Below are 262,648 nucleotides of genomic sequence, written 5' to 3' on the forward strand. Positions count from 1 at the left end.
CTTGCGCCCCCGGAGCCGGTGCGCCCTAAGGCGGCCGCCTGTGCCGCCTTATGGACGCGCCGGCCCTGGGTTGGGGCATTGTCTGTTGCTGACAGGGGCATGCCAGTTGTGCAATACTTGTCACTGGTGGTGCAAACTAAGATAGATAATTTTTTTTTTTTTTTTTAAAGTGACTGTCTCTATGAATCTGGGACAGTTGTGGATTTAAAATGCTTTAGGGTAGTGGTAGTCAACCTTTTTCTACCTACCGCGCACTAATGCATCTTTCCTGATAGAAAAATTTCCTTACCGACCACCAGTTTTTGCGCAAGTGCAGAATATTTTTTAGAAAGGAGGGTGTTTTAAAAAAAACTTTATTTCTACTTAATGCATGTTTATAATGTTTTTAACTTTATAAAGTTTAATGAGAAAACAATAAAGTAAATTGAAATTACTTTTACTAGTGATTAATGAGATCCTTGAGGTTGATGCTGCGAGACTAAATATTTGATATCTGGTTCGATTTTCGTAAAGAACAAACGAAGGTCTCCTCTTTCGGTGATATTCAGACGACTTCTCTGTTTGCGCATAATATGATTTCTCATCTGTGCGTCAGCTCCTCTCCCTCCTCAATTCCCCTCCCCACTTTTTTTTTTCCTTTTTTCTATTTTTTAACCTTACTTATAGCAATGCCCAGTAGGAAGGCTGAGCTAGGTAGCCCACTTACTATTACTTACTATAGTCCACTATAACAGACAGGCACACATACATACAGACACACACACACAAGACACACATATACACATATAAAGACATACATACAAACAGACAGGCACACACAAACAGACACAGACAGGCACACATACACACACACAAGACACATACATACAAACAGACAGGCCCACATACAGACACACACACACATGCGCACTTACACACAGACACACACATAAGACATACATACAAAGACACACACACATACAGACACACATACATACAAAGACACATACACACACAACACATACATACAAAGACCAGACACATACATAAGACACACATACATACAAAGGCACATACAGACACATACAGACAGACACACAAGACATACATACAAAGACACACACAATATACATACAAAGACACATACACACAAACAAACACACACAAAATATTTTAGTCACCCTCCTGTTTCCTACCATTTAGGTGCAGGAGGGTGACTTTCCCTGGGGTCCAGTGGTGGCTCAGGTGGATGGGAGTCAGAGTTCCCACTCTGACTCCCTCTGCTTCCTCCCACGCGGTCTGTGTGTTAGCTGGGAGGAGTGACGTGCAGTCACTTCCTCCCAGCATGTGATGTAATAACAGGGGACCCGGTCGCGCTGTTAAAGTGCCCAGCGCTGACCGGGCCCCCTTACAATCCACATCCATCGGGTGGCCCTGACAGCATGGGCCACCCGATGGACCCCTTGGCCGTTTGTGTGTATAGATCATGAACCTGAAGTTTCACTGCTCAATTCAATGTCATTTGGGAGTTAAATCACTTTTGTTTCTGTTTATGCAGCCCTAGCCACAACCTGGCTGTGACTGACACAGGCTGCATAAAAATAAAATGGTTTCTTTTTCAATCAGATGTAATTTACTTTAAAAGTTTTTTGTCACCGGCTCTGAAAAATTGAACGTTAATTACATACAAGTGGCTCCTGTAGGGTGTTGAAAGCTATTAACAGCAGAAGATAAGAAATTCTAAATTAAACATAACTTGCTATAAAAGAAGTGCAAACATTAGATGACTCTTTACAGGAAGTGTCTAGGAAGTCTGTGTAAGTCATATGCATGGTAGTGAATTGAGCTGTGCGATTGCAGAGGCATGATCTGTACACCAAAACTGCTTCATTACGCAATAGTTGTTTTGGTGACTATAGTGTCCCGTTAAGGTTAAAATAGCTAAACTTGAAAAATTATCTAAGTCAGCTATGATTTCAATTCAGCTCCTGTGGTCTTAAATATGAAATTCACTTTAAATTCTAACTTTAGTAAATTATACTGTTTATCTAATATGCATTTGATAAAGAACACTTGTGAAATTGTAGTATTTACAGTACATGTTTTTATATTTCTTCTGTAGATGAACAGCTGCAGTTTTGTTATGTGCATGAATTCCTATTGTCTCTACCTTATGAAATACTAGTGTATTAAAACCTTTGTGTATTTTTTTTAATATGGTGCTGATACCGGAGAAACTGACGGAAGCCAAGCACAGAGAGATGGACACAGGTTTCTTCAGGAAGGAAGAGATTCTTTATTCGATTCACCGACCGGGGCTCAGAGGGACTAATGTCACCAAAATACAGCAAGATCTGAGCCCAGAACTGACTGTGTAAATGCATGCTATAGACACATAGCTCCTCCTATAGTTAACTCTACCCACATATACTCTTTACACAATCAGCTGAACAAAGCCTAACTTCCCTTACCTGTTAGACCACATGGCTCACCCAGAACAATGGAGGAGGGGAAGTGTTTTCAGTTTCTGCATTCCTGCATTTGCTCAATACAGTGTTGATTGTATCTTAGCTACGTGTAACTAACTAACTGATACAACATTTACACATATGCCACATGGCAATCTTGTCCTAGTAAATTTATTTTTACTGAGAGTCCACCACATTCCCCCCTTTGATGCTTCTGATATTTCACAATTCCAGATGCATCACTTAACCATAGTTTGCTTACACCTCAGGTTGCCATGAATCAGAACAGACCTTGTAAGCATCTTAGCATCCTTACAAATTCCTTTAGCACTCCTCATTCTGATTCTCTCTGGGCTAAGGGTTCATACTTGCAAACAGCCATTACATGCGCAGCTGGTTTCCTTTCTGTCGTGCTCTCTATGACACTCTGTATGGACCTAATTACCAATGGAACCAAACATGGTAGAAAGAGACACACTATAATCAACATGACTCCTCCTACCAATGTCTTGATCCCTCCAAGCTGCTCGTACCTACTTCCAAACCAACTACTAGAATTGTACCTGTTCCAGGCTTAAGTCGGTACATGCGTCAGTTTAGCCATGTGGCTTGTGAGATCAGCCACTGCCTGCCCTTCATCATCTATGTGCAGACAACAGTTGCTGAGATTGAACTTTCCACATACACCTCCTTCTATTTGCACTGGAAGTGAATGGAGGACTTTATCAACAGCCCAACTGGTTTACCTGGTAAGAAGGCTATGTGCTTTACAGAGGAATCCATAATTGCCTGATGGTAAAATGAGGCTTGAATCCCTGTATTAGAATACAATAACACTTCATGGGCATACAGTTTGGCTGTTAACCAGTTCCCTCACATATTACATCCCTCCTATTGGCAATGAAGCGCGCTAAGGTAGCCAGTGCCACTCATTATCTTCCCAGCTACCTACATTCAAGGATGCTAGCTTCTTTTTATGATTCACATCATACACTTTAACTCTCAAGGTCTCTCCTGTTTCAATTGGCAACAAGAAGAAGGATGGTTTGAGCATACCTAATACACATGCCCCTTCCCAGTCCTGTGGCAACTCCGAATAGGCTTTCTTACCACAGATCCAGTACAAATTTGCTGGGGCTCTCCAGGTAGATGTGATGGATAGGTCAAACCACACATCCTTTAAATTGGCGTATCTAGCAAACGGGTTAGATGGTTCTGAGACATTTGAAGCCGACCACCAAGTTGTATTCTTCATATCATCATCATAAGCTTTTTGCCCTAGACAAGTTAATTCTCCTACAGAAGTATTATACATCATTCCTTTCCTTGCTATGCAAACATAACCTATGATGGAGGTCTTTAATCTCCACTCAGATTTACCTCTAACACTCACTTGATAATCAGTTTGAGAAGATATTAACTGTTCAATTGTCTCAGAACCGGAATACATTACCTCCTTTGCTTCCCAGGGCCATTGGTCTCCCATGTTAGTACCTCCACACACATAGCAGTTGGTGACATTAAGACTACCATCAATGTTTTCGGCTAGATCTATAAATACGTTTTTAGCGTTATGGGGGATCTTATTTTCTACACTCATCTCTTCATAAAAAGAATGGAAAACCTGATGAGTTTGGGATGCTACGGTATCGGTCTCTATCCCTATAAATAATATTGTCCCAGGATCTAAACCCGTCCCATATATTTGGAACCCAAATAAGTTACCGAACCAAATCTAAAAATTGTTCAGGATTATTTATGAGTATATGGATTGGGTTGCATTCCCTAGACTTACAATATGGCTTTGTAGGCAACTTAGTAACAATCATATCCTTATCTACTGTCTGTCCCCAAGTTGCCCACCCCACACGAGACTAATATGGGCAAAAGTTATATTCCCTATCTGGGCATTTTGGACTTACGTACTTGTTCTTACTACTGGGACAAATATATTTATCATTAGACCCATACGTTCTCTCCCACTTAAGATCCCCACATACATTCCACGGCTTTCTACCACTTGATATTGCTTTACATGCATCAAATAGCAGAACACCCGAAGAATGTATGGTTTCTAATACAGTTTTATTTATTAAGGTCCCCTGTGGATCTCCATTCCTGAGGGTCAACCAAATTGTACAGGGTTGATACTCCGGATTGAAGCACTTAGGTTCTCCTACTCCTAAATGGCATACACTATATTCTATACCTAGATATATACACCTAGACACATCACCTTTACACTCATATTGTGAATGCCAAATTAGGGTCTGGGAAATATGATTACCTGTCTTAGTAGTCTTAATGCAAACCTCACAGCTAGGAGTGTCGGTACCTCTACCTTCCTGAATATAAAAAGACACAAAAATATACATTATCAAAAGCACTTCTTTCGACGTCTTCATCCTCAGTCTTCGTCCGTGCGATGGCACCTCAGCTTCCAGGATGTAAGGGCTGCAGGGAATGGAGTTCTGCTCGTCTTCACAGGGGTCCCTTCGAGACTTTCCTGGCTTTTAATAACACGTTGGTGAGCGGACAGGCGTTATTATGGCCGTCAAAAACACTCACTTGTAGATCTTTGTTGATGTTCCCTTTTAACAATATTATCTTCGCAAAAAACACTTTTAATCCAACTCGGTCACACGCTTCAACTGGATCTTGCAAGGATTCTCTGGATCTATGGTAGCTTGTCAGGAATCTGCCGCTGTTTTTTTTACCCTAGAGTGATGAATCCACGGAGTCACTTCTACAACCTTTACAACTGTTGGGGTAGATAAAAGAACAACATAGGGACCTCTCCTCTTGGAACCTAATGGAACAGTGTTCCATTCTTTTATCCACACTTGATCCCCTGGATGGTAAGAATGAACAGGTGGATAAATATTCACAGGTACTTTACACACTTATCCACATAGGTTTGTATATTTTCCTTAGCCCTCTATAATATATGGTACTAACTAAGGCTAACAGGATACGCTCCAAGCTTTAATTCAATGTGTATTGGTGGAATATTGCGAGCAAGTCCTGGAGGATTATTCTCTGTTCATATTCTTGAAATGTCAAATAAGGATTCATCACTCTTAGGGTCTGTATTTTTTATTATAGAGTAGAAGTGCCTTTCTTCTTCCCTTTGCACCGATACTGATATTATGCCTGGTGATCTATTAAACTTCAGAGACGTTGATCCGTTGGGTTTAAAAGTTATCTGGGCTTGAAGCTTTAATAATAGATCTCGTCCTAGAAGCTGAACTGGACACTCCAGCATATACAGGAACTGGTGCTTAACCAAATGGCCTCCTAGAATACAAGTATGACTCCTGAGAATTGGTCTAGCGGCGCTTTTCCCAGTAGCTCCTATCATAATTATAGTCTTCCTGCAGGAGGAGCAACTAGGTTAGTTACCACAGAGTACTCAGCACCAGTGTCAATCATGAAAGAGCTCCTCTTTCCCTCTATTGATACATCGACCATAGGCTGCACTCGGCTAAAGGGGGATGGAGCCCAGTCGGTATCAATAGTCTTCCATGACAGTGTCAGCCAGACCGACAAAATCTCTATCTTCTCTATCCCTTAATCTCTGGGTAGGGGAATAGTATCTACCTCCCTGAACACCTCCTCTGTTACTACTGTCATTCCCTCCAAGACTTTCTCTATAGCCACCTCTGTAACCATCTCGTAACCTTCTCTCTTGTCTTATCTATAACTTGCTTTATATTCCCTCTGTGGGCAGTCACTTTTCCAATATCCTTCCTCTCTACAATACACACAGTGATTCCTACTTCCTCCCTTACTCAGCCTATTCTCAACTCCTCTATTCACCTCCCTGTTCATATACACCTGACTTGCAATTTCCATTAACTGTGATATGGACATTCCTACAAATCCCTTTAACTTTAGCAATTTTCTTTTGATATCACCTTGGGTCTGGCTGACAAATGCTGAGTTGTTCATTCGAGAGTTCTCAGGGGCCTCTGGATTAAAAGGAGTATATAATCTATATGACTCCAGCAATCTCTCATAGAAAGCACTAGGTGACTCGTCTGCTTTCGTAAAGGAATTATGGGTCTTCCAATTAAACAGATCAGTCATGGTGAACGGGACATAAACAAATACAGGGTCTGCCAACTGTAATTGACCATTAATATCAATGTGTGGGGGACCAGGAGTAAGCTGCAGTGGCATTTGTAAATGTCAAAGTTGGAGGGCACCGGTCATTTGTCAGGTTAGGGTGGGACTTAGATAGGGTTGTTTAGTCATAGGTTCCGGTCGGGGAGTGGTGAGGTAGGTGGAAATGGATAAATTAATTTTACTGGTCAGTAACTTGGTTAACAAAATGTTTTGGACAGGGCTAGGAGGAGCCTGACCAGTAACCAAAAATGGTAAAAGTGTATTCCAGCGTCCTATACCATTGACCATTTCATCCAGTTGTATTTCAAAACTAATTTACTGTTACTAAAGGCACACAAGGCTCAGTAATTATAGTGTTATGTCAGTGGTTATGGTGTTTTCAGTGGTTATGGTATTATCAGTGGTTATGGTGTTTTCAGTAGTTATGGTGTTTTCAGCAGTTATGGTGTTTTCAGTGGTTATGGTATTATCAGTGGTTATGGTGTTTTCAGTGGTTATGGTGTTTTCAGTGGTTATGGTATTATCAGTGGTTATGGTGTTTTCAGTGGTTATGGTATTATCAGTGGTTATGGTATTATCAGTGGTTATGGTGTTTTGTAATTGCTGAGAATTATCTGATTTCAGTGGATTCAGTTACTGTTAAGAATTCTCCTCACAATTTTGACTGCTAATAATAAAACTGAATACAAAGAACCAGTTGGGGGGGTAGGTAGGCACAGAAATAGGAGGGGACAGGCATATGAGAGCCAGAGACAATTAGAGCACAGGGGGACATACCAGCTGCACCAGTTTTTGATAAAGAATTTAGTTGAGGGATGGTCAGATGGGTCAGATTCCATTGAGGATGGACAAACCAGTTTTTTAGTAACCATCTAGTAACACAAACTGTGTTAACAGTCAAAAACTGGTCATTCTCTACTACATAAGGTAGTCCCCAAAATCACACACATTAAAGTTATTTAGCATACATTCTAAAGGATCAACAATCTTTAAATTCCGGCGCTGCCATACTTAGCAACGGAGCGTCTAATTCAAAGAAACACAACAAACACACCTCTAACAGTCACACTCGTTTCCCTGGCAACAGCACCATGTGGCACAGTTACTAGGTCAAACTCATACAACAAAACATACAGGGAATTCCCGTACACACACAGCTGTTACACCAGTCAGTAAATAACTAATACTGTGCCCTTTGGCGAAACTATACAGTCACCGACGCTATAATTCCCTATATCTGAATTACCCGTCTATAACATACCCCAGTAACATCGTCTTTACAAACAGTAGTTATAGTACGGTTAGCATAGGTCAAAGTACAATTTAAGGTCACAATACAATTATTAGTGGTTATGGTGTTAGACATGCAATAGACGACAATTATTAGTACTTATATACAGTGTCAGTACATATACAGGGTTATGGTACCGTGCACTATAATACAGCAACACACTATTAACACTCTCGCTAGACGGCAGAGCTCACGCTATCTAGCAAGATATACACGTTACTAAACAATCTTTATCACATATACAATTCCCAACTAATCTATTGGCCAGTACCTTGATGGACTACCTAAAACTATCTACATCCGTTTTGGTTAGCCACACTGCCCAAGCACCACATATAGCGAGCTAGAGGACCGAATTTACACAGACGCCTCTTAGTCGATTACTCTATCAAAAATCTAGTGGGTTCCAAATTTACACGCCTTCCCACTTAGCCAAGATAGGTTGAGAGCTAGCGAACCGAATTTACACAGACGCCGCTTAGTCTCCCGGTCCCTCCGACCTAGCGAACAAAATATACACCCTAGAACGCTAGTCTAGACAAGACACCGGTGTCCGGCTAGGGCTATTTACACCAGAACCCCGCCTGACTAACCAAATCAAACGGTCTTACTAAAGAGCGTTCGATTGAGCGGTGCGCCTTCGCTCCTTCCCTCCGACAGAGGGGGCAGATTCCATACACAATTCAAACCCCTTATGGGCCTACCGCACAATCGGTATACCCCTAGTGGGTCCGCCGTCTAAAACAGCAGTCGTCTTACCTCCTCGTTCCTGAACCTGGGTTCACACTCATCGACGGGGACACCCCAGCACTTACTACGTAGAGGCCGATGATCTCCTGGACAACAGACCAGTGGCGCCGAGACGAAGGGAGGTCCACGCAGAAGTTCAGGGGTGCAGCCGTAGAGAACGTGGGCAAAGATAGACCGTCTCACGCCTCTGCCTCTCAGCTACCGTTGAACGATGAGCTTCCCAACCCAATGCACCAAATGATACCGGAGAAACTGACGGAAGCCAAGCACAGAGAGATGGACACAGGTTTCTTCAGGAAGGAAGAGATTCTTTATTCGATTCACCGACCGGGGCTCAGAGGGACTAATGTCACCAAAATACAGCAAGATCTGAGCCCAGAACTGACTGTGTAAATGCATGATATAGACACATAGCTCCTCCTATAGTTAACTCTACCCACATATACTCTTTACACAATCAGCTGAACAAAGCCTAACTTCCCTTACCTGTTAGACCACATGGCTCACCCAGAACAATGGAGGAGGGGAAGTGTTTTCAGTTTCTGCATTCCTGCATTTGCTCAATACAGTGTTGATTGTATCTTAGCTACGTGTAACTAACTAACTGATACAACATTTACACATATGCCACATGGCAATCTTGTCCTAGTAAATTTATTTTTACTGAGATTCCACCACAGTGCTGACATTACAGCATGCTGAAGTAAAGTTTGTCTTTCTGAGATGCATTTTCACAGTCAAGAAGGAAACTTTTGTATAAATATTAAATTATGCAATATCACACCAATAGCAAATACCAATAGATAGATGGATACGGAAATAGCCTTTGACACACACAAGCTATTAACTCATTAACCTCTCACTACCAAATGAGCGGCATGCAAACAACCACTAGAACCCATTCTTTGTGTTCTGTACAGTTATGTGTAAAATGTATTTTTCATATCATAACGCATAAAAATACATTAAAGATACAGTCCAAGCACCATAACCACTACAGCCCACTGTAGTGGTTATGGTGCCAGGAGTGCTCTGGCACTCTCCCAAATTAAAAATGGTTTGACATTTTACCAACCAGATGCCCACTGCCAACTCTCCTGCTGCCCAAAACTCCTGACTGAGAAGTTCAATCGTGCAGGGCAACTCTTACTGGGTGAAAGCACTCAACTGATGCTCTTAGCCAATGAGCTGGCCTTGCACAGCAGGGTTTAGCACAGTGGAGGAGCTTCCCGCACCAGTGAAGGTGGCATTGGGTGCTACAGAATAATGAAGTTGAAGACCAGAATACAATATTATTTGATTTGTAAATAATGTATATTTAAGTGTTTGGCGTATGGATGCTTTTGGGGTTGAAGAAATATACAACCATGTATGCATGCTATTGGGGGTAAAGCTTTTTATATGGACTTGCAGAAAAAAAGTTGTATGAGTCTCATATCCTGCAGCAGCCTAGCTAAGCTACTAAACTGCAAATTCATCCTTACCCTCGTGATAATGGCCTAGTAGAATGTTGATTATATCATCTCCTATACATAGAAAGGTGGACTGTGCTTTGAAACATTCATTACCACTGACTGCCAAGCTTTCCATTTAACCTCAGTGAGTATATTTGGAAAATCAGTAAAGCAGGGGTGTGGAGTATAAAAAATTAAATATATCTCATCCACCGGACTAAAGCAGTAGCCAAATCTACTTGCTCTAACACAAAATAATTTCAGTTATAAAGATTGGGAGCCCTGCCCAAATCCCTGGACATTAACAGTGATATTTGCTACACACTGAATAGTCAATAAATGTATATTTTTGCCATTTGGATTTATTTTGTAAAGAGTTTGTGAATTACCATGAGTGTTTTACCCTCTGTGTTCCAATAGTCTTCCCCTTTGTCATACTGTGTGTACTGACTGTGCTTTTTGTGCGCTGGATGTGTGTAATGTGTGTGTGTTGTGTGTGCTGGCTGAAAATAATATGCGTGATGGCTGTTTTTGTGATACACTTTCTAATAAAATTACATACACTGACCCATACACAAACATACATACACTAACGACACACACTCCAAATTCTCTGGGATATGACGTCACGCTGTATCCTGACGGCCTTCAGCCCTGTGCATCATGAGGAGTGGCTGGTTGCTGCCACTCCTCGCACCTTCCTGTAAGCTGCCAGTAAGCAGCAGCCAGTCCCAGCTACGGCAGCTTACCAAGAAATTACCTGGTGGGCCAGCACAGCCCTTCACCAGCAGGAGGTACACACCTTAAGCTCCCTGTTCGGCGACGATCTCTCGCAATTAATAAAAAAACAAACTACTGGTAAAATGTAAAGGGAGTAAAGTTGCCATTCAGTAAGATCTCAGACAGCTAAAGGAACATTCTTAAAAAGGTAGTGGTTACCTGGGTGGGGGGAGCAGGGAAGGGTGGGTGAGTGGGAAGTGCTTAGAGCAAATGAAGATAGTCCTTATTGCATGTTTCTGGGTTTGTGGGTTAAGGCCTGAAATTTGCAGTAAGATAAAAATGAAGATAGTCAGTATTGCATGTTTCTGGGTTTGTGGTTTTAGGCCTAAGGAACATGGAGATGGAGATGAGACACAGTTATATGAAGGTATTTACAGCTTAAAGGGACACTATAGTCACCTGAACAACTTTAGCTTAATGAAGCAGTTTTAGTGTATAGAACATGCCCCTGCAGCCTCACTGCTCAATCCTCTGCCATTTAGGAGTTAAATCCCTTTGTTTATGAACCCTGGTCACACCTCCCTGCATGTGACTTGCACAGCCTTCCATTAACACTTCCTGTAAAGAGAGCCCTATTTAGGCTTTCTTTATTGCAAGTTCTGTTTAATTAAGATTTTTTTATCCCCTGCTATGTTAATAGCTTGCTAAACCCTGCAAGAGCCTCCTGTATGTGATTAAAGTTCAATTTAGAGATTGAGATACAATTATTTAAGGTAAATTACATCTGTTTGAAAGTGAAACCGTTTTTTTTTTTTTTAATGCAGGCTCTGTCAATCATAGCCAGGGGAGGTGTGGCTAGGGCTGCATAAACAGAAACAAAGTGATTTAACTCCTAAATGACAGTGAATTGAGCAGTGAAATTTCAGGGGAATGATCTATACACTAAAATTGCTTTATTTAGCTAAAGTAATTTAGGTGACTATAGTGTTCCTTTAAGCTGATATACCATAATGTAAGTTTTCCCATCTCTCCAAGTGTGTAAGGTCCTTTATTGTGTGTAAAAAAGACTGCCAAGGATCCCATATTCTATGAAACAGGCTGCATTATCTATAAGTGAGTATTACCATTTCCTCATATATAATATTTGTATATTTTCTCCAGTTGTCAGATCCCCACTCCCCGACTTACCTACCTCCCGCGTCGCGTCTCCCTCTCCCTCCATGGACACTGTGTGCCGGAGCGCGACTCACCATGCAGCGCGGCCGGCCCGACCACCCACACTGGCTGCTTACCATCCTCCAGACACTACAGCCTTAATAACACGGCTACGAAGAATCCAGAGCTTCGGGGAATCCTATGGCATCCGCTGAAGCAAAGTCTCTTACAGAGACAGGAGGCGGAAACCAGAGAAGGGGGTGTAAATTAAGGGGAACATGCTTCCTCTCCCTATTTAAACTCCACTAAGCCATGACTCTTTACTCAGTTATACTGTGCTCCTGTTGCGTTAATACCTTCAGTGCCTGTCCTGTTTGAGTCCATGATATTTGATTCCTGCTTGACTCCTGACTACGATCCTGTGCCGTCTGTCCTGACTTTTGGCTTTCCTGACCATTCTTTGTTTAGACCCTTTTTGTTGTGCGTTCCTGATTGAGTTACGACCTTTTATGCATCTTGGGCTTCATCTCCTAAACAGTATCCTGACAGAATGATGTGCATGACCACAATAAAGACACAGATTTTCTCTCTTCCTACATTATAGTTCAGCAGGGGGTAATCGACCTTGGACCAGTCCCACCTGCATGGGTTCCTCAGGTTGAGCAGTGTAGGAAGAAGACTGGTAACTGGGAAGAGGCATTGGTGTTCTTGGAGAAAAGGATAAGGCAGAACCCTTCTCTTGGCGTCTCTCTTGTAGATGTCTGTCCAGTTTAATCACCTGTTGCATGAAGGCCTCCAGTATCTTTGGGATGCGAAAGTGTGCAAAGTCATCCTTGAGACACTCTGATAAGCCCAAACATAATTGAATAATCAGTCTTATCTCATTCCATCGGGTTCCGGTGGCAAACCCCTTGAAATCAGTGATATAGTCCTCAACAGGTCTGCGTCCTTGGCGCAAAGCACGTATGTCAGTTTGAGCAGTATCCTGTCTGGCTGAGTCATCATGCATGGAAGACATAATGGCCACAAAGGAATCCCAATGTTGAATGCAGGGATCATTGGCACGGAGTAGTTCGTGTCTCCACTTCTGAGGAGGACCAGAAAGGAGCATAATAAAAATATACAAAATTTGACAGAATAGGAATAGAACGTACATGGCTTCAGGTCGAACATCAATTTACAGGCCACAATGAAAGGCCTATATTTCGATCTATCACTAGTAAATTTGTACTGCTTGAGTCAAGTCGGTGACTTGTCTCATCAAGGAGTTGAGCATCTCGGCTACTTCTGCGAACTTCGTGAAAAGGCTCAGTCCACGTCAAGCTCATTGGGCCTTATTCTTTTCCCGATTCCTGTTTCACGTTACATATCGTCCGGGATCAAGAAATCAAAAAAGCTGATGCATTATCTAGAATATTCATCAGTGTTTTGCAGTGTTCTGCTAAATTTTCATGATTTTCCGGTGTCAGGCCACGGTGGGCAAAGACAATCTCTACAGGCTATCCAACAACATTTCTGGTGGCTGACTCTGAAGAAAGACATAACCAATTACGTAAGCACCTGTGTTACGTGTGCCAGATCAAAGCCCATGACTACTAAATAGCGGGCCTTTTACAACAGCTACCAATACCCTCCAGACCCTGGAGCCATGTAACGGTTGATTTGAAAGTGGAATTACCTGATTCTCATCGATGCAATACAATCATGGTGGTCATAGACCGACTAACCAAGATGGCCCATTTTGTCCCTGTGAAGAGACCTAAAGCACAAAAAGACTGCCACTCTTTTCCAAGATCATGTGTTCAAGCTACACGGTATCCCTGAATCAATCCTCTCAGACAGAATAACTAACTTTACATCCCATTTTTGAAAGGCATTTTACCAGTCTCTGAATATATCAGCAGATCTCTCCACTGCCTTTCATCCCCATACCAATGGGCAAACAGAGAGAACAAACCAGACCTTGGAGACTTATCTTCATTACTGCACCATCCACTTACAGTCCAACTGGAAAGACCTGCTCACCTGAAATTGCCTAGAACTCAGGGATCCATGACTCAACTCACTCTTTGTTTCCTTCTGTATTACGGATTTCAACCCACTTCACTCCCAGGATTGCCTACTGTGACGGTAGTCACTATCACTTGGAGCAGAAGGACACGTTACAATGCTTGCTAAATGGCTCCTATGTATAAGTCACCCTGTGCCCATTTTAGGTGCAGGGTGTTTATAATTTGTGTGTAATGTAATTGTTTAGTGTTAAATGTTAGTGTGCTCTCCTGTGTTGCTGATGCTTGCAATCAACAAGGTAATTTAGCTGCCGAGCCTGTACAGTGCCACCTGTTGGTTGCAAGGATCTAGCAACCGCTGCATGCACTACCTGAATAGCAAGGATTGCTAATCTGCCTATTCAGATAGATTTGCATATTGCATTTACTGCAGGCAGGAGAGATATTTTGTGTTGGTTGTGGTCTTCCTCGTCTCTTTATAAATATGTTATTATGCTATTATAATTTCCTGTAAATTTTGGTTATTTGAATTGTATTATGTTTGTCACAGCAATGTATATGTAATAATCATATAGGCTAGTCCCAAGTAAAATAAAAGTATTGCATGTCAGTTGCTTTTGGAACTTGTGTCCTGTGTGTATTTTTAGGGATCCCAGTGACAGAATCTTTGGACCTGATGGCTGATTTAATGATCCCTCTAGCCCTGGGATAAATCAAAAGAGCTAGGCCCGAGAGCCGCAATAGCCTTTGTAAAGGCAATAGAAATCACATTGCAGGCAGAGGCAGATACCTGCCTGAAAGAAGGGCTGCAGCGGAATAGGCAGAGAGAATGATACCTGTCTGGAAGCAGGGTTGCAGTGGAATAGGCAGAGGGGACGATACCTGCCTGGAAGGAGAGCTACAGCCTGGTCGGGTGGAAAAGCTCTAGAAGGACCCCAGTCAAGCTGCGGCAACTGAGGCAGAAGCGCTTCAGGTTTCCCAGTTCCAGCTAGGGAGCGAGCTTGGCGGAGGTACCCAGCTGGGGTACAGGGAGCTCCATCACACCTACCTGCACCACTGTTCCTGACGCCTCTGCTCTTGTTACACACCTGTCACAAGGATCTCTCCGTGCCCAGAAAACATGAGAGTCAATCTGTCTACAAATCCTATGCTGATCGCCACAGAAGACCTTCTCCTTCCTAGCATATAGGCCACCAGGTATGGCTATCCACAAAACATTTGAAACTCAAGAAATTGGGTCCTAAATACATTGGTCCATTCCATGTCAAGAAAATCATCTCTCCTGTAGTTGTTCAACTGGATCTGCCTTCTCACTACCGCTTCCATCCTTCCTTCCATGTGTCACTCCTCAAGCCTTTTGATGACAATACTTTCCCTGACTGTATCATTCCTCCTCCTGCGCCTGTGGTTGTCGCTGGGGAACCTGAGTATGAAGTACAAGACATCCTGGACTCTCGTTTCCGAAGAGAGTTCCTCAAATATCTGATACATTGGAAAGGTTATGGCCCAGAAGATTGGTCCTAGGTACTAGTGGGAAACATCAATGCTCCTCGTCTTCTCAAAAGATTCCATTCTGACACCCATCTCATCCTGGTCCTAGTAGTCTCTGGAGGTGACTCCTTAGACAGGGGGGTACTGTCAGGTTCCCACTCCCCGGCTTACCTACCTTGCTCTACCACGTCGCATCTCCCTCCACGGAGAAGCCACTCTATGCAGCGCAGCTGGCCCGACCACGGACGCCAGCCACTTACAATCCTCCAGACACTGCCGCCTCCTGAACGCAGCTACACAGAATCCAGACCATCGGGGGAATACTATAGTGCGCGCACGCCAAAGCAAAGTCTATTAAAAAGAGACAGGAGGCAGAAACCATAGAAGGGGATGTGAATGAAGGTGGAGCTACAGTAAGTGGACATGTCTCCTCTCCCTATTAAAACTCTACTAACCCTTGACTCTTGGCTCAGTTATACTGTGCTCCTGTTGCATTAATACCTTCAGTGCCTGTACCGTTTGATTCCCTGATATTTGATTCCTGCTTGACTCCTGACGCCGACCCTGTGCCGTCTGTCCTGACCTTTGGCTTTCCTGACCTTTTTTCGTTTCGACCCGTTTTGTACTGCATTCCTGATTGAGTTACGGCCTTTTCTGCATCTTGGGTTTCGTCTCCTAAACAGTGTCTTGACATCAGTAGTTCTTGAAAACTGGGCTTCTTGTGCTTCCAGTTGGAGGCAATTAATGGAACACTATAGGGTAAGGAACACAAACATGTATTCTTGACCCTATAGGGTTAAAAACACCATCTGACCCCCCTAAATATAGTAATATCTTACTTTTATTCCCTTCTACAGCTCCTGGCTCTGCCCCTGATCTGCCTGCTTGGCTGACATCATCAGAAGTTATGATCTGAGCCAATCACAATGCTCTCCCATAGGAAAGCATTGGATTGGCTGAGACTGTCAAGGAGGTAGATCAGGGGCAGAGCCAGCACAAACCAAACACAGCCCTGGCCAAGCAGCATCTCTTCATATTGAATCAATGCATCTCAATGTGGAAAGTTCAGTGTCTCCATGCTGTCACGACAGTGACCCCTTCACACAGAGTGTAATCCAGAGGAAGACTATTACCGACCTTAGAGTGGCCGGGCTTGCGTCTGAGAGTAGTTAAAGGAATAGCCAGAGGTCAAGGGAGTATAGAAGACGGACACATGATAATCCAAGCCAAAGTAATGGGAAACCAGAGAACAGCATAGTCAGAAGGGGAGCCAAGAGTCAGATACCAAAAAAGCAGTCAGAATATAAAGAGCGCTAGAGGAATAAAAAAAGAACCACACTAGGGCGCTGAGCAAATGCCATGGGTGCCCTTTTATAGTGTGGGATCTTTTGCTTTAAAACCACGCCCCCAAAAGGTCCGGGAGCGTGGCCACGTTTGGACTTTGGTGGCACTATTTTGCCAACGTCGGCACGCATGCGCCGCGTCATAAAAGTGGGCGTGTTGTGAGTGGTGTGGCGAAACCGAACTCGCCACGTGTCCTTGGAGGGGGCTGCTTGCCCGCCTCTTGCCTTTGGACTATGGACCAGACCTTATGTGAATGTGTTAACCCAGATAGTTATGCCATGGAGCCCATTCGTGTAGTTAAAGACTTCGGGTCCGTGGCGAGTGAACTGTGTGAGTAGGATCTGCGCGCTATTCTGTAGTTTTGTGCGCTCAGATCCCAGCTATCTGGGGATATGTGAAATGTCTGTGTGTTATGGATAAAAAGTAACTTTCTGTATTTTAAAGTATTTTATGTCTTTTACGGTCTTTTTGTCTGCCATGTGGGTAATGGAGTTTTGCCTCAGTCCTTGGAGATAATTAGATTCCTTCCTCAATTATCTCCAGGCCAGAGGGGAGGGATTGTGAGGCATTGTGGGAGGTAACCGGTCTGAGCTGGAAAGTAATGCTAACAGGGGTTTTAAAAGATACTATTACTAACTTTTGAACCCCTGGTCTGATTCATGCCATTTTTTAATATGTTGTTCCCCTGAATGGATTGATTGTGGATATGTAATTTTGTGTGAATGTGATGTATGGTTTTGAAGTTACAGATATTGTGTAAAAGTTATGTTTTAAACTGTATAATAAGTGGATTATCTCTCAGGCTAAAGGGAGGGGATGTGTGGGTTGTACCATATCTCGGATTGGTTATTTTATGCCTCCCCCTGGGTGTGGCCTGTATGTGTGAGATGGAAATAAAAGCCAGGCTGGATGAGCCAGTCCAGAGTTCCTGTTTTACCCTCAAAGTGATGTGTCGTCTCATTATTGGGGGAAGGATTTATTGCATGCTGTTCCAGTTGACTGCTAGGAGTACAAGCCTATTCGTATGGTTCCTATTCAATGGTCTACAGCATTCATATGCTTGGGAGAATTTAAAGGTTTCTCGGATTCGGTGATTGTGGTGTCTGCCAGAGTGCTTGGAGTCCTCAGGAAGCACTAGGAGCATCCATTAACGGAGGTACCCGGTCGGGGTGCCAGGCGATCCGTTACAAGCGGCCGGCGTCATAAAGACTGAGGCGCTTCCCAGAAGTGTAAGAAGCGGGTCCAGCGGGGAAAGGTAAGGTATCGGTACAGTACCCCCCCCTCGAGAACCACCCATAGGGCGGGCAGAACCTGACCCGTGAAAACGACACCTCTCAAACAGACGAATAAGGCGAGGGGTGTGAACATCAGAGGCATCTACCATGAACGTTCCTTGGGACCGTAACCTTTCCAATCTATGAGATATTGTTTTCCCCTAGAAACACGGGAATCTAAAAAAGACTTCACTTCGTATTCGTTTTGGTCCTCTATGAACGCAACAGGAGGTTTCGAGTTTTTTTGAGTATAACAATTACATATTAAAGGTTTAAGGAGGGAAACATGAAAAGAGTTAGGTATCTTCATGGCAGTCGGCAAGCGCAGGCTATAACAGACTATTATATTTTATATATAGTATTTGGAAAGGACCTATGAAACGTGGAGCGAATTTCATTGAGGGGACTTTTAATTTTATGTTAAGAGTACTCAACCATACTCTGTCACCTGCACGAATGTAGGAGCAGCCCTGCGATGTCTATCCGCGTTATGTTTTTGAATGTTGGCCTTCTGAATCAAAATATGTTAAACCCCTAACCAAGTCTCTTTCATATAGTTGATAGTGCCGTCAACACTTGGCACTCCGGTAGACGAAAAATAACTCAGAAGAGATGTAGGGTTAAAACCATAATTGATAAAAAAAGGGACTGTGTTGAGTAGATTCATACACCAGATTATTATGGGCAAATTCAGCCCATGGAAGTAGCTCCACCCAATCGTCTTGATGTTCATCCTTTCCGTAACCCCGTTTGATTGGGAATGGTAAGAAGAAGAAAGATTGAGATTGATACCTAATTGGTCACAAAATGCCCTCCAGAACCGTGAAACGAATTGTGGACCTCTGTCGGAAGTAATATCTTGAGGTATGCCATGTAAACGTACCACCTCCCTTATAAACAAAGAGGCCAGTTCGGAGGAAGATGGTAATTTGATTAGCGGGACCAGATGGGTCATTTTAGAGAACCTGTCGATAATAGTCAATATGACACGATTATTGGAAAGAGGTAGATCGACTACAAAATCCATGGCAATACTCGACCAGGGTTTATCAGGAATAGGGCATGAGAAGACTAAAAGGACGACCTTTAGGTGATTTAGTAGAGGAACAGATACTACATGCAAGAACGAACTCACGAACATCCTTATTGTATGAAGGCCACCAGAATTGTTTTTCAAGTAAAGATTCAGTTTTGTGAATACCAGGATGCTCTGCCAATTTGGAGTTGTGTACAAGGGATAAGACTCTTTTTCCATAAGCCAAGGGTACGTATAATTTTCCCCAGGGAACGGTTAATGAGGCACGATCCTGGAATTTGGATAGTTCCTCCATCAACCCAGAAGAGATTTTGGCTTGAACAGTGGCTATTATGTGGTCGGCTGGTATTATGGAGGATAAGTGGGTTTCGGGAGGTGATAAATGTTCATGTTGATGGGATAAGGCATCAGCCTTAGTGTTCTTTGATCCAGGTCTATAAGTTACAATGTAATTAAAACGTGTTAAAAACAAAGACCATTGAATCTGCCTGTCCGACATTCTATTGGCCTCTCCGAAATAAGAAAGGTTTTTATGATCCGTAAGGATGGTAATTGGAACAGATGACCCTACTAATAAATGATGCCACTCTTTAAGAGTTGAAATAATAGCCAACAATTCCCTATCTCCAATATCATATCTTTTTTCTGTTTCCGCTAATTTCTTAGAACAAAGTCCACAGAGGTTGATCCTTTAGAGGGTCTTTGAGATAACACAGCCCCAATACCAGTCTCTGATGCATCTACCTCTAATATAAAGGGACGTGAAGGATCGGGATGTCTCAGTACTGGTGCTGAGGAAAAAGCCTTTTTTAATCTCTCAAAAGCTTCCTTAGCCTCGAAACTCCATTCCATGTGATTCCTTCCTTTTTTAGTCATGGCAGTAATAGGGGCGGTGATAGAGGAAAATCCCGTAATACATTTCCTGTAATAATTTGCAAATCCCTGGAAATGTTGGATGGCTTTGAGTCCAACGGGTAAGGGCCAGTGTAGGATTGCTTCTAGCTTTTTTGGTTCCATTTGAAAGCCAGCCCCTGAAATTATATAACCCAGGATATGTACTTCGTCTTTGTCAAACAGAAACTTCTCTAACTTAGTAAAGTAAAAGTCCGTTTTCTAATAGTTTAGAAAGAGCCAACCTGACATGTTTATGGTGTTCCTTAATGCTGTTAGAGTAGATCAAGATATAGTCTAGATATACAGTTACAAACATCTGTAAATATTCTCTTAAAACATCATTAATGAAGTCTTGAAAGACTGCTGGGGCGTTACATAACCCGAAGGGCATGACCCGATAGATTGTATGCTCCTTGCAAATCCGATTTAGTGAATATTGTTGCCCCCTTCAACCTGTCGAAACGTTCTGTTATTAATAGTATAGGATAAGCCTTCCGTATAGTTATTTTATTTACCCCCCGATAGTCAATACAGGGTCTTGAATCCTCCTCCTTTTTGGAGACAAAGAAAAAACCAGCGCCAGCTGGGGAGGAAGATTTAGTAAATCCTTTTCTTAAGTTCTCTGTGATGTACTCTTCTAGTACTTTATTCTCTGCCATAGAGAGTGGATAGACGGTGCCTCTAGGGGGCATAGTGCCGGGTAACAAGTCAATGGGGCAGTCATATGCACGATGCGGAGGTAACTTTTCTGCCTTCCGTGGTTCAAAGACTGCTTTAAGATCCACATATTGTTTGGGTACCTGAGTGGTTAAAGGTTCCATGGTAGGCACATTAAGCAAATCTACAGGTTCTATTGGAGTAATACACTTTCTAAGACAAGAATCACCCCATTTTAAAATCTCTTTTCTCTCCCAGTCTATAGAAGGATTATGTTTGGAGAGCCAAGGAAAGCAGAGGGTAACAGGACAGATGGGAGAGGGGATTTATTGCAGGGTTATAACCTCACTATGTAGGGAACCTACGGACAATACCACTGGATTGGCTTCTTGTGTGATAAAAGGAATTGACAGTGGTCTACCATCTATGGCCTCAACGGCCAAGGGTGTCGATCTATTTTGAAACGGGAGAGCATGTTTCTCGCCGAATCTGCGATCAACAAAATTCTCTGCCACCCCAGAATCTATCAAGGCAATGGTTGGTACCTTCTTTCCTTCCCATTCAATAACCACTGGTAGAAGAAGCCCAAGATCTTTATCATTGAAGGAGGACATACATATTACACCTAAGGTCTGTCCTCCTTGAGGGCTTAGGTGCTGGAGTTTTCCGGACGTCTGGGACAGGTTAAGCGAGAGATAATGTCCTTTTTTTTTTTTTTTTTTTTTTTAATTCTTTATTTTTCTTGTGCAGATGATGACAACAAGCAAGTAGAGCCACAACAGCATCCACAAGCATATTCAAAGCATTTCACATTGTGGCAGTTTAGTCGGCACATTTTTATATTATAGAGTTAACAGGCTAGTAGATGACGCTTATATAACACGCTACAATAAGAATGCCTTTAACAAAGCTAGTCATGCTTACGGTTAAGGATATGTAGCTTGTATGTTGTGCGACATGTATGTCTCAACATAATATATTGTTAGCTCGCTCAAAATAGGTAATTACAGGAAATTCAAGCATATTTATAGGTTCAACAAGCTTACTTAGATAATTATGCTTCAGAGTACTAGTGAGTATACAATTGAGTAAAACCAATGCTCAACAAGTGTAGTTTAACTGCGCTTTTCTAGGAGATTTAGCTTATCATAAGAGGTATGGTACAAGTTTAGATATAGTAAAACAGTGTAAGATTAGGCATTGCGCATTGTTTTAGATAAACAGGTTTAAGATTCTATGATTATTACGAGATTGCCACTTGGGGCTGTGAGAAATGAGTCCCAAAAGTTAGGTCTAGAGAACAGTATGCCACGTCCACATAGGGAGACCTGTATATGTTGGGGAGTCTCCAGGGTATTGCAGTCCTGCAGAGCCGTCTGTACTCATGCCGGGAGACAGTCCAGGGTCTTTAGCCTATTCAGCCGATGCCCAGCCTGTCATGTGGTCGTTGGTCGCCCTGCGTTAAGTTGGTGTTCAGCTGATATGTACCGTTGGCAGGGATGTGAGGTGGTATTGCTCTTGGGTGCCTCATGGTGCTTCCGAGCGCAGGTCTGCCCTCTTGTGGGATTGCGCTCGTCTGAGTCCCGGTGGCTTTGCTTTTGCTTCTGTGGGTGGTCTGTCTCGCGGATTCCGGCGCCGCCCGGTGGTCTTCTGGCTGGCTTTGTTTGCGGCCCTCTCCCTGGCTTAGGTGGGAGCGAGTGCCGGTGTCCAAGGGACTTGACTCCGGTTCCTGCTTCATGAGGTGCTGGCGTTTCCCCCCCGGCGCCCCTCTGGAGGCCCGAGGAGGGAACCAGCTCATGCGTCGTCTGGTCGTCGGGCGGATCCAAGCTGCTGCCTCACTCCTCGCCCGCCCGCCTGTCCCCGGGTGTGAAACTGCGTGCAGAGGTAAGCCATGAGTCTGCCGCAGAACACTGTAATATTTCCTGGGGGCTTGTGTAGTGTGCGCTTTGTCGTCGCCATCTTGTTTGGGCCTATTAGGTCCCGTTTGGTCGTCGCTTGGGTTTGCCGTTTCTCTGGGGATGTTGTCCCCAGATTGGACCGGGATAACCCCCGCCGGTCCGAAGGGGGGGGTAGCAGGGCATTGCTTATCTCTCGCTTGTGCGCGGGCCCCGAGCCGGGGGATCGGCCGCCTCCCCCATGCTTTAGTCCCCGCTCTGTGTTAGGCCGCATGGCCGGTTCAGGCTTTCCCGTGGCGGTTCGGTACCGGAGTGGTACCATTCTGCTCCGCTTGGGGTCCCGGATCGATATCCAGATAGCTTGTGTAGTTGGCTTTGGTAGATTAGGCAGTTTGGATGTTTGTCGATAATGTCCTTTTTTGCCACAATATAGGTATAGTCCCTCCCTACGACGGTAATGTTTTTCAGTCTCAGACAAACGCGTAACTCATAATTGCAAAGGTTCTGGGGGAGTGACCGCTGTTGTCTCAGATGAAGGGAAGGTCAATGCCAGGCGTTCCTGCACCCGTCTAGGTCTATCCCTAGTGTTTTGCCTATGCCGGAGACGCTCATCAATGTGGGCAAGATATGTAATTAATTCCTCCAGCACATTCGGTAAGTCCCTGGTAGCTACCTCATCTAAGAGCTTATCAGAAAGTCCATTCATGAATACATCTACAAACGCTTGCTCATTCCATCTAACTTCGGCAGCATGCGTACGGAATTCTAGAGCGTAGTCGACTAGGGAACGAGACCCCTGTCTCATACGTAACAAGGTCTTGGCAGCGTTAGTCCTTCTAAAAAGCTGCAACAAATTCCGCATAGTTAAAGACTTTAGGGTTGTCGTTCTCCCATAAGGGATTAGCCAAAACTAACGCTCTATCAACAAGGTGATTATGTAACCAATTTTTGCCCTATCAGTAGGATATGCTCTCGGATGAAGTTCAAAATAAATACTGCCTTGGTTTAAAAGCACCAACCTCCCTTAGGATCACCTCCATAACGAAGAGGGGATGTTGCATGATTGGAAGTGCCTGCAGCAACCATTTCTATAGGTTGTTCCTGAGGTCTATGGGCAGGGATTTGCTCCTCCGGTTGGAGATGAGCAGTACGGGCTAGCAAGGTGTGTACGGCAATAGCGAACTGGTCCATGCGATGGGCCAGTTCTTCAAACCGGTTATCAGGTACAGGCCCAAAAGGGTTAACACCTGCAGGGTACATGGCCCTAGTGTAATGTCACGACAGTGACCCCTTCACACAGAGTGTAATCCAAAGGAAGACGATTACCGGACCTTAGAGAGGCCGGGTTTGCGTCTGAGAGTAGTCAAAGGAATAGCCAGAGTTCAAGGGAGTATAGAAGATGGACACATGATAATCCAAGCCAAAATAATGGGAAACCAGAGAACAGCATAGTCAGAAGGGGAGCCAAGAGTCAGATACCAAAAAAGCAGTCAGAATATAAAGAGCGCTAGAGGAATCAAACAAGAACCACACTACGATCCTCACACCACACAGCAGTCCCACTGCAACCATGGGGCGCCGCACGCAAAAACAGCACCCGACATCGGCAGCAGACCAACCGAACATCGGGGAAATGCTGCAACGACACGCACCCTCCAAAATGGCCGCCACGAGATCCTCCACAGGAGGCCTCCCGCCGGCGCTACCAGAGCGGGCTCACTCACCGGAGCTAAGTCCTGAGGACAAGCGACCCAACTCACCCCTGGTTGGCACAGAGCTAAGCAAGAACACATTTGCTACAAAACAAGACCTACAAACATGGATGCAGGAGATTCAATCCCTACTAGCCGCGGATATTGGTACCCTCAAGACGGACGTACGTAAAACCGCGGAGAGGGTGAGTGCCATGGAAGGGGACATGCAATCACTGACAAGTGGGACATCAAATCTCACTGCAGCCCTGTAATCCCTGCAGACAGCCCACCAAGCACTAGCGACCCAGGTGGCCACCCAGGAGGACCGCCTGCGTCGCAACCATATCAAGCTTAGGGGAGTCCCACAAGGAATCACCCCAGAGGAGTTGCCCCACTTTGTGAGGAGGCTTTTAACCTCCATACTACCGCCAGCCACAGCCAGAAAACTCACCCTAGAGGGCGTATTTCGTCTGCCAGCAGGGAACAACACACCAGCCGCGGAGGCTAGAGACGTTATACTAAAATGTGCTACAACACATGATAAAGCAGCAATACTGGCAGCAATTAAAGGCAAGACTCCCCTACCGTTCGAAAACTCCAACCTGCTCTTCTTCCAGGACCTCACTCGAGCGACGCTACACTGGCGGAGATCGCTAAAACACTTAACGGGACGCCTGAGAACCGCAGGCATTCAGTACAAATGGGGCATGCTGCGGACCCTGCTGATTCCGCACAACGGGACCGTTCATAGAGCCATGTCGGAGGCAGACATTCTTGCAGTCCTACCACTCTTGGGACTATCGGACGCTCCCCAGTCAACAGTCCAGACAGGACCATCCCGGATGGGAGATCCAGCCACTACGAGACCATTTACCCCCCGATCCCCAAGCACCGGCTCGGAAACCTGACGCAACTTGCAAGCAGACATAGCCAACCCGGCTCAAGCGGACTCTAATACACCTGCACACTGAACTGTTACTCTTCTTATATCTTTGATTGGTTATTTTGTTTTACCTGTTATTACCTCCGTTATTAACCCACACACTCTGTGCCACTCATTCACCCACGCACTCAGTGATAGTCACACACACAGAGACAATCATAAGAGACCTCACTAACACAGGGAAGCTCCAGACAAGCTACCTACACCTCCCCCCCCCCCCCCGCTGTCCCCCTAGGTTAGGGGACCTCAACACCGTGGAAAGAGCTGTGACCCCACGATGACACTACTTTATAGCCGACTGGCTCACAGAGATTGACCACAGCCAAAGTAGCACCACGGGTAGACCACCCATGCCTTCTCATGAACACCACAAACCAGTGCACTTACACATAGTAACTCATAGCCTCATCAAGAGTAAAAACATATGACCTTAACTACGAAGAGCAGAAATAGGGGCTAATACTACTACACAAAGGGTTATACACCCTGAAACATATGTAAGCACTAATACACACAACCGTTATGTAACATGTTATAAAAAAGAAAAATATGTGCTGAACAACTTGACTACATACCGTGAAATGCATATTCTAACCTTTTGTATCTGTCAGTATATTGCATGAAACCAAATAACGCACAAACAAAATAAAGAATTTAAAAAAAAAAAAAAAAACAAGAACCACACTAGGGCGCCGAGCAAATGCCATGGGTGCCCTTTTATAGTGTGGGATCTTTTGCTTTAAAACCACGCCCCCAAAAGTTCCAGGAGCGTGCCCACGTTTGGACTTCGGTGGCACTTTTGCCGATGTTGGCACGCATGTGCCGCGTCATAAAAGTAGGCGTGTTGCGAGCGGCCAGCATCAGAAAGTTCAGGTAATGATAGAAGGATGTCATCTGCTAACAAAAGTATGTTGTGTTCTGAGTTATTACTGAGGACACCCTTGATGTTCTAGCAATCTCTGATTTAATGGGCAAGAGGCTCCAGGAACAAAACAAACAGCAAGGGCGATAACAGGAATATCAAATCTGTTCAGGAGTGAAGCCAGCATTGAACATTTGGACAACCGGAGAGCTATACAAGGCCTTAATCTCCTTGATCATAGAAGTTGGGGAATCAAACTTGCTCAATACATGTTGCATGTAAGTCCAGTTGAGCATATTGAAAGTTTTCTCTGCGGCCAGCGCCAAGAGGAGTCACCGATGTCTGTTAGCATTCATGTGATCTATTAAATTAAGTACTTTTCTGGTAATGTCCATGCCCAGGCACCCCGGTACAAAACCCGATTGGTAGTAATTAACTATATTAGGTATCAATGGAACCAATGTATTAGCCCAGCGGTTCCTCAACTTTGTGCCAAGGCACTGTGCAGCGAAATGACCCATCGTGTGGCCCTAAGTGAGTAAATTTGTTTTACTGCTCATCAGTGGCCCGGTCAGGCACTGCGGCCCTCTACGAGCCTGACTGGGCCCCTGTGATATTGGCATGCTGGGAGGAAATTATAGCATGTCATTTCCTCTTAGATTCACAGAGCAACGCACAGGAGGAAACAGAAGGCTGAAGGCAGCAGTTAAGCTGCAAGTAGGCAGAGGTGAGGCTGGAGCTCACTCCCATCAGCCTCAGCCAGGACCCCAAGCAAGCCACTCTCCTGGACATGTAAGCCAACAGGAGGATGGATGAAAATATAAAAATTATAACTTGTTTGTGCTTGTGATTATTAGATTGTGTGTGTGTGTGTATTTGTGTCAAGGTGTGTGTATGTATGTGTATCTGTTTCAAGGTGTGTGTGCATCAGGTTTTCAGAGTGTGCATCTATGTGTGATACACACTGTGTATCAAGATGTGCATCTGTGTGTATGTTTTTCAGCGTATGTATCGGTGTGTCATGGTGTGTGTATGTGTTGTTGTCTATGTGAATGTGTGTGTATGTGTCGGTGTCTATATGAAATTTTGTGTGCCGGTGCCTTTATATGTATCTTGTCTTAAAGGGACACTCCAGGCACCCAGACCACTTCTGCCCATTGGAGTGGCTGGGTGCCAACTCCCACTACCCTTAACCCTGCAACTGTAAATATTGCAGTTTTCATAAACTGCAATAATTACCTTGCAGGGTTAACTCCTCCTCTAGTGGCTGTCTACTAGACAGCCACTAGAGGGCACTTCCTGGTCCATAGCACAGGTTTTCTGTGCTATAGCGTCGCTGGACGTCCTAACGCTGTGTGAGGACCTCCAGCATCGCTAAAATCACCACAGGAAAGCATTAAATAGCATTTTCAATGCTTTCCTATGGGGAGGTCTAATGCGCGTGCGCTGCATTGCCACGCATGCGCATTAGGACTCCCCAGCCAGCTGACATGAGGAAGGGGAGGAGCGGTGGCAGACCAAGAAGCAGCGACGAGGGACATTGTTGCTGCCTTTGGTAAGTGACTGAAGGGGTTTTCACCCCTTCAGCAACCGGGGATGAGAGGTGGGAGGGAGAGGGGACCTGCAGTGCCAGGAAAACGGATTGTTTTCCTGGCACTGGAGAGTCCCTTTAAGTTCTCCACTCCTTCAAAAAATAATCATTAAAAACTCACTTTTTCACAAAAGCATATTAATTAAACTGTTAATGCCTCCAAAAAACAAAACAAAACTATTCTACCAATCTACTTCTCTAGTACTTCCCTTACCTTTTATGTCACTTTACCCCACTCCCTCTAGCATGTAAGCTCATTGAGTAGGGCCCTCAACCCCTCTGTTTCTGTGCGTCAAACTTGTCTGGTTACAATTACATGTTTGTTAGTCCACGCATTGTAATGCGCTACGGAATTTGTTGGCGCTATATAATCCACTACCATCACCTCATTGAGGACCTCCTCAGTGGCTAGTGGTCAAAATTGTACTTCCAGTGTGTTGCAAGGAGATCCTGCAAGGACTGTAGTTAGCAGGTGCTGCAAAAGAGGTCACTTGTTGCCGGGCACTCTTTGCCATTCTTTTGTGAGTTGTGCAGGTGAAGCTGGATGTGCCAAGGACATTTCGGTTGCCTTGTGCTGTATTGGAATGTCCCACCTGGTAAGAAGGCAGTGTCCTTGATCAAGAGAAGAGATGGTAGTAGTGGCTCCATTTTTGGTGACTAGCAATTTTGTTGGAAGCCCATTTGTAGGCAATCCTTGCTGTGCTTGGAGTTTGGGAAATTGCCTAAATTCTGCGCCTCTTCACAATGGTGCTTAGAGGTAGGTCAGTGAAAATATGTATACTCTGGAACAGCTCAGGTAGTGTGGGTGAGGCTCTGGCAGCTCTCATTACCTTTATGTTGTAGAAATGGACAAATGTAATTGTGTTGCGAGGTGAGGTTTGAGCAATTCGCCTTGGTTTTGCTAGAAGATGGGTTCTTTTTAGCAGCAGGTCATTTGGAGTGACTGAGGGCATGGTGAGGCTACAGGGGTTAATGGTCCTCCCTATGCTGATCTGGTGTGATAAAGCTGCAAAACACTTGCTGTGAATGCCAAGGCATGGAGGAGCCATGAATGCCAAGGCATGGAGGAGCCAGTCTCATGTGCAGGGTTTTTATTAAGGGGGTGTGCAGGATTTTTTTTAATTAAGGGGGGTTGTGCAGGTTTTTTTTTTTTAATTAAGGGGGGTGTGCAGGGTTTTTATGTGTAGGGAGTGTATGAAATTTATGTGATCGGGGTGCAGGGTTTTTATGTGTAGGGAGTGTATGAAATTTATGTGATCAGTGTGCAGGGTTTTTATATGAAGGGCGAAGGGCAGGGGTTTTCTAGAAGGGGCGAGACCAAGGGCTTTGTAGAAATGGGCAGGGGAGGAGTTTTCTAGAAGTTTCTCACCAGCCCCTTTCTACAAAAGCACTGGTCTTCCCCCTTCTACAAAAATGGCGCATTTATACAAAACCCCTGCCCTGGACCCCTTCTACAAAACCTCTGCCCTAGCTGCTACATCTTTCGAACCCAAATCCCTTTCCTATGCTATTTCTAAGGATCAGCTCAATAAAGTGGTATGGGTGCCAGGTCCCTCTAGTTTTAACCCTGCAGCTGAAAACATATGTTTCACTGAGGGTTAATCCAGCCTCTAGTGGCTGTCTCACTGAAAGCCGCTAGAGGCGCTTCCGCAATTCTCACTGTAAAACTCACCGTGAGAAGACGCTGGATGTGGACGTCCATAGGAAAGCATTGAGTAATGCTTTCCTATGGGCAGTTTGAATGCGCATGTGGCTCTTGCCGCGCATGCGCATTCGGATCTAACGTTGGCAGGGGGAGGAGAGGTCACCAGCGCCGAGGGAGCCCGACGCTGGAGAAAGGTAAGTGGCTGAATGGGTTTTAAGGGGTTTAAGGGGTGACCTCTTCTCCCCCGCCGACGTCAGCTCCCGTGTGGAGCCGAATGCACATGCGCGGCAAGAGCTGCGGGCACATTCAAACAGTCTATAGCATGGTTCGTCAACCTGGTCCCTACCGCCCACTAGTGGGCGTTTCAGGATTCCAGGTGGGCGGTAGGGATTTCCAGGTTGATCGGGCGGGCGGGTGTGAGCCGGCGGTACCCGTGCGACTGGGTACCGCCGTGACCATTTGCGGCTCCGGCCCGCCGGTAAACCGCCGGGGCCGCCTTCCAAAGTGTCCATCGGGTGGCCCATGCTGTCAGGGCCACCCGATGGATGCGGATTGTAAGGGGGCCCGGTCAGCGCTGGGCGCTTTAACAGCGCGACCGGGCCCCCTGTGATGACATCAGAGCTGGGAGGAAGTGATTCCCCGGTCACTCCTCCCAGCTAAAACTGAGAGCCGCGCGGGAGGAACACCAGGGAGTCAGAGTGGGAACTCTGACTCCCATCCACCTGAGCCACCACTGGACCCCAGGGAAAGTCACCCTCCTGCACCTTAAAGGTAGGAAACAGGAGGGTGACTTAACCCCTTAACGCCGTTACGGCGTTCCATGCCGTCGCTCTTTAAATGGGCTTTAAAGCCGTTGCGGCGGCATGGAACGCCGTAACGGTTTAAGCCCCCAGGAGCCAGCAACTACTCACCTCCGCCGCGATCCTCTTCTGGGGGGCTGCCTGAGAGCCCAGGCAGCCCCCCTCCGGCAAATGAGGCCCCCGGGGGCCATGTGATCGCTCTCAAAGAGCGATCACATGGCCCTCTATAGCTGGCTGTGGATCTGCCAGCAGGGGGACTGTTTGAAATATCAGACAGTCCCCCTGCTGGTAGGAGGTGTAAAAAAAATAAAATAAACATGTTTAAAAATAAATTAAATATATTTTAAATATATATATATAATATGTATATATATTATATAGATAATATATATACATATTATATATATGTAACGTCATGCAAAGTGTATTTTAATATTAATATAAGTATATAAATTAATATTAAAATACACTTAGAATGACGTTACATATATATAATATGTATATAATAGATGTACATATATATATTATATATAAATACGTATAATTAAAATAATAAATAAATAAAATAATAAAATAAATAAATAAAATATTGAAACAAAATTTAATATAAATTATATATGCATATGTAATTTCATTCTAACTGTATTTTGTTATTAATATATATATATCGGTAACAAAATACACTTAGAATGACATTCTATATATATCTATCTATGTATAAAATACAAATAACCGCAAATATATATATATAGATAAATACATATAATTACATAAAAGATTACATTAGTATACACGTAGAATTTAAATACCTATAAATGCATATATATTAAAATTCTACGTGTATATTTAAATAATCTTTTAACGTAATTATGTGATTTGATTAATTAAAATTTGATTGACATGCCTGACAACACAGGGAGAAAGTGCAGAGAATTGAATTCGCAAGCACTATATTTGACCCTGTAACTCTCCAAGACACCATAAAACCTGTACATAGGGGGTACTGTTTTACTCGGGAGACTTCACTGAACTCAAATATTAGTGTTTCAAACTGGTAAATTGTATTACAACAATGATATTTTAAGTAAAAGTGACGTTTTTCGCATTTTTTACAAGCGAACGGCACTTTTATGGTCTATATTATTGTTGTAATATGTTTTACGGTTTTAAAACACTAATATTTGTGTTTAGTGAAGTCTCCCGAGAATAACAGTACCCCCCATGTACAGGTTTTATGGTGTTTTGGAAAGTTAGAGAGTCACATATAAGGCTTGCATTTCATTTTTTTCACATTGAAATTTGCCAGATTGGTTATGTTGCCTTTGAGAGCGTATGGTAGCCCAGGAATGAGAATTACCCCCATGATGGCATACCATTTGCAAAAGTAGACAACCCGAGGTATTGCAAGTGGGGTATGTCCAGTCTTTCTTAGTAGCCACTTAGTCACAAACACTGGCCAAATATTAGTTTTTTGCTTTTTTCACACAAAAACAAATATGAACGCTAATTTTGGCCAGTGTTTGTGACTAAGTGGCTAATAAAAAAGACTAAACATACCCCACTTTCAATACCTTGGCTTGTCTAATTTTTCAAATGGTATGCCATTATGGGGGTAATTCTCTTTCCTGGGCTACCACACCGTCTCAAAGGTAACATTACTAATCTGGAAAATTTCAATTTGAAAATGGAACGTTCTATATTTGACCCTGTAACTTTCCAAAACACCATAAAACCTGTTAATGGGGCGTACTGTTGTACTCGTGAGACATCGCTGATTACAAATATGTGCATTTTTTTGCAGTAAAACCTAACAGTATTATGACATTCACAGCTAAAATGGCAGACGGAAATACAAATTTAAAAAAAAAATCTTATTTTCTCACCTTTTTTTTTATTTTATTCATAATAAATTATGTTCCATATATGAATAGTTAATGATAGATTAAAGCCCTGTTTCTCCTGAACAAAATGATATATAATAAGTGTGGGTGCATATAATTTGAAAGAGGGGAACTACGGTTGAACAGACATATAGCGCAAATTCCAGTTTTTGTTTACGTTTTGTTTTGATCAGAACGTGCACTATTGACTCCGTCCTGAAGGGGTTAAATATAATGTGTGTGTTTGTTTGTGTGTGTGTGTCTTTGTAGGTATGTCGTGTGTGTGTGTGTCTGTCTGTCTGTCTGTGTGTCTTGTCTTTGTATGTATGTGTCATTGTATGTGTGTCTATGTATGTCTGCATCTGTGTGTGTCTGTTTGTATGTGTGTCTGTCTGTGTCTGTATGTATGTCTTGTGTGTATGTGTCTGTCTATATATGTGTGTGTGTGTCTTGTCTTTGTATGTATGTGTCATTGTATGTGTGTGTGTCTATGTATGTCTTATGTGTGTGTCTGCATGTGTGTGTGCATGTCTGTATGTATGTGTCTTGTGTGTGTGTGCCTGTCTGTGTCTTTGTGTGTATGTATGTGTCTGTCTGTGTCTTTGTGTGTGCTTGTGTGTGTGTGCCTGTCTGTGTCTTTGTGTGTGTATGTATGTGTGTCTGTCTGTGTCTTTGTGTGTGTATGTATGTGTGTCTGTCTGTGTATGTATGTGTGTCTGTCTGTGTCTTTGTGTGTGTATGTATGCATGTCTTGTGTGTGTGTGTGTGTCTGTCTGTATATATATATATATATATATATATATGTGTGTGTGTCTTGTCTTTGTATGTATGTGTCATTGTATGTGTGTGTGTCTATGAATGTCTTATGTGTGTGTCTGCATGTGTGTGTGCATGTCTGTTTGTATGTATGTGTCTTGTGTGTGTGCCTGTCTGTGTCTGTGTGTGTGTATGTGTGTCTGTCTGTGTATGTATGTATGTCTTGTGTGTGTGTGTCTGTCTGTATATATATATGTGTGTGTGTCTTGTCTTTGTATGTATGTGTCATTGTATGTGTGTGTGTCTATGTATGTCTTATGTGTGTGTCTGCATGTGTGTGTGCATGTCTGTATGTATGTATGTATGTGTCTGTGCCTGTCTGTGTCTGTGTGTGTGTGTGTATGTATGTGTGTCTGTCTGTCTGTCGTGTGTGTGTGTGTGTGTCGTATGTGTGTTGTCTTTGTATGCATGTGTCATTGTATGTGTCTATGTATGTCTTGTATTTGTGCCTGTCTGTTTGTATGTATATGTCTTGTGTGTGTGTCTGTATGTGTGTCTTGTGTGTGTGTCTGTGTCTTTGTGTGTGTGTCTTGTATGTGTGCCTGTCTGTTATAGTGGACTATAGTAAGTGGGCTACCTAGCTCAGCCTTCCTACTGGGCATTGCTATAAGGACGGTTAAAAAAATAGAAAAAAGGGGGAAAAAAAGGTGGGGAGGGGAATTGAGGAGGGAGAGGAGATGAGCTGACGCACAAATGAGAAATCATATTATGCGCAAACAGAGAAGTTGTCTGAATATCACTGAAAGAGACCTTCGTTTGTTCCTTACGAAAATCGAACCAGATATCAAATATTTAGTCTCGCAGCATCAACCTCAAGGATCTCATTAATCACTAGTAAAGGTAATTTCAATTTACTTTATTGTTTTCTCATTAAACGTTATAAAGTTAAAAACCTTATAAACCTGCATTAAGTAGAAATAAAAAGATAAATGTACGTACATTTATTTTTTTAAAAAACACCCTCCTTTCTTAAAAATATTCCGCATTTGCGCGAAAACTGGTGGGCGGTAAGAAAATTTTTTCAACCAAAAAGATGCATTAGTGGGCGGTAGGTAGAAAAAGGTTGACTACCACTGGTCTATAGGAAAGCAAAAAATTGTGGGTGTTTTCTTAAATTTTTATTATATGGGGGGGGGGGGTGCCACACTGTGTATCAAGATGTGCATCTGTGTGTATGTTTTTCAGCGTATGTATCTGTGTGTCATGGTGTGTGTATGTGTTGTTGTCTATGTGAATGTGTGTGTATGTGTCGGTGTCTATATGAAATTTTGTGTGTCGGTGCCTTTATATGTATCTTGTCTTAAAGGGACACTCCAGGCACCCAGACCACTTATGCCCATTGGAGTGGTCTGGGTGCCAACTCCCACTACCCTTAACCCTGCAACTGTAAATATTGCAGTTTTCATAAACTGCAATAATTACCCTGCAGGGTTAACTCCTCCTCTAGTGGCTGTCTACTAGACAGCCACTAGAGGGCACTGCCTGGTTTTCTGTGCTATAGCGTCGCTGGACGTCCTCATATTATTGCCGTGCATGCACATTAGGTCTCCCCCGCCGGATGATGGCAGGGGAGGAGCGTGGGCGGACCCTGAACCAGCACCGAGGGACATCGGTGCTCAATACAGGTAAGTCACTGAAGGGGTTTTAACCCCTTCAGCAACCTGGGATGGGGGGTGGGAGGGAGATAAACCTGCAATTTCTAATCTGTTTTAATCTTAACACTATCCAATGCACCCTATTAGTCATACACCCATGATCAAGGCACTATAACGGAATTATAAAAATAAAAATGTAGAATCTACATTTGACCACAGCAATAGGTGGCACGCACAGCACCAGCTAGAGCACCCGATTGTACCCACAGCACTTTTCACATCACACACCAGATTGTATATTCTGTTTCCTCTACCCAGCTTGGCTACGCTACATACACTGACTGGCAGGAAGGAAAACAATGTGCTGTGTGCTCCCCTTCTGCCAGTCATCCATAATTGTGCCAGGAACGGAACCAGAACCTGATATCGAGAGAAGAGAGAGAGTTACAGTTAAAGTGCAGAAATCAGTTACTGTGCAGATTAACTAGGGCGATCAGTTAAAGTGCAGAAAATGATTTTGTTTCTCAAATATTTTTCACATTACCTAGGTAATCTGCAAATTACCTAGATAATCTGCACATTACCAACTAGGCACTCGTTAAAGTGCAAAAAAGTCATTCTGTCCTCCATCTCTAAGGGGCTCACAGCTCTGGAGGACACCATGGTGTGCACAGGCTGCTGTTCTGTTCTTGTCTGGACCACAGTCACATACCTCTTCAAACAGTTATCCCGAACTGGTAAGAAACGAGGAGCCCCCACCACCACAAGAGAGCGAGCGCTTCCTGCACATTATGCAGCAACACCCTGAAATGATCCCAGCAGATGCTCTCCACTGTTCTCAATATCATCATATATTTGAAGACTGTCGGAATCAGTGGTCCATGAGCAGACCTCTCCTTGGTCTCATTCTCCTCAATGGGAGAAGTATTTCTCGGACTTACGGAGCAGCATTGTTAGTAGCCAGCCCCCTCTGAGAAGCAACTAGCCATGCGTCTATACTTCGAGAATTTGATGGTGGAGGGCATTGAAAGGAACTTGCTCACAAAAGAATCGAGACAGGTTCACGCAGAATCTTTCTGCCTTCAGATAAGAAGTGAACGACTCTGCAGAGACTGCACTGAAAGGGTGAAACAGGTTCTGCCAAGGACGTTGTTTTGTAATAATTAATTCCTCTTTTACCGAGGGAAAAAAAATTTTTTTTTTGCACTTTTTTTTTTTTTCTTAAATATTCTTTATTTTCTTGGTGCATAATTGTCAATAAAGCATTGATTGGCAACTTACATAGACATCAGCAGTGTACATTTGCAAGGTAACAAAAACAAATCTGAAGTCATGCACCGTTTAATTTTTTTTTTCAAGGCTGACATACATCAGTGAGGCTAGCTAGGGATGAGGGGGACTCATTAAGTGTTGTCGTTGTCAGACTTGTGGGTCATCATGAGAAGGTGTGAGGGGTAAAAACGGCTGGAACTGGATTAGCTGCATAGCTACTTAACATGTGTAGGTTTAATAAGTTAAGTTTAATTAATACTCTGCAGGTAGGGTATACATGCTTCACTTATAATTAGGAGCATCTAAGGCCTCCCTGTTATCTGTGCTATTGGGCGGTGTAAGGTGAGTTGGGAGTTCCAGAGTGAGAACTGGGATGCCTGGTCGCAATAGTATATGATTGGGAAGTCATAGCAGATGTACGCCTCTAAGGTATTGGGTGAGATATTATGACATTTGGCGTTGTCAATAGGCGGGGGGTGGGCTGACCCCTTTAAGACCCTTTGAGCTGAGGATGATAGGTGTTATCAGGCTTATTGCCTGAACCGCAAATCTAACTATAGTAAGTCCCAGAAAACTAAGAAGTGGTGGGCAACTACTATATGTCCATGTGGGCCACAGTGTGAAGAGGTATTCCCTCTGTGAGGAGGTTCCGGTGGAGTCCACGGTTGATTGTTCTTGTGTGGACCGTGAGGGACAAAGGGTCGTGCTGTAGCCGGGTTCCACTGATGAGGTGCCCGTTCCTTTGCCCGGGTTCCCGTGGGAGCTAGAGAGTCCTGCGGTAGGTTCAGGGTCGGCAGCAGAGCTTTGGCTTCATTTAGGTTGTGTATGATCCACTTTTCTTTGTCCTGGAGCACCATGGAGCACCATGAGGGTGTGTTGTGCGCCACCGGTATTGGAGGTCTGAGTATACTGTAAGTAGCATATTCTCAAACTAGTAGGGTGTGTGATCTTTGATGGCGCCAAGGACTGCCCTCCTGTCCCCTTCGCTCCGAAAGCGGACTATTAGATCTCATGGTGCTTCGGCTGGGGCCTTGGGTGGCTTGGGAATGCGTAATATGCCCTCCAGCTCCACCATCTTGCTCTGTCTTGGGGTCAGGAGCGCTGCCATTAGGCACCTTATAATGTGCGGTAGTTCCGCTACTGGCATGTCTTCGCTTATTCCACGTATTTTCACGTTTTTCTTGCGCCTTAGATCCTCCAGTTCTGCAAAGCGACGGTTGTGGGAATCGTTTTGCTTTTGCAAGCCCAGTATTGCCTGCTGCAGGGAGGCGATTTGTGTTGTATGTTCTCCCGTAGTGGATTCCTGCACTCCCAGCCTGCTTGACAGGCCTTTGATGTTTGTGCGGATCGCTGCAAGGTCTGACAATATGTTTGTCTGAAGGTCCGCTAGGATGGATTTAAGCACCTCTGTGGTGACAGGTGCTTTGTCTGGGCTCCGCGTTGCCGGGTCCGGAGGCTTTATAAAATCGGCAGAGCTTCCATCGCATCCTCGAGGGAAAATTCGTCAGAGTACTCCCAGTAGGCCTCGGGACGCGCGGCCATTTTGAGTCCCACCGCGTTGTTTGCTTGGCGCAGGAGGTCTCCGATATACAGGCCTGAACGCGGCTTGTCCGGTTTTAATTTTTTGGTTTTGCCACCCATTGCGGTGCTGGGATAGCAGGTACGTTTCCTGGGGTCCCCAATTTGACGTTTTGGGCTCTCCAGTGGGTAAAGTGATCGGTAAACGCCTGGAGCTCTGTCTCAGTCTTTGCACTTTAACTATACGGAAGCAGTTAATGTGCACATTACCTAGGTAAAGTGCGTAAAACTCTTGCTTCCCCACTTTAACGGAGCAAATCAGTTAATCTGCAGATTAACTAGGTAATGTGCACATTAACTGATTTCTCACTTTAACTGATATATATATATATATATAATACATACACACACACACACACACACACACACCAACTTCTGTCCCTCTCCCCATATTCTACTTTCTCCAAATCTCTCCCTCCCCCCGTACAAAAAGATAAAATCCCATGTTCCTTTTCTACTATCCCCCACACCCCTTCAACCTCCATATTAACCCCACGCAGCTTTTGTCCCTTTTCTGATCATCAATCTGCTCTGTATTCTCCCCACTCTGTGTCCCTTTATTCAAATCACCTCACACTTCTTTTATTATCATCAGGCATACAGCCATCATTTTAATCTCACTTCTTGACTTTTCACTAGAGACAGACACACACACACACACTATTACTTCATATGCCCCCTCCCTCCATATATTTTCCATGTCTGTCCAATCCCAGTTCTATAATGATTCTCTCCCTACCTGCTCTGGTGTAGTCTGGCTGAGTGGCATGGGACTGGTAGTCCTTGCAGAGAGCTCATTTTGGTGCAACCTGCAAGTAGAATGGAGTAGCAATAGCAGTCTATCCCTGCTCTCTTTGCAGCCCAGGTACAAGAGTGAACACTCTGCTGCTTCATATGGAGTGTGGCTGAGCCACACACACTAAGTGCAGGCTTTATTTTATTTTTTTTATTTTGTATTAGTTATTAAACAAAATACCAACTTCAGGTAATCCTGCATGGGTAACTGTGGGGAAGGAGGCAAGTGCCCACCCCCATGTATGTGATTTGTATGACTCACCATCTTTATGCAGGTTTGTATTTATTTCCACTTGAAAACGTTAGTGCTGTACAAGTGGTCCTCACTTTACGACCTGTACTACAACGGCTCGCACTTACAACCAGCTCTCTAGCGTGGGGATTCCACACGTTAGAGAGCTGGTCTATGTTTGGGGAATTTTCCACGAACATAGTATTTGAGTGCTTCCCTGCTCTGCTGCACTTGTCTATGTTCTGGGAAACTTCCCCGAACACTGACCTCACTTACCGACCAATTTGTTTTACAACCTGGTTGTAAGAACGGAACCTGGTCGCTAAGTGAGTGTATAAATAATTGCACTTGAAAGAACAGCAGTGCATGGGCACATATTGACAGCTTTTATGCACTTCCCTCCCTACTTACTACGGGAAGCCACAAAGAGCAGTACTGGAGCTCCCGCAGGACTGCACTAACTCAGGTTTGGACCTTCTATTCAAGTTGTATTGTTCTTCACGTTCTAATTTATGAGGTCAAATAAAATTCGCTTAAAAGGAACGTTATAGTCACCAAGATCACTCAATGTCTCACGATCATTAAAATGGTCTGGGTACAATGTTCGTGTTCCCTTAATCCTGCAATGTAAAACTGGGCAGTTTTTGAGAAACTAAAAGGTTTACATTGCAGGGTAAAGGATCTAGTGGCTTTTTGTCTTGCGTTTAACAATTATATTTTGTAATCAATGATGTTTAGGAAGTGTTTTGTTATAATTTATAGAAAACAATTACACAAAATAAATTCACAAAAAAACAGACACATTCATAAGAAACTTCATTTATTAAACATCTGTACATATGGGGAAACAAATTCTGTACAGCAAGTTTATGTGAAGTGATCTTAGAAAAGGGTGGAAGTGGCATTAAAAACTGAAGAACCACTTAAATCATGTATAAAAATATCTAGAACAGTGAAGATAACACTGAATTCCTGATAAGCTTTTGACAGTTGGAAATTAGAATAAAAGTCTCAGTGTTAAAAACATTGAATATATTAAACCAATTGGTGGCCCTTATCCAAAAATAAACAATGCAAAATAAATTTACAAAAAGACCAGTAAAAAAATTTCCACCCTACTTAAATCTACCAGACTGATTTTTATAAAACTTAAAAACTGCAAAATTTAACCAAGGGTACGCGGAAAAGATGAATTAAAGAGATTTACCAACATATTTTGCACTTACTATGTATTGTTGCCAACTCCAGTTAAATAAAATCACGTTGATATTAGGAGGGGAACTAATCTCCCTTGTTTGAATCAGCAACAGAACGTGCTGATACATTATTGCCTAACTCACAGAGGAGGTAAAACAAATTAAGAAAAGAAAAAAAAAATGAAATCTAGATGGCAATGGCTGAATATAGGTAAAAAAAAAAAAAAATACTACAACCCCACAGTCCCAATAAGAAGCTGCATAACTAAAGAGGTTTGCCTTTTTGTTGGTTTCTTGGTGAATTCTTCAGAACATTTCGAAGCCGCAGGTATGTGCCAGTTGATTCAGACATATTGTCATATTCAAATGGTGTGATGCCAGCAGCAAATTTACTCATATCTGGTTTGCCTGAATTAGTGACAGAGGGAACCTCACAAGCACTCTCTTCTGGGGCATCTGCATTAACTTCAGTTTTCTCCTCTGCAGCATTTATAGCTGATCCATTGCCCTCTACTACTGTACAGTCAACATGGTTATCTTTTAACAGCTCATCTTCTTCAGGTAAAACAGATATATCATCATCTTCAGGTAAAACAGAGGTATCATCATCAGGTTCTGTTGCAATTGCATCTAGGAAAGCATCAGAATTATTTGATATACTACCTGGATTGTGAATTGCAGGCTTCGTCTCTGTCACATTATCTACATCAGTCCTACTTGGAGATGAGGTGACAGAAGTCACAGTTAAAGGTGTGGGAGCATCTGAATCACTGTTTGTGCTTTCTGCATTCTCGAGAGCAGCCCATATTAAACGTTGTTGCTCTTCCAACTCTTCCAGGGTCAACGCATCTTCATCCATCGAATCTACCACCTGTGGTTGTACATTTAAACTATCCTTGCCGTGAGGCATTGGGGATCCTCTTTTGGGGGTCGGTGGAGGGGTGCCTTTAGGAAGTGGTGGAGGAGTTGGAGTTGGAGGAGGTGGAGGAATAAAGTTGGTAGGAGTAGATGGAGGAGTTCCACGTGGCAATGGTGGTGGAGTACCATACAGTGGGGATCCAGGAGGAAGAGGTGGTTGAAATTTAAAGCTTCCAGAGGAAGGAGAGCTCAAAACAGTATCCATATCTGAAACCAATAGATCCAATAATGATTAGACACAAAAACTACAAACTCACCATCGCCATTTTATAAGTGATAAACTGCACATAAAGTTTTCTCTGACCATCACAGGTTTTTAATCTCTTTGAGCTTTTTCTATGAGTGATAACTCTGGTACCTGACTCCATATCCATATCAACTGGTGATTCTCTCTGGTTCCCAGAACTCTTCTGTTTTTTTCTATTGAAGGAAGCTGATGGAGAAGCAGATCTCTTTATGCTGGTATTTGGGCTGTGCTAAGAAATTAAAAATGAAAATATTTAATATATATTAGCTTCCCTGTATTTTTTTTAAATGAATGCTATAGTGTTCTCCCTATTTTGATTCAGGAGACCCAAAACCAAGTTTAAGAAAAATGCATATAAAAAATAATGAGGTATTCATTTTTATCTTACTTAGAAGGATGAAGGGCTGAGTCAACCCTGCTGGGATGTGAACCTGCGAGCCCCAAAGCCCCAAGGGTTAAACAGATTCTAGTGATGACGCATAAACTCACTGAGCTATATCACCAGCGTATGTCTATATACAAAAAGAGAAGTCCTGCGCTCACTCCCATCACTCCTGGGCGGCAGCAACGACCACAGTACACATCAGCTCCAATACATATAGTGTGTGTGTGTGTATATATATATATATATATATATACACATATACACATACACACAAAGAAATAAAGTTACCCAAGTATATAGGGGTGTATATAAAACAAATACCCCTTTCTGTCTCATTAGAGATATCTTTGTCAGAAGCTCAAGGAAGCAAGATGAAGGGTCAGAGTAGGACCCGTCTAGGGGGGGTCTGCCTTGACATTGGCAGGCGGGCATTCCCTCCAATGGCCATTGGAATAACTAAATGACCTCCATTTGTTGAAATATACATAGGGATTAAGGAGAGAGCGCAGGTAACTTTTCTTTTTACTATATGTCCATATAGCCGACAGATCTTTGGCAGTTCTGCTTTATTTAGTAGATTATGTGTACTCAAATCTTTTTAAACTTTATTAAACTGATGACCCTCTATCTTGTGGCAGTGTACATTCTTGAATAACATCATATGTAGGGTTTTGCCATGTATCTGATCTATTGAACCTGTTCATTTACCGCTTACAGGAGACTTTCTTGGCTTGTGCTAAGTTTACGCCCCCAAGATAATTTGGGCTTCCAACAGTGCCCTGCTCCCTTGCGCTAAGTAACCCCCTTTCCCAGTGTAGCAACATTGGATCGGCTGATCAGTCCCACAGGGTTGTTCCTTCATGATGCCGTTAAGCGCCTCCCTCTCACTTAGTCTTATGCTTTACATTTAGCTGGGCTGTATTGTGGGAATTTTGTCTCTTACATTGAGAGCTAGCTTGCAGATATTCGTATCTCTTCTACTTGTACTCAGGACTTTTATACTGCTTGTAAGTGTATGCTATCACTCTATAGGTATTCATAGGTCTTTATGTTAAAGGATTAATAAGTAGACCAGAAAATCATGAATTGTTTTATTTATTCTGCATCTACAATTTTGTAATCCAGTGCTTTAACATTGGATTTTTTTTCTAGACTTTTGTACATGAGGTTTATAGAATGTAGTCAGATTTAAGGAAATACCTGTTCATCTTTTTGAGAGATCCACAGACGCAAAGTTACATATCACCCATGACTTTGGTTTTCAGACAGGTTATGCGTAAAACTATGGTGAAATACTACTTACCATAGCTGCCTCAAGTAATGGGCTCCACTTCCTCAATAAGGTTTGAGCATGAAGGACAGAGGTTTTTAGTGAATTTATTCTATTAGTTAAGTTACACATTTTGCTACATTGGTTTTGTTGCCTAAATAAAGACTATTTTTTTAGCCTTATCCTTCCAGACATTTTGTCTGGTACAGGTCTTGTTTTCTGATCCAAGTACCACGCCTCGCTTGGTGCAGTGGCTGCTACTTTGTCTTTTTGACCTATCAAATGCTTACCATACAGAAGTTTTGGGGATGGGAAGTGCATGCACAGCTCTCTATAACAAGCATTCAGAGGAGTTGATCAGTGAAAACAATCTGACTGCTATATCTCCTGAATGGAAATGCTAAAAATTTGAGGGCTACAATTAGAGGGATACTGCACACAGACCACTTCAATGATATGAAGTTGTCTGGGCGTCTATAATGTCTCTTACATTATAATCAAGTGACCAGTCATAACGCAGCCGGTCGGTATCTGTAGAGCTTAAAAATTGAAACAATATCCTTAACAGTCACAGAGTTTGAATAGCTGCTTAAAATATCTTTTTAAGAATGTAGAATCCTTTATAAATAATAGACTTCAAAATACCAAGAGCACACAAGTTTACACCATGTCTTGCAAAGCAGAATTCATCATACATATCCTTTAATGTTGTGGCTGATCTGTGTATGTATGCATCTATACAGATAGATATCAGACATGACATATCAAAGATTATGTTAAGATATTAAAAGGACCATCAGTGAGCCATTAAGTAAATAAAGGGGAGAAAATCTGCATAGATTGAAAAGGTACCAATTCAAATAAACAAAGGAAACAAAACACAAGAACTTACTGTAGGATAATTATTTGTAAGATAACTAGCAAAAGCTTCTCTCTGATGGTTTGCTTGCATAGGAATCGAGCCATAGCTTCTCCAATCCTAGAGACAAATTTAAAATCCACATAACTTAGTATAACATTTAGGGCACAAAATAGAAATTGTTCCGATATAAACAATACGTGCAGCAGGTTTGATACTGGTTAACGCATTTCAAGCAAAAATGTAAACATTCCAGATGACCGTAATAGCACATGGCAAAACCCTTTCTTTATTTAAAAAAAAACAAAAACACAAACTGATACCAGGGGTGGAATAAGAGGCATTCCTCCTAGACCACCATCCAGAAATTAGAATATTCAGAGAAGGGTAGAAAATGATAGGGGAAAAGTGCAAACACGATTGCCATTACTTTGTAAACCTAGCTCATGTTCTAATGGTGCCCTTACAGTAGTGAAAATGAGAATGCAACAGTGTCTGGATCAGCAAAATAATCAAGCTGGGGGAACTTACATCTGTCATCCAATCGGGGACCAACGTATTAAACCCAGGATAACTAACTAATTTAGAGACATCATAGGAGACATGTTTCACGTTTGAGTGCATCTCTCCTTCTTCTAAATCTCCATCACTCGATTCTGTCAAAAATAAAAACCCATGCATACATTTAGTACTAAAGATGAATTAAACTAGAACGACCCAACCCAAAAAGAGGATTAATCTGCAAAACGGAAAGAGGCATTACACAGCTTGACACTTTGTTTACAGAGATGAATAACTAAATATTTGTGGGAAGTTAACGGAGACCAAATATTTGACATACTAGACAACCAAAAGAATACGTACCTTTTCCATCGTAAAGGGAGAGCCCTGAATTCTCTAGTTCAGATTCTTTCAGCCACCCAGGAGGATAACCTAAATGGCGCATTCGATATATAAATGGGGGCAGGCAACTGTCAGACATGCCAAGGGCTTCTCGAAGTTCCTCGCTATAACAAATTGTGAATTAGGTCAAGAAAAGTGAAACTTAATATAAATTAAAAACAATAAAACACAAATTAACAGCAAATAGAATTGTAGAAAAGGACTTTGGGATGGGGGAACGGACAAAACAAAACACTTAAAATTTGAGTCCCCCTCCAACTTTGTGCAGAACCATCCATTTAGAAGGTGATGTCATTTACAATAAACATGATATCTTGGTTTGTTCAGCTTCCATTATTGTCACAGACTCCAGGTACAATGAGCACTTGAAATCACTTAAGTTGTCATGGTGCTTGGATATAACCTTTTAACCTGTAGGAATAGGTATATATGGGTATGGTGGTTAGGGAGTCCATATTTAAAGTGCATGATAGACCTGCTTTTCTTTGCATGGCATGTCATAGTACTCAGCTATTGTATTGAATGTATTCCCCCCCCCCCCTTTATTTAGCAAAGATTTTCAAGAAATAAAGCACATACCGGAGAAAGTAAATTGACAACCAAGATAGACTTGAGGTAATAAGTAAGCTAAACCCTTAAAAAGAGTGAACATACAATTGGTAAGAAATAAAAGCAGCATTAAAAGTTACTCATCCGTGTTTAATTAAAGTACAAAATACTAATGTTAACTGAGAACACAAAGGAGAGCCCACATGGGGAAATAAACAAGGCATAGCAGGAGTAGACCAAGTAAGAAATAAAAGAAGAGGAAGTGCCCCAAACTGGAAAAAGAATAAAGAAAGGGGACGAGGGGAAAGGGAACGAGGAGGGGGGAGGGTTGGAGGTAGGGGCAGAATTATGCAAGGACCAGCCATATCCACCCATCCAGTGTGGGCCTTGAAATTAATCTCCAAAAGAGAAAGGAAGAGAGGATGAGAATAAGTGTCAGTCCCCTTGGCAATATACAGGAGCAAAGGGTCCTTCCTATAGTTACGTACTTTTAACAGATCTTTAATGTAAAGAGGCAGTAAACATTTTGCAGATTTCCTCTACTATGCTATCCACTGCTGGAGAATAGGCTATTTACTAGATCTCCAATAAAGAGGGATGAGAGCCATGGCAGATCATGCAAGTGCTTTGCGATCAGCTAGTGTTTTAACCAAGTTGAATAGTGTCTTTTTATAAAAATAAGACATCTAGAAAATTAGGTGTACTTTATATTCAATAAAATATTTTACATAACATTTAATAAAAAAATACCAAGGAAAGGATTTTAAGGTGTACCTAATAAGTCCAGGTTTAAACTTGTTAAACCTCTCTTCTACTTCTTCAGCGTGGTACCTCTGCTGGTAATTCTGGTTACCTGCTTCTCCGCATGCATCCATAAACTCCTTTCTCTTCATGTTAATGTGTGCTTGATTTCGTGGCTGAAAAAGAAATTCCAGTTGAACAAGCATCACACTTTGCATTAGTATGCAATGTTATAGTTATTAGTAAGTACGCATCGTACATTTAACTGCCCGTTGCGATGTCTGAGATCTAAGCAAAGCATTAGACAGCTGACATTCAGCACCCTGGGCAGAAACCAGCAGAGATTACATGCCCAATTTGATAGTGGACTAACTGGTTCCAATGAGTAGTTAATCTAGGTCAGGAAACATTGTATTAACTCAGCAGTTCTAATTTTCATACCAGACATAGCTGGACTTGAGATAGCTATATGAAAATCATTGGGGTTGCAGTTGAATATAAATTAGGGGTGCGGATCACCAGAGTTAAAGTGTAGGGAATGAAAAGTGATTAACCAACTTGGATATGAGGAAGTAGCAGTTCTTTGAATACGGATATGGTTCAGTGACACGAAAGAAAGGTAACCAAAACCTGCTAATATCCAAGTTTATAAATCAAGCAATTGCAATCTGTGGCCCAGTGCTTTGAAATGCTGAAATATCTACTATTCACATAAAAAGACAGCATAAAAGAGGCAAACTGCTCCTTCGTTGTCAGCAAACATGCGGACATTCAATTTGCTCTCCACTGCTTCTCATAGAGAAGCATTGAGGACAAGAAGCGGATGAGTGGCAGGCAGCCAGCTAGTCCAATCAAAAGCTTCTCATAGGGAAGCATTAAAGCACCTGCTTCCATATAATCAGCATTTGAGGACATTTAATTTCAAACGTCGTTGCTACAGAAACAGCCACTAGAGGGGTGTTTAGCCCTGCAATGTACACATCTACAGAAAACAGCAATGTTTTACACTGCAGGACTAAAACTACAGGGCCACGGGATGAAGACAATTTTTCATTGAGATCAAGTGGTGATTCGTTAAATCCATGTGGAAAACATAAACCTTTGCAATAAACTGAAAAGAATTGTCTGTGCTTCCAAAAACACACACTTTTTTTAAAAAAAAATGAACCAATATTTCCATGAAAAGTCCAATTATAAAATGTTTTGGTCTCTTAGTAAATGGCTCTGGATTATTTATAGAGTTCATGCAGATGCATTTACCACTTTGTACATATTTTGCTTTAAGACACAAAGATTAGAAAAACTATTTAGTAACAAATTGCATTAAAATGTTTCTATTAAATTCAGTATGAAGAATTTGTTTTGATTTATGCAACTACAGTCGTATGCATCACATCTGAAATGGGGAGGACAATGTCAGTGCATCTCCATGTCCTTTTATATAATTCAAATCAGAAATTATAGAAAGCAGTTGATGATGGGAACACAAAATTTTTATTTATTTTTTTAAATGAAAAGCAAAGCAAAAACCACCCAAACCCCTCCCACACACACACAAAACCAACAACTTTTCTTACATACCATTTTTTACCATACTGCACAAAAAGTAGACACACAGCTTTTCGTAATGTTAATGTAATGCATGAAGCACAAAGCAAAAATCCCCATCATTCTATTTTGCAATGCACAGGAGATGGACAGCAGACATTCTCTTAAGTAGTATATGACCGCTTACTTTTTGGCAGTCTTTCATCTGATGTTCCTCTGAACCACAATTGAAGCAGCATGGTTTTGGTCTAATTAAAACAAGAATGTTACACTAAAATAAATTAAGAAAAATAACAAAAAAAACATTTTCTATCCAGACGGAAACACCCCTGCAACAACGTTAAATAAATGGCTAAAACAATCTCACACTTGTAGTACACCAGGGGATTAACGTACATGTCACCATGCCTGTCACAACCTTGTAGACCCCGGGTATGTCATCCAACTTGCTTGCATTATAAAAATGTGCTTTCTACCTTGTCATATATGTTAACACCATTTCATTGTTCCGCTCAAATTGTCATACCATTGTTACCGTGTGATTCTGTTAACTTGCTAAACCAAGCACGCATAAATAAAGAATTAAAAAAAAAAAAAAATAAAAATAAATGGCTAAAAATACAAATCAATAATAAAGCACATTACACTTGGACTACCATCATCTCAAAACCATTTCTCAGAGTAAGTTACAGCGTGAATAAATGTATGCACAAAATAAATAATATACATTTAAAAAAAAAAAAAAAATTGTTAAAGGGACCATAAACATTTCATCACTGTTTTTGAACAGTTTAACACTGAATGAGGGTCCCTGTTTTCCCATAGCCTGGCTCCCAATGGAGGCATTACCAAGGACGATATTACACTCTTCCTCAACCACATCAATTCAGGCCAACAATGGGCAGCTGAAATAGACTGACAGCTTTCAGCCAATCAGCACCACCCATTGTTGCTTGGCCCAATATTTCCTCTTTAGCCAGGGCAGCACAGAGAGGCAAGGCTAACAAAAGCACTTGTTTAGCATTAAACCATATTTAAAAAAAAAAAAAAAAAAAAAGTTTCACAAAGGGTTGTGCCAGGGGACTCCAGGCACTATAACAACTTCAATGACATTAGTAACAGTGTCCCTTTAACCATAGACAAATATGTACAAATTAAACTAGTAGTTAAAGTCATACTATAACCTGCACTTGTAAAACAGACAGATTCAAAAGATTTGTGCGTCACATTTGCACATACCTCCTTCTATACATTTCTGTGCCTTTTGTTGTTTGAGTGTTTAAAAAAAAATAAAATAAAAATAAAATAACTAAATCAGAGCATGGTGAGAAAACTGTAGAGCAGTGTGGTTTAGTATTGCATTGCCTGAAGTAGTTATTAAAATACATTAATATTCACTTAGAAAACAACAACTGGTTAAATTGATATTGTACAGTCTTGCCTGCCTTTGAACCATTAAGTTCTGGGATGGAATTTAAATGCTGATCCACCTCTTTTTATTCTAATAAGTTCACCTGTTCAAGACCAGAGAACACTGGATACATTGAGACTAGGTACAAAGAATATTTTATTTATCCTTAGAAAACAAGAAAAAAAATTTTTCTTACAAACCTTTTTGCCTTTACTTGTATTTCTTGCCCATCTAGAGACACAATCTGTGTAAAAACTTGCTGGTATCTTTATTGAAATATATTAAGGGATTTTACTTAAAAATGAGTATTTGAAGAAGAAATACAAATATGGAAATATATATGCACATTCTTTCAGGTAAATGCGAATTGCTTGTGTTTGCTTTTCTATTTTAAAACTATAAAACACAGAAAAGGAAAATTAAGAATTAAAAATGCAAAACATGAAAACAACACAACGGAACAAGAGTAAATTAAAAAATGATACAGGGTTAATTCATGGTAGATTTTATCTGCAGCTTATATATCAAAAATATTTGTGAGAAACAAGATGTGATTCAGATTTGAATTTATTTATTGTATGTATATAAGCTTAGATACATTTTATTCATTTATTCATTAAAATACTCACATTGCAGTGTTCACATTTCAGTGAATTTCCAATGCAAAAAAAAAAAAAAAAGATATACTAAGACAGTAGGGGACTACTTTGTCTTGGTATATTCCCCAAGCTTAACAAAAAGGCAAGTACACAACACCGACGCAGGCCCCTGGCAGATGAAGTACCAGGAGCTGAAAAGGATTTACTGAATGAAGATGGCGTCTGTAAGGGACAGATTCAGGTAAGTAAAACCCCCTTTCCCTGCTCCCTGTAGCCACAGGACACCAAGCAGAGCAGTCACCATCAAGGGCATTCACAATATATCCAAAGACACCATAAGATGACAGAGCTGCTTTAAATACCATAAAAAAAAAAAAAAAAATTTATATATATATATATATATAAAAAAGTGCAGAATCTAGCATATACACTATAAGACAAAAAGTATGTTGCTGGTTGCTTGAACAGCGCATTACGAGACCATCAATTTTTTGTCCCACCCTTGCACCATAAGCAGCATTCCGTTTAATATTCTGGAAAAGCTGTATGCTGGATTATTTTGGAGCATTGCTGTTTGGCGTTATTCTCATTTAGGAAGGTGTGGTCAGGCCTAGTTTGTGCAGATCAGTTAGGTCTTCAACCGTGACTGCTGATTTTCTGCATACTACTGGTCTAGAAGGCTCTATGCATTAAGAGGTCCATGCCTGTAGAATGAAGGTACCTGGCTCAAAATATAAAATTCTGCCCCGGTCAGACGATAGAAAGCAGAATGGTATCATTTGACTGGCATTTGCCAAACCAGAACCATCTGTCACACTGAAACTCGCGAGTCATCACTGGGAATGCGTTTCTATTAGTAGAGTATAGTGGTGGCAAACTTTACACCAATCTAGCCAAGACTTTGTGCATTGTGCATGTTGACCATTTTTTACATTTTTTGAAGCAATATCCATGCCTTTAAGCAACTGATGAACCAGGTCTGTGATAATCTAGCATTAATGTACTTAAGTGTTTCAGAGTTTTCCAGAAAATTACTACTCTATGGTCTTAAAGGGATATCCCACTGCAAAAAATATAAAAAAATATATTTACTAGATATACCCCAAATAAAGACATGCATGAAACTATGCATTTTTAACTTGAGTTCTATCTAAAACAGCTTGCAAAACCTGCAGATTTCTGGTATGACACACTTCACACATAAAATACATTTACAGCTCAAGTGTTTTAGGTGTGTTAAGTGCTCCTCTAACTTGGCAGTCCCACTCTGTGAGCTTAATTTTTCTTCATTTTTTTTTTTTAAATCTGAATAATATCAATGGCTTCAGTTGTTTTCAAATCCATCTCTGGCTATTGTGCAATTAACACAATTTTGCAATAAATTTCACTTTATAATATTACCAAATAAGTCGACAGCCGTAAACGACTTGCGAACCTTGTTGCTTTATTACACCAAGTCCACAATTAAATATTTTTAGATAAACTTTCCAAATTATTTTATATGTTTGCAAAAACTTTTAAAAATGATCTCACATTTTGAAAAATATTTTATTATGTTGATTGAGACCTAAATTTGAGAAGAAAAAAAAAAATCCTAACAAAACAAAAAATTAATCACAGCATGGCAGCATAGCCAGAACATACTCCAAAACACGTCTCCAGCATCTGTTTAAAATATATCTGCTTCAGAATAAGCCTAAGCGGTTTGACTGATTTGCTGGATTATACACTATCACCCCTCAGCTGATCGATTCCACTTCAAAATTATATAAACTACAATGTACTCAGGCTGCTCTAAGCAAGGCAGAATTTTGCCAGATTCACCTTTTTGCAGCTTCCACATACCTTTGGCCACACAGTGTATATACACATGTATAGGAAGACTGAATTTATCACAAATAAAATGATTACCACTGAAAAGGTGTAAGTGAAGCTTCTTATTAGGATACTTTGGAATTTCCCATCCATCTGTCAGCTGCGGGTTTTCATTTAATAACGGCTGTCCAAGCTTATCCAGGCAGAAATGAGTGAAATACAGAACATTTCCAACAACCTGCAAAACATAAGACCTTCATAAACTAATGCTTGCTCATCATGTCATTACATAGCAAAGTGTATATACGTGTGCAATGTACAATAGGAATTAATTGCACTGGATTTGGAAAGTCTTCCAAATTAAAGGCCATTGAAGTCTGATACTAGCATACAAAATTAGGGTTCTACTGTAAAGCATGCAAAAATATCTGAGAAGGGCACATCGGGTCGAAATACATGTGTGTATATATTGACCCTGCGCATAAATGAAACTTATGAATAAAAATGAAGGAGTGAATGAATAAAGTGTAGGACGGCTTGACTTGACGTGGCAGGTGGGCTTACATCTAATGACCATTGGAGTGAAACTAAAAACCTCCATTTATATAAATATGCACAGGGATCTGGAATAGTGCACAAGTAACTTTTTTCTTTGGCTTTTATTGAATAAAAATGAAAGCGATTTTACAGACCATTAACTCAAAGACATACTCTAGAATATAATGTGTACTACTAAATGTGTGATATGCATGTGACTAGTAAAGTGCTTCAAAACACACTTGTCATGACAGCACTGCAGTATACATTATCCTCACAAACCCAAGTGATATTTCTGTGTTCCTGTTTGTTGCCGGTCACATGGCGATTGGGACATACTTAGACTGCAAATATTACAGGCTGCAGTGATGGCATTGTGGGTTTTGGATATCTTAGTCTCCTTGGTTCTTTACTATGGTGACTTAAGCCAGAAAACCACATTCAGTTTTTACATATAGACTTTATGGTTCAGTTCCTATGAAATAGTGGACAAAAGTGCATTTGTTATGAGTGAATATATCATGGCTAAAAACGATCTCCACCTGTTTGATCAGACCAGCACGCCATATAAATGTAGTTGGTTTAAGGATCAAGATGTCTGCCGGTCTTAAAAAGCTACATAGCTATGCAGTGATTAGTCTGAAATACAGCACCAATTTCCCCAAAAATATGGAAACATTTATGTTTGGAAGAGCTATAAAGCTAGGAAGTCAGTAGAAATTTCTATGATTAACCACTACAAGAACGAAATGCTTAACAGCATCTTCATTGTTGAGTTCACACAAAATGTTCCTCCAAGATATGTTTCCCTCCCCCCCTCCTTTTATGTGGACTGCAACCTCAGGTGAGCTTTCTCCCACAGCTCTCAGCTTTATTCTATTAAGATGCAATTACCTCACATTTAGAGACCTGGCAGAATTTAATGAGCTATTCTCTGAAGATTAGGAAGACTTATTACCGTTACATTCATCATTTCCCCTAAAGGGCCTACCTTTTCTTTCGACATTGTCAAAACCAAAAAAAACCAACAAAATAAATAAAAAATATAATTCTATATATATCCAAAAAGGTTATGGTGAAAAAAAAAAAAGTGATTGAAAACCCCTTCCACCTGAAGTCTCTGGACAGTTAAAGGACACTATAGAACCAGGAAAACAAACTCGTTTTCCTGGCACTATAGAGTCTTTGGGTCCCCCCCCCCCCCACCCTCGGGGTCCCCGTCCTGCCGGGCTAAGGGGAGGAAGGGGTTAAATTCTTACCTTTATAATCACTGACTGAGGCAGACATGCTCTGTTAGAGCTCCTCAACGAAAAATCTCAATTTCGGCCAAATTTGATCCAAATCTTGACCAATTTCAGTTTGTAACCTGGATATACACAACGGGGAAGCTGCAGACCGCGAAGTGATTCCTTTGGGACTGCAAGAAACACTGGTAGCACGAAGAATAGCCCCCAAGGCCTACCGGCAAGATCTAGGCGAGGGGTACAGCCGACCCTTTGCCCGATCGTTCTCTTCTTCTCTTGTCTGACCCATTGCCTTGCGCCCCCCCCCCCCCACCACGTGTTGTTACTGTGCACTTTCCTTGTGCTACAAGTAATATTCTTGCTGCACCTTCACTTCACTGCCCCAGCAAGATGGCTGTTGGCTTCACGTGCTGCTGTACAGGGCCAAAACCTGCATCAATGGCCCCATCACAGATCGCTGGAGCATATTTTGAACTGCTTACGGTTTTTCCAGGGCTTTTGGCGTAAGCTGTTTATGCACCAGGGAGCCTCTATCTACACTAGAAGCATCATGCCGAAAAGGAATGGATCCCCTCAGGGCAAATCAAGGCCACAAGTGACTGTAAATCCTGCTGTCTGCCCTCCAGGGCCGAGAGCGACACAAAGCTACGCCTCTATGCACCACACAGGTCAAAGATGGCACGCTCCACCTCGATCTTCATACAACACCCTGTGGAGGAAGACTTGGTGCTAGAGAGCTTCCAAATCTGTGACCCGAAGCAAAGGATCTCCCGCAGACAGCGGACATCAACACCTGGATCCCCAGACAGGGGAAAGACTTGGTACCAAAGAGTCCCCAAGTCTGTGGAATATGGGTGCTGGCTCTCTCAGTGGCTCAAGCTGGATGGAGGCCCAGCTCTGGCGAATCAGTGCTATCCGCGTGCTCACTTCTCATTATGCACCAACCCTGCCACTTCTAGGCATCGGCTGATGGGAGGGATGGGTCCACAGCATGAGAAAGGCTTAATTATATGCTGGCAGATGTCATCTGATCTCGGCCATATTTACTGAGCAACCAGTTTATATATATATATTTTTTAAATTGTTCATTTTTCTCTCACTTTACTAAACTTGTGTGGTGCAGTGATGAGTATAACGATCTACTTTCAGTGGTCAACACACGATCCAACGTTTGATTTAATGCCTGTTTTTGTGTCATCTCCATGTCTAATAATTAATCGCCAGGATGTTGTGTTTAGCCTTAACTCAGTAGCGTAGACAAGCTAGTTTTAATGTGCATGATGCCTTACATTTTATAAAATTTTGCTATAGCTTTGCATGCATGTTTATTTTCTGTGCCGAACGATGCTGTCATGGCATAGTTGACCTGTCTTATCTTGTGCACAGCAAAAAAGGAATTGCCTCATTTTAATGGTTTTAATTGTATACAAATAAAGTGCAAGAGCCTCTTTTATTCAAGAAACACTTACCCCTTCAGGTACACAAAATCTAAAGTACAGATTTTTATTTTTATTTTTATTTTTTTAAAAGGAGGATTTAATGCCGCTATAGAAGTATGTAGTAGATTTATACATCCATTTGGCAGTAAACACAGAGCACCTGAAATACTACATGAAAGAACTATTTAAAAAGTTACCCCCCAAAAAACTACACATTGTACCTTCAAATAAAATCCAAACAAATGAACAGTTTTACAAGACATTAAAATAAAATACTCACACTGAAGGCATCTTTTATTTTCTTAATTGTACTCCCATTAGAACACCCGCTTTCTTCCAACAAAATACTAGATGGCTAAATGACAATGAAGAGAAATGAAAACCTACTTTATTTGCTAACCATTTTTAGGCAGTGGCAAATATATTATTTTCCATCATGCTAGTTGTACATATTAATTTTAATGCAAATACGGATTACCTGAGGCTTGATGTTAAAAGATGTTTTCTCGGAATTAGATTTCTGGCTCTCTTCATACTTTTGAACTAAACTTGTTACGAAATCTTCAACTTCTTGATGATATTGCCTATGTAAAACCCAATAACATGGAATTAATTTCAAAATATATCAATTTGAAAGAGACCAACTAGTTTTTTCTATACTTTTAGAAAACAAACAATACCCCCTCCTACACACACACACACACACACTTGGCCTGATTGGGTGATGACCAACGATTACTTCAGCAGAGATTTCTGGACAATATGCCCTAAACAAGGATCACCAAACCTACAATTTGACTGAGCATCATAGAATTGTAGTTCATGAGCATCTCAAGGGCTAAAGGTTGACATACACAGCTTTATATTAATGGTGTCCAATCCTGACTGACCAGCTTTTGGGTTGAAACTTTCTGCCTCAGTCTTCCAAATACGAATGTCCATTTTCACAATCATCTCTTTTAGACAAACTTTGATTACTTTAAAGGGACACTGTAGTCACCAGAACAACTACAGCTTATTGAATTTGTTCTGGTGAGTAGAATCATTACCTTCAGGCCTTTTGCCGTAAACACTGTCTTTTCAGAGAAAATGCAGTGTTTACATTACAGCCTAGTGATAACTGCACTGGCCACTCCTCAGATGGCTGTTAGAGATCCTTCCTGGGTCATGGCTGCCTAAAATGCATCCAAACATTCAGTGTCTCCACCCTCTGCATGCAGACACTGAACTTTCCTCATAGAGATTCATTGATTCAATTCATCTCTATGAGGAGATGCTGATTGGCCAGGGCTGTGTTTGAATCATGCTGGCTCTGCCCCTGATCTGCCTCCTTGTCAGTCTCAGCCAATCCTATGGGGAAGCACTGTGATTGGATCAGGCCACCACTTCTATTGATGTCAGCAGACTGCTTGTTTTTCTGAGTCTAACAGCATGCAGAGTTACAGCTTCAGGCTTGAATACAGTAAGATTTTGCTATATTTATGGAGGCATGAGGGGCCCATGGGGGTGTTCACACTATAGAGTTAGGAATACAGGTTTGTGTTCCTTACCCTATAGTGATCATTTAAGAATCTAGCACTAGGCAGTCAGATCTGTATACTTATAAACTCCTGAAGTATTATAGTCTACAAGGTTTTGCTCTTTTTTCTACAACGAAGGACCCAATATGTTTTGCAGTTTTAGTCTTTGCGATACACGAATAAGTATTTGTGGTTTCACAGCAAGATGTATTGGTAAGGAAAAGATTCTGTACGAGGCGCAATAAAAATGTAAGAACTAAATTTACATTTGTCATATCCAACTCTCCTTTGTCTTTTTATTCTATGTTGAGCAGAATCGTTAGCAAAAGTCTAAACACTGAATTAAATATAAAATCAAATATGGTGACTTTCCTCATCCGTCAATCAGATCTAAACATAGAAGGCTACTCTAATAGCACAGCTCTTTAAGTTTACAATTGAATGAAAGAAAAACAAAACAGAGGGGGATGGGGGGCATGTTAGAGTACATGTGCATGCATGGCCCTTAAAAGGACCACTATAGTGCCAGGAAAACAAACTAGTTTTTTCTGGCACTATAGTGCCCTGAGAGTGCCCCCACCCCCGCCGGGGTGAAGGGGGTTAAACACTCACCTTTCTCCCTCGGCGCTGGGGACTCTCCTCCTCCTTTGGCAGTCATCAGCTAAATGTGCACGCGCGGCAAGTGCCGCGCGCAGCCAGCCAGTCTCATAGGAAAAACATTCTCAATGCTTTCCTAAGGACGCTGGCGTCTTCTCACTGTGAAAAATCACAGTGAGAAGCGTGGAAGTCAATGAGACAGCCACTAGAGGCTGGATTAATCCATTTGTAAACATAGCAGTTTCTCTGAAACTGCTGTGTTTATAGCAGAAAGGGTTAATCCTAGGTGGACCTGGCACCCAGACCACTTCATCAAGCTAAAGTGGTCTGGGTGCTTATAGTGGTCCTTTAATATAACATACGGAACAATAATATTACATATTTTGCTCACCAATTAAGCATGAAATGTGTTTGCATTTTTCCTGTGATAAACTGAATGCAGCACTTTATGCAAAAACAGAACTTCTAAAAAGGAAGTTACTTCTCTGAAAGAAACAGTTCCTGAATCCAGTACACACTATTAAAGTGTTTAATAAAATGTCTAGTCGGTGTAGAAGAAACAAATTACGTGCAAGCAATATACCATTGTTCCACAGTGTGTCAACGAATAACCCGTCTCTCCTTTCATAGTGTCATTCACGTGCATGTGGTCTCACAATGCCCATGCACGAGCATAGGTGGAGTTAAAAGAAATTGACTTTACATACTCTGGCTGTGCAAGGATAACCTGAAACATTGTGTACGGGTGTGTTTCAATTATCAAAGCATAACCAATAGAACTAGGATACATATAGTGTCAAAAGTGGCAGTTTCACTTTACGGTAAAAGGTCAGTCTAACCACCATCATAATTTTGTATAGTTGCGAGTTTGATAGTGCTAAGAATACCCTGAAGTGATAGATAACATAGTTGCTTAGAACTGCAGCAATCTACAAAGGTCACAAAGGAAGCCCAAAATTTCAGGTACGGCTGCCTGATATCAGTTTTTTTTTAGAGTCTGAAAGCTAGCTGAGCATCATGGGAAATGTAGTCCAGAAACAATTTATGGTGTCAAGGTTAGCCATCACTGTTATAGTGCCTACGCCACTCTCCATTTAAAGGGACACTATAGTCACCATGACCACTTCATCTCAATGAAGTGGCCCTGTAGTTTTAAGCTTGCTATTGCAAACTTTGCCATTCAATAACTAACAGCCACTACAGGTGTTTCTGTTCAAATAGAGTAAAACTCTGCTCTTTCTATCAGACTGTCTCATTTTGCCAATTATGCACAATGAAAAAGCACTAGATTAGTGGAGATCATCCACTAATCCATGATGCCCTCAGCCATGGAGGTGGGTTGGGCTGAAGAGAGACCACTGAGGCATGGGAGAAAAGGTAAGTACAAAATATGCTACAACAATAATAGTTACAAGCTTCTAACGTGTACTTACTTTGAAACTACATGGTTCATAAATAAGATCTGCAACAAAGGTCCATCTAATTTATCATCCACAGAGAGTCCACTAAAAATAAATGAGAATTATAAAAGAAAACCATTATTTGAAATAACCCGTAGCAATAACACACCAGTCAATCTAACGCTTTTGAGACAATTCAATTCTATGCATGCGTCATCTAAATTTCTGAGGTTTATCAAATTATGCAGTTCAACATTTGTCCTCATTGCCAGTACTCCACTGAAAGCTTTATTTCGATAGTTATGACATTTTATGATTTCCCATGATTTACTGACAGACATGAAGCATGGGTTTAAACTGAAGCATGGGTTTAAGCAATGCATATTTAATAGCTCTCTTTTACCATTTAGAAATGTCTGTTATTTATGGCCTACCCTTTTTCAGTATTCCTCAACTGCAAAATATCCTGCTACATTATATATACACACATACAATATTGAAAACAATGTAACAACTGTGAATTTCAGATAGCAGCTGGACTCCTTTACCTTGGCCTGCTGAGTATGGAGAGCTTTCTTCTGAGTTCATCATGTGAACAATTTGTTAATGAATTTAACCAGTTTATGAATGAAATGGTAGATATAGGGCATGTCCTGTTATTGGACACACCAACAAGTCCCCCCACACAATCATATGACAGAGGAAGGGGCGGTGCCATAGTAAATATGGGCTATTTACTTCACTGAAAAAAAAAAAATCTATATATATATATATATATATATATATGCATGCAATGAAAGGGGAATCTACACATGGAGACATTGGAAGTAAAACACGGAAAGGTTTTTTTTGTTAAAATAAAGCTATAGTTCGCTATGGGGACTGTACATGGCGACCATGGTGCAAAGCAGACAGTAACTGCTGCTGTCTGGGCACACAGAGCCCCAGGCTGAATGGCCATGTCATTATAGAGTATCGATATGTGCTATTGGTATTGCTAATGGAGAGTTATCCCTGCCCCAATCCCTCCCCCCCGGATTAGGGGCTCAGGGCAGGTTTCGTTTCGCGGTATGTACAAAGGATATTCTCGGCTCTCAGCTGGTTGATGGTCTCCTCGCACCGGGCGAGCTGCTCCCGGATCCCGCCAGACTCCTCTTCGCAGTCCTCGGCTGGCTCAAACCGAAGGTGGACGGGCTGCGTGGTTAAATCCCCGTCTAACTGCTCGAACAGCTCACTGTCCCCGAACTCCACCTCCGCCATCTTTCAGCCTTGTGTCGGAGAGACGTGCCATAGAGATTTGAAGGGGAGTGCAAGGCGTGACGTCCTCGACGTAACATCCTCAAGCGCCATCTTGAGTATGGTCAAAACGCCATCAACTCGATTTCCAGCGAGCATTTAGAATAGTGTAGCTGCTGCCGCACGCAGAGCCCCATAAATGCCATTGGTTGGCATGGTTCATCATTCAGATATGCAACAAAGTTCCATGTCACTTATCGTGCACACAAAGAGGGTTTATTCACTAAAGTAGCATTTGAAGAGTTCTCAGTATAGTTAAAGTTTAAGGCCAAACTAATCATTCTGACGATAGAATTGACTGGGAGAATTTCTTTAGCTGCTTTAGGGTAAAACAGGTCATTTATTACAATGAGAATTCAAAGTGAATTTCAAATTTTAGGCCAAAGTAGCCAAAATTGAAGCGTAGCAGCCTTTTTAAAATTAGCGGTTTTGTCCTTAAATTTGAAATTCGCACTCACTTTAGTAAATAACCCTGTAAACTATTGCGGGCACTATAGTGCTGGTAAGGCCGTTTAAGTCCCTGGTACCCCCTCTTATAGCTCTGAAATGTTCTTTTTTTACTAATCTTTTCTGCCATGTTGCACCGTTCTTGCAGCAGGTGACCCTGACTCCATGGCCGAGATCGTGAATCTTCCCCATAGAGATGCATTGAACCAATGCATCACTATTGGCAATGCTCAGCTCTTCCATGCAAAGTGTGGAAACGCTGAATGCCAGTGCCATACTGACACAAGAAGCATCTCTATTGGCTGTCTGAGTTACTACCACTAGAGGTGTAACTAGTCTGTAATGTAAACGCTGTTTTTTCTCTGGAATGCAGCGTTTACTTTGAAAAGTCTGCAGGGATAGGCTATAGCTAAAAGAACAACTACATTAAGCTAGAATTGTTATCCACTATAGTAGCTCTAGTCTGTCCCTGCAGACAGCCTTTACTTTGAAAATCCTGCTGGGAAAGGCTATAGCCACCAGAACCTCTACATTAAGGTAAAGTGTCCATTTAAGAACAAGGTGAAAGCATAGCTGATTTACAGATTATTTTTTCCCCTAGTTTGGCTATTTTGAACTTAAATTTGAAATTTACTTTACTAAATAAATCTTTTACTATCAACTTAAAATAAAAGCAAATTATCAAACAAAGCATTACTTGAATTCACCAGAAGCAATCAAAAACACCAGTCAGCATAACATCGTGAATTAAGGCATTACCTTTGATCAATACAGCATTGATTAAATTTTAAGTAGGTTATACATGAAACCAGGCCTCTAGACACACATTTGTTTGTTGATAATCCACTTGTTGTACCTTTTGCAATATATCTAGCTTACCTTTTAATAAATTATTTTGCAGAAAATTACTTGTAGTAGTATATTTAATATAGGCAATTCTGGTACTCTACATTAACAGGGTAATTAACTATAGAGTAAATCCAAAGTGAATTTCAAAATTTAGATCAAAGTTAGAAAGCTTTTCCATGTTAATTGTTTTCAGTTTGACTATTTTTTGGCCTTAAAGTTAATATTTAGTTTGATTTCTTAGCAACGCTCACTGAACAACTTTGCAAATGTTGACATATGGGTGTAAACTATATCCATGTGCTAACAGACATGTTTGGTACCGCAGAATCATAAAAATGCTGTGTTGTATTAATCTTCAGGGTTATGTGTAAATAGTGTCTTGTTATGAAAATGGTCTATGTAAAAAAAGCACAAAAAAAAAAGCAGGCACATACCATTTTAAATTCTGCAGCTTTTACACATTATCAACACTTTGTAAAGCACCACATTATATACAATATGTGTTACACTACATTTATCTCAGTGTAACTGTGAATTAGTATTTAACTAAACTACAGGCAGCAATATGCCCATTAACAATGTTCAATAAGTTTAAAGCTAATCAAAAAAGCCTAGTTAGGATTTTAAAATGGTAAAATTATTCAACTCAAAGAAATGATAATATGATTAACTTAATTGTGCAGGTCCCCACACAACTATGTTATGCAGTACTAATATTTTGATAAAAGAGAGCAATTTAATATATTATATATATATATATATATATATTTAATTGCTCTCTATTATCGAAATATAGATATATAGTGGAGGTATCGAAATATAGATAGACAGATGGTGGATGTAGAGTCTGATCTTGAGAAAGACCTGAATAGGTCGAAATGTTGATCGTTCTTTTTTGCACAATTAATAGAAAAAAAAAAACGTTATTAAGTCCAGGAGTGCATATATCTCTATATCACGGGTCTGCACCCTGGCAGAAGTCTTTTTTGGCTACATACAGGTAGAGTGCCGAACTAATCACTTTAGTGGAGGTAGGGTTTATGTTGAATAAAATATTCATCCAGTGTCACATTTAATTTATAAAAATAGAGTTCTCAAAACACATTAACAAACAGAATAAACAAAATTTTATTAACATTCAGGCCAGGTAAGGAGAAACGTGTTCATAAACATTTCACAACATCTTTCTGTTCAGAGATGACATTAAAGTGGTAATTGCAGGTAATGAGAAGAGACAAAGTTATTTATACTTTTGAGTCACCTGCTGTTTTACAAATCTGGAAAGTAAAAACTTCTAAACTAAAATAGTTCCCTACTGTTATTTAACAATAATGTAAATGGCCTTACTCTGATGACATCACTAACACCAGTATCACTGATATATTTACAAAAATGATTTGAATAAGTTAAAGTCAATGCAACATCCATGCAAGCTTGAATTCCAGCTTTTTGGTTACAACATGAAGTATTGATAAGTCCAGAGTGGTAAAGACTTTTAAAACATCTTGTTTTATTTTTGCTTTTAAACTGTATCCATTCCCCTCATTGACGATGTGAACCCCAAGCCCATTCCTCTCTGGGTGTGGGTCTGTGATCTTGCCATTTCATACTGTGCATCAAGATTTCGAAAGACCTCTTCCTGCTGCTTGAGTGTTGTAACACTTTCAGAATCAGCTATGCTAGGCCCAGGCTCATCTTCACTCTAAGAAAAAAAATAAAAAAAAATATATATATATAAATAAATTTTTCCAAGTCATATGATGTTTTGGTCAAAAGTATAGAGGAGACAAGAGATTGTTGTCACGGTGTAATATGAAAAAATAACAAAGGGCCTAGAATAGGATGATGGCAGACATCACCTTTGTTCATTACAGTTCCAAACATCAAATTTTATACGTTAATAGTTGTAGGTAAAGTACCAAAACCAACAAATTAGAAGGTGCAAATAATTATAAAATCAAGTGTTACCACCAAAGGCAAACTCAGAACAATTGTGTATAAATGCAGCAACCTACAAGGACCTCTAATATATTAAATCACCAAAGCAATAAATACAATAAAATATGTAGGTGCGCAAACAATCCCTTTAAAAAGTGTCAGTGCAGGAGATGTTATGGATCAGTGTCAGTGTTCTGGATCCAACGATCTCTAGGGTCTGATCCTCCCTGGGCCTGATAGTCTGGAGTGGTACTATAACTCCACAATTGTGAGCATTTCCTTTAGAGCACCACATTTTGTACTCTATTCTGGCTATATTGCACTAGGTCTGTATGTATTATAGATTTCTGAGACATGCTTCATGAGGAGAGTGCAAGTATACATTTTTGTCCTCTATACTCTTTCACAGTGTGATATTGACAGAACTGTTTGCTCACTAACAGATATTCATGTGTATATCTTTGGGTATTCCAGATACTTTGTCACTTCTTAAAGGGATTGTTTCTTTTATTGTAAAAGACCATAGATGTAGGTCTATTCAATATATATATAATTGTGGCAAATTAAACTTTTTTTTGTGGGTGGGGGAGAGAAGTGAGGAATGCATAAAATGCTGAAACGTTCTGGCATTCTGTTTTGCAAATTGTTTTTTTAACGCATTCCACCCCACTGATTCATGGACAGAGATCCCTAATAGCATTCACGGGTAAAATAGTTGTCACTGCACTCTGCTTGTACATTTTAGTGTGGTCTACCTATAAGCACATGCAGAAAAAGATTAGTGAATGTACATTGGAGTGCCTCCCGCAAACTACTCTGATGCAGCATCTCTAATTGTTCCAGATGAATTGTACACGCTTTAGGATCCCTGATATTTCAGGCAGATTATGCACTAGAGCCATCTGTGTGAATGCAAAACAGCACTTATAAATACCCTCTCACATATGTGACTCGACCGTAATAAGTCATATGTACTGTCGGATGAAATAACTAACAGTTTTTTTCGGTTACATTACACTATTAGAAGTTCAGCTTTGATGAACAGGGGAAAATACATTGTCAGAGAAATAGAAAAAAAGAAAACTTACCTTTATGCCCATTAATTTTCTAAATTTTACATTTTGGTCCTTGTTTCCAAAATTTAGTTTTTCCCAGATTTCTGCAGATTGAGATTTATCCTATAATATCAAATAAAGGAAATTCGGAGGTTAATGTCATAAGATTTACAGTGAAATACTAAAATCTACATCCTCAAACAAGTATTACAGATACTCCAGGGGACAACACTATTCGTGTAATCCGTAGGTTTGGGTTAGAGTTCACAGTTTTGCTATGGGATGTCTTTAAGCAGGTTTCAATATTATGATGTGAGAAAGCCATCACTTTCTCCAAACTGTAAATGTACTACAAAATAAATTAAGTTCACTACTCAATGATATGGTGTTCTTATACAGCATATCACTGTAAATTGCTCATGTTTACTCACATTTCTGTGTCATTTGACATGTCAGACTCACTGAAGGAAAGGCATACATTTTTGAGAGGACACTAAAAACGGACAGTCTTTGTAAACTTCCCGGCTTCACTTTCTCAAACATGCATGATATGGATGAAGGATCCTATCATTTACTTTGTTCTCATTTTTTTATTTTACATATATGTCAGAAAAAAGTAGAACCGCGCTCTACTCCTCTTAAAACAGCGCTCTAGTTAGGGAGTTTATGATTATCTCTGCTCCATTTGTTTTGCCAACTGTTATGCAATGTTCCACCATACAGCACGCAGGGTTTTGAATTACTCTCAGTAATCTTGCTTATTACATTTTATACCTATCTCAATATACTCCAGTCTGAAAGGTTATGCCATAAAGGAAGTGTAGATTTATTTCTCACACTCAGATGACTGTATATAGCATGCCCAGCTTGTTTAATTCCTTTACATACTGTGCTGATTGCTCACACATTACTCATGATCCTTAAATATTATGAAAATGTGCAGTCATCTCAAATGCCATACCTATGTTAAACTATGTTTTATTCAGCTTGCAAGTGCTGTCGTGACACTGTAAGCTTGTCTGTTATAATGTGCACAGCAAAAAAATAAATAAAAATAATAATAATCAATATATATAATTGATTATTATTATTATTTTTTTATATTCAGCAATACATGCACAAAGGGTAGAACTGTGGGACAGAGTTCAACCAAAACATGGCAGAATTGGGATTTCACTCATTTAAAATGCTTTCAATTATTTTTTTTTTTAAAGACTAATGAGTCACTGGAATATATGCGTTATTCCACATTCTCACAAGTTTTTACTTCTGTCTACCTCACGGAGAAGACAAAGATTGGGGCTAAGGTACAAGTGTTATGTTTAAATAACGTAAAAAAATAAATAAATAATAATTCAGATATGCTATTGATGTCTGGAGGATGTTTCTAATGAAGCAAGTTTACAGACGGCATTGATTTAACTTTATACTGAAAGCTTGTTGCCATGTGCATCTTTTACAGAAAACAAACATAGTTTAAAGAAAATAAATAAAAAAGTACTTACCCCTTCCTTTTTTCCTTGCCAAAGCATTTTTCGTTTTTTTTCTTGCTCTGCAAATCTCATGGGATTTACCGCTGTTGGATTGTAATAGCTAGGGACAGAAATACCAGTTTCTGCTAAAGCCTTTGCTTGCAGAGCAGCCATCTGTGCAGCCATCGCAATTTGAGGAGTTACTTGTGTTCCGGAGGCCAGTAACGCTGCTACATTGATGACAGATCCTCCACCTGCTGCAGCCACTAACAGAGCATATCAAATGGTTAGCATAAAGAGTTACTCCATAACATCATCCATATCAAGTACATTTAAAATAAAAAGGGTTATGCAGTAAAATGTGAGATTTGTTGTTAGTGCATTTCAAATTTAAATCCCACAACAGCCAAACTGAAAAAAAGTCTCCAAGCCAACCATGCTACCAATTTGACTTATTTGGCTTTACATTTGAAATACAATTCTCCCTTTAGTGAATAACCCTGCAATGATGCTATGTGGGTCAGAGTTCACATTTAAACATTTTTATCATACTAATAGACAGATGATGCTTGAAAACTTAAAATATGTAGTTATTATGAGAGAAAACTCAAAATGGCCCTAACTCCTTCATTACTACACATGTTTCGAGGAAGGAAAAATATAAAACAAAAAGGGTTGTGTTACAAGTACATATGAAATACAGTTATCAAATTACTTTTTAATAGACTTAATAAAATTTTTTTTAATAAGCCACTTTTATATAATCAATATGCAACGGTGAATAAATCTGCATGAATGTGTCATTCATCACCTGCAGCAATTTCCTGCTGTTTCTGTTTTTCAACCATTTCTTTTTCACGCTGCTCCTGAAGTTTTTTTGCCCTTTCCAACCTAGAAAGTGAAAATGTTAAAGTTTAAAAAATAAACAACAAAGTTTTCTCATTTACTAAAAAGCACAAGTGTATTCATTTTTATAGCAATTTCTATTATTTCTTAAAAAAAAACTACAGAAATACATATCCAAGAAATTCACATCCTTACAGGGATTGTCACACAATCATATATTTAACAGTTGTAGGCTGTTCATACGATTACTAACTGAATATCCACATTTCACAGGGTTAAATGACCACTATAGGCACCCAGACCACTTCAGCTTGATGAAATGGTCTGGGTGCCAGGTCCACATAGGATTAATCCTTTCTGCTGTAAACATAGCAGTTTCGGAGAAACTGCTATGTTTACAAATGGGTTAATCCAGCCTCTAGTGGCTGTCTCATTGACAGCCGCTAGAGACGCTTCCACGCTTCTCACTGTGATTTTCACAGTGAGAAGACGCCAGCGTCCATAAGAAAGCATTGAGAATGCTTTTTCTATGAGACTGGCTGAATGCGCTGCGCATGAGCATTCAGCCGATGACGGGGAGAGGAGGAGGAGAGTCTCCAGCACCGAGGGAGCCCGGTGCTGGAGAAAGTTAAGTGTTTAACCCCTTCCTCTCCATCCAGCCCGGCAGGAGTGGGACCCTGAGGGTGGGGGCACCCTCAGGGCACTATAGTGCCAGGAAAAAAGTATTTTAATGGAAAATACTATTGCCTTGAGTAATATTCTGCACCAAAATAGTTTTTCTATTTTACCGTCTTGCTAAGGCTTCCTGTGCATCCATTGCAGTGTTTCTTCCTCGGAATGGAGGAGGACTTGGTGTTCGGCTATGACTCCTACTATGTCTTCGAGGTTTTTCAATTCTTTTCTTTTTCTCCCTATATGTAAAAAAGTTTTGATAGTCAATAAGTTGTTACTTTACTGTATCCATGACACCCTGTATTTAATAGTGCTACAAATAATCATAACAGACTGATTTCAGCTTCAAAATAATCTACTTTAGTCTTTACACCAAAGAGAAAATACATTTATAAAAAGTCAGCAATTCCAAAGAAGAAAAGCCAGCACAAGCTAGTTTTTATATTTTTTAAATTAGTGCAGAGATCTCAAATGTGACTGTTCTATTTTAAAAGGATTAGTGTCCAAGCTAGGGCCTGCTGATAAACAATTTAATATACAAATCTATCCTCCTCCTATATTTTTTTTTATATACTCATAGAATGTTCTGAAATTCTCACACTTGGTGGACATAGATTATACAGAATATATGTAACTAAATATGACTACTAAATATTCAGTGAGTTAGAATTGAAATAGAACTAGTAGAACTAGTATAGTTTGCTGTAGTTGTAAACTTATTAATTTCAATACATTCCATTTGGTTTGCAAGAAAGTAGGGACCTCACTGAAGCTTGTTTGTTTTTTCTCTACTTGTGTTTTTTTTTTTTCTCCTCAAGCTATTGAGTCCTTTTGTGGAATGTCAATTGACAGCAATAGCTCTTAAATCACACATGCATGCGTTTTATTAGTGAGTTAAGCCTTATACTTTAGGTCCAGTGGAATTTCCTCAACTAAGATGGCGGTAAAGAATGCTCATTCGTGCAAGGCATATGTGCTCTTTAAGAAAGCATATGTATATGCATCATCGTAGGGATGTATTTAATTTGTATATACATGTGTATTAGGTTATTACAATAGCAGTTGTGGGATTATGCTTTTAATTGATTTACCAGTATTTTGGTGTTATATTGGGGAGGGGTGGATTTTACGTGGTCCAATGTGATGATGTCACTTCCAGCCTTGGTGGTGACCAAAGGATAATGGCCATCAGCTGTTCTTGTGGGTATACATCCTGATACAGGTAAATTTATACTGGATTACTAGTCTTGAGAAAAGCATCTAAGCATGCAGAAACAAGAGGGGAGATCTTTGTGACTGATATCCAGCTGTGGTAGGCTAATTGTATTAAATCATGTATGCTTTCTGGTACTGATTTATCTGCATCACTTGTTCTTTGTGTGTTAAAAGGACACTATAGTCACCCAGACCACTTCAGCTCAATAAAGTGGTCTTGGGTGCAATGTCCCTCAGGTTTTAACCCTTCAGATGCAAACATGTTTACATTTGGGGTTAAGACAGCCTCTGGTGGCTGTCTTCCGGACTGCCACTAGAGGCGCATCTGCGACGCTGGAGGCATATTATGCCTCCATCACGCAGAGCGTCCATAGGAAAGCATTGAGAAATGAATTGAGCTGGGACGAGGGAGCTGACGGCGGGGGAGGAGAGGTCACCAGCGCCGAGGGAGCCCGGCACTGGAATAAGGCAAGCTGCTGAAGGGGTTTTAACCCCTTCGGCGCCATGGGAGGGGGGACCCTCAGGGCACTATAGTGTCAGGAAAACTGATTTGTTTTCCTGACACTATAATGATCCTTTAATCTTTTAGATTTTAAAAAATATTCAATAGAACTATTTCATATTTAGTGGCAGTGGTGTGCATCTTTTTTTTGGTTGTTTTTTCTCCACTTTTGACAGATTTTGCACAAATCATTTCTATAATTTCAGGCAGCTCAATTAAAGTGACACTATAGTTACCCAGACCACTTCAGCTCAATGAAGTGGTCTGGGTGCAATGTCCCTCAGGTTTTAACCCGTCACATGTAAACATAGCTGTTTCAGAGAAACTGCTATGTTTACATAGCAGGGTTAATCCAACCTCTAGTGGCTGTCTTCCTCAAAGCCGCTAGAGGCGCTTCTGCAACGCTGGATGCGAAATTCGCATCCAGAGTGCAGAACGTCCATAAGAAAGCACTGAGAAACTTGCCGCGCACGCGCATTCCGTCCACTCGGGAGCTGACGTCGGCGGGGGAGGAGAGGTCACCAGCGCTGGATTAAGCTAAGTAGCTGAAGGGGTTTTAACCCCTTCAGCACTACGGGAGGGGGACCCCGAGGGTGAGGGTCCCCCAAGGATTATATAGTGTCAGGAAAACGAGTTTGTTTTCTTGACCCTATAGTGATCCTTTAATGACAATGCAGGTAACCATCCCAACTTACCACATGCAGTAACAGTAGCAATTTCCCTCTCACCGTTATGCCCCAATCAAATATTTACATTATTAGATTTTTTTTCCCCAGTGTTCATGAAATAAATTCCACTTGCATATTTAGAACAAAACATCTCATGGAAGGAGTAATACTGCTACTTTTAATCTAGAACATTCTGAAACTCTTCTTTAATTGCAGATCTGGCAGACAACCACTAGAGGCTGACTTGGTGCTGCAATGTAAACATTGCAGTTTCTCTGGAACTGCAATGTTTAACACTGCAGCACTAAGGGCAATAGAGGGACACTGTACCAAGACCACTTTAATGAGCTGAAGTGGTCTGGGTGCCTACAGTGTCCCTTTAATGCATGTTTTTACACTTGAATGCATTGTAAAATGTAATACCTTTCATTTTAAACTAGTGAAAATGTCTGTCCTCATGGCATATATTAAGATATTTTTTTCAACACTTGCTTTATTAGAAAAATTAGTACTTACCGGCTCCTGCTTCGACTCTTGCTTCGATGTTTGTGCTTGGATCTTGATCGAGATCGTGGACGCCTTTTCCTTTCTCTACTTCTTGAGCGGGACTTTTTCCTGTCACGGCTTCTACTACGATGACGCCTATAGAAAATTCCAAAATCTTTAAAAGATGGATCATCGGTTCTCCAACATATAGGTCATATGTGCACAATAACATTTCCTTAATTACTTTTGTATGTTTATTGTCATATACAGTATATGGAAAAATAAAGGTCTCGCCACATAATGAAGGAAGGGCAACACATTCAAGCTTCAGCATGCAGTCTTTATTGTAAAACAAATGTACAGCACAGGAATCGCCAATATCTGTAGTGTGTCATCCATATTTATACACGCATAGGCCCTGGAAAACAGATTCCTATGCTGTAACATTTGATTTACAACGCAGATGTTTTGCTGAAGCTTGAATTTGTCTCACTTAACTTTGATGCTTGCCAAGATAGTTTCTTCTTTTGTCTTAAAATTACTCATTGTTAGCTGGGAAACTACATTTCAGTGCACCCGGGTTGAGAGAATTGGTGTCTGCAGTAAATTTACTAGGGGTGACCTAGGCTCTGTGGCCAAATTCTCTGTCTGAGTTTTAAAAATATACAGTAAATAGTACAATAGTGCACTAAAGCCATTCTTCCAAATTTCATAAACAGAGAACTTGAAATTCCAGTATAATCAAAAGATACCACAGCCAAAGTAGGGATATCTTTGCCTCATTGAATTGAAAATATTTGGCAAAAGGCAGTTTCCCATCATCATCTATAGCACCTTATTGTACATGCGTGAGACTAAGGAAAACTATACTGTATCACAAGATTCTCCATTTTACAGTCTCACACATAGCTTATGCAGATAAAGGAGCATATGAACTATGTAAGCAGTAAGTAGATTGCTGTTGGAAAGCTGTATCTTCTCAGTTATTATTCTATGATGGATCCTGCAGTCTAGCCTATATGTGTGAGAATATAACAGTGATGAAGGTTTCTGACAGATGAAGTGCCAGCTTACTCCTAGGCCACCACACAAGGAGTGTGGAGATAATCTTGGCAAAATAAGCTACTTTCTGGATGCAACATAGCCCATTTTAAAGCATTAAAAGGTGGTTACTCATGAGATAATCACTAATGCCCCTTGTTCACTACAAATCTTCAGAATATCTTAGTCAATCCTAATCCTCACGCTGCACTGAGCAAATCCCATAAGCCAAACAAGCATGGGTTTATGGGACATATAAAGTCCAGCTGTCAAGAAATTTCATTCACACACCTACTCAAAACAGCTCACTAAGCCAATACAAACTACAACATGGCATCTATTAAATTGTTTATTGTTGCCTAGACAAATCACAAGAGGACATCTAACTTGCAGAGTATTTAAAGGATCAACACTTAAGTCAAGTACCAGCAAAATCAAAGAAGCCCAAACATTATTTTAATTTCTTGTTTATGGAGTAATAGCGGGAACTCTAGACCAAAGAAGGATATCGTGTTACATTAATAAATCAAATTAAGCTCTATCAGTAAAGAGTCAGCCCCCCAGAAAATAAAATGGTTGCCTTATCTGAAATGCTACATGCTGCCTTCATAATTTCTCACAAAGAAGATGACTATTTTTTTTTTTACCTCTCACGTGAGCGAGATCTGGAATGACTTTTCCCTCTAGAGGATTTCCTTTCTTTTCGCCTGTGTCGCTCCTCACCGTTTTCTGATGAGCTGAGTCTTTCCCTCATTTTTTCAGAAAGCTCTTTGTCAAAACAATCATCAGGTCTATGTTTCTTGTACGACTTATCTTTGGACTCATGTCTTCTACCCTGTTTTAAGAAGAAGGTGGTTCTTTCAGGAAAATAGTGCAACAAAGAGAGTTAGTATGACATCAAAAGATTGCTCTGCTATGTTGTGAAGTAACACATGTAACCTTTGTAGAATCTTAAATTTGGACCAATATTTTTAGTATAAACCTATATACCAGGCACTAAAAATAATGAAAATGTCAAATGTATATCAAGGCCAAATCATGGATACTGGCATCCAACTTCAACAGAGATCCTTGTGGATGAATCTTTTAACAACTTACTATGTAAAAAAACAAATCTTACACTTTAAAACAAACAGTGTTGTCTATCACAGACCTTTATCTATTGTATGGATTGACTAAATTGCAAAATTTATTGCAGGTCAATTTAAAAAAAAAATAAAAAAAAATTTGTGCTCCATATACCACACACACAATATTTAAGCAGTGTGACTGGGGGAAAGGAAAAAAAAAACGCACATCATGAGGCACTTTCATGTATTACTTTCCAATGTTGCTGCCATTATTATGAACACATGTATAGTTTGGAGAAATGTACATCCAAATTACACGCACAATTAAGAGGGTATATTTTTAAGTTTACAGTTGAAATGAGAACAAACTGTTAAAAATATCCATTTGATTTAAATAATGTCCAGTTTGTTTGAAACCTAAAATGAAAAAAACATTGCTAAACAGAAACATTAATATAAACTAAAAAAAAAAAAGTAGAATACTTCCTTGACTACAGTACCAATACTACATAGAGTCTAAGCATTCATACACAAATCACAACATACATCTAAAATATAATCATATGATTTAATTATTTACATAATGATATATTATGGCTTGGTGTACACACAAAGTGGTTGATGCCTTATTTTGTTTCTCCAAGATATTCTCTGCACCCTTTGCAAATTAGGCTAACCACCATGGCCATCAACGTATTATTAATCCAATTTGTATAGCAGAGAACAAGGGGAATATATACAATTGCGCTCCAGTGGAAAAAAACGTGTTACTATGTGTGTAACACAAATTGACTTATTTGCCAAGTAAGCAGAATGACAACTACAGTATTACTTGCCAATGTAGTACATGAGAAACATTAGAAACAAGTATATACAGTACATGAAAATGTACCATGGTAATAAACAAAAAAGACAACTTTTAATTGCCATGAGTCTTATAGAATTGTATTTGATGTTCTTTAATCCATTTAAAACATCAGTGCAGTCTAAAAGAACAAAGATTAAAAGTGGAACCCCCCCCCCCCCAAAAAAAAAAAAACTGACCATTTGAGATTTATCACAGAGATTTTCCTCTTTTCAACTGAACTGACACGCTGGGTTTATTCAGTAAACTTGGAATTGTGGAAAACAAAAATGAATAACGAAACTTAATTTTTAAGAGCCAAAATAACCAAACTGATGTTTTCTACTCTCCAATGTATAACTAGATTTTGCAAATCTATTTTCAATTCTCCAGAATTCCTGGTTTTAGAAAAAAATCCCTCATGGTATAAAATAAACTATCCTGAAATAGAAAAATCACTGTAGAATTCTTCACCCATGCAAACATGTCAAATACATCAAGACAGCTAGCACTTACTGGAAAACATCCTTAAAACAGTTGACTTAATATATTGTAAAGGCAATATAATGTTGAATGACTGATAGTTACCTTATCATGAAGTAGGCTTATTATTTTGCTATTTGAGTCTGCAGCGTCTTCAGTTCAGTCTCTTCGTGCTTTAGCACGCTGAGTATGATTTATTATAGAAATGTTATCATGTGGTCTAAGCAAAATAATCAATTTTATATAAACGCTTCCTAAAAAAAAAATCACCACCAAACAAACTATATAAGCTTGGTATTAAAGTCTGTATGATTGAGAGACCTTCGTGAGCAAATGTTTTAAGTATTATTATTATTATTAATTTTTTTTTTTTTTTTTTTTTTTAAGGAGCACTTATATCATTAAAACTTGCAAGATTGTATTTAACACAACATATAATGAGATGCGCTTTTCCTGAAAGGGTTATTTCAAGGAGAAAGGGAAGGAGACCATGTCAAGAATACGTCTTCAGATGACCAACTTCATTCAGAGTTGAAGGAAGACAATACATGGGATAAAAATGTAAACTGCCATCTTAAGACGAAAGTGTAAACTACAGATACAAAATTATCCATTGATGAACTGATTTAATATATAAACCATTAGCAAGAACAAGAAAAACAACAAAAATATATTTGTTCTTACAACCTCTTGCAAATGATTTATATATGTCAAGGAAGTTACAAACGTAAATATCTTGATATGAAAAATAAAATAATGGCCCCATATGCTACTTTATGCTCAAGGCAATTTATTAAGTCTAAGCATATTGTACTTACCATGTAGTAAAACAATCTGAATATGAATACACATAATATATTATCAAGTATTAATTACCTCTTTGCTTCTGCTTCGACTCCTGTGTTTCCTCCCATCATCTGTGAAGAGGAGAAGAAAATCAATACTCAAACATTGCAAGCACAGTTAAAAATATTGTATTTAATACATGTATCTGCAGGAGGAATTACTTTTAAGGAGGCTATCATACCTGACTTTCGTTTGTGCTCCCTTGAACGCGAGCGAGATCTTGAATAATGCTGTTTTGAGGACCTGGGAGATTTTGATATGTCGCAAGGATCCATTCGCTTTTCTAAATTTGGTGAAAACTTCTCTGGGGAGCATCCATCGTGTTCTGCATCACTAGACTGAAAAAAATACTTTATATTAATAAACAACGAAATACAAACAAAACCACAATATCTGTGCTACTTAGGCTTCTCTACAATGATCTAGCAAAGTTAACAGTATCACAGCTGCCAGGCCGTGGGTTTCAAATTAAAGGTAAAGAAAAAGCAAATACTTTAAATTTCTTTAGTATATGAGATCGCACAATCCCTAACAAAATACAAGTGTATGAAGCACAACTTCAGTACATGCATGCAAAGAGGAAATACACTGCCCACAACTAAATACCTAACATCAGCAAAAAGTGCGCTACTTTGTCAAGACAAAAAGGAAAAAACAAAAACAATCAGGGTCATTTGCTAAAGTAAGAATTCAAAGTGAATTTCAAATGTAAAGGGACACTATAGTCAGCTGAACAACTTTAGCTTAATGAAGCAGTTTTGGTGTATAGAACATGCCCCTGTAGCCTCACTGCTCAATCCTCTGTCATTTAGGAGTTAAATCCCTTTGTTTATGAACCCTAGTCACACCTCCCTGCATGTGACTTGCACAGCCTTCCATAAACACTTCCTGTAAAGAGAGCCCTATTTAGGCTTTCTTTATTGCAAGTTCTGTTTAATTAAGATTTTCTTATCCCCTGCTATGTTAATGGCTTGCTAGACCCTGCAAGAGCCTCCTGTATGTGATTAAAGTTCAATTTAGAGATTGAGATACAATTATTTAAGGTAAATTACATCTGTTTGAAAGTGAAACCAGTTTTATATTTCATGCAGGCTCTGTCAATCATAGCCAGGGGAGGTGTGGCTAGGGCTGCATAAACAGAAACAACGTGATTTAACTCCTAAATGACAGTGAATTGAGCAGTGAAATTGCAGGGGAATGATCTATACACTAAAACTGCTTTATTTAGCTAAAGTAATTTAGGTGACTATAGTGTTCCTTTAAGTCCAAAATAGCCAAACTGGAAACATTCTCTGAATCAGGTATGCTTCCAGTTCAGCTAGTTTGGCCTAAAGTTTGAAATTCACTTTGAATTCTCACTTTAGAGAATAACTATGAAAAGTAAACTATAACAGAATCCATACAAGAATATCAGCAACCACAAATGAAAATAAGTGTTTTGTTAGAACAGGAACAGACTTAGCCACAAAGGCAGGAAATGATCAAGAACTTTCACACCTAGGCCAAAATGGATGATTTTTAAATTAATTGATGCTCTTAGCCAAGGAATGACTAGCGGAATGAGCCCACTTTAAATCAGTGAAGAGGTCATGGATCTTGAAATAATCGTTTAATAAATATAGCTCTTTTACATAATGTATTAGCTATTTGTAAAAAAGAATAACAAGTGATATTGGAGCATCAAGAAGTATTGGGGCAGGAAGATATTGTTGGCGACAATCTAACGGAGCACCGAATAACAAGTAGCAATAGTTAAATGAACAATTAGAAAAGAGGCAAACTATTTTGGTTTTAAAATAGGTCAGACATTTAGAAGAAAGAGCAATGCAAGGTTTTTTTTTTTTAACTATCTAAATGTTGCATTTATAAGTTATGAGGGATTAATATCTTCTGTACGGTTTTCAGAAGTAAAAAGTTCTGGGTGATGCAAAGAGTATGACTGCACCTTTTTTTCCAAATGTGCCTATTATAGTGACAATTCTCAAGAGTAGGCTGCTGGTGCTTAAGGGACACTGCAATCTATAATTTTCTGCCTGTAGTTAAACTGTTTACGTGACAATATAGAAATCATGTAAACAAGTTAAAAAGACTATTGTTTCAGAAATCTTTTTCTCTTTGTTTTCCTGACACTATAGTGATCCTTTAAATCAGTGACATTAAAGGGATTCTATAGTGTTAGGAATATAAAAGTCTGTATTCCTAACAATATAGACCTCCCCCCCCCCCCGGTACATAAAGGGATTCCAGCAACTATGTGCTCCGTTGTCTTTCAATGACGCCTGATGTCCTCACGCAGAGTGTTTGGGCGTCCAGCGTCATTTAGGCGAAGTAAAGTCCGGTAAACTCATGCCACTAGAGACTGTCTTAGTACTACAATGTAAACACTGCAATGATTTACAAAACAGGACTAAGGGGGACAGGGACAGTGCACCCAGACCACTATAATTAGTTGAACATTTATGCAACTCTTTGCAATCCCATTACTTTTAAAGTGCTGAGCATAATGTAACAGCCAACTCAAAAGCAGTTCAACACGCTCTGAAACATAATAACTAAATCAAAATGACAAACTGTTAAGTGTTATTTTTTTTTTTTTTAATAAAGAATTCAAAGTGAATTTTAAAATGTAAGGCCAGAGTAAACTTACTAAACGCATTGCTGATTAAGAGAAAAAAAAAAAATTCCAGTACAGTCAGTCATTTTCACCTTTACTGAATTACCCAGTGTAAACTATTGCAAAAAAAATAAATATATATATATATATATATATATATATCTTGAAAAAAAATATATTAAATTCTCACCCAAAGCCTAACCAATATTTCCACAGGCCTATCTATATAAACTGCCCCCCCCCCCATGATGTCCATTCACAATGGGTGAGAATCGGGGATTGTAGTCACAAACGAGATGCCAACAAATACAATCACTGTCTGTAACAAAATAAGCCTTACAACCAATGGGAGCCAAGCATGGAAAAATAAAGACCGAATCCTTCTGAATAAAGTGAGCCACCGTGACGGTATCCAGCTAATGGCCTTTATAATCTCACACTGCCTTATTCTCTATCTATATATAACTATGTCCACCCCCCCCCCGTGACCCGCCAGGCGCGGACATGGCTGTAGCTGGGCAGCCCCCCGTGTTACAGTGCGAGCGCTCAGTACATGCAGGCCGCAGCGATCATGGCGGAGCCGCCATTTTCTGTCAGCCTTCCGGGGCCTGGCTCCCTCCGCCAGACACGACATACTCACCTCCATCCGCTGGCTCTGCCTGAGCCTCCCCGGCCGCTCTCCAAGCCGAGCAGCCGACTCCGGGGGTTCGGGAATAAGCCGGATACCGAGCGCCCGGACTACCGATACGGACCGCGCTGGGCTGGGCTGAGCGGGCGGGGTTCACAGACCCGGGGAGAGACACACACAAAGGAAGCAGCCGAGCCGCGGGGCCTGCTGGGAGTCCCGGGTGACGTCACTGGGTCCAGCCCGCCAAATTCGAGGCTGAGGGGAGAGTCGCGGTGACAGCGGGTAATGTGACATTGCCATACATTATACTATACTGTGATACCGAGGGAGGGAGAGTGTGTTAGTTATACAGGCAGGTAAGAGATAGAGATATAAACCGTTCAGAGATATGTGTATGGGAGGCAATATTTCGCATAAATAACTTGGACCACACAATAAACACAGACACAGTTTATTTATGTTTCAATAGGTTTCGCCGTGGTGTTTATTTTAACCCCTTAAGGACACGTGACATGTCATGATTCCCTTTTATTCCAGAAGTTTGGTCCTTACGGGGTTAAAGCTTGAAAGGGGGCGTACCACCATAACTTGATAACGGTAGCGTTATTCACATAAACTTTTCACTTTACTTTCAAAACTTTTTTTTTTACTTTCACCATCACTGAATTGCCAGTCAGTCATAGCTAACCTGGCCTCCTTTTTATATACAACCATTTAACACATATCCTTCCTCAGAACTTGAGCCTGAGGATGACATTGCCCCCATACTTTCCAACACCACAACATTAATTATAAAGAAAATTGTCAAGTAGGGGAGGGCAGGGGTCCGTCTGTGCCTCTCCTCTCTTCAAAGACCGCTGACAGGGATTGCGCTTGCACTGCCACTTTTATACTTATCTGGCTTCCCGATTTATTTTTTTTTGATTTTTTTTTAATGCTCGCGGCTAGCAACCAATCCCCAGCCAGCTCTTGTCCCCAGCAACAGGTGTGTCACCCAATCTGCCCAGCTACTTGGCCCACTCTGCCCAAAAACCTAACCAGGGGTTATGAACATTCCCGAACTGTACCAACAGGACAAATTAACCCTCTATTGCCAGCATACATATATGCCACAGTGCTTAATGCCTGTGTCATCTTAAAACAACACATGCAGTGCCAGGCTTTATAGCACTATCTGTATACAATGTCAGTAATAATACACAAATACAATGTCAGTAATACTGCACAAATACAGTGTCAGGCTTTATAACACTATCTGCATACAATGTCAGTAATAATACACACATACAATGTCAGGCTTTATAACAATATCTGTATACAATGTCCGTAATAATGCACACATACAGTGCCAGGCTTTATAACATTATCTGCATACAATGTCAGTAATAATACACACATACAATGTCAGGCTTTATAACAATATCTGTATACAATGTCAGTAATAATACACACATACAATGTCAGGCTTTATAACACTATCTGTATACAATGTCAGTAATAATACACACATACAATGTCAGGCTTTATAACACTATCTGTATACAATGTCAATAATAATACAAACATACAATGTCAAGCTTCATAACACCATCTGTATACAATGTCGGTAATAATACACACACACGATTTATAACAATATTGTATACAATGTCGGTAATGATACACAAATACAGTGTCAGTCTTTATAACAATATCTGTATACAATGTCAGTAATAATACACACATACAATGTCAAGCTTCATAACACCATCTGTATACAATGTCGGTAATAATACACACACACACACACACACACATGATTCATAACAATATTGTATACAATGTCAGTAATAATACACAAATACAGTGTCAGTCTTTATAACAATATCTGTTTACAATGTCAGTAATAATACAAACATACAATGTCAAGCTTCATAACACCATCTGTATACAATGTCGGTAATAATACACACACACACACGATTCATAACAATATTGTATACAATGTCAGTAATAATACACAAATACAGTGTCAGTCTTTATAACAATATCTGTATACAATGTCAGTAATAATACAAACATACAATGTCAGGCTTTATAACAATATCTGTTTACACTGTCAGTAATAATACAAACATACAATGTCAAGCTTCATAACACCATCTGTATGCAATGTCGGTAATAATACACACACACACAGTCAGGATTCATAAAAATATTGTATACAATGTCAGTAATAATACACACATACAATGTCAGACTTTATAACACCATCTGTATACAATGTCCGTAAGAGTATGCACAGCTTCGCATTTCATATTATATAGTAGGCTCGCTCAGCAGCATGGTATACTGTTAATTTCCTGTTTAAGAGTGTTTATGTCATTATTATAAATATGTAAGTGTTTGCACACAAGTGACCTACATGATAAGATGCTCAAAGCACCATGACATTAGTTTGTTGAAGTGGTTATGGTGCAGTGTCTGTGGCACTACATTCCTGTTTACTTGTATGGTTTAAAGGGACACTCCAGGCACCCAGACCACTTCTGCCCATTGGAGTGGTCTGGGTGCCAACTCCCACTACTCTTAACCCTGCAAGGGTAATTATTGCAGTTTTTTATAATTACATTGCAGGGTTAACATCCACCTCTAGTGGCTGTCTACTAGACCACCACTAGAGGGCACTTCCTGGTTCACACCACAGGAAACCTGTGCTAGAGCGTCTCTGGACGTCCTCACGCTGTGTGAGGACCTCCAGTGTCGCTCATTTCCCCATAGGAAAGCATTGAAAATGCTTTCCTATGGGGAGCTCTAATGTGCATGTGCAGCATTGGCGCGTATGCGCATTAGGTCTCCCCAGCCGATGGGCGGGATCAGTCTCTCCCACCGGCTGACGCAATCACTGGGAGGACGTGGGACATCGTCGCTGCCTCTGGTAAGTTACTGAAGGGGTTTTCACCCCTTCAGCAACTGGGGATTGGGGGGTGAGAGGGAGAGGGGACCTGCAGTGCCAGGAAAACGGATTGTTTTCCTGGCACTGGAGTTTCCCTTTAACAAGAATCCTGTTTTAACCAACACCTGCCTGACCCTTCTGCTGCAGCTTAGCTAATGCACAAGTGTAGTTTCATGGTAATGATGGGGCTATGGTTCTTGGAGCCAGGTTAGTACAGTATTCGCCGCCTATCGGTGCTCAATTTAGCTCATCCGCAGCAGATGAGCCTGTTTTTTGTCAAATTGCAAAAAATTATTTGACACTAACTGGAGAGACCATGCTCGAAGACTCTTTGCGCCATATGCACCACAAGTAACCTTAATGTATTGGTGCTTAAAGAGACACTTTAGGCACTTTAACCTTTTCATCTCATAAAATTTGATATAGTGCCTGGAGTCCACTGGCACTCTCCCTGCATTCAGTATTAAAGGGCAACATGACTCCTTCATCTTAATGTATTTGTTATAGTGCCTTAAATATTAGTCCCTCCCACCATCTCCTGTCATCCAAGGCCATGTATTTCTATTGTTAAAAGGTTTGAAAGTGTAGTTTTAATCCATGCTTCCAAACCCTCTGAATGGGAGTGCAGGGACTGTTAGTTCTTGGCTCTCATACCTGTTCATAGTGCAACATCACACACATGTGTCCATGTCATCTCATATAGACAATTATAGCATTCAATGATTCTCTGTAAGTGGAAATCAGTAGTGGATTTCAGTGAGAGTTGTGCATTCACATAGGATTCAAAATGCTTCTAAATGAGAAGCATTGGATTGGACCATAGTCCAGTGACCTCATTACATCAGAGGGTGTGCAGCAGAATGCCGTGAAGGGGCTGCTGACTTAGCTGGAATAAAAGTAACTATTTTAGTTTACACATTGTATGGTATTAAAGCAGTTGCCTTTATGCAAGAATATACATTTGAGAAAAAGGACCTATTACAAATAACTATACTAACACAGTGTGGTATTCCTATAAATATTTATTTAATAGCTTAACACTACATAATGGTCCCTGTCCACCCACAGCCTGGTATCCAATGAAGTTTTAGCTAAGGCAGAAATAGAGATCTATTTTCACAACACTTTCTTACATAGGTTCCACCATCTTCCTTTTCTACGGTCGAGCTTCTTCCTCCAAGAGCCCTCATCACTGGTGTACTCTTGCACATGCAGGAGAGTACAAAATAGAACTGGTGGATTCCACTACTGACAGTTGGTTCGAAATGACAAAACTTGACAAGTTTTGTGACCTTAGCTTTGCTTATAATTTGAAGTAGTAGTGTATTCTGTCCCTACTTTATCTTATTATATCTTTCAAAAATTTTCAGAAGTTACAGGATATATTTATTGTTATTTATGGCATTTATATAGCACCAACGTTTTCCTCAAGAATTAATAATTGTACAATTTACCAATAAGTAATTGACAGACACAAGAAGTGATGAAAGTCCAGCTGATGGCAGGGGTTTAGAAAGCATAGCCAATAAGGCAGGACATCATGTAAGTAAAACTCCCTACTCACAGCTTAGAATTTCCAATAGCCATTATCAAGTTAAAATTCAGCCCTGGAGCATAGAACCTTAACCCTGGTAAATTCTAGTCTAGTAGTGTAGGACTTGAAAATTTAAAGCCCTACTATGGCGACACAATGCAGACAGACGTTACACCTTGAGAGGGTCAAGGACTAGAGTGGTCAATTGGCAGGGATTACATTTCACTGATTTGATTTTTTTTTTTTTTAACCCTCAGGGGTTACATTTATTTTATTAATTCAAATATTTTAAAATGATATATTTTAGCTAGCTGGTGTGGGTGGAAGTTAGTGAGGAATTGGGGAATTTGGTGTTGGGCTAGCTAGCGGTTAACGTTAAAGTAATTTACCATCAATTTCTTTGCAAACATAAGTGAACTATGCTATCTAACTTTTTTTATTCTACTATTTCAGCTGTGTCAAAATGTGGAATGAAATTGAGCTTTTAGCAAATGATGATACTGGGAGTTGCCGCCTCAATATTGATTCAAGACAAGAAAGTGGAACTGCCTTATACCAAGTGGACACACTTCTCAAAATCTCATCCTCAGAGAAGGTATGATTTCTGAATAGTAACTGTATATAGTGAAAAGGAGCCTGTGGGTTAAGTACAACCTGACCCAGAGCCTCCACAGTAGGGGGTAACTCTTAAAGTATCAATAGACAAGAAACCGCTTACTAAACCACATTGGCCTATAGACCTCTGATGTTTAGGATCTACGAAAGGAGGATTTAATACATTGGATGTATCAGTAACAAAACAAGATAAAATGTTTTTATTACACCTGGACCAATCCGATATGTGCTTGTGATAATACAGATACAAATGGTATGTTTCACTCCTAGCAGGGTGGACTAAAAAGCTGTATATGATGAGCTCTCCAAGGAAATATATATGTCTAATGAATAGCATGCATACAGCATTGCATTTTAAATTCAAGATACTATTGGAGAAGTAAGGATAATAGGCCTCCCTGCCCCGGGTAAGCAATGTATTGTAAATGCCAATGAGCCTGCACTACACAGTGCTTAACTGGGTGGAAGTAACAGAAGCTCCTTGCAGGACAGGTAGTTGCAGATGCCCAATAGGACTCTGGAAAGAGATCATAGCGAACTTAAAGTTTTTGGCTATTTAGTCAGGAAGGAGCACCAGAGCACTCCTTGCACCATAACCATTAAAGCAGGTTGTAGTGGTTATGGTGCTGGAGTGTTCCTATAATAAGTATTCACATTATTTAAAATTAAATAATCGCAAAAAGAAGGATGCACACACAAATGTGCTGTGCACTCACCCCTAGGCCTACAATTTAAAAAAATATAAATAAATTATTGAGATGTTTGCAAGAGACGTAGAAAATATTCTTGAATCAGCATATGTCAGCGTGGCAGACACAAATAATATACATTGTTATTCTTATAAAATTCTGATGACTAAAAACATTAAATTTTTTTTACGTTCTAAAAGTAATAATAACAGAAGTAGTAGTAGTCATAGTGGCATAGTTAGACTAGACTATGCAGATAAGGTAGGTGTAGAATCAGGTAACATACAGTGTTAGAACTGCTTATGTAGCAGCATATTGCTTTATGCCCCTAAACTAAACTCTCCCAGCCCTTGAGAAAGACAGCAGTTAAAGCGACTAGTGACTGCCATGAAAGCATAGGTGATAGGCAACTCAATGAAAAAGATAATAATAAATGCTTAAAATAAAACAGTCAAAATCTTAATAAACTGGCTGCTGTGTGGTGACTTGTGTAGATGACTTGGTAAGTAATTACACCATACTCATCTAATCCGATATATTCCTGGGGCCGAACACAATCGTCTCTCCCCCCCCCCCCCCCCTCAGTACCCAAAGAAAAACAAAAAAAATATCACATTGACATAAGTGTTTTTTTCCCTTTGCTATTGTGAGGATATTTATGGGGTGATAAATATTGTAAATAATATTTTCATAAAAATTAATTTAATTGTTATAATATCAAATTGAAATCTTGGCACGGTTTCCCCGATTATATTAATTTAAAGCTGAGAATTACCCACTATTTTAATTCTCTTAGATCCTGGAGTGCATTTCATTAGAGGATTTTATTTCACACATTAATCACAAACTAATTTTAAAAATATATAATTTATTGTGACAATAATAATATGTAACATGCGTGACAATAATCAGTGAATATTTAGGTATAACATAAGTACACAACATGGCAGCGATTTAACACAAATTATAGACCGCTAAATAGCAAGTTATATCGACATGTATGCAGTTTTCAACAAGATTTACTACCCGACCAAAGATGGCGGCGACCACGCGGCTTGCCGGCAGCCAGGACAAGCAGGGATATGCGGCCAGGCTAGAGAGCATCTTTCAAAATTTTTGGCAGAAACTACAGGACCGGATGCTCCATCCAGCCCAGACCTGCTCGGCTGCCGAACTACCATGGAAGCGACTGCCGGACTCAAGACACATACGCCCGGAGCCCGCACAACAACAAGCTCCAATATGGCGGCAAAACAAATCACACCTGCACAGACAAGCAAGAATGAGGGACACAAGGCGTACCCGCCCACGGCCTGCCTCACGACCGCAAGCCACAGTAACAGGCACCGTCTGTAGGACCCTGGCTAGGCCCAGTGACCTGCCTCCGGACCCAAAGCTTTCCCCACAGCGGCAGGAGTGCGGCACCCGTGAGCTAAGACGGACCACCCAGAACCTCTATCACCTCACTGAGGAGAACATCGTTGTAGCGAAAGCCACTTCGCCACTGTGTTTTGGAGGGGGCTGCTTGCCCGCCTCTTACCCTGTGATTACGGTCCCTGGGCGATTTGGCCCTTTATGCACGGTATTTGGGCATACTGTGGGTTATTGGGCTGCCCCAGGATTATGGGCCCTCTCATCAGCCCATACGAAACTTAAACCCCATGGCGTTTGAACTGTGTTTGTGGCATCTGAGCGCTGTCTGGATATGTTGAGCGCTCAGATCGAAGCCATCTGGGGATGGGTTGAATGTGGGGGTTCTGTTTAGTATAACAGGAGTTATGTATTTTTAGGTCTTTTGGTGGTTGCTGGTAACATGTGCTTAATGGAGGCTGTGTTTGTCCCTGGATATAATTAAATCAGCTTCTCCATTGTCTCCAGGATAGAGGATTCTGGGGAACTAGTTTGAGCTGGAAAAAACATGCTTCCAGAAGGTCAAATGCACATTTGTACTAACTTTTGAACCCCTGGTCCAATTCGTATGATTTTTGAGTTTGATGTTGTTCCCCCGAATGGATTGATTGTGAATATGTATTTTTATACGAATGTGATGTATATTTTGGGAGTTATGAATGTTGTGTAAAAACTGTATTTTCCCTACCTATGATAATTGTATTTTCCTGTGTGTACAGATAATTAGTTTACAGGTAGAGGGGAGGGCTATGTGTGGGATGTAACTATTGTGTGATTGGTTAATGTACTGTGTGTGTCCCTCCCCTTCATGGGAGCACCTAATAAAAAGGGCTGCAAGCTAGCAGCCAGAGAGTTCTATTTTTACCCTCAACTTGAGTCCTGTCTCTTATTGGGGGAATCTGCTACAAGGGATTGCTATGCTAGGCGCATATTCCCTTGCTATAATCACCGAGCTCTTGTAAGAGCTTGTTCCTGCTTCGTTCTGAAGGGAGATAGCTTCAGCCCGGGCCCGACGCCGGTAACAGCAGCCACACTGAAGGAGATGTTGAATGACCTCCAGAAAACACTGCAGGCAGATGTGGCTGCACTCCGGGCCGACCTCACAGGCATGGTTGGGCGCCTGACAACGCTGGAGATAAACTCAGACAGTCACACAGAAAATAGAGGCCCTGGAATCTGAGGTACTAGCGATGAAATTACCACACGCCACCCTGGCGCAACGCTTCGCACAGACAGAAGACGCCAGATGCCGCGCCAACCTGAAGGTGCGCGGGCTGGCGGAAGAGATCCCGAACGCAGAGCTACCACACCTTATGAGAAGGCTGGTGGGGACTCTCCTGCCACCTAAACAGGCGAAGAACATCACCTTTGAAGGTGTATTCTGGGTGCCGAAGCCACGAGGGGCAACGGCGTCGGCCACCAGAGACGTGGTGGCACGCTTCTCCAACCTTAGAGATAAAATAACAGTACAGGGTGCGTTGAGAGTGGCCATGCCACTTCCCTTTGAAAACATGCAGCTCACCTTCTATGCCGACCTCACAGGAGACACCATGCAGTGGAGGAGATCCCTACAGCCCCTCACGGCACAGCTCGGATGTTACAAATCCAATATGGAGGCATCACTCACACGATCCAGGGCATACACCAAGCAGCTGACGTAATGGAGACCCTAGGCCTCTCAGGGGACATTTTGCTGCGACCTACACCAGGGAAGACTGCGGCGCCGCAGCGCCCGAGGGACCTGGTGCAGCCGGTCCCGCCGAAATAATTGACCACTAACCTCAACACAAAGGCACTAGCCACCACCTAATGCAAAGCGCACAGACCTTGAACAATGGGAAGCCTACTGCCACCAGAATGGCCCTCCTAGCACGGTTGCTGCCGTATAAAGAACTGACGCCTATTACACGTTGTATTATTCACTCAACTGTTTTCCGTTTCTCCCTTACTTCTCTTTTTTTCTGGTTACACTAGAGCTTAGGCTCTCACTGACCGCAGAGGCTGACCATACTTACTTGACACCCTCGCAGACCGGTCGGGACTTACATATCGCGTACTCTCACACAGCCAGCAGAGAGAGTCCACAGCCATAGCGGCTCCCAACTCCCCGCCTCTGCATTATATGCAGCGGCGTAACACATAAGGCCATTAGCCTGACAACCTCTAAACCCTCACAGTAACTAAGTACGGACCTTAGGTTATGGCCTACCCGCTAACCCACACGTCAGCCCACACCACATGACAACCACAGAATAGAACGGCACCAACAAGATAGTCTCAAGAGACACATCAGACCTTAACTGTCTCCACGGCCTTCGCTCTGGAGCATCCATCCACTTACTCAAATATAACATGAAATCAGAAAGATCAGTAAATACATACATACATTTCACATTTTGATGTCCATGTTCTTTAAGATATCAAAAGGATGTTCTTGTATTTTTTTACATCCCAACAATTGCTGCAAACGTTACCTAAATTTCAATGGACATCTCCTTTCTATTCCTCCTTCTACCTATAGTCTCCTAATAATCTTTAGCTTGTATACTCACAAGTATATAGGTGCTGCAACTGCTAGACTTCAGTTCAAGGGAGGGCTCCTCTGATTTTATTTGTATTTAGAAAAATAAAATAAAAAATAATAATAATCTATTGGTTTGTGTACACTGTACTGTTTTGTATTCCCATTGTACACCACTTTGAAATATATTGGCACTTTTAAACTGACAATATAATTTTGTTGTATTTCTACGCATTTTCACTCTTTCCAGGTATCCTGCAACCCCAAACTTTTAGCTTTTAATTCGATTGAAGGATGTGTGATTGCTGCACATAAGTCAGTGTCTCTCCTTGACAGCATTTGTCAGTCATTGCGGCTACAGTTACAGTTTGGTGAGTGTGAAGTATTGACAGTTGGACTTATCACTATATTTTACAATTTTTAACTTTTTGTTATTTATCTATCACCTATACAATGGAGGCCCAGTTACTATAGTATTTCCGTTGCTATAGATGTTTTTCTTTTCTCCCCTTTTACCATTAGACCTAGGTTCGTCTTATTATTTTCGCGTGTGCTGTGTATTTCTTTAAGTATATCAAGAATGTGGGGATATTTATGGGATGATAATAGTAAACAGTTGAGAATTGCCCACTATTTCAATTCTCTCAGATCTCAGAAATCGTTATCATGTAAATAAAATCACAATTTGTTATAAAAATAGATACAATTTATTGTGACAAATTAAATAATAATAATATGTAACATGCGTGATAATAATCAATGAATATTTAGTATAACATGAATATGCAATACACATTCCTATGGTTGACACAGTCACTTGTCAAGACAAGATTTATGATGGGCTTCACAGAGAGAAAATCTTTCGCACAGCACAGCGAAAGGCCATAAAACTTTGGCTAGCAGTTAACTAATAACCCTTTCAATGCTGGTTAGATTTTCCTAGGCCTAAAATACCTATTCTCATGTAATTTTAAATAACATAACATTTAAACCAGCTTATTAGTCATTTCCTGGAACCATCCAATAAGAGAAATCTACCAAATTCTATAAGCTGAATTTTAACTTGTCTAAAAAGGTATCTTATCTTACATTAACGCAAATCAATACACCTGGATAAATACCATGATATGCTAACATGTGATGAAATCACAATAATATATAATTATTCTTAATTCCACCTGCAGAATGGAATGCTTATAACTATATATTCTTTAGATTAACTAAGATTTCTAAATATCGAAATCTGACCGTGATTTATCCAGTCATATATCATGCTATCAGATTTTTTTTAATTAAATTATATTAATTAAATGAAACCAGCATATTTACCAGTTAAAGAGATGTTCTCAGGTAGCTAAGTGTCAAGGAATGTTTGTCATAGGTCTCTTTCTCGCTCTGACTCACTTGCTTCTTACTTCTGTTTTTTCTCCTGCTTCTTGCTTACTCCTTTGTTTACTCCTTTTCTTCTCTTAGCCTGTGATCCTCATTTTTAAAGGGCCAGACTTTCTGTTCGTCATTACTTGATAAGCCAATAGGAAATTGATGGTGGGTATAGCAATTTAGGTATTTGGTCCATAGAGGGCAGTATTGCGTAACTAAACTTTCCTATCCACGAAACAGTTAACTTTTCCTGATGACAATTTTGACGTAATTTGGCTTATCTATATGGCTGCCATAACTTAAGGTTACTTTATTTGGGTTTTCTTCAGACAGTGTGTCTCCAATTCCTGCTGTAATTTCTAAAATTGACAGTTTAAATTTTCAACTTTTACTTACAATGAGACCTTGTGAAATTTAGAAAGTAAAATTAATTACTGGTGTCTGGCTTTCTTGTGTGAAGCTAACGTTAAGAAGAATATTCCATCCCCTTCTCTGTTAGACTCATTGTATCACTTGGTTTGTTTATACAAAGCATTCCTTAGCTCAGTTAGTGTTTGGTTACAGAAAGGATAGACAGTTTGTGTCTCTTTGTTAGCTTGAAATCCAAAATGGAGTCTGCTCTGTTCTGAGTGATTCAGGCAATATACACTTTTAATTTCTATCATAGCACAAAATGTCTGCCGATATAAATATCCTGACAAGAATAAAGATTTGACTTTTTAATCTTCATCTAGGGACAGACCTCCTCTTACACTTATCTTAGTATAAAACCATTAACCCCTTAATAACGCGTCACAGAAATTTTTTGATGATCCTACCCTTAAGGACGCACGACGGAACATTTTCGTCATGCAGGATCAGTTTGGGAACTGGGAACCCCATGTATCATTTAATTCCTGGTGCTCCCCCCTCTGTCACCTGGGACCTGAATTAGTGGCCCCAGACTGACTGATGCTCTGTTTGTAGAGCTCACAGTGAGCGCTGCAAACAAGCTTTTAAATGGTGATTTAAATCTTCACTGTTACAATGTCGTGTGATCAGGGTTAAATCCCTACTCACATCAGGGAGTCCCAGGTATCACTGTAAACCTGGGGCTCCCCTCTTTCAGCTGGGACCATTTTTAGTGACCCCAGTCTTTTTGATGAGCTACATGCGCTGCTGGAAGTCAACACGCCATGTAGCTGCTTAAATAGGCATTGAAATGCCCATATCCAAAATGTGGTGTGAGCAGGACTAAATCCCTGCTCACACCAGGAAACCCAGGTATCATTAGAAACCTGGGGCTCCCGTCTGTCAGCAGGGGCCATTTCTAGTGGCCCCAGACTGACAAGTCAGCTGCATGCAGAGCTCAAAGTGAGTTTGGCATGCAGCTCTTATGAGAGCCTATGCCCCAATGCTATTCTGATTAGTGCTGGGCTTTTTTTTTAGTTGCCCAGCACAGATCTCAATGCATTGGCGTAATATCTTTAATGTAAGAGATAAGAGGCTGCAATACTAAAAAAAGCCAGTAGATTGCAGCAACGTACCACTGTCTTTTTTTAGTTTAAAATCCCTTTACTAATATCAGTGATATTAGCAAAGGGAAACCTTTTGGAATTGGTATTAAACAAACCCGTGTTTCTGGCAGTATAGGATCCTGGAGTGCCCCCCTCCCTCCTGCCCCCCCTCCCGTGGGGCTGAAGGGGTTAAAAACCCTTCAGCCACCTACCTGAATCCAGCGCCGATGTCCTTCGGCACTGGGTCAGGCTCAATCCCCCGCCGACATTAGCCGGCGAGGGAGACATAATGCGCATGCGCTGCAATGGCCGCACGTGCATTAGACCTCCTCATAGGAAAGCATTATTCAATGCTTTCATATAGGGAAAATCTGAAGCTCGAGGTCCATGAGGACCTCCAGCATCAGATACAGGACCAAAAGTCCGTTTGGATTCCGGAAGCCCTCTAGTGGCTGTCTGTTAGACAGCCATAGAGGGCAGACTTAGAGCTGCAATGTTTTTTACATTGCAGCACTAAGTGCAAAAGGGACAGTGCGCCCAGGCCACTTCAATGAGCTTATCTGGTCTGGCTGCCTACAGTGTCTCTTTAAGGATTGAAATTATGATTATTAGTATTCATTTTAATTAGTTTATGTTTTAAGATTAGGTTTATAATTCATTTAAGTATTTGGATTATGTTTCAGATAAGGATTAGGGTCAGCATTAGAATCAATTTGCTGAATATTGAACATCAGCAGGGAGAATCATTCTAACACTATTGCTAAAGTTAGGATTGAGATTAGGATTAAGGTTATAATAAGTGTATGGGTTGGGATTGTGGTGAGGTTTATGATTAGATTCAGGGTTAGATTTGGAATTAGGATTCGGTTTAGATTAATATCAAAATCGCTACTTTCCAAAGATATACACATGGGGTATATTTGTACTCAGGAGATGTTGCTGAGTATAGCTTAGATAACTTTATGACAGTGGGACACACAAGCTTTAACAAATAAGCATCAAAAATACTATGTGTATTTAAAAATAAAAATGAATACCACAAACTTTTTTTTTAAAATGGTAACAAAATGTCACTTTACTAAAGCTCATAATATTTTATGTGAGAGCCCCCATGGTGCCCACTTTTGCATATGGTATGCATTGTTGGCGTAATTTAAATACATGAGCTACTAAAATGCACCATTGACCATTGATGTTATATTTGCCAAGAAGGAAAAAAAAAAACAAGAAAAAAAACAAAACCTGTACTGGGCACCCTCAGGGCACTCTAGTGCCAGGAAAGCGAGCGTTTTCCTGGCACTAGAGTGGTCCTTTAAGACTATAGAATTTCTTGTAGTGTAGATATCCCTATCCCATTACATCCATACATGAAGGGGGGGGGTCTTACACTTTTATATTGAAGCTATTTCTTTTGCTGCTGTTAAAATTTGAAATTTTGTTGCTTTATATCTGACACTGAAACTTTTTTTTTTTCCCCCCCCATTTTTCTTTTTCTTCTAGAAACTGAAGTAGATGTTGTTGGCCTGTGTTGTGAAGGACGGTTTCTTTTAGTTGGAGAGAGAAATGGCAATGTTCATCTTATCCATGTACACTCTAGACAGATATTGATGACTAAGGTAAACCTAAATCCACTTACATTGTGTTTATAGACACATTGGGTTCCATTAGAAAAGGCGCTCAGCTAGACTTTAGCAGTATCATCGTTCTTTAAAAGGAAATACTAAGTATCATAATCACTACAGCTCATTGTAGCAGTTATGGTGCCATGAGTACCCTGGCGTTGTCCCACTCCTAAGAGTCAACTGTATTAAAACAGTCTGACAATTGCCTCAGTACTGTAACTCCCACTAATTTCGGCAGCTTTGGAAGCTGTATGTCCCAGGAATGTTCTAACAAATCTTAACTCCTTGTACACTAACTCTAGCCAAAAGAATGTTGTTGATAACTGAGAAGCATGCATTAAGAATGACCAATACCACCCTGGATTTCTGGATACCTTTTATAAATTAATCGTTCTTCACTATTATGTTTTTTTGTCAATCTTTATTTTATTTGTACAATAGGTTACAAACAACCTTGCCTTCCCCCAACAACAGAACAAGTGTTTCAACACCGAACATATAGTGACATTGTAAGGCATTGAGGTCTTGCACTTTTGTAGAAATATATTAAAAAAACAACAAGTTATTCAAATGCTTGATAATGACAGGCTAAGTATACATGTCTGCAACATTAGGTTCAAACCAATCGTTCGTCAGCAACTATGTATCATTCTAAGAAAATGCTTAGGCTAGCTATACATATCTAACTGCTGAGCTAATCTGACACTTACATTAAGAAGAGCTGCAAGACAAGGTGAGTAGTGGTTATGCAAATTTAGTAATCATGTTATGTCCGTGTGAGATTGGCTGGTCTGGAGGGAAGTCAAGCTATACTAACTGACCGTACTAGCTGAGACAAGTATGATATAAAGGCCTCTTCTGCCTCCTCTTTCGGGTCTATAAGCATTGGTCCTATAGGAGCTCCTGTTTCCCGGTGATCTGCCTCCCATAAAGAATTGATGGCTGTTGCTGCAGGCCAGGTTGTTTCTTCAAGGGCCCATCCAACCACTCAAGAGAGGGGTAATCAGTAGTGGCTTTGGTAGCCTCCACACTTTGAGCTTTCCCTAAGACGGGGGGTGCCACCGGTTCAGCACGTTGCCGAAACCGCTCCCAGAAGGCCTCACAGATGCTCCGTCGCCATTTTGGGTACCGATAATGAACCTTGTCAGATTTATGGTGTGCACAGGACACAGTAGTTCCGTGGCTTAGAGTGCCAGGATATCCCTCACTGGCGGAGCGGGGGGAGGCAGGAGAGGGACAGGGTATTTCACCAGAGCGTTCTATGGTAAATTGTGGGTAGAGGGATCGGCCTCCTCCTTCACTCCTGTGTTGCTGGTAGGCCACAACTAGGCCGCAGGCTTGCCTAAGTGGGATGTTGACCGGCGAAAGTGGTGCCAAAAGCAAAGGGTAGTAGCCCCAGGATTACAGTGAATCAGCAGGGTCATCAGGAATCCGTCTTTTAAGCTGACTTATTGCTACAAAATCTAAGTTGACCACTTGCCCTGCCCCCACAGTTCTTTTTTTTTTTTTTTTTTTTTTTTTTAATGCAGTGTAAATAGCGTGTAGTGTTTGACTGTAAAATATTTAATTTTTAACATAACTTCATTTGTTTCTTTCAATAGAGATTGGTTCAGAGTGATCCAAAATCTGATGTTCAAACATACCAAAAGTTGCTGATTGAGAAGGAGAATTCAAATGAAGGTTAGTGACCTGAAATCCATCAAAAGTGCATGCAATGATTTTCAAAAAATGCCTTTTGTATATGTATGTGTAAATATATATATATATATATATATATATATATATATATATATATATATATATATATATATATATATATATATATATATATTTATAATTATTGTATTTTTTTTTCAAATTGATGGAGGGTGGGTACTTTGTAAACTGATTCTGTTTTGGACTTCATAGCTACCATATTATACTGAGTGTGTGCCAAAACATCCAAATTACCTATCATTGTTTTCACCATTTTACAAATGGGTTATGTATTATAAACATTTAACGCTCTTTACACTTTTCACTTTGAATACAAAGTCACACTTTGTTGTGTGGGGCATAGATTTCATTAGTTTTTATTTGACTAAAAAACTAGACTCAAACATGAGATACACAATAGGCCACTTTCATTATGTTTTGTGCTTAAATTTAAAGCTATGCTCCTAGATTCCTTTTATATTTGCAGTGTTTCTACTAAGCACAATTACAACTGGGTGTTTTATATTGAAATAATAAAATAAAAGGACACTGAAGTCACCCAGACCACTTCACCTCAATTAAGTAATCTGGGTGCAGTGGTCCTGTGTGTTTAACCATTTAAGGTAAAACATTGCTGTTTTGCAGAAATACAATGTTTACCTTGAAGTGTTAAACACTCCTCTAGTGGCTGTCACAATGACAGCCACTCTTGTCATGTGATCCGGCTGCTCAAAGAAAAGCATTGAATACATTGCTTTCTTTGAAGGATGCTTGGATGCACACACAGAGCTTCCTGCGCATGTGCATCAAGTCCGAGTACTCCTTAATCAGGAGTCTTGGATTGGACCATAACTGGAGGAGGCCATACCTCTTTAATGACATCGCACAAGGCGAAGTGTTGAATTAAACACTTTATTTTCTAAAAATATTTTGAAAAAGACGGTGGACCAGTATCTAACTAGGAGCACTATAGCATTAGGTGTACATGTTTGTTTAACTTCTTAATTGTTATGCATTATTTGTCCTCAAAGACCTTACTGCGCACACAAGATATTGTTCTGTGAGCCAAGTCAAACATGTACATTTACAGTGTAAAATAATTAAGCAATAAAGACTGCATTTTTCCACCAACCAAACAAACTACAAAAATATATCCCACTGATTGTAGTTGTACCCAGAGACTGTAGGTAAATCTATGTATGTGTTGATCTATTCTAAGGTATTTGGTTGTGCAATTCTGAGTCATTTTCGGGATTCCATTTACCATTGGGCTCACATGTCATTTTTATTATTGCTTATATCAATTCAATACTTCAAATAACACAATTTTGTATTTGCTTCTTGATTTCCATTACCCACTGACCTGTTGTTTTTTTTTTATGCCATAGGTGTCTATCACATATTTGTGCTGACAAATGGAGGGCTGTACTGCATTATGTATTTTCATCTTGAAAAGATTAACAATGGTATATACATTTCATTTACAATACTTTGTAGTTCTTATTTTTAAAACAAAGCCTTTTGTAAAGAAAGTTAAGTATTTATCATTGTTGATGTATTCATCAAGTTGGCACTGATGTTAATATGTTCTGATGGAGCGCATGCAGATGTTTTGTCTCACATTTGGCTTTCGAAATTTGCTTCTGGCTATCATTGAGTCTTTCTCCATCAAAATATGGTAAGTACAGAACTTCTGGTTTCTAGGCTCAGACTTTTTCATCCATCGAATACATATCAATGAATAAGCATTACATATTTCCAAGCATGCAGATTCAAGATAGGACTTTTGCATAGCTACTTGTGATCACCATAGTTGTATTATTTACCACTTTGTTGAAATAATAAGACTAGAGGGGTACAGAAAAATATATAGTGAAATGCTGATACAATTAATATGTGTATTCTCTATAAAATCATGTTTGTCATAAGAGCATTTTAATGTTAGTCTGATTTTTACAAGCACCATGCAAGTGACGATACAGAGTGTGTGTGTGTGTGTGTGTGTGTGTGTATATATGTATTTTTTTTTATTTTTCATAATTATTCCATGGTATCACTAAACAAAATCTCTTTCTTATGCAGCAATTGAGAATATGGACATCAGTGCAGCAAACGAGGTGATTAGTGTTTTGTTTTTAAATACTTAATTTTTTTCGGGCAAGCATAAACATAGCGGTACATGTGAGTATAAAAAAAATCAATCAACAGGTATACACTTTGTCATGGATTAAATCACAATTAAAGGGAAGTTCCAATTTTTAGTTTTAGATAAACATAAGTCCGACTTATCAGTATCATAGCGTAATCCTAGTATGGGACAGAGGTTGCTTGTTGTAAGCTTGGAGCACCCCTTCGAATAACTATGGGGAGTGTGCCATGTAACATCTGGATCTAAGGTGCGGGTGGTGTGTGTGTGTGTGTGTGTGTGTGTGTGTGTGTGGGTTGAGAGGGAGGTGGAGTATCAACTTGGCTAGGGGTTTGGTTATCCGCTTACGGAACCAGGCGCACTCGTGAGTACAAGTGTACTTGAAAATAAAATACAAAAAAAAAACAAAAAACTATAGAGGGTTTGTCTCTGCAAACGGTTGTTTGTGAACTAAACACGTTATCAACATTTAATCAAACATATGCAAGTATAGCTACAACTGGTAGCTCAAGTGTCAATTGCCTTCAGTTCACATGGGTAAGTCCGGTGCACTCCGCCCCAGGTCCCTGGATACAAAGGCGTAAATACTGCTGACATTACATGTGGGGGCGGTGTCTGTAAGTATCGCCTCCACTGGTATGCCCAGGGCTCTGAGGAAGGTCTGGGCCTCTGAAAGTTGTGCCAAAAGGTGCGTATCGCCATCTTTTTCGGCCAGTAAGAGGTGTGGGCCCCATTTGTAGAAAACTGAACAGCCTCCTCCAGGTCATAGTAAGTCTGAAGAAGTCTCTGAATAGTGTCAGGTGTGACCCCTCAAAAAGTATTGTAGGGAACCCCCTTGCGGCTCCCATGATGACCCGGACAAATCAGAGTCCCGGACAAATTTAGGTAATCCATCCCGTGGGGTGTCTTTGGGTGCTTTAGTGGTTCTTGGCAATCAAAAACAGTCTACTCCGATTTGCGTCACCTGTTTCGGTACTATTAACGTGGCTATGAGCCTTCTGCATTAATGGGGCAGTTCAGTGTTGGTGACTGATTCCGGCACCCCTCTAATCTTCATGTTGCATGCTTTGGCTCTGTCCTCCATGCTTGCAAGTTGGTCTGTCAGGGAGCTGCATTGTTTCTGTAGCGAGCTGTTTCAGTGGCTGTTTGTGCCACCCCTGCCCCCTTGATATTTTCTTCGACTGTCGCGACTCTTCCCTGACTAGCGCCATATCCGCCTGGAACATGGCTTGGATGTCTTTCACCAGTGACTTGATGTCTGCTTTTGTAGTGGCTGGATTGTCTCCCGTTTTCTCGGCTGTTTTGAACTTTAATTGTTTTGTTATGGTTATGAAGCATTGGGGCAAAAGTTATCCTCAGAGTCAAGTTCTGAGGAATGATAAGGTGGTAAATGATTTTAATCAAAAGGTGGTGAGGTCATCTAAGAATGACTGGCTATTTGGGGGTTCATAAAGTTAAATATTTTGAAAGGTTAAAGTTTGTGGTTATGTTTTTATTAAATTATGTTTATTAGCCCTGTTTTATTGTTGAAACTACCGAACACCCTCGTGGCTTATTATCTACAAAGGGAACCGTCCATTGAGCGCTCTCTCTGGGTGGCCGCCGTTCGTATAGTCAAACGCCACGTGGAAGAGAAAACGGCGGCCATCTTTTTTGCACGAAAGGAGGCAGTGGGACTTGGTTGTCGAGTGTCTGGGATTAAAATCGGACACTTGACTTCCCAAACACTGCTGAAACCATACGAACGCCTGCTTCCTTTTGTGGACATGCTAGGAGAGCGCCGTTTGGTTCCCATGAACAAGGGGAACAATCGCTGCTATCAGCCAGGAGGCTCTGTTCGTGATTTTATTCGTTTTTGTGACTTTATCGAAATTGACGGACCGCACATACTAAATTCATGGATCTGTTTTGGACTGGAGCCTCGTGTGCGGTCGTTGAACTAAGACTTCCATACATTTCGAAAACCCCTGAACTGATCTGGGTGAAATTTGAATATGTTGGTCACCCAGATCGGGGCTATCGGGTGATCTGTGGGGCATTTGTGGGGATACCATGTATTTTAAGGGGTGTTTCAAATTTTGGGGAAAATGTGTTCCCTCTGGCTGGAGATTATTGGGTTATCCATTAGCTTACCTAATTATCTCACAGGCAGAGAGGAGGAGATTGTATGTTTGCAATGGGAGTGTTTAACTGTAACAAAGTAATATTATTGGTTGTCACTTTTGTGTCCTGGTGTCCAACAAGGTCCAGGTGGCAGGTCCCCTTGCATAAAAGCCAGTGTGGCATCAATAAAACATTATTCCTGTTGTACCCTTCATGAAGTCTAGGCTCATGTTTGGGTAACTCTTTATTGGCTGGGGAGATTCGTCTTGGAAGCTGCATTCGTCTGATCTATTCATCTCTACCCCCCAAGCTGCAGCTTTAATCACTAAGGCTCAGCAATTGGGAAAGAATAGGCGAACAAGGTACCATAACTACTGACGTTCATAACAAGCCCCTAAAGGTTTGAATAAACACCATGACCAAGCCCACTAAAAAGTAAATAAACATAATGTATTGTGTGCTCTCATTTTATTTGTACAAATATTGCCTACCATACATATGCGTTGACAGAGCCTATATAAGGTACATTTTTGTATTTAATAATGTAACCTGAGTAGACACAGTAATTTGTGCTTCTGGTTTTATTTGTCACCCTTAGGCAGGAAGCCGTCAGCAAACTTTAAAATGAGTTGTACATTGTGCAGTAATGTGTTTTTTTTTATTTTTTTATTTCACAGCTGGAGGGGAAAATTAAGATCTGTTTTATCTCTACGGAGGAGTATCACACAAGTGGTTGTATGAATTTGATGATTGGAGATCTGACGAGTGACATCCATCTAATTATAGGGGTAAAATATTCAACAAATGCTATGTTTTCACATGGAAATTGTTTCCAGATAGACCGAACAAATAAAAACAATACTTGAAAATCCAATTTCCTTAATTGCCCCATTTAAAAAAAAAAAAAAAAAAAAAAAAAGTTCTCTTACTATTATTTTTCATTGTTCGTTTTTTTGTTTTCCCTGTGTTTTACTAACCAAGTGGTCTTAATATTCACCAATTTGATTTTTTTTTCATTTTAATGTTTTCCCTCTCATCCACTCACTGCAAACTCCTGTAATCAGCAGCTCTTTCCGACTCACATCTCAACCTTTTCATTTTTTCCCCCTACCCTTTGATTTGCCTTTTATTTATTTCAATAAAGGTCATACAATCAAAAGGTAATTATATTTATAAAATATCTTCCTAGAAAGGTTATATAGAGATAATATAATAAATGCAATGTTCTTAGTTCAGCAAGAACTCTTTGAGCTACATATTGCATCCCCCTTGAGAATTTGTAATTAATAAACTTGTGTCCGTATGCACTTACATAGTGTTCCAACAAAAAAAAAATCATTACCTATACTATAAAATAGATATGTGTGTGTCTTTAGACTAAATGGTAATTTATTTATTTGTGTGTCTTTAGACTGAGGATGTATTACACTTAAATGTTTGTGGTACAACAGTGGTAACTTTTCTAGTGTATGTTTTCATCCTAGGGTAAAGGTGACTATGTACTCTCCAAATGGAAAATGGATCCTGTAAAAAAACATTTAGCTGTTCAAAGTCTTATTGATTCAAGTATGATAAAAGGTAAGAATGAAATGCACGCTTGCAATAATACTTTTTTTCATCTGCACCACCATTTTAATCTTTTCAAGCTGTTTCCTATGTTTGCATTTGGTGGCGTTGAGAGAAATGAGAAATAAGAGACTAGAATAGGAAACGACATAGAAACTGAACTAATGGCAAAATACTGAGCTGTAGGATCAGCGTCTGTTGGCAAAATAATTTAAAACCAAGGAAATACACTGGTGCACACCCCATAAGCAGGCAATATGAGTCAGCGGGGAATGCTTTTGCAGATATTATTGTGTGGTTTCTGTTTTAATGTATGTGTTTTGATAATTCTTAAACTTGTCTTATGCTATACACTGTATTTTATAGCTTTTTGTATTATTATTATTATTATAGGTGCAAGAAAATTTCAGGTGCTGGACAATCTGCTCTTTGTTTTGGATGTGGATGTAAGTTGTACGTTTTTTTTTTTTCCTTTCTGAGTGTTTGTAGTCAATAAACTGCATGTTTTACATAGGAACTATTTCATTTTATGATGCTTAATGTGGAATTTGTATATAATTGTACTTATTTCTTGCAAAACAAGAGCTATCGGAAAAGTTAATACCACAGTTAGTCTGATACATGGGCATGAGTTAAAAATGTATTCCATGCCTAAGCTCAGAAACTAGTTACCCCAGTTATTATTGTCTGCATTTTCTGGTGGTCAGCAAGAACTGCAGTCAGATGACCCAAAAGATATACAGCAAATGCCAAAGAAAAAAAATAAATGCTTCAAAACATTATTATTATTATTATTATTATTATAAGAGCACACAAAACCCACAATAAAGCAACAGAATCACTGAATGTGTTAATGTCCCCTTGGCAGTTAGCTGTGAGTGCCTACTCTGTGCAACGACATGAGACACATAAAGTGATTTTGCTGTTGCCACTTGCTTCACTTTGAAACCATCCAAAAGATCAGGGTGCAACCCACTCAATGATCCAATGCTCCCACAATGTTAGATCTCCAATTTTGTTTGTGGAACTGCTAGTTCCTTCCAAGCTGTAAGGCAACACTGAGTGAAAATATCTTTGGTCTATATGCAAAAATACATCAGTGGGTAATATGTGGGATACTTAATGCTGATTATGGCAACAATTTAAAATTCAATTTGGAAATTGGTGCCTTCTGGAAAGAGGAGAAAGCCAACAATCAGTGTATCTTTCTCCTGTTATGTGGGAGTCTGAGGCCAAATGCTCAAATTGTCTTATATGTATTTTGCCCAACTATCTATACACATTTATTTTTTGGCTTTATTCCATGATTTGTGATAGACTTGTCACCACTCAGGTGCTTTATAATGCTCTTTACTCTGTTGAAATGTATGGGATTTTAATAGTGATGGTTAAATGTTGTACTCCTGACTTACATTGTAATATATTTTGTAGGATATTCTGAGTGTATGGGATGTTTACACTCTAGTTTTGGTGTGGGATTGGCCATCTTGTTGCATATCTGATTTTCTTCTTACAACCGAAGGAGATTCATCATCTTCAGTTACACGGTATATGTTCACGAAATAGTTACTTTTAAAAATGAAATGTATATAGTTTTGGAAAGGATTAATAGAATAACATGCTGTGAAGATAACATTGTCTAGAAACGTGTTTCTCTTTAATATACATTGTTATATTTCATACTTCTAAAAGCTATGAAACAAACTAAAAAAAAAAATATTATTTTTGCAAGTGCACAATAATTAATGAATTGCTGAGGAACATTTAAAACCCATAATCCTAGTGTGGAATGAGCTACACGTACACCATAAAAGCACAAATCTAAAACTATATACCAAGTCAGAACAAGACTAAACCTTATCATGCAAAACTTAATCTAGTCTAGTCTGGAAAGGCACAGATAAGAGAGGATATTAATGGACCTTTGCATTGGATGGGTTTAACATGTCTAAATAAAGAAAGCTGTCAAAATAGTCCGAGGTTTGGGATAACAGCGGTATGTGTAGTCCGAAAACAAACCAAATTCAAACACCAGGAGAAACAGACAAAACAAGCTCTTTATCTGATTTAAATTAGAAACCATGACACCGCATGGTACTGTCTATAGGTTGTAGGAAAAACCTATTTTGCAGCATCATAATTGTGATAAATGAATGTGCACATACAACATCGCAAGTATGATGCAAGAGTTACAAATGCCATCAATGACAAAGGTGTTGTGTCCACTGTCAAGAATTGACGCCAGATCTTATGATGTAGTCAAGCTGTGCAATGCTTTTCTGGACAACCTAGATCTAGCATGGGACAGTAGAACAGGCCTCCAAATTTGCAACTATTGCACAGAGTCCAAGACTGCTGGAAGGCATGCTATACATCATTACTTGGAGCACAGTGCTGACATTTGACAAAAAACTCTTTAATGTCTCCCTCACAGTACTGTGTTAATGGACCTAGTAACAGAAAGCCAAGAAATTTGATGACAAAACCCCACTGCCATATATCAATAATCCTTTTCACAATAAAAGAACAGGCACAAATATCCACTGTGTCCTAATTTCCTTTAATGCTCAGTCAGACTAAAGGAAAACATACTGTATATACTCGAATATAAGACGAGTTTTTCGGCACTTTTTTTTGGCTGAAAACCGCCCACTCGTCTTATACTCGAGTTAATGTCTGTATTATGGCAACTTACATTGCCATAATACAGACCAGGACCGCCGGGCTCATTACAAGCCCGGCGGTCCTGTTGGGGGCTGCCAGGAAGCTGTTACTTACCTTTCCTGCAGCTCCTGTCAGCTCCTTTCTCCTGCGTTCCGGTCAGCTCCAGTGTAAGTCTCGCGAGACCGCGGCGTCAGAGCGCTCTGCGCTGTACTCAGACTGCGAGACTTACAGTGGAGCTGACAGGGGAGCTGACCGAACGCAGGAGAAGGGAGCTGACAGGAGCTGCAGGAAAGGTAAGTTACAGCTCGCTGCCAGCCCCCCTCCTACACAACCCATGCCACTGGACCACCAGGGAATGAGAGCAAGCAGGGAGGGGGGACAAAAAAAAATCTAAATAAAAATTGAAATAATAATATAATAAAATAAAAAAATTAATAATATTAAAATAAAATAAAAATATTAATAATATTTTTTTTTAAAACAAAATTTAATATTAATTTAAAAAATAATAATAAAAATGCCCACCCCCCACCAAGGTTACACATTCTGCATCACATACACACACTGCAGTCATACACTCATACACACACACTGCACTCATATACACACACACACACTGCACTCATACACACACACACACACACACACACTGCACTCATACACACACACACACACTGCACTCATACACACACACACACACCCTGCACTCATACACACACACACACACTGCACTCATACACACACACACACACACTGCACTCATACACACACACTGCACTCATACACATACATACATACACACACACACACACACACACACACACACACTGCACTCATACACATACACACACACACACTGCACTCATACACACACACTGCACTCATACACACACACTGCACTCATACACACACACTGCACTCATACACACACACTGCACTCATACACACACACTGCACTCATACATACACACACACACACACTGCACTCATACACACACAAACACACACACACACACACACACACTGCACTCATACACACACACACACACACACTGCACTCATACACACACACACACACTGCACTCATACACACACACACACACACACACTGCACTCATACACACACACACTGCACTCATACACACACACACACACTGCACTCATACACACACACACACACTGCACTCATACACACACACACACACTGCACTCATACACACACACACACTGCACTCATACACACACACACACACACACTGCACTCATACACACACACACACACTGCACTCATACACACACACACACACACACACACTGCACTCATACACACACACACACACACACACTGCACTCATACACACACACACACACACACACTGCACTCATACACACACACACTGCACTCATACACACACACACACTGCACTCATACACACACACACTGCACTCATACACACACACACACTGCACTCATACACACACACACACTGCACTCATACACATACACACACACTACACACACTGCATTCATACACATACACACACACACATTCTGCATTATATACACACACACACATTCTGCATTATATACACACACTGCATTCATTATATACACAATATAAATATTCAATTAATGTAATTTTTTGGGGATCTAATTTTATTTAGAAATTTACCAGTAGCTGCTGAATTTCCCACCCTAGTCTTATACTCGAGTCAATAAGTTTTCCCAGTTTTGGGGGGTAAAATTAGGGGTCTCAACTTATATTCGGGTCGACTTATACTCGAGTATATACGGTAATTCATAATATATGATTAAATTTCAAGTTCTTTTTAGTAAATAACTGTCAATTTCTAAATTTGTCCATTAATCATAAAATATTAACATATAAATTCAACATTTAAATAGTTGTTTTTTGGAGGGTGGAGGTGGGGGCACAATCTATTCAAAAATTGCCACTTTATCCTGAATTTGTGGGCTCGCCGTGCAACTCATATTTTGCCGAAAATGTATGCTTTTTAAAAAAAAAAAAATATATATATATATATTTTTTTAATATGGATGTGATTTATTGAAATATGTAATTTTTTTTTTTTTTTTTTTTTTGCAGACGAAAAGATACAAACCTTAAACTTATAGTACTGACATGCCTGAATAATCAACAGGTATGGTTTTATTTGTCTTTATATGCTTGTCGTAGTATAACATTTTCAGTAATGTGTTTAGTTTTAATTTTATTTTTTTCTCTAAATTGATACTTGGTATGTGTTCATGATAGAAAACTAATAAAGAAAGTAGAATGGCTATGTGTCAGCCTGTGCAAAACCTGGACTAGCTCTGTTCAAGAGCTGTTGGTAAGGTAGTAGAATTTGAACTGACGCAACCCTGCACTGTTTCATCCAACACACTGCAACAATTTTGAGCAACTTCATTCATAAAGCCCTGTCCAATAAAACCCTGCCACATGAAAGAAGAGAAGCACTAAGATTGACTGGGATATTTCAATAAAGTATCTATTTATTTATTGGAGAAATATCTGCAAACTCTAGTGATTTGCAGCAAATGCATTAAGGTCAAATGGCAATATTTTTTTTTCTTCTTTTTTTCTTTTTTTTTTTTTTAAGGAACATATCAAGCAATATAGTCATTTCTGCTAGCTGTATTATAGTGCTAGCTGTGCCCTGGCTCTGTCCCACTGTAATTTGTCACACTTGGAACAGTTTGATATCTTACCTGGGTCATACAACAAGTGGAAAAGGCTGCAGCCTCTGCTTTCAAGTTCTCCTTGCAGGATAATGCAGTTAGTGGCACTGAGCTAAGCAGAGCCTGCACTTGACAGGCAATGAGCAGGGACCTTTAACTGCATGGGCACCCAGAAGGTCCAGGTCAGTAGCTAAATAGTTCTAAAATTGTTTAAAATATTGTAGTATCCTTTACAGTGGACTGTAATAGTTATGGTGTTTGTAATGTTTGTTACATTTGTTTTATTTGAGTTTTTTTCTCTTTTGTGCTTTTATCAGTTTAATATTTTTTGTTTATCTAATTGTATTTTATTCCTTCTGGGTGCAGCAGTTTAACTTTTGTGTTTTTACTCTTTCCCCAGATGAGAAACCTAAGGGTTTATTCCTTGCCTACTATGGATCATTTGTATTCCGTTGAAGTGTCTGATATATCCATACTTGTTCAAACTGGAATTGGCATGGTATGCTTTATCTACTGTTTTATATCAACATGCATATGAAATATTAATCACTGATCCAAATAAGTGAACTTATTTATTTGTTTATATATCAAATTGTTCTGTGTGCTCTGCTGCATTGGATCATTTGATTTTAGGAGTTAAATTTGCAATATTTAAGTTTTACAAACTGATTAATTTCTTTTTTTGGTTTCTTTTTTGTCAATCTGTTTTTATTGAGGTAAATGCAATGAATTACAGTGAGTCAATATCATAAGGAGTTAAAGATAAGCAAGCATCGCTCATGGCTCATACACATACATTGGTTAGACATACCTCATATTTGTAAGTTACAGAATAAAAGTAAAGATAAAGATAAACAAGCTGGGTTTACCTGTCTTTACTGAACGGAAAACTGTAATCTAGGTATTAGGTATTAGATAAGTTGATGAAGGAGGTAAGCGTTTGGAGAAACATATCTACACTAGCATATATGTGAGTGATGCCATACAACTGAGTGGTAAGGTAAGCCAGGACCTAGTGTTCCATAGTAGTGTTCAAGTTGTTTACCTAGACAAAAAAGAGGAATACCACTGATCCTTGTTAATTGGTAGTTACTGCACTATGGTATGTGCTTTATAAAAACAAGAAACCATACCCTATAAAAATAAACATAAATATCACAACTAAAAACAAACATTAAACTTGCGGGTAGTGGGTGCTATCCGTTGAGACAAGGTCCCTTGCAACGAGCATTAATACTACCCAGGGTGTCAGGTAGGTGTTTAGACTAGACTATTCCCACATTCGGAAGGCATATGTGATAAGTGTGGTAGATTGGCAAGGTTGCAGCTTTTAGGTCACGATGATGGGCATCCATCCAGCCCCCGGCTTGTGTAAAGACCGGCATCGGTGAGCCACAGACTTGGGGACTCCCAGAGTCCAAGTCCTTCCCCCTAGGGGTGAGAGAGAACCAGGGGGTATTATGTGCAGCAGGTGGTCCTCAGTTCATCTAGTAGATGCAATGGGGTCTTGCCCCTGTTTGCCTTTGGCCCAGGTGGGTGCTAACTACTGAAGTGGATGGTGGTTGCAGAAATGGAGTGCCCGAGGCAGGCTCACTCATCGCCTAGCCCTCACCCTCATGGCCTCTCTCCTGTTGTCAAAGTGGCAACGTGGCTTGGCTTGCCTCTGAAGAAGCCCAGAATTTTTCAAAGGTTTGTTTCAGACGTTGCATGAATCTTTCAAATGGATCTTGAACTTCCCTCCTGCACTGCAAAGGTCTGAGACCACGAAGCTGAGGCCCTGTCACCATCTTGAGGGTATGTGCTGCTCACTGAGATCCCACAGGTGCAGACAGAAATCTACACGGTAGTGCACTCTGTAGATCACTGGAGATTGGGATAACCCCCCTAGTCTAAAAGTGAGGGGGAATGGGGCTACTAGATGTCAGATAATGCAGCTTTGCACATATTAGGAGATCAGCCGCCTCACCTGTCTGGTGGCTGCAGTAGGGCACTGGAGCCTCTTGGAAAAACCTGACAAGCAGGCAACCCAAAGTCTCCAGGGCATCAAGAAGGGCTTCCAGTGTAGGTAAGTTGCAAATTCTATTGCTGTGGCTAGCTGGCTGTCGAAAAGTTGGCAAAACACATAGGTATTATTAAATCTACGTACTGTAGATGGTTATGCAGCTGAATTCGCACAATTTAAAAAAAATATCCATAAGGATATTATATCTTTTAAGCAAGACGTTGAATTTTGGCAACGCCTTCAACACTTTTATTTAGCTGTTTTCTTTAAAACCAAAGCAGACAGAACTTAATTATTTAGTAACCTCCGTTAACTATGTTGAACAAGTATTAAAATCAGTTTTTCCAAGCACCATATTGCCATAGGCACTCCTTGCAGCATTCTAAAACTGAACAATTGGTATGGGTCAGACATGCATAAACCCTTAACACCATTACTGTTGTTTACAAAGTGCATTGTGTTAAATGGTTGTTTTACTTGAAATTATGACAAAGTTCAGAATTTACAAACATTAGTAAATATAGCAGAAATTACAATGTAAATATTGCAATGTTGTGCCAAAATATAACTTTAATTTATGTGTGCAAGTAACTGTCCACATTTCCGTAGAGCTGTTGTGCATTAATGTTGATTAATAGTTTATTTTTTTTTTTTACATGTATATTTGATAGGATACAATTTATCTATTGGAAGGGATACATGAGAGCCATGACAGGTATTTTTAGTTTAGTGCTTTGTTTGTTTGTTTTCTCCCAATTTTCAAGTATGGTCGTGGTTTCAATGGCTGAATGCCTGATGAATTAATTAAAATTTAGCGCTAAATATGTCCTGATTACATACTATGTCCTTTCTCCCAAAAAGGTTAAATCAGATCAAATTGCTTCTTCCATGTCCAAAAAGTATGAACTCTATAATGTAATATATTTCTGTAGTTTAGCTTAGTAGACTAGAGGTGTAAGGGTATCTTGTCTATACTGCGATTGACAAGCAACATATGGCTTTGTCCTGACTTAAACATGAACCATTTCATTGCTGAGTTAATCTTTTTCTATGTCATGAGTCTTTCTTCAACATATAATGACTATAGCTTATGTGAATGTAAAGGTGTATAATTAATAATAGCGGTACATACTCCACAACCCCAAGAGATGAAAACTCTTTAGTGCAGGGGTGCCCAAAAGGTAGATCCCCAGATGTTTTAAAGCTACAACTTTCATGATGCTTTGTCATAATCTAAAGCCTTCTAAAGACATGCAAGAAAAGCGTCATGGGAGTTGTAGTTTTACAACATCTGGGGATCTACCTATTGGGCACCCCTGCTCTAGTTAATATCAGTAATTGTTTCCCTAAAAGTTTATCTATTTGAAAGAGTGTGGCCCATTTGTATTAGGCATTGCATGCTAATATTTTTACTGTTAAATATTGATATAAATTAATAACGAGGCTTAAGATAGATCACTTGGTATGATATTGTGTACATGTGTTTATAGGTCACCTGGTTACCCTGTCTCAGCCCTTGCAATGAGATGCCTAACAGAAGCGTTACCAGAAAACAGGTACTATGTCTCTACAACTAGGTTAAATATAACTTCAGATCCAAGTTAAGGTAGCTTAAAATGTTTTTAGACTCATAACTGCCATCAGTGCCAGACTGAGGACTTTGGCAAATTGGTCATGGACCGAGGGCGAGGCTCTGGGGGGGCCCACCCCTGCTGCAGTGCAGTAATGGCTGAGCTGGGGAGTTCAGCAGGTTCCCCAGCCAGCCTGCACTCCGTAAGGGACCCGCACAGCCTTCCGCGGGACCCTACTTGTACAAATATGCTCCCCCATGCAGCGCACACTGAGGGACAGCTAAGGAGCCTGCCCAAAGACCCCCCCTAGGCTGGTCCGTGTCCCTGTCTCAGTGTAACACTGCTCAGGGCAGCTCAGTATGGCTTGTTCTGCAGGAAATGACATAATCAGTCACAGTGCAAAGTGAGCTGTGCGGAGCTGCCATGAGCAGTGTTACAGGCAGCATGTCTGGGATGGTGAGGAACATTCAGAAGATAATTTTTGCACCACCAGGGAGGTAATTGGGGAGTGGGGTATTTTTTTTTTTATTTTTTTTTATTTTTTTACATCTTTAATTCTTTTTTTGTTTTGAACAAAGTGGGTACATCTGACCATGTGGTCAGCACTCACAGTTTAACGAGAAACAATACATTTGCATTAAACAGTACAATGACAACATAGACACCTTTTCGATCCCGTTTGTACCCATTCCACATTCTACTGTGTAGTAGGGGTACAGCGGTATGGTTGTGCGCAGCAAAGTTGTGTTGGCGCGTAATGTAACTACAGTGCTACTGTGTATCTAGTTGTGGTAGTTGTGTGCCCCTTTAGTTTCGAAAAACACCCGTTGACCCGATGGGTGCTTTTTATTAAGATGGGTAAGTTGCTCTGGACTGTTGGTTTACTGGCACTTTGGTTGCTCTTTGGGTTACTAACCTGAGATAGCAGTAGAGAGAGAGGAAAGCGTCCTGATGGGACGGAAGTTGGCGAACTCGAGTGTTACATCAATTCTTTAACCTGTGTTGGGAGAGTACCAGGGTGGCTGAGGCCTAAGAGTAGGGGCCATACAGAGCCGGTGCCTGGGAGGATGCCATGTATAATTTGCGTCCATGGGTTTCTGATAACTTTGACCTGTTTTTTTCCCTATCTTTTAACTTGCTCCTTGCTCCCTCTGCAAGGCCATCCATGCCTCCCATTGATCCCACCCAGCAATCTTTTTGTGAGATCTGTTTTGAACTCATATGGGCCATCCTTTCGTATTGCCCGTTAATTCTAACCTGTCAGATAACGTCTTCCCTACAGGAAATTTTGGTGGATTTTCACCCCCTTGCTATTAGTAGGTTTGCAGCAAACTAGGAGATTTAAAATGCCAGGGTCTCTTGTGCCATAGTTAGGTCGCTTGGGAACATAAACCATAAAAAGAATTCAATTGAACCTTGTATGGGTTTGTTCATTATGTCTGACAGCAGTGTGGCTATCATCTCCCTGTACGGGTTTAGCTCAGGGCATTCCCACCAAATGTGTGACATTGTACCCTTTCCTGAGTTACACCTCCAGCAGATATCAGATGTGGGCGTATACATATGAGCGACCCGTGTTGGCACTAAGTACCATCTGGTCATTATTTTCCTGAGCAGTTAAATGTGTGGGGTTTGTGCACCTGAAAGACCTTGAACTATTTAGTCTGTGGTATATCAGTACCTAGCTCTCTCTCTCCCATGCTTTGGTGAAGCTGGACAACAGCCTTGCCATGTCCACCATCAGTGTATCATAGCAGGTTGAGATCATTTTCTTTTGTGGCGCCCTAGCGGTACACATTTTCTCAATCCAAGACATATCAGACAGAGGACAGGGGTATGGATATTGTTTGTTTCAATTTTTGCAGAACAGATTGCAGTTGGAGGTAGGACATGCACATAGAAGAGGGCAGGCATGGGAGTTGTGGAAATGGAATTAGTTTGTCCCCTTTCTATATGTGGTGTAGGAACATCATGCCTGGCCTTCCCACCCCCTACTGTCAAACGTAGAAACAAGGAATTTAAAACCTCTGAGCGGTGTGGCGAGTGAGAAGGGAGTCCATGTGAGAAATTTGTTTGTGGTCGTCCCATGTTTTTAGCATGACTGAGGTCATGGGCAATGGATCGTGTATTTTTGGGCGCAGAGGTTTGGGTACCCAGAGGAGATGGTGGAGACCTTCTGCTAGCGACCAGTGGGACTCCATTTCTGCCCAGGGGGGGTTGTGTATGCCACTGTGTATGCTTATTGCTTGGTTACGTATAGTGGCTCGAAAGTAGGCCTGTAAGTCAGGGTTTGCCAATACCACCGTCTAGGTGTTTTCTAGTGGACGTGCCTTTGGAGATGCAGGCTTTACGGTGGCCAGTGATAAACTGGTTAACATGGCGTTGTAAGGTAGTGAAGTATGATGTAGGGACGTCTATGAGTAGAGAGCGAAACAGAACTGGAGTTTTGGGAGTAACATCATTTTGGCCCATCCAGGACGGAAATGTGTCTTTACATTCATCCATTTGTGTTCGGATGTCTTTGGCAATTTTGGTGTAGTTAGCCTTAAGAAGGTCATGAGGATGTTTTGTAAGTTTTATCCCTAGATATATTATATGGTCTACTCTTCTGTCGAAGTCGTGTTGTTGTTTGAGTGCGTGCTCTGTGTCGTGTTTCAGATTAATTGTCATTGCTTGAGCTTCTGCAGTGTTGAGTTAATAATATGAGAATTTGCTATTTTCCTGTATTATGTCGGTGAGTTTTGGGAGAGATGTTTCCGGGCTAGTGATGGTCAGGAGGACATCTTGCACAAAGAGGCTGAGTTTATGTTCAGTCTTTCCTATCTGGACCCCTGCAATTGCTTCACTTGTTCGTATTTGGGATGCTAGGGGTTTGAATGCTAAAACATAAAGTAAGTGGGAGAGTGCCCTTGCCATGTGCCATAGGATATATTGAATGGCTTGGACAGAAAACCCCCGGACACTACTTTGGCTGTACGACTGTTGCATAATGCCTTGACTACTGTTATGAATAGGACTGGGAACTGGTATTTTGTCATCACTGCTTCTAGAAAGTTCCAACTCAGCCAGTCAAATGCTTTTTCTGCATCCAGAGAAGCAGAAGACCTCCCACGCCCCTTCTCCTCATGGACTTCAAGATGTCTAGCACTTTTCTAGTGTTATCGGTCCCTTGCCTATCCTTGACAAACCCTGATTGGTCTGGGTGTATCAATGCTTGTAGGGTCTCCAACATCCTGTTGGCAATGATTTTTGCAAAGCATTTGGTGTCCGAAATGAGAAGGGAAATGGGCCTAAAGTTCTCGCAGTGGGTCGTGTGATTACCGTCGCGGTGAGCATGTCGGTGGGTAGTTTGGAGAGGCGAATAGCGTAGTTAACCCCTTAAGGACCAAACTTCTGGAATAAAAGGCAATCATGACATGTCACACATGTCATGTGTCCTTAAGGGGTTAAAGTGACTTAATAACTGGGGAGTCAGTATTTTTGCTAAATGTTTTATAGTAGGTATTTGATATATTGGCACCCAGTACAGCCCCTATTATGCCCTGCACCCACTACAGCCTTTATTTCCCCTGCATCTACTAAAGCACCTTTTGTACTCCTGCACTGACAGCAGCTCCTGCACTCGCAACAGCTCCTATATCGCCCTGCAATCACAACAGCTCCTTTACCATATGCACCCACTATAGCCTCTATTCCCCCCCCCAGCACCCTTTACAATCCCTATCCCTTGTCACCCTCTATAGTCCCTCCCCTCTGCAGCCCCCTGCACTCTCTACAGCCCCTTCCTCCCGGCAGCCTCTGCAGTCCCTACCCCTTTGCATACACAAGCATAGGAACACTATAGTTACCAGAACAACTACAGCTTAATGTATAGCCTGCCCCTGCAGGGGTTTGCTGTAGACACAGCCTTTTCAGTGAAAAAGCATTGTTTACATTGCTGTGTTTTACACCTTAGTGCTTACTGTGTCAGTGTTGCAAAATGTGCAGCACTGACATTCAGCATCTCCACACTCTGCATGGAGACGCTGAATGCTTGTCATAGAGAAGCACTGATTCAATGCATCTCTATAAGGAGATGACTGGCACAGCGTAGCGTTTTGCAGCGCATGCACAATTGTCTCCAGTGCTTTCCTATGGTAAAGCATTGAATTAGCTGAGATCATCTAAACTGGTGAACTCTGCCAGAGTGGCCACTGTCAGTCCTTCTGACTGCCATGCAGTTTTTTTGTAAATTACTTACTAGCATAGTAGAATGCCAGAATAAGGAGTTTAAAAGTGCCACAAATATTGTGTGCCTGCAGAATATGGCATAGATTAAAAATTGAAATCCAGGAAGCTATCAAAACATAAATATATACAAAATGTTTCTTGTTACATTTTCTTTCCTGTAACAATAAACCTTTTAGCTGTACTTAGTGTTTCATCTACATGAGTGTTTTTTGCTTTATAATTCCCTATTAGTCATTATTCTGTAGGTAAACCCCCTTTAGCCCTAAAATAGGTAATAAAACAAAACTTACCTGAATACAGCATTTTGCAAAGCACACAACGTGGCTCTGCACTCCCCAGCTGACGACATGGTAGGTGTCATGAGATCCCATCAAATTCTTCTCTAGAGTATCCTTTGGTTGGACTGTTTACCTGACTTTGAGTGCATATGGGCTCTGAGACAGCCTTGGGTGGAAAAATAAATAAATAATGGCGTATAGGCAGGTGAGGAGGGTTTAATTAAAACAGGAAGGGGGAACAAATTTTCATTTTACAGTCTAGAACAGCGTTCCGGGCTATCAACGTTACGTATGTATGCGGGGTCGTTTAACTAGCCCATGGCACAAAAGTTAATATATCTCTGGATTTGCAATGTGTCAAGTAGAAATGCTGCACATTTAGACTCCTACCACCATGACCACTTTTAAAAGCAGATGTGCTCGTGATGGTTGGAGTAACCCTTTAATGCAGATGTGTTCTGTATTAATTAAATTGGTAGATGTTGACGTTTCACTCTATTTTTGCTGTGATAATACTAGTACTCCGTGCCTATCTCTTGTTTTTAAATGTTAGCATATTTTAAAATACTGACATGATTTGACATAGCACTTATGCCTTATTGACTAATGGATGGTTATTTTGTGACAACACTATTAACATCATATTGATTCAATCTGTTTCCCAACATGATCCTTTTAATTATTTTCTATAGGTTAAGCCGGTTGCTTCATAAACATAAATTTGAAGAAGCTGAAAAATTTGCTATACAATTTGGACTGGATGTTGAGGTAAAAGTTCACCTGTGTTCTACATACACACATAAAATATTAAAACTAGAGATGTAAAAATAAGGAAATATGCTGGCTGTGTTGTAGATATTTGACTGTGAAGGCTGGATTTAGTGTATTGATAAAAACAATGATTTAGAAGAATTTTGATGCATGTTGGTAATATCCAGAAATATTTCAAGAAAAAGACTGAAGATTTGATAGAGGAGTTTACTTGCATAGAGATGTTGAGAGAGGATTTCTAAAACCAATATTAAGGAATTTATTTCATGTTCTTGGTGAGATAAGGAACCAGTGAAAGATGTGAAGAGGTTTGGTGGAAGATCAGATGAGGCAAACAGCCAGTTTTTGTATAGGATGGAGTTATTATTGATAAGTATTGATAACCAAACTATTAACACTTTATCCCACAGGTATTTAGAATAGGTAATTCTCGCCAAATAACCTAAAACAATTAACCCGATGCTGATACATACCTTAGGGGCTCATGTACCATTTGTTTTTAAAAATACATAGGGATAAAGGATAGAGCGCAAGTAACATGTTTTTCTTTGGTTTTTACTATGTATTGGGGCTGATGTGTACTGTAGTCATTGCAGCCGCCCAGTAGTGATGGGAGTTGAGCGCAGGACTTTTCTTTCTGCTCATGTACCAAAGCTTGGAAAAAAAAAAAATGTGCTAAACGATATAGATATGTATATGTATGTATGTAATCTATCTATCGATTGTCCTAGTCTAAACTTATTATTAAAGATTTTATTCTCCTGTACACTGCCATAAAAGTGTTTTTTTAAAGAAGTTTTATTGTAATTTACATCGAAGTAACTAGAATTTCTGTTTTTATACTAGTTCCAAACTGTAATTAGGAGGCAGTGTTGTCACATTGTTAATTTTATTTTCTTGCCAGCTTGTATACAAAGTCAAACTAAATATTGTATTGGAGAAATTGGCATCAGCATCCATTGGAAGTTATGGGCAAATGTTATGGCAGGAAGTTGTGGATGAAGCACAGTTGAATCTACATAAAATAAAGGTGATTTACAATTGATTTTGAGTCCCCTTAGCCTGTACTAAGAGAACTTGTGTCAAACTTAATAAAGAACATTAAACACATTCTGTCTCCACATACAGGATGATAACTTTGTTATCGAGTATTGCATCAATGCAGCATGGCCAACATATGAAACAAGTTTTAATATGCTCAATTATGCCAAGTCACGGGTAAGAGAATTCAATTTTTTTAAATCAATTTTTTTTTTTTTTTTTTTTTACTATTTCTGGTATTTTATAATAAGACCTTATGTTAGCTAAGAAAAGTAGGGGTAAAAAAATAAATCGTATATCTGAGAATTTGTAGTAATTGTTCTTTTCAGAGCAAATAACTATAATGTAGAACATTTTGTATATTGTAAACGTTAACAGATTATAGTTGGCGATCCAGTCATGACTGGGTCACCTGAACGTATAACTGTTCCTAAATGAAATATACCTTATCTTTTTTTTTTTTTTATAAATTAGTCATTTTAGAAACGCACTTCAGCATGCCTTTGCCACCATGATCTGAGATCTGTCGAATCCCACATTGCTCCCATTCTCTCTTTAATACAATTGACCATGCTTCAGAACACATAACCAAGCAGGGCAATTCTCCCTCTAGTGCCAACACACAAGATTCATTGCCAAGACATCTGTGTCAGAACAAAGTGACATTTGTCCTTTCCCCTTGCTAGAGGAATATTTGTGACAGAGAGCATGAGCACATTTTTGCAGATGGATTCCCTTAGTCTCCCCTGTCACTGAGTTTTTGGCATTGATCTCTATTTCAAGAACTGATTACTTGCTAGGGGGAGGGACCACATTTTTAAACAGTTTTACGTAAACTCTGGATTTCCTGCTGGTTTTCTTCCAAGTTGTCTGTACAAAGATAGAATAAAAACTGAGTCATTATACCCCATTAAAACCCAATACCTCTACTTGTATAACTAGAGTTTGGCAATACAAAAGGCTTTATTAATAATTTGCATTCTTGCTTCTCACAGGTCCAGAAGAAGGAAGATAAGACCTTGCCAGCAATGTCTGAAGAGATTTTGGTGTCTATCACAGATGTAATTAGCAAGTTATTTTTATTTTTTTTGTGCACAAAATTAACAAACAGCCTTGGCATGCCACAATAGCGGTATCAAGGTATAAAGAAGTACAGTATTCAGTACAGGTTGTGGCATTCGCTAGTCAGGCACATTTTTGTTGTAGTGGAAGCAAGGTATCAATTGTTAGATATCTCATTGATTAGTAAGCTTGCAAATCATACATGTTGAAGTACTTTTTTATAAGCGTAACACAGTAGTTAATCATGACCTGCATGAGGGGGTCGAGACATTTAGTTATTTGCATGGATACTCACAGACACCCCCATCTACCAAGTATGACTACCATTTTATAATGTTTTAGAAACAAGATGACCTCAAGCTACACAATCATGTCTAACTACTAGAGTAAACAAGGATGACCTAGTACAGTGTATCAGACTTGTTATGATCCTTAATTGTTGGGAACCTGGACATCTAGCTTGAAATGTTGATATATCCAAGTGTTACTTTAGGTAAACATGCTATCGAGATCGCAGTTAGTGCACCCCTGGGTGCAGTATTAGTAGTAAGCCGCACTGCAGTGGCATTAGACAGCGTGAGGAGAGGTAACAGAAACGAAAAGCAAATTATAAAAAAGAACATAATATGCAAGGTTTGGTGCATGGCATTTAAAGGCAAAAATAGCTAATCAGCTAATTGTGAAGTGAGTGACCGTAACAAAATCACAAATCTTACTTTTTTCCCTGCATATTTGTTTCACTATAACTTTAATGCACCCTTTTAATTAAGTAATACAAACTTAGGTGTGAATAAAATCTAAAAAATGAGGTTTAGTATTGATTCGGTTACTATAGCCAAAGATTCACTTATTTATCTGAATTGTGAGAATATCTCATGACTCAATTTTTGGATGTTATAGGGTAAATGTTACAAGGAGTATTATGGTTTTACAAGAGAAGTTTGCGAAATGTTTTATGGTAGGATTAAAAGTTTTTAAGTTGTCAATATGAAAACATCTACACAATAAAACCATACATTTATAGGAAGTAGAAACATTTCCTTTTGTTATCCATATAGAATGTTTTAGCGGCAATGCATGCCATGCCTGTCCTTTTTCTACTTTGGTGCCACTAAATATTTTGATCATATGTGTTAAAATGAATGAAGAATACATGATTGAAGAGTGTAAATATAATTGGCAACATAATTTATCTTCTCATTACTTGCTTGTAATTCAGCAGGTTACTTCTTAAGCTGGTTTTACCTTTGATTTGAGAAATCATAATACCTTGCAGTGTATTTCTAGGAACATAAATCCCCAATTCTGTATTAATTTACAGATAAGAGTAACCCACACGTTTGTGAAACCATGTTATTATTTTATTTTAAGAACTTGTTAATATTTCTATAGGTACTGAGAGCCCAGGCAAAGCTGACTACATTTTATGGAGCATTTGGTCCTGATAAATTCAGGTAAATATTTTGACATGTTTTCTACAGTTCCTTTCTGTTTTCCCCATGTCTTTTGCTGCCACCACTATTCTCTGTTCCCGAACTAGGACCTCCCCAGTGCCCCTTGGAATGTTCGCACCAATCAATTAAAACATTGGCAACTTGCAACAAAAGTGCGAAACCACTTTTGTTGCACGAACGCCGACCAGGGGGAGCATTTGAATCCCTAAAGGAGACGCCTCTTTGCCTGGTTTCACACAGGGACTTCACGAACGGAGGAGGTTCGCACTAGACACTGTTGCGACGGTCCCTAAAACTGGTGGGGACATTCGTTGGAGACAATGGCGGTTTGGCAGGCTTTCTGTAGCTGTGAGTCACAGAGGTGGGAAGCTTTTCCGCACTGGGACCCCAGGTACAGAGGCCCATGGGATAAAGACCCCTGGTCACCGGAGGTGGGAAACCCTAAGGATAGGTGGCAGGAACTGGGGACAAAGGATCTAAAGTTCCTGTCACACGCACAGGACCCTGACTGTCGGGAACCAGGGACTAAGGGACGGAGGTTCCGGTTCAGTTATGTGACTCTCAGGAGGGGGTGGGTCCTGGGAGAGGACATTGTCTTTTTGTGTGTTCCAACCCTTGCATATGGAAAAGTATGAAGCAGAGTGTGGCCAATAAAGTTCTTGTCGTACCCCTGGAACTGTGTGTCGTCCAGTTACTAGGGAGAAATGGGTCTCTTCACTTACTAATGGCGGAAGTAACCAGTCGAGTTACCCATGGTCCGCTATATTCACAGCCCAATGTTTTTCATATATGTCCCATTTAGTAACGCATATATCCAAAATAATACTTTTAATGCAGCATAAATGATTTAATTTATAAATACATTTGATTACACTGAACTCCTTTTTGATTGATTTCCTCAACAAGAATGAAACATACCATTAAGCAATACTTTAAATGAACATGTTCCATCCTCACATGGCCAAGTATGGTTTGCAATACTTTAGAGTAAAATTCTGACTTTATATAAATTACTTTAAATAATAGTGGAATAATGAGACAACATTGTTATCACCGTGTGTAGCTTTTTTCCAGTTTCAGTATTTTTATTTTTTTAAACATTTTTTTTTTCATATTTGAGGGGGAGTGGGTGGGACTATCAACACTAGCAAGATATCACGGTCAAAACCCAGGCACAGGCCCCATATAAAATATTACACGATTCTATGAGCATTCACTGTAACCTATTATAGATTAGAAGAAGATACCTGGTGAAAATTGATCAAGCTCAGTAAATACATTGTGATGTCAAAGTATGTATAAGTGATTATACAATACTCTAAGCAAAAAATAGGATCTAATGGATATGAGAACATTTTCAGATGTATAGGGTTCGAGTACACGAGATCTGGGCTGTCAAGAAAAACCAATATGTCAATCAATATGTAGTATTAGTTTTTGCATGTTCTCTAGGGAGACCTTGGGGTAAATCTAGTCAAAGATATGTAAGTGGAGTAAAGTCTAGTGAACACCCAATCTAATCTTCCACAATTTTATGTATTCCTTTCCAAAATGTAGTAATAGGAGTACACTCCTACTCCACATGATTCGTTGTGCCCTCATTAACGTGACATCACCTGCATAGCGAGGAAGTATTGGGAAATGTTTTATGTAGTCTAGCCAGTACCAAGTACCATCTGTATAGGATTTTTTTTTGTTAAAGGTGGGGGGAAGATTTGAGTAAGCCTTTTGAAATATTGATCATGCACTCACAATACTTCGGGTACATAGTGCCTTTCAGATCTATTGCCCACTGTTGTGCAGGTTTAGACGGTGAGAAGAGAATATACTCGGATATCACACTATTATTATTATTTATTATTGACATTTATATAGCGCCAACAGATTCCGTAGCGCTTTACAATATTATGAGAGGGGGGATTTAACTATAAATAGGACAATTACAAGAAAACTTACAGGAACGATAGGTTAAAGAGAAGTAAAATAGGAGTTATCCTCCCATTAAAATTATTCTCCGGGCCATTAACATCGCATTTAAGATCCCTTGGTGCAATCTAATATTTAATTAAATGTAGATCCTATGCATTTATTTTCCAGCTAGCCCATGACTTTCATGTTTATGAGTTTACTCTTAATTTTTGTTGTCCTTCTGTAGTGGCATCGCTTGGATTGAGTTCCTAAATAATGAAGATGTGCTGAAAGACATCCTTTTTCAGTTAGAAGAACAAAATTTGCCCTGCGCGCAATATTTGTGGCTGAGGCATCAGGTAAAGATGCTATGTTCTCTAGTATCCACTGATTGATAGATAAATGGATGGATAGATATTCAATGTTTTTAATTATTTATAACTTACACAAATTTTGTTTTTATTTTCAACAGGCAGAATTTGAAGGCAATTTTGATGAGAAGATGCTAGAGAATCTCCTTAATACGATACCTGCCAATATACCCTCTCACGAATTGTGCCTTTGGTTTAAAGATATCTTAATTCCATTTGTAAGGAGGATTGTGCCTAAAGGGCAGGTACAGTGCCATTATCATTCATTTTTTTTCCACATACAAGTTGGTTTTCAGTGTAGATGTGTCGGCAAGTATAAAAGAATCGTGGCCTGGACCTCACCACAGTTTATGTGAATGAGAATCATGGAAACTTGTATGACCCCTTTTTTTCATCCTCAAATAATGCCATTTCCTGTTAATGACTATGTATACAACAATGTTATTCTTATCAAGGTAACCCTGTGTATCTTTTCTGGTTGCATTACAGAAAATCATAGCAAAATGGCTTGAGCATAGAGCAAGGGGTCTAGAGCTGACGGACAAGGTAACACTGCAATGGGAGAAAGTTAATCAATTTTTCACAGAAAATATACTGTGCTGTAAATAAAAATCCTTCTGTATCTCTTTGGCCAAGTGATTAATTATATGTCCCTTTCAATAGGCAAACTGGCCAGAGAATGGATATGAAATGGCAGAAGTGTACTTTACATCTAAAAATCCTGCAGACTTTGGATTAGCATCGTCTTGGATATGGGTTCCATTGGTGAGTGGGAATCTCTAAACAATTTAGTATTGAACAGTTTTAGTGCATCTAAAGTCCGTGAACTGTATTACTACTTTGTCCAGGCGAAGATATTGTTGACCCTGCTTATTGTGTTTTAGAAGGAAGATGGTGATTGTGAGGAAGTTCAGCAGTTAATGAAGCTTGTCACCAGTTTGCAGGAATTAGTGGACCTCTACAGGAAGTATAATTGCAGGCTTGCCCTTTCAGAGTATGAAAAGGTAAGACCTGTCTAGTGCACAAAATGCATTTTTTTTTTTAAACTATTAATGACCAAAGCAGTATTTTCTGTCCTTTCCCTAATTTTTACTATTTTTTATTAATTTTTTGCAAATTCCCAGATTATTTAATTTCAATTGTTTCTGATTAATTCTACTTCTTTGACGGGGACTTTGTTGAATATTTAAAAACTTTGCATTGGCACTTCTTTTGAATTCAGGAAACCACAACTACTATTGTGTTTCGCATGTTGGATAAAGTTTTGGCCCCAGAGCTCATTCCATCTACTCTTGAAAAAGTTATCAGGCCATATATGTATGAACACAACCTTCAAGAGGAAGAGCTTCTTCTTCAATATATTAAGGTAAAATAAAATGTTCAACATATTAGGATAACAATTATTTGAAGCAATATTTCTTGTGTATAGATTGTATTTCAAACAAATTAAAAAATGTAAATTATGTATTATTTTTCACTTATTGGTTCAGCCTTTTGTAGAAATATTTGGTCAATTAAAAGCTTTAGATAGCATTAAATGTCCTTTATCTTGGAATATTTCACACAGAGTTTAAATTGTTGGTAAAAACAAAAATGCAATTTTCTAATTTTCAGAAAGTGTGACAAAAGTAGATAAATATAAGTTGAAGGGTTACTCCAAGGCAATAAATGGCTGACCGGATCGGCATAAGGCTCTGCAGAAGCTTTGTACATGTTGCAGCCAGTTTTAAAGGAGATTGAGTGAGTGCCTGGCAGGACCATGCAAGAGGGCAAGCTGTTGCAAAATGTTTTTTCCTCCATTACCTGGAAATGGAAGAGGAGGACCAAGGGACTAATGGCATCATAACCACTACAGTGGGCTATGATGCTTGGAGTAACCATCTCAATAAAATATTTATAAAATGGAGGTATCTAAAACCACTATAGCAATCTTAATCAATCTCTGGAATTCAAACCATGAAATGGAGTCCATTTACGCTTCCCTCCCTGACTGTAGGAATGATTTGACCCATTGCAACTTCCTTTTAGTCTTTGGAAGTAGAGGTGAGCTGACATTTTCAGCATACTTGCAGGCATTATATAAATGATTAGTGGATTCTGCTAGAGAAATGTGTTCCTCTACAGACTGGGAATCATTCCTAAAGTATAAATTAGGGAAAATGAGGCTTTATGGAGAGTATCTCATACTACAAAATACTTGAAAATAAAAATGTTTATACTCTCTGTAATCCAAATGGTTAATCTCCACTAGTTATGCTAACTAGGCTTCTCTTGGGCTCCAACTTGAAAGTGAATCCTTAAAATGAACTTCATCATAAAACATTAATCAACAAAGCATAACAAATTGTCAAGGTGTTTGACCTAACTAAACCTAGAAAAGCTTGCAAAGTCTGTTATGTACCGACACTCCTCACTTACCGACCGGGTTCCATTCTTACGACCCGGTCTTAAAACGAATTGGTCGGTAGGTAAGGATGCACTAGCGAGCATGCGCAAGAGAGCAGGTCTAAGTTCGGGGGAATTCCCCCTAATATAGACCAGTTCACTAGTGCAGGGAATACCGCAAATCTTTGTTCGGGAAAACTTCCTTGAACATAGACCAGCTCTCTAAAGTGGAAAATCCCTTGAATCCCCAAGTTAGAGAGCTAGTTGTAAGTGCGAGCCGTCGTAAAACAGGTAGGTTGGAAAGTGAGGACATGTACATATGTTTATATGCCCTATCCTATAGTAAATAAAAAGCAAACGCATTTAACAAATTTTAACAAAAGACCCAGCAGACTACTTTTAAACCAAGCTTAATGGTAGATAACATGGCAGTTTAGATGTTTGTGGACTATATATTACATGGTGGCTTTCAAAGAATAGTTAGTGACCCAACATCCAACAAATATTCAAACGTACGTTACAATTACATTTAGTAATTAGCATTTTGTGCGTTCTGATGTAAAATATGTGAACAGGACAAACCAGCATGTTATGCATACAGACCTTCCTTGCTTCTCCCTGCACCATGGAAGAGTGTTATTTTTTTTTTTTTACAATCCTGCTGAAAGAACTGAAAATTATTAAATTAATGTAACAATCATCAAGTTTTTAATAGAAATTTATTATTTTTAATTTTTTTAATTACATTTTGTTTAAAAAATAAATATATATATTCATCCCTACATTTAGTATATGGCAGGGTGAGAGTCTACTTGGTCTTTCCTGCTTCACTCTCTGCACATAAGCAGGGAAGACCAAAGAAAGTGTCGGTTTTCAAACACTAAACAATATAGTTAGATGTAAAGACTGAAGGATACGTTATATTCTAAAGTTAGGGGTGAGTTTTTCTCATTTGTTTACATATACTCATATACTTAATTTTTATAGAATCTATTTCCTTTCTATATTTGATGAAAGGATCATATATAAATATTTATATATAATAATACAAATAAAAAATAAACATTTTTAGGTGATTGCCCCCTCCCCCCCACTCAAATTCATTTCATGCTATGCACCATTTAGCAAATATGTAATAACCGCAATTATTTTGTTTTGTTGAAATAAATGTGTTAATATATCTTAGCTTGTATAATTATTTTTGCAAGTTTTGTTTTGATTTCTCAGGATTTGCTGGAGCGCTGCAGTTCACGATCTGCATCATTGTTTGAAACGGCATGGGAAGCGAAAGCAATAGCCGTATTGAAGTGCATGTCAGATACAGATGTAAGTGCATTAAATTTAAGATGTTTGCCTTTTGAGTCCTTATTGCATTTCCAGTCTTTGGTTTGGTATATGTTTAAAAATGTAAGTATGGTTCCTGGAATAAATATACATTTTTTTTATCTACAAATACAGCTTTTCAGGGCTGGCTAAGAAGCATTGCATCATGTAGCATGATATGATACCAAAATGTACACACAAAATAGACAGGGGTGTAATATTTCCACTAGCTATTACATAGTTATATATGCTCAAAAAAGATTTCTGTCTGTTAAAGAAACACAAAGTTGTTTTCTTGGCACTATATTTCCCGATAACCACTGTCCCTTACCTGAATTGAGTGATTATGTTCCTTGGCGCTGACTCGAGGTCTGCCTTCGCTTCTCAGCCGTCAACATCAACCGGCAGGGGGGACCTAATGCACATAGGCAGCAATAGCTGCACTTGCATTGGGGTTTCGAGTGACACTGGATGTCCTCATGCATAGCGCGAGGACGTTCAGCGTCAGGCGACCAAAAGTCACTCTAGTGGAGTTAACACATAAAGGTAATTATTGCAGTTAATTAAACTGGTCTGGTTGCCTATAGTGTCCCTTTAAGTTCAGACTTTCTCACTTGCTGTTGATCTAAAAAACAAAAGGTTAAATAAAAAGGTTTTCTTTTCTTGAAGTGCTTTTTTTTTTTTTTTTTTTTTTTTTTTAAATCTTTATTTTGTTCGTGCATGGGTTGAACATGTGGATTTGCACTGCCACAACAGCTGGTGCAACATATGGCATTAAAGAGAAAACATTGCACTTTTTTTTTTTTTTTTTTTTAAAGGTAGATAAGTACGCAGGGTTATGTCTGTAGCTTCATATAAACAATGATAAACAAAGAGAGACAGTAGCTCAGCTTACATATACGTTCCTCCTAGTAGTCACAGTGAGAGTATCGGCAGGCTAGGACCTTGCATTACGGAACTGAGCTAAACACTCCTATCCTAGTATCTGACTACACATGTTTATGCATAGAATATAGTAGGTCTAGTTCAAGCTGTTAGTTTGCAATGAGCTACGCTAGGTGAAAGAAAAACAAAAACTTAGAAATCATATAGCATGGCTAATCTTGCATATGTAAAATTAAACACAAATTTGACTGGAACATGCTGAGGGTGGGTATCTGAGCCTTAGGTGTCTGCCAACAGTTACAATGTCCCGTGGAGTGTAGATTGTAGAATCAGGACCCCGGTTCCACATGCCACTCGAATTAACCCCTTTTAGCCTATGCCCACAGGATAAACAGAGCTGTCACTGGCTATCTGAACACATGCCTACTGAGTGCTGTTTAAAATTATAAAAAACTTAAAATTACAATATAAAATAATAATCAAGCTGGATCTAGGTAAGGAGCTTTAAAGAAGATATCACCCTGGTTGATCTAGGTTACTTGAGTTGATTCAAAAGATAGGAACCATATTTGTTCATCAGGAGGCTAGTGTCTGCCAAGGCAGGGAGCTGGATGTTGTCTGATAAAACTTGCCGTTCTTTTTCCGCGCTGGATTTTTCTGGGTCGTCGTGATACAAGCTGGGTGTAAGGTGAGTATGGGGTCGGCCCTGTTGCAGGAGTACCTCGCTTGGCGGCAGGGTTAGTTGTCCCTGGTGGGAATGGTCGTTGTGCGGTGTTCCGTCCCTTCGGTGCAGCAGCTGTCATCGGCTTGGTTGGATCGCCTGCACAGCTTGCCGCTGGCTTGGATTGCTGCGGGGACAGGTGAGAGTTCTTCTGTCTGTCTGCGTTGCAGGGTAGGAAGGCCGCAAGCCCATCGAGCTTGTGCCCAGGAGCCGCGCTGATTACTGTGAGCGCGGGGGGAGAGAGGTCTTCCCTCTGCCTCCTGCGCACATGGCGCCTGACATCTTAGATGCAGCGCTCGGGCCGCCGATCAAGGTGGTGGTGTCGCTGGGTCTTGGTTGCGTTGCCGCGGTCGGGGCCACAGGGCGAGGACCGGGATCACCCCCACAGGTCCATATGGGGGAGGGAGGACCAGGTCCACATGAGTTTTGTGCCTCTGGCTGAGTTCTGTTAGGCAGGATAGCGGGGCAGCGGCCGTCCGCCCCACTCACCACCGGAGAAGGCCCCAACTGGGACATCGATTTCTCCTCTAGGGGACTAAAACTCGAGGAGCCAGCTTCTCCCTGGATTCAGTGTTCCCTTTTGCGCTGAGGACCTTCACTGTTGGCCTGTTTTTAGGTTGAAAGTCATGTTTAAATAGCTTAAACGTTGATATGTTGCAGGAGCTGATCTTGCTTGCAACCGTCCAGCTCGGCGGTCCGCCCCCGCCCCTGGAGTTCTCATTTTTATTGCCCTAAAGGCATGTTATGTATTGTAAACCTATTGATTAGAAGAAGTTACAATTTTAAATAATGATATTGGCATGTTTGTTTAGAATCAAATGATAGTGACTATTAATAACATAACATCTTAAAATATCCATTGATAAATGCAGAATTGCTTTTCCTGCTGAGCGCCTACAATTTTGTTTTGAAAAGCCTAATATCACAAGATTTTTTTTCTACAGCTAATATTTGATGCAGTTCTTCAAATCATGTATGGTGCTGTTGTACCGTGGAGTGATACAGTAGAGCAGCTTGTAAAACAACATTTGGAGATGGATCACCCAAAGTAAGATTTTTGTAATATATTAATGCCATGCTTTTGAATGTTCAGCTTTCCATTTTTATTTTATATTATTATTTGCAATTAAAAAATCTGCATGCTTCAGCATACTAAGCGTTTGAAAACCGATAATGTTTTATTTTGCTATTTATTGAAAGCCGTTCAATTTCTGTTTAGTGCTTCAAGCATATCCAGTATGTAATTTAAAAAAAAAAAAAGCCTTTCTAAAACAGGTTAAAGCTGTTTTGAGTCAGAATGCAACCTACTCATTTCAGATTGTAACCTACTAATTTCAGATTGTTTCCTTCCTTTAGTATCTTGAGGTGTCTGTTCAGAGTGTATTGAACCTCTAGTTAGACCATCCAAAGAGGCATTGTAACATTTCTGTCATGAGTAAATTAATGAAATAAATAATTAAAACATCTGACAAAACGGGCATTTATTAAATTAATACGAACATTGGAAGACTATTCTCTTTACTGCGATTAGAACAACTGATCACCAGATAATGTGCCTTCGTAGCATTGCAGGAGCATCAAGAAGAATTTCACTTCATGTATGTATAGGATGGTGTCTGTATGCTCAATGTTTTGCAGTGAAGACAGCATTGCCACTTTGGAAACTAAACAAATCAATAACAGACATGTATCAAGCAGGGAGCCATGTGGTCTTGATACCTCCGATTTTATTAATTAAGCACTGCATTATAGTGAACTGAAAATTGGATTACAAAATTAAGGCTAAAATTGCCAACAGAGTTGGGTATTTTTTATTTTCAGATAAGTTATTGTTACCTAAAATTTTCAATTAACGCTTTAGTTAATACACTGCCTTCTGATACATTTTAAGTACTGTGACCTGTATTAAGATGATGATTTTCTGTTAGGTTAACTAAAACATCTAATCGTTGTGATGCATTGTTCCTCTCTACTTTTTAGAGGTTTAAAGTTTTGTTGGTATTTATGACTTTTCCAGAGTGAAATATCTTCAAGAAAGTTACAGATTGATGGAGATGAACAAGCTTTTGCGTGGTTATGGAATAAGGGGATTTAACTTTGCAAATGACAAACAAATAATGGTGAGCTGCAGTACAACAATCAGTGTGTCTTTTTAACTTTTTGCCTCCACCCACTTTATAGTGAATTTCTGTTGAGAAATAAATTACTGCAACAACCGCACTAAATAGTTTACATAAGATCAAAAGACGGTGCAAAACATCTGATGTGTGTGTTGTTGTATAACTGTTTAATTGCTGGAACACTCACATATACTGCTTTGGTAACATCAGCTCATTCATGTTCTAGGAAATGTGACATTTGTTTACTCGTATTAATTGTTTTATCAAAGTAATATGTGTAATCTGTTTTGTGTTTTCAGGGTCTAGCCAAATTCATCCTCAAGCAAGATTCCCCTACATCCTTTGAAGATGCTTTAAAGATTGTTCAAGCATACATGCTGCCTACTGTGGAAGTATACATTTTTAGAATGGTGCAGTTAATACATATGAACAGGGTATGATTCTTTAGTAATAGGTCTATACATTCACATTTTTATGTATACAAAAATAATTCTGCTTCTGTTACATTTGTTTTGTACTATGTCTCTCACAGGGAGATGAATGTCTGAATTTTCTGAAGTCTCTTCCTCCTGGTGAAACAGATGTAACCGTGGAACGATTATCTCTCTGGGCACGAATAGCCTTACAGGAAAACCCTGGAAATTCTGAAGAGGTTGTATTTGAACTTTTTTGTTATCATTGTATAAGTAATAGGCCCACACTCCTGCACAAATTAAAAATGGATCACCTTGATATATTATGAACATTAAAAGAAAGATAGCTTGGGACCTGCTTGTGGGAACGTGTAGTCTGAAAACAATTAAGACAAACAGTGGTAAAGATTTGCTATTAAAGGAACAAATGCATCAAAATGCATGTTTTATTTCTATATATCATCTTTGGGGATATATGGAAAAAACTGCTTGCAAAAGCTGCAGACCTGCTGTCTGCAGCCTTTGCAAGCTCATCCACTCTTTCCCTCACACAGACTATTAGTTTGTGCTATGAGTACACCAATCTACCAATGTACTGGACCCACACATGTGATTTTGGATTTCCTATGCATCTTAATGAGTTAAACTACAGCTCACTGAGATGTATAGAAGGCAGGTGCGAGCTTGCACAGCTCTATGGAGCGAACAGAAGCAGAAAAAACTCCACAGGCATTTATGTTCCCTATTTAAAAAGTGACAATTGCTAGTGAAATCGGCACTTTTATAAACTTTCACAAAAATGACAAGCTGAAATTGATTGTTTTAAGAATTATATTTTTTATGCTTTTATTAACCCCTAAGTTAATTTTGTTTAAGAAAAACTGGCATAATTGTTTGAACAATTATGTAGATTTTACTTACTCTTACAGAAATATTAGGAAATAAAATGTTTTAGAGATTATTGTTTCATAATAAAACTTTTTTTTAATCACATATAGTAATATGGCAAAACACAAAAATACAGCTTCAGTGGGTATTTCTAAGGTTCCTGCAAGTTTCTAAAAATATCACCAGACTGAAGATTGTTTGTGCATGTATTTTCCAGAAAATGTTTGTACACTTGCACCAAGTTTCTGTACTGTGGAGGTTATCTCAGGCTGGTGCACTACATGAACTATTTTGCTGCTGCTCATAATGGTAGCTTGAAATACTCTGTATTAAACAGATATTTGGTGTAACTGTACATGGAACACGTGCCCGTCCCCCGTCCCCCTCAGCTGCAGCACTGGCAGTTACCAAAATGTGATTTTCTCTGCATGGTATGAATCATCATTTAAACCAAAAGGGAAAGTAAGTGTGGCATTATGAGCTAAGCAAAGTAAAAGCACATGTGTATATATACATGGTGAAGAAAGAGGTTTATTTAAAAAAAAAAAGTAATATTTTTCTTTTAATGAAAGTAGAATTTAAACGATTTTTAATATACTGTAACATATATCCGTTATATAGTTTTCTTTCAGTTAAATAATTAGATTGCTTTTACATTTCCCCCAAAAGTGTAAAGAAGACCAAAAGTTGATAGCAAAAACGCTTGTGGAAATCCTGAAATTCCAAATGTGTGTCCAAAAAGGTAAAAGATTCAATAACGCATTAGTAAAATTATGTTCTTTACCTATTGAAACTAATGTTTATTTTATTTTGTAGGTAATCCTTTAAAGACAGAGATTTTTGAGACAACTTTGAAGATGTTTGAGGCAATCTCTAGTTTACAGGTTAGGATGTTTTTTGTAAACTGATTTTATGTTTTAAAATTCAACTATGTACACAGTTTGGTAAATATAAAGCACGTTTTGCTTCTGAAACATCATTAATGTATTATAGAATATTATTACTGTAGTATGGCCCCCACTACATTGATGTAATGTAGGTGTTTGTTTGGTTTTTGAGCAAAACATGCTCATTAGTAATACTTACTGATAAAAGTTAAAGTTGACCCCATTCCTTTAATGCTTTATAAAAAAAAAAAAAAAAAAAAATATGCAAAAAATAACACAAAATGAAACCAATACTCCAGGTTGGAAGAAATGTAACGTTTATGAGTATGATATATGAACAGTAAACAAAGAGTGCATTTAGTTTACAAAAAATTTATTTAAATACAGATTTCTTTTCCCATTTTTTTTCTGGCAAGCTGCTTGTTTGCTTGCCTGAGATTTCTGGCTAAAACTATTGTTTTTAGAAGCTGGTTGATAACATACCATCATGAAGGATATGATTCTCACAGTGAATCATGTGCTTCATTCTGTCTACATCTGAGTGCATCCAAAATAAAATGGCATTTTAGTTTGCAGTGCTCTTTGTGCTAGCTGCAAACTGAAATGTTAAACAGCACTTTCATTACAGAGTGTTTAGTGCAATGGGCTAAGTGCTGTTTAGTAAAGGTACCCTCGCACAGTCAAATGTGAATTCTAATACAGTACTAAACTGCATTTCAGTTTGCAAATGGTACCCCACACACATATTAGAACTCAGGCCCGCATTCAAACTAGGTACTCACCAGGCTGTCCAGGTCCTGATGTTAGGCCTCTGCTTCTCCATGCAAACCTGCAATCAAAACGGATAGGGGAGGGCAAGGGGTTAGTTAAAATGAATCAGGGAGACAAACCTTTAATAACTGGAATTTCAGTTTACTGTTGCCACTGAAAAGCTGGTTATAATTGTAGATTATGCTAACGTAGTGTACCTATAATCTTAATTTTAATAATGACAGGAGGCGAGTATTTTGCATAACTTTCTTTACTTTATGCCTCCAGCAGCACAAGTCAATCAGAAAACTTTAAACCAATCAGTAACAGGCATCACATCCATATATAAAGCCCTGACAGTCACATGATTTCCTCTTTCTTTGATGCAAAAACAGTCCATTATAGTGTCAGGGAATTCGAATAACAGTCTTGAGTAACGTGTAGAACATAATTTGGAACATGACTTGAAAAACCTTCCAGCTTTATCTTGATTTTTATCTTTATGATGGTTACTCTGAAAAGAACAGAAATACGTGAAAGGTGATGGAACCCAACTGATGTCCACATAAAAACCAGTACTATATGCATCTATATTTATATTACGTTAACAAATTGCAACATTAAACAACCATAGTATACTTAAATAATCGCCACGGCTGTAACACCCGTCATTCAAATAAGCATCCCATAAATATACTGAAATATCCAAAATCTTATAATTAGACTGAGAATGATAACCAGAAAATTAGAATTTCCCAGAGTATAGGGGGGGAAACAGGGAGGGAAAATACTCGCCTCCTGTCATTATTAAAATTAAGATTATAGGTACACTACGTTAGCATAATCTACAATTTTATCACATGACAGGAGGCTTCGTATTTTGCATTTTTAAAGCTGTGGTATGATCGAAAGGATGCGTGTGTGGTTGACGAAAATAAATATACGGAAGATGTCTCGCCGTGTCCAATTCGCCGCCTGTAAAAAATATAGAGGCCCCTCGTGAAGGCCTGAGAAGCAGCCGTGCCTCGTACCGAATGAGTACCTAAAGCACGTCTCCTCCCCCGTTAACGATAACCACCCGTGAACCCATCTAGACGGAGTGTTCATGGGAACTGGCTTGTATGGTTGTTATAACCCCGCCGATGTCTTAATGTGTCAATCTAAGTGTTGTCGGGATCTCCACCTAACCAAACACCGCTATAACTGTACAAAGACTGGGAAAACCGCCGGGAACAGGGTAAAACACGGACGCGGAAAGGATTTAGTTCTACGAGACACCGTAGAGGTCCTTCCTTCTGGTGATACCGAAAAATCATATACGTCGAACTCCAGAATATCTGATAACCGCCGAAAAAATCTAACGTGATATGACTGACGGAGGGATAGGATCGTGTTATCTGACTAGTTCCGAAAAAAACCCAATCAAAGTCTCACAACCGTGATACTTTAACTCATGGTTCGGGACCGTACGTTACCCCGCGGAAAAACGGCCTATCAAAGGTTCTTGATCGACCGGAGTGTCGTGAATCGTACTATGCGCTGTAGAAATAACGGAACGTATCCCGTTAATGGAGCGGTCGGATCGTTCCGATCGGCCCGTCGTGAAAAATTATGAGCAAGATTCAACATCGAGGTAGATAGGGGTAATAAAAAAAATCGTAGTCCCTTTCCATACCCCAGTGACTTCCAAGTGTGGATAAATTATTTCGGGGAATACCTGTTGTCCATGAGTCCCATGACTCTAGTTGGTTGCGATAGTCCCTTGACATGCCAGTCTCCCTTGGAAGACACCAATCCACCAACTCTAGCCGCTCCTGCGTTAACAATCGATGATGTTCTCCCTTTGATCTGCCCGAAGGCAAGTTAAAACTGAAGAAGCAGAGGATGATCCCAATTAAAACAATCATTCCAGAAGTCACGCTTAGCTCCTTTACCTCTGTAACGAGTTTTATCGAAGTCCTTGCCATTCTGATCCCAATTTCGTAGGTGTGCCCGGATCTCAGGCAGTGAGCTTTCAGCCGATGTCTGGCCCGTCAGTGGAGTGGTCCTGGGAAGTAGTCAAGGTACTACGGAGCCTTTCCGTCATATCCGTCGAATTTCCTTACGAAAGTCGCTATCGTTGATGTGGGGAAGGTGCAATCCGTCCAATGTGGAATCTATTCCGAAGTAGAGGTACGTAGTTACTCAGGACTGGAATCGAACCGACTCCGCTCTGTTCACTATGAATCCCAACAATTCCAGGAACTGTGACAATAAATCTCGTTTGTCTACGCAGTTGGAATTGGGCTTGCAAAGGGTCAGTAAGTTACAGCGGATACCCTTTGCTCTTCAATGTGTCCTGACCAGCTTCCAAAACTTCTTGAGGTACTATGTGTGCCAATAGGTAAGCGTCCTTTCAAATCTAACCTTGCAAAAACCTTTTCGAGGAGTAGGTCTCCTAATAGATGTATACCTTCCTTCTTGAGATGTCGGTACGTCCCAAAACCATTGGGTTGGTCTATGTTGATGACGGTGAGAGTCTCCTGTCTTCTTCTTTACTACTTTACGTGGACCTCGGTCTGATCGGAGCATAGATATCACTGTAGTGACACCGAGCTCCCTGTTGAGGACTATCTTGTTCGTTCCTAGATGACGTGGGCATTCCATCCTGAGCTTGTTTCGTACTTCTTTTCCCCGAAGCCGGAGGTTTGCAAGGTGTGCCCGGTGCTTCGGCAAACCCCTTTCGGGTGATCCTGGGTGTCTGGTGGTACGCAAGTTTTCCAGTGGGTTCTGTCACTTTTCCTCTTCCGATGGAGACTCTCCATTCTCTTATGATCTCCAGAGAAAGGAGAGAATGGAGTCCTCGTCCCCTGATGAAGGGTCTGAGATGTTCAATGAGCAGGACGTTCTGAGAGACGGTTCCGCTAAGTCGAGTGTTCTCTTTCCCCTTTGGGGAAGTCGCGTTGGGTCCTTCCCATGGTGCTTAGGTGGTAAGGTGCCCGACTTGTTAGCCAGCCTCTTGGAGAGGGCTTCTTCCCCCGGAGCTGCCCTGGCAGCTTAATCCTCACCTGGAAATTGGTCGGTGAATTGAGGGAAATCCGACCTGTTGGTTCACACCCTTTCGGTCTGTGGAGTCAGGATCGTACAACAGTACGCTTATTGCCACTCAGTGTGTCTCTGTGTATAACCGGGGTCACCCAGCATTTCGATGAATCGGTACCACTTCCGTAGGATCTGGGTAGTGGTCTGAGAATGAGGACACCCTCCGTAGGACCGGGACGTACCCTGGTATGGGAGACGTGAAAGTCTCCCTATGTATAATCTAATGGTTCATCCTTATATGTCCTAGAGTTGTAGAGTTTGGCGGTATAGTGAGTTCTCCTTCTCGGTTAAGGGAAGGGTGTACGGGTCCTCCAATTGACACATAGAGGCGTCGGAACACATGCCTGTAGTGAGTCCTGGTCTGTGCATGCAATGCCAGAGCATACTCTGAAGGTAGAAAAAACCCTAGACAAGGGCGCGGGGATCACCCCTTCGTACCTATGCCACTAGCACCGGGGTAAGACTATCCTGGGGTCACCCAGCTTAGGGGGTCACCCCTGTATGTATGTCCCTTATGGCCTGTTGGGACCCTCTTCCGGTCTGTGGGGTACCGAGACAGGTGTCAGGTACGGTAATACACTTATTGCCACTAGTGGGTCTCCACATATAGCTGGGGTTCACCCAGAACGGTTTCCATCGGTACCACTTAGAGATTTTCTGGAGTGGTCTGAGGAGGGGGTCGCCCTCAATAAGACCGGGCTGAACGGTCAGAAATGTCGGGACGTAAGCCCGTATGGGGATGTACGGTAGTCTCCAAATTACCCAAGGGGTCACCCTTATTGGGTATAGTACTGTGGAGTTTTGGCAGCACCGTGAGCTCTCCTTCATGGTGCTGTCGACATACATGTATCCATTGTGTTCCGGTCTGGCATACAGTGACAGATCGTACTCCGTGGTTATCAGCCCGTCCTAGGGCATGGGGATTAGACCCCCATATCTATATGTCCTTAGCCATTCCGGGTCTTGGCTGGGTTCTCTGACTTCCTGAGGTATGTCTTGCCAGACCTCCTCCTCTGAGAGCGAGTCCTCTGCCCTCCATTCGTCTATGATTTCTAAGGACGGTGGAGATAATGGATCCTCATCCCCTGACGAGGGTCTTGTGGAGTGTCTGACACAATGGTAGTATGATTTTTTCCCGTCTGTGGGGAGACAGAGTATACGTCAGTGCGTATGTATCTACACAGTGGCTTCCACGTACAACTGGGGGGCGCCCAGGTACCATGTAATCAGTACCACTAGGAGTCCTGATCACCCTCTTATCGACCGGGGTGAACGGTCTTTAATGTTGGGACGGAGCCCGGTAATGGTCGGGACGGAGCCTGGTAATGGTCGGGACGGAGCCCGGTAATGGTCGGGACGGAGCCCGGTAATGGTCGGGACGGAGCCCGGTAATGGTCGGGACGGAGCCCGGTAATGGTCGGGACGTAAGCCCGGTAATGGTCGGGACGTAAGCCCGGTAATGGTCGGGACGTAAGCCCGGTAATGGTCGGGACGTAAGCCCGGTAATGGGAGGTATCAAGGACCTCAGTACGCTTTCACCCTTGTGTATAATTTTGTGGAAATTTTGCCATTGTGGATTGTGCGTACTTCGTTATAAGCCCTTGATTGGGCGTGGTGGTCACCCTTAGTAAGACAAAATTGTCACTCCGGATAATGCCAGATTTTTGTTGTTGTTGTTTGTTTGTTTGTAATGATTTCTGGGTAGTACTACAGTGCTTTGTAACAATCATCATTGCCTCCTGTGAGTGTTCATCTAATTGGGCAGTGCAGCCTGAACCTGATGGGAGTTGTTCCTGGTTTGGTGTAATACAATCCCAATGGTAAGATACCTGCAGTGGTCCTTTAGCACAGAGTTGCAGGGGTTAACTGCAGTGAGAAGTGTGCTTAGCCTGATGGGAGTTGTTCCTGGTTTGGTGCAATACCATCCTAATGGTAAGTAATCTGCAGTGGCCCTTTAGCACAGAGTTGTAAGGGTTAACTACAGTGAGAAGTGTGCTTAGCCTGATGGGAGTTGCTCCTGGTTGGTGTAATACCATCCTAATGGTAAGTAATCTGCAGTGGCCCTTTAACACTGAGTTGCAGGGATTAGGAGTGTGTGTAGTTAACACATTATATTATGTGGCAAAAACTTTTTATTTCCGACTGTATCAAGAATATAAAAACTTTACCTTAAAACTAGGTTAGGTGTCCTGTGGGAAGGACCAATTATTCATGTAATACTTTAAGGGCACATAAAACCTAAATATAAACATTTATAGAAGCAGGAACTCTGTGCCAGTTCGTGGGAATCACGAACTGGCGAAACTAATATGGCCGCCGAGGATCTCGCGGTATCGCGAGATCCAAGATGGCCGCCGTTCGCGCGCAAATTCGCCGCGCAGTCCGCGACCGCGGCCCGCGATTGCGGTCTCTCGGTCGGCACCCCCTCGCGCCCCCCTACCCACCCCTCGGTACCCTGGAACTCTTAGAGAAGCAAAGAAAGAGGAAATCATGTGACTGTCAGGGCTTTATATATGGATGTGATGCCTGTTACTGATTGGTTTAAAGTTTTCTGATTGACTTGTGCTGCTGGAGGCATAAAGTAAAGAAAGTTATGCAAAATACGAAGCCTCCTGTCATGTGATAAAATTATAAATCCCACCTTGCACATGTCTACTAAAAAAAAAAATGCTTTCTTGGCCACATACAGCACTCGACTATGAAAGCACTGTTTAGTAGACATGCACACAAAGGTAAACCGAGGGACAGACATTTAGAGACCTACGTACCATCTGTGTGCCATTGTGTCCAGTCCTTGTCATGCTGTCTTCTGCGCTCCATGCAGCTCCCTTCCCCGTGCTTTTAAGGAGTGAGCTGCATACTTATGCAGCTAAGCCTGTATGTGTTAGAATATGAACCCAAGTAGTCACCACATTAGTTTCACACCCTCAAACACCTTTTCCAGCGTTTCTGAAGCCATATGTTGTAGCCTTGCCCACTTCTTGATGTCATTGTCAACACACACACTCATGTTTTGGGTGTGTGGCTATCAAGGAAACATAGATACTCCAGCTTTACATCTGTTCAGTGCCCTGTTGTGGTTTTCAGTTTAGTATTTAGATAGCAAATTGTTTGATACTGATTCCTAGTTATCAATCTTGGCTTGCCTTGACTACTCTGTTCCTTACATCCTTGACCTTGGTGTCTTTATCGACTTAGTGTATATCTAATTGCCTGTTATTTGACATTTCTATCTCTTGTTCTTTGTATGTTAAGCCCAGTAATACGTACCACTATCTACTGTTTTTAATATACTTGTGTGACCTTATTGTGTGTGTTAGGTTACCTGACAGTATGTTAGGTTACCTGACAGTATGTTAGAATGGATGTGTGGCTAAGAAGACAGGGTCATAATGCATAAAGCTGCAACATTTTTATTTCAGCAAAAATATGCAATTTTGAGTATGGTAATATATGGCATACTAAATACATTGAAGTTGTTTTAGTGCGCATAGTGTGCATTGAAGTTCCTACATATATTGAAGTCCTCAGTTTAAAGGGACACTCCAGGCACCCAGACCACTTCTGCTCATTGGAGTGGTCTGGGTGCCAACTCCCACTACCCTTAACCCCGCAAGTGTAATTATTGCAGTTTTTTTTAAACTGCAATAATTACCTTGCAGGGTTAAGTCCTCCCCTAGTGGCTGTCTATTAGACAGCCACTAGAGGGAACTTCCTGCTCTATAGCACAGGTTTTCTGTGCTAGAGCGTCGCTGGACGTCCTCACGCTGTGTGAGGACCTCCAGCGTCGCTCTATTCCCCATAGGGAAGCATTGAAAATCGTGTTCAATGCTTTCCTAGGGGTGCGCTAATGCGCATGCGCGGCATTGCCGCGCATGCGCATTAGGTCTCCTCGGCCGGCGGGCGAGATCAGTCTCGCCTACCGGCCGACGTAAGCAGCAGAAGGAGGAGCGGCGGGAGGAGGAAGCAGCGACGTGGGACCTGTCGCTGCCTCTGGTAAGTCACTGAAGGAGTTTTCACCCCTTCAGCAACTGGGGATTGGGGGGTGGGAGGGAGAGGGACCCTCCAGTGCCAGGAAAACGGATCGTTTTCCTGGCACTGGAGTTTCCCTTTAAAGCCTCTGCAGTGAACCAGACTAGAAAATGTCCCAGCCAATCCTGATGCCTCCCTTATTTTCAGTAAAAGCTGAAATGTCCCATAAGTGTGGCTGGAACATGTAGTTCACCAGATAAGATGAATGGAACTGCTGCAAGGGCTAGTAGATACTACATGGCAGCTGACATCCGGAAACAGGGGCTTGAAAAATGTCAAGTTATATGTTGCTAGCTAGGCTTAAAAGTTACTCGCCACTGTGGGGGTAGGGAGAGCATTGCATACTCACCAGTGCTAAATATTCACTAACGAATGACTAGTGCCGAGATGACATTTGGAGCTGCGAGTAAACCATAAAATTGTGTAAGAATATACAATGAATTAGTAACCAATCATGTCTGTTATGTCCCGTTTCATTTAACTGCTTGTTTATTGGTTAGAAGCATTGTACCAATATCATGATATTTATTTATTTCAGGAGGATTTTGATATTTTCCTTTCGCTAGAAGAGTATGAAAATCGATCCTTAGTGTCTGCACTTCGAGATGAGCACATTAAGGCCTATGAGAGTGCAAGATCCAAATCTAAATCTGAGAAGTCACCAGAACAAGCAGTAAACATGGATGGGATTGCAAAAACGCCATCCACAGACTCTAGGCTTTACAGACTGGCTCTGCTTCTGCAAGTCACAGAGCAGGAGCTCAGTGCTGAACTGGCTTTTCGGGCTTTGAGCCAAGGAAAAGTGGAAAAGTCACTGCAAATTTGCAGGTAGCATGTTTTGTGTACTTTATCTTGAATGTACAAATGCCTGTAAAATGTCATGCAGCACTACCCATATTTAATCACTGCAGTTACAAGGTACTGCTTTGGGGGCTTTAGTGAATAAATTGATGGTTCCTGTGCACATGGTGTTCTGATGTGCACATGTGGAGCAATACATTTGGAACTGTCCTTGTATTGCCTATCTCGCGCAAAGCCCACCTGTATGTATCCATGAGCTATATGGCTCTGGGCTTCTACAGAACTTGTGCCATATGCTGTCTCTGATGGATAGTGATTTCAGGCAGAGGGATAGCATTAAGTAAGGCCTCAATCTCTGGCCCTAACTGTTTGCTATGAGGCTTATTCTCTCAAGTTATACAGATTCATATAATACTTTTAGTACACTGCCAATGTCCTATGGTTTTACAAATTTAGCATCTTGGGAATTAATCAGATTTAATACCCAAGTTTTAGCCTGTTTAGCTTTAGTTTTACTGTATGCAAAACAAAGAAAAGAGAAAACACAGTTTTTCTTATACGTGTGAATTGAGGCGCTTAATAATTGGGATGTGATATCAATTTAATTATCAGCCGCTTTAGCACTCTTAGGGTCCTCCTATTAACCCAGAAAAACATATATATACATAGACACCACTTTGTGTGAAAGCTAAGTTTAGATAATAATCCCCTTAACGTACACAATGTAGGGCGTTGCTCATATATAACCGGAAAAAAAAATAAACAGAGAAATACGTGATAGTGCAATATTGTTATAGACCCTAATTTACACTCTGAAAATTAGAGAAATTAATGCTCACAAATCAAGAGCCTTTTAGTTGTTATGGCTCTGAACGTATGCGCTTGCTGTGCCTTTAAGATAGCAACAGTAACCTTCTCATTTGCCCCCTTCACTGAGATTGAGAGAGCCTGCACAGCGGGCAAAACGCGTCTCGGACGCCAAGAGGACTTATTTTATATATTTTTATATTTATTTGATTTACCTTGTGTGGAATTATTTGGTTTTATCTCCATGTTGGAGTATTTTTTATTTTCTGTAATAAAATGTTTTTTGATAAATCCATCTGTTCCATGCTGATTTAAAGGGGGTTCCTTGCCACTCCTGATATTGGCAAGTAAGTGCACAAACTTGGAGCCAGTCACTTATAGGCTCCAGAATCAGGTGAGCAACTTTCATTTCATCTTTCAAGTTGTAACCCAAAGAGCCTATTACCATCTGCACATTTTTTGCCACCTGCTTATGTCTTCCATGTACACCTATTCCACTTGAACCAGTGAAGGGGGCAAATGAGAAGGTTACTGTTGCTACCTAAAAGGCACAGCAAGTGCATACGTTCAGAACCATAACGTCTAAAAGGCTCTTGATTTGTGAGCATTAATTTCTCTAATTTTCAGAGTGTAAATTAGTGTCTAGAACAATATTCCACTATCACGTATTTCTCTGTTTATTTTTTTCCGGTTATATATGAGCAACGCCCTACATTGTGAGGGTAAGCCCTCAGCCTAGCGCTGCACTATTCCACTGTGTGTAAGTTAAGGGGATTATTATCTAAACTTATTTTTCACACAAAGTGGTGTCTATGTATATATTTAGTTTTACTGTGTTTGGCTTTCTCTTTTTCTGTGAGCTATTGGTTTACAAGCTCTAACGTCTTAAAGAGAAACTACCGCTTCCTTGATTTTTCTAGTTATTTTGTTTTAAATTACATGCTTTGCTGGGCATACACAGTACATATGCACATACAGCCGTGCTGGAGAAAAATTATAATAAAAATTATAATTCCATTAGGTATCCAAGGCCTCAAAGGTAAGTAAGCGTGTCCTTGTTTATTTTATTATTTTTTTTAATTTTATTTTTAAACCCCCACAATGTTATTCATTCCAGTAAATGCTGAAATAGAGTTCGCTTTAGGGGAAGAAACAAAGAAATATGAATTATCTGTAATAAATAGTTACACTATAATAGTTTTTTTTGTCTATCTTATGTTGTCTATTCAACCAGTTTTCTTTAAGCATTGGGATTGTCTTTTTAAAAAGAGTGCTCTCATTAATTATTAATTCATTTCTTAATTGTTTTCTCTCATATTACATATTTGGGGTCAACCACACCAATGATGGACACATTGGTTTCAAAATAGTATTTTAGTTCTTGATTTGATTAACAATGAAGGGGCTTATTGAAAAACTGCATTCCCCACTGCATTTTTCAACATAAGATGTATGTTGGTTTTGTGTTGTATTGTATAAATGCGCTTTTTTCACCTCAGTTATGCGTTTCTAATTTCATAGAGATCTATATGAACATCACTGCAATCCTCAAACTGGGCATTTACTGTATCTTGTTTCTCAAAAACTGTGTCAATTGTTGGAGGCAAATACTCCAATGGTGCTTCCTCCAGGAATGAACTTACCTGCAGTCATTTATCAACTATCTTGCCAGGCATCTACAATCTGCAGCCCAGGTATGTTATGTTTGGAAAAAATCAAAACCTAACCTATTAGTAAGGTTTTTATCAAAGAAGGAAGTGCAAAAAGAATAAATACAAAACTAAAAATACTAATAACGTGTATAGGTTGCACAGAATTACCTACCATGGAGATGGTACTCCTAAAACTAGATTATTAAAGGACCACTCTAGGCACCCAGACCACTTCAGCTTAATGAAGTGGTCTGGGTGCCAGGTCCAGCTAGGGTTAACCCATTTTTTTTTATAAACATAGCAGTTTCAGAGAAACTGCTATGTTTATTAATGGGTTAAGCCTTCCCCCAAATCCTCTAGTGGCTTTCTCATTGACAGCCGCTAGAGGCGCTTGCGTGATTCTCACTGTGAAAATCACAGTGAGAGCACGCAAGCGTCCATAGGAAAGCATTGTAAATGCTTTCCTATGAGACCGGCTGAATGCGCGCGCAGCTCTTGCCGCGCGTGCGCATTCAGCCGACGGGGTGGAACGGAGGCAGAGAGCTCCCCGCCCAGCGCTGGAAAAAGGTAAGTTTTACCCCTTTTCCCCTTTCCAGAGCCGGGTGGGGGCACCCTCAGGGCACTATAGTGCCAGGAAAACAAGTATGTTTTCCTGGCACTATAGTGGTCCTTTAATGGACAAGCCTACAGCTCAAGTGAGAAAAATTCTGCCTCTCTGCAGGAAAATATGGCTCCCTGCAAAACATTTCAAAGCCTATAATTCCATTTTTCCCTCTGAGAGGCTCCGTAAACCTAATCTCATGAACACACTACAACTCTACTTTCTTATTCTAATTTTCTCTTTCCTTCTCTGTTACTTTTATTTTCCCTTATAGTAAAAAAAAAAAAGAAAACAATGGTGTGGAGGCATACATTGTTTTTAAACAGTATGAGATACTGTATTGTGTCATTTTATGTGGTAAAGTTCCTATTATGTGCTCTGTTAGGTCCCCCCCTCCCGCTGGGCCTGAAGAGGTTTAAACCCCTTCAGCCACTTACCTTTATCCCACACCGGGCCCCCTCGGCGCTGGTGACCTTTCCTCCCTCCCGCGTGGAGCCGAATTTGCATGCGCGGCCAGATTGCGGTGGGGGGACTTACCTGGCATCCCAGGGAGTCCCACTGCTGCCGTGCCAGCTCTTCTGGGCCATGTGATCGCGAGGACCTCAGGATCACATGGACAGCATAGCCTGGAATGACAGGTAGTCCCCCTGCTGCCTGAAAAAAAAATATATAGTTTAAAATAAAAATTATATATACATAGATCATATATATGATCTAAGTATGTATCTTTATATATCTATATATCAAAATACACGTATAATGATATTGATTAAATATATATATTTATATAAAATAAATGTAAATACGATAAATAATAAATTTTTAAAAAATGTGTAATTTCGTTCTAACTGTATTTTGATATTAATATATATTGATATCAAAATACACGTAGAACGAAAATATATCTATATACATAAGTATATACCTAAATATAAAATATATAATATATACATACGTATATATTTATGTAGTATTTTTACATAATTAGGTAATTTTATTAATTACAATTTGCGGGACCTGCCTGACAACCCAGGCCAAAAGTATAGGGAATTTAATTTTCTAGCACTAGATTTAACCCTATAACTTTCTAAGACGCCATAAAACCTGTACATGGGGGGGTACTGTTTTGCTCGGAAGATTTCGCTGAACACAATTAGTGTTTCAACAATGAAATAGTCAATAGTCAAATAGTCAATAGTCAGAAAGTGAAATTTTTTGCACTTTTCACACACAAATGGCACTTACACTGACGATATAATTGTTGTGATAAGTTTTACTGTTTTATATTTGTGTTCAGCGAAGTCTCCGGAGTATAACAGTACCCCTCATGTACAGGTTTTGTGGTGTTTTCAAAAGTTAGATAGTCAAATATAAGGCTTGCGTTTTAATTTTTTCAAATTGAAATTCGCCAGATTGGTTACATTGCCTTTGAGACTGTATGGTAGCCCAGGAATGAGAAAAAACTTGGGTTGTCTAGTATTGCAAATTATTGTAAATTTTTTTCAAATTTCAAATTAACTTTGGCCAGTGTTTGTGACCAAGCGACCACTAAAAGATACTGGACATACCCCATTTGCAATAACTTGGGTTGTCTGCTATTGCAAATGGTATGGGGGTAATTCTCATTCCTGGGGTACCATACGGTCTCAAAGGCAACGTAACCAATCTGGCAAATTTCAATGTGAAAAAAACTGAAAAATTTAACATGCTAGATTTGACCCTGTAACTTCCCAGAACACTATAAAACCTGTACGTACGGGGTACTGTTTTACACGTGAGACATTGCTGAATACAAATGTGTATTTTATTGCAGTAAAAGCAAACAGTATTATGACATTCACAGTTAAAATGTCATGTAGAACTAAAAAAAGAACATTTATTATTTTCTCCCATTTTTTTTTTTTTTTTATATTTTAAAAATGAAATGAAATGAAATTTTTTTAAATGAAAGCCCTGTTTTTTACCTGAATAAAATGATCTATAATAAGTGTGGGCGCACTTAATATGTAAGAGGTGCATTACGGTTGAACAGACATATCGTCAAATTCCAGATTTTGTTTACGTTTTGTTTACAACGTGTACAATTAGCTCAGTCCTTAAGGGGTTAATAATATCCTGTGTTTGGACTGTTACTATTCTTTACAGAACACCAGATGTATTTTACAACATTGACTTACATCTTTGACTTTCTGAATCTGACTCCAGTTAGAGCTTGCTGATATATTCACATCCAGCCCACTTCAGGGGCATTGCAATACTATAGATTTATGTTGCAAAAGATACTTTCTAACAATTGCTCTAATTGCTCTTGCAATATTATCACAGTCTCCTTAGAAACCAACGATCTCAGAAAGCCTGTCCAGCAATTTTTACTTCTGAGATCCTATTGTTAAATATTACAGCAGAATATATTTTTGTTTTACTATTTTCTATTTTTTTTTATTTCTCTAGATGTGTATTCTTTTTTTATTTTATATTTCCTTTAGAAATCCACTGTGTTTTAAACTATATTTATTAAGTGCTAAGTTTTACATGTATATATGTTAGGGTAATTTCGCTATTCTTTCTATACTTTCTACTTCAGGTTACCACCGCCTCAGATACATAAAGTTCCTTCCTTAGCTCATACATTATTCAGAATATACATTATTCAGAAAATATTTTGCGAAAATTAAGACTTTACCATTTTTGTCCAATATTCCTCCATGCAGATCTTCTCCTAGACACCTTGGAATTATGTAAATACACTCAAGTGGCGATGGAGTTCTACCAGCAGTGCCAAATTGAAGATTATGGTTTTATAACAAAAGTAAGGTTTACTAAAAAAAAAATTGAATGCACTAATTGAACTAAATAGACTAAACAGATATAGGAATAGAAAAACCTTTGTAACAGCAGGAAACATCCCTCCACCCTCTCTAGCCAATCTATCTATAATCAATCATTTGAGTTTTGTGTCCGCCCTTATTAATTGTATGTGGAATCCTTTCATATGCAGGGCTGGCGCGTCCATAAGGCTCCTTTCCATACACCCTGTGCCCCCATACAACCCCTGTGTCCCCCTCTATGGCCCCACCACAGCCGCTTTGCTCTCTTCTACAGCCCCTGTGCCCCCTCTACAGCTCCTGGACCCCAGTACAGCCACTTGGCCCCCTTCTAGAACCCCTTTTACAGCCCCTGTGTCCCCCGCCCCTCTACAGCCCTGTGTCCTCATACAGCCCCTGTGTCCCCCTCTATTGCCACAGTAAAGCCACTGTGCCGACTTCTAGAGCCCCTCTAGTCCCCCCCTTTTTACAGCCTCTGTGTCCCCCCCGCCCCCTCTACAGCCCATGTGTCCCCATCTACGGCCCCTCCACAGCTGTTGTGCCCTCTTTTACAGCCCTTATGTCCCCCTGCTCTCCTCTACAGCCCCTGTATCCCGATCTCAGCCTCTATGGCCCCACAACAGCCCCTGATTAATTTTACAGCTCATGGCCCCCTCCCCCCCATTACAGCACCTGGCCCCCGGTATAGCCACTGTGCCCCCTTTCTTCAGCCCCTGTTCCCCTCTCTACTACACCTGTCACCAACCTCTACATCCCGTGTAACCCCACCTCAACCCTTGCCTCCCTCTACATCACCTGTCCCCACACCCCAATCCCTGCACACCTTCTAAAGCCCCTATGCCCCCTTTAACAGCCCCTGACCACCATGGATAAGGTGACTCCCAATCCCCTCTTAGCCTCTGTCCACCCCTTCAACATCCCCTGCCCCCCCTACAATACCTAAGTCCGCTGCTACACATCCCTCCAACTACAGCCTCTATCCCTCCACATGCAGCCCTTATCCTGTACTACAGACCCTAACAGTGTGTGTATGTCTCTGTGTATGGCTGGAAAAAAGAGACAAAGGGGCTGGGGTAAGTAAGAGATACACAAGGGGTTAAGAGACACACTAAAGGGGGTTATGAGATACACAAGTAAAGATGCATTGGGCAGGGAGGGGGGTTGGGCAGCAAAATGCATCTTCGCCTGTGTAGCCAAAAATTCTTGCACCTGCCCCGTTTATATGGTTATGCCTTCTCAACTATATACAAGCCTTTATCTGTCCGTTTTATGTTCACAGCTCAATGATTTTATTTTGTCAGTTTTATGAACATGTTGCACTTTTTCTCTAAAGGGACCGAGTGTAAGTTATATTTTAACGTTGGTGTGGTGGAGCAATTTCGTCTGTAATGAAATGGACACTCCAGACCCCTAAAGTACTTTAGCTTTCTGAAGTGCTTTATATGTGATGAATTTATCCTTTTTATTTTCTCTCTCTTTCTCATTTTACAAAAAGTACAGATTTCAATAGAAATTGGCACTTTTTTTAAATTAACCTTGTCACACCCCATTGGATTTTAAGCAGACAACACTTTCTGGTACTTCCTCATTTGTTTTGCTCAGTGGAGCTAAACTCAAGAGGCAGACAGTTGCTCAGAGCACCCGCCTTACAAAGGCTTCTCATACAGCTGCTTTGTGATATATGCAATTGGACAGTCACATAAAGTCTGGGCTGGGTTAGAAGAGGAGGGCTTGCAAAGAGAGAACTGCAGCTTTTGCAAGCTATTTTTAGATTTACTCCCATGAACAAATCCATTATTAAATGCATGCGTTTTAATTTGGGGTATATCTACTAAACGGTGATTTACCCCCCCAAAAAAAAAAAAAAACAGAATCATTTTATATTTTGGCAGTGGAATGTACCTTTTTAATTTTTCTGGGCAATTACATATGGGAAAATAGTGATTGGATACAATGCTTAAAAAAGGAATGAGTAAAGACTTTATATTAACAATATACATTTATGCTACAGAGTGCCAGTTTCGGAGCTGACCGAGACCAGTATGAAGAATGGACTTATGAAGACTATTTTAGTGAAGATGGCATTGTCCTTGATCCACTTATTGTTTTACCAGTTGCTTATGACTTAACTACTGCTGTGGTGCCGAGCACCGCTGGTAAGTATTCATGTAATTTAGTGTCACAGCTTACTACTGTTAATATGCTGTTCATGTCAGCAATTGCAGGGGACCCTGGCACATATCACTAAGCAAGCTTACACATTCAAACATGGGGGAACATACACATTCCCAGACATAGTCATACATGGATGCCTTCTCTAGGACAAACTTTCAAAAATATAAATACTCATTCACAAACAAACACAGACACACACATTTGCAGACACGTTTCCAGACATACAATAACACACACACTCAGATGCACATTGCCACACACAGATGAACTCTTGGATATGTATCGACACATTTTCAGATAGACACTGACGCAAATCCCTATTTCTAGCTTGGCTGAACTCTTTAGGAGCCCAGGCCATTGCAGCTCTCTAAATTTGGATTACACAGACACATGCTGGTCTAAGCTTGTCCGGCTGATAGCAGGATGTATTGTTGCATTTTTGTTTATTTTACCTTGCACGCTGTCCATGGAGCTCTGCACTTGGCATTGTGGGACGTGGCATTTATTGCTAAACACTGATGCTAATACACTTGCCTGCTACACAGCCTTGTGCTTACTAATGTGGCATATCACTTTTTGTATTGTAGACGATCACAGGTCCCTGTTCAGCTAACAGCAGAGGTTTTCTATTTGTTTATCATTTCACTAGCATAAATATCTAGTATCTTCTGAAGAGAGACTGATTTAAAAGTTATATTGAAACATATTTTTTAATTGTAACTCAATAGTGGCATCTGTTAATCCTTTTGCTACAGCAGCAAAATGGTCTTGCTATTAACATATGGATTTTATGCATGACTTCTATAAATCCGTTACTTCAGTTTAAAGTACTATAAAACTACTTACTTGAGTTGTCAAACCTGCCCTAAAACATGGTACTTTTCAGCAGCGTTCCCCCCAAAGAATCACACGTAGAATAGCATTGGGGAATATTTAATGCTGAGACAAAAGTACGCAATGTGTGTAATGCAGACAGGCCATTTGCAAATACTGTATGTGCTTTTGTGAAATGTTAAAGGGACACTATAGTCACCCAGACCACTTCAGCTCAATGAAGTGGTCTGGGTGCCAGGTCCCCCCAGGTTTTAGCCCTTCACATGTAGACGTAGCAGTTTCAGAGAAACTGCTATGTTTACATTGCAGGGTTAACTCAGCCTCTAGTGGCTTCCTGACAGCCGCTAGAGGTGCTTCTGTGACGCTGGATGCAAAATTCGCATTCAGCGTGCAGAACGTCCATAGGAAAACATTGAAAAATGCTTTCCTATGGACTGTTTGAATGCACGCGAGGCTCTTGATGCGCATTCAGAGGGAGTTGATGTCGGCGAGGGAGGAGAGGTCACCAGCGCCTAGGGAGCCTGGCGCTGGATAAAGGTAAGTAACTGAAGGGGATTTAACCCCTTCAGCGTCAAGGGAGGGGGCCCTGAGGGTGAGAGGGTCCTAAGGAGTACATAGTGTCAACAACTTTGTTTTCCTGACACTATAGTGATCCTTTAAGAGCTGTGGAATGTGTTTGTTCTTTATGTTTTAAGGTAATCGTAACACATCATATAATTTAGACTTGCTGTGACTTAAAAAAAATATATACCGGTACTTTTTTACATATGTAATCTATACACAAGTAGTATCGTTATACTTAGATAACATGGAAAAAATGTGTCTGGCTTGTGTAGGTTTGTTAAAAGATAGCAAGCTGAACATTCTGCATCACTTTTTGTAACAAATCTCTTGGAGTATCCACCAGCATAGCTGTGTGTGTGTCTGTCTGTCTGTCCAGATAGCACTCGCAGGACTTGTCAAAAAATAAAGCTTAGCGTTTAATTAGCTTCCCATAAAAATAATCTAAGTTTCAGTTTGTTAAACACAAACTTTTATCAGGACCAACTATCACAGTACAAGCACTTCCCTATATACCTACACATACATACAATTAACTTACCCGCCACCATCCACTCCCTATCAGCCCGGTCTGGATCTCGCGCTGGTTCCACCAACGGCATGGTGTGTGTGACGTCATTACCTCATCACGCGAGACAGCGTTCCGTGGCATCATTGGGAGGACGTTGCTATAGAAACAATATACAAAAAAACCCTGACATAATTATAACATATACCAAACTTATATATTGAGTGCAGGATGTATTTTCAAGTGTTTGTGTGTGTGTGTGTGTGTGTGTGTGTATATATATATATAAACAACAAAATAGTAGGAAATAGCACTCCAAGGACTTCGAAAAAATGGTGAAAAAATAACTTCGCTTTTATTCAGCAACTGCCACAAAGAATCAACGTTTCAGTTCTAGTGCAGAACTTTCGTCAGGAATATATACACATATTTATTAGCAGGCTTGTCGGGTCTTGGGTCATAAACAGTTCTTTCTTATGAGGAAAGTTTTATTGAGCACTGGCCCCAATTGAGCCACATTAAAACCAAAATAAACTCCTCCACACTGGAGACTTACTAACATAGAGTACCCTTTCTTTGACTCACAGTCTCTCTGTCTCCGCCCCAGCTCTTCACAGGAGAGACCGATTTCCCTCTGCATAGGGTTTATGTAGCTCCCTAATTGATTTACTGAAGCAACCTGATTTTTAACCCCCTTTAGTCAAGGAACACTGAAAGTATATATATATATATATATATATATATATACCGTATTTATCGGCGTATAACAAGCACTTTTTCTCCCTGAAAATGGGGGGGGAAATGATGGGTGCGTGTTATACGCCGATATCCCATAATTACTTACCTGTCTTGAAGCGTGGGCCGGTGTTCAGCGCGCACCGCGGTACTGGAACTTCAATTTCGGGTTCCGGTTTCCGGCGGGACTGAAAGGAAGTGTGCACACTTCCTTTCAGTCCCGCCGGAACCTGAAATTGAAGTTCCTGTACCGCAGTGCGCGCTGTGAAGTCGGCCCACGCTTCAAGACAGGTAAGGCACTATGGGACAAGGGGAGGGGGGGAGAAAACTATGGGATGAGGGGGGGAACACTATGGGAGGGGGTGGAGAATACTATGGAAAGGGGGGGGAAACACTATGGGATGAGGGGGGAGAATACTATGGGAGGGGGGGGGGACACTATGGAAAGGGGGGGGGACACTATGGGGGGGAGAATACTATGATGAGGGGGGGGGGCACTATGGGAGGGGGGGAGAATACTATGGAAAGGGGGGGAGAATATTATGGAAAGGGGGGGAGAATATTATTATTATTATTATTGCCATTTATATAGCGCCAACAGATTCCGTAGCGCTTTACAATATTTTGAGAGGGGGGGGATGTAACAATAAATAAGACAATTACAAGAAAACTTACTATGGAAAGGGGGGGGAGAATACTATGGGATGGGGGGGGGGGGGAATACTATGGGAGGGGGGGACATTTCCTGGAATTTCCTTCTTAAAATGAGGTGCGTGTTATACGCTGGTGCGTGTCATACGCCGATAAATACGGTATATATTGTTTTGTTTTGTTTTACAGGCAGGAAAATGTATCCCTTGGACTGTGCAAGTCTGGCATGCTGTCCCTATGTAAAAGGTAAGGTGAAACAAAAATATGTGAAGTGAAATTGTTTACAGTACCTGTGTCTCAGCCACCAACTGTTTTTGCCAAGCATCACAGTAGCACCTCTTCAGTTGTACCTATTGCCAACCACAGACCTCTTATGTCCTTCATTGACATTGATTGGTGACTCCGCTATACTTAGGCACTCTTTCTTTCCTGAGTGAACTACGAAGTATTCTTTCTGCACCGTATAAGCACCTTTCATGATAGCACTGACCTACTGTGGATTCCCCAAATACATAATATGAGATAGTATCACTTTAATGAATCATATTTTTGCTTAATTATGCATCACATTGTGGGGCGTTTTTCTTAATCCAATTAGTTCTGGTTTAATGCTGTACGTTTGGGGTTTTGCTGATGGTACAGGATTACTAGAGCATGTGTGCAGGTGTAGGGTTAATACAGAAATGGCAGTGTTTAAATAGCGCCATACCGCCGTGAAACGAACACAGGCTCTGTATGCATGCCCCAACATCTTTCTGCAATTTTTTCTTTTTTACATATACTTTAGAGGGAAACTGTCACTTCTCTGAAATTTACACCTATTACTCGTATTAACACTTTTTACAAGAGATGCTCTATTACATCTAAGTTTTTACTACAGATGTAGCAAATCCAGTAAAGACAAGGCAAAGCCAGGTCAAACACTGCAAGTTGAGAGGAGAAATAGAAACATTGTTTCAACTCTTTTTGCAAATGGTTATGGTCCTTAAAGCGACACTATGGTCACCAGAACAACTACAGCTTATTGTATTTGTTCTGGTGAGTATAATCATTCACTTCAGGCTTTTTGCAGTAAACACCGTTTTCTTTCAGGGAAAATACAGTGTTTACATTACAGTCTAGGGATACTTCCACTGGCCACTCCTCAGACGGCTACTATAGGTGCTTTCTGGGGCAGTGCTGTATAGTGTGTAGCACTGCCATTCAGTGTCTCCACCACCTGTGTGGAGACTCTGAACTTTCCTCATAGAGATTCAATGCATCTCTATGAGGAGATGCTGATTGGCTAGGGCTGTGTTTGGCTTGTGCTTGCTCTGCCCCGATCTGCTTCCTTGACAGTCTTGGTCAATCCAATGCTTTCCTATGGGAAAGCATTGTGATTGGCTTTGTAATTTGTATAACACCTGTATAACACAAGGAGGAAGATCAGGGGCAGAGCAAGCAGCAGCAAACTGGGATAAAAGTAAAATTTTACTATATTATGGGGGATCCAGGGAGCTTGACGGAATTTTTAACACTTAGGGTTAGGAATACATGTTTGTGTTCCTGATCCTACAGTGTTCCTTTAATATTCTTGATTGGATGACTAGAGTGTACATTCATAGCATGTAAGAAATGATGTTGCTTTTAACAGACAACAGCTGGATATCTCACTGCTACGTTGCACCCTGATACGAGATCTCCTTGCTACTTGTACGATCTTAGTAGATCTTGGTCCCCTCTTCCGCTCCTATTCGTTAGCATGTGTCACTTTTTTATGGGTTCTCCTCCATTTTATGTTCCTATTGTCATTTAATTTTTGTCGTTGTGCCTTCCTAATTTATTACTGAACAAAAAAAACAAACTATAAAATGTGGTGTTGTGAACTGCTTTATTATTGTACAGGGCAAAACTTACTACTTCCTGCTACAACTCCAATAACTGCATTGATGGAAAATCTGCAAGAATGCAGCCAGTGTGAGCTAACCTTGCATTTAATAACCCAGGCATTTGGAACATGCTTACAACATGGTGTTTCAAACAACATGGATAATCGCTTGAGCTCAAAGGTATGACATAATTCCTGAGCCTGTACATTGTTTTAGTCACACAATTCCCATCTATTTGTTATCTTCTTTATGGTTTACAATGTTAATTGCTCACAAAATTATTTCAATAAGGTATTTAATATTGATGAGTAATGTAAACTGCTTTAACATATCATTACCATAAGGCTTAGTGTTACTTGCCCGATGAGCAGGTTAATATACTAACAAAAAATAACGCATTTATGGTGTAATATGAATTGCAAGGTATTTAATATATAGTGGTTCATTCTATTGCTAAAATGCAAATCTTTAAATAATCCAGTAGTGACACCAGTACTGATATACCTTGGTTGAATGATTGTTGGGAAGCAGAAGCTGGATGTTTGAATGGTAAAATTTAATATTTAGGGCTTGCTACATTATTATCGTTGTTTTTGTTTTGTTTTGTTTGTTTTCTTCTTCTAGTTGCATGACGAAAAAGTGCTGGCAGAAACCCTAGCATTTATTTCTGTGTTTGGTGAAAAAACTGTTGCTCTTATTAAAGACACTGCAATGGCTTTACTACATAAGGTGAGTCAACATATTGATTTTAACTTTAGGAAAAAAAGCTCTGCTGTGTAAAATGTCATGCTAGATCTGCTCAGCTTTTATATTTATTTAGTTTGTTTATCAATGAATGCAACAGCAGTAGATATTCACAAGAGTTAGAGAAGTAAGCTGTAGGCACTTATTTCCTTTAGTGTTACATAGTCTCTTTGGCGTACTTCAAAAACTCCATTCCTCAAGGGAGCAAGGAAAAAGGTGGTTTGCGCACAATTCCTCAAGGGACCCCACACAACAGTTCATGGATATTCCTGTATTGCTAGAGTCTTTATAGTTGTGGATAAGTCATTTTCGTGGGTTGTCATATAGATTTATGCGAATTGTCACTCAAGAAAACAGTGAATTGTAAATGATTAATTTTTCTCCATTTTATGTAGGTTTTTAATTGTCGTGTTGTGGATTGTGATCTGGCGTTGGGTTACTGTACTCTACTTTCCAAAGAAGTCGTGTTTGAGAAACTATGGGATATTATAAACAACACCTGGCAAAATTATAACAAGATTATGGTAGGTTCAAATAAAAAAGAGAGCCAATTACCTAACTCGAATAAAGCTATAAAAGTGCATGTGTTGAATACTTCATCAAGTAAAGTGTGACAAAATGTTTATTACTGCTATTGGACATAATATGACAAAGTCTACAAAATGGTTTTTAGGACCAGGAAGATAATTCAGAAGGCAAAATAGGTATAACGTACAGTTGTGATAAAACATTTGCATACCCTGGCAGAAATTTTGGCATTGATTTTGAAAATATGATTGATCATGCCAAAAAACGTACTTTCTTTATAGTGGTCATATGAAGCCATTTATTATCGCATAGTTGTTTGGCTCCTTTTTAAATCATAATGGTAACAGAAATCACCAAAATGGCCCTGATTAAAAGTTTAAATACCCTTAAATGTTTGGCCTTGTTACAGACACACAAAGTGACACACAGGTTAAAATGGAAATTAAAGGTTAATTTCCCACACCTGTGGCTTTTTAAATTGCAATCAGTGTCTCTGTATAAATAGTCAATTAGTTTGTTGGCTCTTACGTGGATGCACTGAGCAGGCTAGATACTGTGCCATAGGGAGCAGAAAAGAACTGTCAAAAGAGCTACGTAACAAGGTAATGGAACTTTATAAAGCTGAAAAAGGATATAAAAAGAAATCCAAAGCCTTGAAAATGACAGTCACTACTGTTTAATCACTTATTAAGAAGTCTAAAATTCAGGGATCTCTTGATACCAAGCCAAGGTCAGCTAGACCAAGAAAGATTTCAGCCACAACTGCCAGAAGAATTGTTCGGGATACAAAGAAAAATCCACAGGTAACCTCAGGAGAAATGCAGGCTGCTCTGGAAAAAGACGGTGTGGTTGTTTCAAGGAGCACAATATGACGAGAACAAAAATGAACTGCATGGTCAAGTTGCCAGAAAGAAGCCTTTACTGCAGCAATGCCACAAAAAAAGCCTGGCTACAATATGCTCGACAATCACCTTGACACTCCTGAGCTTCTGGCACACTGTAATTGTAGCTGTAGCTATGTTTGGAGAGGGGTCAACAAGGCCTGTACTGAAAAGAATATCATCCCCACTGTGAAGCATGGTAGTGGCTCACTGATGTTTTGGGGTGAGGGGGTGTGATATCTAAGGGCACGGGGAATCTTGTGGAAATTGATGTCTAGATGAATGCAGCATGTTATCAGACAATACTGGCAGACAATTTGCATTTTTCTGCTAGAAAGCTGCTCATTGGGCTGCTCTTTGACTTTCCAGCATGACAATGACTCTAAGCACAAGGCCAAGTTGACCTTCCGGTGGTTACAGCAGAAAAAGGCAACGGTTCTGGAGTGGCCATCAGTCTCCTGAAGTTAATATCATCGAGCCACTCTGGGGAGATTTCAAATGTGCGGTTCATGCAAGACGACCAAAGGCTTTGCATGACCTGGAGGCATTTTGCCAAGATGAATGGGCAGCTATACCACCTGCAAGAATTAGGAACCTCATATACCACTATTACAAAAGATTGCACACAGTCATTGATGCTAAAGGGGGCTATACAGCGTATTAAGAATTAAGGATATGCAGACTTTTGAACCGAGGTCATTTCATTTTTTTCTTTGTTTTGTTTTATTATTGTGCCATTCTGTTATAACCTACCCATAATAAATAAAATAATAATTTTTTGCCTGCTCACTCATGTTTGCTTTAAAAATGGTACATATATTACCAATTGCAAACTTTTGAGCACAACTATATAAAATCCTAAAATGCTGTTTTAAAAAAAAATAAACTTTTTTTTTTTTTAGCTTGAAATTATTATTATTATTATGATATTTATAGAGCGCCGTCAAATTCCGCAGCGCTTTACAATGGGTGGACGAACAGACATGTAGTTGTAACCAGACAAGTTGGACACACAGGAACAGAGGGGTTGAGGGCCCTGCTCAATGAGCTTACATGCTAGAGGGAGTGGGGTAAAATGACACAAAAGGTAAGGATAGTGTTAGACTAGTGACAGTTGCAGAAGAAGAATCAGTTGGGAGCTATTAACAGTTTAATTGATACACTTTTATGAAGAAGTGGGTTTTTAACAAATTTTTGAAGGAGTGGAGACTGGGTGAGCATCTAACGGAGGAGGGAAGAGAGTTCCACAGGAACGGTGCAGACCTCGAGAAATCTTGAAGGCGAGCATCAGAGGTGGGAGTACGGACAGAAGATAGACGTAAGTCTTCAGCAGATCGTAAGGGCCTAGACGGGACATACTTGTGCATTAGGGAGGATAGATAGGTGGGAGCAGCATTATGTAGAGATTTGAAAGCAAGAACCAGAATTTTAAATTGAGCTCTATATTTGATAGGAAGCCAATGTAGGGACTGACAGAAGGGTGAGGCATGGGAGGTGCGGGTGGACAGGAAGATGAGCCTCGCCGCAGCATTCATTATGGACTGTAACGGCGCAAGTTGGGAGCACGTAAGACCACTGATTACAGTAGTCAAGGCGAGAAAGGACAGTGGAATGGACCAACACCTTAGTCGCATCTGGCGTTAATTAGGGGTGGGTGCGTGTAATGTTTTTGAAATGGAAATGACTGGATTTGGCGATAGATAGAACATGAGGTTTATTAAAATTCAAAGATGGTTTAAACAACTAATTTAAATTCATAGTGAAAATATATTCAAGAATGGACATTAACCCATATGATGGATGGCTTGATTTGCTTGGCGCAAATCACAAGCCATTTTTGTGGTGGTTTTTCATACACATAGGCATCTCTGTAGTACAGGGATCTCTTTAATGTGTACCTATATTATACATAGAGTAGTGTGTGTGTCTATGTATGCAGCTGTGGGTCAACAGAGGGTGAGGTCAGCAGCTCTCTATGCAGGCATAAAGTATAATCAGGTGAAAAATTTATTTTGTGTGCTAATCAAGTTAAATGACTACCTGCTGTGGGAGCCAGCAACTCTATCAACTACAGCAAAGGGCTGTGTTGATGTAACCAGAGATTGCTCTGAAGGGACAGTGGGTCCAATCAAGATAACCTTTTGTTGGCAAGGTATATGTACACGTAGGGAGGGGTGGGGGAGGATGAAGAACTAGTGTAAGGAATCACTTTGTAGTTATTTTCCTGTGCCCTGTTCTGTATTCCCATTGGTGAAAATATTTGTGCAATGTTTATTTTGCTGTATGCTGTGATATATGTAAGATGAATCTGGATATAATAAACAGTGCGTTCTAAGAAGTTGTCTCTACCTTGAGGTCTCACAAGCTATGGCTATTCATTGTTCTCTATAGTGTAATTACCAACAACATATTGCCAAAAGACTGGATGGATAGAATCTCCTATAGTAACCAGATATCAGCTCAGTATATCCTGCATACTCTACCAAAGATGAGTCCTAGAATTTAGTGGAGCAGTTTAGCGGTGCAGGTTATGTAAAAAGAATACCCACGGGTATTAGGCCGTATCACAACCAATGTACACCCTGTGATTAAAGGCACATTACTGTTTGTTGATCCCCAGAACTCCTTCAGTGAGTTTTTTCAAATTACATTGTAAACCGGCAATACATTGGAGGTTGTGTCTTTTAACATTTATTTGTATTAATTTTTACAATAACTAAACATGTACATTCTGGTGATTAGTAAGCAAAATAGAAGTCTCACAAAACAGTAGCAGTATTATTGCAACTTTACCTTGTTTACACTTTAGGCTGTAGCTGTGGTTGGAGCACAACTCGCCCTCCTGTGTAATGAGAATGAGGAACGGAAAAAGTTTCAAGAACTAAAAACAGATGCAGAGTGGGGTATCCAGCTCAGTAACTTTGGAGTGAGTATGAATGCCTGTTAAAATATGAATAAGCCACACAGATATTTGGAAACATAGGGTTTAATCAGATTGTGGCCATTTAATCATAATATTGAACAATTATTTATTTTTTTATTTTTTTAAAGTTATTTGATGTGAGCTATTTGTTTGTTTTTAAAAGGTATCCTTCCAGTCTGTTTTTAGACAGAATTCCAAACGAAAGAAAGAGCTACTTGGCACATTAGTTCAAAACTCAAATGTGGACACAGCACTCATACTTAAGTACTGCAGGTACAATATGATATGCTACTGGTAACTTTGTAAATTGTATTTAAGTACTGGATCCAAAAATGGATAACCTTTTTGTATTGCAGCACATTTGAATTGGACAGTGATGCTGCTCTCCAACTCTATATTGAAACACTGCTTTTGTCAGGTTCAAACTTAAAGCGTGGTGAAGGTGATTTCACCCTGGACTCTTCACAGTTTTCAAGCTCCGAACTAGTAACAAAAGCCAAAGAAATAATACCTCTATTAAATAGTACCCAAGACCTGGTTGTAAGTCTAAGTGGCATACTGCATAAGGTACGGAAGTCTCTTATTTTACAGACATTTATTTAATTCTAAAATCGTTTTACTACTATCTCTTACCAGGGATGGTATATCATTTTTTTTCTTTTCAGATTCTTCTTTTCTGACCATTATTGGGTATCTACGGTTAAAAATCTGTGTGTGTTTTTAGTAAAATGGTACTTGAGGGTTTTTCAGTAAAACATAATATTGCGGTTTTGTGTTCTTATCTGTTAGATACATTTTAGTAACATTTGGCTGTGTGTGTTTTTGATTTTATTAGCTGGATCCCTATGATTATGAAACCATTGAAGGAGTCTTGCAAGTAATAATTGCAGCTGATGAAAAAAATACCAGCATCCAGCTCAACCAGGTAAGATGGAACTGATTTTAGAGTTCAGTAAATAGTCTGTTTTCAAATACTCTTTCAAATATTAGCACACACAGTGCATGCAAAATATCTTTTTAACCACTGCAAGGAATACTTTAAGCACCATGACCACTGCAGGCTGTTGTAGTGGTTAAGGTGCAGACACAGGCCCTCGTTTCAGTGTATAATTTTTTCAAGCAACTTAACACAAATTGAGGGTCCTCCATGTGATGCCAGTCACCTCACTGAGTTGCCACTTCATCTTTCACGTTCGCAATGTCACTTTGTTGTAAAGATTTGAAAGGCATGTACAGGATGAAAGCATCAGCTGATATGCTTCGCTTATCAGTGCCATTCCAGTTTGGTTTCAATTGACATTGCTACTGAAGAAGTGGAGCTTCTGAATTGATATGACGAGCAATTGGCCGTGCCTGGGGACCTCGGTTTGCGGCTGACTGCTCAAAAACCTCTTGATACAGACTCAGGATGGTGCAAGTAGCCTGTTATTGCCATAACCACTACAATGGGTTTTGGTGGTTATTTTGCTTAGAGCTCCCCTCTAAGAACCAGTAGCAATCTTAGCTTTACGATTCTATTCCACAGTAAAATATCCCCACCATTTAGAAAGATCAAGTCATGCTCAAGTCTTTTTGGGAGCCAGAATATGATCAGAGCAAAGAATGTATGTGTATTCCACACACAAAATGCTTTATTTCTTTTTTCTTTTTAAAGTTTGCTTTACTTTGATGTCTTATTGCAATATCACACTATTTTTTATTTCTTTTTCCATCTTGCTGCACGGTGCAGAGTATTAAGGGTCCTCATGGTTCAGGTCCTATTTCCACAATATTGATGTTCATCTCTGTAAAGCATTTTTGTTAACTGATCTGTTCAACATTAATAATTTGTGTTTGTTTTAAGGCTCTCGGTCTAATTAATCATTTGAAATCCTACAAGAGGATTGCACCTCCTGCCGATTTAGAGCACCAGTACATATTGGAACATGGAATTGCAATGTACTCTCATTCTCATACAAGGCTGCCTTTTCATCTTCTCTTTTTTTCAACTGCATCCAGTTTTTGGGGAATTATATGTATGTTTACTGTAACTACTTTCTATTTTTTTTTCATTTCTTTTACATTCTGATTGGTGATAAAATGAATATTATGTAATTATAAAGATTTAGAGTTCTTATACCATTTCATGTTGAAAATCATATAATTTTACCTTTCTCTAAAATACCAAAGACAAGGATCTGACTCGAAACCGTAACCACTAAAGGGTTATATAGTGGCAATGATGCCATTAGCTTATGAGCACTTTCTCTGTGTAATTGATCTAACAGTTTACAAACACCCGCATTCTCTAGGCCCCTGCTAGCCTAGAATGGCTATTAAATTGGTACTGCTAATACAGGAACCCTGCTATTGGTTAAACTGCTGAAGTGGTTTGATCAAGAACTGTGGCAGACGTCAACTATATCGGCGTATAGAGGTTATGGTGCCCACCCTGTCCTTTTAAAATAAAAAAGTGGACACAATCTTATTTATATATGATGTTACAATACATTGAACACTTTTCATTGAAGTGGTCTGGGTGCAGTGGTTCTTTTAGTTTAACTAAATTAACATTTAGTTAATGTAAAGCATTGCTGTTAGTAAATACTTATACTGAATGGTTAAATACACCTCTAGTGGCTGTTATTAGATGCACTTTAAACTTTGTCTTTGCTGGGAAAAAAAAGTCTTATAAAAAGGTGCCCTGAGAATACATAATGAGACTACAACTATAGAGTTAGGAATACAGGTTTGCATTCTTAACACTATAGTGTTCCTTTAGCAAGCAACATGTAGGACAATTTTTATACATATATATGCAATTAAGGTATCTGCGCTCTGCATACACTTGCTTGACAAAGACTTACTGAACAATTCTGGTGATTATATATATTGAGAGATTACCTGTACAACCAGGAAGGGTATGTTGTAATGTTATTCTAATATTTTATTATACTATATTATACTATTCATTAATTCTATATACCCTGCTTTATGATATATTAATGGATTATTCATTTTTTCTACATCTATATTCAATAAAATATTTTAAAAATAAGTTATTGTCCTATTTTCACCATATTCTCAGTTATTTATGTTAAATAGAGAAACTCTTGCCAACTATAGAATATTTTTGCTAAAGATATCTATATGGTTAGCCCTGATTTGTTGAAGAAACTCCCAACTCAATTTAGAATAAATTGAATGAAACTGACCTCACATAGCCAGGGCATATATTGCATTATAGAAAAAGAAACAGAAATATTGTGTCTAATATATTGTATTCAAATCAAATGTCTTTCAGCTGCAGAACTTAGTGAAGAATCCTTCCCAACACTGCTGCTAATTTCCAGACTGATGAAGGTGAGTTTGTAGGGCATGTAATCAAAGTTTGGAGACCTTTCTGGTTAAATTCTATATTGTTCTGTCATATGGTGGCAGTACATGTGGGTTTTCCTCCTTCCTGTGGACAAGCATCTAACAAGATTAATTAAATTTAAAAAAGGTCTATCCGGCAAAACCAACCTCAGTTTCCTTTCTTGTCCAGAGAGGGAAGGACACAGCATCTGGAGGGTGATACACACAGGCTGCTGGTCTGGGGTATTCCGGTCCGAGAGCTGCCCGGGCGGTTAGCTGAGAGACCATGCTCCTTCCGTTATGGTTACGGAGCAAGTAGATACGTTGCCTTTTATGCCGTGAGTGTTCCGGCGAATACTTCCTGAAGGCGGTCTTGAGGCAGATGGAAGCCTGCACACAGCGGTGGAACGCACGCCCGGGAAGTGATGCGTTCCACCAAAAGTTCCAGTGGCGCAAATGCACATTCCGAAACTTTATTTAAAAAAAAAAAAAAAAAATGCAGCGAAATTTGATGCTCGGCGTAGATGAAGCTGTGCAGTACCCACTGACAGCATGGATGCTTGCCAGAAGTGGTACGCCGTGTCACCAACCCCCCACACAGCTCAGAGGCATTTTGAGGTAAGATTAATTAATCTTTCCTTCAAAATGATCTCTGTAAAAGTTTAGACACTTCATTTACAAATATGAAGCTACGAGGATAGAAGAGGACGGAGAGTGCTAAGGAGCTTTTATTTCAGGATGGGTAATGTTTTGGACCGCTTTCCCCACTGACGAGTTGCTGTGAGCAGTATATGTACTCACTATATGCAATATGACGTGTTGCTGTGAGCAGAAGATGTATGCACTATGACGAGTTGCTGTGAACAGTATATGTACCCACTATATGCTCTTTGACGAGTTACTGTGAGCAGTATATGTACTCACTGTATGCACTATGACGAGTTGCTGTGAGCAGTATATGTACCCACTATATGCTCTATGACGAGTTACTGTGAGCTGTATATGTACTCACTATAGGCACTATGACGAGTTGCTGTGAGCAGTAATTGTACTCACTATATGCTCTATGACGGGTGGCTGGGAAGACTCAGCTTCAGTATATGTATCCATTATATGCTCTGTGTATGAGTTTCTACCAGGGCTCAGCCTCAGTATGTGTACACACTATAGGCTCTTTGTATAAGGACAAAACCTCTTTAGATGTATCCACTATATGCTCTATGACGCATTGATATGTATCCACTTAATGCTCTATGACGCATTGATATGTATCCACTTAATACGCAATGCATGGTTTCCATGAGGACTCGGCCTCAGTAGATGTACCCACTATATGCTCTATGACGAGTTGAAGTGTGGACTCCGCTATAGTATTTGTATTCACTATATGCGCTATGACTGCGGTTTTATGAGCACTCATCCTCCGTGTATGCTCTGTTTAGGAGTTATTGTGAGGACTCAGCCTCAGTATATGTATCCACTATATACTCTGTCGAGTTGATGTGAGGACTAAGCTTCAGTAATTGTAATCATTATAGGCGATATGTATGAAGTTTCTATGAGGGTTCAGTTTTTGGTAGATGTACCTTTTATATACTCTATGTATGAGTTCTGAAAACACAGCCTCCGTATCATGCCCTAGGTACTAGTTACTAGGAGAACATAACCTCGGTATATGTATCATCTATATGCTTTATGTATGAGGCACTGGGAAGACAGGGCCTCAGTATATGTCTTCTCTAGATTCTCTATGGATGAGTTACCAGGAGGTTACAGCCTCAGTTTATGTATGCTCATTAGGCTGTATAGAGACGTCATCCTCACAGAAGCTCCTATATATATGTATCCATAGGAGCTGCGTAACCTTGGTATATAGCATAGGTTGTGTAGGTATGCTTTCTGTTTGTACAGATTCAGTGTATGTTACTGATATCTCTGGCATTTTTGTCGGTTAAGAGACACCCACAAGGTATGTGTTTTCAGGGCAAACCTATCAGACAGCTTTACTAGCAGGAGCTGCCATAACCGGAGATATTGTTTTATTACTTTTTCCTTTTTTGCTCAACGCACTGCAGAACAGAAGTCCTGGGGACAGGATTAACCTCTGCTCCAATCGTTCCAGAATTTGAAGTTGTCCAATGAAATTCCGTTAATTGTAACAGGATATTACAGAGTATGGCCTCGGTACTTTCTAAAGAAAGTACAGTTGTGTACATAAAGGCGATTATTCATTTTTTTCCAGATCAGACGGAGCATACAGAGGGAATCATTTCTGACACCGACGATTCCACCAGCAATCCATAGATTCTATTTCTTATTCATAAGAGTCCCTAGATCTCGTAACAAGTCAAAAACATTTTTGGTTTTCTCTCCCCTATCAAAGAAGAATGGGAGTTGGTAGTAGCGGATCCGTTTTTTCGAATTAGATAGAGTTCCTTTCAGGAAGACTGTCTTCCGTCTAATGATCTTGTTGGGGATCGCTACAGATGCTCTTATCTAGTCCCCATCATGTTTCGTGGTAATGATTAAGGGAAAATCCGCAGATTTCGGGGGTTTAAAGCTGTGCTTCCCACCCTTCATCTCTTCAGTCCGTGGATACGGCGGAAGGCCGTAAAGATTCATACGGACACTTGTACAAGGTTTTGATACGTCAACCAGCAGGGAGGAACCAGTGTAGGCGCTCTTTTTCTCCTGCATGCGGTTATCTTGCTGAGGTGCAAATTATCTAGTAGATATTTTGGTAGTTCTATTCAGAGGGATTGGCATAGTCGTCGAGCTCAGAAAGGGAATTTGGAATCAGAAAGTTTGGTCCTTATGTCCATGAAATTTGACACTCTGGAGAGGAAATTTGGTGTTCCAGACATGGCCCTGTTGGCAAACATTTCAATGACAAGGTTCGCCAAGTCACTTTCCTGTTTCAGTGCAGGTCCCTCAGTGATAGATAACTCTCTTTGTAATGCGTCTTACCATTTGCGCTATTTCCTAGTTGTCTTTGGAGCCTTATCCTGGTTCTCATTCCATGCTGGACAAATAAGGTTCTGATTCCCAACATTCAAAGCTCGAACGATCTCATGATGTATAGGTATCTACCCTAGTGGTTCTGTAGAGGTTCAGGTTAATGGCCTGACTACGGCTAGGTTACTTCTTCATCATCTAGGTCTGCAAGAAGATTAATTTGGCTGTGTTGCTTGATCAACTATATTTCCTGCTTTAAAGGTCTACTTTCTAATAAGGGTTAGATTTTTTTTGCCTGTGTGTTCATCCGTCTGTAAACACATGCTTTAATGTCTTCTGGATTTTGTTCTGCAGGCTTCGGCGTTTTCTGCTTTGAGGTTCAGGCCTCAATCCTGAGAATCCTGCTGTAATTAGATTTTACATCCATATGTTAAGCTTAAGATTTTTTGTAATCTGCCAGGTCCAGACATCCTCCTAGAGTTCTGTTTTTCCTTCCTGGTATTTGTCCTTGAATTTTACTGGCTTTTGGTAACACTCTTTCGATCCTGTTAAAAGGTTTCCCTTACAAGTTTTGTTCCTCTAGGCCACCTTCTTGGGGGCCATCTTATCGGCTAGAAGGTTCAGAGAGCTTCAGTCGTTTTCATCCCCAGATTATTTTTTCAGTATTGCTCGTGGACACGGTGGTTCTTCACGCTAAACCTTTCTTTTTTTCCTACGGGTTTGTACTACGTGTCACCGTTTGTTTCTGCTTTCCTTTTGGTAGTTATGCCACCTCTCCTCAGAGGCTTAAATCGTTTTTTCTTGTATCTTAAAGGAGCATTGTAATATCTCTCTTCCTAGGACTGAAGAGCTCAGTTATTCTGGCCATCTGTTTGTTATCCTCCAATAACAATTACAAGGATACGGTGCTTCCTGCAATTCTTTTGTTTCATTTGACTCAGGCGAGTGTGTTGGTTGGCCGTTTTCTCCCGGTGGTCTTGAAGTTCCGGCTTCTCTCACGACTCTTTACGCTTGGGGTATTGGGTGCCTCTGGGGTAGTAAGAACTCTTGTTTCTTCCAGTGGCCATCTGTTCGGCACTGTCTTGGGCTGCCTTTCCGCGTTTTCATTAAACTCTACAGGTTAGAGATATTCTCATCCTCTGAAACGGCCTTTAGGCATAAAAGTTGCGACCTAGGGTGACATTGGACACGCCCAGGTTAGGGATCTTGCTATATCCCACATGTGCTGCCACCATATGACAGAAAAAACAGAAATTTTTACTTACCGTAAATTCTTTTTTTTCTTAATATGGTGGCAGTACAGCTTCCCTCCCTCTATATTAAATTTTCTTGATTACAGTATGAGTTTTATCTGTGGTTTTTCTTGCTACTTACTGAGGTTGGTTTTGCCGGATAGCCCTTTTATAGGGCAAGGGGGAGGGGTTTTGTTGATTTAATTAATCTTGTTAGATGCTTGTCCACAGGAAGGAGCAAAACCCACATGTACTGCCACCATATTAAGAAAAAAATAATTTACGGTAAGTAAAAATTTCTGTTTTTGTATATCCTAAATCATTTTAGGAGGATCACTATCCATTTGATTTATCAAGTGTCTATTCATGGAGGTGTAATTATAACAGATGTTCTAGAAAAAATATATATTTTTAAAGGGACACTATAGTCACCTGAACAACTTCAGCTTAATGAGGTTGTTCAGGTGAGTGCTACAGCTACCCGGAGCCTTTTTCTTGTAAGCACTGTATTTTCTGAGAAAATGCAGTGTTTACATTGGAAGCTTGGAACACCTCTTGTTGCAGTCAATCAGACGGCCACCAGAGGGACTTCCGAGTTCAGAGGCCCTAAAAAGGCCTCTCGTCCGATGCATTCTGGGTGAATGCATCAGACGGACTATCAGCACACAAAGCACTGTGAACGCGAAAGTTCTTTGAAAATTCCAAAGAACTTTCCCACGCTTGTAAAATGACAAAGAGCACTGTGATTGGATGGCTTGAAATCCATCCAATCACAGTGCTCTGTGTCATTTTACAAGCGTGGGAAAATTCCAAAGAACTTTCCCACGCTTGTAAAATGACAAAGAGCACTCTGATTGGCTTAAACCCACCAATCAGAGTGTTCTTAGCATAATTGCAGGGCGGGGCAAGGCTTTATAAGCCTTCCCCCGCCCTGCGGAGCTCAGTCTGCGCGGAGCCCTCCATGGGTGAAGATGGATTATTTTTTTTTGCGCTCGTTTTTTTTTTTTTGTTTTTTTTTAATTGCGTCGGTTATTATGGATTTTTATTTGGCCTTTTTTGGGGCTGAAGAAAGAAGATTTTAGAAGAAAGAAAACATCGAATGGTAAGTTGATTTTATCTCATTTTTTCTTTTTTACAGGTTTTTAGTTAATGGTCCCCCCTCATTATTTTTAGGGTGAGAGGGGTAGGTAGGGAGATATTTTTTTTTTGGGGGGGGGGAGGGTTAACTAGGGTCCCCCCCCCCCCTTTGTATTTAGGGCCCCCACCCACCGCTCAGGGGTGGGGGCCGGGGGGGGATAATAGGTCCCCCCCCTTATTGATAATTTTAGGGCCCCCACCCGCCGCTCAGGGGTGGGGGCCGGGGGGGGGACAGTAAGTCCCCCCCCTCATTGATAATTTTAGGGCCCCCACCCGCCGCACAGGGGTGGGGGCCGGGGGGGACAGTAGGTCCCCCCCTTATTGATAATTGTAGGGCCCCCACCCGCCGCTCAGGGGTGGGGGCCGGGGGGGGGACAGTAGGTCCCCCCCTCATTGATCATTTTAGGGCCCCCACCTGCCGCTCAGGGGTGGATGCCGGGGGGGGCAGTAAGTCCCCCCCCTCATTGATAATTGTAGGGCCCCCACCCGCCGCACAGGGGTGGGGGCCGGGGGGGACAGTAGGTCCCCCCCTTATTGATAATTGTAGGGCCCCCACCCGCCGCTCAGGGGTGGATGCCTTAGGGGGGCAGTAAGTCCCCCCCCTCATTGATAATTGTAGGGCCCCCACCCGCCGCACAGGGGTGGGGGCCTTAGGGGGGCAGTAAGTCCCCCCCCTCATTGATAATTGTAGGGCCCCCACCCGCCGCACAGGGGTGGGGGCCGGGGGGGACAGTAGGTCCCCCCCTTATTGATAATTTTAGGGCCCCCACCCGCCGCACAGGGGTGGGGGCCGGGGGGGGACAGTAGGTCCCCCCCTCATTGATCATTTTAGGGCCCCCACCCGCCGCTCAGGGGTGGATGCCTTAGGGGGGCAGTAAGTCTCCCCCCTCATTGATAATTGTAGGGCCCCCACCCGCCGCACAGGGGTGGGGGCCGGGGGGGACAGTAGGTCCCCCCCTTATTGATAATTGTAGGGCCCCCACCCGCCGCTCAGGGGTGGGGGCCGGGGGGGGGACAGTAGTCCCCCCCCTCATTGATAATTGTAGGGCCCCCACCCGCCGCACAGGGGTGGGGGCCGGGGGGGACAGTAGGTCCCCCCCTTATTGATAATTGTAGGGCCCCCACCCGCCGCTCAGGGGTGGGGGCCGGGGGGGGGACAGTAGTTCCCCCCCTCATTGATAATTTTAGGGCCCCCACCCGCCGCACAGGGGTGGGGGCCGGGGGGGGGGACAGTAGGTCCCCCCCTTATTGATAATTTTAGGGCCCCCACCCGCCGCACAGGGGTGGGGGCCGGGGGGGGACAGTAGGTCCCCCCCCTTATTGATAATTTTAGAAAGCGAGCTGAGCTGTCAGTCAGACAGTTCAGCTCGCGAACGCGCATTCCGCGCACATGCGCGGTAAAGCGCTCAGGTTCTTCATAGGGCGGCATTCAATGCCGCTTTATGAAGAACGCGATTGGTGCAGCGCGAAGCCGTCCCATTGGGCCCCGCGATTTCGTCATTTTGACGAAAAAGGGGGCGCGGCCGAGCGGGGAGCTCGGCGCTGGAACGGAGGTAAGTTTTTAATATAAAAACACAATTTTTTTTTTTTTTAATGAATGAAAGTTCATATAAAAGCAAGAAGGAAGGCTGGGGGACCTGTCTTTCTTGCTTTTATATGGTGACTATAGAGTCCCTTTAATTACCAAATATTTTTCCCCACGTGTCTGTCTGTTCCCTGCAATCTAGAACTGAAAGTCATTCAAATAATTCATGATATCTGCTCTTCTGTACACTTGCTGCCCATTTGGCCTTCACATTGAAAAAATCTCTTCAAAACTTTACCCAAAACTAGGTGCCCTGTACATAAACAATTCCTGCCTAAGCCCTACAGTAAAGAAACAGTGCAACAAATGCTAATGCCGGTCATTGATTATAGGGATGTAGTGTATGCACCTGAACCACAAACCCATCTTAAAAGGACACTATAGTCACCAGAACAACTACAGCTTATTGAATTTGTTCTGATGAGTAGAATTATTACCTTCAGGCTTTTTGCTGTAAACACTGTCTTTTCAGGGAAAATGCAGTGTTTACATTACAGCCTAGTGAAAACTTCACTGGTCACTCCTTAGATGGCTGTTAGAGATCCGTCCTGGGTCATGGCTGCCTATAATGCATCCAAACATTCAGTGTCTCCACCCTCTGCATGCAGACACTGAACTTTCCTCATAGAGATTCATTGATTCAATTCATCTCTATGAGGAGATGCTGATTGGCCAGGGCTGTGTTTAAATCATGCTGGCTCTGCCCCTGATCTGCCTCTTTGTCAGTCTCAGAAGCACTGTGATTGGATCAGGCTACCACTTCTGCTGATGTCAGCAGGCAGGGGGCAGGTCAAAAGGAAACAGGGACAAATCCTGCAGCTTCAGACTTGAATACAAATAAGATTTTACTATATTTAGGGAGGCATGAGGGGGACAGGGGGGCTTGATGGTGGTTTTAACCCTATAGGGTCAGGAATACATGATTGTGTTCCTGCTCCTTAGTGCTCCTTTAATACACTTTAATACGTTATATAATTCGTTCTGCTGCTTTGTACTAGAATGTAATTACTTTACCCAAAACTGTGACATGTTAAAAGAGCTAAGCTGGTTGTCGCTGGAATCCCGACGCACTCTTCATCTTTCCAGCATTAGAGTACTTCAGGGACGTTCCCACCCGACCGGAGTAGTAGGCTCTCCCCTGCTGTTCCGACCTCCTATAATCTCCGATCCAGTACTTGCACGATATATAGCATACCGCAATACAAAAATAGTGTTTCAATCCTCCTTTTCCTTCAGAGCACCGCAATTATGGAATAACCTCCGTGACACAGTTAAATCTAAAATCTATTAAGAGATCTATGGCAATATACCTCAACACAGAATGCACCTTTGAAAATATTTATTACCTGTTATGTATTAAATTTATATATAAATTTGCCTGATGAAAGCTCCATGTTGGAGCTGAAACGTTGATATTTTATATGGAATAATTAAAAGCTAAATTTTACTACTTCAACCAAGTCCCAGGAGTGCGATTGTTTCTACACCCATATCTACCTTTGCCACAACCAGCACCGGGCACTACAAAAGTCTTCTTGGAGTGCAAGCTACTACAATGTGTGTGTATATATATATATATATATATATATATGTTTGTGTGTGTGTGTATATATATATAGTTTGTATATTATATTTTTGTAATATTGTATCTTATTGTAATAATGTAATGTTTTGTGGACAAAGACCCAGGACATACTTGAAAACAAGAAAAATCTTAATGTGTCCATCCTTGTAAAATATTTTATAATTAAATATAAAATATTAATCCTGTTTTGTGCTTTTCCACCCTAATGAAGGTTTCTTTAGATACTTTGTATATGACTGCTGTCAAGCATATTTTTGAGAAGAGCTTAAGACCTAAAGCACTAAAGCTGAAAAACAATGAAACCTCCTCCATCATTACCAAGGAAACTGCTAAAACGGTTAAAACCATTCAGTCTTACTTGCAGTCCATAAGTAATCCAGAATGGGCTGCAGCTATTGCACACAGAATTGCCCAAGAACTCCCAACTGGTAAGAGTCCAACTAATATTGTATTTTAGAAATGAAAAACAAGTTGTATGGTGCTAATTTGTACTAGGCAAAAATATTTATTGTGTATTTTCAATTGGTGTTTTAGGACCTGATAAGATTCATGCACTAAAATTTTGTCTTCGTTTGGCTGAAAAGTGGAAAAACACCTTATCACCAAAGGTAAGATTTGCTCGTGCAATGACTGGGAAAAAAAGGGTAACTGAGTAAGTCTTTTAGTGTCTGTTGCAAAAGCAGAAGGATGTGAAACCCTCTATTTTGTTTTGTATGTTTGTTTATTGTTTTTCTTCTAATCACCAGAGGAAGATGGTGTTATTTACTTACCATGAAAAGAGATAAAACAATATTCAAATACTTGGAAAAGAAAAGCACATCATGATGTTTCTCTTAGTATGTATAGCCTTGTATTAATTGATATAGTTGATAACAGGTTTGTCTTAGCAGGTATTAGCATTGACACTAGGTTACCTAGTCATTAAAGGGAACTATCACTTTTTTTTTTTTTAAATTACTCCTTTGAATAAAACATGGAAATCACGACTAAATTGTGCCGACTTGTTTTTTTTTCTTAATTTTTCTTCCTTAGCAAATACATCATAATCCAGTTCAGTCAGGGCACATGAGCAGAACTCTGACAATATAGAGAAACGGTCTGTGTGCAGTGTTTTCAGCAAAAAAAACAATGCACATATAGATTGCTTGCTCCATGACCACTTCTAAAATCAGAAGTGGTCATAGAGTTGGAGTAACTCTTTAAATCTGTTGGGTTTTTTCATCTGTTGCTTTTTTTTTTGTCCTCTGTCATTTTTAAATATACACCGTTTTTGGGGGCGGGGCTAAGCCGCCAAACTGATCAGACGCAGGTTCCCTGAGCTCCTGACTCCCGAGGCCTAAAACTGATAAAATATACATTAAATGAGCAACAAACGGACTGAAAAGGGGGGAAAAGCACTCTGGAGAGAAGGCTGCCTGACCCCAAAACAGACAAGCTAAAGCTCGGGCTGATCCAGCAGCCTCCCGTGGAACGCGGCCTTGTTGAGCGGAGGACGGGGTAGACGGCCGCTGCCCTGCCACTGCACAGGCTGCTACGGGCACAGACATCTCCTCTGCCTCCCTCTGGACCGGCGGGGGTTATCCCGGTCCCCACTGGCTGCCTCACCTACCCTTGACTCCAGCGAGCGGCGATGGTGACTAGGGCCAGGACAGCCATGTGCTCCCACAAAATGGCGGACGGACATACAGGACTGAACTTACCTGAACCACCAACCATCACAGCCCCACACGTAAGCCTGTAAGAACGGCTCGACAAGCTCTTCCTCCGCTTCTGGGCACAACTTGAAGCTCGAATCGAACCCACACGAGCACAAAGCCGGGGGAGCCACCAAAGGGGTCAGGAGCGGCTGGCACAGGTAGGCCCTACGGGCTCTCGCAACCCACGAGCCATGACCACCAGCAGATAGGGCCCACCCGGGCCGAGGGCCATCAAGGGAAAACACCCTACGCTCAGACCACCACGACAGAAAGCCCCCCGCCATGTGAGGCGCAATCACACCGGGGGCCTCCGGCGCACCCCTTGCGGGAAAAACCCGGACTCAGACAAGAGCCCCCGAGTCTGTGGCCACTAAAAGCGGACCCCTCGCAGAGCCTGGGGCGGGAGAGCCACCATGAAGCACGCCGAACCAGCCCCCCCTCAGGCATACACCTACGTCTTCCCGAGCACAGGGGTGGGATGAACACCCCAAGTTCAGGACTGATACACCGCTGCCAGTCATAAGCAAGACCCACCGCCATGAACATACCAGCTTCCTGACCTGCTCCTCTAACCGTCGGACAACACCTCAGAGCCTGCGGAAAACAGAGGTTCCTCCTACTGAGGATCCAGCTTATGTGACTTTGTGCTTGCCCAGTACATGAATTTAGCTCAATAGACTCTTTTTTTGCAGGCACGTTTCTTTTTATGTACCTAGTTGCACATGAAGGGCTACCTGTGAAGGGACGTTCGAGGGCTCAAACACAACTGTATGTAAAAAAAGCTACACTGCACTAGCCTAATTACTTGACTAGCAATGACTACATGCGTTAACTGACACACAACTACATGCATGGCTTAAACATTGTTTATCTATTATTAATATTTGTTAATTATACAGTCAGTTCTACATTGAACCATAGACACATACCCAGTAAAGCAACTGTTTTAGCACATTCTAAACTCTGACGTTTGACCTAATCTGTGCATGAACAACTCTAACCTGAGGCTGCTATACAGGACTGTATAGCTCTCACTACTCTATACAATGAATAATGTGTAGCCCTAACATGTTACTGAGCTGGGCCCCAGGGTATAGCACACTGTCTGAATCCCCTAACATACCCAGTAGGTAGGCATCTCTTGTAGTTGCGCACTAACCTATCGTAACCTATCTCCCTTAAAAATTTGTGCTGTTTTACATATGCCATGATGATGTCTTTCTTTACTGTCATTGTTTTTGCCCATGCTGTCGTGGCTGTGCAAGCTCTTTTGTTATAACATGCACAACAAAAATAAAGAATTTAAAAAAAAAAATATATATATATATATATATATATATACACCGTTTTTCACATATACAATTGTTTATGGATTGTTCTGGTCTTTTCTCAGAGAAAAGTTGTAGAATTTTCCTGCTACTGTAAATTTGGTGGCTTCTGAAATTAACATGAAGGGAACCAAGATGGAGTCACTCAGTTCCATGATCGAGCTAAATACAGAAGTGTGAATTTCTACATTTCATTTTATTTCTTAGACAACACCGATTGATTTTCCTTGCTAGAGCGTCGCTGGACGTCCTTTTTGCTGTGTGAGGACCTCCAGCGTCGCTCATTTCCCCATAGAAAAAGAATTGAAATTCCTATGGTGAGACCTAATGCGCATTAGGTCTCCTCGGCCGTTGAGCGGGATCAGTCTCGCCCACCGGCCGACGGAATCAGAAGGAGGAGCAGCATGGAGGAGGAGACAGCGACGAGGGACATCGTCGCTGCCTCAGGTAAGTGACTGAGGGAGGGAGAGGGTACCTCCAGTGCCAGAGGTCAGGAAGTGACTGTTCCTCCAAATTTCTTAGATCTCAATCTGATTGAGCATGAGCAAATCATGGGGGCCCCACCTAGCAATTTTCAGATCAAGGATCTGCTGCTAATGTCTTGGTGCCAGATTCCACGGGACACGTTCAGAGGTCTGGTGGAGTCCTTATCTGGACGCATCAGAGCGGTTTTGGCAGTGAAAGGGGTACCTACACGATATTAGACAGGTTGTTGTGTTTCAAAGTTGTGGCTGATTAGTGTATATGTTACAATAACATTTTTATGCAATAATCTATAACCTGAAGTTATGACATTTGCTATTTAATCACATACTTCACTTTTATCTCTAATTTTTATTTTATTTTTTACCAATTTGATTGTTTTAAGGAAGAAGCACAAGACCGAGCTGAGGTGCTGATAAAGAAACTTGGTGTGCAATATCAAAGGTCTGCTACAGAGAATGTTCTGATCTCTCATAAGCTGGACTCTGCTGAGTTCCACAAACAGATAGGAAAACCAGCCAATCTTATAGTGTCTCTCTACGAACACAGTAGTGTGGAAAGAAGAATAAGAATACCAACAGGCAGAGATTATCCAGGTCTGTAGGAAGCAGACACATTACATTTGTGTCTTATGTTAAGTATGCATTGTACCAGAACATTCTCTCTTGCTTCATTGTCTCTTGTCTCCAGCGTTAACTGTGACACTCCATTTGCAGCTCCAGATTTAGAGCACTGTATGTCTGTAAACATGCTTGTATTTTTTACAGTAATAAACCTGTAAATGTATAGTTTCACATTACAGAACCAATAAAATGCTATATATCACTTTAAAATATGAATGTATAAAATGGAAATGTAGTTCTAGTTTAGTTTTGTTAACCCACACACTTTAACACTTATTTTTTAAACAACTGGTTTATACTTTTTTTAGACATTACTATGTTTTTTTAGTCATCATATTTTCTATTTTTAAAACACACAATCTTTTTGTGGTTGGGAGTAAGAATTTCCTTAATATTCACACAGGAAGAAAATAGCAACAGCATTCTTTTTAATTTTTCATATTTTTTTTGTAAATATTTTTTTATTGGCAGTTTTCATTTTAGAGTCAAATCAGATGTATAGTAAAACATCAGGGATGGGACACGCAGGTCTCCAGTAATCATATCAAACATAGAAAAATAAATAGAGGGTGGGCGGGGGTAGGGTAGAAGAGTAAAGAAAGAAGAGAGGGGGGGGGGGGGAAGAGTCGACTAACTACTTGCAAAGCTGTTTGACACTCCCTCTGTTAAAATTACCCAGGTTTCTGGGTAACTATAATATATAATATATATATTTACTACTAAGCCACAATCTTCAACCCATAAGAGCCTCGACATTTACATAGCTTAAAAGAGACGTGCGTCCATCAAGTTCAGCCTTCATCACATTTGTATTTTGCTGTTGATCCAAAAGAAGGCAAAAAAAAAACAGTTTGAAGAACTTCCAATTTTGCAACAAACTAGGAAAAAAATTCCTTCTTGACCCAAGAATGGCAGTCAGATTGATCCTTGGATCAAGCAGCTATTACCCCACATTGAAAAATTATATCCTTGAATATTCTGTTTTTGAAAGTATGCTGTTTCAACATCTGTATGGACTCTGATAAAACCACTTCTTCAGGCAGAGAATTCCACATCCTTATTCTTACAGTAAAAAAACCTTTCGTTTGCCTTAGACGAAATCTTCTTTCTTCTAGTCTAAATGCACGACCTTGTGTCCGGTTTGTGAATAGATTTTCACACAATGGTTTATATTGGCCCCGAATGTATTTCTATAATGTTATCATATCCCCTCTCAGGCGATGTTTTTCTAAACTAAAGAGGTTTAAATTTGTTAACCTTCATAGCTGATATATTCCATTCCTTTTATTAGTTTTGTAGCCCGCCTCTGCACTTTGTCTAGTGTCATAATATCCTTCTTTAGAACAGGTGCCCAAAATTGCACAGCATATTCAATACGTGGTCTTACCGGTGATTTATAAAGAGGCAAAATGATATTCTCATCCCGATAATGAATGCCCTTTTTCATGCATGACAATACCTTACTGGCCTTAGCCACTGCTGATTGACAATGCACATTGTTGCATAGTTTGTTGTCTATAACAATCCCTCCTTCAACTCCTTTCCGTGTGTTGTTATCCCTAATTTGCTTCCATTAAGGGTATATGTTGCTTGTGCATTCTTTACGCCGAAGTGCATAATTTTGCATTTTTCAACATTAAATGTCATCTGCCACTTGAGTGCCCAGTCTATCTAAATCCCTCTGCAGCAAAGTAATATCTTGCTCGCATTGTATTACTTTACAGAGTTTTGTGTCATCTGCAAACACTGAAACATGACTTTCAATGCTTTTTTCAAGATCATTTAGAAATATGTTGCCAGTAAATTGAAGGGGTCCCAGAACAGAACCCTGAGGGACACCACTTGCCACCTCTGTCCAGCTTGACAATTTACCATTAATGACAACTCTTTGTACTCTATTTTTAAGCCAATGTTCTACCCAAAAACAAGCATTTTCATCTAGACCGATTTCCTTGAGTTTGAACACTAATTTATAGTGTGTGGAACTGTATCAAATGCCTTGGCAAAATCCAAATAGATCACATCCACTGCAACACCCTGATCTATACCTCTACTCTACTTACTACTTCATAGAAAGCAATCAAGTTTGTTTGACATGACCTTGCTTCATAAAACCATGCAGATTTTTGCTGATAACCATGTTCTTCTGAAGGAATTCTTGAATATTATCCCTTAATGACCTTTCAAATATTTTCCCAGCCACAGAAGTTAATCTTACAGATCTATAATTTCCAGGCAAGGATTTTGAACCCTTTTTTGAATATATATTTTGAACCACATTTGCCTCCAATCCCCCGGAACACTTCCTGAAAGAAAAGAATCTTGAAAGATTAAAAACAGAGGTTTACTTATTTCTACACTTAGTTCCTTAAGTACTCGTGGATGGATACCGTCAGGCCCTGGAGCTTTGTTTATATTAACTTTCTTTAGTTGCTACAGCACCTTGTCTTGAGTTAACCAATCACAATTATTCTGCAAATGTTAAAAAAAATAAAAAAAAATGTTTTTAATTTTATTTATTTTTTCAATTTATTTTTGTTGTGCAGGTGAGTTCAAGGCAGTGTCAAACGCCACAACAGCGTACATTTATACATAGACGTAGGTATATAGGTTAAACAGTGGCATGGAAAATTTGCACATTTTTATTTTCTGTGAACTTATGTAACTAGTCTGCGTTGTCTCAGATTGAGTAGCTTGGTTATTAAGGCTAGTGAGACATGCGTGTGGTGTACTAGTGATATGATTTAAGTTAGACAGGTATGTAACAGGTGAGAACTATTGCTCGTAACCTGGTAGTAGCTTGCGTAACAGTTATATTGTGTGTAAGAGCTGGACACTTGTGTTTGAGTGCAGGACAGATGCTAGGCATCTTGAGCTTTATGAATATGAATATATGTGTAATAATAGAACAAGATAACATAAAAGTAGCACTAAGATTAAAGCATTACAAGTACAGAATATGCTTGAGAGAGAGGTACAATAAAGATTGCGTATAGCGTATCTGCATTTATAAGACTAAGCTAGGGCTAATAATGATATATGATATGGTGCTTGCTAGCGAGGTGACTAGCATAAGTTGATTGCACACAGATGCAGGCATAAGTTGATTGCACACAGTGTGTTGAGCATAGTGTGCAGCGTCCAGGGGAAGGGGGTGAGAGTGTGCCGGGGAGACTTTCAGCTAAGCATGCTGCAGTCGGTGGAGGGATCGGCCGCCTCCCTTGTGCCGTCTGGGTACGGATTCCCTTATGCACGGTCGCTGTGGTAAGCCCTTGTCTCTGGAGCTGAAAAGCAGGCAATGTTAGGGCTTATTGTGGTGATTTGAGCTGTTTTGGCTTTTTTTTTTTTTTTTTAAGCATGGAGCTCATCCGATGTGTGGCCGCTCAACTTGGCTGCTAGGCTCCGCCTACTTTGCAAATTTTTAGCAGCAATCATTTGCACCTCTGTTGCCATGGGTTCTTCCTTAATATTTACGGAGGAGAAATAGTTATTTAAAATTCCTGCCTTTTCCTGGTCTTCATTAACTAACACCCCCATTTCAGTTTTTACTGTACCTACACTTTCAGCCGCCGTCAAAGCTAGAGAGCTGGCAAATCCCAGACGCCAGGGCGAAATTTCTAGTCGCCGTGGCGATCTGGCGCCTGGGATTTGTCGAGCCCTGCATTAGGTGGTTTATAACATATCCCAACCAATAGCTGATTTCCCTTCTTTTGCCCCAAGCAGATATTTACCCATAAAGCTTCCACATTTTCCTCATCACATTCCACTTGCTTAACCCCTTAAGGACCAAACTTCTGGAATAAAAGGGAATCATGACATGTCACACATGTCATGTGTCCTTAAGGGGTTAAGCTTTGGCTTTAACTCATGGTTGACATGCAAACATACCCAACCACCCTTCTTGTTTTTCCTATCCTTCCTTAATAACATTTACCCATTTAAGTTAACTGCCCAGTCATGTCTCATCCTACCATGTTTCCGTTATGCCTATTATGTCATATTGTTTAGTGTATGCTATTGCCTCTAGTTCCCCCATTTTGTTATTTAGGCTTCTTGCATATCATGAGTCACTTGTATTTTTTGTGAATTATCATAATTACATACTCTCTGAGCTTGCCCCTCTCCCTGTCTCCACACCCCTTATACTGAGCTAAAGCCCATCTCCTTTCTGTCCTATCTCCATTTTGTAGATTGCAATGACCCCCCTCCCCCCCCCACTACTAGTTTAAAATCTCCTCCAACCTTCTAGCCATCCTATCCATCAGCACTGCAGACCCTGTCCCGTTTAGGTGCAATCCATCACTGCTATAAAGGTTGTACACAAGCGCAATATCTGCCCAGTGCTCTCAAAACCCTCCTTCCTGCACCAAGACTTCAGCCACGCATTGACCTCTCTAATCTCCCGCTGCCTTTCTACTGTAGCGCATGGCATCTCAGAGAATACCAGCGTGGAGGTCCTTTTCTTAAGTTTGCTACCTAATTCCCTGAAATCATTCTTTAGGACCTTCCATTTTACTCTTACTTTGTCATTGGTACCAACCTGGACCATGACCGCTGGGTCATCCCCATCCCCTCCCAATAATCCATCCACTCTGTCAGCAACATGCCGGACCCGGGGGACAGCAAACTGTCCAGTTGAGCCGATCAGAGCTGCAGATTGCCCTATCTACTCTCCTAATGATAGTCCCCTACCACCACAACCTGTCTTCCTCTAATACAGCTACTCCTGAGCTGATGCTCCCAATATCTTTACTCAAACAGGCAAATCTGCTAGGTTGCACTAAATCAGTACTAGCTAGCCCTTTCCTCTCTATAACAGTGCGGGGGACAAGCACTCGAAAAATATAGATACAAGATGACTGGGAATAGAAGGCAGCCCCAACCCAAGGAGAGGGAACAGCCCCATAGAAACATGATGGACCCCTGAGGCACCATTAGATGACAAACTACTCTGGTCCCTGACTCCATGGCACGAGCATACGACGACCCGAGACTCACACTAACTGGTGAGGAGGATAACTGTCCCCCACAGGGAGGGAGGGAAGGCCCTCTGGAGCACTAACCCCTTACGACCGGCCTAGTACCACTCGCTATGCCCCACAAGACTGACCAGTCGAAATCACAGGATAATCACGGCTACCTCCGTTCCCATTACAGGTTCTGCATTGCTCCATACCTTTACCTCTGTATTTTATTGTACTTTTGTCTTTACCAATATGTTAACCATTGTTACTTTTTCTACTTTTTCGATTTGAAAAAGCAAATAAAGAATTTCAAAAAATAAAATAAAAATATATATTTATATATGTGATGGATTCAGGGTTGCGAAACACACAATTTTTAGGTTTCCTAGTTATTGAATGAAGGTATGTTGCAACCAGTATCAGCTAAGTTAGCCTTTTTAGGTCATTCTGAATATATTTCTTAAAACTATGGAACTTGGACAGTTATGTTAAATGTAGTTTTCTACCTAATGGATTGAATAATTAAAAAGATAAATAAATAAAGTAAAATCTAGTGACCCCAAGATGATTATGATGTTCTTTCTATATTGAATGTCTTATCTTCAGCTAATTTTAACTGGGAATTCTAATTTAGCATACAGGAAAAATTGATAGTTCATACTGATGGGCATTTTGACTATATCAAGTGAGTTCTTGAAATTACATGGGGACTTTTTTTTTTCTCCCAACCGAGATGTTGAGAACCACTGAATTAGCTGGTAATTGAAATCTGGTATGCTTAAACTTACAGTGAAGGTAGGAAAGACAACGAGTGCATTGTCAAATAATTTTGGCCCTCTGTTCGTGTACCTAAATACAAAAATGATGCTATGACACATGCTAGCCAAAGGGAAATATAGATAACTGATCCCAGTGCTGTTAACACTTACTTGACATCCTTTTTGCTTGTCGGGCAACTTCATTCAAATATGCTATGCAAATGCTGAAAGCAAAAACAAATGGATTTTTACCCAATTTCCTGACCTACACCAAAAATTTCCTGTCATGCTTATTTTAAATGTCACACATATATAACACTTGGGTACAAACAACTTTTAAAAAATGAAAAGGGGTGGGGGGTTGCTCATGGAAGGTGCTGTATGATCATGTACATTATGACAGATTAGCAGATTAGTTCACACAGTGTATTGTATATAGTGTATTATTCACTATATTCATTTGCTTTACTCAGTTTCCATGTTTTCATATCACCATATTGCAGATATTCACACAGCGGCTAAACAAATATCAGATGTGAACAACCTGAACATGAGCAAGATCCGAGATGTGCTTTTAGAGAAATGGCTGTGCCCTGTTGCTCTGCCGCAAGCTACTGTAAGTCTCATCTGCTTCAGTATTCTTATATGCATTTACCAATTAGAAAAAGAAAAAACTATGTGAACTTCAAATAGAAGCTGTTTAACCCCTTAAGGACCAAACTTCTGGAATAAAAGGGAATCATGACATGTCACACATGTCATGTGTCCTTAAGGGGTTAAAAAAAATTGCAGAAGTATTTTTTTTTTTAAATATATTTTGTTTTGTGCAAGATGTACTTATTTAAAGAATAAAACTTTCTTTTTTTTAATAGAAGAATAAAGATGTATTTGGAGATGTCCAAGGTGATGAGGATCTCAGAAGGTATGTGATAATCTGTTTTTTGTTTTGTGTCTGTAAAACAATGTTCATATATATATATATATATGTTTTTTTTTTTTTGTTTTTTTTGTTTTTTTTTTTAAACCTGTGGAATTTGAGCAATAAATATTGCTTTCATGCATGGCCAGAAAAAGATTTTTATTATTTCGAAAATTATTTATTTGTAGTCTTCTTTACTTAATATGACCAAGTACATGGCAATCAAGGCACTCTTTTTACTGACTTCTCTTACTGTGATAACTATGTCAAACAATGGTTATGCTGTTTTTATTTTTTTATAGCTCATGTCTTTGCCAATCATTCTCGACACAGCAGTCTCTCTTTCATGAACTGAAAATGTGTATGTGGTTGTCTGAATAAAACATAAGTCTCTTTTTTCATTTTTGCAGAGTTATATACCTTCTTCAGCCGTACCCAATAGATTTCAGTTCCAGGATGCTGTATGCAATTGCAACATCTGCCACATCTGTATGTAGCCCTAGTGCTTATTATCATAGCAGATCATATATTTTTTTGTTTTTTTTAATTAAATTATTTTTTAGTTGTTTCATATAAGTAATATGATGCCAATACATACCATGTATTTGTTATATTGCAGCCCATTGGTGATAACCAACTGACTTTTGCTCACCGACGTCGAGCTCTTCAGTGCCTTATTCATTTAGCTGATACGGACACCGTGGTTTCTTTAATCAAAAAACCTATTGACCAAGTGAAGTAAGTATATGCACTGTTTACGAAAATTTTGACTGTTTTAACTAGAGTGTAGTTTTTTTAATTGATTCTGTGCTCCACCATGCCTCTGAAATAATTTGCTGAATCATTGGCAAATTTTATGGAATGCCTTTCTTATAGCTAAATGGGGCAGTATATATGCATGAATGGGCAGGTTTTCAAGGTGAGTGGGCAGTCTGTCCTTTGTGGGCAAGTATGCAAACTTAGAGATATGATATTTTTGAAAGCCAGTTCAAGTTATGTAAATTAAAAAAAAAAGTTTATCTGGCACTCTGCAGGTAGAGTTCCCAGGACTCTTGCTCGAGGCAGGAAGTTGATATGTTAAATGGTGTGCCTGAATGGAGCTTTAAATGGTTAAATGACACTGTTGTAGGTGAATGGGATTTGCTCCTAGAAGAAAAAAAACACCTTATACAAAATATTTAAAACTAATGGGACACTGGTATAAAAAGTTTAAAGGTGCTCTCCAGGCTGTTGACTGCCTTTTTAGTGCATTACGGAGAGGGGGACTACTGACCTGATTTTTATCTTATTTATTTGTGTTGCAACTTTACTCCTTCTGCAAGTATATCCCATAATCTAAATTTCAGCAAGCTAACAGAGGTTGCATCAACAGTCAAAATGTTGTTGATAATCATGTTGATTCTTCCCATAACATCGCTATGTCTAACATGGGATTTTATCTGGTGTTATTTTTGCAAATTGCTTCAGCTATAGTTACCAAAATGAAGATAGACAGGGATGAACTCCTATGTAAGGAGCATAGTGTCTTTTTTTTAGGGACTTTTTTTTTTTTTTTTTTATAGTAATCTCTTAGTCTTTTAAAATGAAGGTTCAGTCTAATAAAATACTCTAAAGAATGTATTACTTTGTGGGCGAAAAGCACTATTGAAAATAGATATTATTAGAGTACTCCTGTTTTAACAATTGTTATTTTCAGGTCTTACCTTAAGTGCTGCATCTTTCTCTCAGAATTTGAGATTTTGAATATCCCATATACACTTGACTCCTTTCACAGCAGTCCAAAGGAGGGTATGATTAAAGGACTCTGGAAGAACCACAGTCATGAACCCAGGGTGAGTTAAACAGCGAAACCCTTGTGAGCCCAATACGTTTGTGTACTAATTGTACTGTAATATTTGCTGGTTATCTAGTGATTCCCTTCTTAAGCAGTTTATTGGTTGGTATTTTTCTTCTTATTCTATTTCCTAGTCTTCAAAATATGCACAGTAAAGCTGTCAATTTGCAGATGAGAAAGCATATATAATCTGATCTTATAGCTAGAAGAATTCTGTAATCTAGGATCCATTTATATAGAGGCACTGATATTGCATTTACTAGAAGTAATTACACAAGGAATGCTGTGTTCTGTGAGTGTATTATAGAAATGTTCCTTTCCTAGCAATATAATGAAGTGCTTCTCTGATTAAATACTCAGACCACTTGCAGGTTTAATTATGTGTTGTACAGCAACATGTTGTCTAGTTTGGCTGATCGAACCATTCATCAAGCTAACTGTATGCATGCAGTGGTTGGTAAAAACAAAATATGACCTGTCCGTGGCATTGAAAACCACTGGTCTGAATGGGCGTGGTCCAGATTGTCCGCTCAAGCTCCATCTTCCTCTTTCAGTTTACTTATGTATATATGTGTTATCTCTTGTCTGGGCTGGAGTATAGCAGGGGTTTAGAACTTCCGCCTTGTAAAATCTTTATGTGAAATGCTTAGCCTTTTTTATTTCTTTTAAAGAGGCAAATAGGAAGTGCTTTAGTGTGTATTGCTAAAAGAGGATTAATTGTATATTTTTTCTTGTATTTTTCCCTCCAGGCTGTACGGTTAGTGACAGAACTTAGCTTGGAATATCATGTTTATGATCCCCATCTCTGGAGTGGTCTATTACAAAAACTACTTGGATTTAACATGGTAATAATTATGCTACTATGTATTTTGATATTAATAATTCTGTACAACAGGCAGCAACGTTGTGAAGGCTGCTTTTAACACCACAATCATTCGCTTTATTAAAAAGAGATACTGAAGTTTTTACATGCTTCTACATGTTTACAGTGTTACTATTGTGGTTTATTATTCCTTCATGTTCAGTCGATCAATTACGACAAAAAAAACTTTAGAATGCAAGTGGAAATTGGTGAGAGTCAAGAGTCATGATGGTCAGCAAAAGTATATTTATTTTTAAAGGAAATCTATTTTCTTTCTGACCGCTTTTAATGGTTTATTTATTTATTTATTTTTATTCTTTGTTGGCCAATCCATAGAAGTATGTATAACTATATATATTTATTTATTTATTTATTTTCTCCTAGATTACTTATCTCCGAAAAGTTTTAGTAGCCATCACTGGTGTGCACTGCCTATGGGAGGTATGTATTTTAGTAGTGAGACAAACAAAAGAGCCACGGTTAAAAATAAATGAATACATTTTTTTGTTTTGTTTTTTTGCAGATAAGTAACTTCAGTAGAGCATGGCGTAGTGTTATTCTGGCACCATTCATATCTGGTATGATAAAATTTCAATATCTCTTATACACCAGATCCTCCATGGTGCAAACTTTTTTTTAGCAGGTCCATCTTCAGCTTATGTCATATCAATGTTGATAGCAAACACTTTCTTACACGTTTTATCACTTGCATTGCAGCTTCATGCCCTCCAAGCCCTTCCCAGGTGGAAGAATGCTACCAGAGCTTTTTGCTTCTACTTAAGTAAGCAAACAGGGCACTAATACTCTGCTCTTTTGGAACACATTATAAAGTATTGTGTTCTAATTCTGATACTTCTATTTCCTCAGATGTCCTGTGTTAGCAGAACTGGACCTTGTTGGTATTGCCAAGCAATATGCCCAAGTTGATCTTCCAGCATTTACTTTGGGGTGCCTTCTATTGATTCCACATATGGAGAAAAGAGAACAACAAATTCAGGTAATTCCTGTGAAACATCACTAAGAAATTATACAATGAATGCTTGAAATAAGACCTAAGTAAAATAAGAGCGAAAACATTATTAACACCTTCCCTTCCTAACATGTTCATATGGTTGGTTTTATTTTGAATTGCATTGCCAAGGATAGAGGAGGTATGAGAGGAGGGGAGTATGCATTCATTACAGGGCACTTATGTGATCTGCAATTATAGTATGCAACACTGTTGTCACGACCACGGTCCCTCGCCGCGTCTCCGTCCGCAGCTGTGGCGGTTCCCTCTCAATGCACGCCGAGGACACCGGTGTGTTTAGCTGCAGAGATAGACGGGCGACATCCCTGTGACGCGTGGAACACGGTGCCGTGGCTCTCTACGCCGCGGTAAGCTCCAGCCGTGTAAACTCCACATACTCTAGACACGCGCCAGCCCGAAAGCCGGCCTCTTAAAGAGACAGAACACGTGAAATAGTTTAACGGGACTAATCACTGTTTAACCAATAGTATGTGAGAGGTGGATACCTCTCCCCTATATAATCCCAGTCTACCCATACCTCAGTGCTCAGTTATACTGTGCTCTTTGGTAAATCCTGTCTTCATCTGAGCCTTATAGATAAATAGTGGAAGTGCACTCAACCCTTTGTCAAGGAATCCAGGGTGCTCCAATGGACAAATCCCAGTACCAAAATGGACCAAATGTAAAATTGTGAAACATAGAAAATAATCCAGGCACTCCAACGAATTCCAAAATGTAGGCAATTTTATTTAGAACCAGGAGCTACACAGCAACGTTTCGACCCCTTAGGGCCTTTGTCAAGCTTGGGGTCGAAACGTTGCTGTGTAGCTCCTGGTTCTAAATAAAATTGCCTACATTTTGGAATTCGTTGGAGTGCCTGGATTATTTTCTACATTTCATAATTCATCTGAGCCTTGACCTATCTGCATGTTATACTGTTCCTGAACCAGCGCTGCCTGTCCCCGACCTTGGCTTACCCTGACTGTGAGATCATCTTATTCCTTTTAGGTACCTCTCTTTTGGCTCACTACTGCCTCCTGGGCCCCACCTGTCTAAAATCCCCAAAACTGTATAAAGTGCAAATGCCTGGTTTAAGCCTTATTTGCCACTTTCATTTTGGACTGGAACAAAGTTTGTTATATACCTGTTCTACTATCCCTGTTGTAATGAGACATAAACAATGTTAATATTGTTGATAAATTTACTTTAAACATAGAATTACTTTGTTTCTCTTTTCAGTCAAAGTTTTGAATCTGGGTATACTGACTTTGAGCTGAATGAATATTTGTCACACATCCTTTTAGGATTTTTGAAGAGTTTGATTCCAGTAGCACATATCTGAGGGCCAAGACTGGAAACCATGCACACACATCATTTAAACTATTAAAATTATACACTAGTAAGCATATCCATACAAGGTAAAGACTGGATAAGTAAAACTAAATATGAGGCATTTTGAAATCAGAGGTGTGAAGTATGCAACCAGGAGATGTGGGTCTACCTGCCGAGAGAGACTGGGGTCAAACCAGTGGCTATATCTACACCATCTGGGCTGGCCCCTGAGAGTGCTTGTCCTTCCAGGCAGGTATCATCACCCCTGCCTGTTCTCCTTCTCCCATGCTGTGCTTACCCCTCTGCATGTTCTCCTTGTCAGAAGAAGGTATTTACTTCTCTGTCTGTCCTCTTTCTCCTGACACTTTTGCTTGTCCTCCTTCTCTTAGGCAGGTATTGACCCCTGTGCCTGAGCTGTCTCCATCTACTGCCTTTACAGAAGCATTTCCAGCTCTCAGGTCTAGCTTTTGCCACCATCTTTACAGAGATGTATTTAGCTCCCAAGCCAGCTCTTTCTTAAAATGGAATAGTGCAGCCAGGATGCAGGTCTGAAAACTCTGCTACTAGAAACTCCGAACAAATCAGACAGGAAACAGAGCCCCATGGAAATACCATAAAAATTCCAAAAAGTAAAATCAGTCCCACATAATCCCAGCCCAAGGTGGAACTTTGGTGATAATGGAGGACAACAGTGAATAAAATAGCTGCCAGAGGGGAGGGTAAAGTTCATAGGGTCCCAATGATGGTGGGGTAAGGAGAAAGAAAAGACATCCTACAGATAGTTTAAGGACAAGTCATGCTCAAGCTCTGTGACGTATGAGGTTAGTAGTATGTGAGGTTTTAAGTCATAATGGAAACCAAGACAACTAAGCACCAGTGCTTAGGGATCTTTGCCTGCTATATTAAATGGGTATGTTGATTTGTTTTATATATCTGTGATGTTAACAGATTAGTGGGTGTGTTACTCCATTACATAATTTAAATTAGTCCGTGGAAATTGGTTGCTGCTTCAAGATATAGATATAGGTCATTCTTAAGTGTAGTGCCAGGAATACAAAGCTGACTCCCCCTTCCCTTGCGCCGCCTCCTACCCGGTAAATAAAGGCTTAAAAACCCTTTATTTACTTACCTTGTCCCGGCGCTGAGTCGAAGCTCCGTCCCGGAGTGGTCTGGGTGCCTACAGTGTCCCTTTAATACTGAAAACACTCTAGGTTGTCAACCCTCTGGTTTGTTTTTTACCACCAGAGGTCCAGATTGTAACAATCCACAAGCTTCTTTCCACATTTGTAAAATATAGTTGCACTTTTTTTCTATTACTATCCACTTGTAGTGTGTGAACTGCTACACTATAAATCTGAAACAACTCAAAGTTAACTTTGTAGATATAGAGAGAGTGTTGTGTTGTAGGTATTCTTCCTATTCCCAAGTGTGACTAATCAGTCATTCATTGTCTGCAGTGAATTGTTTCTATTTTTCGGCAATTAATATTTTTTTTGTTGCCTTTGTTTGTGTCTGTGTGGGAGGGTTTTATTTATTTTTTTCACCAAATGTATTTCCATACGAATGTAAGATTTCTTAAAGCTACTATATCTGCTTGACTTTGTTTTTCTTCTTTTTCTATTTCTTGTTTTTTATTGATCAGTGCTTCCTGTCTACTTGTAATCCTGAGACTATTTTACAGCAAGAATCTGACTACATGAGCACTGGTGAGGTGTCAGGGTTTGCTTTACAGGTATGTTATGTGTTAAATTCTATTATAGAAGAATTTGCTCAACTCAAATACATTTTCTTCATGACTGTCTGCGTATAACCTTAGCTCACAGGTGTATACACTAGTTTAGAAGAAACAAACAACAGCTGCTATTACCATTCCTCTTGCCAACCATTCGGTTTCTATATATTATGTTATTATGATGTCCTCTTCAGAAAGACTGGTTTAATACAGGTACCTAATTATATATAAGTGTATGTCTGTATATGTCAGATGCCCATGGACAAGATTTACTACATAGTAGACTCATTCTGCAGAAATCTTTGAGAGAGAGTGTGTGTGTGCATATGTATGTATGTATGTATATGTGTATGTGTGTGTGTATATATATATATATATATATATATATATATATATATACATACACACACACCGTAGGACCTTGGTTTACGAATTTAATGCGTTCTCTAGGACGTTTCTTATTGCGAAAAATTTGTAAACCGAAATGCGGTTTCCCATAGGAATGCATTGAAAACCAATTAATCCATTCAGGAGGTCAGAAAAAAAGTCAAAATGAGCAGGCATGGAAACCAACCCACAATGCAGAACACACAATAAAAGGCATGCAAACGACAAAGCTCAGCTCCCTACCTTTCCACAGCTTGAGAAATGCACCAAAAAGTTCCAGAATGGCTCCAAAACTCGATTCAAAAGCCGCTCCAACACCTCCACACTTGACGCCACGTGCTACCCACAGGCTCCAGCATGCAGGGGGCGGTGCTATAAACCTCCCAGGTGCAATGCATCCTGGGGAAACTTGCTGTGTATTGCAAAAGAAATTTGTAAACCGATGCATTATTTTCAATGGATTTTCATTTGTAAACCGAAAATTATGTTAACCGAGGCGTTTGTAAACCAAGGTCCCACTGTATGTATGTGTGTGTGTGTATATATTAATATGTAAAAACAAAATGAAATAGTGAGGTATTTTAGACCCCCTCCACCACACTATATATATATATATATATATATATATATATATATATATATATATATATATATATATATATATATATATATATATATATATATATATATATATATATATATATAGCAAAATCCAAATAGGTTATGGTGGGGAAAAATTGTGATTGAAAACCCCTTCCACCTGAAGTCTGTGGATAGTTAATACAATGTTAAACAAAAATCTGCACACCAGTGAAGCCATAAGACTTGCTTTTCCCACAGAAATCCAAAATCTGCAGCGATGTTGCAACCGCAAAGGATTCTGGGTGGGCATATGCAAATTAGTTCAACAAAGAATCACATTTTTGCCTCATTCCATTTTAAACATGGATTCCTTTTAATCTGTGTTTGCAGTATACAACTGCTTGGAACACAATTTAGGAAAAGATGCAAAACCAGTGAACCACTCATGGACAGCTGTTTCGTTGTTAATGCAACTCATCAGCATGAGGTTGGTTACTGGTTTGCTTATTGAGTCTTGGTAGTGCTTGGGAAGCAAAATCCAAATAGGTTGTATACTGCAAACACAGATTAAAAGGAATCCATGTTTAAAATGGAATGAGGCAAAAATGTGATTCTTTGTTGAACTAATTTGCATATGCCCACCCAGAATCCTTTGCGGTTGCAACATCGCTGCAGATTTTGGATTTCTGTGGGAAAAGCAAGTCTTATGGCTTGACTGGTGTGCAGATTTTTGTTTAACATTGTATTAACTATCCACAGACTTCAGGTGGAAGGGGTTTTCAATCACAATTTTTCCCCACCATAACCTATTTGGATTTTGCTTCCCAAGCACTACCAAGCCTCAATAAGCAAACCAGTAACCAACCTCATGCTGATGAGTTGCATTAACAACGAAACAGCTGTCCATGAGTGGTTCACTGGTTTTGCATCTTTTCCTAAATTGTGTTCCAAGCAGTTGTATACTGCAAACACAGATTAAAAGGAATCCATGTTTAAAATGGAATGAGGCAAAAATGTGATTCTTTGTTGAACTAATTTGCATATGCCCACCCAGAATCCTTTGCGGTTGCAACATCGCTGCAGATTTTGGATTTCTGTGGGAAAAGCAAGTCTTATGGCTTGACTGGTGTGCAGATTTTTGTTTAACATTGTATTAACTATATATATATATATATATATAGATAGATAGATAGATAGATAGTGTGGTGGAGGGGGTCTAAAATACCTCACTATTTCATTTTGTTTTTACATATTAGAACCTTTTTTTTCATGCCCTGTAGGTGTTTCTGGGATCTGTATGCATAGACATTCCCTTGATTAGCATCACCAAAAGGGTACGGAAATGATCGTGCAATGATTGTATTCCTCATGACATGTGACAAACTAGCATTAGTCACTTTTAATGAGGCCCCTAGAGATGGTTCAATTTCTACAGCCCCTATTTGAGCTGTGTCTGGGGAAAAAAACATTAAATCTGATTATTCATTGCTTTAGAGATAGGGATGGAAGACTCCTGTGGGTTTCCTCATACATAAGTATAAGAAATTCACACAGCCTATAAGTATACCTTTTACATGACCGAAAATAACTCAAAAGGTTTGCAGTATACCATATATTGCATGCTCCCAGAAGATAAGTCAGCATTTTCCAATTTCTAAAGCACTGTAGAAATTCATGACCGGATAATAAAAAAATTGTGAGAAAAGGATTTGTTTTATGAAGAAAATAAATACCCCATGCCTATTGCCAGTTGTTGTGTACTCCATAAGGGCCAGAGAAATGTTGTGATTTTTGCAATGCAATTGTTCATTTTTAATTATTTTTTTTTTGTGACGGGACACACAATCTACAAAAAAGAATACTTTTTTATGTAGTCTCTAATGACATTAGAGATTTGCCAATTTTAGTTTTCAAACTTTAAAATTAAATGAGTTGGCAAATGCATACCATTACCAAAAGAATCCTGGAGTATCTCACCTAGAGTGTATTGTGCCTTATTAGTTGGCCATGTTGTCACCAATTTCTTTCAAAGTATGTGTTTTGAATTTGTACTTTGCCTTTGCATTTTTGTGGTGTACAACTTTGCTATATCCCTGAGTACAGCAATATAACACCTTTTGTATTTTTCCGGAATTACAAGGGCAAATTAGGTAGCTACCCATTATTTTTTGTCACATTTTGTGGTGTATGAACAGCTTAAAATGTCAAATTATCCCATAAATACAGAGCATATCTCACATGGTACATTTACATAGCATTGGGACCTTGAAATTCAGTAATGCTGTTTTGTTGCCCTGTATTTGTATAGTACAGCAATGCATACTGTTCCCATGTTTTTGTGGTGTTACATCGCCTAATTAGCAACCTGCCTGTTCTAGTTGTTTTTGTTTATAAATCTTTATGATGAGGTTTTAAATTTGTGAGCTGATAAAATGTCTCAAAAAGTCCCAAATAACATTTGCAAAACATAGACCATTTAGAGAATCTCACATTGTGTATTTTAAGCCCTGTTATTAAGTATTATGCACTGTAATGACACAGGGTACTGTGTAATAGACCCAAGTCATTATAACAGAATTAGGGGCTTAGGTTTGGTGCTTATTGGATTCCCACATTAACGATGCTATGGAATGCAACTCAAATCAGTCTCCGGCAGTGATGCTGTAACATTTAAAATGTACATGTCTTGACAGATATAGGTTTGCAGTTTTTTTTAACTAACTGGCTTGACTCATGTTATATTATTGATTATTTCTTCCATTAATACTATTAAAAGCTCAAATTTTAATTTATATCCATCACCTATGTGTCTTGGTGAGAGCATGAATCATGTTTCCAATGGGTGTTAAAATTGCTGTAAGACACATCCCACAACAAGAAGCCTCCAGTTATTTCTCCGCACCAGGTCTTTGCTAGGAAGAAAGAGAGGGCTTGCGGTAGCTGTGGGGGTGCCTGGTCTGCACCTATTTAACCATTAAAACTATTAGTATGTGCTGTGCCGTCCTGGACAAAGGAAGGCTTTTTAATGCTGTAGCCCTGATATTAAACCTCCACAGCGATCCCGATCTGGTGGGACTGCCTGACAACTAAAGCAGTGACATTGCGATCACATGACTCACATTGGCAGCTTAACCCCTTAAGGACCAAACTTCTGGAATAAAATGGAATCATGACGTGTCACACACGTCATGTGTCCTTAAGGGGTTAAATCACTGCCTGCAGGGAAAAATTTCACAAATAAATTGTAAATATGTTCTTTTTCTTTCAGATACGAGATCTAGTGTTGGACAGAGTTATAGAAAATAAACAGTTTGAAAAGTTTGTGAAAACCAAATATTTTAATTTATTAAAGCAACAAGTCATAAAATCCAACAAAGTGAAAGAACTTGCAGATTACCTTGTAAACATGAATTGGTAAGTTAAACATATAACATCTCCTGCAACCTGATTTTAACAAACATTTATTTTCCATACATCCAAGCGACAGTCACCATAAAGGTGTAGTTGCCCTTCCTCACTCACAGGTTGGTGGCATTGAAGAAGGTAAAAAACAAAAGGCAGTCTCCTCCCCTTATAAGGGCAATCATTTCAGTAGTTCTTTTTGTGTATAGCATTTGTTCCCATCTATCCATGGTAATGGGGCAAAAAATTATAGTCGTATGAAAATTACTTACTTTCCTCTGCTATTTTTATATTTTGAATTTCAGGATGTATATTCGTGTCTAGCATGAAAGTGTTATTACAAAATTACAACCTTTTCTTTTTTGACTGTATAACCATGCGAACATTTATTAGTTTCCTAGCTTATTTCTACAGGACCTCCACACACTCCACCCTGGCTACTGTCTATGTTATAGCATTAATAGCATGTCTGACAAAATTCAGGTGTCTGTAATCTTCTCTGACTCCTTTAATACATTCTTGATCATAATGGACAGGAGAAAACGTGTACAGCCAGGTTCCAAACTATATGCATTATGCAGATAACAGTGTGGGCAAAGTGACTGCAGAATAGAGCCTTGAAGATCGTTTCGCTGGGCAGGCTGTTCTTTTGTACTGTAAAAGGAAATTTCATCCAGAATATTGTAGGATGATTCTGATGTTTAGTCTAGTATTGCATTGCCTCTCTTTGCTGTTATTTTCTTACCATTATTCCTGGTTTTCTGTCTGGTTCTACTATTTATTAAACACAGGGGGGGGGGAACCCTATGTCCAAAATACAACTGAGAAAGAATGTGGGTCTATGGTTGTACCAAGTGTGCAAACTAAGGTGGAGGAGCCTTAGTGAAATGTGTGCCGGGTATTTCTGTGATGTCCAGTAATACAACTCCTAGATCATCTTGGGGAGATATAAAATCTGCCTTATTTTATATCTCCCTACGATGATCTAGGACTTTTATTACCGGACATCACAGAAATAACCGGCACACATATTACACTGTAGCATTTATGTACTTATTTCTGGCTTTCTGGTCTATTGCAAGAGACCATGCTCCTACATCTTGCTGTTTTTTTCTAAAAGTCACTGTTTATATGTAGGAACTTTCTATAGGTCAGCAAGGAGGTATAAAGATAGTTGAGGGTTTAGAAAATGATCCTCTCCTTGTGATTTCGTGCCACACAATTTATTTCTCTATATTATGGTGTAGCTTTGCCACTTTGTGACAGTCTAAATCACTACACTGTTGCAGATTGATTGCAACGGTTTCTTTTGAATTACTTGGCTTGGTCACTCTGTAGTATAACCATATATACATGTTCTTTGTCAGGGACATTTTGGCCATGCAGTTTTTATTACTCTTTTCTATATTTTAATATTTAATAAAAGTTTTGTTTTAAAGTGTTCCCTTTCCATTCACTGTCTCTATGTCTGCATGTATTATCTACCAGTTTTGAACATATCTGTTAAGAGATGCATGTATATCTTGGTCAGTTTCTTTGGTTACAGAAGCATTTGCATACTGATCAAATAGTTAGTTTCAGATAGGTAACCTTCTTGTATTTGACATTTTTATTGGTATTATTACTTAATATTTTATTACTGCCAACTAAAAATTAGTATGCTTGATTCAGATGCTGGTAATGGATGTATCATGTTTCCCTACACTGTATCAGTAAGTTTAGTATTATTTATACATGTTGAACTTTTGTGTAGGAGACTTAAAAAAAAACTGAGGTGGAAGTTCTGTGGTCTACCTCCAAAGTCCTGCTTCAGTGTTCCAGAGCATGCAGTGAAGAAACCTATTGGTATTCAGGTAGACAACTATGATACAAAACATATCTACATCTTCAGCTGAGACACATTATCTTATTTTACTATTCCTTCTAGTAGTTTAAACATGTTTTACAGTGGAAACGTGTTCCTTTTTTTTTTTTTTATTCATCAGATATTAATGTTGTGTATTTTAGTTTGGATGAAGCTGCTGAAGTTGTAAAGGAATGTTTACAGCGCCGTGGGAAACCTTGCCCTAGAAATGCAAATTCTCTAGATGTTGTAAAGGTAAATTGTAAATAACAATTCAAATTGTAAACATATGAGAATTATTAGTCTTCCTGGACCTTATTGATAACTCTATTTTTGAATGGCAAGTGATGCCTAGGAAACATAAAATATCTGTAAGGCAGCCAGCCTTCTTAATTCATAGTAAATAAAGTACTGCTAATTATATAGTATTATCATAATGATTGCAGTAGTCCTGTAAGTCTAGCAATCAGCCACAACATGAAAATCACTGACAGGGGAATTGGATAACATTGATTATATCATTACAATGGCACCTGTCAAGGGGTGGGATATATTGGGCAGCAAATGAACAGTCTGTTCTTGAATTTTGAGCCATGTATGTATGTGTATATCTAGATTTATTTTGCATGTCTCTCACTTTTTTTTTATTTTTTCTGAAGGAATTTTTAAATGGGCATGCTTAATTGGTATCAACTGTCAAGGAAAATGTGTTTGAAAACATCAGTGGAATGAAGGTCCATGAAAAATCATATACACGAAGTTACTTTATATTGTGTACATTTTGTCTAAAAATATTTGTTTGTGTTATTTACAAAAACGTACTGTTTGTAACAGTAAAAACAAACACAATCCTGTATGATATAATTATATTTGTCATGTATTTAATAAAAGATGTTCTTTAGTGTCAATTTCTTTCAAATATATTTTATCATGTACATTACTGTCAGCTTAACAAAGTAATTGATTAGAAGTATATTTAAAAGGTGAAAACGCCAAGACATTTACACACAGTAGTCATCAAGTAAAGTTGTATAATTTAGTTGCTTATTAGCTACAATGGCGAGATACCAATGTAACAGTGCCTGTTGGGTTGTTGCACCTTTGTTGCGTCAATCTTGACGCAAATTATCCATTAACGCATCATAATTGTGCCCATTTTGAGGCAATCACAAGAGTCTAAGTGGTATTTAAACCTCCTTTGCCTGTTATGTTGGGGTGATCTGATTTATTACAGTTGAGTGCATTTATAACCGTTTCTGGTTTTCCGTTTACGTACTTTGGTTATATTTTATCATTTTTTTAATATTCAACCTGGCCACCTCATAGGATCGGTAATACGCATCTACCCTTTCTGCCTTTGCAAGTTGTGACTTAAGCTCTATGTCTTACACCTGGTCTTATCCTGTCAATTGGACATTTGTGCACATGCTGTCATACATAGTACAGGTGATACTCGAAAAATTAGAATATCGTGCAAAAGTTAATTTATTTCAGTAATGCAACGTAAAAGGGGAAACATATATAAGATATTGCATTACATGCAAAGCAAGATAGTTCAAGCCGTGATTTGTCATAAGTGCGATATGTAGGTGGTGGAAGTGCACTCAACCCTTCGTCATGGAATCGGGGTGCTCTAACGGATAAGTCCCAGTACCAAAAAGGACCAAAATATAGAATTTCAGTGTAGAAATAATCCAAGCACTCCAACGAATTCCAAAGAAAAGGCAGTTTTATTGGAACCAGGAACCAGAAAGCAACGTTTCGACCCCTTAGGGCCTTTGTCAAGCTTTAGTCGCATCTGGCGTTAAGTAGGGGCGGATGCGCGCAATGTTTTTGAGATCGAAATGACCGGATTTGGCGATAGACTGAACATGAGACTTGAAGGAGAGGTCAGAGTCAAAGAGAACACCTAGGCAGCGAGCCTGCGTGGTGGAACTGATGGTAGCACCGTTGACTTGGAGGGAGTAACAACACTTGAGGGAGGAAAGACCAGAATTTCAGTTTTTGTCAAGTTTAGTTTAAGGAAGTGGGCAGCCATCCAGTTAGAAAAAGCAGAGAGGCAGTCAGAGACACTAGTCAAGACGGACGGGGAGAGGACAGGTAGATTTGCGTGTCATCTGCATAGAAATTATATTGGAAGCCAAAGGAGCTAATGAGTTTACCAAAGGAGGCAGTATAGATGGAGAACAGTAGGGGACCAAGGACTGAACCTTGGGGGACACCAACAGAGAGGAGTTGGGGAGAAGAAGCAGAGCCAGAGAAAGAAACACTGAAAGAGCGCTGGGAGAGGTAGGAGGAGCACCAGGAGAGAGCAATATATTGTAGACCGATATTGCGGAGGATGAGAAGAAGCTGTTGATGATCAACAGTGTCAAAAGCTGCAGACAGGTCAAGGAGAATTAGGATAGAGTAGTGACCACGAGATTTTGCAGCGAGTAGATCATTGGATACTTTGGTCAGTGCTGTTTCCACAGAGTGCTTAGCGCGGAAACCAGACTGAAGCGGGAATCTGTGCCCTTTATCTATTCACTTGAAACACGTTATAAATTAGATTAACAATCTACTAAATCAGACTGAATTTTATAAATCCTGTTTAATATGTGTTGAAGCATTGGTAATTTCACAGGTAATTCCTCACAAAAAGGAATAATGGCAAAAGTCTTGAGTAGGTCTAATTAAACATCTTATTACTCTAGAATTATGGTTTTAGAGGTGTAAACAGAAATCTTGCATCACAAAAGTACATGCCTGGTTTCTTTCCGTGATGTGTTTTTTTTTTGTTTTTTTTAATTCTTTATTTTATTGAGGCATGAGATTATGGTGGTACAGAAAAAAAAAAAGGGAGACTTTCAAGAGTTATACAGGTTAGGGTCGTCATAACAGAGTACAGAAATCTCCTAGGATTCTAAGCCTCATTTTATATTTTATTAACAAGCTTAAACCATTGTGTTGATGCTATGCTACATACTTGTAATACTGCAGGCTATCAGTGTAATAGATATGCCAATGACTGGAATTGTCTGGCTAAACATGTAGTATAGTACAATATAAGCTTCACATGCCAGTATCTGGGTTTCACAGGCTAGGAAGTCCAGCAGAGATTTGCTTAGGTAGGCTAGGTATATTGCTATTGCTAAGGACTATCACCAAAGTGCCTCCATTATTCGATTAAGTAGATAGGGCAAAAAAAAAAAAAAGTCACAGGCAATATGTCAAATATAAAAACGAATGCCACGTCAAAAATACTGTGGCTGCGGGCCTGTGCTGAGTGTCCCGATCAGCCCACCCCTGTTCTGGTCGGTCCATAGCCCCATGGTGGAACCTGAAGACTGGGAGCTGCTTTGGTCATCTGTTTGCAGGGCAGTACAGTCTCTAGGTGAAGTATTCTCCGGGGTGCTGTGGGAGCTCCTTGTTTGGTTGCATCCTGAATGGCTGCCGTTGCAGGGCTGCTCATGCTCGGATCCTCCAGCCCGGGTTGTAGCGGGGGGCACTTCCCTGCATCCTCGGGTCCCTCTTCTGTACTTGGGGGGGGGGGGGGACCGTGGGCCCTCCGGAGCCTCGCTTTCCCGATGCTCCTTTGAGTAAGTGGGATCTCTGTCGGGCATGCTGGGATAAACAGGAACTTTTGCCTTGTGCTCGCTTCGCGGTGGCCATTTTGTGCCCTCCTCGTGTTTGCGGTAAAAGGTGAATCCCACAGTTGATTTCGGCTTGAGTTTGCAGGCGTCTTTACAGCCTGCGCCAGAATGCTGCGAAGATTTTGTTCAACCGTGCTGTGTAGTCAGCTTGGTCAGTGAGGCTTGTGTTTGGCTCCTTCGTGCTCTCTCCGGGTTGCTTGAGCGCCATTATAGCCGCTGTCCCAGGGGCATTCCGAAACCGTTGTCAGGCTGTATTGCGGGGGTAATCACCCCAGCGAGGACCGGGATATCCCCCGCCAGTCCAGGGGGGGGGGTTGCAGGGTTGTGTAGATTGTTCGCTTGCGAGCGTATCCTGTGCCAGGGGATTGAGCCGCCTCCCCCAGGCTGCAGGCTCCGCTCCGATGTAGGCCTCATGGCCGGTGCAGGTATTTTCATGCAATTTCGGTGCGAGTCAGGTATCATTGTGTGCCCTGTATGCTCCTGTTTCGTTCTCCGGGCTCAGTTTGCTGTTGACACCAGTAGTTTGTGCAGGATTGGCATTTTTTGTGCCCTCTATTGCAGGAGCCCTCAGAAAGCTCGACCGCCCATCCTGGCTGTCAGACCCCGCCCCCCTTTCCGTTATGTTTGAACTTCTTTCAAATATTTTTATTGAAGATTTTTAAATAAGTTTATATGATAGGGTACAATAATAATATTAAGAATAATATATACAGAAAATAACATTTACACAGGGGAACAATTTTACAAATCCAATAATCAAGTGGTATACAACAAATAATAACTTCAGTTTGTAATTGCTGTATTAATATATGCAATCCTGTATTTACAACAAGTTAATCATCTGGTCAGGCTTAAATCATGAACTAAGGTTATATTTGAGTCCGATGCTTTCCTCCCATACAATCCGCTCTTGTCGCGAAATATCTGTTTTCGTTGATGGCAGACGAAAAGCCAGTTGTTTGTTTACAAATGTGTACTGTATGACCTCAATCAAGTGGTGGTTTAGTGTATTTTTAGTGTCTGGTAATAATTGTTGCTGAAATTAAAATGTGTCCTAATATAATTTTTTTTAGAATTTCAGAATTTTTTTGAAGAGACAAAACTTAGGTGTTAACGTATCAATTGAGTTGTAAACAGTGTTGAATAATTCATGTATCATAGAAACACAGAATGTGACTGCAGATAAGAACTATTCGGCCCATCTAGTCTGACCAATTTACTAAATACTTTAATTAGTGTCTGGCCTTATCTTAAATCTAGGATAGCCTTATGCCTATCCATGCATGCTTCAACTCCCTCACTGTGTTCACCACTTCAGCCGGAAGGCTATTCAATGCGTCCACTACCCTCTCTGTAAAGTAATACTTCCTGGAATTATTTTTATTATTTTTTGGGGTCGTTTTTCCTCTTTTAAATCTAATATCCTCCTTTACTGCGTTACACATAGTTACATAGCTGAAAAGAGACATGCGTCCATCAAGTTCAGCCTTCCCCACATTTGTTTTTTGCTGTTGATTCAAAAGAAGTAAAAAAAAAACAAACTTTGAAGCACTTCCAATTTTGCAACTAACTAGGAAAAAAAATCCTTCTTGACCCCAGAATGGCATTCAGATTAATCCTTGGATCAAGAAGCCATTACCCTACATTGAAAAATTATATCCTTGAATATTCTGTTTTGCAAATATGCATCTAGTTGCTGTTTGAACATCTGTATGGTCTCTGATAAAACCACTTCTTCAGGCAGAGAATTCCACATCCGTATTGTTCTTACAGTAAAACATCCTTTTCTTTGCCTGTGTTGATTCCATTTATGTATTTAAATGTTTCTATCATATTCCCCTGTCCCTTCTTTCCTCCAATCTATACATGTTAAGATCCTTTAACTTTTTCTGGTAAGTTTTATCCTGCAATCCATGAATAAGTGTATTAGCCCTTCTCTGAACCTTTTCCAATGTATCAATATCCTTCTGAAGATACGGCTTCCAGTACTGGGTACAATACTCCAAGTGAGGTCTCACCAATGTTCTGTACAATGGCATGAGCACTTCTCTTTTTCTACTGCCAATTCCTCTCTCTATACAACCAATCATTCTGCTAGCATTTCCTGCTGCTCTATTACATTGTCTGCCTTTAAGTCATCTGAAATAATTACTTCTAAATCCCTTTTTTTTTCAGATGTTGAGGTTAGTAATGTATCAAATATTCTATACTCTGCCCCTTGGGTTTTTACGTCCAAGATACATTATCTTGCACTTATCCACATTGAATGTCAGTTGCCACAACTCTGACCATTTTTCTAATTTACATAAATCATTAGCCATTTGGCTTATCCCTCCTGGAACATTAACCCTGTTACATATCTTCGTATCATCAGCAAAAATAAATACCTTACCATCAAAACCTTCTGCAATATCACTAATAAAAATATTAAAAAGAATGGATCCAAGTACAGATCCCTGGCTACCCCATTGGTAACTAAACCTTGCTTCGATTATACTCCATTGACTAGAACCCTCTGTTCCCTGTCATTCAGCCACCTATTCAACAATATTGGAATCCAGACTTAAAGGGACACTATAGTCACCTGAACAACTTCAGCTTAATGAGGTTGTTCAGATGAGAACTATAGCTCCCTGCAGCCTTTCTAATGTAAACACTGTATTTTCTGAGAAAATACAGTGTTTACATTGAAAGCTAGGAACACCTCCAGACATAATATGCCTCCATCCACTCAGATCTGCTGTGCACGAGCATCCTAGATAGTGTTATAATGATATATTTTTAATTACGAAGTTTTCTTAATAAAGTAAGATTTTAGGTTGTCTGTATATGTATTTAATTGATACCATCATTAGGGTAATGGACTTTGTATGCCAGCCACCTGATTTTACCCATTGAGATGGGTATAAAAGAACGCATAGGACATGGATGGGCAGATCTGATGAAGCCGCGAACACGGCGAAACGCGTCATCACGCAAGTTACGCACCTTACGTCACGCATTTGAGGAAGTCCCTCCCCCCGGAAGTTTTTTCGGATACAGACGGTAACCACAGCGGCGAACACAACAAAGGGAACAGTCGACACCCTGAAGCTGCATATTACCGAACTTTTTTACATTTGAAATTTGGATGTGAAGGAAGGTGACTATTCTATGCTGTGCTGGGCAATAAATAATTTGAAGTATCTCCGTCTATACAGTCCTATATCTGAAGAAGCTGTTAAAGCTAGAGCAGGCTCATTCTGCTCTATGTTTGTGAGTGCACCTTTTTGGCATCTATAATTTATATAATTTTAAAACGGTTTTACACTATTGTGTTTTTTATGTCTCTCTTTTCCTTTATGTATATTTCTATTCGAGAGGACATATGTATGTATAATATTTTATTACACATTTGAGTGCACTTTGAAAAACACTTTGCACTTTATCATAAAGTTTTGCACTAGTTGCACTTTGAAACACTTGGGTCTTAAAGACACAGCGCACCTTATCATTCTTTTATAATATATGTTTCTTTTTATAATGTATTGTGGTACATGCTATCAGGCTTTCATAATTGTTTTTTTATAATAATGGTTTGATTATTCCCTATATATTTTTAACATATATATAAAATAAGTTTTTATATATTTCTTCGATATTTTATACTGGTATCTTATTTACATATTCCTTTTTTGCTCTTTATTTTCATTATTATGATGTCATCTTACTACTTTTTATCTTATTGATCTCCTTATATTATTTTACATTACATTACATTATTTTATAAATATCCTTCATACAAGATGGGAGTACATAATGCTTTCTGTCTATTATAAGTTAGAAATATACTTCTGTTTAAGTTGGCTCCTATTAAAATGTATTTTTCATTAGAGGGTACATTTGTCTTTAAATCTCCGCAGGTGGAACGCAGGTGCGTTCCACGGTCATCATATCCGCCGGCCTTTTGAAGTAGGAGGCAGATATGGGGAGAGGTGAAACGCACGTGCGTTCCACAAGCACCATGTCGTCCGATCACATGACCGGACAACATAGGAAATGAACGCTGAACCGGAAGTTATGCGTTCTGGACGAAAACCGGAAATTGACGCTGTGCGGATGAAGATGGCGCCAAAATCAATTATATTAAAGAAGAAAGAGACTTTTTACACTGAACATTCACCGACTGAGGAAGCCTACTTGGCGAAACGCGTTTTGGTGATTATATGGACCTTGTTTTATGCTTTTCTTTTATTTCTGGAATAAATTATTACTTTTGAAGTAGCTATTGTTCCTGCATCATCCTTCTCATCTACTGGAGTGGGATTTGGATCTCCCTTAAGGATCCTACTGCTATCCAGACTAGAGCCAGGTCACTTTATGGCTCTATCTTTGTGAGTGTGCTATTTAAAGAAATAGTGACATACTTTTGTTATATCAGTTTTACACTATTGTATCTCCCTCTGTTTCTGTTTCAGTTTTATGTTGTGTAATATTGAAGAGAGGGAAGTATTTATAGTATTTTGTTATTCACCGCTCCACCTATTTGTTGTATGCTATCATTGTATTCGTGAAGGTGAAGGGGATACCTCACTGGTGTTTTGAGCAGTTTCATACTTTGGGATATACTTGTTTGTGTATGGGTGACTGGGAAATGTAAGAGGGCAGGGGAACTAGACTTGTAATATCCCACTATCTGACAAAATGTCTCTTCTGCCCCTTGGGCAGCTTTGCAATTAAGCACGCATTCAAGCTTTCTATATTTTATTTAATTTTTTTTATATTTCGATATCAACCTAAAGTATTTGTATTTATACAAGGACTAGCTGCCACATCAATGTATGCCAATAATGACACCTTAATAAAGTTATTATGGCTCACACAAACCCAACTATGAACATTCAGCACTAAATATCACAATAGCAATATGCCCCTCCTCACAACTGCACCGCACACAACAAGACAATGATATTAACAAATCCTGGGGGAGTGTGCTGCACACTTCCCTTTGTTTGGATTATACTGACTATTTCATCAGACAGACACCAACCCATCACTTCAAACAGCTCTGTCAACCTCCACTGGTACATATCTGGACTATACCCGCTCCCCCACTAAACCCACCAGTCCGGATATACTCCACCCTCAGAAGGCCTGGTACTCCAAATTTAAGACCAGAAGTGACCTCTGAACCACATCCCCCACCTCCCTTTTTTCCCCTCTCCTCACCCACTGCTTTCATACTTCCTATACCCCGTCTCTCACACCCACCCTTCCTGGACCTATGGCCCCCTTATAACCTCTGGGCCCATCACTAACCTTGTGCATCACCCTTCCTTCTACTAAATAAGCAACCGCGTGCAAGGTACAATAATGGCCACCTCTTTCAAATGCATCTCTATTAATTGTAAGGGCCTCAATAGCCCATCAAAAACTCACCAATTCGTATGCTGGCCAATATAACCTGAGCAGACATACTCTTCTTACAAGAAACTAATTTTGTTCAGAACAGACCGCTCCCTCTCCTGAGCTGACATTATAATAAGTAATTTACAGCAAATTCCCCATCCGGAAAACAAATCGGAGTTTCAATTGTGCTCCATAAATCCTGCCCTTTACATATCCTACAAATGCACGCGGACCCCCAATGTAGATACTTTACTATCACAGGACACATGGACGCCCAGAAATACTCCACATCTTGTCTATGCACCCAACCTCCCGAACAGCTCATTCTGGCAGGCATTCCGTGCACACTTGTCACTCTTCCCATTCCACCTCCTCATAGTAAGAGGAGACCTCAATGCTACCCTATCCCCAATGATGGATAGACACCGTGCGAGCACATCGAAACACAACCAACTGCCAAATCAGACAAAATGCTGCACTCGTTCTTGTCTAGTTTCCATCTACTCGATGCATTGAGAATCCATCATCCGACAACACAAGACTACACTTTCTAATCTCACTCACATGAATCCCACTCCAGAATAGATATGTTCCTGCTCTCCCCATCCCTTGTGCCACAGGATAAGGCGACATCCATAGGTTCAATCACCTGGTCAATCATGCTGACATCACACTCATGATCAAAATGCCCAACACATTATGACTATGGTAAGGACCTAAATCCCAAACTTTTTCATAACCCATTAATTAGAGAACCCATCCAGAAGGCCATTAGAAAATACTTTGTCTTAAGTAAGGACTCGGTAACCTCTAAAAGCTTGCTATGGACAGCACATAAAACGGTACTCCGAGGCACAGTAATAAAGCTTGCATTGATACACAATAAACAATACTTGGCCAGCCTAGAAAACACACTCACAGAGCTGCGAACTTTGCAACACCAGTTCAAGCACAACCCTACTACGATCCTTAAAACGCAAATCACTAAATGCCAAACAGACCTTAAAGAGTTCATGGCCACATACTCCGCTAAAGCCCTTCAATGGACAAAACAATTATTTTATGAAAAGTCTAACAAAGCCGACACCCTCTTAGCCCACAGACATTGACACGAACCACATATAAACATATCGACAAAATCACCACCCCAGATGAACATTTTAAAGAACTCCCTGACCAAATAGCAGTAGTTTTCCAAAATTATTTCTCTGCACTGTATGATCACAATCTGCGAGCCCTTCTGGAACCTGAAGTGCTTTAGGGCTTAACCTAATCTAAATTCGGTACGGTTACCTACCCTGTCCCAGACAGTGGTAGAGATGATCACGTCTCCAGTAACACCGGAAGAAGTAGCAAAAACCCTTAAAACACTCAAGCTGAACAAAAGTCTTGGCCCAGAGGGCTTCACAGGATTATACTACAAAACCTTCTTTGGTGCCCTCATTCCACACCTGAGCAATCTATTCAATATAGCTTGCAGGGGGACCTGTTACTGCAAGAGATGCTCCAGGCCAACATTTGCCTTCTTTCAAACTGAATAAATTCCATCTCGACCCAGGACACTGCCACCCCATATCGCTATTAGACATAGATATCAAATTATTCACCAAGCTACTGGCTGAACGCCTGAACCCCTTTCTCCATAAATTAATACACCCTGACCAGGTGGGATTCATCCCCTCCAGACAAGCATGTGACAATATTGGTCGCATGTACGATCTCATTTGGGTAGCAACCCATAGGAAAATCCCGACCCAGGTTCTCTAATTCGATGCCAAAAAAGGCATTAGACCGACTACTTTTGCAGTTTCTGTTCGCAACGCTACACAAGTTCGGCTTCCCACAGCTTTTCTTGGACGCGTTGCAAACATTTATACCACCCTCACGGCAAACCTACTTCCCTTCACCTGCCTTCCATCTTTTGAGATTCACAATGGCATGAGACAGGGATGCCCACTATCTCCCATCCATTTCACCCTCTCACTGGAACCACTCCTACAATCACTCAGATAAAAAAGATCATGATACGCACAGAAGAATACAAGACTGCAGCATATGCAGACAATCTTCTACATTACCAACATCAATGGGTCTCTGCCACTGCTACTAATGTTTCTGAATGAATATGCCGAGATCTCAGGCTACAAACGGAATATAGAAAAAACTTAAGTACTACCATTCCACATATACACTCAATCACTCCGGACACTTGAAAATATATACCAGTTTGTGTCAACTATAAGGAACAAGCTATCAAAACTCTGAGATAGTACCTCACCCCAATCCGACTAAAGCAAATGGGTCTATTGGACTCCGACTTATGCTGGAAGGGCGTCAGGGGCAGAATGTACAAAGAGAGCACAACTGTGGCTCCAAATATCAAAGTTAGTATCCAGGGCATGCAGACGTGCCACCAGATCCTTGAATCTGGCTCCTCTCAAAAACACCCCCAGAAGCCAGAATAAATTAATAGCCAAGGTAGCGCTGGCAACACAGAGTAGTTGCAGAAAACTGGGGCAGGGCAGACATCCCACCACTAAGCGCAGTACTATGCAATGTGGAGGGTTCAAAAAAGATGGACAAACTCTCTGTAAAATACATGACACCACAATCAACTTCGACAAAATATGGGACCCATGGCTTTTCGAGTTTCCGTTGACCACTTAGGGACCACAGGGGCCAGCTATAAGTGGGTCTCCCTCTTCTCTTCCAATTCTTACCTACTCTCCTACCCCTCATCAACAGCAGAACCCCTCTAGCTCCACTTCCCCCCCCCCCCCCCCATTCTTTCTCTTCTCTGCTCCTCCACCCCACCCGCCCAATATACAATTTACTGACAACCATATCATCACTCTTGATACACTCCCTTCCGAAAAGGCACTCTCTGCTGGTGCTTACACCAATAAGCAACAGAACAAGCGTCCCTCCTACACAAGATACCTCCCTAACCACATTCAATCTCAAAACACAGCAGCAGATGACGGTCATGCAAATCTTCAGGACCACTATATACAAATCCACAAATAGTCCTCTCCCCAACTACAAGGGGACATTCCTACAAAACGAGATCCCCAACACTCGATTGGATGTGTATCAAAGATATGGCAGCTTTTCTTTTTTTTATATATATATATATATATATATTTCTTTATTGAAAATGTTATTACAATTACATATCATACGATTCCATAATGACATATATATACCAGACCTTTCCAATTAACAATACATACTAATCTAAATACACCTATCAAATTGGGCAGGTGTGCATATAAATAACAATCTCACATTAACAAAAACATAACACATATATACATTCATTCACATTTATCAGAGTGGGAAAATAATTAATCCTAAAAATTATTACAATAAGAGAATCTGCTATATTCTGTCCAGTAAACATTCAACCAAACCCATTTCCCTCGGTGCCCCTTCCTCTCTATTACCATCTTGCCTTAATCGTTATTTTGCTATCTTATCTTCCTGTCAATCTTATTCCTATAGCGGTAAATAATGTTTTCTAAATAATACAGTCCTGACTATATATATATTACCACTTAGATCCACCATATATCAGTAGAAATTTCTCCAACCACATCTTATATATCCCTTTCTTATAAGTTACATTTGCAACATTATTTAGAAGATTAGTTTCCATAGTCAGTTGAAATTTTTATTTTGGTTAAGCAAATTACTCTTTTGAAAAGGAGTGGATAATTTCCAACTTCTCGCAATTATAATTTTGACCGCCACTAGACAGTGCAACGCTATGCAGATTCATTTTAGCGATTGAAAGTTCCAGTTTAAATGCAAAAGAGCTGTGGCAGGGTTCTCTTCTAATTTGTTATTAGATAGTTTGAAAAGAATATTGAAGGCCCATGACCACAGCGGTTTCACTCCCGGGCAAGTCCACCAAATATATATATAAGTTCCAACACAAGAACCACATCTCCAACATATATTATCAAAATGTGGAAACATTTTTAAAATTCTACACGGAGTATAGTACCATTTATATAGCAGTTTAAAATGACATTCTACTAAATTCAAGCTATGTACATTCTTGGTCGTATCGGCTAATGAAGTACACCAATCCTTTTCTGAAATTACTATTGCTAGTTCCTTTTCCCAATACCTAATAATTTTACTGGGGCCTTCATTTAACACATCTAACAATGAATTAGCAGCCGAGGTAGCCTTGTTAATGGATTTATAGCAAACTATAGATTCTAAAAATTTAGAGATTGGGGAGGTAGAATCAATAATAGAAATATACAAATAATTTTTGATACGTAAATAAGTTAACATTTCTCTAGTAGACAGCTGAAAATTGTCTACAATCTGCTGGAATGGCGTTATACTATCGCCAGACATGATATCTGAAATTCTAGTTAGGCCTTTATTCTTCCAGCAGGTGAGTGATAGATCTTCTACATTTTGTTCTAAAACAATAAGACTGCAGGTCCTTGGTATACAATTCAAAAAACCTAATTGTTTTTTGATTTCTTGCCATACATGTAAAAGTTGACTTACTATAGTAGATTTTATTTGGGTGAAAATCTTACTATTAGTCTTGACATCTTTCCACATAACATATTGTAATTTCATTGGCAAGACTGTTTGCGCCTCTAGTGCATACCAAGGTTCCTCAGCAAATTGAGGGTCTTGTAACTTATAGATGTGCCGAATCATGTTGGCATAATAATTATAGGTAATATTGGGAAAATTCAAGCCACCCTTTGTAAACTTTTTAGAAAGAATTGTGAGACTTATTCTCGGTTTCTTATTTTTCCAGATGAACCTAGAGAAACTGGATTGGATCATGTCCAACCAGGGTTTAGGAATCATAGAGAAAAAATAAGACCACTGTGGCAGAATATAAGATTTGATAATATTATTTTTTTTTTTTTTTTTTTTTATTCTTTATTTTATTTGTGCAAATAAGTAACAGGCAAGTTTGTTCTGTCACAATAGCTGAAGCAAACCAAATGATACACAGAAAGGTATAACACTATGGCATGAAGGGCATTGCACATTTTTAGGGTTAAGTGAACAAGATAGACATATAATATAGCTTGACAGCGTAATCTGCACGGTTGTTGCTTGGATCCGTTAGTGAATATACATGTATGGCTGACAGCGTTAAATTACACAGCTTTACTATCGACTTTGTTGTCGTCTCTTAACGTAAGTGAAGGCACTATATGTGATATTATGCTACTATAGAGATAATAAAATTTTAACAATTAACATTATATGTGCACTATAAGTGTAGCTGTCAACATGGCAACTCTCAGGTTTAAATGCCGCTAAACAAGCCACCTATATATAAAAGGTGTGATGAGATGTCCCGGTGATAATCTGCGAGCTATGCATTAAATAACAAATGGTTATATCATAAAAAAAAAAAGGTATGGTAGCAGGCTGATTAAGCATTATGTTCATTTCAATTAAAATACAGGCTAGGCAGAGCATGTCTGGGTTATCTATTGAGCGAGTGATACTAGGCTATACAAATCCTAGGCATAGTGATAGGGAGATGTAAAATTAAAATGAGTAAGACAGGCTAATAAAAACGTGGTAATAGAATTAGTGTTAAACCAAATAATAAGATGATTGTCGCTTGTGTACCGCTGGGTTTTCTGCCGTCTTGGTTAGAGTCCCTGTCAGACTTAGCTTAGTTGGCAGCCAGCTCATGTAGTCTGAATATCAGCCGATACCTTGGCTGGGTACCCATCTTCCACTTGTGTACTGCCCACAGGCATGAGTCATGCTAAATTTCAGGATTGAGGCATTCCCCATACCCCAGGCTTGTTCCAGGGCCTGTACTGTGTTGTCATGAACTCGGAGGTTCCCTGAGTCCCAGTTCCACCCATCCAGGTGTTTGCAGGGGGCTTTGCTGCTTTGGGGCAGGTGTCTGCGTGTCGATCCTCTCTGCATTCGTGTTCGGTGCGTTGGGGGTATTCCCCGGGTGGTCCTAGACCCAGGGAGGCGCAGGGTATGGTGTTTTGCTGACCTTGAGGTTGGTTTGCCTTTGGAGGGTCTCTTGGGCCTTGCTCCGCCGTGTGTGTGCTCTCTCACCCGTGGTAGTTTTGCAGGGGGTGCCCGCTTCATCCGATCCATCAAGGTTGCCCAAAAGCGGTTGAAGGCTGCTTCCAGACGCTCTTCAATGTGGCTAAGTGGGTCCATGTGGTCGTCTTGACGCGGCACTGGGTCCCGTTTCAGAGGCGCGGGTGCGTCCGCCATCTTGTGTGCCGCCGCTCGGAGCTCAATTTGTTGTTGCGGCTTCTCCCAACATGTCTGGGGGGCCTCAGCATATAGCCCAGCGGGGGCCGGGATAACCCCCACCGGCCCAGAGGGGGGGAAAGCGGGACCTAAGCTGTCCATGGGGTATATGATGGACGGGGGACCGGCCGCATCCCCCGCCCTGAATGAAGTTACAGGCCGCAGGGAACCCTCATCTCCAAGAGTACGCTTTGCCTTCGAGGTTTCACCCCAATAGGTTGCCCCCACATTCCCCTGTCGAGGCATGCCCATGTTAGAGGGGATTAGAGGGTAGATTGTCCTTTTTTGCTTAGAAAAGTGTTTAGGCTGAGGAGCTCCCGCAGCCTGCGTCCTGCTCAGTCAGTGGTCAGGCCCCGCCCCCGATAATATTAATTTTCCCCAACCACGTTGTCTCCAAATTTTTCAATTTTTGTAGTTTGTAATTCATATTTTTCAAGAGAATTAAAACATTTCTCTCTATTATATCAGTAACTCTGGTTGGAATAACTATCCCCAAATAGGTTATTTCCTTCTTAGTCCATATAAATTTATAATTATTCGATAGTCTATCCACCACCATATTATCCAAGTTAACATACATTGCCATAGGTTTCAAAATATTTAGCTTAAAAAATTAGATACCTTGGGGGGGCGGGGCCTGACAGGCATGGAGGAGAGACGTGCATTGAGGGAGCTCCTCTCCTATACTGACTAATAAGCAAACTTTTGCTTAACCCAGCTTGATTTGGGTCGAATCCAGGGCCCCACCTACTACTTGCTCCAGCTGAGAAACACTGCAGGGCCCAAAGATTCGACGTGAGCCCATCTGTGGCACGTCTCGGAACATGCGGCCTAGGTTGCACCAGGCGGGAGAAGCGGCCGATCTCCCGGTCTTGGGCTTCACAACGGCACTTACTGGAAAACGTATGCCCCGTTTCCCCCCCCTCTGGACCGGTGGGGGTGATCCCGGTCCACCCCTGGGAGGCTGCCCTGTTAGCACAGAACCATGGGGTGAAGCCATGCCGGCTCACACACAACCCGACGACCTAAGATGGCGGCTGCCACGAGGATCCCCAGCAACATGGGGGAAAGGCAAGATGCCCTGTCCAGACTGGAAAAAATCTTTGAAGATTTCTGGCAGAGAATGGAGAGCAGGATGCTGGAGAGCAGGATGGTTAAAACAACCGGAGAGCAGGAGAATGGAGAGCAGGATGGTTAAAACAACCGGGTAGCGGCTCTACACCACGGCAAATACACACCAAGCAGCAGCCTGGGGCTCCAGCAGCACGCAGGCCCCCAACATGGCTGCGAACCGTGAAGAGCTCACCGATCCGGCGCAGGAAAGCTACCAAGAGGGTTGCGCCGCGGCCCATCATGGAGACCCATCGACGAACTGCGGTGCCGGGAATAATCGCAATCTGGTCACAAGGAACAACCTGTGGGCAAACACAGAGACTCAGAGGACCACCGTTCCTCTTAAAGCCGCAGGACAATGCGATACCACTATCCGGCATAGGCTGATACAGGTGCCAGGGCTGCATAATGACGAGCTGTTGCCCTTCTGTGACACAACTCTCATACACCCTTGAACTCCTGTGACACTACACTCCAGCATCTTTTTCCTAATCTCTGGTATCACCCCTGGCACACTTCTTACCACATGCAACTAGCCAGGGGCCTCCCTGGGAAATTTTCCTGTTTAAAATTCATGTTGATATATGCATGTCTCTATCTTTAACCTTGAGAATATCTGTGTCTTAGATACACTATCTGCCGACTATCTATATACAGTAATTTGCTTAGGCACGTTAGACCTGTTTTACTAACCAAAAGAAAATGTGTGCTAACTTACTCTGTTTGCCATGCAACTGTCTTATATTGTACGATACTACCTTGCTTGTTATTGCAGTCGTGGCATCATAAATACGTTTTGTTATTTCTGGCACAGCAAAAATAAAGAATAAAAAAAAAAAATTAGATACCTTACTATATTTCTCGATTTCTTTCATAAGCGGAGGCAAAGAGTCCTGAGGCGAAGTAATTGTAATTAGGGCATCATCCACATATAGCGAGATTTTTATATCTCTATATCGTAGGCAAGCCCTTAATAAGTGGGTTATTCCTTACGCTAATGGCTAGGGGTTCCACCGACATGATGTATAATAATGGAGACAGGGGACACCCCTTCCTCGTGCCATTTCTAAGAGCAAACCACCCCGCCGATATATTGGGGCCAACTGTTCTTGCAGTGGGATCGGAATACAGGGCTAATATAGCTCTGCATATCCAGCCCCTCAGTCCAAATGCCTGCAAAACTCCTTCTTCTTTGAGACTAATTTTATTTTGTATTTCTCTTAAACGAGATCTTAGTTCCTTTGAGGTTTGTTTTTTTATTTAAATTTGAGAGCCTATAAAATTCTATATACAAATCAGTCAAGGACTGCCCATTTCTTTTCCCTAAGATGTGTCCCATTTTGATTAAATAGCCTCTTGTAACCGCTTTTACACAACACAACAATTTATCGCACAGGAAGAATCCTCTGGTCGATTTTCTGCTTGAAAATATATTAATACATTTGCTAGATCCTCTCTATTTTTCTCTTCTTTGATAAGAAGGTCATTTAATCTCCAAGTGGTTATTCCAGGAGAGTAACTAACCCCTAATTCCATTAAAATAAAACTATGATCTCACCATGTGATTTCCTTAATTTTAATTGAATGAAAAAGTGATAACGAATTTGCAGAGGCCAAACACATATCAATCCTTGAATAAGAACCATGGCTATTTGAGAAATAGGTGTAATCTCTCTCAGAAGGATGCAGTGTACGCCATACATCAAAGAGATTATATAATTTACAAATATTTGTTAGTTTTTTTGCTTGTTTAAGAGCTATTTTATCTGTAGTAATTATTGTAGGAGAAAACTTATCCGATTTCAAATTTAATACACAGTTAAAATCTCAGGCAATAATTAGGGTGCCCTTAGAGATTTTGGTGACTTTAGTCATAATAGTAGTAAAAGTTGTCATTGGATCTACATTTGGTAGATATACATTGACAAAGTGTATAATTTATTGTCAATGTTACAGACCAGAATAATATATCTGGCCTCCTTATCTAATTCACAATAAACTATATCTAAATTTAAATCTCTACTAAAAATGATGGCGACTCCTCTTTTCTTGGTGTCAACTAGAGAAGCGTGCAAAATCTTTGGATATTTAACGCCTCCCCACTTCTGTTGGGAGTCGTTAAGCCAATGAGTTTCTTGTAAAAGGGCGACTTGAATTTTCTCTTGAATTTTCTCTTGAATTAAAGAATGATACAACGTTTTTCTTTTTTTCATCGTATTTAGCCCCTGGACGTATTTTTTTTTTTTTAACATGAGTACGTTTGGCCTCTTTGTTGACTAGTAATCCCACTCTGAAACACCCACACACAACACATAAAATATTCACACCCTTGTGGCCAATCCAGTAAGAATTTGGAAAATCCAAACAAAATATCATACCATAGGAACGATGTTCCTTTAAATCCGCTCGAGCCCATAAGGCTCTACGAAAACAATGTAGTATAAGAGTGGAGCATGTAGATGGTATATCCGCATAACATTCTACCCCTAACTAAGTTAATTGACCTGAAAAAAAAACCCATCATACTACAACTAAATCAAGAATATTTTACATAGGAGCATTTTCAAACATATCACCTATAGATTATGGGATATGCAAATCCCCTAAATTAAATCCAGGTAAACATAGTAGTGTCCTGGAAAATAATTATATATTATATTTGTGTTTAATAATCAAGTATCATTACCAATACAATGCTATCACAAATTCTAATTGGCATTTTTTTATTTAAATGTGAGATCATCTTTATTGAATATTTATCTATATCCAGTGCTTTAAACTAACCTTAACCCTTACTGCAATATATACGTGATTAATAGAATCTGTATACGTCCATATATTGTGACATAATAGGGTAAATACTGTACTACATATCTAATCCCCACTAATTGACCTAAGTTACTATAATTATTAGATTATTTTATATTATATTAATGATTTCTGTTCAAAAGTCAAACCAAATCTGTGCTACTAGATCCTCGAATTGACATATCTTAAATTGTAAATAAAAACACACATCTCATATGTATTTCTTATCTAGTGATTAAAACTATTCCCTTAGTGCCCAGCATATATATTTTTAGTAAATTCTTATTTGATAGTGACCGTATACGTGGCCTATTATTATAACTTAACAATCAAAATACCATAATACCTAGCCTCCCTTATAGCCATCATAACAATATATATTTAGAGCAACCACTTCTTGATTATTTAATATATCAATTAATCGTATTAAGTTGTCGTTTCTTTACCAATTAATGGTCAAAAATTCCCAATAAACGTGCAATATTTAGAAAATCTCGCCCTGGATTGGGATATAAACATAAAACCTCATCAAACAAAAATAACAATTGTTACATTACCAGAAAAAATAAAATAAAAAATATGGCAGCTTTTCAATAGCAAAGTAAAACAAACTCATATTGTTTTTAGAGGCACATATAACTGATGTTTCAAGTTTTCTTATCCACTGTTAGTTACTCCCATACCTATTTTTTTTTTTTATTAAAAAACTGATAATGGAGTTGCCCTAGGCCATTGCAAAGGGTTTATTTTTTTGTATAGTATGTCCCAAGATTTTACAGTATTTTTTGTGGATGGGAACATATTTATATATTGTAGTCGTCGAGATGGAGGAAGCAATAATATTTCATTAATAAGATGGGGGAAAAATTTTGCTGCCTCCATCTTGAGTCGTTGGGGGTGTCCGGTATTTAAATTAAATTTGAGCGCAGTAGCTGTGTTGGTAGCGTGGTACTAATGAGCAAAGTCTGGCAAAGCCATACCTCCACGGCATCTTAGGTTTTTGCAATATGAATAACCTGATTTTTGACGGTTTCCTATTCCACATAAATGTCAAAAGGGCAGATTGAACTTTTCTAAAAAAAAATGATGACATGGGAGTAGTAAGGGGTATGGCTCTAATATAGTATTACATTTTTAGAAGTATATTTATTTTGAACGAATTAATCCCACCTAATAAAATTTCTAGATTACACTATCTTTCCATGTTGTTCCTAAGCGCAGGCCAGACTTTTCCTAAATAGTTTTTATGCATCCTGGATAGGCTTTTGCACAGATTGATTTCTAAACAGGAAATGTAAGAGTCTCTCCAGTCAGAGTCAAACTGCTTTTTTTAGAATATCCAATTCAAACCATGGTATAAAAAAGGGAAGTGCAAATGTCGTCCAAATTCATGAAGGATAGACATTAAAGGGGTAATCACTGACATTGGATGTTTTAATGATAGCATAATGTCATCTGCAAAAAGACCAATTTTATGAACTTTTTCTGCAATTGCAATTCCTTCTATCTCCACACAGTTTCTAATCGTTTCAGCCAAGGGTTCAAGTGCCAACACAAATAAGAGTGGTGACAGAGGCCACCCCTGTCTGGTCACATTGGATAATTGAAAACTTTTAGAGACAAAACCAGTTGCAGAAATGGTTGCTGTTGGAGAACATTATAGAGCAAACACAGCCCTCACAAAAGGTTCTGGAATATTAAATTGCAACGCAACTTCTCTCAAAAAGCCCCAATGTATCCCATCGAACGCCTACTCTGCATCTAAAGATAAGAGCAAAGAAGGTGTGCGATTCAATTTAATTGTATGTATTAAATTAATATAATGCCTTGTACTCTCCGGGGCCTGACGATTTAAAACAAAACCCACCTGCACATAAAGCCTCCTCTGGTATTACACCTGTAGTCCAATATCTATTAAATAATCTAGTCAAATACAGTGTTAATATAAAAGAAAAAAACTTATAATAAATCAAAGTTAAACCACCAGGTCCCAGAGCTTTACTAGTTGCTATTGTATTTAAAACATTTAAAATTTCTGTTTGTGAGATGGGTGAACTTAGAATAGTCAGTTTTTCTGTTGAGATTTTTTGTAAATGGACCTGATCCAGAAATTAAAGGGACACTATAGTCACCTGAACAACTTTAGCTTAATGAAGCAGTTTTGGTGTATAGAACATGCCCCTGCAGCCTCACTGCTCAATCATCTGTCATTTAGGAGTTAAATCCCTTTGTTTAAGAACCCTAGTCACACCTCCCTGCAGGTGACTTGCACAGCCTTCCATAAACACTTCCTGTAAAGAGAGCCCTATTTAGGCTTTCTTTATTGCAAGTTCTGTTTAATTAAGATTTTCTTATCCCCTGCTATGTTAATAGCTTGCTAGACCCTGCAAGAGCCTCCTGTATGTGATTAAAGTTCAATTTAGAGATTGAGATACAATTATTTAAGGTAAATTACATCTGTTTGAAAGTGAAACCAATTTTTTTTTCATGCAGGCTCTGTCAATCATAGCCAGGGGAGGTGTGGCTAGGGCTGCATAAACAGAAACAAAGTGATTTAACTCCAAAATGACAGTGAACTGAGCAGTGAAATTGCAGGGGAATGATCTATACACTAAAACTGCTTTATTTAGCTGAAGTAATTTAGGTGACTATAGTGTTCCTTTAATTAATTGTTTCTGTTGTGGGCTGAAAAATATTAGGGTTAAAGGCCAGATTATATCATATGTTTTATAGTACTTAGCAAATGTATTACTTATTTTTTTTTTTTGAGAATTGACAATTTATATTTTTTGATATTTTTTCAAATCAATAACATTGGGGTACAGAAAGGAAAATGGGGATGGGGAAAACATTTTTACATCACTTTTACAAAGCTCGTTTCATGTAACAAGAACAGAATTATGGTACAATCAATTTCACTCCACATACTGTTTCCACTATTGTGCTAAGCGTTTAGTTGCCCTATCTATGTCTCTCGTCTCTTGTTTTTTTTAATTGACCATATTTTCATTTTGATATAAAGACAGTGGTTACAGAAGTAAGAAAAAAGGGGGGGAAGGATAGGGGATTAAGGGGTAACAATGTGTCTTGTTTAACAATTTCTAGTCATTGTCATGTGGAAAAACATATTGGGAACGTTTCATCTGAGATTGGCTTGCATATAACACAATGAAGACTTTTTCAGACTATAGTTACATTGACCCCCATGGGAGTAATCACAGCGTAACAGACATATAGGAACTTGAACTTATGTACATCGTATGGCAAGTGTTATGATTGTGTCAGTTGTGTGCGCCTTTTATTCGGAGGCTTCAATCTGGGAACGTTGTCCCGGTGTCTGGGTAAAAATCTGTTGGTTCTGTAGTGTGTGAGGTGCGGGGCGTGGACTATCCCCGGTCGGGGGGGGTTGAGATCTGTATCTTTGCCACATGTCATACATTCATGTATTTGAGGTCCCTGTGCTCATGTGGGTTGTTGTAAATCGTTCATACGCAACATTTGTGGTTGTCAGGTCTTCCCATGTTGGGGTCGAGTCAGACTTCCAGTGTCTGGCAATTAGCGTTTGCGCTGCTATCACTATGAGAAACATTAGTTTTCAGGAATGTTTCGGTAGGTTAAGTGGCGCTATGTGCAGTAAGTAGGCCTCCGGCGTTAAAGGTACTTGAGAGTGGCTGACAATCTCCTCCACCATTTCCCAGTAGGGTTGGATACGTGGGCATTTCCACCATATGTGAAATGTGTCTCCGGGAGCTCCCTGACATCTCCAACATTTGTTACTAGTAGATTGGTACATTTTAGAGAGTTTGTTTGGTGTCATGTACCATCTGTACAGTATTTTCCTCGATGTCTCGAGGTGTGAGGCGCAATGTGCGGAATAGATATAAGATCTTTGGTAGAATCAACATTTTAATGGCAGCGCACCCATGAGACAAACGTCCCTTCCCATTTCTGCAGAGTGTTTGCTATTTGCGTGTGGAGTGTTTGGTAGTTCAAGTTGAAAAGGGCTTTGTGTGTACTCGTCAGTTTAATCCCCCAAAAAGTCAGATAGTCCTGTCTCCAGTCGTATTTGAACGACGCCTTCAGTTTTTCCAAGTTGTCATTTCCTAATCCTATTTCCATCACTTGTGTCTTTGTAGTGTTGAGTTTATAATATGACTGTGCGCTGTAGAGTTGTAGTTCTTTTTGGAGGTTGGGGAGGGAAATGTTTGGTTGGGATAGAGTCAGTAAGACATCGTCTGCGAACAGGTTTATTTTATATTCCCGGTCTTTTATTGTTATACCATGTATGTTGGGATTGCGTCTAACAGCTTCTGCAAGCGGTTCCAAGGCCAATACATACAGAAGCGGTGACAGGGGGCAGCCCTGCCTGGTACCGTTTGTAATAGCAAATGGGTCAGAGAGAAAACCCGATGATGAAACTGCTGCGTTAGGGGTGCTATACAAGGCCTTAACTTCCATTAAGTACGTTTGTGGGAGGACAGTGTCCAGGAAAAGCCAATCCAGTCTGTCAAAGGCTTTCTCCGCGTCTAAGGAGACTAGAAGGCCCTGTTTCTTGTCCGTGTGTATGGTTTGTAATATGTCTATTACTTTTCGGGTATTGTCCGAACCCTGTCTTCCCTTAACAAACCCCACCTGATCATCTGAGATAATTGTCGGGAGGATGCTTTGGAGGCGTGTGGCTAAAATTTTTGCGTACAGTTTAGCGTCCGCGTTCAATAAAGAAATTGGGCGGAAATTTTGGCAAAGTGTTGGTGCTTTAACCTCTTTTGGGAGGGTTATCACTCTGGACGCTAAAAATTCAGAGGGGAAGGCTCCCATCTTCAGTGCGTGGTTAAAGGCGGTAGTAAGGTGTGGGGTTAAGAGGTGTTCATATTTTGCGTAGTATTGATTCGTGTATCCGTCTGGACCCGGGGCCTTCCCTTTAGGTAGGGAGTCTATGCAATCTATTATTTCAGTATCTGTGATAGGGGATGCAAGGCTTTGTTTCTGGGGTTCTGTTAAGGTTGACAAGGGGATCTCCGACAAGTACGACTGTATGGTCAAGGCCGAGGGTCTGGTGTGTTAGGGTCGTCCTTAAGGTTATAGAGTTGGCTGTAGTATTGTGTGAATTCTCCGCAGATTTCCGCAGGGAGGTGTAGTTTGTGTCCTGTCTTGCTCTGTATGTATGCTATACGTGATTGTTGTTGTTTGTCCTTCAATCTTTGGGCTAGGAGTTTGCTGGCATTATTCCCCTGTGCGTAAGCATGTGTTTTCATTCTATTGAGCATAAATCCAAACTTGTGTAGTCTAACCTCTTTAAGCTTTTCTTTTAGGGCCGCTATTTGTTGCTTATGTGCAGTCTTTGGGTGTGTTTGGTTTTCCCTGTGTAGTTGTTCAAGATTCTGTTCGATGTGTGTCAGTTCTTTGTCCCTTTGTTTCTTGATGTATGATGCTCTGCTTATTAATGTGCCCCTGATCACTGCCTTATGGGCTAACCAGAGCATATGTGGGTTTTGCGCAGAGGTGGAGTTCGTGCGGAAATACTGTTGCAGCTCGCTTTCCAGCCTTGCGCAGAACTCTGTGTCTCTCAGCAGGCTCTCGTTAAGGTGCCAGGGACTCCTGTGTTTGAATTCATATGTGCATGCAAGAGTCGTTATTACTGGGGCATGGTCTGACCAATCCAAGGTTGTTATGTCACAACCTAGTACTTGAGTCATGGTGGAATCATGCATAAGACAGCCGTCTGTTCTTGAGTACGTATTATGTACCTGGGAGTGGTGCGTGTAAGTTTTTTTGGACGGGTGACGGGCTCTCCACACATCCCGAAGTCCAAAGTTGGCCAGCACCGTTCTGATGGCCTTGCTTTGTTTTTTGAGGGAGCTATAGTGACGGGTGGAGGGGCTTCTGCTGGAGTCCACGGAGGGGTCCAGGACGTGGTTCAGGTCTCCACTGACTACCATGGTGCCTTTTCTTATTCTATCTGCTTTGGTTAGAACTCCGTGAAGGAAGTTCCTCTGATTGGCATTAGGAGAATATATGTTTACTAATGTGTAGTCTAGGTCATTTATAGTACATTGCCAAATTATGTATCGTCCTCCTGGGTCTATGATGTGTCTATATCTGCTTGCGACTTTCCCTTTCTAGGGTATGGCGTTTATAGGGTATATTTAGGCCTTGTACATTATGTGAGTATTGTTTTAAACTGAATGTGAAGGTTGTTTATCGCCGTTTCCCCCTGAGTTGTGGGTGGCCCGGGGGGAGCCCACGTGGAACCTATGTTATGCATGGTATTGAGCTTGGCGCCCCTCGTCCTATCAATGCCACCATTGTGGGACTGAGAGTCCCCGTCTGTGTGTCTTAACCTACAGAGGCCCTTTTTCAGGCGAGTATATGCACTTGTATGTGTGAACATAGTCATTGCCATAAGAAACAAACATTGAACATATATACAAAAACAGAAATATAACATTTTCCCCGCATTGTGTGCTAGGGGAAGTGGTAAACAGATCTTTCCTTGCTAGTTACTCCCACTAGCTATGCCCTCCTTGGGGGTGTATGGATCCAGGTCTGAGCCCCCGGACAACCAGTTGGCCGAGGACCCCGTGCCTCCGGCTCTTACTTCCTGCTCTTACTGCTTACTTCCTGCTGTTTAAAAGCATATTGAGGTCGGTGAAACCTCTGCGTTGTTCTTTTTTAGTTTTATATTATGTTTTTTTCTAGGTTTCCATCTTGTGGGTCTCATGGCCTTAGAGACGCCTCGCTGCCTGTAAGGGGTATCTCCTGTATTCTATGGGCGTGAGTTCGTACCCTGGGGGGGGGGGTATTTGCCAGTGGCACACTATAGTTGGGTATTGTGTCTGGTTGGGGTCTACAGTGTTCCCCCTGGCTACACATCTCCTCTCCCCCTTCACTACCCCCCGTTTTTTTTTTAATTATATAAATATATATATATATATATTTTCAGGGTTTTTTTGTTTTTTGTTTAACTCCCCCTGGATCTTAGACCTCTGCTGTCTCCCCACCCCATAAAGCCAGTACAGAAACAAGAGTTATAGTACCGACATTCAGGCGGTGTTCCTGAAACATTATTACCCTTGAGTCCAAAGGGTCTCATGTAGTTGCACTGTCCGGATGATTCCTTTAATGAGTTCACGATGTTTGTCTGGCTGTCTGCCAGCTCTGTTACTTGGCCATGTGTGCTCGCCCTGATTTAGCGTTCTTGACTGACTTCCACCCCGGCTGGATCTCCGCTGGTCGGGTAGGTTTGTTACCCGTGGTGGGTGTATCGATGCCCCAGCTTCGCAGCAGGCGGGTAACTGTGGCAACGTCCATTGCTGTATGTGTCCTGCCTTCCTTTGAAATCAGCAGCTTAATAGGGAATCCCCACCGATACGGAATGTTTCTGTTTATTAACTCTGAGGTGATCTCTTTGAATACTCGCCTCCGCCGCAGTGTTTCTGCAGAAAGGTCCGCGTAAACTTGTATGAGCCTGTACTGTTTCGGTAGGTCTTGTTGTGGATGTTTGGAACGAAGTATGGCCTCTTTCACGTGGTAATAGTGAACTTTAGTGAGTACATCCCTAGCGGTGGCTGCGGGGAGGTGTTGTGGTTTCGCCACCCTGTGTGCCCTATCTAGGGTGGCATATTGGGTGGGATGTCTGGTGCCAAGGCTTGGAATAGGCCTGTTAGGTAGGCCACGAGGTCAGCCGGTGGAACCTCTTCAGGTCTTCCAGGTCCATGCATTTCAGCTCTTGTGTTTCCAGCCGCACCTTCATGTCCTCAAGCCTCTGCGCCATTCTGTTGTGTACCGCTGCGTAGTCGGCCATTTCATTTTCAATGTGGGCCGTGCGGTTGCTGAGATCCAAGATGTCACGTCTGAGCTTGGCTATAACTGAATGTACAGTGGTTTGTATTTTTGTTGCCACTTCATTGAGCATTTTTTGGAAGTGTTCAACCTGAATTTGGAGGGTGTCTTGTGGGGAGTGTGGCCTCGACAGGTCCCTGTCTTCCCCGCTTCCGTCGCCATCTTGCTGCGGCTAGGCTGGTGTTTTCTGGCCCGTCGGTTTCGTGGCGAAAAAGGAATGTTTTTCCTTGGCATCCGCTGTTTTACATGTGCCATGTGCCTCTCTGTGCCATGAGGAATACCCAGGGTATTCGATGATTTTGTGCTGGGTAATAGCTGTAGTATAATGCTGTATTAGCCGTTAGCCGGGGAGCTCCGTCTCTACGCGTCCATGCAGCTCGAGCGCAGGATCCGCCCCCCCTGTATTACTTATTTTAATAGGATGTGTAATTTTTTTCACCCTCATCATTTTTCAAATGCTCAATTCTGGATTGAGATATTTTATGCCTCAATTTTAAAGGCTAACAATGAAAATGGTGATGTTTGAACTTCTGTTTCTATGGAAGTGGCTTTCTTTACAGTTAACTCACCCCTTTATGTTAAGGTGTTTTGTACTATTTTTCAAAGGGCAGGCACCATGCAACACATTTGGCTTGTTGGTCTTTCTGTTTTCATGTAAAATATTTTTCTTTATTGATTTACACCTCTGTATTATTACTAGGATTTAAAATCTGCTGTGGAGTGGTTAGTGATTTTACTGCCTATCATTGTTACGAAATGTGCTGTACATTTGGTTCTTTTATTTGTGAACATGTACTGTTGACACATTTGTGTATATTTTTTATATGTAATATACTTTGGAATACAGGACTTGAAATGTAAATAACCAAAGGATTAAGCACACTGTTAAGATATGTGAGTACAAGTGAAGTTCCAAATACTAGACTGGAGATGTTAAATATCTCACACAGATCTAGGCTTTTGGCGATGACCATTATAATAGTAGACACTGTACTTGGGAAAAAACACAGAATAAACACAAAGGCAATAAATATCACGGATTTAATGGTCCTTTGTATCTTTCCATGTTTATCCTTACGCCTTTTTAGTTCTCTTACTATACATAATGTGCAGAACAATATGGCAATAAGGGGAATGAAAAGCTCCATTACAAAGAACCCATACTGCCAGATGTAAAAAGCACTTGTACTCCAATTCAAGTTGAAACTCTCACACAAGGTTTTGTTGACAATTTCCCCAAATATCAAATGAGGAGTTGTTAGAATGTATGCAGAACAGGACAAGATAAAAATCCATATCAAGAAGGTAACCACTACACCCCCAGGTATTATCTGCATCATGTTAATCCGATGATGTGGGTGGACAACCATAAAATATCTGTTAACAACAACTGCAGTCAAGAAAAATATACTTCCAGTTCTGTTGAGAGTGATCATGAAGAGCATAATTCGGCATGTTACATCGCCAAAATGCCAGTCTTTTCCATGCTGAAAGTATTCAGCCCGTAAGGGGAGCCAGACAATGAGTAAGAAATCAGCCAGAGAAACATTGAAGAGGTACAACATGTTGATGTTCCAAGAAGGAATGCGAAAGCAGAAAACATAAAGGATAATCCCATTTCCAATCAACCCTAAGATGAACTCTGCCATTAGTATTTCTGCTAAGACTGGTGACAAGATCGATTCTTTAAAGAAACAGATTGCAGATGAATTCATGGTTACTGAAAGAGAAGAAGAATATAGACATTTTTATTTGTGCTGTAGGATTTTTAAAAAAAAAAATCTTTATTTAAGAATGACAGCCAAGTATAGATATCTACAATGTCATGCTGTAAAATATAACATACGAATGTATAATCCATATTGAACAAAACCTGTAAACGAGATATAGATTCTCATGATTTGTCAAACAAGAGTATAATTATGTAACCAGATCCTATGCCTTAATTGCTATTATGCGTACACCACTTCAACCAGAGAAAAAAATTATTGCATAACAGGAGGTCTTATTTTGAGTACACATAGATACTTCCTACTAAAACTAAAGCTAATCATGAAGTGTATCCCTGAAGGGAACTAATGAAATAGGTATAGAAGGATACAAATATTAAAAGTACAACGACCCTAACTTGTTAAAAAATGATCCAACATCCAAATGTTGGATTATTACCTAAATGGTGATGGTGAACAGATTTAAACCAGAGTGGCTCTAAAAAATAACTGTTCTGGAGCCCTAATTTAGAATCAATAAGGATTAACCCCTTAAGGACTGAGCCAAATGTACACGTTGTGAACAGAACAAAACGTAAACAAAACCTGGCATTTGCGCTATATGTCTGTCCAACCGTAATTCACCTCTTTCATATTAAATGCACCCCCCCTTATTATATATCATTTTATTCAGGGGAAACAGGGCTTTCATATAACATCAAATATTTAGCTAAGAAACATAATTTAATATGAAAAGAATGGGAGAAAATAAGAAATGTTGTTATTTTTTTAGTTCTACATGACATTTTAACTGTCAATGTCATAATACTGTTTGCTTTTACTGCAATAAAATACACATATTTGTATTCAGCAAAGTCTCACGTGTAAAACAGTACCCCCTATGTACAGGTTTTATGGTGTTTTGGGAAGTTACAGGGTCAAATATAGCGTGTTACATTTGAAATTGAAATTCGCCAGATTGGTTAGGTTGCCTTTGAGACTATATAGTAGCCCAGGAAATAAATTTACACCCATAATGGCATACCATTTGCAATAGTAGACAAACCAAGGTATTGCAAATGGGGTATGGCCAAAGTTAGTGTTAGTATTTGTTTGTGTGTGAAAAATGCAAAAAACGCCAATTTTGGCCAGTGTTTGTGACTAAGTGGCTACTTAAAAAGACTGGAAATACCCCATTTGCAATACCTTGGGTTGTCTACTATTGCAAATGGTATGCCATCATAGGGGTAATTTTCATTCTTGGGCTACCATAGGGTCACAAAGGCAACGTAAGCAATCTGGCGAATTTTAATGTGAAAAAAATGAAACACAAGCCTTATATTTGACGCTGTAACTTTTGAAAACACCATAAAACCTGTACATGAGGGGTACTGTTGTACTCGGGAGACTTCGCTGAACACAAATATTTGTGTTTCAAAACAGTAAAAGGTATCCCAGCAATAATATCGTCTGTGTAAGTGCTGTTTGTGCGTGAAAAATGCAAAAAACAGCAATTTTACTTACCGTAAATTCCTTTTTTCTTTGTATAGTGGCAGTACTCACAGTTGGGATGTTCCTTCCAATCTGGGACAAGAAGCTCCCCCTTCTTCCGGTTTTTATGGCTGTGCTCCGCCAGCTGCCTCCATAAATCCTGTATGCCCTGTACACACGCCAGTAATAAAAAAGAACCCAAACGGAGACCGAATCATGCAAAATTCATTTAATCTATACAAAAAGCGGAGGGAAAGCCAGTACTGCCACTATACAAAGAAAAAAGGAATTTACGGTAAGTAAAATTGCTGTTTTTCCCTTCGTATAGTGGCAGTACTCACAGTTGGGATATAGCAAGATCCCTGTAAAAAATAAAGGGTGGGGTCTCAGCAGGCCACAGCTTGCAACACCTTATGCCCCCAAATCAGCCTCAGATGATGAGAATATGTCCAGCCTATAATGCTTGATAAAGGTATGCAATGAAGACCAAGTAGCCGCCTTGCAGATGTCTTCAGGCGAAGCCGCAGCTCTTTCAGCCCATGAGGTAGCCATAGCCCTAGTTGAATGAGCCCTTAATGGGAATATAAGGGGAATTCCTTTGGAGCGATAGGCCAACCTGATGGTATTTGTCAGCCATCTAGCTAATGAGGGTCCAGAGACAGCATTACCCGCACATTTGCCTTGAAAGTAGATGAAAAGATGATCTGAGGATCTAAACTCCTGAGTTTTCCGAAGGTAGATTTTTAGGGATCTCCTAACATCTAGGAGATGCCATTTTCTTTCTAGCTCTGATGTGGGTGATTGACAAAAGGCTGACAGAACAATAGGCTGGTTGATCGTAGCACTCAAAATAACCTTAGGCAAAAAAGAAGGTCTGGGATGTAGTACCACTTTTTCTTGATGAAAAATGGTGAACTCCGGAGAAGATGATAGAGCTCGGATTTCACCTATTCTCCTTGCGGAGGTAACCGCCACCAGGAAGGCCGTCTTGAAGGTAAGGAATTTGATGGAGACTTGAAACAAAGGTTCAAATGGTGGTTCACAAAGGGCCTGAAGAACCAGAGACAAATCCCAAGTAGGAAAAGAAACCAGCCTGGGAGGCCTCTTCAACCGCACGGACTTAATAAACCTTCGAACAAGAGGGTTAGATGCAATATCCTGAACCAGGAAGTTACTAAGAGCAGAAATCTGGCCCTTGAGTGTAGAAACCCCTATGCCGGCTTCAAACCCATCTTGCAAAAAAGAAAGAATTTCCGGAACTGAGGCTTTGGCCGGATCAGAATTCCGGAGAGAACACCAGGTTCTGAACTTCATCCAAACCCTGAAGTAGATTTTTGAAGTGGACGAGCGGACAGCTGACAGCAAAACGTCACATAGACGGTCAGAAAGACCCTGACCTTGGAGTATCATCCTTGCAGCAACCATGCCGTCAGGTGAAACATTGCTAGGGTTTCTTCGGGAAGCTTCACGTTCTCTAAAATGTGAGAAGAGACCGGGAGGTGTCAACGAGAGATGGCCATGTTTTCCACTTCTGAAAACCAACTTCTGTTCGGCCAGAAGGGCAGGACTGCCAGAATTCTTGCCTTCTCCCATCTTATTTTCTGAACAATTCGTGGTATAAGGGCTATAGGAGGGAAAACATAAGCCATATCGAAATACCAAGGGATCGATAGACCGTCTAGGACATCTGGGTAATCTTTTGAATGAAGTGACGCAAATCTCTGCACCTTTCTGTTTCTCCTTGTTGCCAGCAAGTCCATCTCTGGCCTGCCGAAGCGTGCAACCAGCTCCAGAAAAACTTAGTTTGATAGAGCCCAGTCTGCTTGAGACCAATGGCTTCTGCTGAGGTCATCTGCAATAATGTTTAGAGATCCTTTGATATGGGTAGCTGATAATGCGAGAAGATTCGCTTGGGCCCAAGGAATTATGTGGTAGCAAAGATCTTGAAGAGCTTTTACCTTTGTGCCCCCTTGGCGATTCAAGTAGGCCACCGTAGTGGCGTTGTCCGACTGAATCCTCACCGACTGATTGGCGATGAGCGAACCGAAGGAAATCAGAGCTTCCCAAACAGCTTTTAATTCCCTGAAATTCGAGGAAGTGCATGCCTCTTCTTTGTTCCAAATCCCTTGATGGAAATGAGAGCCTAGATGAGCGCCCCAACCCGTCTGGGAGGCATCTGTGGTTATCGTAATTCACCGTTTCAGTGCGAATGACAGGCCCTTTGAGATGTTGTCTTTTACTTTCCACCAGTTCAGTTGTCTTTTCACCGCCTCGGATAGGCGGAAGGCAGAGTCCAGATCTTCCTGTTTCCGCGTCCCCTGGGACAGAATGTCCCACTGTAACGGTTTGGATTCCGCTTTTGCCCAGGCGACGGCCGGTATTGTAGCTGTTAGGAGGCCTAGCAACCTCATAGCATCTCTGATTGAGCTTAAGTTTCTTTGCAGCTTTGATACTGCCCTGAAAATCCCCACTTGTTTCTTTTTTGGAAGAAAAAGAGATAGGGACTGCGAATCTATCCAAAGCCCCAAGAATACTAAACTCCGAGACGGAGTTAATTCAGATTTTTCCAGGTTCAGGATCCAACCGTGATCTTTTAAAACCTTCCTTGCAATCTTGATATGAAGTTCTAGCAGTTGTCCTGACTGGGCTTTCAGGAACCAATCGTCCAGGTATGGAACAATCGCGATACCTTTCAGACGTAAAACTGCTGCTACGGGTGCCAGAATTTTTGTAAAAACTCGAGGAGCTGAAGATAGGCCAAAGGGAAGAGCCTTGAACTGCAAATGGAGAATCCTTCGCCTTCTTGTTAGAACTGCAAATCTGAGAAACTTCCGGGAAGATTCTGCCACTGGTACATGCAAATAGGCGTCTTTTAAGTCCAACTTTGCCATGAAATCTCCCTTTTGTAATATGTGTGTTACAGACAGAATGCTCTCCATACGGAACTTCTGGTATGGTATGCAGGTGTTGACTTGCTTCAGGTCTAGGATCGGTCGAAAGGATCCATCTGGTTTTTGTACCAGAAAAAGGCGTGAGTAGACTCCTTGAAATTCCCAACCTTTGGGTACCTTCTCCACCACATTTTTTCCTAAAAGGATGAGAGCTTCCGTAAGTAGAGCCTCTGTTTTTACCTTTGAAGGATAGCTTGACAGAAGGAAGGATGGCCGAGGACTTGATGAAAACTTTATCCTGTAACCTTCTGAAACAGTTCTTAAAATCCACCCATTTGAAGTACTCTTTCTCCATTCGTGGGTGAAGAACCGAAGGCGTCCTCCCACTCTTTTGGCGTCAAAACTTCCTCTTTTTGTCTTGTCTGTTGGATTCATGTCTAGACCACTGGCTGTTGTTGCCACCCTGTTTATGAAACCTGCGAAACCGCCCTTGGTAACGAAAGGACCGCTGGCCCTTGTATTGGAATCTCTTATATCCCTGGGCTCTTGGTTCCAGCGGAAGGGCTTTCTTTGTATCTGACATTTGTTTAATAATGTCTTCCAACGGAGTACCAAACAGCTTGTTCCTCTCGAAGGGTAATTCACATAAAGCTGCTTTCGATGCTGAATCAGCTGTCCATGTACGAAGCCAAATAGCCCTCCTGGCTACTGATGATAACCCCATAATTCTTGCTGATAAACGAAGAAACTCCTCAGAAGCATCCGAAAGGAATTCATTGGATAGCTTCAGCAGGAACATGAGATGGGAAGGGTCTGTATCGGATTTTCCCATAAGGGAATCTTCCAGTGCTTGAAGCCAAACACTCTGAGCTCTGAGCACTGCTGAACCCGCAACTTCAGCTCTGCACTGAAATCCTGCGGCCTGGTATATTCTTCTACATGAAGTTTCGGCTCTTTTGTCCATAGGATCTTTAAGGCCTGAGACTTCGCCAATGGGTATAGTGGTTTTCTTAGATAGTTGGGCAATCTGAATATTGACTTTAGGAAGATCTTCCCACTTTTCTTCAGACTGTAGTTTGAACAGCAGTTTAAAATGTTTTGAAATAAATGCCCGTCTTTCAGGATTCTTCCATTCTCTGTGAAGGAGATCCAATATTTTTGGAGACATAGGGAAACCTTTAACCTTCACATTGGTAGGTTCAGTTTCTTGAAAAGCCGCACTCACTTCTTTAATGAATCTTTTCAATTCTTCTGGTGGAAAACCCTCCTCCACACTTGAAGCCAGGCTGGAAATATCCGAAGGAGAAGAAAGGGAACATTCTCCAGAAGAGACGTCAGACTCAGAAGGGGATCTATTCCTCCTACGTTTTTTAGGCAATTTCTCTTGAATTGCTGGATCTTTCTTGATCATATCTTTAAAAGACTCAAATGTCTGGGACAAATTTTCCTGAAACCAGCCCAGGAAGGATGCCATATCCGGCTGTTTTGTTTTTTCAAGTAATTCAGAAGCGCACTGGTTACATGTCTTTTTTCGACATCCGTCAGGTAGAGGAACAGCACATTCCAGACAACTTAAGTGCTTGGACTTGCTTGTGGCTTTTTTGGCAACAGAAGTAGACATCTTGTCCTTATCTGCCTTGTCCGGAGCTATAGGGCTGGACATATCTGTGAACCAGAATAAGGAAGCAATTAATAATAATTTAAAGAAAATTAACGCATGCATTATAATAGGTGATAAAGAGGAGAGTTTAAATAGTTAAACCTCACCTTTATCCACCTGAGGTCCGTGTAGGAGGGCTGGTGACACGGAGAAACCGAACTGTACACCCACCCTTGGGGTCAGAAGGGTTCAGCACAGCTTATATACCATTTTTGAAATTTCACGCCAAAACTCCGGATCGCGCATGAGCAGTAGCGCGATACCGGGTTTGGTGGAACGCCACGCCACCCGGGCGTGCATTCCACTGCTGTGCGCATGCGTAAAGTCCCACGAGGAGGACCGCCCGGGAACTCCTGAGGAAAACCACATAAATTGCCCTACCTGGTCGCGTTCCGTAACGCCAGACCGGAAACACTCTGCCACTCAGCTCCCGCCCGGGGAGCTATCGGGCGCACACCTCCCCGATCAGCAGCCTGTGCTGATCGCACCTTCTCCACCAGACTGGGGAACCTGTCCGTCCCGTTTGCCGGGACAAGAAGAACTGGCGTGTGTAAAGGGCATACAGGATTTATGGAGGCAGCAGGCGGAGCACAGCCATAAAAACCGGAAGAAGGGGGAGCTTCTTGTCCCAGATTGGAAGGAACATCCCAACTGTGAGTACTGCCACTATACGAAGGGAAAAACTTCACTTTTACTGGCGATATCATTGTTGTAATACATTTTACTGTTTTGAAACACTAATATTTGTGTTCAGCGAAGTCTCCCGAGTAAAACAGTACCCCCCATGTACAGGTTTTATGGTGTCTTGGAAAGTTATAAGGTTAAGTATAGTGCTAGCAAATTAAATTCCCTATACTTTCGGCATGGGTTGTCAGGCAGGTCCCGCTAATTGTAATTCATTAGGATACCTAATTATGTAAAAATATTACATAAATATATGTGTAGAATTAATATATGTATATATATACATATGTGTATATATATATATATATATATATATATAATTTTGTTAAAATATTTTTATTTATATATAGGTATATATATAGTGATATAAAATAATCTCAAAAATAAAGGCTTGCACTCACGGTCTGTTGTTAGGATTAAAACACTTCTTCTTTATTCCATATTATTAAAATATAGTTGCTGTCATCTTTGTCGACGTTTCAGCCACATCAGTGGCTTTCATCAGGACCAACTCAGCTCACAAAAGTTGTGTGAGCTGAGTTGGTCCTGATGAAAGCCACTGATGTGGCTGAAACGTCGACAAAGATGACAGCAACTATATTTTAATAATATGGAATAAAGAAGAAGTGTTTTAATCCTAACAACAGACCGTGAGTGCAAGCCTTTATTTTTGAGATTATTTTATATGTTTTGGCTATGGCTAAGATGCACCCGGCATTTTTTGACAATCTATGAGTGTGTGTGCTGGGTACAACTGGATACAATATATAGTGATATATACGTATATATTTATGTATATAGATATATATATTATTTTGTTCTATGTGTATTTTGATATAAATATATATATATATATATATTAATATCAAAATACAGTTAGAACGAAATAACACACATCTATATATTTTTTAATAATTTTTATTTTTAATTTTTTTTTTATTCTTTATTTTTGTTGTGTAAAAGTTTCCACTAGTTTTGGTGGTAACATACAATCATCCAATACAAAAGGATAAAAGGCAAAAAGGCAAACTTAACATTGGTTAATAATATACATGAGTCATTCTTGGATAAGCGCTCTAGCATCCTCCTAATAAAACGAACCTCTTGAGAAAACAATAAGCACACAGGTCTGTATATTGTGCATGCCACTCATACGGGCTTGAGATGTACAATATGCTATGGCATTTTAGCAGCCTTCAAGGGCTTAAGGTTAGCGGGTTGGTACTGCACGCTAGTAGCTCCAATGGGTTTAAAGTGTACACTATGGTATAGCACGCTAGTGGCTGATGAGGGCTTAAGATTAATAAAATTGGTATAACGTGCCAGTTGCTCCTTCAGGCTTAAAGTGTGTAGCTTGGTATATCAAACTGATATCTCATGAGGGTTTAAAGTTAACTATTCGGTTCAACATGCTAGCAGCTCAGGCAGGCCCAATACGAACCGTATGGTATAACACGCTGGCCGCCTATGTGGGGTTAAAACATACTGGCCGCTCATGTGAGTTTAAAAAGAAACACTTTGGTACTTCCCGTTGATAGCTCTTGTAACGTTAAAGATATAGCGTATTGATTGAGCATTGTAGCACCTCGTGTGGGGTCATGATAAACACATTGGTAACATTTGTTAATAGTTCTTGGGAAGGTAAAATATACACATTGGCAGACCACGTTAGCGTGTCGCGTGGAGTTAAAGTACGCTCAGTGATATCGCCTGCTCGTAACTCTAGTGGAGTGAAATTGAGTGCATTGGCAGAGCATGTTAGCTACGCTAGTGGAGTTAAAATAGACTTGTGGACAGCACAAGTTAGCAACTCATGTGGAGTTGTAAAAAACACTTCTATGGTACGTTTTAGTTACTCAAATGGAGGTAAAATGATCCCTTTAGTGGAGCATGTTGGTAACTCTTGTGGGGTGAAGATAAGCACCTTGGTAATATATGTGAACAACTCTTGTGAAGTTAGATTATTTACATTGTTAGACCTCTTCAACGATTCGCGTGAAGTGGACGTAAACACATTGTTATCACATGTTAGCAACTCTAATGGATTCGTAATAAACACATTGGGAAGAAACAAACAAAAAAGGGGGGAGTATAATAAAAACAGGGATAAATGACAAGATAGATACTTGGGGGCCTGTGAAGAGCCTGGTTCACCCAAGTGTCTCCAACTTGCCCGGTAGGCAGTATGTTCAGTTCTCTAGCGTTCTAACAGTCCTATGGAGGGTTCTGTAGACGTGACTTTCTCTGTGCCCCTGTCCCCTCGGAGCCTCTCTCCTGTGCTGCTTTGTCGCTGGTGGTGCTAGGGGTCTTGCCTCTCCCCTGTCCAGGGAGTCCGGGCTGAGGGAGTTGGAGATCCTGTAGGAAGTCCGTGGGGTCTTCCTCTGCTGACAGCGAAAGAACTCTGTCCCCGTGTGGCACCACCAGTGTGCCAGACGTCCCCCATCTGTATCTAATGCCGCGGTCTCTCAGCTGCCGTGTGGTTGGCATGAATCTTCTCCTTTCTAGCAGCATTGCAAATGGTAAGTCATCAAATACTTTGATGTGAAGGTTATCTACCGTGGTGGTAGGCGTCTTCCTTGATTGGGCCATAATTGCCGCTTTTACCGCTATGTCTCGGGTGAGTGCGATAATGTCCCTGGGGGCGTCTGCGGGGGCGGCCACAGCCTTCCGGATCCTGAATACCGCTGTAATTGGCCATGTTTTGCCAATTTCCTTACTCCCATCGCGATCGCTATTTTGTTGGTAAACTCTAGCAAGGCTTCTGGGCCTATTGTTTCCGGTGCTCCGCGGATCCGGACATTTCTCTTGCGGTGCCTGGTTTCCATCGCGGTCACCGTGCGGGTAAGTCGTTGGAGTTGCTGGGTCAGGGAGGTCACTTGGGTTTGGGTCTCAGCAATGAGAATGTCTCTGTCCCCTTCTCTAGTCTCCACTGCTACCAGATGTGCTGTGACACCGGTCATCTCAGACCGCACCTCGTCCAGATTTGACTTCCATACCCTCCGTAGGTCTAGTAATAGCTTTTTAATATCGCCTTTTGTAGAGGGCAAGTTGTCAGAGTCGGAGTCTTCCGTCTGGTACACTGCGTTGACGGTCTGTGTGGTCGGGGGGCCCCTTTCTTGGGCCGATGCCTATGAGTCACTGGAGCTTTGGTTATCCCCATGCGCCATCTTAGGGTAGTGGGAGTTGGCACCCAGACCACTCCAATGGGCAGAAGTGGTCTGGGTGTCTGGAGCGTCCCTTTAACATGAAATAAGTTGAGAGGTGCCCTGGTGTTTGAAAGCAGCATTATGTGACGGTTGCATCTATGGTGGAAATACCTTTTTTTAAAAGTGGGTGATGTGAGGACAAATGTTTGACCCACTTTAGCTCAGTTGCACAGGGAGTGTGTGATTGTAGGTGAAGTGAGAGGCAGAAAGAATCTATATAGTTTTGCCTGAAAATAACAAATGAAATTGGGTAAGCCCAAGTCTCCAGCTTTATTGCAGGTTTAGTGTGTAGATCTATGAATTCTTAGCTTCTTCTAATGCCAGTTAAATGATCAATGTGTTTTTTATATGAGGGAAAGTCAGGTTTGTTAAATAGCAGACGAGGATTTGAGAAAGGTATGAAAATCTAGGCCAACCATCCCAGCAATATGTGTAACCATTTCCTCAGATCTGCCAAATCTTTAAAGAGAATGAGTTCTCTTCAAAGGCAGAGAACATGAAATCTGAATTGCTTTTAAAAATCTAAAATAGGTGGTAAAGCACACAAAGTAGGAGTGTTCCAAATTTGTCAAGATTAATTTTAGAACCTGGCATGACAGTGTAAACGCCGAGTAGCTGTAGTAGGACTTCAGTGGACTTATTGGGTTGAGTAAATGACAGCAGTATATGGTGTAAATTTTGTACTCCTCCCCATTCACTGAGAAGTCCATGACATCCTGTGGATGTGACACATTCACTGATGTGATTTATTTTTTTATGCACATTGGTGTAGATGAGTGGAAAGAGCATGCTGAGTGTTAATAATGAAGCAATGGTTTGGAAGCGGGATGCAGGCATGGGCAAAGCTGCTGGGACCACGTAGACAGGCAAACAAGAAGATGGGGAAGGAGTGCCAGTGGGGCATGGTAGGGAGGCTTAAGGGTCATGGAACTATGCAGACAGGGTTAACACATATCTCAAATGTTGTTGAGGAGGAAAGTAAAATGTGGCCTAATTTTACACACTGATAAATGTTTCCCAAGACAAGTATGTACGGGCAGGGCCGGACTGGGGAAAAAATTCGCCCCGGGCATTTTTTATTCACAGCGGCCCACTGAAAAGGGGGCGGGGCCAGATAGGTTGTGTTTTGTCATCCCCAATGACAAGCACGCCCCATCTCAAAGTGAGCATGTTAGTTCAATGCTCTTCCAGGGCATGAGAAAAGGGCCCTGTATTTGCTCTGCACAACGCAAGCAAATTTAATAACATGCTTGCGTTGTGTTTTCTTGAAACTTGTCTCATGGGTTTCCATAATTGGGATACTCACTGTGTTTGCTTACATGGAATCTAGTGTGTGCATAGGGGATCCAGAGTGCGTATGTCAGAAATGTAGTGTGTGTGTAGGTGGTGCAGCGTCTGTGTGTAGGGGATCTAGTGTGTGTATAGATCTAGTGAGTGTATGTATAGAGGATTCAGAGTGTATATAGAGATCTAGTGTGTATATCTGTAGATGATCCAGAGTTGGGTAAGGAATCTAGTGTTTGTCTGGAATTTAATGTGTTTAGGGGTGCAGTATGTGTGTGAGGGGTTCTGTAGTATATATACATATATTTTTGGAAGTATTGTGTATGTGTGTGTGTGTGTGGTGCAGCGTGTTTGGGGGATGATGTGTGAGGTGTGCAGTGTGTGTGAAGGGTGTAGTGTGTATGTGTAAGGGGTGTAGTTGTCAGGGTACCTGAGGCCTCTACCTCTAAGGGAGGTAGAGATTTGGTGGTTTGCCCGTCCAGGCGAGCTGTTTCCTTCGTTCCTCGCGGTTCATCCAGTCACTTAAACACCGGCCGCGAGGAATCCACGTCCTTTTCTAGCAGGACGCTCAATACGTGACGTCATGACGCTATCACGAGCGACCTGTCACTCAAGTGTCCGATATCCAATCGGTACTTGTCAGAGGCGTGATTACCATCCAGAGCCAGGGTATTTAAGCTTACTTCTCTCTTCAGCTCATTGCCCTGTCGTGGTTCTAGCTTGTCTAGTCACTCAGTGCTCTGGTATTCTAGTTTACTCTATTTGGTTTTGACTCGGCTTGTTGTACTACCCTGCTTCTCTGTTCTCCCTTGACCCGGCTTGTCTCTCGCTTATCTGTCTTCCCGTTCCCTCGACCTCGGCTTGTCTCTGACTATTCTCTATTACTCTCGGTACGTTAGTCCGGCCATTCTAAGGCCCGGTATACGTACCTTTCCACTCTTTGTACTCTGCGTGTTGGATCCCTGTCCCGATCCTGACATTACGACAGGGCCAATGGATCCTGCAGGTACAAACAGTCAGCTTGGTTCTTCTGATCCCAGGTTTGACGCCATGGAGCATAGGATGGATCAGATGGCTCTAGCACTACAGGCACTTTTGTCTCGTGCTAGTAACCCACCTGAGGAGACACGTACTCCTTCCATTTCTCCTGCAGTCTCAGGTCTAGAGGTAGCCACTGTAGGTGCTTCTTCCCGTATTACCCCACCAGTACGTTATGGCGGGTCACCGGAGAAGTGCCGTGGTTTTCTGAACCAGATCAGCATCCATTTCGAATTACAACCCCGCTCTTATCCTACAGATAGAGCGAAGGTTGGATTTGTTATTACTTTACTCATTGAGAAAGCTCTGAGATGGGCCAATCCTTTATGGGAGAATGATAATCCACTAGTCTATAATTTTAATGCCTTTGTAGCTGCGTTTAGAAGAACTTTTGACCCTCCTGGTAGAAAGGTCAATGCAGCTAGATTACTGTTGCGCCTTAGACAGGACAATCGAACACTTGTGGACTATGCACTAGAGTTCAGGTCCTTGGCGGCAGAAGTTAAGTGGAACGAACAGGCTTATATAGATGTGTTTCTGAATGGGTTATCAGATGTAATTCTTGACGAGGTCGCTACTAGAGAACTCCCTGAGAATTTGGAGGATTTAATTTCTTTTATATCCCGTATTGATGAACGCATAAGAGAGAGGCAGAACACTCGAGATAGGACCCGTAGACCCTCCTTTAAACTAGCGCCTACCTTTCAAAATTCTGAGTTCGAGGACTTACGTATTTCTGAACCTATGCAGATAGGCAGTACTCATCTCACAGAGAGAGAGAGACAGTACAGAAGAAGGGAGGGTTTATGTATGTATTGTGGAGTCAGAGGACATTTACGCCTAAATTGTCCTAATCGTTCGGGAAACGCTCGCACCTAAGTTTCTCTAGAGGACAGGCCTTGGGTGTTTCTACTTTGTCCTCTATTCACAATTACAAAGAGTTCAGGCTTCTGTTACCCGTTTCTTTGAGGTGGGAGAAGGGAGTAGTAAAGACTATGGCACTAATCGATTCTGGAGCTGCTGAGAGCTTTATAGATCAGGGTTTTGTTGCCAAGCATGCTATCCCATCCCAGTTAAAAGAGACACCACTGGCTGTTGAGGCCATCGATGGTAGACCGTTACTTGAGCCTGTTATTTTCCATGAGACCATACCGATTAACTTAACTGTTGGCATCCTACATAAAGAGGATATATCCTTAATGCTCATTTCTTCTCCGTCTATTCCCATAGTCCTGGGGTACTCCTGGTTGAGGAGACACAACCCTATTATTAATTGGGAGTCAGGGGAGATAGTTTCGTGGGGAAAGAATTGTCAAGGAAAATGCTTGCGGAAGGTCTTACCTCTCGGATTAACTAACACATCGACTACCTCTGACAATCCTACAGAGACACAAATTCCGCCTCAGTATCTAGATTTAAAGGCAGTATTTGACAAAAAGAAAGCCGATACCTTACCCCCACACAGGTCCTTTGATTGCAAAATTAACCTACTCCCTGGTACCATGCCTCCCAGAGGTCATGTATACCCATTATCTACGAAAGAGAACTCAGTTCTAGAGGAGTATATTCACGAGAATTTAGACAAGGGATTCATCAGGAGGTCCTCCTCCCCTGCCGGGGCTGGATTTTTTTTTGTTAAAAAGAAAGATGGTTCTTTGAGACCTTGTATTGATTATCGAGGCTTGAATAAGATAACCATTAAAAATGCCTACCCGATTCCCTTGATCACCGAACTCTTCGATCGTTTGAAGGGCTCTACAATTTTCACCAAGTTAGACCTCAGAGGGGCATATAACTTGGTGAGAATCCAGCAGGGACATGAGTGGATGACGGCATTCAATACTCGCTATGGTCACTATGAATATACGGTTATGCCTTTTGGGTTATGCAATGCACCAGCGGTATTCCAAGATCTGATTAATGAGGTTCTTAGGGAATTTCAGCAAGAGTGCGTCATTGTATACCTAGATGATATACTTATACATTCTAGTGAGATTGAGACTCATCACAAGCAAGTCAGGAGGGTTTTGCACAAGCTTCTTCAGCATGGTTTGTACTGCAAGTTGGAGAAATGTAGCTTTGATCAAACCCAGGTAACCTTTCTCGGCTATGTGATCTCTGGGGAGGGATTTAAGATGGATCCGGATAAACTCCAGTCCATTCTAGAGTGGCCTTTACCCAAAGGTCTTAAAGCCGTACAGAGATTTATTGGTTTTTCCAATTATTATAGGCGCTTTATTAAGGGCTATTCTTCAATTATCGCACCTATCACTAATATGACCAAACAGGGGGCTGATACTAAGAATTGGACTACTGAAGCTCTTCTTGCGTTCAAAACTCTCAAGGAGCTTTTCGCTTCCGCTCCAATTTTAGTTCACCCCGACACTTCCCTGCCTTTTCTGCTTGAGGTAGACGCATCAGAGACTGGTTTAGGTGCTGTCCTATCTCAAAGGTTGGGTGTTGATAAACCATTACATCCATGTGGATTTTTCTCTAAAAAATTGTCCGGTACTGAGAGCAGATATGACATTGGGGACAGAGAATTACTAGCGGTTATCAAAGCTTTGAAAGAGTGGAGACATTTATTGGAAGGTACTTTACATCCTGTTACCATTCTAACAGACCACAAAAATTTGTCTTATATCGGAGAGGCCAAGCGTCTGTCCTCCAGGCAGGCTCGTTGGTCATTGTTTCTTACCCATTTAAATTACGTTCTGACTTACAGACCTGGCTCAAAGAATTCTAAAGCCGATGCGCTATCTCGCCAATTTGAGCCTTCTGCTTCAGTTGAACCACTTGTGTCCTCCATTGTACCCAAATGCAATATTATTGCTAATACCAGTCTTAAAATTCATTCTCCGCTACTTGACCAGATCTTGAAGTCACAACATCTAGCTCCCGGAAACACTCCTGAGGGAAGAAACTTTGTTCCTCCTGAACTTCAACTGGAGCTCTTACAATGTTTTCACGAAAGTAAGATAGCTGGTCATCCTGGTATTCGCAAGACATACTCTCTGATATCCAAGGATTTCTGGTGGCCTTCACTTCGAAAAGATATTGAGGAGTTCGTCGCAGCTTGTGAGACTTGTGCCAAGACTAAACTACCTCATGCTTCTCCATGTGGCCTGTTACACCCCTTGGACGTTCCTGAGAAACCTTGGTCCTGTTTGTCCATAGACTTTATCGTTGATTTACCTGCTTCCAAGAGACATACTGTTATTCTCACGGTAGTGGATAGATTTACTAAGATGGCTCATTTCGTACCATTACCTAAACTTCCGACTTCTCCTGAATTGGCGGAGATTTTTGCGAGAGAGGTTTTTCGCCTACATGGGATTCCTTCGGAGATTGTTTCTGATAGAGGTTCTCAATTTGTCTCACGTTTCTGGAGATCCTTTTGTTCTCAAATGGGTATCAAATTGAACTTCTCCTCTGCCTATCACCCTCAGTCTAACGGAGCTGCTGAACGTACTAATCAAAAGATCGAACAGTATCTACGTTGCTTTGTTTCCGAACACCAGGACGATTGGGTCGGTCTGATTCCTTGGGCGGAGTTCGCACACAATAACCTTGTTTGTGATTCAACTCGCTCTAGCCCTTTCTTCATGAACTATGGCTTTCATCCTTCGATTTTTCCTTCGGTTTCCTCTTCTCAGGGGATACCGTCGGTTGATGATCATGTCGCCAACCTGAAGAGATTATGGGATCAGACTCGGCAAATTCTATTACATAGTTCTTCGTTGTTCAAGAAACACGCTGACAAGCATAGAAGAGCGGCTCCTGTTTTTGTTCCTGGGGATAGGGTATGGTTGAGTACTAAGAATATTCGCCTAAAAGTCCCATCTATGAAGTTTGCTCCTCGCTACATAGGTCCTTACAGGATTCTCACTCGTATCAACCCGGTTGCGTATCGCCTTGCTCTGCCACCTGCCTTACGCATTCCTAACTCTTTTCATGTCTCCTTGTTGAAACCTCTTATTTGCAACAAATTCTCCTCTAAGGTTTCCTCTCCTCGTCCTGTTCAGGTGGAGGGTCGGGAGGAGTACGAGGTCAGCTCCATCATTGATTCCAGAATTTCAAGGGGAAAATTGCAATATCTGGTCAACTGGAGGGGATATGGTCCTGAGGAGAGGAGTTGGGTACCTCAGGAGGACGTTCATGCGTCTCGCCTTCGCAGAGCATTTCACCTCCGCTTCCCATCTCGCCCCGGTTCCTTCCGCCCGGTGGGCGTATCTGAGAGGGGGGGTACTGTCAGGGTACCTGAGGCCTCTACCTCTAAGGGAGGTAGAGATTTGGTGGTTTGCCCGTCCAGGCGAGCTGTTTCCTTCGTTCCTCGCGGTTCATCCAGTCACTTAAACACCGGCCGCGAGGAATCCACGTCCTTTTCTAGCAGGACGCTCAATACGTGACGTCATGACGCTATCACGAGCGACCTGTCACTCAAGTGTCCGATATCCAATCGGTACTTGTCAGAGGCGTGATTACCATCCAGAGCCAGGGTATTTAAGCTTACTTCTCTCTTCAGCTCATTGCCCTGTCGTGGTTCTAGCTTGTCTAGTCACTCAGTGCTCTGGTATTCTAGTTTACTCTATTTGGTTTTGACTCGGCTTGTTGTACTACCCTGCTTCTCTGTTCTCCCTTGACCCGGCTTGTCTCTCGCTTATCTGTCTTCCCGTTCCCTCGACCTCGGCTTGTCTCTGACTATTCTCTATTACTCTCGGTACGTTAGTCCGGCCATTCTAAGGCCCGGTATACGTACCTTTCCACTCTTTGTACTCTGCGTGTTGGATCCCTGTCCCGATCCTGACAGTAGTGTGCATTTGTGAGGAGTATAGTGTGTGTGGGGGGGTGCAGTATGTGTGTGGGGGTGCAGTATGTGTGTATGGGGTGTACAGTGTGTGTGTGAGGTGTGCAGCGTGTGTGTGTGAGGTGTGCAGCATGTGTGGGTGCTGTGTGTGTTAGGATGCTGTGTGAGGGTGATGTGTGTGTGTGTGTTAGGGTGCTGTGCGAGGCCGAGGGTGATGTGTGTGGGTTCTGTGTGTTAGGTTGCTGTGTGTGTGTTAGGGTGCTGTGTGAGGGTGATGTGTGTGTGTGTGTTAGGGTGCTGTGTGAGGGTGATGTGTGTGTGTGTGTGTCTGTTAGGTTGCTGTGTGAGGGTGATGTGTGTGTGTTAGGGTGATGTGTGAGGCTGATGTGCTGTGTGAGGGTGATGTGTGTGTGTTAGGATGCTGTGTAAGGGTGCTGTGTGTGTTTGTAAGGATTGTGTGTTGGGGCGATGCAGGTAAATGCCAATATTGATGTATTTATTTTTATCATTAAAAAAAATACATTATACCCCCCCCCCCCCTTCTTACCTGTAGCCTGGAAAGAGGGGGGGTCGTGTTGCTGACATCCATCCCTGGTGGTCCTAGTGGTAAGTGAACTCTAGCCTGTGGTTCCCACATAAGTTTCACCCTCTCATTGGATTTGCTGTTGTAGCATTCAAGCAGGTCTAGGTTCTCACTTCATGTCCAGAAATGGTTTGTTCCAGAAGCCCACTTCATGTCAGATTGCCCTGGTTTCCTAGAAACTGATGCAGACCTTGTTAATCCGGGCGAAATCCGAGCCAGCATGCCTCTCTTGGTTCAAGTTGCTCTCATATTATTGAGGTGGGCGGGGTATATAAAGTTAGGTGCCTTGCCCAGGGAATCTTACTGGTGAGGTGGTCTGACCAGGATTTCATCCGTAATAGATAGTGTACACTACATGTGCGAAGGTATTGGTAAAATGCTCAATATGGATTAGAAATGAAAAATGACAGCTCATCAATTTGTGGTAGAACACATTCATTCATTCATTCATTCAATTAATCATCTTTTACATTCACACCATAGAATATCTGCACCAAACAGAGTAGTTCATCAGTTATTTGGCCATTGTGCCCTTAGAAAACCAATCAAACATCTCCAAAAAACGAACTCTCATTAATAGCGACACTCATCTCTCATACTATACATTAATCTAGCACTTGTATATGCCACCATTTGGGTACTTTTGTTACAAGTGCTTGGCAATACATACATAATCACTTCATGAGATAGTATATCAATTTGAGTGTACTATGGGTACTCATTACTAAAAGATGGGTAGATAATTAACTATAATTATCAACTATAACGATAATGTCCAGCAAAGAAAAGAAAAAGAAAAACCAAACACTAGGAGGTAGATATGAGGAAAGTCTACTAAATATCGCTCTGAAACTGAACACTCAGCATACCACACAATATCTAAAAATATACAGTACAACACTAAAATTAACAGAAAAGACTGATCATAAAGTCAGGAGCTGAAAAAATAAAAACAAAGTAAAGTAAAACAAAATAAAAACAACATACAGTGCAATAAAAATACTTATAAAATCAAGTGCAATAAAAATGTGCTATAAAAAACAGATAGTAGAACCAACATAAAATATATTTAAGAATCAAAACAGAAAATGTGCCAATAAACGTGAAGAAATGAAACAGAGTTAACTTGATATAAATCACTACAGTCCAAAAATAAAAAGGTCTTTGCAAACTGACACTAAGTTCTTACAATGTATCAAATAAGTGTCAAATGCCACAAGATGAAATAACTTGTGGTCAAAACAAACAAATACAGGTGCATAGGGCCTCCGCAATGGAATCTATCACATTTACCGTAAATGAGACACAAAGATATTCAGAAAAAAAGGTTCAGCATTTGTAGGACCTAGAGTAAAAATTGACAAAAACTGTGTAATCCGTACAAATAATTTTATTGAGATTAATTTAAACACTAACAACATTATAGTAAGAAAGTGCCTTTCAGGGAACACTGTCCCTACAAACGTTTAGCTGCAGCTTCAATCCTCTCTATACCGGCCGGGAAAATAGGAAAGAATGATGAGCAGAAAGCAGTTCCTTCGGTCTGAGACTGGTGTACAATCCAGCACCCGGTCTGACAGGCGTGGTCTTACTCTGGCATAAAGCGGTATTGGCGGTCTGCTGGACGGATCAGGGTTAGAGTCACAAAATCACATAAAACTCCTTGGCAAAAGCATTTCGTGACCATGTAGGCCACTTCATCAGAGGTTGAAGTTTAAGGGCCTCATCAGTCTTTTTATAGTTATGACCAACAAGTATGCAAAGTCAATTAATATACAATAAGCACTTAAAAGCCAATTATTAATGAAATAACGCTTATAAAAAACACATTTGCAGCATCAATTGGGAATATGAAACCAAAAATAACATAAATTCACATATAATGAATAAGAAAAATCAAGCTTATAGAAGCACAAATATTAAAAATCAATTGAAAAGAAAACGCCAATTAAATTAAACCAAATAAATAGATTCCATAGCAATTCAATAGTAAAACAACACATACAAAGACACTTCTTGAAGAAATGTTAGACATAATAAATATACTATCAGGCATATGGAAGCATATGTATTTATCTGACTAATTTCAGATAAATACATGGAGTGGAAGAACAAATTCCCTAAATTGGATAAAGGAAAAATGAGGGATATAAAAACAGGATATATAAAAAACAAAGAGACATTAATAAGCAATGAAGAGGTGTGAAAAAAATGAAAAATATAAAAAAAATCATATAGAAACTATTTCAAAGAATAAAAATTACGGTACTAATTAGGATAAAAAAGAAGGAATAAAACAGCCCTTAAAGGACCACTATAGTGCCAGGAAAACTTAATCGTTTTCCTGGCACTATAGTGCCCTGAGGGTGCCCCCACCCTCAGGGTCCCACTCCTGTGGCGCTGAAGGGGGAGGAAGGTGTTAAGCCCTTCCTTTTTTCCAGCGCCGGGCTCCATTGGCGCTGGGACTCTCCTCCCTCTTCTGACGTCCCTGGCTGAATGTGCATGCGCGGCAAGAGTCACACGCGCATTCAGCCAGTCCATAGGAAAGAATTCTCAATGCTTTCCTATGGATGCTGCCGACTTCTCACTGTGAAAATCACAGTGAGAAGCACGGAAGCGCCTCTAGCAGCTGTCAATGAGACAGCCAATAGAGGCTGGATTAACCCTAAAGTAAACATAGCAGTTTCTCTGAAACTGCTATGTTTACAGCAAAAAGGGTTAAACCTAGCTGGACCTGGCACCCAGACCACTTCATTAAGCTGAAGTGGTCTGGGTGCCTATAGTGGTCGTTTAAAAATTGGATGCTTAAAATAATAATCATATTTATTAACAATTGATATTCCTGATTTTAATTTAGAACATTTGACATCCCATTCTATTTTACATATTGACGACCTTTTTTGAAGGAAAACTATAGCCACCTAAATTACTTTAGCTAAATAAAGCAGTTTTTGTGTATAGATCATTCCCCTGCAATTTCACTGCTCAATTCACTGTCATTTAGGAGTTAAACCACTTTGTTTCTGTTTATGCAGCCCTAGCTACACCTCCCCTGGGTATGATTGACAGAGCCTGCATGAAAAAAAAATTGGTTTCGATTTCAAACAGATGTAATTTACCTTAAATAATTGTATCTCAATCTCTAAATTGAACTTTAATCACATACAGGAGGCTCTTGCAGGGTCTAGCAAGCTATCAACATAGCAGGGGATAAGAAAATCTTAATTAAACAGAACTTGCAATAAAGAAAGCCTAAAAAGGGCTCTCTTTACAGGAAGTGTTTATGGAAGGCTGTGTAAGTCACATGCAGGGAGGTGTGACTAGGGTTCATAAACAAAGGGATTTAACTCCTAAATGGCAGAGGATTGAGCAGTGTGGCTGCAGGGGCATGTTCTATACACCAAAACTGCTTCATTAAGCTAAAGTTGTTCAGGTGACTATAGTGTCCCTTTAATTCTGATAAGCTTCTCCCTTTTTTCCAATTGAAAGATAAATTTAATTTAGACAGTTCTGATGGCCCCGTATATGAGAAAATGGTTGTGTCTATTGTTGACCGATGTGGGCTTTCTGGACAGAATCTGAATCACTGCAAACTGGACATGTCTTATTTTGAAAAAAATTATCTTTCAGATCCTGCTCAGAAACAAACAATTTCTATTTGTTATACACAGTTGGAGCAGTTGATCATAAGTTTGCCACGTGCTGTGGACATGTCCTAAATTAAGCTCATGCTGGAAATCTATTTATGGCTTGCTTAAATCGATAGATGACTCAATTGACAATTTGACTTCTGAGCTTTGTTTATTTAAAAACATTTCCAGGTGACCTACCTAAATGCAAACAAATTATGTTATATCATCTTTCAGTGGCGTACACAAGATCCATGGGGCCCCGGTGCGAAAATTGATCCGTGGGCCCCCCGTGCTTACTCTGCGCGGGCCGGTGCCGCTACACATGGCGGCGGTCACCTAGTCGCAGGCCTGCGACCCCTGCGTGCCGCCAGTGCATGCAGATACACTTAAAGGACCACTATAGGCACTCAGATCACTTCAGCTCAATGAAGTGGTCTGGGTGCCAGGTCCCTCTAGTTTTAACCCTGCAGCTGAAAACATAGCAGTTTCAGAGAAACTGCTATGTTTCACTGAGGGTTAATCCAGCCTCTAGTAGCTGTCTCACTGACAGCCGCTAGAGGCGCTTCTGCGATTCTGCTGGACGTCCATAGGAAAGCATTGAGTAATGCTTTCCTATGAGCGGTTTGAATGCGCGCATTCGCATTCGGAGCTGAGAGGCGGATCAGGGCGGAGAGATCCCCAGCGCCAAGGAAGCCCGGCGCTGGAAAAAGGTAAGTGCTGAAGGGGTTTTAACTACACACACACACTCTCACGAACAGATGCATACACACTAACTGACAGACACACACTCAGTGACAGACACACATACACACTCACTTACAAAACATACACTCTCACTAACAGACACACACAAACTAACACACTCAGTAACAGACACACACTGACACTCACTAGCAGACACACACTCAATAACAGACACACAAACACACTCACTGACACACACACAGTAACACACATACACACTCACATTATTATTTTTTTAAATTTAATCCCCAGCCTCCCTACCTTTGGGAGTACTGTGGGGATTCCTGCTTTCTCTGGGGTCCAGTGGTGTTGCTGGGCAGCTGGGCAGGCTGGCGGACGTGCAAGGGAGCACTCTCCCCTGAGTGCTCCCTGTTCAGCTCCCTTGCGCACCGCGTACTGATGCCGGAGCCGGAATATGACGTCAGAGGAGAGTGCTCCCTCGCGCGCGTGCCCGGCCGCCGGCAAACTCAAGCCACTGCCAGCCTCGGGGGCAGGGGAGGGCTGGGCCGGGGTGCAGGGAGGCAATTGCCCCCCAGGTCGCCCTAAATAATTTTAAAACCAGCCGCAGCGGGCCGATCCTAATGCTGCAGCCACCTGAGCGCTCTGTTAAGAGCCTCAGGCGGCTGCAGCACAGCTTCTCCCCCTCCCCTTCCCTCCCCTTCCCTGAAGCGTGGCCTGAGCTCCTTTCTGGTCCACGGTGCTCGGCCGGAGTGATAGGAAGGTGCGCAGAACAGGAGTTTCTATTTCCTGTACCCGGCCGGACTGACAGGAAGTGCACACTTAGTGACACAATGCATCTCTTACACACACTCAATGCACACACATACAGACACACACCTTGCATCCCTTATGCATACAAACACAGATTCACACAATGCATCCCTTACACACAACCAGAAACACACAATACATCCCATATACACACTGCTTCCACTACACACAAACACACTGCATCACCTACACAAACTGGTATCCCTATACACTACATACCATAAGCACACATATTATATCCTCTACAATAACACATACCGTATATACTCAAGTATAAGTCGACCCGAATATAAGTCGAGACCCCTAATTTTACCCCCAAAAAACTGGGAAAACCTATTGACTCGAGTATAAGACTAGGGTGGGAAATGCAGCAGCTACTGGTAAATTTCTAAATAAAATTATATCCCCAAAAAATTACATTAATTGAATATTTATTTACAGTGTGTGTATATAATGAATGCAGTGTGTGTGTGTGGGGGTATATATAATGCAGTGTGTTTGTATGAATGCAGTGTGTGTGTGTGTGTGTGTGTGTGTATGAGTGCAGTGTGTGTGTATGAATGCAGTGTGTTTGTATGAATGTGGTGTGTGTGTGTGTGTGTGTGTGTATGAATGCAGTGTGTGTGTGTTTATGAATGCAGTGTCTGTGTATGAATGAAGTGTGTGTATGAATGTAGTGTGTGTGTGTATGAATTCAGTGTCTGTGTATGAATGCAGTGTGTGTGTGATGCAGAGCCTTGGTGGGGGGGGGGCATTTTTATAATTTTTTTAAAATTATTATTATTTTAATATTAATTTTTTTATATATATATATTATATTTTATTTTTATATTATTATTTGTTTTTTAATATTAGTAATATGTTATTTTAATTCTATTATTATTTAAATTTGTATTTATATTTTTTCGGCCCCCCTCCCTGCTTAATACATGGCCAGGGAGGGGGCTCTCACTCCCTGGTGGTCCAGTGCATGGGCTGTGTAGGAGGGGGCTGGCAGTGAGCTCTTACTTACCTTTCCTGCAGCTCCTGTCAGCTCCCTTCTCTCTCCTCCGTTCCGGTCAGCTCCCACTGCAAGTCTCGCAATGAGAGTGCCGCAGAGCTCTGACCCCGCGGCTCTCGCGAGACTTGCAGTGGGAGCTGACTGGACCGGAGGAGAGAGAAGGGAGCTGACAGGAGCTGCAGGAAAGGTAAGTAAGAGCTCTCTGCAGCCCCCAACAGCCCCTTGTCTGTATTATGGCAATGTAAGTTGCCATAATACAGACACTCACTCGAGTATAGGACGAGTGGGGGGTTTTCAGCACAAAAAATGTGCTGAAAAACTCGTCTTATACTCGATTATATACGGTAACACATCCCCTACACACTCCACTCCCTGTGAGCGAACTCATGGGTGGGTGGAACATATAAGTGGACTTATGAGTGGGCCTTATGGGCATACTCATCGTCAGGCCCTGGGGCTCAGACCTTGAGCTGTGTAAGGGGCCCCCAAAAAATGGAGCTGCTTCCAATTCTCCCAGAACATTGAATTTTGTGACCACAGTTGCAAACAGCCTCCAGAGATCCTGTTCTACACCAGACCAGTGGAGCCAAAATGCAGTCCATCATCATCCTCATCTGGTTGTAAGTAGGCAATCTAGTATGATATTAGTGACACTAATCTATAATTTACCTCACGTTAAAGGGACACTATAGTCCCCAGAACCACTTCAGCTTAATGAAGTGGTTCTGGTGTCTATAGCTGGTCCCTGCAGGCTTTTTAATGTAAACACACACTGTGTGCAGCACTGGCGTTAGTTCATATGGCCGATCATATGGGTGGGGAATTGTGATGTCACATGGAGGGCTGCAAATTTTTCTTTTGCCTAGGGCGGCAAAAATCCTTGCACCGGCTCTGATCCTGGGCAGGTGCACCAGTCTACTGGTGTCCCACAAGAGGGGAGTGCACTGATTGCACTGCATTCTCCTCCTGCCCAGACCTGTTTTTACCGCAGTGCAGGTGCTCTCTTCCCCTAATTTACAGTGGCTCACACTCACAGCAAGCAGTGCCTGGAGCCCTTTGCAGAGACGGGAACAAAGAGGTTCTGCGGCAGCTGGCCGTCCTGCAAGCATTATATTAACCAGCTGTTCCTCATGCAGCCACAGGTGATTACTCTTCACTTCCTCCCAGCCTACAGAGCAGCGTATGGGGGAGAGAGAGGAGGAAGCATGATTTAATCTTACAACAAATCCACTAAGCAAATCTTTATAAATTTGGGGGGATCAGCTCTGTTTCCACAATTTATTAGTGTTTACTCTGATGTCTGTATTAATATTGAGGGATGTCTAAGTAGTAACATCAGTGTGTGTCAGCAGTGCCAGCCGTTGGGGTGTGCAAGCTGTGCGGTCACGCAGGGTGCCATGACAACAGAGGCGCCCGGCGGCCAACACAGCTCACAAGTTGGGGACACCAGCATATTCAATTTAAACAATTCGCTGGTGGTCCACTGGTGCGCACCAGCAGTAGGTGCAATCAGATTATATCCTCTTCCTCGTGGTTCCGGCGCTCAGTTAGTGAGTCAGAGCACAGGCTCAGAGATTCTCAGCCTGCGCTCTGACAACATTGAAAGTCAGAGCCGTGAAGGAGCGGGTATTAGCATAACATCAATATCCGTTCTAAAACCAGGAAAAGGTGGGCATGGATGGTGAACTGATTTGGTGGTGCAATGGGCCACTTAACTGGTTTTGCCCCCCAGGCCTAAAACTGCCAGCCCTCCCCTGCTCTGGGGCCGTGAGGTGGCAAGCTCCTGGGCCCCCCAGGAGAAGAGGCTGGCAAAATGTGGCCACACTGGCGTGCATACCGGGTCACAGGGCGGCCGGGCCCCAAGGAGGCCCGGGCCCGGTCGCAATCGCGACCCCTGCGACCTCGGTATGTACGCCACTGGCATCTTTTGATTTTGGCTACTACTGCTATTCCACATTATTGGAAATGTATTGACATATCAAATATTACAGAAGTACTTTACTCTGTACTGTATTTCACCGCATAATCGTCGCAACCTAGTCTTTTTGTTCAAAACTGGCCAAAAACAAATTCATAACGCAATCGTTGCATCTCTCGCGCATTGTGATCGTAGAATTCTCTGCGCAAGCAAATTGTCAGTCACGTGATATGGTGAGACTTGCATCCTCCCGCGCTAGCTATACAGTTAGTCTGTCAGCGATAGATGAACCTTTATGATGGGTAAATATAAAAACTATTCTGCAGGCCTTAAGCTGCAATTGATTATGTTTGCTTAGTCAACAGTATGGAAACAGAGCTTCGGAAAGACAGTTTTCAGTGAGTGAAAAGTTGGTGCGAGATTGGCAGAAACTAAAAGCCGAGCTAAAAAAGACAAACCTGTTTAGACGTGTGTTTAGAGGTGCTAAAACAGGCACAAGTTTCTACAAATCGATTAAGTATTTATGTATGTGATGAAAATGTGTAGCAATGGCTGCAGTGTATTGTATGAGATGTTGCAAATAAAAGCACGAGAGGTAGCGTGCAAATACAACATTCTTTTTTTTTTTTTAATTCTTTATTTTGGTAGTGCATTGTTAAGTACATAGGAAACATAAACATGTCAATAAAGAGCAATATATAGTGTCACAGGAAGTAATATTATACACGTTGAGATTGCTGCACTTTTTTTTTTTTTTTTTAAATGGAAAGAGAATATTAATGAATAGTGGTGTTCTGCGCTTTGGGTAGGGGAGAGTGAAAGGTGTATTATCATAGGCTTCGCACCGACTATGGTTATGAGGTATAAGGATTCAGTATTGAGGTGATGAGCCGATTACAGCTTGTTGGTGGGTAGAAAATCTAGACCTATAGATAAGCATGTATGCAGACTGCAGATGCGCGTTAAGTTAGGCCAGTACCTAGGCTGGCAGCTGTAAATGAGCCTATCGGGTAGAGCTGTAAACCATGCTATAGCAGATGTTTAGAGGTGGTACCACCGTTATGAGACCTGTTTTTACGTAAAAGCTAGCTTGGGACCAGGTACAGGTCTTAAGTATCATCTAGTGGTTTCCGCGTTAGGGTGTCGGTAGTGTGAGTGGTGCCCTCGTCTTTTCAGGGAGGGGGTGCTGCCTGCTAACGTGCATGGCCGACCTCTCGGTGGAGGTGTTGCCCCTAACCAAGGGGGTGGCGGGGGGGGGGGGGGTATTAACGAGTCAGTGACTGATCCTGTGTGGCTAAAGAGAACCGGACTGGGTCCATGGGAGGCATCACTTTATGGGTGCCTGGTTATGTTATAGTATGTCGAATCTCCCTACTCCTGGGTGGTCAAGGTCGAAGATTGTGTCTTCGTGTGGGAGATTCTGCAGTGATAGACAGAAAAGGAAAAAGAGAGGGAAAAAAAAAAGAAAAATATATAAAGGCATTCGGTGAAAACAAGCAAATAAAGTCATATCGTTAAAACTTTGCAACTCTGCAACTGTGCAGCCTCGAGCTGCTGGTGGAGCAAGTCCCTCCATTGGGTTTGGGTCAGGGCTGGTAGAGTCCCTGTCAGTCAGGTGTCCGGCGGGTCGTTGCTTGCAGGTCTTGGCACAAATGGTATCACTTTGGATGGGTCCCATCCGTGGGTGTGCTTTGGGTCCGCCGTGGCTGTCGTCACCTCCTGTACATCCATAGCTGCGAGGAACGCTGGGATATCAGTCCCTGTGGTTATCTTTCGTGTGATCCCCTTGTGTGTAACTAAAAGTGATCGTGGGGGTCCCCACCTGTAGGGCACTCCTGCAGCCCGCAGTCGGGCCGTGACGGGAGCCAGGGTTTTTCGCCATTGCAAAGTGGCTTTGGATAAGTCCTGGTAGAAGGACAATTGTGCGTCCTCGAATGTAAGCGGGGTCTTGTTCCTTACCGCTGTCATTATTTGCCCCTTGTCTTGAGGCAGTGCGCAGCGGAGTATGACATCACCCGATGTTGTGGTATCGGTAGCGGTGGGCGTCGGTAGGCGATACATCCCAGCGATGTTTACTTTTTTAGCGGTGGCGGGTGGGAGCACAGTGGTTAGTAACCTTCTCACGTAGTGTGGTAGTTCCTCCTGAGGAACGGTGGCTGGGATGCCCCTTATTTTAATGTGGTTGCGGCGGTACCTGTCTTCCTGCGTTGCCACCTGTAGTGATAGAGCCTGTTGGGCTGCCTGCAGTTGGGCTATAGATGCCTGTATAGTGGAGGTGTCCTGGCGAAGCTCTTTAACGTCTGCTTCTGTAGCCACCAGTCTGCCTGTGAGTTGTTGCATGGAGGATTTCAGGATGGGCAGGTCAGCAGCAAGCAGGCCCTGAATGTCTTGTAGCATAGTGGATAAGATTAGTAGGTCTTGTTTAGTTGCAGGCTCATTGTTACTTGCAGATGCTGTGGGCTGTGACTGTGTGTCCTCTTCTGGGCTCTGTAGCTGGGGTGCTGCAGGGGCTGCTGTGTGGGGAGGCCCTGGTGAGGGTGGGTGGTCTGAGGCCGCCATTGTGGCTGAGGTGTGCCGCTGGAGCATAGCTCCGATGTCCCTGTGATCAGGTACATTACCGGGTGTGGGTTTTTGATTTCTGCGCCCCATGGGTGTATTGGCAGGTGTTGTTTGGGGCGACCACAGCTCCGCTGCGTTTCCTTCAGGTTCCCCGCCCCAGAGAAACTCGAGGTCGCGGTATGAGGGCTTGTAGTAGGCCCCGGTTTTGCGTTTTGCCTTAAGGTGTTTCGGGGAGTATTGGAAGGGCATCTGTGGATTCAGCGGGGTGTCCCCTGGCTGTGTCTGGTGTTTGCAGGGCCGGATGGTTGCTCGTTTCCGAGATATCGTCGAGATTGTATGTGGATTTGGCGGAGCTGGGAGAGATGGCGTCCGGTCCGGTTCAGTGCCAGGCTCCGCCCCGCAAATACAACATTCTTAAAACTCAGTTTAAAGCGAGTCGTGGCTGCGTTCTTTTTTTTTTTTTTTTTTTATTCTTTATTTATTCCAAGACGAGACATCACAAGCAGTACATATACAGCAACATAGGATTATGCATAAACAAGCATGTACACTGTGATCATGGCTTTTTACATTAGCAAGATGAGTGAACAATCAAGGTCGCATAGATCCCATAACTAGAGACCACTAGTTCTAATTTTCAAGGTAGTTCTCATCTCTATGTATGTTTAGATATCCCGTCTGGTTTTTAATAGTAGATAAAACATGTAACAGATAACATATGATATGACGACCGCACTTGTGTTTGCAGAGGAAAAAAAAAAACGACTAGGAATAGTGTACGAGCGTATGTTTGCTCCCATTGTTGTCTCTGTTGTCACACATGTGTATTTCCACTTTGTACGGTCGGACAATAAGATTAAGGAACTAAGAGATGAAAGAAAAGGAAAAAATAGAGTGGCTGGGTTCTGAGGTTCATGCGAAGACGCAATTTGTCTGTGCGAAGAAGAACCACAATATGCCAAAAGTTGATACCTGATTACACAGACAAGATTGAAAGCTTTCATAGATTTCTCCTACACATATGCCAGGAAACTTCATACTCACTTTCTCAAATCGCTAACGCTGATCATACTCCAGTGTTTTTTGATATGCCTCGCAACAGCACTATTGCTCTAAAAGGATCATCGAATATATCTATGAAAATCAGTGGTAATGAGAAATTACAGTGCACGGTAATGCTTGCCATTACAGCTGATGGAAGAAAGTTCCCGGCTTACATTTTCAAGAGGAAAACAATGCCTAACAATTTCCCTGTGGAATTCATGTACGAGTGCAACCAAAGGCGTGTATTAAAGACATAAAAAAGATAAAGGTGAATAAAAAGAACAATCTCACTAAACTAGAATTAGTGGCATTACAGGATTTAAGAAAAGATTCCGAGATTGTAATAAAACCTGCGGATAAGGGAGGGGGAGTAGTAGTTATGGATAGGGACAAATATATTATGGAAATCAACCGACAACTAGATGATAAAGACACCTATGTCAAATTAAACAAAAATCCCCAACAAGATATCCAAAAGACTTTTGTAGAATATCTGGATAAAGGCCTCTTAAAAGAGATCTTAACCAAAAAAGAGTATGACTATCTGAATATTAAGTCCCCCAAAATTCCAGTGATCTATGTATTACCGAAACTCCACAAGGACGTTAGTAACCCCCCGGGGAGACCCATAGTCTCCGGAGTGGGTTCACTCCTTTCTAATCTGTCCAAATACATAGACACCCTTCTCCAACCTCTAGTGAAAGAAAATCCCTCATACTTAAAAGATTCTATGAGTCTGTTACAAATATTGAAGAATTTTAAATGGCAAAGTGACTTCGCATTTATCACGTGTGACGTCACTAGCCTATACACTTGTATAGAGCATGATATTGGATGCCGAGCCAATTATTCCTTTTTGGAAACATCTGGTTTGTACCCTAAGGAACAAATAGATTTCGTTATGGAGGGAATTTCCTTAATCCTTCGAAACAATTTCTTTTGGTTCGAGGGGGAGTATTATCTGCAACGTCGGGGGACCGCTATGGGGACCAGATTCGCACCCAGTTATGCAAATTTGTTTATGGCCTTTTGGGAAAATTCTTTTGTTTATTCCCAGCATGACTGGAGTGTGAATCTGGTCCTCTATAGAAGGTACATAGACGACATCTTTATCATTTGGAGGGGAGACCATTCCACCTTTTTGGAATTTTTTAATTTTTTAAATTCTAATGAGTGGAATGTTAGGCTGACTCAGGAATACAGCCAGCATAAAATCCATTTTTTGGATCTAGAAATTTCTGCTACAGGGAGTACCATCGATACGTGCACTTTCTTTAAGCCAGTGGATGTTAATGGATACATCCATAAAGAAAGTTGCCATTTTCGTCCATGGCTGGACAACATACCGAAAGGCCAATTTTTACGTATGAGACGAAACTGTACAAGAATAGAAACTTTTGATTCCCAAACCCAATTTTTAAAAGAACAATTTGTAAATAAAGGATACTGTAGTGAACTCTTGGATCAGAAGATTAAACAAGTTAGAGATGTGGAAAGAAATACCCTATTAGAATATAAACCAAAAACTGTATCAGAGGAGAAACAGGATAAAATACCCATTATTTGTAATTACAATCAAGATCATGCAAAACTTAAAAGAATTTTCAACAAAAATTGGTACATCCTACAACAGGATGAAGAAATCCTACCATATCTTAATGATAGACCCAGGTTAATCTTTAGAGGGGCCCATAATCTAAAACAGAAATTAACCACTAGCTATTTAGAACCACCTAAACCGAAAGAAAACTTCTTAACCATTAATAAATCCCTGCAGAAAGGTTTCCACTATTGTGGGGAGTGTATGGGCTGTAGGAACTACAAAAAGAAACCTAAGAAAATAGAAGTGTTTCATTCTAAGATTGGCTCTGTTAATTTTAAGATCAATTCATTTATTACTTGTCACACAAAGAATGTGGTGTATCTGCTCACGTGTCCTTGTGGACTCCAATATGTGGGGAAAACATCAAGGAACCTAAAAACAAGGATACGTGAGCATATCTACAATATAAGGAGAGGTTTTTTAAAACATAGTGTTTCTTCACACTTTTTAAACGTCCATGGCGGGAATCCTGCAGGGCTTCATTTTTTTGGGATACAGGCAATTAAACCCCATTGGAGGGGAGGTCAGTTCGAGTCCACATTGAGCCGCTGTGAGATGAGGTGGATCTTCAATTTGGAGACACTGACCCCGGGTGGGCTCAATGTGGACTTCGAAATGGCAGCCCTTATTTAGTAGATCTGCCTTTTTCCGTGCCCTTTTTTTGCAATTTTTGAATTTTATAAAATATATATATATATTTTTTATTATTTTATTGATATACTTCCCCTTTAAGAACCGCTTTTTTCTCCTCCATACATTGTATTTTTTCCCTTAGGGGAAAAGAGGATCTTTTCTCATAAAAAAACTTTCATGGAAAAATGTTTTTCCGTTTTTATTAGTAACTTGAAATTAATTTAAATCTAGAGAACAAGTATTTTTCTCCTAATATTGTAGAATGTATCATCTATTGGAAAGTTCTATTAAGCAGGTTTTATGTTAACAAAAGCGAACAGATTATTTTCAATTGATTCATTTTCCCTATTTGCAAGTATGTTTTATAAGTAAGATGCCAGTCACAAAGATGGCGTCTGAACACAATAACGTCCGGGTTGAAGGACACAATACGAATCAAACCGGGATGACGTCATTGACGCAAGTCAGGTGGACGGACCCGGAAGTGACATCACAACACGGAAGCGATTTGGACTTTTACCCGCGAAAATTAAAAGCACTGGATGTATTTAAAGAGACTGAATCGGCTTGTATGTTATGCACCTTAGAAGAAGACGGAAGTCGAAACGCGTTGTGCTTTGCATTTTTTATATATACTATTTGTTTTAAAAGTATTTCTAATAAATTCCTTTATACTTAACCACTTGGTCGTTTGAGCTGTGGTGTAGTGTGACCGGAGAAACACTGGGAGGCGGCTGGAGCTGATCTCGCTGGATTGTACAGTATACAGGAGATTTGAGGAGCCTATACAGTCAGAGCCTGCTAAAATAGGCTCTGCATACCGTGAGTGACCCAATACCTAAATTGCTCATATCAATTTCATCATACAGTATTATGCTATGTGCATTTTGTTTTTTCTAGATTGATTCAGTAGACTGCTGAAGAATCTATTGATGTACAGATATAAGTATATTATGTTTGTATAGCACCCCCCTTGCATATTTTCTTTCTTTAGTCTATTTGTATAGTGTCTTTTGGTGATTTTGGTGATTTATTGGGCACTTGGGGGTAGTTGCTGTTCACCTCTATATTAGCATTAATAGCGCCAATCCACCCATATATATTTTCGTAAGAAATATTATTTGTAGTTTGCAACCAGAGGGCTTGATGGACTTGGAACTCATGGTGGACTGGATGAAAAGTGTGTGGAACAGAAGACCGGGAGCACTACTGAAACAGCCAGCTATGCTAATTTTAGATAGTTTCAGCGTGAACGAAGTGACGCAACTTCTACATGTAAATAAGGCGCACCAGGTAGTCATTCCCGGTGGCATAACATCTTGCAGCCACGAATGTATGTGTGAACAAACCCTTTAAAGACCACTTGTGCAGTTTCTACAACGAATGGATGATGAGTATTGATTATCAATTGACACCCGTTGGAAATGTTAAGCACCCGCCCTTGGAACTGATATGTACATGGGTAGTTAAAAGTTAGGACCTTATACCACTGGAAACAGTCATCAAAAGCGTCAAAAAGACAGGAATTTTAAATGCACTAGATGGGACTAAAGATGCACTGTGGCAGAGTGATGACAAAGTAAACATATCTGACATGAGTGGTGCTGAGGATGGCACGTCTGATAAGGAAACCGGCGCAGAATCTTCAGACACAAAAGATTAGTAAATTGTGTAATTCACAACACTGTTTTCAATTTTCTGAAGTGTAATACTGGTATTTGGACTATAATGCACAAATAAAAAACTAATGTGTTAACCTAAACCTTTTCACTAAACTGTCATGAAGAAAATTGGAAAAAACGAAAATGCATACCGTATTTATCGGGCAATTAAAGTGGCTAAACTAGAAAATGAGAAATTGATAGCCAAAGAATGCAAAACCAACCCCAAACATTTTTTCAAGTACATTAATTCTAAAAAAAACAAAAAATGAAAGTGTAGGTACACTGAAAACAGAGATGGGTCTGTTAGTCAATGAAGACCAGGAAAAGGCAGACATTTTAAATAACTATTTTTCTTCGGTATATATTAATGAAGATCCTATGGCAAGAGATATGCATATGATTGCTGCAACAAACTTGCAGATAACTTGTGATTGGATAACTCGAGACAAGGTGCTACAGCTATTAAAGAAAATTAATGTAAATAAAGCTTCGGGGCCTGACGGTATCCACCCACGAGTACTTAAGGAGCTAAGTGGGGAAATAAGTGAACCTCTGTATTTAATTTTTCAAGATTCTTTTGTTTCAGGTATTGTACCGGAGGATTGGAGGAAGGCAGATGTTGTTCCTATATTTTAAAAGGGTTAAAAATCCTTGCCTGGAAATTATAGACCTGTGAGCTTAACTTCTGTGACTGGGAAATTATTTGAACGGCTATTAAGGGATAATATTCAGGAATTCATTGGGAAGAACTGTGTTATTAGCAATAATCAGCATGGTTTTATGAAACATAGGTCATGTCAAACTAACCTAATTGCATTCTACGAAGAAGTAAGTAGAAATATAGATCAGGGTGTTGCAGTGGATGTGATCTACTTGGATTTTGCCAAGGCATTTGATACGGTTCCTCACAATAGGTTAGTCTTCAAACTAAAAGAAATTGGTCTAGATGAATATTCTTGTTCTTGGGTAGAACATTGGCTTAAGGATAGAGTACAGCGAGTTGTCATAAATGGTACATTTTCAGCTGGACAAAAGTGGTAAGTGGTGTCCCTCAGGGTTCTGTTTTGGGACCGCTTCTATTTAACATATTTATAAACGATCTTGAAATGGGCATTGAAAGCCATGTATCAGTGTTTGCAGATGACACAAAACTTTGTAAAGTAATAAAATGTGAGCAGGATATTGCCTTGCTGCAGAGGGATTTGGATAGATTGGGGGACTGGGCACTAAAATGGCAGATGAAATTTAACGTAGAAAAATGCAAAGTTATGCACTTCGGGGTTAAGAATGCACAAGCAATTTACACCCTAAATGGTAGTGAACTAGGGATAACCACACACGAGAAGGATTTGGGAATTGTTATAGACAACAAATTAGGTACTAATATGCAATGTCAATCTGCCGTTGCTAAGGCCAGTAAGGTTTTGTCATGTATAAATAGGGGCATAAATTCTCGAGATGAAAATATAATTTTGCCTCTTTATAAATCGCTGGTAAGACCATACCTTGAATATGCTGTGCAATTTTGGGCACCTGTTCTAAAGAAGGATATCATGGCACTAGAAAAAGTGCAGAGACGAGCTACAAAATTGATAAAAGGAACGGAGCATTTTAGTTATGAAGAAAGGTTAAAAAATTTAAATCTCTTCAGTTTGGAAAAACGGCGCCTTAGAGGGGATATGATAACATTATACAAATATATTCGGGGCCAGTACAAACCATTATGTGGAAATCTATTCATAAACAGGGCTATACATAGGACACGAGGTCACACATTTAGGCTTGAAGAAAGGAGATTTCATCTAAGGCAAAGAAAAGTTTTTTTTACAGTAAGAGCAATAAGGATATGGAATTCATTGCCGGAAGAGGTGGTTTTGTCAGAGTCTATACAGATGTTTAAATTGCAATTGGATAAATACTTGCAAAAACATAACATACAGGGATACAATTTCTAATTAGTGGGCTAATAGCTGCTTGATTCAAGGAGACATCTGACTGCTATTTTGGGGTCAAGAAGGAATTTTTTCCTAGTTTGTTGCAAAATTGGAAGCGCTTCAGACTGGGTTTTTTGCCTTCTTTTGGATCAACAGCAAAAGCATATGTGAGGAAGGCTGAACTTGATGGACGCAAGTCTCTTTTTAGCTATGTAACTATGTAACTATGTAACTATGTATAACACGCACCGGCGTATAACACGCACCTCATTTTTAGAAGGAAATTCCAGGAAATTTCCCCCCCTCCCATAGTATTCCCCCCCTCATCCCATAGTGTCCCCCCCCCCTTTCCATAGTATTCTCCCCCCCTTTCCATAGTATTCTCCCCCCTTTCCATATTATTCTCCCCCCATAGTATTCTCCACCCCCTCCCATAGTATTCTCCACCCCCTCCCATAGTATTCTCCACCCCCTCCCATAGTGTTCCCCCCCTCATCCCATAGTGTTCCCCCTCATCCCATAGTGTCCCCCCCTTTCCATAGTATTCCCCCCCTTTCCATAGTATTCGCCCCCCCTCCCATTGTATTCTCCCCCCCTCCCATAGTATTCTCCCCCCTCCCACAGTATTCTCCACCCCCCCTCCCATAGAATTCTCCCCCCCATAGTATTCTCCCCCATAGTATTCTCCCCCCCCCATAGTATTCTCTCCCCCTCATAGTACTCTCCCCCCCATAGTATTCTCCCCCACCCCTCCCATAGTATTCTCCCCCCCTCCCATAGTATTCTCCCCCCCTCCCTCCCATAGTATTCTCCCCCCCTCCCTCCCATAGTATTCTCCCCCCCTCCCATAGTATTCCCCCCCCCTCCCATACTATTCACCCCCCCCCCTCCCATAGTGTCCCCTAGTGCACTTTCCCTTGTCCCATAATTACTTACCTGTCTTGAAGCGTGGGCCGGCTTCACAGCGCGTACCGCGGTCCAGGAACTTCAATTTCAGGTTCCGGTTTCCGGCGGGACTGAAAGGAAGTGTGCACACTTCCTTTCAGTCCCGCCGGAAACCGGAACCTGAAATTGAAGTTCCAGTACTGCGGTGCGCGCTGAACACCGGCCCACGCTTCAAGACAGGTAAGTAATTACGGGATATCGGCGTATAACACGCATCCATCATTTCCCCCCTATTTTCAGGGGGAAAAAGTGCGTGTTATACTCCGATAAATACGGTAGTTTACAATTTAGAAAGTATTACAAGATACGAATTATATATATGTATATATATATCCCATGACCCACAGTATGGTATACCTGTCATGATAACATGGAACTAAGATCCAACCCCCTCTACACTCTCCACCATCAGCACAACACCATGGCCCATGGTGCCTGGACATCATGGAAACAGGATACACTCTCCTCCTCCAATATCAAAATATCAGAGGAGGAAAATGCATCTCGCCTCCATGACAACCAAGCAATGCAGGCCACAATGCAGTGCCGATGAAGGTGAGTGTGGAGGGGGCTAGATCATCCTTTTCAGTGTTGGGAGACCTATGAGTCAAAGTCTGATACAGTAGAAAACATGACCTGATGTCAGTCACTGGCTCCCTGATGCAGGGCCAGTGCAAGGATTTCTGCCGAACTAGGCAAAGATCCATTTTTCCGCCCCCTCATGAAAGCAAATACAATCTCACAGAGGTTTATTCACTAAACTTTGAATTGCAGTTAGCTGAAAACCAAATTGCAAAGTTAAGAAAAAACAGCTGAACTGTGACTGTAGCCGAATTGGAGAATTCTTCTAGATCAGCTATTTTGGCCTAAATTTTGCCATATGGTTTTCAGTTAGGTCTGCCTAATACACAAACACACTGCTTAATACCTACATCCATAAACACACACACTGCCTAATACATGCATCCATACACACTGCCTAAAAACCTACATCCATACACACATACTGCATAAAAATCTACATCCATAAACACACACACACTGCCTAATACATGCATCCATACACACTGCCTAAAAACCTACATCCATACACACATACTGCATACAAATCTACATCCATACACACACACACTGCCTAATACATGCATCCATATACACATACTGCTTAATGCATACATCCGTACACACATACTGCCTAATACATGCATCTATAAACAGAGGGCATGCGAGGGAGGAGTGAGAAGCTGCACGAACAACCTCCTTCGCCGCCTTCTTCCTGCTCCCTTCTCCTCTGGCATTTCAAGGCAGATCAGGCACTTGCCATCAAGGTAAGCAGGTGCCTGGTTTGCCATACTGAAGAAGGACAGTTTCAAGGGCTCCCTGAGGTGGCCTCCTCCTGAGGTGGCCACCTTAGGGCGCCTGGAGGATTGGCCTGGCGCTGGTGGCCAAGAGCCGCTCAAGAGTCGCTCGCCCAGCGCTGGGGCCCAAGACATGGGGAGCCCACCAGGAAAAATCCCTGTGGGTGCCTCCAGCAGGCCGGTGCCCTAGGCGCCCTGATGATAAAGCCAGTTACATAAACTTATATCATATAATTTATCGGTATGTTAAGGGCTAAATCCAAGCTCCATGGCAATAATCTTTGATGCTTCACAGAGCTGCACTGCAAGGTTGAGCTGTTGCAGGCTAAGGTTTATTACCGTACCTTGAAGTTGTCTCCTATTTGTTTATGGGGCAGTTGAGTCAAGGTTAAGTTAACTGTAGTAATCAATTTAAGTTTAACCACTTGTGTGCCATTATAGAGTAAAATATTTTTTTAAAAATCACACTTGTAGCAAAGCAGAGGTCTTATTAACCATTGCTGTTTTTGATGTGAGACTTTAAGTGTAAGATCAGTGCTGTGATTTTGCATGTCTAGATCCTGTAAGTAATACGTAATGTTTATTGGCATGCTTTTGGAATCTTTTCACCAATGTTACCTACCATATTTTGTGTATCACTACACTACAAAAATAAAGGATAAAAAAAAAACAAAAAAACAGTTAAAGTAGGCATCACATAATGGTCACACGTATATTTTTTTTCATAAAAGCTGCGCATAATGGTCGCATGTAATGTCGCAAGACATAAAGCTTTGCAGAATGGTTGCACACCGCGTAATGGTCGCACCACCATTTTCAAGGGGCGGAATTAAGCATAAAATCTCCGATGATTATGCGGTGAAATACGGTATTTGAAAATATGAGATGTGAACTGGCTTTTTGTCCACCGTCTGCTGCAGTCAGTTTTCTGTTACATGAATGGGCAACTTGGCAGAAAGATATCAGACAGAGGTATGGCCTACATTCATGAACTCCACTAGACCAGTTATGTATACATGTATACATATTTAGCAGCACTGTGCCGAAATAGGATTGTGATTGGATTGTGATGTCCTGTAGCGTGCCGGTCCTATTTTTTTAAATTGAGGTGTGTATGCTGCCATATTATGCTTGTTATTTATGCTGTAATTGCTTTGCATGTGTGCATATATGAGCTATTATATTGTATATGTTCATGAGTAGTTTCATGTATGATACCTATGAATGTGGGCTGTGTATGGGGGCTGCTTGTGGAATTGTGTGTGTGAATATGTCGCATTGTGTGTTTGGTAGTGTGTGTAGGTGTGTGGCTGTTTGGGGTATTGCATGTGAGAGGCTGCATGTAAGGTGCATGTATGTGGATTGTTAGCGAGTTACGTTTGTGCGGATTGTGTGTATGTTTGTTTGTTAGCTGTGTGTATTATTTGTATGATGGGACGGTTATTGTGCATTTCTGTGTATATCTAGCAGTGCAGGTGGCCTCCCTGAGTTCCAGTGGGGGCTGGCCATGCACAGGTCAAGGACAGGAGCTGCAACAGCAGTGTGCTTCTACAGTGTGGATTTTCATTCACAATTGCTGGGAGGAAGTGATCTGAGATTGTCCTTCACCACGTTTTCGTATTAGCAGATATCTGAAGTTTCACTGGGACTCCTGATAGGACAGAGCCTGTTTTGGCTCAAGCAGCCTTGAGTGTCGTGCAAAGACACCTCGAGTGCCGTGCATGGCACTCGTGCCGTAGGTTGCCTATCCCTGTCATAGACACTCCATAACATTTTACACTATGATGATTCAGTCCTGGTAGTTTATTATATATGTACTTCCAGATGATTATATATATGTAATTATTCCCCAGTTTTTTGGTATTTTTTTTTTATATTTCAGTATCATTTTTGTTCTTGTTTCATTCATTTTGTTCATTATAATTTCCAAAAAATGTAAAACTCCCTAATAAAAAGATTAACAAAGAAAATAATGATCATAAAAAAGCATTCAGCTTTTAATTAACCTTAATAAAATAATTTGTTTGTATGGATTACACTATGTTTTGTCCGTTTTTGCTGTAGGTCTTACCGATGCTGAACCTGTTATTTGTGAATATCTTTGTATTTCACTACCTCATTTATGGTTAAAAGTGATATAGATTTGTATTGGCAGGTCACTATATTATTCAGAAGTAAGTGCTAGATCTTGACCAAGTTAATCTATCTTGTGGCATTTGACACTTATTTGCTAGATTGTTAGGACTTAGTGTCATTTTATTTTTCTTGGACTGTGATGACTTATATTAAGTGAACTCTGTGCATTATTTCTGCACCTTATTTTGCCATTTTTTTTACTTTGATACTTTCATATATTTTCTATTGGTTCTACTTATAGATTTAAAGCAAATTTTTATTTCATTTAATTTGCATCTTTATTGCACTGTACATTGTTTTTATTTTGTTTTACTTAATGTTGTTTGTATTTTTTTCCTGTTTCCTCTAAATATTGGCTACTGGCTTTATGATCAATATTTTCTGTTTATTTTAGTGTTATGTGTGATTAACTAGTATAGACATATGCCAGGCAAACAAGACAGTTTGGTGCCTATATAATCACAATAAGCAATGTGCAATCTCAATCCTACCTCAACAACAGCTGCATTTGGATCTGGAGCTAAAAAATTAAACAAGAAAATTATTTTGATGGCAGATAAGAGAAAATTATCCAGCTAGTTTCCCCAAAGGGAGGTGTTCCAAATAAATGCCTACACAAAATACTGTTAAAGTAACACATTAGCTGCTTTTCTCTCATATACCACACATATGCTGTTATCGGGTTGGACAATGGCTTGGATTGTTGTCTTATCCATAGCTACAAGAAATAAAATAATTAATTATCACTGTTAAGGATAAATGTGTTTTATAAACGTAGGGATAACAACCAGATTTTACTAATTTCATGACGTAAAGTCATGATTTTATTAAGGACATGGAGGCGAGTATTATACTTAATCTCTTTCTTTATTCCTCAGCAACAAAGAAAGGATATTGTAAATATTCAAAGAAAAAAAACAAAACAACATGTACCCTAAAGGGTTAACCACAATATAACATGTTTTCCAATGAGAATGCTCCTTGCACAATAATCTCCCATGTGACCTTAAGCCACTCCTCTTGCTTGATGATGCAGACGACCATCCCAACAGGCCGAAAGCATATGACCAAACTAGATGCGGAGAACAGCGACTCCGGGAAACGTTCAAAACAGCCGAACTCCGAAGAAACTGGCAATCATCTGCTCGAATGTGGTATGAAACGATGTGGAACGGTGCAAAAAAACAATTAGGAGGCTGTAAGAGACAGAGAAATACGTGGTAAAATATATCCCTGGATATTAAATGTTACATCCACAATGTAATAAACATACAGCCCATCCAAATAGACAAAACATTAATAATATCAATAGAAACTAGTCAACCAGGTGAATAAACAATACAGTACCATGAAGACTATATACCCACCTCGTAAAAAATATACCCTTAGGGAGGACATTACATACCTGTATTGGGTGGGATAATACTCACCTGTGTCCTTAATAAAATCATGACTTTACATCATAAAATTAGTAAAATCGGGTAATTTTATTAGAGGGCAGAGTTGCTCATATTATGCTAGTTCAAGGCTGTGCGACTACCGCAGTGGAAAAATTAGAAACTGGACAAAAATAAAATTGTCGAAAAGTAGATTCACGAGACCAATCAGCAGCACAGAGGAGATCTTCCAGTCTGCATCCCAAGGGAAAAGCCTTAGATGCCTTAGCACCCCTAGCAGAATGTGATCCGTCTGTGGAAGTGTAGATGTCAGCTGACACCATGATCCATTTAACCCAACAAGATAAGGTAACTGTAGAAACTGAATGATGTGGATGTTGAATCGCCAGAAACAAATCAGGATCCATAGGATCACGAACTGAATACGTCCTCGCTTCATAATTCTTGAGACAAGCCACTTGACAAAGGTAAACGTTATGTGGAAAAGCTGGATAGAAAACTGAGGTAATGGATGTCTTCATACGTCTCGAATTATCAAAGGAAATGCCATCTGGATGTCACGTCTAAACATTTGTTATGAAGGAACACAACTGCAGATTTCGTATAGTTTGAATATTTATTATAAAAAGTAAAAGGTATGGACTTTAATTCCAATTTACAGGTACTGTAGCTTTAAGTAATAAACGATAACTGAAGTCCACAATTATAGGCACTGTAGCTTTAAGTAGTAAACGATAACTGAAGTCCACAATTATAGGCACTGTAGCTTTAAGTAGAAAACGATAACTGAAGTCCACAATTATATGCACTGTAGCTTTAAGTAGTAAACGATAACTGAATCAGATAGAGTCCTTTAGAAGTAGTAATTAATTAGGTGATAAGAAGTTACATTAGCTGTTCCATAGACTTTAACTGAAGTAAGATAGATGCAGCTAACTGAGACAAAGTATGAGTTGAAGTTAGCTGTAACGGGTTTGTTTTAACGAAGGACTTTGGAGACAGGAAATAACAGCTTTGAGATGCAACGGTCCGGTAACAGAGGGCTTTCACAACGATGTTGCAGCCGGTTCGTGAGTACGGAACGTAGTTCAATAATCCAGCCTCGATCAGCTGGTGCGGTCAGATTAAATAGGGAGACCGTGTCATAAAGAGGTGTGGCTAGGCTCCGTGGAACCAGGAAGTAAGAGGATATCATAATTAAGGCATGACACTGGAGTAAATGAACGTGCAGTAAGGTCCAGTGCACGAACATCTGAGACACGTTTACAGGAGATTAGACATTGTTCGGCCAATTTCCCAACATTTTCAAAAAGGCCCACATCCCATAGGGAGGAATATTTAGGATGTGGTGGACGCGCAAATCTGATGCCATAAAGGAGTTGACACACAATGGATGCTTACCTGCTGGAAGGCCATGGTCAAAAAGCAAAGAAAGGAACCCCAAAACATGACTCACAGGTGCAGACATGGGATACACGTGTTGTTCCATGCACCAACCATGCGCCGACCAAGTAGCTTAATCCCACCCCCAAACGAGTGGTATTGGCCGCACAGCAAAGGGTGGCAAAACCACTAAACCAAAGATGGCTGCCGTGATGCGCACTTGTGATGTGTGCATGCGAGAGCGGCGCCAACCGCACCAGAAGCCACGAGCCGCCAGGACTGCTGAAATAGCGGTACCTTGTATAGGGAAGGAGCATCAGACCTGAGGCTATAATGAAAGAGCAGGGGAGAAAGGCCGGGAAATAAACAAGCCAACCAGGAACCTGAGGGGGGAGTGAAAGAGAGGGAAGCTGCGGGGAGGGAGAAGGGAGGGAGCAAACAGTGCTCCTATAAGGAGAACACCAAATATACCCGTACCAAAATATAACCGTACCAAAATTACCAATAAACTATAAATAAATACAGTAAATCAGGAAAATTGCACAAAATTAAGACAGAGATATGAAATTGTACTTAGCTGAGCCGGCAGCAGCAAACAAAGAGGAGTGGCTTAATGGGAGATTATTGTGCAAGGAGCATTATCATTGGATAACATGTTATATTGTGGTTAATCCTTTGGGGAACAAGTTGTTTTGATTTTTCTTTGAATATTTACAGTATCCTTTCTTTGCTGCTGAGGAGTAAAAAAAAAGAGACTAAGCATAATATGAGCCTCCGTGTCCTTTAATAAAATCATAATATTCTATAAAGATTCTGGTAGTAGTGTGCACCTCCTTGTACCTGCCGTGGTTATTGGATTTATGACTGGACTCAGCAGCCACATTGGACACCCATTGCCTGTATTACCTGTGAGTTAGAGTGTTACGTTATTAATCTGCAAGTAGATACATTTAAACTACATACGGTAGTATAACATCAGGGGTAAGCTAATGTAACAAATTAACTCAAAGTGAACCTCCAGCAAAGATGTCAACTTCGAAGTACTTACACAAATGACAACCTGCTGATTTAGATTTTAGAAATATCAGTAAGAGCATGTGAGCTTAACATTCCCTGAAATATACTGGAAACCTTAATCAAATGCAAATACTTGTATGGGGTAAATATGAGTGTCGC

The 262,648-nt window shown here is 40.7% G+C and overlaps 3 protein-coding genes across 6 annotated transcripts; 1 reads left to right on the forward strand and 2 right to left on the reverse strand.

The window, feature by feature from the left end:
• Positions 1–39,051: 39,051 nt before the first annotated feature.
• On the reverse strand, positions 39,052–58,067 carry ZCCHC8 (zinc finger CCHC-type containing 8). Its single transcript, XM_063454290.1, has 13 exons — positions 57,975–58,067; positions 57,460–57,531; positions 54,388–54,493; positions 54,190–54,264; positions 50,824–50,927; positions 48,476–48,541; positions 47,052–47,112; positions 45,350–45,492; positions 43,988–44,130; positions 43,655–43,779; positions 43,157–43,243; positions 40,721–40,838; positions 39,052–40,569 (listed from the first exon to the last, which is right to left on the reverse strand). The coding sequence occupies exons 2-13, from the start codon at positions 57,477–57,479 to the stop codon at positions 39,710–39,712; spliced, it is 1,908 nt and encodes a 635-aa protein (XP_063310360.1). The 5' UTR covers positions 57,480–57,531; positions 57,975–58,067; the 3' UTR covers positions 39,052–39,709.
• A 3,055-nt stretch (positions 58,068–61,122) lies between these two features.
• RSRC2 (arginine and serine rich coiled-coil 2) lies at positions 61,123–76,586 on the reverse strand. Of its 4 annotated transcripts, none has more exons than XM_063454286.1 (10): positions 76,411–76,586; positions 73,338–73,494; positions 73,187–73,227; positions 70,561–70,748; positions 68,903–69,028; positions 66,118–66,240; positions 65,295–65,374; positions 64,517–64,740; positions 63,045–63,134; positions 61,123–61,720 (listed from the first exon to the last, which is right to left on the reverse strand). In XM_063454286.1, the coding sequence occupies exons 1-10, from the start codon at positions 76,414–76,416 to the stop codon at positions 61,541–61,543; spliced, it is 1,215 nt and encodes a 404-aa protein (XP_063310356.1). In that variant the 5' UTR covers positions 76,417–76,586; the 3' UTR covers positions 61,123–61,540. The 4 variants fall into 4 exon arrangements, with proteins under 4 accessions (XP_063310356.1, XP_063310355.1, XP_063310358.1 ...); XM_063454285.1 differs by having other exon boundaries at positions 64,517–64,749; positions 76,411–76,585; XM_063454288.1 differs by lacking the exon at positions 76,411–76,586 and adding an exon at positions 72,416–72,493 and having other exon boundaries at positions 64,517–64,749; positions 70,561–70,770; positions 73,338–73,387.
• A 36-nt stretch (positions 76,587–76,622) lies between these two features.
• On the forward strand, positions 76,623–191,207 carry KNTC1 (kinetochore associated 1). The gene is made up of 64 exons (XM_063454289.1): positions 76,623–76,680; positions 81,321–81,462; positions 86,353–86,473; positions 90,479–90,594; positions 92,202–92,280; positions 93,684–93,761; positions 94,378–94,412; positions 97,222–97,332; positions 98,029–98,122; positions 98,504–98,556; positions 99,542–99,657; positions 102,883–102,937; positions 103,876–103,974; positions 106,149–106,192; positions 106,968–107,033; positions 112,249–112,324; positions 113,232–113,357; positions 113,456–113,545; positions 114,364–114,429; positions 115,823–115,884; positions 118,040–118,151; positions 118,265–118,408; positions 118,653–118,709; positions 118,827–118,928; positions 119,048–119,167; positions 119,386–119,529; positions 121,776–121,874; positions 124,422–124,525; positions 125,495–125,597; positions 125,897–126,031; positions 126,130–126,249; positions 127,568–127,640; positions 127,715–127,782; positions 136,187–136,476; positions 138,778–138,950; positions 142,221–142,318; positions 144,346–144,490; positions 147,988–148,044; positions 149,683–149,846; positions 150,291–150,395; positions 150,806–150,934; positions 154,629–154,745; positions 154,906–155,015; positions 155,099–155,309; positions 155,578–155,667; positions 156,586–156,757; positions 158,026–158,084; positions 166,784–167,000; positions 167,107–167,180; positions 170,466–170,676; positions 176,929–177,041; positions 177,298–177,347; positions 177,755–177,833; positions 177,964–178,082; positions 179,041–179,176; positions 179,928–180,023; positions 180,425–180,481; positions 180,564–180,618; positions 180,758–180,821; positions 180,908–181,037; positions 184,024–184,113; positions 188,351–188,496; positions 190,492–190,582; positions 190,987–191,207. The coding sequence occupies exons 2-64, from the start codon at positions 81,331–81,333 to the stop codon at positions 191,008–191,010; spliced, it is 6,672 nt and encodes a 2,223-aa protein (XP_063310359.1). The 5' UTR covers positions 76,623–76,680; positions 81,321–81,330; the 3' UTR covers positions 191,011–191,207.
• Positions 191,208–262,648: the final 71,441 nt, after the last annotated feature.

Source organism: Pelobates fuscus, chromosome 5, assembly GCF_036172605.1.
Source record: "Pelobates fuscus isolate aPelFus1 chromosome 5, aPelFus1.pri, whole genome shotgun sequence".
In the NCBI taxonomy this organism is placed as follows: domain Eukaryota; kingdom Metazoa; phylum Chordata; class Amphibia; order Anura; family Pelobatidae; genus Pelobates; species Pelobates fuscus.

Bases quoted from the DNA above. Each gene is read 5' to 3' on its own strand.
- KNTC1 (XM_063454289.1), top strand. From the start codon at position 81,331: ATGTGGAATGAAATTGAGCTTTTAGCAAATGATGATACTGGGAGTTGC. The intron at 138,951-142,220 runs GTATGTTATGTT...TCCTCCATGCAG, and splicing joins ATCTACAATCTGCAGCCCAG to ATCTTCTCCTAGACACCTTG. The intron at 167,181-170,465 runs GTAAGATTTGCT...GATTGTTTTAAG, and splicing joins AAAACACCTTATCACCAAAG to GAAGAAGCACAAGACCGAGC.
- ZCCHC8 (XM_063454290.1), bottom strand. From the start codon at position 57,479: ATGAACCATGTAGTTTCAAA. The intron at 54,265-54,387 runs GTAATCCGTATT...ATTGTCATTTAG, and splicing joins CTTTTAACATCAAGCCTCAG to CCATCTAGTATTTTGTTGGA. The intron at 50,928-54,189 runs GTGAGTATTTTA...TATGTTTTGCAG, and splicing joins AAATAAAAGATGCCTTCAGT to GTTGTTGGAAATGTTCTGTA.
- RSRC2 (XM_063454285.1), bottom strand. The intron at 70,749-73,186 runs GTAATTAATACT...TTCTTAAAACAG, and splicing joins GTCGAAGCAGAAGCAAAGAG to GGTAGAAGACATGAGTCCAA. The intron at 61,721-63,044 runs GTAAGTTTTCTT...TTTTTTTCTTAG, and splicing joins GAAAATTAATGGGCATAAAG to AGTGAAGATGAGCCTGGGCC.